Source organism: Mustela erminea, chromosome 4 (assembly GCF_009829155.1).
Source record: "Mustela erminea isolate mMusErm1 chromosome 4, mMusErm1.Pri, whole genome shotgun sequence".
Classification (NCBI taxonomy): Eukaryota; Metazoa; Chordata; class Mammalia; order Carnivora; family Mustelidae; genus Mustela; species Mustela erminea.
This window is the reverse complement of record NC_045617.1, coordinates 75,305,171-75,548,963: the sequence shown is the minus strand read 5'-3', so window position 1 is coordinate 75,548,963 and position 243,793 is coordinate 75,305,171. Positions and strand designations below refer to the sequence as shown.

The following is a 243,793-nucleotide window of genomic DNA, read 5'->3' as shown; positions in this document are numbered from 1 at the left end:
AACAAAAAACACGGACATGTTTTTTACATGTGCCATGAAAATCATGGATATACCTTTTTCAAACAAAAGTGTAAGACTCTATTAATGTGCATTAGTCAGAACTTTGACAGTAACTTGAGTATGGATGAAATAGAACCTACTGGTTAGTTGCTTATTTGATAACTTTTTATTTTATTTTATTTGTTTTAGAGAGAGAGTGTGAGAGTGGGAGCCAGAGAGCAAGGCAGGGAGGGGCAGAAGGAGAGAGGGAGAATCTTAAGCAGGCTCCATGCTCAGCGCAGGGCCCACTCGAGCCTCTGTCTCTCAACCCTGAGATCATGACCTGGGCTGAAATCTAGAGTCAGATGCTTAACTACTTGAGCCATCCAGGTGCCCCCCAATAAATCTTTTGATCTATGAATTTGTATAAGGCTTTTGGACAAGAAATGGGGGGGGGGCATTTGGGTTTGATACAGGACACATACCTGACCCTGACAGACTTGAACATCAATTTTAAGGTGGGGGGGGCTGATAAAAAATAATGGCAAACCACTCAAGAGCAAATGTAAACAAATGCCACCTCTCCTTTTACAGATGGAGACTGTGTAGATGTGAGGAGAAAGAGATGCGTAGGGCTAAAGACCTGAGAAGCATGAACTGATTTTTCTTCTCTGCCATGCTTTCTAGTCACACTGCCAGGCCAGGCTTGCAACGAAACTGTCAGTTTCTAGTCTTTCTCTGAAAATGTGACTGCTTCACCCTACAGGAAGGGCCTATGGGTTCCAAATTAGAAAATATACCCGCAGTTGACGCTTATTATTTACGCACTCCATATCTGTGAATTTTCCTCATTAAGTCATTCCGGACTTAGGCAGAGCCCCGGGGAAACTTGGGCTGGCAGGCACGCCTACCTTTCTAGCTGAGGTCAAACAAGGCGAAGCTCTCTCTTGTTTCAGTAAACAAGTGCCCTTTTCATACACTACAGATACACCATTTTTGTGCTCTTCAGGGGAGGGGGCTGATTTTGCTATTTAAAATGGCTCACGTGAAATGTTGGTCAGTTCAGTAAGCTCACCGGGTTTCACTCAGGTGTCAGTTCTTTTTTTTTTTTTTTTTTTAAAGATTTTATTTATTTATTTGACAGAGAGAGATCAAAAGTAGACAGAGAGGTAGGCAGAGAGAGAGAGAGAGAGGGAAGCAGGCTCCCTGCTGAGCAGAGAGCCCGATGGGGGACTCGATCCCAGGACCCTGAGATCATGACCTGAGCCAAAGGCAGCAGCTTAACCCACTGAGCCACCCAGGCGTCACATGAGTCAGCAATACCTAAATACGTTATCTTTAAACAGAAACCCACATAAAACAAGGTTTTATATTGATCATTTAACAAAAATATTGAGTACAGAGGGTCACAGGATCCAAACTCCGTATTTCCATCAGGAGCTAGGGTTCTGGTGCTAAATCCAAATGCACCCTCCTTCCTCCCTCCCTGGGGATCTGCCCTTGGCCCCCTGGGCTCGAGGACCCACTACAGCGGGGTCAGGCCTTGGCAGGGCCTGAGAAAGGCGCCCGCGGCCAGAGGTGGGCGCCCTCGGTGCCGCGCGCGGAGCGGCCGGCAGGTGGCGCCCGGCGGCGGGCTCCTTCCCCGCGTGGTCCCGGCCAGGTGGACTGGACGCCGCGGCGCTAACCACAGCGGCAGTGCAGGCGGCCCCCGGTCCCCCACCCCTTCCACGCAGCGCTCGCGACAAGTGCGCAGGGGAGGGCGAGCGCGTGCGGCGGGGCCAGCTGCGTTCCGAGCCCGGGCACCGCCGCCTGCTTCTCTGGAAGCGCCTGGGAGCCCCGCGGCGCGGAGTCCGAAGACGGCCACCATGGAGGCGCAGGCACAAGGTGAGTGGTCGCCCATCGCCCTGAGGGTCGCGTCCTGGCGCTCAGAGAGGCGTTTCCCGGCACCACGTAACTTTGCTCTCGGACGGAGCGGATGGGTGCCATCTCACACGTCCGCCACTCTCCGCTCCTGCCCGCGCCTGCGGGATAAATCACTGCTCCCCAAACTCGGGATTTGCTGTGAGGCTGGGGCCAGCAGAGATGCTAAGTGGAGAGGTCTCTCCGCTGGAAATGCGCCCACAGAGTGCTCGACTTCTTTTCCCAGCCAGTGCCCCCTCCTCCCCCTCCCCCGCTTTCCCAACCTCGCGAGTGCCCGAAGGACCTGTTGTGCAGGGTCTGGAATCCGCGAGGCGTTCCCCTTGCCCCTGGGGGAACAGGAAGGGAGCGCGACTCCTCTTGGCCTGAGCCGTGGGCTGGCGTCCCGTCCCAAGTTCGAGCTGGGCGGCGCGCGCTGGGGTGGGGGCTGCGCGGAGACCCGGGGCTCACGGCTGCGCCAGGGGCTTGCCCAGCCCGGACTTGCCTTCTGAGGCGGGAGAGCGTTACCCGCCCGGGGATCTCCAAGCGATGGACGCGTGTGCCCCCGTTTTCCAGGTCGGGGAGCAACCTCTGCCTCCCCGCTGGGCAGGGCGCGCAGGGTCCCGGGCCGCAGTCAGGCCGCCTCGATCCCCGCTCCTGGGGTCGCCCGCTGTAGGAGCCCCGGCGGCGGCGTCACCAACGGCAGCCTCGGGTCTTGGGGTCATACTGGGACCAGGGGTAGGGAATCCGTATGAAACTGTGCGAAAAGGGGAGTACATGGAGAGAGGAGCAGAGGTGGGCGGATGTCTAGCTGGAGTCTGGTGAGGAAGGACAATGACCGTGGAGTCTACACTGGGAACAACACCAAGGAGGGAGGGATGCGGAGTTCAGCCCTCTTTAGCCTTTAAAACAATCATCACTACCTTTCTTCCACACTGCAAGAAATACTGTGATGGCTTTTAAAATAGAAATTTAACAAAAAAAAAAAAAAAAAAGGGCAAAATAAAGGTAAGAAGAGGTTCCAGACCCTTTCCCGAATGAAAGGGATTTGGTGGGTGCTTGGGCCTGGCTGGAGTCGCCCAGCAGGTTTGCTGCCAGGATTACAGTTGCCTGAACAGTACGAACCATCCTGGTGTGTTCCATCCTGCCCATAAAGCTGCTGCTTCCAGTGTTTTTTATTCCCCATTATCTCATAGGAAAGGAGAATTCAACCAAGGGCAGGGGTTGTTGGTCAAATTCAAAGGCAGTGGTTGGTCTGGAGGCCTTCTCTCCTGACCTGAAGCAGGTGGGAACAACACGGGAGCTTTCCAGCCTGCCTTGCAGATAAGAATTATTTATTTGTAGAATGTTAAATACCGATCCCAGAGCAGTCGAAATGGAATGATTGGGGCCTGGGCATGGGTGTATTTGAAAGGTTCCCAAGTAATTGGTTATTCATTGAGATTGGAGAAAGACTCATCTGAATTGTTAAGACAGCTAAACTACAGGTCAGAGCCATGCGTGTCGTTGGTTTGCTTTACTTGAAAGATTTACTTGCCAAATATCCCAGTGCTTTCCTTTTGCCAAGTACTGTGCTAGGGGAAGCAAACACAGACTTGATTTTTGCTTCATGACATTTATAGTAGAGGAAGTAAAAGACATTAATTTGATAGTTACTAATAAATAAAGTGTAAAATCACAGCTGTGTTAATGTTATAAAAGAGGGCCACATAGTGCCCATGAGAGCCTGAAAGTCTGGCCTAGTAGGTGATAATCAAAATAGTGACGATTGTTTACCATGTCCCTGCTTCTGTTTGTGCCTTTTCCACTTGTTGACTCACTGCTTCAAACAGGCCCATAAGGTCGTGTTCTCATTCCCGTGCTCCGGAGAGGAGAGAAGCAGAGCATGTGAATTCCTCTAAAATCAAGTAGGCAGTGAGTTGCAGAGCCCGTGCGGTGACTGCCTGTTCCCACTCAAGGCCTGCCACTTTTAGGGAAAACTAAAACTGAAGTCCCCATTTATCTCCCCCCTACCCTCTTTGCCACTCTTTCTTCCCTCTCATGAGTGGGTGGACTCTGAAGGGGTGAGGAGCCCAAGATAAAGGGCAAGTGAAGTTATCCTCTGGAGATCAGGACTAGGGTGATGGCCAGCCAGGGAGGAGAGAAATGAACGTTTAAGAACTACTTAGGATGAAAAATTAGCTAATTTGGAATGGGCCTGTAAGGATGGGTGTGAAGATGACTCTAACTTTATACTTTTACAACCAGATGGATGATAATTTGCCTCTTAAATCCTCATTTTCCCAGTACTTGGAGTTCTTCACTTTCAGACTTTTTTGGGTCATTTAAGCAGCAGACCTATTAAGTTCTTTAAGAAAACATTTCATAAAATGTTTATAGTTTAGATGAATGGGAAAATCTTACCCCTTGACACATGTTTCTGGTCAAATGAATTGCCTGTTAGATTCTTAGAGACTCATCTGGTTTCCTAAGGGTAAGTTTCTATCATTGGCACAGTTTATTTTAGAATTACCTCGAGTGGGGTTGGCTTATCTTGTTGCCTCTTGATCTAGAAACAAGCAAAATTGAGTGAGATGAAGTAGGCAGTGCCGCTGGGATGTTCCCTTGTACTTCCTAGGAGATCTGCAGGTGCTTAAACATGGTTTGTATGAATAGCTCGGTAAATGCAGCAGCAAGATCTTTTAGAAATTTTTCCATAAGTGAAAAAAAAAATTTCCATAAGTGAAATTCTGCAAATATGTACCTTGACTTTATAAAATAATAGATTACTTTCAGCAGAATAAGATATTCTGGGAAGCCGACAGAACAGAAAACGTAGAGGTGGGATTATGCACAGAATGATCCGATGAGAAGGAGCTGGAGAACAGTGTGGAATGACAAGCCTACAGGAAGCCAGCATTCTCAGTTGCTTTCCTGGTACTAGAGAATTTTGCATTAATAAAAATGATACATTAGAGAGAGGCTTTGGTTAGGAATGTAGCATTTTTGTAAAACATATGACAATTCTTTGAAATAAAAATTCCTGATCTTTTTAAACTACCTTTTAAGATTTCATGACTTTAGGAAATAAATTTGTTTTTGTCTTTCCTAGTGTCTTTAATGTTAAAAGGAAAATTTTCTCACTTAACACTTGCATCTATTTAGGTTAATAATTGTATTAATTTTGGGTGCCTGGGTGACTCAGTCACTTTAGCCTCTGCCTCTTGATTTCGGCTCAGGTCATGATCTCAGGGTTCTGAGACTGAGCCAGAGGAGGGCCGTGCAGAGCCTGCTTAAGACTCTCTCCCTCTCCCCTTGCCCTTCCCCTGCTCTAAAAATAATTTTAGAAAATAATTTTATTAGTTTCCTATGACTGCTGTAGCAAATTACTACAAATTTAGTGGCTTAAAACAACAGAAATTTATCCTCACGGTTCAGAAGCCTGGAAGTCCAAAATCACTATCACTGGACCACAACTGAACTGTCAGGTGGGCTTTGTTCCTCTAGAGGCTCTAAGAATTGATTCCTTGCCTCTTCCAGCTTCTTTCTGGTGGCTCTGGCGTTCGTTGGCCACATCACCGCCTTGGAGGTCACATTGCATTCTCTGTCAGATCTCTCTCTGTCTTTTATAAGAATGCTTGCGATTTCATTTAGAGCTCATCTGAATAATCCAGGATAATCTCCATTTCCCAAGATCCTTAAATAATCACATCTGCAAAGACCCCTTTCCCATATAAAGAAACATTTACAGGTCCAAGGATGGGTACCTGATACATTGGGGGTCATTATTCAGCCTACTACAGTAATTATTTTTTATATTCAGACAGTCTACTCAGGAGGATTCTCAGAGATCTGTAAATGACATTAAGTTATAAATGTCAGATAAATCTTACCTGTTTCCAAATTCCATTAAAGTGAAAATATCATGTATAACGTCCATTACAGTTATACTTTGTTCACAGAACATTTATTTATACCATCATGTTCCAGGAAGAACTTACAGCAGTTTATACATGTATAAAAAAACACAGCAAGATAATCTAAATTAGAAACAGGTGAATGAAAATAAACAAGTATCAAAACAGAAAATGAGGCAAGGAATGAAGCCATAGAAAACTGAATACAGTTATATCCTTTTTCCTTAATATTGCATGGAAGACTAAGTCTTGCTTTGTAAACAAAGTACGTTATTTTGTTAGAAAACAATAAAATAATCCCTCTTCTCCATGCCAAATAGCAACAGGCTAAGTCTCTTATAGTGTAGGGATCATATTACTCGAGGAAAATACTTGTTTTGGATATTTCAGGGGCTATAATCATAAACCTCAAACTATGGGAGGTAGGTGTTACATATTTTAATTTATGATTTTTAAAAATTTTTTATTAAGAGTATTCTTACTGCCTTCAAAGCTACCTCCTGTAGTTTTATTTTCCCTCCAAAAGTGTTAATATAGGGAGTATTGCATCCATAATTAGTCAGTCATTTGCAGCAAACTTCTACTGTTATTTTAATTAAAGTTCTTATAAAATCTAATCATAAAAATGATAGATATTAGAGTATATTGGAACCTATTTTGAATTTTTGCCCTAATATACTTCTTGTTTTCTTAATACTTTGGGTAGGTAGAATCTGAGAAGTTGCTTCAAAAAACTTATAAGCAGGAGAGTCCATTTTTGTGGCCTGTGACAAGATTTGATTCTTGGTGAGATGCAGTAGATAATAGATAAGTGCCTTGGCAAATATCGATTTGCTAAATATTTCAACACGTATTTATTGATTATTGTAGTAATAGCAAATACCCAACAAGCACTTACTACTGAAAGGCAACAGATGTTATAGTTAGGATTCCAGAATCCATGCAAACTGCCTGAATTTTAATTCTGTCTTTCTTCTCACTCACTTGATCCCTCTGGGCCTTGGTGTTCCCATACTTAAAGTGAGAATAATAATAGTACCCATGTTGTAGGATTGTGTCAAGGATTTAATGAGTTAATACATGCGAAATGCTTTAAACCAGTTCCTAGCGCAGGATAAATACTAAATAAATGTTGGCTGTTGCTTTTAGTGGCCAAGAACTTTGCATGCATTATCTTATTGAATTCTTACAGTAATACTATGGGATAGATACCATTACCTTTTTTTTTTTTTTTTAACATTTTATTTATTTATTTATTTGAGAGAGAGAGAGAGTGTGCAAGAGGGTGAGGGAGAGAGAGACAGGGAGCACACTCACGTGTGTGCACACATGAGGCAAGAGTTGGGGGGGGACAGGGAAAAGGGGCAGAGGGAGAGCCAGAAGCAGACTCCCCACTGAGCCGGGAGCTTGATGTGGGGCTCGATCCCAGGACCCTGGGATCTTGATCTGAGCCAAAGGCAGATGCTTAACTGACTGAGCCACCCAGGCACCCAGATACCATTATTTTTAACTCATTTTGTAGACACGGAAATTAAGATCAGAAAAATTAAGTGTGGAAGGAAGAATTCACCACTTCACCCCTACACTAGCCCCGAGGTCATGTGCGGGATGGCATATGCCAGCAGAAGGTGAAGATGAATTTGACACGAGTCATCTTTCCAGGGAGGATCTCTGGGAAGAGCCATCCCCGTGCGTATGCGCACAAAACTGATGAGATCGCACATCTCCATCCCAGGGGGAGTTTTTGAATACTAGAATGCTGATTAGAACTAACTCACACTGAGGGGGACAATAACAATAATATTTTAATGGTGTTTTTTGTTTTAATGCCAGATACCATGTTATACACTACAAAATTGTGTTGTTTAATAAATAAAATGAAATCCTGAGGAAGGTAATGTTATTTCTGTTTTACAAATGAGGACACTGAATGACAGAGTAGTTACCCAACGTTCTCTAACTCATACAGCTTGGACGTGTTGGAGCCCAGATATGAAATCCGGAAGTGTGACTTCATACACTGGGATTTTAATTACTGTTCTGTACCATCTCCTTAAATTGGCATGCATAAGCAGTCAATGTGCAGAGTTACAAATCATAGATTTTGCTTTATATTCATACGGTCAAGGGGGTTTTTAAAAGGGCAGTACTTAGTTGCACTGTCTATCCTACATATGAGCAGGGTCTAGGTGTGAAAGAATATGGCCAGAACTCCTGAGGTCTGCAAGAATAAGCCCCATAATATGGCAAGCTGGGGCCGGGGACTCCGTGGGGTGGGGTGGTAGGGTGCTCCTGTATGAACAACCTACTGTTTTAGTTCTGCTTTCAAGATGAATTCTGTAAGTCACAAGCCATGTGATGCTTAGAACCAGTATAGAATTTTATTATTAACGGCAAAGACACTTCAGATATGGAATGCTTCAGAGATGTTAACTCCACTTGGTGTTCCTTCATATCCATAATCTCAGGACTGTAGAATAATTGAGAGCCATTAGGATCTGCACGTTTGTTTCCCGAAAGTAGGATGCTGGCTGAAAGGACTAGTTTCTCAAGGAACACCAAAAAGGGAAAGATCTTTACGGTGTCCCCAATATTATTATTACTTGTTAACGTGAATACGTTTCATTTATTTAGCTGGCTCCCAAGCCGTTTTGCATGATGCCTACTTTAACAAGGTACCTAGTGGGAAAAAATGAATAGGCAGTGGGTTTGTCCTTAAGGAACTGTAGCAATTTCTGTGTTAAATTTTTGTGGTCTAAAGTGGCCAAAAAAGAAGGTATCAGCCTCGGCTGTCCCCCCCAGCTTGCTCTCCATCTGTGCACATGTTCACTGCAACTGCAGGTCTTGAATTGTCCCCAACACCTGGAAGTTGTCTCTTCCGTTCACTGAGGTAGGATGCAGTGAGGAGCACCGAGAGGGCGATCCCAAACTGTGGATGTTCAAGCCCGTCATTTTATCTCCCATTGGAAGTTTAAGAAATGCAGTGCGGTTTATTTAAAATATATGTATTAAATTAGGAATCATCCTTAATGCACCAGGGAAGGCCGCAGAACATTTTTAAATGAATTTGAGTTGTCTACAAGAAAGCTTTGGGTCCTCAAGGAAAGATAAATTTTAAATAGTTTCTCACAGCATGAGTCGTTTATAAGTGTTGCATTTTGATGCAGAGGAGATGAAATTCCCAAAATACAACCACAAATCTTCAAGAATACCCTTTCGTCACCAACATATTGCTTCCTTCCCCAAAGACAACAATCTGGCACTTAGCTATTTGTGCTATGGCCAGATAATGTACCGCGCGCCGAAAATGTATGTGTGTGTTACGCCTCATCTCCAAATCTACCTGTGGTTATTTGTACCCTACGAATTACATTTTCCTGATGTGTATCTAAAATATAGAATCCTCCAAACCCTTGAAAATTGCAAAACGCATTTTTCTTATAATTAGCCTTTTCTTTTGTCAATCGCGAGCAAGCGCCTCGTGAAGGATCTTAGAAGCAGAGTGGATTCATTCAAAAGAAAAAGCTTGGGTGGTTGGAGAGGATCTCTTCAGATCTCTTGATTTCCGAGTCTTGAGCTGTCAGATATTTTTTTTCCTATGATTTCCACCCCCCACCACACCCATACTGAAAGTAGCAATCATGAGAGCTACAAAGAAAATTGTCTGTATTTTCCCACCATTTTGGCTTCCAAGATGGATTCCTTTGTACCTGAAGGCATCATGGAAAGATGGCTCCCTTACTTAAGAGTTAGGGCAGACCGGGAAGAAAGTGCAGTGTTTGGCCCCTGATAATTCCATTTTTGACACCCCAAGGCCCCTCCTGGAAGTTTCAACATATCTATGTTTCCTGCAAAGTTTCTTTCAAAAGATCCTCGGTTCCTCACAATTTCCCCAGGCCGAGAAACGCACTGTGGGCAAGGAAAATACCTCTTTGTCATGGGCCTTCTATGTACCAGGTAGGGTTCATTTATGTGGCGTTTGCTCCTCAGATCCCCAGAGCACGCTCTCCAGGACACGGGCGTTGAAAGAAGGAAGCATATTGTGAGGATTAGACCTTGCATTTTTTTCCACTGCAGCACTTTCGAGAATGTGTGGAAATAAGAACGCACATTCAGAAATTTTTTGAAATGTGATCTTGCTAGTTTGAAAGATCTGCATGCAGAACGTGCTAGGGGGAGTACCCAGCAGCCAGAAGGTGGGTGGTTACTTTCTGGCAGTGCCACACAGAGGCACTCGACATACTCTTTGGCACCTTGGAGAAGAGCCTGGCCCCTCTGGCCAGAAATTGTATTGGCACCCACCAGAGAGGAAGGCCTTGTATTTAACCAATAAACAATCTAATATGTTTGAAAAGCAAGTATTGTATAGGGAAAAAAAAGCAAGGTGGATTGGGTAACAGTAAGCAGATGGAAAACACATCTGAAAAGAGATTCAGGGATGATTTTGCGAAGTATTGGCAGCACAGTATTGCCTGCCTCCCCCCACCTCCAAGTAAATTCTTCTGGTTATTGATGCAGGGTCCTTGAGCACAATGGTCAAGAAAGAATTCTTGAGACGTTTTAGGTTCAAAAGGTGCTTTTATTCTAGCACAGGGACAGGACGTGGGCAGAAGCAGCTGCACTGTGACTGTGAGGAGTGACTCATATAATTTAAAGTTTTGCGGGGTGGGTAGAGATCACGTATGTCTCTAAAGGGATTTCTCCATGTTAAAGAAGTGTTCTAGGATCCTGGAGGTCTGTTACCTCAAGGTAAGGCTGCTTTTAGTCCCTAGTGAAACATCAACATTAAGGCAGCTATGGGTTCTGTGAGGAATGTCAGTCACACTCAGCTCGTCTCAAGTTGTAAGGAAATTTAATTTTCACTACATTTCTCTTGCCTTTGTTCTCCTCAACAGTTATGTTATGGGGTAGCTCCTTTCTTCATTAAAGAGTTCTGAGCAAATAGTTGATCTGTGGTATCTAACACTACCCTTTTATATCCTGCTGTTGATGTGAAATGTTGGGGTTTAGGAGCTAATGGTTCAGAAAGAATTCTTGGGACGTCTTTGTTGCAAAAAAGGTGTTTTTATTAAAGCACGGGGACATGACCCGTGGACAAAAAATGCTGCACTAGAGTTGTAAGGAGTGACTGGTTATATACTTTCAAGTTGGGAGAGATTAGGGATAGTGTAGATCTCTAAGGGATTTGGAAGCAAGGTTTCCAGGACCTTTAAAGGTCATTTATTACTCTCTGGTAAACTTGTGGTCGTGAGACCCTTTAGGTCGTGGACCATATGCTTGGAAGGTGATTGCTAACTTATATCTTGGTGAGGGTGGGGCAGGGGAGGTGGATAGAGGTAAAGGAAGTTTCCAAAGGGATTTTCAGACGTTAAAGAAGACTCCCGGTGGGGGGGGCGCCTGGGTGGCTCAGTGGGTTAAAGCCTCTGCCTTCTGCTCAGGTCGTGATCCCAGGGTCCTGGAATCGAGCCCCACATCAGGGGGTCTCTGCTCAGTAGGGAGCCTGCCTCCCTCTCTCTCTCTCTCTGTGCCTGCCTCTCTGCCTACTTGTGATCTCTGTCAAATAAATAAATAAAATCTTAAAAAAAAAAAAAAAAAGACTTCCGGGATCTTGGAGGTCAGACTAATGTCAAGCTCAGGTTGGCTTTTGCCTCTAGCAAGGCATTAACATTGAGGCACTTGAGTTCGGGTAGGAAGGTCACTTTGCCCTCTCAAGTACTTGTCAATGGGGTATACATTGTAAGAAAAGTTAATTATTTTTCTTTCTGCCTTTCTTCTCCACATCATTATCCCAAATCTTACAATCAGATACAGATATAACTTTTGAAGACCTTTGCTAAGGGAGGCTATTATAAAAACAAAATTCAGCTGAGTAAATTTGGAGATCTCATTGACGTGTTTTCAACAATACATGAATTGGGCAGGATCCCAGCTAGCAAGCAGAGAGGGGCTCTGAGGAGCTCTATAAAATGGAAGGCTTTTATAGACAGAAGGGGTTGGGAAAGAAAAAGGAAATTTCTAGCTAAGAGTGGATTGTTTCAGGCAAGGTCACCTTCCCCATCTGTGGGGGTCGGAAGAGGTCCATTGGTCAGATTACCCCACTAGCGCTAAGCTCTGACTCAAGCCTTACTCGTTAGAGGTTACCTTGCTAGACGAGGCTGAGACTGCAGTTAGCTTAGGTATTCCGTCTTGATTTGCTGATGTGGGGTTTAGCAACAGCGACAGCATAAAGGTCCCATAATAGCTTTGAATTTGGGTTCTAGTTGATTTGAAGAAAAAGGGAACGAGCTCTTCCTCTTTTTTAAAAAATTATTTACGATTTATCTTTTTTTTTTTAAAGATTTATTTATTTATTTGAGAGAGAGAAAGAGAATGAGAGCAGGCATACATGCCTGTGCCAGTGTGAGCAGGGGAGGAAGCGGGGCAGGGAGAGGGGGAGATGGAGGGGAAAATACTGGAGCCCGAGGCAGGACTCAATCCCAGGACCCTGAGATCGTGACCTGAGCTGAGACCAAGCGTTGTTTAACAGACTGAGCCACCAGGTGCCCCAATTAGCTTTCAGTCTTAAAATAAATATCCAGTGATCAGTTCTCAGGCCTCATCTTGGTTGACCTACCAGCACAAGCCCTGTCTCAACCTCTTTGCTTTCTGTCTGCACTCTCTCTTGTGAGTTGCTCAGGACTCATGGTTTTAAAATTCCATCCAAACACTAAGAGCTCCCGAATTTCAGATTCCCTTCAACTTCATGCTACCCACTTGATATGTCTGCATGAATGTCTAGTAAGTATCTCGACTTAACATGACTAACACTGAACTTCTGATGTCCTTCCTCCAAAATATCACTAGTTCTCCCAAAGTTACCCCTTTGTCAGTTAATGGCAACCCCGTTTCAAATGCAGAAGCCCAAAGCCTGAGAGGTTTTTGCCTTGGGCGGGTTTTCCCTATCATAACCCATCTTTAGTCTGTCATGCCAGAGCTGCTTCCAAAATACATCTCCAGTCAAACAACTTCCCACCCTTCTGTAGATAGGGCCTTGGCCCAGGCTACCATCATCTCACCTGGTTTCTGCAAGACTTTCCTAGCTGGGCTCCCTGTTTTGGCCCTTGCCTATCTTCAGTCCATTTCCAACATGGTTACCAAAGTGATCTTCTCAAAACATTTGGTCCCGTGCCACTCCTCCTTTCAAAACTCTGCAATAACTCATTTTTCTCACAATGAAGGGCAGAATCCTTACACCAGCCGAAAGGAAGAATGCTGTGTGATCTATATTCCACTTTCTCCCCTGTAACTTGCCTGACTCTGTGTCCCCATGCCCTCCTGCTTAATTCTCTTTACTTGGTCTTCAGTGCCTTTCAATTTACTGATCCTTCTGCCTCAAAAACTCTTCCTTGAATACCTTGCTGGCTTGTGTCCTCATCTTCTTGCCAGTCAATGTTACCCTGAGGCCTGGCAACTGGACCCCTGTGGTCAGGAGACCAACCTCCATTGATTTCTCAAGTTTCTGCACAACTGATCCTCTGAGCAAAGGCCTTAACAGCTAATTTTCTCTGCACAATCTTTTCAGGAATGTTTTGCATAGCAGGCGGCCTTGGAAAGTAGAAACTCTCCCTTATGGGCAGATTGATTTACTGTCCGGGATAATAAAGATCAGGTCTCCCTCTGGATCAGGTCTAGGGCCGATGGGCTAGCAGCCACCTTATGAAATCAGGGCCTCGAAATCTCAGTGTTAAGTTCTTAAAACACACCCCACTGTGTAAACAGGCAACACCTGACCCTCCTCACGTCACCTTTCTGGAATTAGGGCTCAGGGAACTGATGCAATGATGTACTATGGCCGTTGCTATTGCTGTGAATACTTGTCTCTTTTTTTCCCCTTGATCCAGGCGTCTGTGTCTTTCACCACGATCTTTGAAACTGACAGGCTAATTTGCTAGCTTGCAAGTAGGGTAAAATCTGACCCTTCACAATTCTTGACCCCTGTCCTGAGCCATTAATTTAGAGGGCCCTGCTTTAGCCTTTGTCTGAGCCCTGTTGAGAATGTCTATAGGCCCACCTAGAACCTATGCCTCCTTTTCTAGACCACCCTCTGGATACCTGGGACTCCAGAACTGTCTGCCCAAAAAGCCTTGTGTGTGTTACCAGGCTTGCACGTGCCTTCCTTGGGCGACCGTGCTACAAGGATGTACATTCCTAATCCTGAGGGACTGACAGCTGGCCACTTTGGGAGGCGGCACTGCGAGTGGCTTGGACAGGCTAGGGTACAGGTTCTTGAAGGGTGATCCCTTGACCAGCACCACCAGCCTTGCCTGGGAAGAAATGCCTTGTTAGAAATGCAAATTCCCACCCTAGACCTGCTAAATTAGACACTTCGGGGTAAGACATAAGACATCTGTGTTTTAGCATACCATCCAGATGATTCTGATACACACACCTTGTTTCCAGTTCTGTTGTTAACTCATGGGCCCCCCTACTTGCGCTTGTGGTGGACAAACCCTCAGATGACCCCAGGCATTTCGGACTTCTGGTGTTCACACCCTTATATAATCCCTCCCCCTAGATTTCTGGCAGGACCTGTGACTTGCTTCTAACCAATAGAATACGACAGACATGATGGAACAGTACTCCCTTGATGATGTTGTTTTAATAAGACTGTTCTAGCGCACTGGATGCAAGACTCTCCTTGTGGATTGATGAGGTACGTAGCCATGTATTAAGGTGCTGTTCCTGTCTCAATATGGGAAGTTTGTAGTCAGTTAGGTATTTTTATTTTCAAATGCAGGTCCTAAATTTTTACTCCAGAGGCTGGTATTTCCCATTTACTCGATTACTATATACTATTTCCTCCAGTTGGGGAGAGACTGTGGTCCTGTGAGTGGAAGCCAAGAGGAATAAACTAGATGAAAGGAAAAGAAAGGTTGTGTCCTATAAAGGGACTCTAGCCTGGGGGTGGGGAGCATGGATGTAGTCACAAAAATTTGGATTCATATCCCATTTCAATCCGGTCTTAGTCATCTTCGTTAACTAGTTCATCTACAAAGTGGTGAAAGTGGCAGCTGCCCTGTGGATTTTTTGACTACTGAGACAATGCATGCAAGGTGCTTGTGACCCTACTTGGGTCCTGTTACAACAAAGTGAGACTCATTTATTAATTCCTCCTGAAATATGCATCGCACACTCTGAGTGCTGAGCGAGGGGACAGGGAAGCAGGTGAATGAACCAAAGTCCTTCCTCTGTGAACCTACTGCCCTATTTTTGTTACAGCTGTTAGACGTCAAGCTACTACCTTTAATGCATTCCTTTATCGAAAAATTCTTTGGGTTTTGTACACCACCTACCTCAAAGTTAAAAATAGCTTGCTGGAGCTAAGGCAAGATGAGTAGGTTGAAGTTAGAAATATAAGTTGATAGAATTTTGGACATCTGGCCCATGTGCAAAGTTGTTTTCTGAAGCATAAGTTGTACCTACTAGAGCACCCTGAAAGTGGTTAAATGTTTTTTTTTAATTTTTTTTAATTTTTTATTTATTTTTTTAAGATTTTATTTATTTGACAGAGACAGAGATCACACGTAGGTAGAGAGGCGGGCAGAGAGAGGTGGGGAAGCAGGCTCCCTGCTAAGCAGAGAGCTTGATGTGGGGCTTGATCCCAGGACCACGAGATCATGACCTGAGTCAAAGGCAGAGGCTTAACCTACTGAGCCATCCAGGTGCCCCGGGGGTAAATATTTTAAATGGTTGCTCTTTTGGTCCTTCTTTATTTACTCGGATGAAAGCTTAACGATGTGCATAGCAGACCTACAAAGCAACATTTATTGTTTGGACACATTCTGAGGATGAACAGGTTAAATTTTTTGTTGATGTTCCCATGACTTCTCTCATAATAATTTAATAAACCTTTGGGGAACATGCCGCAGCGCTAATCTCTTCAGTTAGCAGATCTCGTTTCTGGTCTCTCGTAGCTTGGAGGCTAGCTGTTAGCGCACAGCCGTGCTGAAGGAATGCAAAACCATGGAGAGAGGTGTGTGTTCTGGATGGCAGGACTGAAAATTCTGCTGTCTGTTGCTTAGCAGCCTGTTGGAGATTTCTCTGTATTCTGAAAAGCTTCTAATGACAACTGTAGATTTCTGCTCCTGCCATTTTAAATATTAATTTTTTAAAAAGGCACAAATGTAAAGTTTTAATATATATATGTATATACATAGACACACACACACACATTACACTTACAAATGTGACCTGTTACTATCTCCTTTACTCTGCCTTATTTTTCTCTGTAGCCCTGTGGCATTTAATGTTATGCATAATTATTTTCTTTTTCTCCCAGTGAGCGTTAAAGTCCTTCTGGTCAGGGTCTTTGACTGTTGTCTTTATGGTCATATCACCAGTGTCTAGAAAATGGCTCTTTCGTGGATAGCACTGTGTCAGTACTTATGGGGACATGATGAATGAATGGTGTTGAGTAAATACCATCATGTATGACCCTGACAGGGTGTAACGGGGGGGTGAACATTTCAACTTTTTATAAAAAATTAACATTTTTTAAAAATTGTATTATAACTTCTCATAAAAGCTCCCCAAATTGAAGAAGAGCTGAGATGGTAGTAAGAGGTCTCAGTACTGCTCCACTGTCTTTCAGTGTCATTCCTGATGTTGACATCCTGGAGATGATCATTAAACTGAGGAGTCGGGCTATGTCACTGTAAACGCAGAAGCGGGAATAGAACTGAGTTGCTCCTCTCAAGGAGATGGGAGTGACGGGGATCTGGAGAGGGTCAGAGGGATCTAGAGGGACGTGGGGTGGAAAGGGCACACCGGAACTTAGTCGTGAAGGGACAAAAAAATAAAGAATGTGAGAGAAGGAGTTGCCTGAGGACTGAGGAGGGGAAACTTAGAATAAGAGGTTCTTCTAATGATGCTGGCCCAGGAAACATATAAATGCCATCCTAGCTTCCCCTGTGATAGCGTTAGAAAATTCTGCATTGCTCATTCACATTTAATGTGGGAGTAGAGTTTTGTTATGGGACAGCACAAAAAAAGAGGTCACTGGATACCTGATGTATATTTTACCAAAAAAAAACGGTATTCCATTTCTCCCAACCTCCCCTCGAATAAATACAGAGCAAATACTGAGACTCTCCGTATGAGATGTGCAGATGAACCGTATGCTTGCGTGCCCATGTTTTCCTGGCTGTGCTAGTGTAGGGATTCCAAGAAGGTGGAAGAGGAGGAGAGCTTCAGCCCAATCCCACGGGGAGTGGTTTGCCTGAGAAGCTGATTTTCAAAGCAGTTGAAAATCTTGGGTCAGCAACACCTGTTCAAGTTATTTTAACTGGACAATTGAGAGTCTCTTATAGAAATAGAAGCTACAGGGCACCTGGGTGGCTCAGTGGGTTAAAGCATCTGCCTTCGGCTCAGGTCATGATCTCAGGGTCCTAGGATCGAGCCCCACATCGGGCTCTCTGCTCGGTGGGGAGCCTGCTTCCTCCTCTCTCTCTGCCTGACTACTTGTGATCTCTATCAAATAAATAAATAAAATCTTAAAAAAAAAAAAAGAAATAGAAGCTACAATGATTTGGTGACATTTTCTTTTATAATGTACATGTGGCGTGTTTTGCTTAGCAGATTTATAAAGTAAATTTATTTATTTATAAAATTATAAATAAACTTAAAATCTATACATTTGTTTATGCATATATAATTTATAATTATAAAGATTTAGGAGAAGATACGTCTGTATTCTTGTGTTGCCTGAAAACATTTTGCAGGCTGCAAGTAGTTACTGAATGAAACTTGAAAAATGCTTATTTCCTTCCCTGAATCTGCCACTTCCCTCAAGACCTCGCTGATAGCCTGCTAAGGTTTGAAATATTGATGAATATGAGCCCATTCATCTCCAAATTTCACTGACCTTTCACTGGAGGGTATTTTTAGTTTTGTCGAGAATTTAGGGCAGAGAAAATCTGCAGAAATATCAGGTTATGTGGATATTCTTTCCGTTTCATAGAGCTGAAGATGGATTCTGTAAGATGAATATTTGAGTCATCATTCATCTTAGGCTAATTAAAGTAGCATAGCTCCCTTTTAAGTAAGGTGCCAACAAGTTCCTGAGTAAATTAAAAACATGTCAACATATCCTTCTTGTAAAATCTAATCTTTTTTTTTTTTTTTAAAGATTTTATTTATTTATTTGACAGACAGAGATCACAAGTAGGCAGAGAGGCAGGCAGAGAGAGAGAGAGAGAGGAGGAAGCAGGCTCACTGCTGAGCAGAGAGCCCGAGGCTAGGCTCGATCCCAGAACCCTGGGATCATGACTGAGCCGAAGGCAGAGGCTTTAACCCACTGAGCCACCCAGGCGCCCCATAAAATCTAATCTTAATACAAATGGATATAATAATTTTGATAACTAATTACTTGTTTAGATCCTATGTAAATACTGTGAATGTGATATTAAACTGTTTCTGACATCCTAGCACATACGGTTAATGTTGCTACTAATACATTAGTTTTTTGAGCCGTGAGACAGATTCCTCAACACATTGGTGGAGTGGTGATGTTCTCTTGACCTGACTTGCTGGCTGGCTCCCCATGGACATTTTCCACTGACTCTCCACTTTCCATTTTCCCATGCAAGAGTGTTTGCTCACGTGGTTTCACCCGCCTCAAATGCTGTTCCCCCTCATTTTGACTTGTCACATCCCTCTCCACTGATGAGCTCCTGGTTTTCCCTGTGCAGGCTATCCCCCCTTTTCTCAACCCCTGCTGCATTATGTCCTTTAGAACAGGGTCATCATTTAGGATTCCAGGGACTTTCATGCAATCTCATGTTGTAGATGAAAGCACTCCCAGAGATGAGGGGATTGACCTAGACTAGTTTCTCATAAGTGGGGACACCAGAACAAGGGCTTGAGTTTTCTGAAATTCTCTCTGTGCACATGCAGCCTTTCACCTTCTGCAGCTAGCTACGGTGCTTTGTCCCTCTGTCCTGTTGAAAAGACTTTTTTGAAAGTTTATTTTTAATTTAAAAATTAAAAACTTAATTTAAAATTGAAAATGTAATTTAAATTTAGAATTAAAAGTTTAAAATTTAAAATTTATTCATTAAAGTCAGATTCAGAAAACGTACTTCTGAGTACAGCTTGCCAATCTTACTCTATTGGTAAAATTAGCAAATGTTAATAAAGACTTTTATTTATTTTTTTAAAGATTTTACTTATTTATTTGACAGACAGAGATCACAAGTAGGCAGAGAGAAGGGGGGAAGCAGGCTCCCTGTAGAGCAGAGAGCCCGATGCGGGGCTTGATCCCAGGACCCTGGGATCATGACCTGAGCTGAAGGCAGAGGCTTTAACCCACTGAGCCACCCAGGCACCCCAATGAAGACTTTTAAAGGAACTTTGTAACTGGTGTACACATTTAGCTGATCCGCTCAACTTCATATTTAAAGACAGGTTTTCTAATTGACTAGCCTTCCTGAGTACTTAAACCTTCTAAATCTAAAAATCAAATACCTAAATATAGTAAATCTAGAATTCTCTTAAATTTCCAAAATCATTTATAAACTTAGCCAAATTTCCACTTAAGTTACATTAAATCAGTTATCTAATCAAACAATTAAAATTGTAATTATAAGCCAAATAGTCTCTCAGTAGACCAAATTCTTTCAAACATGATATAAAATACCAAATATTCAGATGCCATTTACATAAACAGAGTTCTTTGATTTTGGTTTTATTCATTGTTTTTAAATCCATTCATTGCTTCATTCAGTAATCACTTAAACTATCTGTGTACAAGGCATTGTTCTAGGCTCCAAGAAAACATGAACATCAAAAAAAAGAAAATTTCTGCTCTCAGGTAGTTCACGTTTCTGGGAAAAGGCAAAGAATAAACTACAGAAATTAATGAAAGATGTAGCATGCTGGATGTTGGTTTGTGCTAAGGAAAAGAATAGCTTGGGAAGGGGAGGCTGTGAAATGAGGGTTAAGTGGAACAGTGGTGGTAGTAATTCTCTGGGATTGATACTCTCTGCACAAAGACACTAGGGTTGACTGAGCCTCCTTTCCAGCAGACGGGTGGCTTTCTGAGTGCTCTTGAGAGTGTGTGTACGAAGGCCAGCGATTTGTGTTGAGATATTGCCAGGACTCCCACTGGTGACCGTGGTGAATAATTGTTGGAGTCGTAATTGCCGTGTCTGTAACTCCATGACTTCTCTTGGGAAACCTGCAGCCTCCACATCACTTGATTGAACTGTGCATTTTTTTGGCTCTTACAACTGTGGAGACCTTTGATATACCCCCGAATTCCTTCATATTCTTCAGGCCACTCCATCTTTACAGACATGTCTGACTGAATTCCAGGCATCCCTTGTGGTTGTGTCCCTGTAGGTTGGACACAACGTCCTCAGTCACTTTCCTGATGAACTTGAGCTCTCCAGGAGACAGTGAAATTCCAGAGGCAAAACACCGTGCGTCAGTCAGCTCTCTTTCTTTCTCCTTTATCACCGTGCACTGTGGACCTCCCCAAGCCCATCCTCATTGCTTGCTGTCCAAGGCAGGATGGCACAGCCCAAGGACACATGCTTGTCCCCCTCTGCCTCCCAATTGTAGGCAGCTGCTCAGAGACTGGAGTTTCTCAGTGTGAATCGAAATTATGGTCACCCTCCACCCCCACAGGCCTCAAAGCCCTTGGTCAACTAACCAACAATCTACGAATGCTAATTTTCCTTCATATTAGTGGTTGGACACTTCCTTGAAAACTCGTTCAAAGCATTTTACAAGCAGATCGTCCTTTTCCCATTTCTGTTTCTATTCCTGTCATTTCCCTTTGCATTTCTTTTTTCTTCCTGTTTCATTATTTACAATAATGAGAATTATACTACTCTTTTGTTTTTTACAGTGCTGGTGATTTCATTGTCCCTGGTATCTATTTAAGGCACAAGTGCTTTTTCACAGGATAAAGTTTCAAGGTAGCAGAATGATCTTCCACTCCCTTCTTTTCACTCTAGGGTACTGACTTACTTTTTTTTTTTTTTCTTCCTTCTGTTTCTTCCATTTACCCCCTCTGAATACTCATGATCTTTTCATGGACAGAAATGCTGAAAAGTGAGCTCTTATTGGAAGAGTCTTTTCTGCTCTCATGCATGATACCGTTATCTAAGCATTCTAAGAAATATTTAGTAATGGTTTTAACAGGGCTGTGTCGCTCTGGAGAGCAGCATCTTCTGGACGGTCTGGTTAAGAGGGAGCGGGTGGTGTTTGAAAGCCCTTTCAATGAGGAAAGCCGCCTACTCCATGGAGTGTGAGCACCCTTGAGTCCCGCCCTGGATCCAGCTCTGGTGCCACCCTGATACCACCTTTTTCCTCACCTTGAACCCATAGCTCCTGGAACTGCTTTTCCTCGGTCTGTGCTCTATCGTGTGGGTGACTGTATAGTCAGAGTCTTTGAGAATCAACAGATGGCTCGATTTAACCTCTGTCTTGTAAAATAACCACTGTACAACCCCTCTACTTTATTTTTATATAATTATTAGTTCCTCATATATAATATTGTAAGCCAGTTTGACTCCTTTAGGAGGGAAGGAAGGGGGAAAGAACGGCAGGCTTGTACTGTTACTCTTTCAAAGACAGATTTATTTGCAAGTGAGTATTTTTCCACCATTACCTGCTACCTGCTGTGGTTAACTGGACACAGTTAGTGCCAAGCATGGTTTATAACTTTTTTTAGTTGAGTAAAATCTTCCTTTAACTTTGAAAGTCCTGAAATTATGGACACATTAGAATTTTCAAGTTAAATATGGTACATAATTTTTCAGGAAACAAACAATATATGTATATGTATATATATTCATTCATTGTTTCTTGATCAGAGAACATAAAAGAGAGTGTTAATTACCACATTCTGGATAATTCCACTTACAATTGAAAACACTAAATGAGACTGTTTAGCATCTACATGAGACTCCTTCCTGGTCCTTCTAATGATATATCCAGGCATCAAGAATGTTTTGTTTTACTTGCTCAGAGTTCTTTTAAATAAAGAAACAGAATCCTACCAGCTTCTGCTCTGGGGGCCCACAGAATCACAGCCAAATGACTCGCTGTTAGCATAGCCCTTTATATTAGCTGAATGCTTTCTGGTACATCTAATTGTGAGTATTCATGGTACTTTCTGGTAGTGTGAAGGAGGCCGGTGTTGCTCTTGTGCAAATTAGAAGGCTAGAACCAGGAAAGGGGAAAATGATGGCTTAGAGTAATCTTAGAAGTTGGGTTCAAGTCTCCTGTTGGTTTTTCTCTTTAAGATCTAGAAAGGTGAGGGGCATCTGGCTAGCTCAGTCCGTGGAGTGTGAGGAAGCTCTTGATCTTAGGGTTATAAGTTCAAGCCCCACTTTGGTGTGGGCACCATAATAAAGATACTTAAAAGTATCTTTTAAAATTTTTTTAAAGATTTTATTTATTTGAGAGAGAAAGAGAGAGAGAACACGAGCAGGGTCGGGGACAGATGGAGAGAGAGACGCAGACTCCACACTAGTCAGGGAGTCTGGTGCGGGACTCAGTCCCAGGACTTGGAATCATGACTTGAGTCAAAGGCAGGCGCTTCACCAACTGACCCACCCAAGTGCCCCGAAAACATACATATTTAAAAAGAAGATCCAAAAAGGTGAAGAATCTGATGGCAGTGAACCAAGTAGTTAATATTATGTCATAATTTTTAAATTTATGCCCTGTAGTAATTAATTTGTAATAATTAATTAGCAAACCTGATAATGTGTGATCTAAATGATTAGCAGACTTAATGATAACAAGCAGATGTATAATGATACCAAGAGCAAAGTTCAGGAATACAAAGTGGTCAGAATCCAAATCCCTCTTCAGGAAAATTTAGGAATAATCAAGAGAACTAAATAACACATTCAACAGAGAACTAAGGGTTCAACAGGGTTGAACAGAAAACTAAGGCAGCTGGGGAGTTCGGTGATTGTGTCGAGGCCAACAAGCTATTTTACTTTATTATGTACGTGCTATCTAGTTTCTACAGAAAAAAGAGGGGGAAGAAACCAAACCGAGATTTAATCAGCATAATGGGATTTAAGTTTTAGACTATGAATCGCTATAGTATTTGGGTATTTTCTACTAGCACTGAGGGCAGACCTAGTTAAAAGCATGTATTATTTTATGATATATATTTACTGACAAACATTAGGTGAACATCTTCTGTGAGCTATGCAATATATAGATTTTGGGGATATGATGAACTAGAATAGACTCTCTCTTCTCCCAAGTTGACAAAGGCCAAGATTCTCTGGGAGACCTAGAGTGAGTCAGTATTAGATAGACTACTGATTCCTGGGTCTAAGGAGTCCCTGGGACATTAGGAAGATTCGGGGAGCACTTTGGAGTCATTTGGAAAGTTGACTTTGGACTGCACCTTTTCTGGTGACTCTTGGCTAGATCACCCTTTCGGGGCAATTCTTATGGACAAGGCTACCTTTAGGACACTGATGTAGGAAAGATGTTGGGTTTCAGAGCTAACTGCCAAGAAAGAATTGCTAGCTATTGTTAGGAAAAAGTTATTTATTACTGTCTAAGAAAAGCTTAGTCATGAGACTCCTCAGATGTATATTAGTGGGTCATATGCTTGGGGAATGGTTACCAACCTATATCTTGGTATGGGGTAGACATAAAGGAAGTTTCCAAAGGAATTTTTAAAAGATTTTATTTATTTATTTGACAGAGAGAGAAAGGTCACAAGTAGGCAGAGATTCAGGCAGAGAGAGAAGGGAAAGCAGGCTCCCCGCTGAGCAGAGAGCCCGATGCGGGACTCGATCCCAGGACCCTGAGATCATGACCTGAGCCGAAGGCAGCGGCTTAATCCACTGAGCCACCCAGGTGCCCCATCCAAAGGAATTTTTTTATGTTAAAGTAGACTTACAGGATTTTAGGGGGTTGGGATAATGTTAAGCTAAGGTTGCCTCTTGCAAAGTATTGCCACCGAGACAACTGAGTTCCTAGAGGAATGCCACTCTGCCTGTCTCAAGGACTTGTCAGTGGGCTGTAAGTAATAAGGAAATTTAATTTTAATTTTTGCCTTTGTTTCCCACATCGGACAGGTCTGGGTTTAGGGAGGTACTACAGTGCTCCTCTGCAGCTGGACATTCTAGAAACCAGTTAAGCATAATGACCAGCGTCACAAGGCAGGTAGGTGGGCAGCGATGCTGAGTCACTGCCAGGGACCTTTCTTTTTAGCCAATATTTGCGAATGTGTGTTCCTTGGCTGGGCGTTGTACAATCCAATTTAAACAGCAACTGTGACTTCTCTGAGGCAGATGTGCAAACATCAAAGCCTATACAGACGTGGGGGAAGTCTGTAAGCCCCGATCAAATGCACAGTACTGTGTCACTTTTGGCCACGTTGAAATCCAAGCTGCCTTTTTTGGAAGTCGTGAGCTGAAGTCGTGAGCGAAGTGTTGTAGGAGTGCAGTTTGAGAGGGTGAAGTGGAAAGAAGTGGCTCCCTCTGTAATAGAAGATTGTTGAGGGGGTGGTTTTTGAGAGTTGGTTGAAGGTAGAAGGGGAGGGAACCTGCCATCTGGATCTGTGATGACATTCCAGGTGTTGGTATGGCTGCTTCTTAAAGTGGCCTTTGCTTTTGGAGTACCTCAGAGCATGAAATTAATTTGGCTGAGGGCAGCTGAGGGAGCGGAGTTGGGAGGAGCACTGGCTTGGCTGTCAGATGTCATCATCCCTACAGTTTCCTCTCCTTGGAGCCAGGGACGGTGGCTAAGGACTCATTGTCCTACAGGATCCCATTTAATCTTCTCCAGAACCTAGCTCCACAGGTTCTGGAGAAGAAGAAGAAGAGGTGACCGTGTCTCCACCTCACACACAGGTGAGGAAACTGAGGCTGAGAGAATTTAAACATCTTGTGTACCAAGGACTTAAGAATCACTGTGTGGGTGCACCTGTGTTTATATGCCACGTATGAATACACGCATTTATGTGGTGGGGATTAAGCATGCAAGGAATGTTATTTTTGAGTACTTCATGCCAGTCACTGTGGTAAAAACTATGAGGACAGCCAGAAAGACCAGGTCCCCCCCTTTTTTTCCCAAGTCCCCTTTTTTGAGGGGTTTCCGAAAGAATCTAGCATTTATACAATAAATAGGAATGAAAAGAAAATAGGAATGAAAAATAGGAGTGAAAAGAATACTTGCAAAGTAGCATTAAAGGTACATGTAGAATGCTAGAGCATCCAGAAGGTTTGGGTCCCTGTGCAGGATAACCTCTTGGAGGGGTGAGCTTGGACCCAGGTTTTTGTAATACGAAATTATGGGACATAAACTTGTGAAAGGGAAAGAGTGCCTCGTGCCTTCTCTATTCAAGGGGGCCTTGAAGAGGGAAGCACATCTCGATGTTGTTGAGATATCTCTGTATGACTCCACTTGCAAGACCTTCAAGGAAGTCCTTTTAATAAAAACCACCAGGAAAATACCACTGAATTGTGTGAGAGGAAAACTGAAAAACATTTATAAAATCTGTGACAGTGACTGTAGAACAGTGAGACAGGGATCAAGTCTTAGTAGTCTTTTTTTCTGCAAAGCCCATTCCCTGGACACGTGGTTGACACTCAAATGTTGGTTCAGTGTAAACGAATAATGATAGTGATGTTTAACACATGTGCTAAATAACCATTCTTGACGTAGAAGAGACATTGAAAAGGAAACTTTGCCTAAAACCAAAAGTATTAAATTACTAAGATCTCAGCAAAAATTGGAAGTTGTGTGGGGAGAAAGATCCAGAAGTATCACTCAAGTTCCAATGGCAGAAGACAGAACCCACTCATTTATTTTAAACAGGAAGGAATTTGCTACAAAGCCATGGTAAATGGCCACAGAATCTTTGTATAGCTAAGGTAGTAGACTCTCAACTTTCAGGAACAACTCTTAAAGTTACTCCCCAGAACTGGGGCCAGTGTCACTGCTGCCATAGCCACCAGTAAGAAGCAGTTGGGATGAAGAAGCCTCAGACATCGGGTCGTGCCCTGTCACCAAGCTGCTGCTCCTGCTGTTGGCTCTAGAACCCTGCTACACCTACTCCTGTTGTACCAGTAAAGTGGATGGGTCGCTCCATGAAGTTAGTGGGGAGACTGGGATCTCAGTCACAGAAAGCCAATGACTCCAGACTGTGTTTGGCTGCAGGAACAGCAGAAGTGGCAGAAAAGCAGCCTCTACCTAGCTGTTCCCACAAATCCCCTGAGAGGGGCACCTAGGTGGCTCAGTCAGTTAAGCGTCTGCCTTTGGCTCGGGTCATGATCCCAGGGTCCAGGGATTGGCAGCCATCAGGCTTCTCCCTCTCTCTCTGCAGCTCCCCCTGCTTGTGCTCTCTCACATACATGCTTTCTCTCAGATAAAACAAACAAACAAAAAAAACCCCAAATCTCCTGAGAAAGTTTCTGACTGACCAAACCGAAGTTACATGGCTCTGAGATCATCAGCATCTGGGATTTTGCAGTCGAGGCAGTCATATCCACATACAGAAGGAAGTCAAAGCGCAAGGAGGAAACAATGTAAGAATAGTATGTCTGGAAGGAAGAAATAGTTGTCTTTTTGTTTGTGTAAGATAGCAAACACTTGCCTTTATCTGATTCCTAATATTAGGCATTTTGTTTTCAGATGATTTTAATACAGGTATCTGTGAAAGGAAAGCAACAACTTGCAGAATTGAGAAGAGTAGTAGGATTTTTAAATTAACAAGGAAAGAAAAAATGGAATGAACAGAAATGCTACCAAGCCAGCAAAATAATAAAATAATAATAATAATAATAATAATATGAAAAATGTAAATATAAAATTAGAAAAAATCAAATGCACCATTGTTACATTAAAAAAATTAAAAAATAGGGCGCCTTGGTGGCTCAGTGGGTTAAGCCTCTGCCTTTGGCTCAGGTCATGATCTCAGGGTCCTGGGATCAAGGCCTGCATCAGGCTCTCTGCTTAGTGGGGAGCCTGCTTCCCCCGCCACTGCCTGCCTCTCTGCCTACTTGTGACTTCTCTCTCTCTGTCAAATAAATAAAATCTTTTTTAAAAAAGATTTTAAAAATTTTAAAAATAAAAGGTCTAAATGTGCCTATGTAAAGAGAGGGACTGTTGGGTTAACAATAAAAGTGTGGGTGGGAGTTGCCACAAGAAATATACTTAAGCAGTATTTTTTAAAGGTTGACGGTAAAAAGGGATAAGTATGAGGCAAAATACACAAGGCAAAGAACAAACAAAATAAAAAGATAAAGAATAATAATTACATTGGAAAGAAAGCACCATAAAGTAAAAAGAGGCACAATTTGTAAAGCCACAAACCATTCCCACATGGCAGAGCAACTAGAATACAGAATCAAAGCTCTATGATTGCAGAGAGAACAATTTGCTTATTCTGTTTTATAGTGGTGTATTTTAATGAGTAGGTAGTAGATTAAAGGTAAAAACAGAAAGACCTCGAACAATCCAACTAAAATGACTTAACAGGATATAGTATAGGACTTTATGTTCTTTCCCTAACTCCTTTGGTGCCACAAAACCCTTAGAAAAATTAGTGAAGAAAAAAAAATCAGTGAAGTACTTGGCCCAAAGAATAGCTTAAAAAATTAAGAACTTTTATAGACCACATTTTTTTAAATTTATTTTTTATTTTTTTATAATCATACAATGTATTTTTATCCCCAGGGGTACAGGTCCGTGAATCACCAGGTTTACACACTTTACAGCACTCACCATAGCACATACCCTCCCCAATGTCCATAACCCCACCCCCCTCCCCCCAGCAACCCTCAGTTTGTTTTGTGAGATTAAGAGTCTCTTATGGTTTGTCTCCCTCCCAGTCCCATCTTGTTTCATTTATTCTTTTCCTACCCCCCAAACCCCTGATGTTGCATCTCCACTTCCTCATATCAGGGAGATCATATGATAGTTGTCTTTCTCCAATTGACTTATTTTGCTAAGCATGATAGCCTCTAGTTCCACCCACATCATCGCAAATGGCAAGATTTCATTTCTTTTGATGGCTGCATAGTATTCCATTGTATATATATACCATCTCTTCTTTATCCATTCATCGACATCTAGGTTCTTTCCATAGTTTGGCTATTGTAGACATTGCTGCTGTAAACATTCAGGTGCACGTGCCCCTTTGGATCATTACGTTTGTATCTTTAGGGTAAATACCCAGTAGTGCAATTGCTGGGTCATAGGGTAGCTCTATTTTCAACTTTTTGAGGAACCTCCATGCTGTTTTCCAGAGTGGTTGCACCAGCTTGCATTCCTACTAACAGTGTAAGAGGGTTCCCCTTTCTCCATATCCTCTCCAGCATCTGTCATTTCCTGACTTGTTAATTTTAGCCATTCTGACTGGTGTGAGGTGATATCTCCTTGTGGTTTTGATTTGTATTTCCCTGATGCCGAGAGATGTGGAGCATTTTTTCATGTGTCTGTTGGCCATCTGGATGTCTTCTTTGCAGAAATGTACAGACCACATTCTTTAATGATTATCCAACAAAAGTGGAAATAAATACTTAAATATAGTGCCAGTTTTTAACAAATTGGTAATTAAGAAACACACTTGGGTCAAAGATAAAATCAAAATGAAGTTCTAAACTACCTAGAAAAGAGTGAGAAGGAGAACCTTCTGAAATCTGTGAGACACGAAGTAACTAAAATCTATGAGACACAGTAACTGCAAATAATGAAAGTTTATAGTTAAGAAGCTGGGGGGGAAGAAAAACACAAAAAGAGAATTTTAAAACCTGAAAGCAGAAATTAATGAAATCGAAAACAACAATACCAAAAATAGTATAAAGGTTAAATAAACCCAAAAGTGAATTTTTGGAAAGACACTAACCTTTTGAGAACCTGTTTCCAGAAAAAGGAGAACAAAGAAATGAAAAAAGAAACAGAACTTAAATATTGAAGAACTTTTAGGAGCTGGCAAATGCCACGTATCAGTTTTTGGAAGCTAAATTTTGAACCTAAAACATGGATCTGCCAGCATTTTCTATCAAGGGACATAATAGTAAGCATTTTAGGTTTCTGTCACAGCTACTATGTCCCATCACTGTAGCACAAAAGGAGCCATAGATATTATGACAACAAATGGGTATGGCTGTGAACCAATAAAACTTTATTTACAAAAATAGTGGAGTGTGCCTCGGTAGCTCAGTAGGTTAAGCGTACAACTCTTGGTTTCCGCTCAGATCATGATCTCAGGAGTGGTCAGATGGAGCTCAGAGACTGGCTCCTTGCTCAGCATGGAGTGTGCTTGAAATTCTCTCCCTCTCTCTCTCTGCCTCTCCCTCTGCTCATGCTCATGTGTACACTTTCTCTCTCAAATAAATAAAATCTTAAAAAAAAAAAAAAAGGCAGTGGGCCAGATTTGGCCTGCAAGCCATAGTTTCCTGATCCCTGAACCAGAGGAAGTATAGCACTATATAAATTATCAAAATCAACCTAAGGAGAATTTAAAGCTTCAATAGATGAATTAATAACTGTATTTAATGTAAACTCATGTAAAGTCCCAACAAAGATATTTCAGAGTTAGATAAAATGCTCTTAGAGTACCTATGAAAGCTAAATGTGTGAGATTAGACAAAGCGTATGATAAAGACGACTGGATGGAAGTGGGAGTTGCATTATGGACTGTTACTGTATACCACAAAGTCACTCTTACCAAAGCAGCATGGTAATGGCACCATAGATTAGTACCACAAAGTGGAGTCCAGAGTGGATCTTAGAATATGCCAGAATTTAATGCATGCAGTTTCAGTGAGAAATATGCTTTATTTAATAACAAATGCTGGTACAGCACTTGTTATGACTATCTCAAAAAAGAAAACAAAATAAAAAAAAGCTTGGTGCTTATTTTGTGCTTTACAGAATTTATATATTTGAGAATTTTTACTAGAAAAATAATACACGCAAGTATTAAAAGAAAAATGAGGTGACTTTGTACAATGTAACAACTGGAGAGAAACTGTTTTAACCGAGAGAGGAAACACGGAAGGTCAAAAAGAAAAATAATTAAAAAACCGAAAAATAATAAACATTTTATCCCATATAAAATTTAAAAATATTTGATGGCAAAAGATATTATCAAACCCAATAGGCAAACAGTAGGTGAGGGAAGAATTTCATCATATAAATTAATACCAATAAAAAATGAAAAAAATCTAATAATTTGATATGCCAGTAGAAAAATAGGATAAAAAATAATTTGGATTCATTTTATTGAAAAGCAAATCCCATTTGGCCAACAGCTTAAATTAATTATGCTAGGGAAATGAAGATTTAAGTAACAGTATGATACTGTGTTATACACGTTGGACAGGCAAAAGTTAAAAGTTTAGTAAGTAACTCAAATTGTTGAGAAGGATGGAAAAAGTGAATACTTTGAAGTGTTGCTAGTAGAAACATGAATTGTTCCAGTCTTTTTAGAAAACAATCAGGCAACATCTACTAAAATTTAAATTCTCCTCTTGGAATTTTTGGCATTAAAGCTACCTTACAGAATGACTCATGGACGAGTATATCCCTTGCAGCACTGATGATAGTTGGCACCTCCCCATCCAGAAATACCGGAAATAAATGTCCATTAAATGTGCAGTGTTTGAATACATGCGGTATTTGCTTATGATAAAATATTCAGCCATCGCTTGAAAGAGTGAGTGATAGCTGTATTGTTCGGCACATAGATTCATTATGAATTATTAAGTAAGAAAAGCAAGATGCGGGGCACCTGGGTGGCTTAGTGAGTTAAGGGTCTGTCTTCAGCTCAGGTCATGATCCCAGGGTCCTGGGATTGAGCCCCGCCTTCCCCTCTCAGCTGGGAATCAGCTTCTCCCTCTCCCTTTGCCCCTCCACACTTGTGTTCTTTCTCTCTTGCTCACTCTCTTTCTCACATAATTGAATAAAATCTTAAAAAAAAAAAAAAAAGCAAGAGTCAGAAGTTTATATGAACACAGTGCCATTTTTGTGAAACCGTTGGCCACAAAGTGCACCTGTATGTGTAATTCTATAAACGTGCATGGACACACATACATACATATGCATGTTGCCAAAGAATAAACAAAATCTGGTGTTATCTGAAGTCCAGGAACTGTTAGGTGCACCTTTATTTTTATACCTCCTCATAGACCAAGTTTTTTATGGTATTGTGGAGCAAAGGGTTTTAGCTCTCTCCAAAGGGGGTTGGAGAGAGTTAAGATTTCATATTTAAAAATAATTAAGAGATCCTGTTTGGGAAGTTTCTGTTGAGAAGGTGGCCAAGTTTTTAGGCATCACCTATCAAATAAGCTATCTCCCAATTACCTAATTCTGTTGTACATTCTGCCAAAACCTTCCCAGCTGGTTGGGTTCTGAAACAAGTTAGGATAGCTGAGAAAACCAGTGATTTCAGTGGAAACTTTACAGTGCCTCTCCCTGGTAAGATATCTGCATCATCAACTTGTTATCCAAGTGGAAAGGCACATTTTTATCCTTCAGTGGATCTGTCTTCCCCGTGATAAGTGCTGATTTTTCCTTTCACAGCTGTGTTCTGAGTACAGCTAAAAGTGGACTCACTCATCCTATTTATTCTCCCCCTTACCTTGATGGAAAAGGGGAATTTTATCAGTAGAGTGGGAAAATATGGTTCTTGTATTAAACAGTAGAATTAAATATCCTTCTTGGTAATGTTTTCTAAAACTTTTCAAACCTTGTTACAGAATAACAAATACATTTTACATTACCTTCTGTTATGCTGGGGTGTGTGTGCATATATTGTATGTGTATGTGTGTGAGTGTGTGTGTGTGTGTATAAAATGATTAACTGAAACAAAATTTCATAAAATATTACTTGCCCTTATTATATGCATGCCTAATAATTTTCACTCTTTTCTAGTCTACTCTGTTTCTTTAAAAAAAAAAAAATGGCTGTCACAGCCCATTAAGTTGACTTAATGACTCACTAAATGGTGTAGTGACCTGCGGTTTGAAAAAAATACCTCATCAAGGGAATCTTATCAAAACTGCATGCATGGCCTTCCATGGTCAGGATATTTCCACTGGGCTGATAAGGCAGTTAACTCAGTGCAGTCCAGGTCCATCCCTGGCAAGCTTTGCTTCATTTTGTATATGCCAGTATGGCTAGTTTATGCAGAAGACATTCTGATAAATTTCATAAGGTAGATTTAAGTCTTAGGCAAAGCATCATGATACTCTCAAAGAATTAGCTTAAAATGGGGGCATAGACTTTTTCTTATTGGTGATAGATGCCTTAGGTAACTAATTTGGCCCCAACAGTTGGAACTGTCATGAGAAGGTTGGTCATCTAATTATAAATAGAAGTCATCTCAGTTGATTTTACCTCTGTCCTAATCATTTGTGGATGACCTTTGCCACTTAGACTTTAAAATTCTGTGCTCGAGTTAGAAGAATTTCATACCAAACTAAAGACCAAATAATTCTGTACTTTCAAGTAATTACCCTAGTTGGGCAAACTGCTAAGTTGATTCTTAGGACCAGTAGAGATCAGGTGTGTGCTCTATTCCAGAAACAGGATTTATGTGATCAAGAGCACAGAGGTGGCTTCTGTGCAGGCATTTTAAAGTAAAAATATTAAAGTAAAACCCGACTCATACTCTGACTGCAAAGAAACCTGGTGTGTGTTGTATCTACCTGGGTTGGGAGCAAAGAATTTCAAAAAGAAGGCAGAAAACAGACTCTGCCTATGGCATCCTTTAGGGCTTTCCTAATTTAAGAGGTGATAGAAAACATTATTAGATATTCGTTAAGAAGGAAAGGCTATTTTATCCTGCCATTAACTTGATTTTTCATTCTAAGTTATTTTTCCTCTAGTGGTTACCATTGATACCTTTGATTTTGTGGGTGCCGTCAAAAGATAGCTCATTACGAGAGGAAAGAGCCAAGATGAGGACTGGCAACCTCCCTCTTCTTGGTACTTTTCCATAACTCCTTTCACCAATGTCACTGTTATTTCCTTTTCACTCTGAAGTAGGTCCACATCTGATATTGCAGGAACTTGATTTTATTTCCTTTCTACATGAGTATTTAAGATAAATAGAGCCATTTTTTTGGTTTTATTTAGTAAGCCTCACAGAAAGAAGAATATAAAGTAAAAGCAATAGCCACAATAATTTACAGTTGACAAAACACATAACAGAAGGAGTATGCTGAGCTATAGATAGTCACACTGTAGATCCTTCTAAAACTCCCTATCCATTTTCCTTCCCTCACTAGAACTCTCTACCAGCTCAGAAGTAGTGGGGGTTAGGATAGGCAGGAAGGACAGAGAGAGCTGTCTGCTCTGAAGACATGAGTCACTTTCTTTCTATAGCCAGAGACAGCTAATGTCAAAGTAAGTGGAAGTGCCAGACTGGAAATAGTTTCTGTGAACTGTATTGGCCATAATTTGAACTCTTTCTACCAGCTGTGACTTTGTAAATGGCAAGAATTAATACGCTTCTCGTGGCTTGTAGGGCTGTCAGAAAGTAAGACCCCAAACTTGGGAGCAGTTCCAAGTGTGGCAGATGATTACCGCTGGTGCTCCATCTTCAGAATAAGTCCTAGGGCATTTTCTCTGAAAACAGTACTGAAGGAGCTGGCACGTGGGGGGTGCCTACCACAGACTAATGACAGGAAGTCAGTGAGACGGAGAGCCATCAACATTACATCAGCATTCTTTAGGGGTTTTATGACGTACTCAATATATTCTCTTTCGTTGTACCAAGGGAACCATATGGAACCATCCATTACGGCTCTCTCCATTCTACTTATTGATTAGGGATTTGTAATACATTCTGTGATGTTTTGTGGGATCTTGATATGATTTTAAATTCAGTTGTTTTCCAAACTGTAATTAATGTTTTCTTAAATATTGAATATTCCTCACTGACCTTGATGTTTTGTTTTGTTCTTGATGTGTACTGATGTATGTGTGTGGGGGTTTGGTTATTTTGTTCAAGTTGTATTTTCTCCATTTCTTTATTCACAGTCATATTCCTAGTGGGTGATTTTGCAGAAGAACAAATTGTCCTTTGACACTTGTGTCTCACTTGGTTTATGTGTTTCTGAGGGCACAAGGGGCAGCTTCTCCACCCCGCCTTTCTAAATGAAGAAGTGAGAAAACAGATGTCTGTTTCCGGGTTCCGTCAACATACGATGTAATTCTTTTCCTTTCATTTCAAAAGAAAATGGTGAAGGGATAATGATGTGTTCACTGCGGGGTGAGTGGTATTATTTCTTGTAACTGAAACAGTGTGGAGTAACCTCACTGCCTTCAGGTATCACTGGTGCGACGTTGGAGGTACCCGAGAACAGCAGTGTTTTCCATTTGGCTGGCTGTTGTCACATGTGGTTTGTCAAAATAGAAAAACAGGGCGCGGATACTCTAACTGTAAGACCAGATGTGCTCTGAGCGAGTCTGTCTCCTCATCATCTGAGGGAAGAGAAAGTTCCTAACAAGGGAAGAAGTGAACAACTGTGGGGCATCTCAGTCCTTCGTAGTCTGGAAATGTCAGGTACCTGATTTTTCTCCCTCCATCTGTTCATCAGACTACAGCAAAGCTCATCATGGTGAATATTACTTGCTACTCTAAGGCAGAATTAAGTAGAGTCATGAAAGATTTAAAAAGCAAATTGTGAACGAAGCCTACTGTGTAGCCCCCAGCTTTCCTGATGACTCCTGAAATACGCTGTTGGAGAAGAAAACTTTTCCTCTGGTCATGTTCCCTCAGGGCCTTTGTTGTAGGAAAATAGTGTGTATGTGGGGAGGAGGGGGTGAGGATGGCTTCGCCTCCAAGTGGAAATTTTTGTTTTCCTGAACTTGGCTAGCCCTCAGGACACCAGACATGGTGTTTTGCTCTAGGCATGGGACAGTCACCTGGTCAAGTTGACATCTGCCCTTTGTGCCAAGGGTTTCAGAACTCAGCTGATCCTAGCAGCATGAAGTTCTCTTGGGTTAATCCATAGCAATCAAAATTTTGAGGGGGCAAAAAAAAAAGAAAAGAAAATCCTGCTTTCCCTTACCTGGCCATAACCTCAGCAGGATCCCAACTTGTACATACTATTAACTCAAAATAAAACGTACTAAGGGAAGGAGAAACAGACATGCCAATGTGGTGTGGCTCCTTCAGGCTTTGTCCCTCTGATGGAACAAACCCTGCTGCCAGTAGGAGACCTGCCGCTCACACTTCATAGGAAACAAAGAAGGGGTTGGTTTTTGTGCAAAAGCACCTGACGTGAGTCTCCCTGCTGCCCATCTTCATTTCTAAGGAAACAGGCATCGATTTTAACCCCCTTCGTTAACTTGTCAGCTAGAGCTGAGTCCACTTTTTTGAGCTTTAAGAACCTAGAGAGAAAAGAATCGGTCGTGGTTGCAAGCAGCAGCCAAGCTCTTTGCCCTGGCTGGATCTGCTCTGACCCCATGGGGCTCGCCTCCCCCGTGCACGCGACACACGCATATGCTTACTGACACAGCCTGGCCCATGTGTGGCCACTCCAGGGAGAACTGCATCTGTCACATGTGTCCCTCCTGACTTCTTGAAAGAGTTCATGAGCATCCGTGTCGTCCGTGTCCAACATTTAATTACAAGGGCACTGACAGCAGTTCAGCTCTGCCTGGTGGGTTGTTTACAGTAATTGTTGCTAACATCTATTCATCATCCTTACGTGTTGGACGTGGTACCCAACGGTTTACATCCTTTCATCTCATTTAATCCTTCAGCCAAAAGTTAGAGATAGTTTCTGTGATTCTCTCTGTTTTACAGAGGAGGACAGTGAAGCTTCGGGAACCTAAATAAGATAACCAGGATGGCATTGTTAAGACTAGATTCAGGCTTAGCATACTCCAGAGACCATCTTCTTAAATCATCCTGGGGAGGGGGAGGATTGGGGGGAGGCCTGCCCCCTGGGGTGTACAGCAGAAGGACTTTGGGAAATTTTCTCCAGCTGCTTGTGTTAATATTCCCCTTTCCCATTCCCATGTTCCGCCCTCCCACCTCCCCTCCTTTTCCTTATTCTGACGGTGCTGGAGGAGGTGGGGGGGGGGGTGCTGCCTGTCTTCACCATTGAAGGTCATGGCCACACTGAGTCACTGTCCTAGAGGGGTGTGGTATTGCCCTCAGGAGTACCGTGATGGGAAAGTAACCGAGAGCCGTCCCGCTGAAGGAAAAGTCTCTGGGATCCAGTGGACTGAAGGGGGGCTGACAAATCCCAGACCATTTCTTCTGTGATTTCCTGCGTGGAGCGTTCTCTCTGCGATGGCGTGACTTCAGGTGGCCCGAGTAGCTGCAGAGTATAAAGAACAGAAGACAGCGCCCATGTATATGAAAGACCTCGATGTATAAAAGCATGAAACATGTATGTAAAATGCATATGTGTGGAAACATACATATACAAAACATATACATGAAAAATATATAAATACATATCAAAAATATATTTAGACTCTAGGTATGTATTTCCTCCTCTCTGAGTTCCAGCATCAGTGTTAGTGAGGGTGCAAATCTATTTCACATTCATTATGCAGCCGCAATTCCTGGAGCCCTGCAGAGTGAGCTGTGGAGCGGGCGGGATGAAGCCCTGCCTGGGCCTTCCAGGAGAGCACGACCCGAGGGCTTTTGTTTTTCTTGAGGATAACACTGACAATTCAACTGGCAGATGAGTTCTCTTAGATCATTATGATTCAGACAGACAGAGAGTTCTGTGGGAAAAAAAAGCTCATACAAGACTTCGTGCTTTTTGGCCCGTGAGAGCTGACTGGAACCACCTTTGGAGTTATTTACTCAGTTATAGGATTAATATTAAGTGTGACTGTTTCATGTACCTTAGTAACTTCTAGCTTACAGTCAATTAGAAACGGCAGTTGAAGGCAGGGAACAATTTGGAAGAAGTACTAACTCTACATTCTTGGCATTTGGGGGCTTTTTGTTAAAGGGTACAGAGCCTTACAACCTGGTCCCTGAAGTCATCCATTAAGTACATCCCAGCACCAGGAAAGGATGGGTTTTCCTTAAGTGCATCTCTCATCATGTCGTTCTCCTGCTCAGAACCCTTCTACGTTCCTCCATTCCTTGCAGTCAACTTTGCATGGAAGTCAAGGCTCTCCTTGATGTGGACCAGATGTCCTTTGGGGCATATTTCTTACCAGTTGGTCAAGCAGCTCTTCATTCTTTTACCATACCCGAGCTTTCTCGGTTTCAGCGCTTGCCACGGTCCTTCCCTACAGGAACTCCCCTCTCATCTCTCACCAAAAATCCTCTTCTCGGGGCGCCTGGGTGGCTCAGTGGGTTAAGCCGCTGCCTTCCGCTCAGGTCATGATCCCAGGGTCCTGGGATCGAGCCCCGCATCGGGCTCTCTGCTCAGCAGGGAGCCTGCTTCCTCCTCTCTCTGCCTGCCTCTCTGCCTACTTGTGATCTCCGTCTGTCAAATAAATAAATAAAATCTTTTAAAAAAACAAAAACAAAAAACCTTTTCTTCTGTAAGACTAAACTCAAATAACATTATCTCCATGAAGACCTTCAGGATTAGGTATGGGAATAAAACACTTCTTATCTGTGCTAATGGTGTCCTGTTTAGACCTTGGCTAAAGTGTTTAATACATTCTTTCTTGACTTATAGTTAGCCGGGTACATTGAGGATATCTACTGTGTTCTTTGAGAGTAAGAAGCTTGTCATGCATTTTCTTTTTTCTTTTTTTTGCTTTACCCTTCAATGAAAGAAAGATTTCATAGTAAATGAGTAATTTTTACATAGTGTAACATTAAGTAAACTTTAGCTCTATGGAAAAGGCACTTACAGGGCATTCCCTGATAATAGCAGATTAATCAGCATTGTCACCTTGAGTTGCTCTAATCAATACTTTCATTTTTTTGTACTTTGGTGCAACAAGGAGGTTTAAGATTAGGGCTTTGAACTGGCTATTACCTCTCCCTGGAAACCGCTTTTCTTTTGAAGTTTTACATGGCAGCTGTTTCTTGGAGTCAGCACAACTGACCCATTTGAAGAGAGCTGTTGTTGGTCTTGCGTTGCGACAGAAAGCCTGTGCCCCGTCACTGCCCCCCTGGTATACTATAGGCTCTACCATAACTAGGAAGTTGCTGATTTGCCATCATGTGTCTCAAGCTTCATGAGAGCAGAGGACCTGTCAGCTCTGATAATCATTGTATTTCCAGGACGTGGAATGGTGCCAGACTCACGTTGGTGCCATTTAGGTCATATTATTTTATTTAAAAATCTGTGATCTTCAACGTTGGCTTCCCATCTGTGTCACCTGTGGGACTTAAAAAAAAAAAAAAAAAAAAAGCACAGATGTTCAAGGTTGACCTCAAAGATTCCAACTCATTTGGCCTGGAGTGATGCCCTTTAAACTTGGCTCTAAATGTGTGAATCATCAAAGGTTCTGGAAAACAAGGAAAGATAAACTTTCCATAGCTTCCAAAGCTGTGGTTGTTTTTAAGACTTTCTGCATTTTATTTTAAATCCTCATCTCAGATCCTTAATCCTTGTGACTGTCATGGAGAGATAATAAGGAGATCAAACATGAACTCACATGAGCCACAGGAACATCTGGGGCACTTCCCAAGTTTTAATTATGGTTTCAGGGATGTAAGAGCTTAATGATAGTTTCGATGCTGAAACAAGTTTGGGGATGTTGCCCTACAAATAAAGGAAGTGTAAATAATTATACTCTGGACTTCAGTCTCCTTGCAAGACCCGCAATTACCAGATTATTTGAAAGAAATGTACTACATGTTACATGGCTATTTTTCTGTTAGCTCATATAAAGTACATGTCATTGAATACCTTGAAACAATGCTGATTTTATCTATAATATCTACTTTGGTGTTCACCAGAGTCTGTTAAAACTGTACCACAGACTTCCCTGAATATACAGTTTTTCTTTTTTCCCCTCACATTTATGTTTTTGATATCGGACTTTCTTCTCAGACTCTTCCTTTCCCTCCTCACCAGAGTATCTAAACAAATTCATGCCGTTCCGTCCCTCTGATTTTAGACACCAGACACAGAGGTGAAAGTGAATAAGAATCTCACGTAGAGCCACACACAGTTTGGTGGCAGAGTCCAGCACTGGAATTCCGCTTCCTTCGTATCAAAGTTGTCCCCATATTCCTAACTCACTAGGCAGGGAAATAAAAACAACAACCTTAAAACTATTTCTCAGAGATAATTTGGCTGGTTCGGTACTTTTTTTGTTTTTTTTTTTGTTTTTAAAGATTTTTATTTATTTATTTGACAGAGATCACAAGTAAGCAGAGAGTCAGGCAGAGAGGAAGGGAAGCAGGCTCCCCGCTGAGCAGAGAGCCCGATGTGGGGCTCAATCCCAGGACCCTGAGATCATGACCTGAGCCGAAGGCAGAGAGAGGCTTAACCCACTGAGCCACCCAGACGCCCCCGGTGCAGTCCTTTTAATCAGAACATCCCTATGGTGATCTTCCACTGGTAATCTCCAGAAAAGATTTTCTCAACCTTTTCTAGACCCCAAGGAGCAGCTACATTTAATTTATAACCTGAAAATATTTCCTAAAAAAAAAAATCATAATCATGCTTTCTGAAATTTTATTTCATCTTTCTTATTGCTTGCTGAGAAAGAAAAAAAATGTACTTTTCCTTTTTAACATGCCTCCTGATGTGAACAATCTCTAGAGATGTCCCTTTTCCAGAATAAAATCTATGTTTATGTGTTATCACTCTGACCTTCCAAATCCTTGAATCATTTTACTTTTTCATCTTGGTAGGTCTTTTTCTTCATAATCTGTAATTGAATACTTTAAAACACCTCACATTTACCACTGGCTCCAGTTCAGTAGAGAGCAGTGTGAATCAAGTCCACAAGTTCAGAAATGCAAGAAAGGGAACTTCCCTTATTTTTCTGCATCTCATTGTTATGTCTCCTTTGAGTTCTTTTTCTTCCAAGGAGAATTTTAGAGAAATGTGTGTCCCCCACATCAGGAGACACTCCCATCTGTCTCTCCCTGCCTGACCTGAAAGTAAAGGGTTTTTTGAGTGTCAGGTGCCAAAGTCTTAGAAGGCAGAATAGTGGGAAGGATTTTTTTTTTTTTTTTAAGAAAAGTCTATTTCCTTCCCAAAGTAGGATATAATATAAATTCTAATCAGGTATGCATACTTGGTATTTCTAAAATAACATGTAATTTAATAACTTGTTAAAGTTAGGCCACACTTCAGAAACAAGCAGCGCTACCTTTCAGTGATTCCTCTGAACTAAGCTGTGCCCCCAGAAGGTTATAACCACCTGCCGTCTGGCCTTTCCTTTATTCTAGCGCTAAGGATTCAGATGGATGGCAGGAACTGAGTCAGCAAAAGCGGATATAATTGAAGTAGCAGAATCCAAAGGGACGTGACGCCCACTAAACATCAGAGGGGAAGAGCTTTGCCGTCCAGTCATGAGAGTCTAAAAAAGGTGTTTGGGTGTCCATGGCTGGAAACCGAGTCATTGGTGTCTCCGGAAACAAGGAGCTAAACGGGAAAGGTGAGGAGCGTCTGAGCAGAGTGAGGCTCATAGGCTCACTGCCGGCGAGGCTGGCCAGAGCTTCTGCAGCTCGAGGTCAGTGTGCGGTTGGCCAAGAGATCAGTTAGCCCAGCGGCCTCTGAGTGAGCTCCTGGCTCCAGTTCAATTACTAAGGGGTGGTATCTGGGAAGGTCAACACTGTCGATGCCCTACCAGGAACTAGGATTATACGCAGGGCTTCAAGCCCAGATGCTGGCTCTCTGCCCCATCTGAGTGTGATCTTGAACTCTGTTTTGCTTCCTGAAAGAAGGAGTCCAAGGTCTGTCTGCCTTCAGGGACGGAAGATCAGCAGTAAGTTTCCACTGGATCCCAATTACAGCAGGGGGAATGTTCTCAGCCTCTTGGAGGCTCTTCCGGTGCTTTTAACTATCTAAGGCAATTTGAGGCTTCTGTGTCTGCTTAGACAGTAGGTATGTTGTACCGTGTTTGAAAACAGTGGCAGTGGGTTAAGTGAGTTTTCACTAGAGATGGAAATACTGCAAAGTTCCCTCCTTTACATTCCATCCCCACTCCCTTGTAGCAGCTTCCCCGGTGCTCTCCCTGCACACACCTGCTTGCATGCATGGGAGAAGGGAAATGGGTTTACAAACAGATGACAGACTTCCCAAGTTGGGAGGTCCAGGGACACACAAAGATCATAGGTTGCCTGGGGTGCCCGGGTGGCTCAGTGGGTTAAGCCTCTGCCCTCGGCTCAGGTTATGATCTCAGCGTCCTGGGATTGAGCCCCACATCAGGCTCTCTGCTCAGTGGGGAGCCTGCTTCCCTTCTTCTCTCTCTGCCTGCCTCTCTGCCTACTTGTGATCTCTCTGTCAAATAAATAAATAAAATCTTAAAAAAAAAAAAAAAGATGATAGGTTGCCTGAATATAGAAAAAGCAGGGGACCCCAGCTCACCACTTTGTCTCTGAATATCAGTGTTCTTCAGTGTATAAGTATAAATCAGGGTTAGTGATACCTGACCATATGAATTAATGTACATGACACCCCTGGCTGGCGCCTGACATGTGATGAACACAAGTGTCCACACCCTACCAGCAGCTGTAATTGTGGATGTTGTCTTTGTGCCCAAACAGAGCTTCCTCAACAGTTCTCATCTGAATATGGGTTTGCCCTGCCGGGAACATTGAACAAGGCCTGGAGATGGTTTTATTGTTGTTTTGTTATTGTTTTGTTTTTTAAGACTTTATTTATTTGAGAGAAAGCACCCACAAGCCAGGTGGAAGGGCAGAGGAAGAGGAGAGGGACAAGCAGACTTCCTGCTGAGTGCAGAGCCTGCCAGTTTGATGCGGGGCTGGATCCCAGGTCCCTGGGATCATGACCTGAGCTCAAGTCAGACACCCAACAGACTGAGCTACCCAGTCGCCCCTGGAGACAGTTAATTATGGCTGGGGGGGAAGGGTCCTACTGGGATTTGTCTGGCAGAGGCCCTTCACATACTGCTAAACATCCCACAGCACACAGGACAGTCTCCCACAGCAAACAACCCTCTGGCCCAAAATGTCCAATAGTGTCAGTGTTGAGAGACCTGTCCCGCTGAAAGTCAGAGCAAAAGGGACGAGGAGGTTGACTTTATCCTTAGGGAAAAGAACATGTTAACCTACTAATAATTACTGACCTCTTCTGGCATTTAGAAACAAAGAGCCTGTGGAATCTAGACCTGCTGTGAAACTGAATCTCATTCTGATGAAAGAACACTTCTTAATTGTAACCAGAAAGTAAAGTTTTTGTTTGTGTTTTGTGTTCTTATTTAAATAAGCAGTTCTAACCACTCAACTCATTTGTTGAACTATGGATCGAAAGATCTAAGGCCGGATTTTGTTCATTTTAATCTTTACCAATAATACAGCCTAAAAACTATTTTGCTAGATTTGTATGATTGACTAAATAATTATGTCTGCATGACACCTACAACCAAAGTGTTAAATTCTGTGTGTAGAGACTTAATGTCAACTGAAATGCAACTCTAAAGGAAGAAGAAACCAAGTTTAGCTTGCCTTAAGTATACAAGTAAAATGTGCTAGAATCGAGTTCTTATGTCACAAGATATTAGAAATCAGATATTGATGTACATTTTAAAATATTTAATTTATAAGAATGCTCTGGAGTCAAGGGCCAGTTTTAAAGGTCGACTTTCGTTGTATGTTTATGTTGTTCTGTTGTTAGGCGAAGCCTCCCTGGTGGGGAGATTTCCACCTAACTGCCTTGTCGGGCTACCTGGAACACGGGAGAGCCTGCGGTCATTGCCAAGTGTAACAGCTGCTAGTCTGTGTTAACCTCTGAGATCCCACCTTTCTAAAGGAACATGCATTTCAAAGCCACTGGTTATTATTACAACCCATTTTAGTTTTAGACTTTTGGTTTGTTAGTTTTGTTTCCTAACTGGGAAGGATTTTAAAAGAGGACCCAGGCCCCTTCCCGCTTCTATGTTTAGCATGCCATAAATTCCATTAATAAATTCTTGAGGGTTTGCTCTTCTGTTTTTTAAAAAATAGTACTAGTTTTAGTCATCTGTTAAAAACATGTCGAAAATGGATTGCATGTGTATAAAACTATACTAGATTTGAAGACATATTTTCTTTGAAAAAACTTGCACTCAAAATATCAAATATTTTCAGAGAAGAGAGACAGAAGGTATACACAGTTTCTCAGCGTGAGATGGGTCATTCAACGTGACCTCATTTTTAAAGTTCCTTGGTAATCCTTTTATTTCGAGTGAATAAAGGCTGTGTGTCTGTGAGGGTAGGTAGTCAAGAAGCTTCTGGTGACTTCTGATTGCAGTGGGGATGGGAGCACTGAGAGACACAGAGGGCGGGAACTTTAGGGCTGTGTGTCTCTGCCTACCTGGTCACCAAGCACACGGTCCCTTGAGCCACCTTCTAAAATCTTTGGTTAGATCTGGTTTGCTTGGTTTGTATCACCCACTAGGTATCTGAAATAAAATCGTCATCAGTGATTTAGAAGATTGTACATTTGCCTCCCATTTGTACCAAAACAGTTTAAAATGAAATGAATTAATGCTTTGTCCATATTTTGTACCTATGTTGTCCTTTGGTGATAATATTGAGAGTTAAAAAGACTCATCTAATTCTTTCTACTCTTGTTTATATAAAAATCTATCTTGGGACACCTGGGTGGCTCAGTTGGTTAAGCGGCTGCCTTCGGCTCAGGTCATGAGCCCAGTGTCCTGAGATCGAGTCCCACATCGGGCTCCTTGCTCGGCAGGGAGCCTGCTTCTCCCTCTGCCTCTGCCTACCACTTTGTCTGTCCATGCTCGCACGCTCTCTCTCTCTAACAAATAAATAAATAAAATCTTTTTAAAAAAAATCTATCTTTTTGAACTGATTTTGTAAAAATGGCCTTTACTTTCCATTTTAATTGCAATTTATAGTTTCTCTTCCAGAACTGTGATACTCTTGGTCAAAAGGAACTCACTGATCCTTCTTTTTTTTTTTTTTTATCTGTACTTGGCTGGAGGGTCCAATAATCCTCTGTGATTCATAGAACGTAAAATTGTACTTAATTTTTATTCAGTGTTACATTTACTTATTCATCAGATAGGTTTGAGCACCTGTTATATGCTACAGCAGTGCTAAGTGCTAGAGATTCCCACAAGATAAAATAGTGTCTCTACACTTGAAGAGGTAGTTCATAGGTGAGTCCTCATCAGCACTAAACTCAATATGGTACATGCTCGAACCAGTGAGAGCAGGTTAAGAGAACGTGAGGAAGCAGTTACTTGAGAGAAGGGCTTCACAATGTAGAAACTATTTGATCTGGGCTTTCAGCATGAAGCCGGGTTGGATACATGAAGATGACAGGAAAAGCCATGACTTGCCAGAGAGTAGTGTGAGTAGAGGAATGGGAGCAGAAAGCCCTCAGTACTTTGAGAGCGATGGTGAACTGGTGTGGCTGGTGAGGAGACTGACGGGAAAGGTTGCAGAACCCTGAGCTCAGGGGCTCTAGCTGATGATACCCTGCTTTGCTGGGAGGGTTATATTCCATAGGTGCCAAGTGATAAGCCGGCAAAGGCTCTACTGTGATGTAGATAGCCCAGGTATTGTCAGTGGGATAGGTGTAACACCCCCCCCCCCCAATCTGGACCGATCTCCCTTTTTTTCTTATCATGTTTACTTTAGAAATTTTGAAGTATACGAGGGAGTTGTTAGGAGTAAATGAAAAAAATTAGCTATAGGTTGATTCACTTACCAGTTACGTTCATTTAAAATTTTTTTGTGGCTTTTTCTCCTTGTAGTCTTTTTCTAGGCATAGAAAAATATGCATTTTATATAGTATTTGATACAAAACTTGAAACTAAATATTCACATCTTTTTTTAAGTTAATATCATATTTTGAGCTTGTAATATTATCATTGTTTTTCTGGAAAATGACTTCTTATGATACATAGTGTTCCCTGTATGGACTTAGAAAGTATATAAATAATCCTTGTTTTGGGGAAATACAACATATTTCACCTTGTCATTATTTATCTTCAGTATTTGTCTTCAGCGTGGTTTGCTGAATATCCCAGTTAATATGGGTAAAGCAGAATAATTCAACAGTGATATGGTAAATTTGTTTACTAATTCAGCTGGAAAAAAGGTAATGAATAAATGTTGGTTGACTTGAATGGAAAGGAGGCATTTGCTTGGATGGTAGTGAGGGTAATTTGAGCTAGATGTTAGGAAGGACTCCCTAACTATAACAATTGTGAGACAGTATTTGTGATCACGGGACTCTTGAACCTATAGTCTCATTCTGCAGATATTTTTAAAATAAACAACGAGTATTTAAGTACTATCTTTTTTTTTTTTTTTTTTTTTTTTTTTACCATGATTGAATAGATAGTATCTTATGGCTGTCCTTGAGATTTTCAACTTTTGTAATCCTTTCCATTTTTGCTTATGTTTAAAATTTAACAAAATAGAAATTTTGAAGAAGTTTAGCAGTTACATGCAATCTTAGTCTATTCAGGGTACTATATCAAAAATACCATAGAGCCGGTGGCTTAAACAATTTATTTCTCAAAGTTCTGGAGGCTGGGAAGTCTTGAGATCAAGGCAGCGGCAGGTTCCATGTCTCATGAGAGCCGGCCTCTTGGTTCGAAGATGGCCTTCTTTTCTCTGTGCTCCTGCTTAGCAGAAGGGGCTGGGGAGCTCTGTGGGGTTTTTTTGTTTTGTTTTGTTTTGTTTTTTAAATAAAGGCATTAATCTCATTCATGAGGTTCTACCCTCATGATTTAACCACCTCCCAAAGGCCCCAACTCCAAATACCACCTTGGAGATCATGAGTTCAGCAAATGAATTTTGCAGAAACACATTGTGTCCATTGGGCATGCTCACTGTAATTAGTCTAGTAATCCAGAGGTCTGTAACACAGTTACCGCCTTTTCCCTAGCCAGTCTCACTCTTCTGCAGTAACCAGCATTAAGGATTCCGTATGTATCTTTTCTCACAGTTCTCGTGCCTATACAAACATATGGACGTTGGTATTTATATGAGAGCACAGTACTGCCTACTGGTTATTCACCCCAGGGGAGCGGAATACTGTGTACTAGTATCCCGGAAAGACTCCAAACGTTTACTTCTTTTCATTGTGCCTGGGTATTGGAGTTGCAAGGAAAACAACACAGCCAAGCAGTGGATGGAACAACGCTTTACTTACAGAGAAGAGACTGAGCTGGATCAATGTCAAGAACGTGCCTCGCTCCCTCAGCCAGCAGCGCCCCCACCCCCCACCCCGCTGCACCCACCGCCACTGACTCAGGGTGTCAGCCATGTGCAACCCTCTTGTTTATTTCCACCACGACCAGCAACCCCTCCCTTGAGTCTGAAATACTGAAAGCCAGGGTGTGCCTCATGGCCAATGATGTGCAAATTTAGGCAGAGCAAAAGGACACTTCCTGAGCCTCAGATTAGGAAAGATAATCGCCCACAAAGTGGTAAACCCTAGACAGGCTAAGTGGGGGTCGGAACACTGCATGCACGAGACTGCCTTTCCCAGCAATTTTTATTGCTCTCCCTGAATGTAGCATGTGTAAACAAAACAGAAACCACTTGGCTTTACACATTTAGCAACATGCAGTGACCATTCCTTCTGGTCACTGCATGTCAATCCAGTTCATTATTTTTAATGACTGAGAAATAGTATGTGATGTGGGTCTTCTGTCCCTGTTTCAGCTCTTCCCCTTCTGATAGGTGTCCACATTTTTATAGTTTTCTACCACTACCAAGAAGGCTGCGGTTAAGTTTTTAAAACCAATCTAATTAGGTCTGCTTTTTTCCCCCCTGTGAGACTGTTTCTCAAGAATGGGAAGGCAAGGTCAAAGGCTCTTCCAATCAGCAGCACATTCCAGAAGCCGAAGATGAATTAGAGGACCTATTTCTCTGCAACCTTGCCAACACAGGCGGTTCTCCAACTTTTGCATTTTTGCCAGTCTCTCAGATGAAAAATGGCACACCTTTGCGATTTCATTTTGCATTCTCCTTATTTCTGATAAGGTTGTCTTTTCATATTTTATTTAGCCATTGCATTTTCTTGTATGTGACTTGCTTTAAATTTTTCTAATTCTTGCACATTTTATTTTTGCTGAACATTTCGTGATTCAGAAATGCATATTTCTATCTCCTTTAGCATTTATTTTTCTACCCAGATTTCAGGAGAAAAAGAGATTTTCCTCCAGGGCATTGTCAGTAGCACCTGTTTGAAATGTTAAACATTTGATAAGCAAACCCGGAGAAATGTGGAGGTTACTGAACTGATTGCTTAAAGGGGAAACTGCATGCACAGAACTCGGGCCAGTGCTTTTTATTTATTTATTTATTTATTTGGCCAGTGCTTTTTAAATGGCCAGGCTTCTGACAAGAATGTACAATGGGAAAGGACAGTCTCTTCAATAAATGCTGGGAAGGCTGGACAGCCACATGCAAAAGAATGAAACTGCTTTCTTATAGCATACACACACACACACACACACACACACACATATAAGCACAAAATGGATGAAAGACCTAAATGTGAGACCCGAAACCATAAATTTCCCTAAAGAAGACATAAGCAATAATCTTTTGGACATCAGCCTTACCAACATTTTTCTAGACATGTCTCCTCAGGCAAGGGAAATGAAAGCAAAAATAAACTACTGGGACTACACCAAAAAAAAAAAAAAAAAACATTTGCACAACAAAGGAAACCATCAACAAAACAAAAAGGCAACATGATGAATGGAAGAAGATACTTGCAAATGATATAGCTGATAAGGGATTAATATTCAAATCTATAAAGCACTTATACAACTCAGTAACAAAAATAAGCCCTCCAAAAATCTGATTAAAAAATGAGCAGAGGACCTGAAGAGGTATTTTTCCAGACATACAGATGGCAAACAGACACATGAAAAAAATGCTCAACATCACTAATCATCAGGAAAATGTAAATCAAAACCACACTGACATATGACCTCACACCTGTCCAAATAGCTAATATCAAAAAGACAAGAAATAACAAGTATTGGCAAGAATGTGGAGAAAAGGGACCCCTTGTGCTCTATTGATGGGAATGTAAGTTGGTGCAGCCACTGTGAAAACAGTATGGAGTTTCCTCAAAAAATTAAAAATAGAAATACCATATGATCTAGTAATTCCACTGCTGGGTATTTACCCAAAGAAAATGAAAACACTAATTTGAAAAGATATTCATTGCAATATTATTTACAATAGCCAAGATATGGAAACCACTCAAGTATCTACCAATAGTTGAATGGGTAAAGAGGATGTGAGGTGTCTATATGTGTGTGTGTGTGTGTGTGTGTGTGTGTGTGTGTGTGTGTGTATTCATAAAAAAGAACAAGATTTTGCCATTTGCAACGACATGGATGGACCTAGAAAGTATTATGCTGAGTGAAATAAATCAGATAGAGAAAGACAAATATCATATGATTTCACTTAAGTGGAATCTAAAAAACAAATGAACAAATGGAAGCAGAATCATAAATACAGAGAACACACTGGTGGTTGCCAGAAGGGAGGGAAGGGGGTAGGTGAAATAGGTGAAAGGGATTAAGAGGTACAGACTTCCTTCCAGGGATGGGTCTAGCAAGAGGTTTCTGTGGCTGAGGTCAAAGAGGTTGCTGCCTGCATTCTCCTCTAGGATTTTGATAGTTTCCTGCCTCATCTTTAGCCCTTCCATTCATTTTGAATTTATTTTTGTGTGTGGTGTAAGAGAATAGTCCAGTTTCATTCTTCTGCATGTTGCTGTCCAGTTTTCCCAACATTTGTTGAAGAGACTGTCATTTTTCCACTGGATATTCTTTCCTGCTTTGTTGAAGATGAATAGACCAGAGTTGTGGGTTCATTTCTGGGTTTTCTATTCTACACTTAGAATGGTAAGCATAACTTAATGTATATAATTGTTGAATTACTAGGTTGTACACCTGAAACTAATATAACACTACATGTCAACTATACTTGATTAAAAATAATAAATAAAACCCAGATGAATAAAAATAAATGAACAGAGTGCTGAGAATGGCCGAGGTATCAACTGACAGGGGTCCAAGCTACACCCCCACCTCAGCCTCTTAACCCTCACAGTAGTCTTCATGTTGTGTAAGGACTAGAGAACTCTAAAAAGCTAAGATCCATCTTAAGAGGACTTTCTTACCATCCCTTTCTTTAAATATGCTTTGGGAATGAAAGTTACATTTTGCTGTGCTTCATGTTCACAGCAGATGTCTTCCATTGCAAAGTAATGGTTTTACTATTCTTCCCAAACTCATCCTAAAAGATAACCTAGCACTTAACGAAGACCAGTGGGCAATCAAGGAATGACAGAGGATGAGACTGTAGTTTGTCCAGCAAAGCTGTCTGCATGTACAGCTTGTGTCTGTCTCGCCCCGCTCAGGGACTGGAGGAGTTGAGAAACTGGTCCCAGACTGCTGACTGTATCTTGAGTATCTTAGGACAACTCACCAAGTAAATGATTATTTCTGATGGTGTAAGGGGCGGGGGGTGGGGGGGTGGGGAGAAGACATTTCTTTTTTTTTTTTTGTACAGGAGTGCTACTTTCTGTTGATGAGTTTGCATTCAGAATAATTTATTACCCTAGAGTTTTCTTATAATAATAATAGGGAGACTTTATCCCTTGCTCAAGGCAAAAATCTAAGGCTGGGTATAAAATTCAGAGGTTTATCTTCTGTCCAGATTGGCTTCCCTTTTCCACATTCCCTGAGGGATAGATTTGAATATGTGTACATGGGGTGACAGAGAGTGAAGTGAGGGGGTGGATACAGAGAAAAAGATGATTTAAAGGTTAAGATGGTCTGCCAATTTTTGGTCTGTCTATACACATTGCTGCAGTTTTATTTTTCCTCATGTTACGTAGGTGTTTATGCAAAGAAGGAAGTTCCTAGAGTCTATCCATCATAAACTTAGGTGTGTTTTGTTTTTTCACAACTGTTTGTTTAGTTTTTTATTCACAGATTTGTGGCTGCTGTGACTTTATTTTTGGATTGTTTAGGTTGGAGTTCCAGATTTATCCAATGTGCCTCTATTTTCTGTGGGTCAAACTGTGCCTTTAAAGATTAGCAAATAAAGGTTTGAAATGGGAAGAATATCTCAGGTTCCTTAATCTTATACTTGAAATGTAGATGATCAGAAGATCAGAAGAGCTGAGATTTGTGATAAGTAGTTTACATCTTTTAATTGAAAATTGGCTTAGTGTTTTTCTCCATGGTTTTGAGTGTGGTTACTGAAATGCTCATAACTAGGAGAAGCCATTGGTGTGGATAAGGCCATGTGACCTCATGTGAAGAATAAAAGGTCAGGTCTGAGCAGCCTGCTCTTTGATTGTGCTTCAGGTTGGCTCTACTTGGAGTGAAATTCAGAAGCAGCCCCTGGAGGAACACATCTACCCCATCTTCTGTAAGAAATTTAAGCTTCTTTATTTCTGGCTTTTATTTCAGAAATCCTGATATCTTCTATACTTGTTTACTTAATCTACTTATAAAATAGTTTTTTACATTTTTTTCTACAGTATTCACGTTAATTTTCTTTTACTGATATATTCTAAACAGTGTAAGTTAACATGGAGATTGGAAAGTATAACACAATTATATCTTGGTGACATGAGGAGACACCTTTCTAGCACCAACGGTCCCAGATATATATCAGTTTTCAACTTGCCAGTATGTTGGGCAAGTTTCTGCTCTCGATGTCTATTACCAAACGCAAGACACATTCTGGCATCGCCCATCATGTATTGAAGAGCCTAATTCATCTTAATCTTTCTCACTTAACTTATTGTAGCTTTTACAAGGAAGTAGACTTAGATGTAGACTTTCCAAGGCCTTAGAATTTGTTCTATCTGGGAATGTAAAGGTCTAAACTCTAGTAGAACATTGATAAAGCAAAGGCTAGCTTTTGGCTTAATGTATTCCTTGAAGGGACTAGATGCAGTAACAAAATGGAACGATAGTACCAGTACAGCTGATGTGTGCTGATTGTTAATTCTCTGTCATGTGTCATTTGCTACTCCTTTCAATGGCCATTACATTGATTGTAAGTTTTGGTCATTTTAACTTCAGCACTACGAAAAGAGAGATGCTCCCCTGGCTGGGTATTAGATTTAATTTGTAGACATTTGAGTAGTACATATGGAAGGTCATGATGGCTTATTATTCCACAGATGTTTATTGAGCATCTAGAATTAACAGTGCATACAGTACTTCATAATCCAGAGAAAAGAAAGATAGTGAATCATACAACTAAAATATAGTGTAAGTGCTACAATACTTGAAGTTGTCTAAGTCTTTATTCTTCCCAATGTCCACTAAATAATCCTTTGCTGTTCATTTTGTTTCTAAAGTAGGTTTTGTTCTTAGTAAGTAAAGAGCACTGAATTTGCCATAAGACATTTGGTCTACTTGGCAAGTCAGTCTCCCAGGAGATCTGTTAGTAGAAACTCATCTAAGAGGCTGACCACCACTATGTGAATTGGTGAAATAAAATTTCTGGACCTAACACCCCACAGATGACAGTTTAGAATATGACATCTCTCAGCTATACAACCAAACTGGGAATGCCAGCCTAAATGACCAGCTGATCTTACACAATAATTGAAGCTGTGTGTGTCCTAATGCAATGACATTTTCTGTAGTTAGCCCAGTAAAATGATGCCATGAAACAAGCCACTCCCAGGGCCCTGGACAGTGCCACCGTGGCCATAGGACAAGGAAATTCTGTCCATTGCCCCAAATTACCACAGTTCTCAGTGCCTTCAGGAACACCTAAAGGCATGAGTGGTGCATAAGACCCGTAAAGTCTTGGATAGATGGGTCCAGTTCAGGCTCTCTGACATGAGTAGAAGTCCTTGTCAGACCTTAGGCAATAATTCAAGTTTATATGAAAGCCTAATTTGTTTGAGTTTCTTGAAGATAGCTTGCCTTCTGGGGCCATGTTCTTAAGCTTTATGCCATCTTTAGTATTTTGGTGACCTCATCAATACACAATGAACCTGAAAATCTTTTATCAATGGTATCTTTCCCCTTGTAGTCAGAAGACATTCACCTTGCATATATGGATGAATGAAAAATGGATGAAAATGTCTTTGTAGATCTCTATCTGTAATGTCACATCACTTCCATCTTTAGCCGAAGTTAGGTTTTGGCCAGTCACAGGTTTTTGTTTAGGGGATTAGAGTCAATTTTAATCAGCATCTGACTATCTGAATTGTTACCTAAGTAACATATTTGAAAAAAAAAAAAAGTGAAAGGATGAAGTATAAGAATTTAATTTAAGCTACTACAACCTCAGAAGCATCTTCAAACAAAATACTTAGTAAAAAAGCATAAAATCTTTCTTTATGTTTAGTATAGTCTCAAACTGAGCATTGCAAATAAGACTTCTTTTTTTAGCTACATTATTAAATGAAACCAAAGCTTTAGAAAACAATGCTATTAATAGTGGTGACTCATATGTTCTTCATATTTTAAGAAGGACAGTAAACTTTAGAGGACAGAGTCTGAAAGATTTTCTTCACAAAATTGTTTAACTATAATTATGGTAGTATATAGTATCATGTGTCTTCAAGCAACTCATAATGCAAGTTGTAATATAGATTATACTCTGTACAATATTTAGTAGTAATTTATATATAGGAATGTATATAATGACATATATAGAATGCAAAAAGGTCAACATTTTAGGTCAGTTTAAGGTACACAACATGTTACTTATTCTCCTAGTGTCGTTGGCAACTTCGTAGGATTCTTAGAAGGGAAACTGAAGATGAAGGGGAGAGAGGCTTTTGAGGGTGAAAGAATGGCACAAAAGCATAGGACTGAATAGAACATAACCGAGGGACATGGCGTGTGGCAGCCTGGCTGGTTACAAGACCTTCCTGGGAAAATCATAGCCAGGCTAGCTAGCTAGCATCCTTACTTTCAGCCAGCCGCAGGTTTTGGATGCTCGCATAAGAATTTTCAAATTTAGGCTGGAAGCAGTTCCATCCATTGAATATTTTTTGAACTGAATTTTGACAAGATGAAAGTAATGTGTTCAAAATATTAATTTGAGTGTTGTGTAGATTGAGTTGTGTTGAAAGAGTGCAAGCAAGGTGATAAAATTTAGCTAAGACTGTAGTACTCTTAAGTGTATAGTGATAAAAGCCTCATGTCATGACAATGAGAGTTTTTTAAAAGGATAGACAAATAGGACACATAATGAAAAGATATGGAAAGAGCATCAAGAGGACTTGATAGTTTGACTTTCTATTCCAAGGGATTGATTCAAGAAGCATTAGTTGAGCAATGCCTGTATGAGAGATTTGGGGAGACGAAAGCCCACCCTGGATTCTTCCCAGTGCTTGGTAGTAGGAAGACTGCATATTTTAAAGTTACAGACCTTGGCCTTTAGTAAACCTCAGTCTTGCTGAGCAGGTTTTATGGCGGTTTTTCTGGGATGGGATAGAGAGACATTTTAGTTCCTGTCTGACTTGTGTATGAGGTGTTATGGTCAAGTTGAGAAAGTGTGAACTCTGTAACCTGATAGATTCACCTTCAGATTATAAGTCCCTTACTCATCAACCATGTGAGATTGGGTTAACTATTTGACTTTCTGAATAATATTTCTTAATTTGAAAAATGATAAAATACCACCTGTAGAAGATGACTCCCTATATATCTTGCATTCTGCCTGTCTTGCAAACAGAGATGCTGATTGCCTTTTTTTCTGGACAGTCTTTTCAAGAATATTTGTACCAGATAGTCTTGGAAAATAGAAATCGTGTCTCCGCAGAGCAGAAGACAGGTTTGGGTACTGTCCCACGGAATAAAGATAGTGTCTCCCTCCATGGCAAATATTGGGCAGGTTTGCTAACTGCCCATTATAAGATTTGAATTCCCTGAGAAATTCCCAATGTCGTTTAGCTGTGATTCAAACCCACTGTGTGAGCATTTTCCATCCAGGCACCTCCATGTCACCCCCATGGGACTTAGTGGCAAGTGGCACAAACCAGAAGGTGATGTTCATGTGTTCATGCTGCCTACTGTGCTGTAAGTTTCTGATCAGGAGCCTTGGGTCTTCTGCCAGCGTCTAGGAGACTAGCAACCTAAGTCTTTAGGTTATGAGTTGGATAAAATCTGAGACCTTCTATCCCACTGCTATCTGCCTAATGTGTTTCTGGGGAGGATGTGACAAGATAAACTGTGTCACACCTGCCATATACCATGTGGTTAGAAAGAAAGCATTTATTCTCCTTCTTCCCTTAAGAGAGTAATTGACCAGCTGCTGAGAGAAGTTTCTCACTGTGACAGCAGCATTTAGTCCCTTTTAAATACGGTTTCCAGGTCAGGGCACACACTTTGTGTAGTCTCGGGACATATTTTGACGTGATTCTGTGAGGGGGACCCCAAAAATTTTTGAGAACAGAAGATGAGTCTGCTGCCTGGTTGCAGTTGACAGTCCGATGTTCTTCACCAACTTCTCTCAAGGCCAAGAGGTGATACAGGGAACAGCAGGAACAGCCTGATAGCAATTCTATGTATAGTTTATTAGGACTGAGCTGGGACAAGCAGAGGTCAATATGGTACATCTAAGATGGTCATCTCTGAGGAAGGAAAAAGGGTGGGGCTCGGGGAAGAGGAGAGAAACTACTGTCTCTCAGAGAATCTGAAGGAGAAGATGGGATAAATTGGCCCTGTGAGAAGAATTGATTGTTCCCAACAGGGACTGGCAGAGGAGAGAGTATCACCCTTGCAGTCATTTGAGTTTCTCTAGTGATTTCTGCATACGTGAGTGTGACATTCAGGTGATTGATCCTAAGTCGCTTTTTGAGAGACATCCTCTCATGGGCATCTCTAGGCATAGCTCGTACACTCTGCTCTTAGCTGTGGTCCGCCCTTAGGAATGCAGGGCTGGAAAGGTGAACAAAACTGGCTTTATGTCATTCACTAGCTTACATTCTGATACAGGAGATAAGACATGGAGTGGAATCAACTCAACACAAGGGGGACAATAGTGAGTGCCTGAGAGTGGTACAGTGTGATGATGAGACCAGTGCTGACAGCATTGCCAAGGGAGAGAGTGGGGCCAGAGCCCTTGTGGTCTTCAGAGTCCACTCTAACCCCTCACTCCAGGCCCCTCAGTCTGACCAAAGATGGCAACATGTAGTGCAGGAAGCTTTTACATCCAGAGGGCATGAAGGAGCAGGCAGGCCCTTGGCTGTGGCCCGAAGCCAGTAGGAACCTCCACAGAGCTGCTGTAGGACACTGCTGAGAACTTCCTCCAGGCTCTCAGAATATGTCCCTCATCTCTGACCCAGCTTTTCTTATTTTCCAGACACAAACTTAAACTGTGATATGGACTTTACCTGTGTCAGATTAATTGGAAAACAGCCCAACTTGTTTTAGACACTTTCCTTTAGGCTTATCTCTGGCAAGCCCACCACCACCCATGGCTACAGAACAGCATGGAACTGTGGTCCTGACTTGGCCTGTGCTATCAGGAGGCACCAGCTGTGAAGACCCAGGCATGGTGAGCCTGGCCCCAAACACTGGAGCAGAAAACACTCACCTCTCATTTCTCAGGGCAGGAAAAAAGAACACACTTCTAAAGGCAAGCCGGAAGTTGTAGGGTAGACTACTCAGGACACTCTGGGAATCCAGTCTTAGACCCTCAACTCTAGGAGACACCTGGTTATCCTCTACAGTACACTCACTGTAGTCCCAGAAGTGTCTCTAGCTCTTTGGTTTAGCCCAGATTCCTTTGCTTTTCTCTGGGCCTGCATGAAGATGTTTTCAGATAAGCTGTGGAAAAGCCAAACCTTATGGACCAGATCTGCCTTCAAAATCCAAATAAAGACCCTAGTCCAACAATTGATAGTTACAGTTGCATCTGTTTCAGAGAATCCTACTGCCTGGAACAGTGCGGCTGGGTTTGTAAGTTCTGGGTTGGGTGTGGCTGAGTGACTGTTGCCCACCCACCCCCTAGCGTGAAGGGGGCAGAGCTCTGGATTAGCAGAGTCTAGCTTCCTAGACCATTGATCTAGGGAAGATCTTAGAGACTCTACAGATGACGGAGTGACGTCAGGTTTAGAGGAAGCTAGGGGCAAAAATGATTTATCCAACTTTTAATTAAAATTTTTGAGGTCATTGACTGCAAATCATTGACATTATGGAGCTAAAACTTGGTAGAGTTCATAATGATCTCTTTTCCCTGAATTTGATTATATTATTGTCTCTGTTCAATTCAAGAGTTTGTGTGTATGAAAAAGAGAAAGATGTTCAGACTAGGTCAAATGAAAATGAGGTTTATTTTCTTGATGAGGAGGAAGCTCAAGGAAATTCAGAAGTCAAACAACTGGCCTCATGATAAGCAGGTTTGTAAGTTCCATGAAAGTAAAGACCTGCACAGCACTCCATAGGTGTTCAATAAAGCTTTGTTGAATGGACGGCGAATGACAAACACAGGCAGCTCTGAGGAAGACTTAGGCCCACATTCTACCAGTTCTGCTAGTACCTGATTTAACCTTGATCCACCAACCCATCCATTGTCTCATGGTTTAAAATCTCAAGAGAGGAATTGAGAGGCTGCCTCTGAGTCAGGCATTCATCCTAGCCGGTGAAGCAATGGCCAGAAAGGGTAGTGCTATGTGAACGTAGAGCTCCTTCTAGGGAGTGGACTAAAGGATAAGCAGAGCATGGCGACAGGGTTCAATTTTCTCTAGAACATTCACTTTGTGTTTGCGCACTAGCTATACTGGTATTACTTAAGGTACTTATGTGAGTGACTAGTCTCTGCGGTGAAAATTTTCTCACATCTTGAGGACAGAGTAGTAGCTTCTTTTCTCTCTCTCTCTCATGGCACTGAATTTTCTAAATCTGATCAAGGAAGAATTCAGTCAAGTCTGACCGGACTGAGGGCTAACCAGTGTTAACCGATTATTATTTACCAGCCATTGTGCTAGTATTTTGCAAAACTGTAACTCCTGACAACCAGCTCTTGTGGGCAGACATTATTATCCCTGTCTTACATCTGAAAAGACCAGGTTTCAGGCAATCATGGTTAGAATTGAAAGGGGTGGGGCTGGATTCTTCCTAAGATTAGTTTTCCCCAAAGGGGTCTCTTCCCAATAGACTATATTCTTGCAATCACCTGATGAATCATTAATCAAACTATTGGGATGAATTTGCCAGGACAAAGTCTAGGCCCTTCCACAAGCCATTCAATAGTCAGCTAGAGGAAAAGAGGCTGAAGGAGCATAGCATGTATTTGCGTATGCTCCTGTGGATCAGATAGGGGTTTGGGCAAACCAGTTCCAGACACATCATAGGATCAGTTGGGGACCTTTGATATGGTCGGGTTTCAGTTGGGATTTTAAAAACACGAGAAAGTTTTCTGGGGCACCTGCCTGGCTCAGTTGGTGGACCTTGATCCTGGGGTTGTGGGTTCGAGCCCCCACATTGAATATAGGGATTACTTAAAAATAAAATTTTTTTTAAAAGTCTGGGAAAAAAATCAAGTTGCAAAATAGTGTGATCTCATTTTTTAAAAATACATATTTATTTAAATAATCTCTACACACAACATGGGACTTAAACTCAGGGCCCAAAGATGAAGAACAGTATGCTCTTCCAACTAAGAGCCAGCTAGGCACCCCGATCTCATTTTTAATTGTACAGATATATCTAATTATATGTATATATGAGATATATTCAATTTTATATGTATATATTCATATGTCAGATTCTTAAAATCTAAGATGTCAAAGATTTTAAGATACCTATTGTTTTATATCACTACAGGAAAAAATGCTTCTAATTAACGATAAGACACCATTGATTGTAAGAGGCATCCCAGTTTCAAAGATGTTAACATGTGGGGGAAATGTGCTGTAGATACAGGAAGAAATCTGCAAAGATGTACATGAAAATTTTAGGGGTGCCTGGGTGGTTCAGTGGGTTAAGCCTCTGCCTTCAGCTCAAGTCATGATCTCAGGGTCCTGGGATGGAGTCCCACATTGGGCTCTCTGCTCAGCAGTGAACCTGCTTCCCCCTCTCTCTCTGCCTGCCTCTCTGCCTACTTGTGATCTCTATCTGTCAAATAAATAAATAAAATCTTAAAAAAAAAAAAAAAGATGTACATGAAGATTTTATAATGGTGATCTCTGGGAGACAAAAGTATTGTCTTTAATCATGGCTTGTCTTTGTATGCAAATTTCCTACATGCCATGCCTTCCCTGCTCCATCCTTCACCCCCACTCAAGGGCCAGGAAGGTGATCTCACCCTTGGCAGAACCAGTTATAAAATCTATTGGCATGTCATGCACCAGGGTTCAAGCCTTGGTTTTATGATGTGGGGGTGTAAAGCTCCCATTATTCTTCTTAGCATTTGAAGCCACTGCCAAAACTGCAGGGCAACAGGAAAAAACACATTTAAAGCCTTATATACGAGATATGTGATTCAATAATAGGCTAGACCCACGTTGCTAGTAAATGAACGGAAGGCGTTCAAAGATGGAGGTGCTTAAGAAATCATATTTAGGTTTTGGTGGTGAGTTTAATAAGTGTGCAGAAAGGATTCCAATAAATAAACTTGTTTTATTTATATCTTTAATTTCCACCCCTCCTTGAATTAATATGTTAGTTTTTTGTGCTCTTGAAGATAACCATAAATCCAACAGTGAGAGTAGCTCAATAGTTTTTCCCAGAGAGAATAAATGGAGATATTTTGAAGTTTTATGTGAAAAGAATGCCTGGAGTTATTTTCGCCAAACATCATGATGAAAATATAAGTAAGTAATAAACACTACAGTCTTAGATTTATTATTTAAACCGGAGTGAATTTTCATTTATTTTATTGCATTCTTTCTTTTTATTAAGTCCTGAAATAATTTTATATTCTTTTTGAAAATACGCACTTTTCTTCCTTTGTTTGGTTCCACAGCCATATTTACTCCTTCATTCCTTAGTATGGGTGCATACACACATACGTGCAAAATTATCTTACCATTTAAAAGAAATTCGGCAACTTTTATATATTTGCCAACTACACAGGATAGGGTCGTTCGTTCGAAATTATGGTTTGTAATTATTTTAACTCCTAGCCGTCTGTACTATTTTAATCACGTGCTTGCAGCCATGACCTACTCCACTGGAGAGCTCTGCAGGATGCTTTGAAAATATATCGATACTGGGGCGTCTGGGTGGCACAGTTCGAACCCCCATAGGCTCTGTTCTCTCGGCGTCTGCTTGGGCCTCTCTCTCCTTCTCCCTCTGCTCCTCCACCTGCTCTCTCTCTTTCTCCCTCTCTCTTTCTTTCCCAAATGAATAAATAAATCTTAGAAAGAAAGTATATTGATGCCAGTGGGCGATCTCTCCTCAAGGTTGAAGAAGGCATTTTAATTCAAAGCTCTTTTCTTGATTTGTACTTGCCAACATTTGTCTACTTTACTTCACATAGTTGTAGGACAGGGAAGGACATAGGCACTGGGGTCAGACTAGTCTGCCTTAGAAGCTAAGATTTTCAAATGAGTCAAACCTTGAACCCAGGATCATAAGCGGGGGTCTGCCTCAAGAAGGCTGGGACCAGCCCACAGTCCCTTTCTGCTGGGTCTGCTTCAGTGGGTTGTGTCATTCAGCCCTACAAGTGGGACCTGAATGAGTCATTGTGGCCAGTTGTAGGAGTGGCGAAAGCAGGCATGAGGTAGCATTTGACAGGTACCTTGGGACCTGCCTGCTTCCAAATTCTGGGCCTGGCCAATGGAAAAGCACAATTCCTGCTTGACAGTCAGACCTGTGGATATTTGTTTACCCTTATTAAAATATTTGTATATTTTATTGTGTATAAATGAAAGAAAAATGTCTGTCTTTAGGTTAGATCCTATCACAGGATCACAGAATGTATTCACACTATGTTCTTTTTTTCTTTGGTGAGTGAGCTTGAGCAGGACAGGGGGTGGGGGGGCAGAGGGAGAGACAGAATTTCAACCAAGCTTCATGCTCAGCACAGAGCCTGACATGGGGCTGCATCTCATGATCCTGAGGTCATGAGCTGCACCAAAATCAAAATCGAGAGTTGGACCCTTAACCAGCTGAGCCACCCAGGTGCCCCCACACTCTGTATCTTGGTGTACATATGTGTAGCTCCTTTTTTTTTTTTTTTTTTAACCTGATCTGGGTAGGAGCCCTTCAGTTTTGGGTGGTAGAAAAGAAAAATAGGTTTAGATCTTTCCAATGGAATAATTTTTAAAAACCCCTTTAAATAATATTTGTTTCCTCAGTTAAATTGCCCTCTAGCTCAGATTTCTCCTTTTTCAGCCCCCTCTTTCCCTTGTCCTGACTAAGGAGGTAGCCAGTATGTGGAAACAGGAAGGATCCATGTAGGGTTTTGTATTCTCTGCTGTCCCATCAACTGGGACCCTGATGTCCTCTGATGCTGACATTTTCTGTGGATATTATTCAGGAGCTTGTCTTCCTCCGTGGGGTTTGGGCCCAGTAGCTCTCACAAGCTGATTCAGCCTCACTTTGCTTCTCGTTGGTGGCAGATTCTCTCCACCTCCTCCCTCCAGACCTTTAGCCAAGGCCAGGAACTTCAGCCCCAGCTGCAGGGGAACCAACCCCTTATCAAGATGACAGCTTCCTGGAGCGGGGTGTTCTAGACCCCATGCATGGTTAACTGACTGCAGAAGTGTGAATCGGGAAAGTAAGCACCAGGGGCTGGTGCCCAGCCTCCCAGCCTCTGTTCTTTTACAGGGATGTAGCTACGTGCGGGATGGCCTGAAAGAGATTTTTTCCAGAGCCCAAAAAGGAGATTGGGACAGGCTTCCTGTACCAGTCAGAGACCAGAAAGAGGCCCATGAATGGCATGCTCAAAAGGGGTGCCTCATTCAAGGGAGTTCAGTGAAGGGACTGTTGGAAAGAGAGGAAGAGTTAAGGGAAGCCAGGAGGGGGCGTTGAAGTACCTCAGAAGGACAGTAGCAGGAAGGCCCTACAAGCCATAGGCTGGAGGAGGGGCTCAGGTTCTAGGAGCTTGACAAGGGCGAGCTGTAGAAGAGGACGATCTAATAGGACTGTGGGCTTTGGTAGTGAAAAAGCTGAAAGGGGCAGAGCAGCCTGGCAGGGAGGGTGGCAGTGCCTACCCCTGTCTTCTGCTCTCCAGTGTCCCTCTGGGGCTCCCCACTGGTCACTATAGGGTAAGGGAATCATATTGATGTCATCCGTAGGTCAGTCTCCCAGGGTGCAGAACAGAGTGGAGAAGAGGAAAGAATGGGTTTGCAGGGGGCCAACAGAATCTCCATCGTTCTGGGCCAAAGCCCAGCAAGAAAGATTGAACATACACATCTCACAGCATCTCTCTCCTCCCCTCCCTCTTCCCACCATCCCCCAGGGATAGAACAAGAGACACATGCATCCTTAGTAAATCCTAAGACTTTTGTCTTTCTGGCAAATCTAGTTTCAAATGCCAACAGTTTAAATGTGAGTCTTTTTTGTGTGTTTCTCTTGCTCTTCTGCCTCACTTCAGATAGGTGGATGCCTTGATTAGGATTTCATTGCTAGGAAAATACTATATTCTTGGAGAGGCAAAAGAGAATATAAAGATTTTACTCTGATTATTTATTTGACAGAGACACAGAGAGGGAACACAAGCAGGGGGAGTGGGAGAGGGAGAAGCAGGCATCCTGATGCAGGGTTCTATCCCAGGACCCTGGGATCATGACCTGGGCCAAGGCAGATGCTTAACAACTGAGCAGCCCAGGTGCCCCAGCAAAAGAAAATATAGCACATTAATATTTTTTAAAGATTTGTTTATTTCTTTTAGAGAGACAGAGAACAGGTGGGGGGGGGGCATAGGGAGAGGGAGAGAGAGTCCCAAGCAGACTCCATGCTGAGCACGGAACTCAACGCAGGGCTCGATCTCCGGACCCAAGATCACGACCTGAGTGGAAACCAAGAGTAGGCCACTTAACTGACTGCACCACCCATGGGTCCCAACATGTTAATATTTTTTAAAATGAGTACTCCAAATTTCATCAATATGCTGGTCTGGTCTCACTTAATGAGGTCTATGTTCTTTTCCTTGGAAACAACTTATTTCCTGGACACGAGGCCTTGCATTTCCCTAAATTCAATAGAGCTTCACATCTCAACCCATTATCAACTAAAATGGGTTTTGCATTACTGCTTTCTCTAGAATATAGGAAGATACTAAAGTATCTGTTGTCTTGAAAGGTCTAAGAAGCTAGAACTGCCGTCTGTTCCCGGTACATGTCCTCTCACACTGCCAAGAGAGGGGAAGATGGAGAATTTGCGCATTAGCTAAGTTTAAGCAGTACTTGTTCGATTCCTGGGTCCGGCTGAGTGAGGGAGCCAGGGTAATTTAGAGGTACCTACCATGGCTCTTCTTGCTCCCTAACCAGTAGGGCAGGGGGCAGCCGACCTTCTGCGCCCATCTCTTAAATCGTGTTTGAAATTGAAGCATTTTTCCCCCCTTAAGATAGATTTATTTATGGGGCACCTGGGTGGCTCAGTGGTTTAAGCCTCTGCCTTCAGCTCAGGTCATGATCTCAGGGTCCTGGGATCGAGCCCCACATTGGGCTCTCTGCTCAGCGGGGAGCCTGCTTCCCCCTCTCTCTCTGCCTGCCTCTCTGCCTACTTGTGCTCTCTCTCTGTCTATCAAATAAATAAATAAAAATCTTTAAAAAAAAAAAAAAGATTTATTTATTTATTTATTTATTTATTTATTTATTTGAGACAGAGAGAGAGAGAGAACATGTGAGTGGGGGGAGGGGCAGAAGGAGAGAACCTCAAAAGACTCCCATGCTGAGTGTGGAGCCAGAGGTCGGGCTCAATCTCACCACCCGGAGATCACAACCTGAGCTGAGACAAGAGTCAGTCACTTAACCAACTATGCCACCCAGGTGCCTCCTCCTCCCTCCCCTGCTATTTCTCAATGTACATAGTTGTTCTAGGACTTTGACTGAAAATACAACAGCTGCATGTAAGCATAAATATTGACTAGCAGAAATAAATGACAGTATTTCCTCCCTTTCAGTAACCTGCTTAACATTATTGTACTGAGTCTACAGATAGTCTCAGGTTGCAGGTGTCTGCATGGAGCTGACACAGTCTTTCTGAGGGATCATTAGTAGTGTTCAAAATGTTCATGTCCTTTGATTCTGGAATCCAGTGTATAAGAAGTCATCCAGATTTTGCCTAATGATTTTACTAGATGTTCACTGTAGCTTCCCAGTAAACAGGGTAAGTTGTCTATCATACATGAGGTAATACACCGTGTAACCATGAAAAATATGTAATATGGCGGTGTTTTTAGACATAAAGGATATTCATGATATTCTGTGGAATAAATTAAGTTCACAACAGTAAGTGCATACAAATATAACAAGAAAATGTATATATATGCATAGAAGAAATGATCAGAAAGAATGGACCAAACTGAGAGTTATTAATGGGTAGTGTGATCAACAGTCATTTTAATCAATAAGGGATACTTTTATTTTTCTATCTTCTACAATGAACAGGTATTACTCGTGAAAAAGAAAATTACTTAGCTTTGAAACTGGCATCTGGAGTAGGTAGGTGGGACAAGAATCTGATGAACTTGGATCGGCAAGAGGCCACTTTCACTGATGCCTGTCTCTGTATCATCAGTGACACAACTGTTGACTCACACAAAAGGATGTGGGTACAAGGGACTCAGGAGTGGGGCCAGCTTGAGAAGACCTTTGCAGATTGGTTCATATTTTTATTTTCTTTACCTAGAATGTCCTGATACTGAAGGATAATTATTTACCTTTCCTTTTGACTTTAGATAAAGTCAGTTTTTAATTTCTTTCTCAAATAATAATATCTAGACGAAAGAATATGGACAAAATAAGCTTAAAGTGTAGAAAACACTCCTACATGGAAATCCGGTGTCCCAGAAATGGAGCATTCCCATTAGCCCTGTAGAGATGCTTTGTAAGTTCCCTGTTCCCATCTATACCCACTCTGCCTCAGAGAAAACACTGGACCTGAATTATTTTTATCACTGTCTTGCTTTTCTTTATAATTTTATTTCTAAACAATGTTTTATTTAGTTTTGCATATTTTTGGTCTTTGTATGGGTGAAGTTATACTTTATTATTCTTCTGCAACTTGTGCATTTCACTCAGTATCTTTTTCTAGTTTCCTCCATGTGGAGTGTGGCCGCAGCTCACTCACTTTACTGTTGTCAATCGTGCGGGCATAAATGCATCGTGGTACACTTGTGTATTGTCCTGTTGATGGACTTTGGCATGATCCACAGTTTTTGAACCATGAAAGTTCTTATTGATGGCCTTGGGCATTCATGTATGAGTGTCTCAGGTATATCCATCGGTGTAGAAATGAACTTACTTGATCATGTTAGATTATTTTCCAAGTTATTTGTCTCTCTTTATATTCTTGCCGGGAGAGTATGAGAGTTTTCTGTCCTCCATGTAGTCATCAACATTTGGTAATGTCTGACTTTGAACTTTTTACTAATCCAATGGTTGTGAAGTGATTTAATTTGTATTTCCCTGAACATTAGTGACATTCAGCATGTTTTCTTGGGTAACCATTTGTGATTTCTATAGCAAATCTGTTCTGGGTCTTTTGGGCTGTGTTTCTGATGGGTTATTTCCTTTTTCCTTTTTTTTTTTTTTTTTTTTTTTTTTTTTTTGCCTAGTTTGTAAGAATTCTGTTTATTCGGGGACCTCATCTTTTGCTAGTTATACATATGGGAGATATCTTTTAACTTTCCATTTACTGTGTGTGATGAAGAGACATTTATCCTTTTATTCACCTTTTTTCATGATTTGCCTTTTCTGCATCTTGTTTAAGAAGTCCCTTCCTGCCTAGAGTTTCATAAACCCTACTCTCTTCTAAAATGCTTATAATTTAATCTCTGAGAATTATGTGAAGGTGTCCAATTTTATTTTTTCTACACGGATAACAAGTTGTTCTGGGACAGCTTACTAAAAGGTCTTCCTTTCCCCACAGATGTATATAAACGCTAGCTCCGTCATAGCTCGTGTCCTAAAGGAAGCTTCCATTTATGTGGTGGCCTGTTGCTAGGTCCTTCAGAGAATGCATGCATTTGGGTTTTCTGGATGCCAGGGGAACATCTGCAGGGAATGTCTATTTTTTTTTTATTTTTATTTTTTATTTAATTAATTTATTTATTTTACAAGAAGGCATTTTTCTCACATAACAAGTTAGAAGTGGTACTGTTCGGGGTCATTGTGTGGCCCAGTGATGTCCTCAGGAAGCCAGGTGCTTCCCTGTGCCAGCATCAGCTTGTGATGTCCCCTCATAGCTGCTGCTGGTCCAAGTTCCGTATCCACACGATTTCCACGTGCCAAGTGAAAGTTAAAAAAAGTTACAGTGCTGTCTTCTCTCCAGCTTCTTTTGGACCACCCATGTAGTGTGCATTCAGCTCACACACAGTCCCGCCAGGGTGAGGAGCCTCAGGCAGGCGTGTTTTGTTGCCCACTCAGTGCTGAGGGTCAAGGCTGCTTGCCTCCCAGATCCTTGTGGGCAGCGATGGCATTGGTTTCCAGTTCACCCTCCTCTCAGGGTGCAGCCCTGTGGGGATGCAGATCCTCTCTCCTTGGGTGGCCCTAGGCTTTGTCCTCTGCCTTCTGCACCCCAGGAGACCGTGAACACTGAAGCCAGAATTCATCTTGGTGGCCAATGTGGAACTAATGAAAACTTCTTCTGTTTACACCTCTGGCTTCCCACTTTGACTTAGACCTTTGGCTTCTTAGTGTTCTTTACTATCTTAGCAGCTCATCACACATTTAGAGAGATTTTTTTTTTCTTGAAGTTTTGGTTGTTTTTTATTTCATTTATATATTTTTTAAAGATCCCATTCAATTATTTGAGAGCGAGAGAGAGTGCTCACGAGCAAAGGCAGGGGTGAAGGGCAGAGGCAGAGGGAGAAGCAGGCATCCCACTGAGCAAGAAGTCCCAACATGGGGCTTGATCCCAGGACCCCAAGATCATGACCCAAGCCGAAGGCAGATGCCTAACCGACTGATGCCCCAGGAATTTTTAATTGTTTTTTTTTTTTTTTTCTTTAGCAGGAGGGTCTGTCAGGATATCTAATTCTCCAGACTGTGGAAACAGAAGTTGGCCAAATTCTTTTTTTTTTTTAATTGCATTATGTTTTATCTATCTTGCCTAAAGGTTTGTTGGAGACTGAACCATTGCAAGGACGAGATGAAGACACGGTAGCAAGTGCTGACTTCTCTAGCATGCTGTCTGAGGAGGAAAGAGAAGAGTTAAAGGCAGAATTAGTTCAGGTATGTTTAGCCATTTATTGTCCTTCTGTCTACCTCAGGATCTTAGGAGTTCTTGTTAGTTTTGTATAAGTCCCATGTTTTAGTTATGTTGTCTTTCATGCATTTATTTATTTATTGAGAGAGCACCAGCAAGGGTGGAGGACGGGGCATTGAGGGAAGCAGGGAATCGTAAGCAGGTTCCACACCCGACACGGAGTTTGACGTGGGGCTGGATCTCATGACCCTGAGATCATGACTTGAGATGAAATCAGGAGTTGGATGCTTAACCGACTGGGCTACCCAGGCACCCCTATTGTCTTTCATTTAATAAAATTTAATAAATGATATTGTAACAGAATTCATTTTTTTCTAGGGTGTTTTTTGTAAATGCTAGTGGTCCATTATCCACTGGTTATAGTAGAAAAAGGCATAGTTAATGTTGCTGAAGCAACAGTAACAAGTAACTGTAAATATGCTCCTCTTACTCTTTTTAATTTCACAATATTACGGGAACAGTAATCACTTACAGACCTGATGAATTCCTCCAAGACCTTGGTATAGGTACAGGTGCAGGCTCCTTTGTAAGAGCAATTCCTGCTTTAGGTCAGCAGCTTAGCTCAAGCAATACTTCGAAGTGATTTCTTTCTGTAATGAGAGGTCACGGAAGCAACTGGATTGAGTTAAGTCGTGTACTTGTTTGCAGAGGAGTAAAGTTCTGAGGGCAAAGAGGAAAGCTATGGTGAATTTCGGTTGCCTTAAAACTGGTGTAGTCGCTGCGGGCCTCTAGACTTGGAGGCAGGGATGACGCCTGGCTGGTCCGGAATACAACTTCTGTTAAAGCCAGCCCTTTCAGACTTGGCTACCAAGCGGTTACATTGTAAGAGGAAAGCGCTGGAGAAAGGGAGCTTTTCAAGTAGAAGAAGCAGTTAGGGCCAGAGGAATGAGACCCATATTCCTCCCCATTCTACGTCCCTGGGTCCCAGGGCAGGAAGCTCCTGGTCCAGCCAGAAGAAAGGCTCTGGGCTCAGTCGCAGGCAGAGGACACGGCTTGGAGCGGCACCTCGCCCTCACCCTGCTCTGTCTGCTCCAGGCCTCAAGCCCGAATACTGCGGCATTTGTCTCAGACAGCTTATAATAATATTAAAGACTTTTTAGGTGCTTTCACAAAACACACCCCAAAATAACTTCATTATAAAATGGACAGAGCAGCTTGTTCTTCTGGCACAACAGAAATTATTTCAGCAAGCACAGCCTCAAATCAAATAGCCTGGCTCTTGAGCGGAGTCTGTCTGCGGCCACTGATCTACAACCACCCAGCCGACTTCCGGTTGGCCACACACGCCAGCAGGCCCGGACCGAAGTCAGCCGGGGAAGAAAATGTCCTAGCTCCGTGTTTCCTTACAGCCCAGAACTCTGGTTCATGACCAACTTGTTCATGTCAGTTGTGGTGTCCAAAAGTTATATTCTTCAGACTGTGTCAGCTGATTCTGAGCTGAAATTTAATTCCTGCACTGTTATGGTCCAAGTTTAAGTTCAGACAAAACCTCTGTAGCTGACCACCTTTAGAGAGTGCCTTGAGTTTTGGGGGTTCTAGGACTGCCGGAGTATACACGCACGCATAAAACAGTGTGTTTTTTGAGTGTGTTCTTTATTTTCTAAATGTTCAAGAAAAAGTGAGACTTGGTTCTAAGTGGATGCCCCTATAATACAAAAACCAGTGGTGTTTCCAGAAATTTCTCTCTCACTTGCCACATTACTAAGCTTCCAACACATCTCATTACTAAGACTCGTGAGCCTGCCTTCTACAAATAACGCCAGACCCCATTACCCTGTTCAAGTGACCAGGATTCATGTTCTCATCCTCTGGATGTGCTGGAGTGCTTCCTGTCTCTTATTTCTGGAGTCTCCAAGAATGAAGAAGTACCACACATTGCCAGAGAGGCATCGTGACTCCCAGAGGCACACGGGTTCTGCTGCGTGCCCCGGGCCCCGTGAAAAGCAAGGAAATGGATCTTTGCTGTTTTTTCTCTTCACATTTCCATTTCTTCATCCGCCTCAGGCCACCTCTGCTTAATGCTCATCCTTTTCTTAAATCTGCTTTGCCTGCCCTTCCGTGAATGCCTGCGGCTGTGTGTGCACACCTGCCGACACTTGCTCCCACACACATGCATGCACACTCATGCTCACACACCCACCCCAAACCAGGTTCTTTCCGATCACATAGGCATTCAGATCAGCTCAGATGCTGGGGTCTTATTGCAACAAGGACACACAGAGAGCAATCTCAGCAATCCCCCAAGTGGCCCTTCCAAGACCAGAGACAGCTTTTAGAGCTTCCTCAGCTCTCCACAGACGTTCTTCCTGGGCCCCTGTCACAAGCCACCCGTCTCTGTGCCTGAGGGAAGGTCCTATCAGATCCGTTGGCCACCTGGATAACAGGATGCCTCGCAGGCCAGCCTAATAGGTTGCCTTTGAGTCAGACGGTCATTGGGGGCCATGACACAAAGGAAGAGCTTTGTGGATGAGGACTTCTCATCTCTGTCTCCCTTGCTTACAAGGGGTCTTGGAATGTGCCAGGGATCCAGGTTCCTCTTCAGTGTGCTCCTCTCCCTGGGGGATTAGGTTCTCCCACAGTTTTGTGACTCTGCCAGATGCCCCCCACCAGCTGCTGTTGTTCATATGGCCCTGAAGATGCCCTTACACTTCGGACAAACTTATAACTCCACTCATCCACACAGCCAACATGTTGTGTGCTGCCGAGTGCAGGCAATGGAAGATCTGTCCTTGTGTCAGGAGACCTAACATAAGCCAATAGTGTCCAAAAGGCTACATCTCCGATGAAGTTTGCACTTGAAAAGAGGAACCTGATATGAACAGTTTAGTCTTTCGTTTATTACTATGATCATGCAGTATGTGTGTTTTTAAGTTTCTTCATTGTGAGGCCAACACAACACTGGTGCAGTGGTCTTTGTATAGAAGGTATGCAATTAAGACTTGTCATGATCTTGAATTATTTTATAGCTTAAAGAAATATTTACTTTTTTAAGGTTTTTTTTTTTTTTTGGAACCTCCACACCTAACCTAACATGGGGCTCGAACCCATGACCCCAAGAGTCACGTGTTCTGCCATCTGAGCCAGCCAGGTGCCCCAAGATATTTGCATTTTTTTTTTTTAAGATTGCATTTATTTGACAGAGAGAGACACAGGGAGAGAGGGAACACGAGCAGGGGGAGTGGGAGAGGGGGAAGCAGGCTACCCGCTGAGCAGGGAGCCCGATGTGGGGCTCCATCCCAGGATCCCGGGATCATGACCTGAGCCGAAGGCAGACGCTTTATAATATTTGCATTTTTAAATACCAGTGTTTGAATATGTTTTCTTACAAACCTTACCAGTATACAAAGACATATTATTTTATTTCAGCTATTTGTTCCCTTTAGGTCCTGACATCTTTTTTGAGATCTTTACATACATGTTCTTTGGGGTTTTTCTTTTCTTTCTCTCCTTTTTTTTTTTTTTTTTTTAAGATTTTATTTGTTTGAGAGAAAGAGAAAGAGAGGGAAAAAACACAAGTGGGGGGAGGGGCAGAGGGAGAAGCAGACTCCCCGCTGAGCAGAGGGCCGCCATGCGGGGCTCGATTTCAGGACCCTGAGATCATGACCTGAGCTGAAGGCAGAGGCTTAACCCACTGAGCCGCCCAGGAGTCCCTCTCTTTCCCCGTCTTTGAATAAACTTGCTCACTCTTTCTGTGCTGCTTCCATCCTATTCCACTCTTACATCCCTAAGCTGCATGTTACGCTTTGTATTCCATAATGTGCCTGGGCTTTTGAGAAGGATGAAACGTTGTCATTAGTACTATAAATTTATGATTGTATAACCATCAAATACTGCCAGTGTCCTCTAGATAAAATGACTCAAGAAAAATAGGCATTAATAGGAGTAGGAAAAACAACAGGCAGCATGATCCAGTAGGCAAAGCCAATTTTCAGGCTCCCTTCATCTCCCTTTGGGCTCTTCTTCCTTCCTTTTGTGTGTGGTTCCCCAGGAAGAACACAGTACCCTCAAGCCACGTGTCTTACAGACTTACAAAGAAGTGCCTTAGGCTCTGGGTCTTTCTTAGTTACTTCCTTCAAGGCCTTCTTTATTCTTTCTGGACTCAGTAGTGAACAACTGAAGTGTTCATAATCAGTAATATCTTATTGTAATACCTTTCTGTATTAGAGTCCTTCAGAGACACAGAACCAGTAATATATATGTATGTATATATAAAAAGAAATTTTACAAGGAATTGGCTGATGTGATTATAGAGGCTGACAATCACAGGATCTACAGTCAGTAAGCTAGAGATCCAGGGTAGCTGATGGTACAGCTCTCGTCTGAAGGCCAGCAGGCTTGAGGCCTAAGAAAAGCGGATGTTACAGTTTAAGTCTGAACGAAGAAGAAAAACAATGTCCCAACTCAGAAGCAGCCAGGCAAGAAGAGTCCTTATTAACTGAAGGAAGGTCAGCCCTTTTGTTCTATTTTGACCTTCAACTGATTTGATGAGGCCCACCCACCTTGGGAAGGCAATCTGCTCTACTCAGTCTACCAATTCAGTTGTTAACCCTATGCAATAAATAAATAAATAAATAAATAAATAAATACCTCCCGGGTACATGCAGCATGATATTTGACCAAATGGCTGGGCATCCCATCGCCCAGCCAAGGTGATGTATAAAAATAACCACTGCACTCTCTCAAGTAGTATCTGGATTTTGATCTTACTTCCTAGGAGTCTTAGCCAAAGGCATGATTAGCCAAGAGAGGAGTCTGGTCTTGAAGTAGTATATGCAAGAGACCAAATTCTCTTACTCCTAAGCATCATAATGATGCTTTAATAGTTTATGAAAGATTTCTTCACCTGGATATAAGTTAGATATTTTATGTAATCTGGCAGATAAAATAGGAAAGTAAATTTTCTATCTTCTAACACAAATTCCATTTTGAAGGTAATTAATTAGCTACTCCAGGTTAATTTATGTTTTTTTATATTTTTAATTGAGATATAAAATTAGCTATTTTAAAGTGAACAGTTCAGGAGCATTTAGTATACTTACAATGTTGTGTAACTACCACCTCTAGTTCCAAACTATTTTTAGTACCCCGAAAAGAAACCCCATATTCGTTATGCAGTTGCTTTCCCTTTCCCCTTCTGCATTCTGCCTCTATGGATTTACTATCCTGTATATTTCATAGAAGAGATGACCTTTTGTGTCTGGCTTCTTTCACTGGGCCGGATGTTTTTGAGGTTCATCCACGTTGTAGCATATCTCAATACTCCATTCTTTTTTTATGGCTGAATAATACTCCATTTTGGTGACTAGTGCAGTTGTGTATCTGTTCATCCGTTGATGGCCATGTCAGCTGTTTTCCCATCTGGCTATTGTGAATGGTGCTATTATGAACATGTGTATGCATGTATTTGTTCATATTCTTTGGGGAATATACCTGGGAGTGGAATTGTTGGTCATATGGTAATTTTATGTTTAACTTTTTAAGAAACTACCAGACTCTTTTCCACAGGGGCCATTTTCCATTCCTACCATTTCCTACCCAGCCATGTACAAGGCTTCCAATTTTGCTACATCCTCACCCATATGCACCTGTTAAGTCATATTTAAGTAATCAAGTTTCAGTATCTAATCTTAATCATAAATATGGGTCATCCAAGAGATCTTCTAGGGAGTCAGAAAACCAAAGAACCAGACTATTAGTTTATAATAAAGAAATGATTAAAGTTAAAGCAGAAAGGATATATTAAACACTTCCGTTAATGACTTACCTGCACTCCACCTCATCCCAGAAGGAATTTGCTGTGGCTCAGAGAGGTACTCACGGTATCAGGTTTTCATACCACCAGCCTCAGAGTATCTGGGAGCATGGGTTAAATAATGTATGTAGCCTGGCCCTACCGAGTTGAAGATATCAGAGTCTTAGGACATTAAAATCTGCATCTTAAATATGCCCAGTGAGTAACTCTTATGCGAACTGAAATTGAAAACCACTGGTGTAACCAGACCAAAAAAATCTCATTAGTCAAATGAGGGGTGGACTCTCGTCATGAGCATCATTTAAAATATTTGTGATTAAAGGCTCTGCCATGAGGCAGAACTCTCTGTTCTGTGGAAAGAGACGGGGTTCTCATTTTCATTCTTGCAAGCTAATATAATTGAAGATTACGTGTTTTTTTTCAATTTCTGAATTTGCTCATAGATTTTTTGGCATATATTTAGATCACTGATAAATATACCGAAAGCTTCAAGAAATGTGAGGCTCAATGTTTCATTGAAATGATGAGAATTTCATTAAAGAATCGGAGAACAGACCAAACTGAGTAACCAAGTTCATGTTTCTATCATTAAAAGTCTGTTCCTTACAAATACTTTTTTTTTTTTTTAATTTGACAGACAGAGATCACAAGCAGGCAGAGAGACAGGTAGAGAGAGGAGGAAGCAGAGAGCCCCATGTGGGGCTCGATCCCAGATCCCAGGACGCTGGGATCATGACCTGAGCAGAAGGCAGAGGCTTTAACCCACCGAGCCACCCAGGCGCCACCTTACAAATACTTTTTAATGTGTGCTTCCATGTCTAGAATATTAGGTGTGGGACTTCATTGTTCTTTCTTTAGGTTGGTGTTTGGTAAATTGATCACTTCAGTGTTTCTCTTCACTTCTGGGGGATTAAGGATTTCATTAGAAAACTACGAATCCCTTGCCTCCCTCAAATAACTAATGAATCTCTTATTGCCCCCCAATATTGAATACATTTCTAGGGTCCCATAGATAGGAGGTTGAGAATATCAAGATGTTTGAGCCTCCTTCCTCTTCTCTACATCTGTAAGTCCTTACTGCCAGTTAAAAATTGTCCCCTTATTTTTATTACAGAGTGAAAACTGCAGTCTTACCCAATGGATAAAAAACCCCAAGATTCCCAATAATTTCAGTCACTCAGAACATATTATTGATGCAAAAGAAAGCAGAAAATGTCTTTTTTACAGAATAAAAGGCTGCTACAGAAAGACAGCTAGAGATACAACCTTGAGAAATAGTAGACCACAGATTAAACGCAAGAGACACATCGACAAATATGAAAAAGTGGAATGTGACGGGATAGCGAAAGAATAGAGGGTTTAATTTTAAAATAACCATGTGTTCTCATTTAATGGGGAGACCAAAAGCATGACCCCCTTTGGTGGTCCTGAAGTGGACTCCTTTTGCAGCAGTGAGTATATGTCTGCATACTGAAGACCTGCTCCTCAAGACTGTGCTACTGACTAGAACATGTTTGTGGAGTGGGTAATCAAGTTAGAAAGATTCCCGTGAACACTGGAAAACTGTCCCAAAAACATAAGAAATGACTAATGTGAGATTACTAGGATATTTGCTGATATTAAAAACTCCAAGAGATTGGGTTTTTTTTTTTCCCCACCATAGTATTTAAGATGCTTCCAACTTAGAATTTTGCCTATTTTACAGAAGTGATTATTTATGTCCATGAAGCTTTACACTATTTCGATCTGTCCACCATTAGGGTAAAATCTTCCTTGCACTAGTAAAAAGTCTAATCTGTGCCAAGGTGCCTGTCTTTCTCAAGAGGCTTTTTAAGCAGCTGTATCTCCAGTAACCTGAGGAGCACATCTGCCTGATGACTGATGGTGTTAGTGTAAATGTGGTTTGTGGTCAGAAGTAGAGCTAGATATTCTGACTGTAAATGAGACACAGCGGCCACATTTGTAAAAATAAGAAATCTGGTGAAAATGTCAGGCTTTTTATGACCCCTGTGCATATGGAATGCTAAGGGAGTACTGATAGTTCTCTTCTGGCTTCACAAAGGAAGTCAGGATCATTTTGTAAATTTAAGCAATATTACCAGGGCAATACATTATAAAACATGACAACAGAATAAAATACGACAATCAGAATAAAAGACTTCATGGAGTTTCAAATTGATTTTCACAGGTTATAGCACCACTCTCGAAAATCTGAGCATTTTACAAGAGCTGCTTTGTTAGAAATTACATTTGCAGGGGCAGCTTTTGTGTGTGTCACTTGCTTATTTTATAACTGTAAGTTTGTACATTTTGACCTTCTTCACCCATTTCATCCACGCCCCCCCCCGTACACCTCCCGCTGGCAATCACCAGTCTCTTCTCTGTATCTATGAGCTTGTTTTCGTTTGCTTTGTTTTTTAGATTCCACATATAAATGACATCTTATGGTATTTGTTTTTCTCTGTCTAATAACATTTCACTTAGCATAATACCCTCAAGTTCCATCCATGTCATAAATGGCAACATTTCCATCTTTTTTATGGCTGAATAATATTTCTCTCTCTCTTTGTGTGTGTGTGTGTGTGTGTGTGTGTGTGTGTGTGTGACATTTTCTTTCTCCATTCTTCCATCAGTGGACGCTTAGCTTGTTTCCATATCTTGGCTATTGTAAATAATGCTGCAGTGAACACGGGGGTGTATGCACCTTTTTGAGTTAATGTTTTCGTTTTCTTTGAATAAATACCCAGAAGGAAAATTGCTGGGTGGTATATTAGTTCTATTTTTAATCTTTTGAGGGATCTCCATACTGTTTTACATAGTGAACAAGAGCAGTTTTATGAGATTTGCTTTTCTTCTTATTCAGTGGAAAGAGGAAATATATCCTCGCTATACCCTTGTACATGAGTGGTCATAGCAGCTTTATTTGCATTGGCCAAACCCAAATGCCCTTCACCAGGTGAATAGGTAACAAACTGTGCATACAAGGAATACTGCTCTTCAATAAAACGGGTAGAACCTGTGATAATGCAGCAACATGGATAAGTCCCCAAAACCTCAAGTAATGAGACCGAGTGAACAAAGGCACACAAAATGAGTATGTGCTGTGGAGTGAAAGACAGACCAGCGAGCGGCTACCCGGGAGGCGGGGTGGGGGAAGGAAGAGGGAGGAATGACAACGAAGACCTGGAAGATTTTTGGAGGTGATGGGCATGTTCCCTTTCTTGGTAGCAGTGATGCCTTCACCAGAGTAACACACATGTCAAAACTTACAGGCTATACACTTTAAATACGGGTGGTTTATTATACATCAATTATTTGTCAGTACATTGTTAAAAAGAAAAAGACCCACGAATCACATTCTTGCGTACATCCTCCCCCCCCTTGTTCTCCCCTCCTGAGGCACTAGCTTGGCAAAACCAGTGTCTGCCCAGTCAGTGTCCGCATCAATGCAGTGATGTGTGATGGGCAAAAAATACGCACACAGGGGTGGGGGGCTGGGTGAGCCCGGTGGTGGGTATTACGGGGGGCACGTGTTGCATGGAGCACCGGGTGTGGTGCATAAACAATGAATCTTGGAACACTGAAAAAATAAAATTAAATTGAATTAAGATGTTAAAAAAATAAATAAAAATAAGATAAACAAACAAAAAAATAATAATAAAAATAAACACACAGTACTGACCAGTGACACATGAAGTTGCTCTTAGGAGCAAATTAAATGTTAAAAAAAAAAAAAGAAGAAAAGAAAACATTTTGGGAGGTGGGCACCTGGGTGGCTCAGTTGATTAAGCGTCCAACTCTTGATCTCAGCTCAGCTCTTGATCTCAGGGCTGTGAGTTCAAGCCCTGCGTTTTTGGGGGGAAAAAAATTGGAAGATGAGAAGCCAAAAAGTTAAGTAGCGGCTATTTTCTAGTGGATTAGAGGTAATCATTGTTGTTTATATTTTGCTGTCTGAATTTTTTATAAGGAGCAATGATTTCTTTTATAATCATTAAAACTAAAGAAATCTGCTTCTATTTCAAAATATCAGACCGTCATCGCTGTGGGATGTGTTGGCTAGAAGTAAACATGGGCCTGGAATACAGTGGTGCGCCGGGCGGCTTTGGAGCACCGAGCGCTTTGCAGGTGTGTGTTTCAACTGCCCTCACATCTTTCCACACCGCTTTCCCTCCTACCTATAGCTCGAAGACGAAATCACAACATTACGGCAAGTTTTATCTGCTAAAGAAAGGCATCTGGTTGAGATAAAGCAAAAACTCGGCATGAACCTGATGAATGAATTGAAGCAGAATTTCAGCAGAAGCTGGCACGATATGCAGACCTCGACTGCGTAAGTCTAGCCACGGAATTTCTAGAAAATCACTTACTGCTGTCTCTCACTTCTGTTTTCGGTTTTGTGTTTTTTCTATGAGACTGATTTGGAACTTGTGGCTAGGAAAAATATTTTCTCTAGAAATAAAATAAATATGAATAATCATTAAATACACTGTCTGGTACAGACTCTGAAAGTAACTTCATGAAACTAAACTGTCCACCAGACGACTTTTATGGGTTTGTATTTTTTCTCTGGATTAGATACTTCTAAACATTCCTGAAGTAGATATTTCTCTCTTTATGTTTTCTCATACAGTTCTAAACAGACAGGTGCTTTTCCCTCAAATACTCAGCATTCACTACAGATTTTCAGTTTCCATACCAAATGGTTGGCAGGTTTAGTACAGACTTGTTGCCCACTGATTTCAAAAGAAATGCTTATACTTTGGGGGTGTGCTTTTCATCCCTTCTACTCTAGGGAGTATTTAGAGCTGCAGTAAAGCCATGTGAGATCATAGAAGTGTGTGTGTGTGTGTGTGTGTGTGTGTGTGCACGCGCTCGTGTGCTCTCTGTCCCTGGATCCTGACACAGAGTCCCTAAATCTCTTGGAATTTCCAGAGTAGTAGTAGTATTCTTTGTTCTAATGAGGTAATTCTCAGTGACTCTGGGATGGGGGGGCCGGTCACAGGAAAGACCAAGCGATGATTAATAGCTTGGACTTGGAATGCCGTGCCCTTTCCTCCAGAGAGAGAAGAGGGGGCTGGAAATGGAGTTAATGACGGGTCGTACCTAACATCCCCAAAACATGGTGTCCAGAGAGCTTCTGGGTTGATGGACACAGGACAATGCTGGGGGAGGGGCACACCAAGAGAGAGCATGGAAGCCCCATAGCCCTCCCTATACACCTTGTGATGTCTGTACCCTTTGTCATATCCTTTTATAATAAACCAGTCACCTAGTAAGGAAACCATTTTCCGGAGTTTTGAAACCACTCTGGCAAATTAATCAAACTTGAGGAGGAGGTCATAGGCACCTCCGATTTATGGCCCATAGGCCAGAAGCACACGGGCGATAACCTGCACTTGCCATTGGTATCTGAAGTGGGGTGAGGGCGGCGGGGTTGTAGGATTGACCCTGTGGGAGCTGACACTGTCACCCAGTATGCAGTGCCTTAAATTTTAGGACACCCAGCTGGTGTCCCAGATTTGCTTGGTGAGGGAAAAACTATGTGTCTGGTGTCCAATGTGTTGTGAGTTTGGGGGTCGGCCCAACAGCAAAGGAGACACACAGGAAAAGTGAGTTTTTCCTGCTCACACCACCAGAAATGGTTTAGACTCCCCCATTATCTTTTTGTCTGATATTAGGCAAGATACAAAATAACTTTGGATATTCTACAATCATACTTTCATTGGATTACTCTTTAAATTACATGTGTTACTCAACTACGGTGGTGCTTTTCTAATGATTTAAAATATTTTGCTTGCCAGGTGTTCTTGTATCAAAGTGAAGAAGGTGCCCACCTCATGATGTAATTTTTCTTTTTGTGAGTTGGGGGGTAAGGGCCGATGGAGAAAGTTCCTATCCCTGGCCCTAACATTAGCCCCCAGTTTTTGTCTTTGTATTATGCATTTTCTTCCCTGGCATTATCCACTGGATGGTAAAGATTGCATTCCTAATATTTTAGTGGAAATCAATTTTTCTCTTTGCAGGTACTTTTCTCCCAACTTAGATAGGCCTGGCAGTAGGAGCAAGTACCAGTGGACAGCAAGCACTTCAGTTTTGCCGGTGGCCAGCTCTGCCTGCTGGCTGCAGAAAACTAAGCCCTAAGACCCAGTGAAGGGGCCCTTTGTATGAAGAGTTCCATCTAAACAAACTTGGCATCTCCCCACTCTGCTTCCCCTAGGTTCCATGTTCAGAAGAATGTTCTCTTCCCCTGCCACAGCCTCTTAGTCTTATCTGCTCCTATGCTGGTGTCCCCCAAGGGCTCATCCCAGCAGTATCAGAGCACAGCCCAGAGTAGGGCAGGATGGAGCCAGGGAGCCCATGGAGTTATCTCCGGGGGCAAATCAACCTTCCCCGACCCAATGGTGACAGTTATGGAAGACCTTAAGAGAAGGCATGGTGGTGTTTATCAATGTAAATTATATATGGCAACACTACTAAGTGAGCTTCTCTGTCAGTAGTTTGGGCTTCCGTCTTTGCACTTTGGTGGCTTAAACCACTTAATGGCCCTGACAGAGTGAGGAGGAACAAGCTCCAGCATCCTGGTCCTGGGCGCCTCCTGTCACGCTGATCTGAGCCTCCTTTGAGGGTGTAAGACCCAGGCAGGATCTTGCTGCTTGGCCTCCCTAAGCACACTGCAGGAGTGGGCTAACCCAACAGAGGGCAGGACGACTCCGGCGCTCCCGTTGCTGAAGGGAGGGACGGAGCAGCCCATGTCTGGGCAGAGGCTATGTCAGGTTTGCCCTGGTCTGAGGGGGCTGGGTGGGGAGATTCACAATCATGGGAGACACGGAATTAGAGGGAGCAAGTTTCAGGAGGGTGGGTAGCCTCCTCCCACACGGGAAAATATATAGTCTCCAGTTTCCTCATGCTTGAAAAACAAGTTGGTTTTGTAGTCAGGCAGTCAAGTTAGTAGCAAGCCTTTTGTTAAATGAATAGATTCTATTCCCTAAGGTTACAGAGCTGAAAGACTAGTCAGGACAACAGAGTTTGGTTTTTGTTTTTGTGTATTTTATAAGATATTCCAAATAACTAGTTAAACAGTAAATATGAGGAATGACGTGAAGGAAAATAGTGTTGTGTGTGAAGCAGGAGACTGAACCTTGCCTAGGGCCTCAGGGAAGGTTTTTCAAGGCAGGAGACGGATGCTTTGGCAGAGCTCTGATGGATGAGTGGGAACTTCATCAGGCCGGGAGGGGCAGGGGGAGCCTCCTGGGGGAGGCACAGCCTGCTGATGGCCAGAAGGAAAGAAGGCTCCCTCTCCCCGCCACCCCCCGGGAAAGCAGTCCAGTTCATTAACGTTTCGGAGACAGCAGGGAAAAGTGGCCAGGGGTTACACAGGGCCTTGTGGTTCCTGTTAATAGAGTTACTCTTACTCCACAGGCACTAGAAAGCCATTAAAAGGGTCATGACATTTCATTTGCCCACCATGTCTTAAGTGTTGTTATTACCCAGGAGCTAATCTAAGCCCTCAGGATATGGGATTCAACAAGATGAACAAAGTTCTTAGCTTCGTAGAGTGTTGAAAAGAGCACGAAACCCGTGACAAAGCCACGATGGGAGAAGCTGTCAGAAGTCCTGTGATAAGAAAGCAGAGGCTGACGGGCTAGAGGAGAGGGCAGAAGCCGCTGTGACAGAGTCCCAGGCAGGGGAGTCCTGTCCTAGTGCTGTCCTGGGAGGTTACTCTGAGCTGACATCTGAATGACCAGAAGGATCCCGTCTTATGATGATGTAAGAGAGACCTTTGGGGTTGAGGCAAAAGTTGCTGCAAAGACCCCGAGGCCGGAAGCCATTTTGAAATGGAGAGATGGGGGTAGAGGTCAGGTTCTCGGGGGCCTCCCAGACCAAGGGGAGAACTGGGACTCTTATTCCAAGGGCTCTGGAGGCCACTGTAAGATTTGAAGCAGGAAGTAATCTGTTCCGATTCACCTTAAAAAAAAAAAAAAATCACTCTGGTTTCTTTGTGTTCTACAGAATGGAGAGAGGCAGGAGTGGAGACTGGAAAATCATTTCTGAGACGACTGTCGTAGTCCACTTTGGTGAGGATAGTGAGGGACAGAGAAGGGACGGGATTTAGAGGCCAGGCCAGGGGGGGTTCCCAAAGGTTTGGGGGTGGGAGAGGAGGGAAATGCAAGGATCAAATGTGACTGACTGTCTGGTCTTTGACGGCGGCAGCCCGTTGAGCACTGGGACGGTTTACAGCAGCGGGCATTCCTTGCATCAGGCTAAGCCCGTGGGCTGTGGACTCCATTTGCGTGGATTGAACTCTAGGTCCCCAGCATCGGTGAGATGAGATCATATTAGTACCTATGTCATAGGTAGTGAGGATTCAGTGAGCCAATCGTAAAGCAGGCAGAATGGTGTCATACTTCGTAGGCCTGTTTGCTGTTCTAGAAAACAAGTCTAGCAGGGAGACTCAAGAATTGGTTTTGGTGACACACAAGTTTCTCTGTCGAGAGGTCCACTCAGGGGAAGAGGCAGGGATGGAAATAAACAGGGGGAGTCGTCTGCATATTGATCTCATCGAAAGCTACAGGACTACGCGAAAGTTCCTCAGAGATTGTTTAATCAGTGTGGATGATCATGGACTCCTCACTCTTTTAGGAATGATGTGAGCCTCGCTTTGTAAGGAAGAATCAATCCTTTTCTTAAGAGGGAGGCATAAGTATATCAGTAACATAATTTCAGGAGAGCTCCTTTCTCCCACCGTCTCTTCTTGGCTGCCGAGGGAGGGGGAAAGGTCCTAATGATATGGGTGGGGGGGGCTTGGTTACAGAATCTGTTTTCACCCTTGAATTAATTAAATCCCTGCTGTTAGTGCCATGATATCCATTCTAGGACAAGATCTATACCGCATAGGATGAAAATGTTGATGGGAGGGAATGAGGAGCTGGGTAGGGTTAGGTTGGGTAGAATTAAATTTCAAAGCACTAAAAAAAATTCTAGCTGTCAGAGGATTGAAGGTGATTCCCAGAGGCAATACTTTGCATACTGATTAAGCAATCATGACCTATTTAGTTTGATTTATACTGAAAAGAAAATCTATGATATGTTAATGAAGAAGGATCTTGGCATATTTTAGCCTGTGGTAGGATTCAAGTAGGAATAGGATGGAATGAGTAGAAACAATTACACAGCATACTGAAATTATCTCCTTTATGGAAAGATAACGGTACAGTAGCAGGTCAAAAGATCATCTGTATTCGGGGTCTGTTGTTGCTGTTGTTTCTGTCATAGTTCTATCTTGCTTTGATTTGAGAGACTTTAAGAACACACACCAGAATTCCTATCACCTCCCTTTTTTATTATAGTCTTAAGGGTTTTTGTTATTGTTTGTTCTCTGCTGCTTTTTTGTGTTGTCTTTTTAGGCTTTAAAGAGGCAGCGGGGAGGTGGGAGACTTTGAAGTATTAGAGGTAGGGAGGCTACAGGAGAAGAAACTGAACCTCTTCTGTAGGTAGAAGGAGTAGGAATTCAGAAATCTGACATTCTTGTGGGCTATTCAAACTGATAGGCTTCATTTTAATAAGTCTGCAGCCTCTGCTAACCCTTTCTCCACTAGTAAGCCCCTATGAGCTCTACTGCAGACCAGACAGTAGGTCTGCCAAGGGGAGAAGGTTTTGGGACAATTCCCTCCCTTTGGAACAATTAATAACTTCATCCTTATAAAGAGCAGGAAAATGCAGCCTTAAAAAAAAAATGTGCAGTCCTTGAAAATTGAAGTTTAGTTTATGATTTATTTACTCTTTGATTTTGTGCTTCTAAGACTTCCAAACCATTATAGTCGGTAATGATTGTTACCTCTTCTTTTATGAGAAGCCTGTCGTAATACCGTTGAGTTGGGAAGTGCCAGTGAAGATTAAAGACCTCATTTCAAAAGACACACACAGTCAATCTCTCAGACAGCTGTTTATTCTGCTTACCTTTTGCCTTTCATCTTACCACACAAAGCAGGAGATAGACTCTTCTTTTCCAGGTTCAAGTGGTAAATCTTTTTTGGTTACATGTTTAGGGAACCTCCTGAAGAAAATAAGCCTAAACACTTCTGCATCTCTGGTGAGATGCTGCCTGGGCAACTGTTAAAATGATAATCTTCTTAAAATCCCATAACAGAAGATGTATCTATGCTATAAAATATCTTCTTGTAAAAGGACTCTGGATTTTTAATTCTTCTATTGGAGTGTTAAAAAAAAATGCTTTAAGTCAAAACATTTTAGAAGACATGCTTTCTCCTTTTGATTATGAATACTACTTTCAAATCCATAAGGCATGACAAGGGGAACTGCATGAAAAATCAGTAAAATAATAGAATGTCTTTTATTTGGTTTGCAGAGAGTTGTACCTCTCCCTGCTGAAGATCCCCTTGTCAGTGTGCTGGCCAGCCTGTTCTGGCCAGCAAATGTTATCCATTCCTTAAAGAAGATGTGGTGTAGGGGTGCGTGGTGGCTCAGTCAGTTAAGCGCCCAGCTCTTGGTCTTGGATCAGCCCCTGAACTCAGAGGCATCATCAGATCGAGCCCCACACTGGGCACTGTGCTCAGCAGGGAGTCTGCTTGAGAATCTTTCTCCTTTTCCCTCTGCCTTCACCGCTGCTTGTGTTCTCTCTCTCTCAAAATAAATAAATAAATCTTAAAAAAAGAAAAGAAAAAGATGTGGCATATATATATGCCATGGAATATCATTCAGCCATGACAAAGAAGGAAATCCTGCCTTTGGACAACAAGGACAAATCTCAAGGGCATTAGGCTAAGTGAAATAAGTCAGAGAATGACAGATACTGTTTGGCATCACTCATATGTGGAATCTAAAAAAAATTTAAAAAGAAGTCAAATTCTTAGAGGCAGAGAGTAGAAGGGTGACTGCTAGGGGCAGTGGAGTGGGGGACATAGGGAAATTTTGGCAAATGCAAACTTCCCTTTATAAGATGAATAAAAGTCTGAGGCTCTGACCTGTAACGGTGACTCTGGTTGGTACCTGCATTGTGTAATCGAAATTTGCAAAGGGAGTAGGTCTTAAATGTTCTCACCAAAATAGATATAAAAACATGCGAGGTGATGGATGTGTATTAACTAGGTGGGAGGAGTTCTCGCAATGTGCGTGTCTATCAAATCATCACGATGTACATTTTAAATATCTTACAATTTTGCCATTCATACCTCAGTAAAGCTGAAAAAAAAAAAAAAAAAAGGACTATCCGTTCCAGCCAGATGATCTCTGAAAAGTAAAGCCTGTGTTCCCATTGACTTTCAGTGAAAAGTACAAGGTTTACTTATACCCTTAATTTAAAAAAATCTCCCAGTCAGAAGTCTTCAGTGAGTTAACGCATAGAGATACGTGGTAAGTGTGAGCTACTGTTTGCTAGCACGGTTACACTTCTACCTAAAAAAGGTTCAGGCCTGGACCCGATGCCAGCCTTGTTGGGACACGGGTTCCCACATAGCTGCTGTTGGCTGGAATCGCTCCGAAGCCCACGAAGACAAATTGCCCTTCCCTCCCCGGCAGGCTTCCGTGGCCTTCCTCCAGAGCCAGGAGCCGCACGCTGCCAAGTCCTGACTGTCATCTGGAGCTGAAGTCTGGCATTCCGCCTGGACTCTCTTTCCTTCCCCGGGCCTCCTGTGGCCCTCGCTCCGGCTTATCCAGGCCTCGGGGGACACGGGGCGGATGAACGAGATGCAGCCCTTGCCCTCAGGAAGTACACGCAGGTCATGGAGGCAGACTCAAAAACCGTAATTGGAACAAAGTAAAAAATGTGTTAGGAAAGAGCGTCACAGTGTGCAAAGTGCATCACAGGCACACAGAGGATAGGCACGTAACACGGATCGCTGGGAGCATCTGCTCCCCTCTTTCTGCCTCCCCATGCACAACGGACAGCAAGCTGAGCGTCCCGTAACATTCTGACGTTTGTTTCAGGAGAATGTATTCGTTCCCTTTGCATCACGTATGTGACTCAGCAATGGTGTAACTCTATATTTAGCTTAAAATAAGAGACATCATCTAAAATGCTAAATACCATTTCCATTTAAATTACAAGGTCGTCAGGTGAACCAGAAGGTTGGTGTTTAAGTTGTTTTTCATTATTTGAATATTACTGAATGTAATTTGATGTGATAAGGTTGAGAGCTGGTTTTAAGCATTAGGAGTCCGGACTGTGCGCCAAATTCCATGGCACAATTAAGGGAGTAAGATATAAATGGAATGACATCCTTCAGGGTTTTCAGTGGCCTGCCAGGAGGGTCTTTTTTCAAGATGTGAGCGCCTCGCCTCCGGTAGGGATGTGTATGACTTCATTCAGTTTTAGGATCGAGCCCAATTAGAATGCAGTGTAAGCGTACAGGGTCTGTGTGGTACACAGCTCCAGGGGGACCCTTGGCTTACGCTGTGCTGTGAGTAGTGCTTCTTAGAGCTTTTGAGTGCTCTGAGCCCACTGGCCTATTTCTCACGGGATCCCTGGTTACTTTGTTCAGGAAGCCACTTCTTCCCATACCACCCCGTCTCATTGCCTCCCACCTCCTCAGTCTCTGTCCCTCTATTATCGGTCTCTATATAATGTATGTAGGATGTCTAGTAATTGTTTTTAAGAAATGCGGTCATTAGGGAGGAGAGGTGTAAAAATGTGGGGAAAGAGGTACATCTTAGAAGTCTTCAGATGCACTATTACTACTTTTCTCCACAAATACTTGAGCTATAGACAGCTGACCTAACCTACCTTCCAAAGTCTGTCATCTCCAAGGTGAGAAGACATCCGGCCGGAAAGCAGGCACACTAGTCCTAGCCCTGTCTCTGTCTCTAAAAGGTCACACAGTTCTTCCGGGCCTCAGTCCCGTCATCTGTAGTCTGAAGAAATTGCATTCTAGTGCTTTTCAGATTTAACATTATGTAATCCTCAGAAATAAAGACTTTAACAGTTCTGGAATGCCTGGGTGCCTCCTTTGGTTTAAGCGTCTGCCTTTGGCTGAGGTCATGATCCCAGGGTCCTGGGATCAAGTTCCGCATCAGGCTCCTCGCTCAGCAGGGAGCTTGCTCCTCCCTCTGCCTACCACACCCCCTGTTTGTAAGCTTTCTCTCTCTGACAAATAAATAAAATCTTAAAAAAAAAAAAAAAATTGAACAGTCCTAAAAGTCTCTCTTCAACACGCCTTTGAGCTCTCCATATGGTTGGTTTTAAACTTTGAAATTTCACCTGAGTATGGAGTTGCACTTTTCATGGTAAGGACTTAATGTCACTAATACTTCACTAAAGTAGTTGGAAGCCTGTGTATACCCACCACACTTTGTTCTAGACGAGTGTGTTTCAGACATAATGTAGCTAGCTAACCCGAACCCTAACTTACTGCTGACTAGATGTGCTTCCCTCTGGCTATTTTGAAATTAAGCCGTCAAATTCAGAATGTGATATACACACACGTGTCCAAAAGTCACCTCGTCTCAAAATGCAAAGCGTTCTCCAGTATATAAACTACAGGGAACAGTTTACAAGGAACAGGTACAAGCAAAAGTTAAATATTTGCTCTAATTGCAAGAAATTCCTGTAGAAATGCAAGAGCAATGGAAGCAGGAATTCCCTAGCTAGTCTCCGGTCCCAGCTTCACACAGAGGTCATAGATGCTGCAGGGTCTTTCTTTACTTTGCCCTTGAGCCCCCTTTTAGGCTGTACAGAGTCAGTGCTAGGTGGGGGCTCGGTGCTCCTTCTTCCCTTGCTTCCCTTTCCCCAACCCCCAGAACCCAGCTGTATGCTCTATGCTGCTGACATCCACTTGGCCAAGGCCCCAGGGGTCTCTGGCCCTGATGGACAGCAAAAGGTGACTTTCACAATCTGACTAAGGGTGCCCGCTTTGCTCTTTTTAATTTTCAAAGTGGGACATTTACAAGACAACAAAACCCTCCCCTCCTTTTTTTTCCTGCCAAATATGATAGGATCATGTGACAGAGCAGCCAGATCAAAAGCTTTAAGGCAGGATGGGGCCTAGTAGGTCCATGGACCCGTGAGGAGGTCTGGGACCTGGAGCAGGGGCCGAGAGGACAAGCTTGTGTACAGTCATCGTGAGGCCGTTGTATGGACTTTGGCTTTTACTCCAAGTCCTCAAGGAGTCAGTCTAGTGGGAACATTGGCCAATGAACAGACCATTGCTGAATTATCTTCCTAAAACTCTTTGAAAAAAGGTCACTATGTTTTCTTAAGATCATGTGCCCTTCTAGCCTATTCCCAGGCATAAATGGTAGAAAAATAAGCGAAATACTAGTTATATTTTGCCCCTTTCTGGTTAATTTGACCCCTGAACAATAAAAGCTGATTCTTCTCCTTGAAATACACACTATCTCGTTTCTGTGTTACCTTCATTGGCTGTTTTCTGGAGAATGTCTCTTCAAAGAGTTTGAACGCACACTTCAAGAACAACTGTAGTCTGAGAGCATGTCTGTTTGCAGTTACACGACTGATCGGCATGTTACACTTGCCTATGGATATTTTCCCTGAATTCAGATTGAGCAGTCTGACTTTCCCACCGATGGGCAGCCATCCATCCCTCATCCCCAGACAATGAATAGAACCACTAACTTCTGTGGATCATTGTCTTCATAAAGCTGTTTAGAAAAGGAATTTTCAAAGTAAGGAGGGAGAAGGATGGGGAATGTTCTGTGGGCGAGCATCACGTATAAGCTGTGTTTCTACGGTTCTGTTTACTTCCAGCTACAAGAAAACACACGAAACGCTGAGTCACGCAGGGCAGAAGGCAACTGCAGCTTTCAGCAACGTGGGGACGGCCATCAGCAAGAAGTTTGGAGATATGAGGTAGTGTGGGGCAGAACCATGGGGATGCTGCTAAGCCCTGGGCCTTCTGAGGGAAGGGGAGCTTTCTCTATGGGCTCCTCTTCCTAACACGTTCTTTTTAAATTGGATTAACATGTTTTGTGGCTGATAATGATTGGTGACTGAGATCGATTTTTATAATGGGGAGTTTTCTGCTTGTTGGTCTGCTTAGTGAGCCTGGTCCCGAACATGCCCTTTCTACGAGGACATTACCTAGTAAAAATAGAAGATCCAGGGCTCCTTTAATTACTGGTAATAAGGGGGGATTTCAAACGAAGGCAGCACATACTGATTTTTCTTCATTAAAATTTAAACAGTAAGTTAAAATATGCATTCAGTGGACTAGGCTCTGACAAACCATTCCAGGTTACATTTTCGTATTCATCCATCTAGGATTTTTTTCTATGCTGAATACATACCTATTTATTCTTTTATTCCAAAAAGGGGCCATGGTATATAGTCCTTGCACATTTGGGTTATTTTCAATATTATATTTTATATCCCATTAGGGTGAACATCAGGATTTTGAACTGAGAACCAAGTGTCCTCCCTATAGGCGCCAGAGGAACTAGTGCAGTTTTGACCATTTTTATTTTCTATAGTATTTTTAGTAAGTTATCTCATAGAGAGTTGTTACTTTCATTTTTTAAAAAAACTTTTGATGTATACATTTCAAATATCTTTTTTTTAAAAACTGCATATAAATTTTCATTGGATTCTGAAACCATTTCTTAATTACCCTACAAACTTGATACCTAGAGGCAAATATTTATATCGTTCTGTTTAAGTTATTTTTGGTTTCGTACGCTACTGGATTGTGCCCCTCTACTACCTTAACAAGTTGGCATTTGTACAGCTAGAGTTAAGTAACTCCATACGCATGAGTCTGAATACATTGTTTTATCTTCATAGTTGTTGATAATGTGATAAGAAAAGCAACTGAAATTTTTCAGAGGCTGCATGTAATGAATAGGTAAACCTTCTGGATTATTAATTAACCCTCATTTTATTACAAATAAAATTTGCTGTCATGTCAATGGCATTAAAACATTTATCTAAACTAATTAAATAATTTCTCAGAACAGAAAATCCCCTCTTACCTGCTGTCTCCAAGAAAATATATTTTGCCATATTTATAAAATTTGTCCTCCACGTACTTAGTTGAAACCTTCACTGGAACTCTAGAACCACAGCATGGTACTAGAGTGTTATTTCTCCAAATTCAGGAGGCTTTACAAACACCTCTGAAGCCTGTTTACAATACATATTCCAGACTCCACCTCTTGGAGATCATGCCTCAGTGGGTCCTGGATCAAGGAATCTGCATTTGTAACAAGCTCTTAAGTGATTTGGTGTCAGGCGGTCAGGTTATGAGGAGGACCCATGTAACTTAGCTCACCTGTACCTAGGTGTTCTCAGTTACGAAACCAGGTAAGAGTAACATGATCATCAGGTTATTATGAAAGTTGTAGAAGAGAGCTTGCCATTGATTAAGCACTCAATAAATGCTAGTTTTTATCCTAAGTGACCATCTCATTCACAAGGTGACTCCCACGTGTGGAAATGAGGGAGTGTACATCAGCACGAGGGCACTGTGGTATTTCACAAAGATTTTGTTCATTTTGCTAAGAGGACGAAAATGAAGACCGTTCATTAACTCAATATGTTAACACATTCCTGTTCATACACGCACTGGTTGTAACATCAAAATTGTGTTAACTTCTTTTTCTTCTGTTTCAATGTGGCTTTATTTAGGGTAATGAATGATCTGTTTTCCAGAAGTTTCAAACTTTCCATTAATTGTTTCTCTATATAGAGGATACAGTACTTTCATTATAAACTGTGGCTAAAAATACTGGAGACTCAATGAGGGTCCTGTAATATGTTGTAGAGTTTGCAAAATTCAGACCTGTATTTTTCTCAAACTAAAACATCTAACATATATAACTGAGGATCAGTCACTATGAAAGCAACGAGTATTACAAAAAATTTTTAGTTTCCAATTACGCTAGAACAAGTAACATATGGGAAACTCATATTTGAAAATTACTTGAATTTTGATTAGTAAAGATTCTTAATTGAGAAAAAGTAAGTTTTTAATTTTTCATTTAAATTGATTTGCCAATTTATAAAACAATAGAGAAAGTTAAGAGTTGTATCACATTTTACTTTGAACCCCTTTTTTAATAAAATATCATATTATCCTGTATTCCTGTTATTTATACTATAAAATTCCTTTGTGCATTCTGGGAAAAAATTTCTGAACTTGTTAAAAAAGATTGCCAGCAAAGTTCAGATACCAGTCATTTTTTTTTTAATTATTACAAGTTAAAACTTACAGATTTTAAAAACTTAGAACTTGGGCCTTTTAATATGTTAATAAAAAGCACTCTGTGAGGATTTAAATTGATGTGTTTTATAAAAACAAGTCATATTTTTCAAGCTAAGATTCTCATTTTATCCCAATTGCCGTTGACTGTGTCCCCATCACCCCGTCAGGGAACTGCCCCCTCTCTTTCTCTACCTGTAAAATAACATTGTTCACAGCTACCTAACTAAAACGCTTCCTGCAAAGTTAAAACGGGGACACATTTATGAAAGTACTCTGAAGTGATGAAAGCTCTTGGAATCGTTTTTGTAATAATGCCAGCATCTTTTTGGAACTTCTCAGTCAATCATTTGTTCAAACCCCGTGTGAACAAGGAGATGAGGCTCTTTGGAGGAAGCATGGAACTTCTGTTAGAGTCCAACCCTCTCTCTGTAGTCATGAGAACAATAGTTAGAAGTGCAGCTTATAACAGGTTGGTACAGTGATTGTTAAGACACATTAAAAATATACTCCTAGAGAGTAATGAATGGAGTCAATGTCATCTTTGCTCCTGGGTTCTTGAGAGGGGGGACAAGGGTACTGCAGTGCTGATATGCTAACTCTGGTCCTGCTCTCTCCTATGCTGCCCGGGCCGCAGGTCTCACTCGATCGGGTAAGCAATGCCTCTAGGGCCCTACCGGCCCCTTGCGGCTCCCTTCCTTCCCAGAACCTACTGCTTTCTTCCCACCGTGGGTGTTTCTCAGCCAAAACACTGGGTCTCTTTTCCTGAGTGTGTTCGTGCCCAGGGAGTCACAGAGCGTAGGGCATCTAATGTGTTTGAATTTATTTAAGCATATCGTTATCTCACTTCTGAATCATTTATACCAGCTTCCACTTGCTGAGCAGTCTCTTAGGAATACCTTCCTACATTCTCAGTTCTTCCCGCATTGGCAGAGGTCCTCAGAACTGAAAGGAGAAAAAAGGAAAAGCAGAAGTTGAGAGATATATGTTTTTATGAGACTTGTAAAGGTAAAATCGAGAAACAGGAAATGATTTTCTCTAGATTGTTGTGTTTTTCTGAACGTCTTGTAACGGTTATGGGGATGGTTCACCTTCAACTTTCTGAACCTTCTGAAGTTGAAGAGGGAAAAGGTTACCAGAGCACCACACACGTTCGGAAGTGTGCAATTTCCGATTAAACCCTTCTTTAGCTGAAATCTTACTATATACTTTGGGGAGAGGTGGAGGATTTTTTCTTAAGAATACTGCCTGTATTTAAAGGGATGAATAGATTGATAATGCGGATGGATTTCTTTTAGTAATTTCCTTTTTAAATATAATTTCTGGGGAAATATTTGCCTATATTTTCAAAGCGGAGTGGTGTCTAAGTAAGACCATAAGTACTCCCTGAATTTCTTTGTCCTTTTCTTTCTGAGTTCTAGTAAAGTACTGCCAATACTGGTGACCTCAGTGGATGTTGTTGGGGAAGGGTGAGGCGTGTGATTCCTTCCTGTTAGCTTCTTGGGAGGAGAGACGCAGGGATGGTGTTGGAAGGTGTGATGGGGGAGCGCTGTCGCAGGACATGGACCCTTACGTAGGGCTTCCTCCCTTAGCCCAGCCTGGTTTCTGAGTGGAACTCACAAAGGAGTCACAGTTGATCCATCAGAGGGAAGATGAGCCAGCCATAGGATCAGTAGAGTGAGGAGGCTGGAACTCTTACAATTCTCAGAAATGTACAGATGTCCTAGAATGGATGCGGAGGTCCCTGCTGCCGGTGGAACTGTGTGGATTACATTAGCCTGCTATGTGTTTCCTTGAATGTCTTAAGTGAACTACCTATATTCCTCTGGAGAGTTTCTCTACAACAGAATGATTAGCTTTCTGCCTTTGTGCCTTCCTAGGTACAGCTCTTCCTCTCTCCCTGAAAGAAGAAAGAAGGGAAGGGAGTGGGAGTTGAACCTGGGGAGGATGTCCACGGGCTGCTGGGCACACCTGGAAAAAACAGACATTCTCCTCAGATTTCCTGGCCTACCGGGAACCCACAGGAAGTAAAATAACACCCAACTTGGACAGTGTACTCTTCCTTTATAATCTTGAAAGCTGGATGGGTTGACCCATCCTACCCAGCGAAAACAAATGTCATCTTGGTGGGGCGGGCAAGGAATACTTCCGACAGTTGAAATTGCTGTTTTAGAACTGGGAATAGGGAGTTTCTCATGTACTTATGTTGTGCTATCTTCTTTTTTCTTTCTTTTTTTTTTCTTTTAATCTGCTTTTGCCCTGAAGCTACTCCATTCGCCATTCCATAAGTATGCCTGCTATGAGGTAATGTGTGTATAAATTACTTTATATAATATCAATGCAGAATGTGTATGTATGAAGTATTACTTTTTATTGATAGTTACTTTGCGGAGCTCCCCCCACCGCAATAGGAAAGGAAACGCATTGACCTTACTGACCCAAAGACCTTACTGTCTTTCCCGACAGCCTTCAGGAGAAAAGCTAGACAGTTCTGTGGAAGTAGGGTGTAATGGGCTTCAGCTTCTTAAGTCCAGTGTCTCCTGATTTGTGTGACCTGAGACATGTTACTTACCTAGCTCAATCTCCATTCTTTTACCTGTTGTGTGACACAAAGTAACCTGTGTGACGCACATTCTTAGCTTAGGGCCTGGAGCCACCACACCTCCAAAGGCAGAAATATGTGCCTTATTTCAGCAGAATTAAATGCAAGCCTGGGAGAAGGGTTACACTGAAGGGAACAGCAGACCGAGAGGACTACAGCTGTAGAAAGGATACCACCACGATTTTTTAAGGTAGATGTTAAGGTGAGGTGTCTGTTAGGCAATGAAAATGTTATTAAAATCACTAGCTGGATGAAAACTTCTGAGAAAGACATTTCCCACTTCCGGTTTGTGTAGCTTAGTGAGGCAATCAGATAAAAGCACACAAATAGTAACAAGGTATGGAAGAATGAATGTCAGATTGCAGGGGGGGCGGGGTGGGGGTGGTGGTCAGGAGATGCAGATTGTAGACCAGCTCTGCCAAGGATGAGCTTTGCAGCCTTGGGAAAGACATCTTACTGGTATCAGTATCTTCATATTTAAAATAAGAAGCTAAAACCAGATTTACCGCTCTTCCCATTGCTCTTGCCCTGGACTTCCGTTGTGGGGGATGTGGAGTGGGGGAGGGGGGCCCATGAGCCTTCCAAGACCCTTCCCTTCTTCAGTCCAAACTGTGCCTCTTCTACCTGCTTTATAGTATGTATTGTGGTGTGATGTGTTAGAGAGGGGGTTCGGTTGCTCTAAATGGTTTGAGACCATTACAGCCAAATTCTTTCCAAGGTCATTTGTAGCTGTAGTGATCTGATTAAATCTGAGTGAACAGTTTCTCCCTGTTCTCTAGTACACCGTCTAGTGTAACTGAATTAGAGGAATGTCTGTTTTATTATCCTGAGGATGTTTCTTCCACACTGAGGTTATATGGTTACTTTGGAAATTTTAGCCACCGTATTTGATTTCCCTAATTTGGTGCTAAATAGGGAGCACAGATTCAAGATTACTTAGTCCATCTTTGAATGACTTGCACCCCCTAGCATAAAAACACTCAGATTGAATAGTGCAACCTGCAGCTCTGAGCTTCTTTATATGTCATCTTTTTTTTTATTAACTACTTTTTTAAAGATTCTATTTATTTATTTATTTTGTCAGAGAGAGAGAGAACACAAGCAGAGGGAGAAGCAGGATCCCCACTGAGCAAGTAGCCTAATGTGGGATTCAATCCCAGGACATGGGATCACAGCCTGAACCAAAGGCAGACGTTTAACCAACTGTTAGCTTTTAAGTCTGGGTGTCCAAAGAAGTTCTTGCAAAAAATTAACACAGCTTTGCTTTGTGAATCCATTTAGTGGCTTATGGGTCAAATGTAGTCCTCATAATCTTGCCTGAAACTAACTTAAAAAAAATTTTTTTTTTCTTACTCATCTAACATATACCCATGAACCCTTCAGCTGAACTGTCTGGTCAGGGCTTGTGTCACTAATCAATGACAGGCAGGCACATGAGCAGGCTTGCCCATATAAAACCTGCAGTGGAAGTAAGGGGCCAATAAATACATAAACTTGAGTCATTGAGGTAAAAATTCACTAATATTTCATCATGAAACAGCAATATGAGGGAGGATTACTCATAGAAATTTGACTCCTGCTTGAGTTGTTTACAAGGTGTGGGGTCATCCATGGGCTCTCTGAACTCACCACGGTGAATCCCTACAGCAGAGATGCAGATACCTTTCTGACCATCTGGAGTGTCAGAGTCTCTGGAGGTAGTCTCTAACAAAGCCACATTCAGTCCAAAACATATTATGGACATTAGTTTCCTCTTGATAGTATTAGAGCCTGCTTCATTCCACACCATACAAAGACCCATCTATTAGAACAGTTCTCCCTTAACCAAATTCCTCTAAGCCATTCGTCCTATTTCATTTCACCTGCACTCAAGAGTGAATAACAGGTGGCTTATCAAATAAGTAACATTCAGTTGAATTATTTGACCTGAAATTGATGGCAATCATTGTTGCTGAAAGCTGACATGGATACAAGATTTAAGATACATTTTTAGTTCCTTCTTGGCTCCTGTTTCATTAGCTGGATCTGGGGATATTCTTTTTAATGGTGATGATGTCATGAAATCATGTCATGTGGCCAAATCCAGTCCAGGAAAGCAAAACGTACTAAAATGAAGCACCTCATTCTTAAGGTAACAAGATGATGTATGTAGAGTGTTTAACATAATGAATGAGTCACCAATAAATTGTTGATAGACTGCAAAGATTTTGTAGGTAAGAGAACAAAGGTGTATCCTCTTCAGGAGGAAGAATAACATGCTCATAACACCATTTTGACCAAGCGTTAGACAAGTAATAGGTATATTTCAACTTAAAATATTGAAAGCATTGACTCCCAGAAACACTACTTCATGGAAATTGACCAAATGATTACTTTTTAAGGCATGGAAGAGAAAAATTCATGAACCTTTTTTGTTCCCCCTTGAGTTATTTCTGAAATAAATAACTTCAAAATTCCAAGTGGGAAAATTCTAACATGACATTCTTCAGACAGACTTTCCATTGCTCACCAAAAACAAACAAACAAAAAACAAAACAAAAAATGAGTTGGGAAAAGGAGTGCTACAATAGAAACAGTTAATTAGCAAGTGACAAATTAAGCTATCACTCCTTTGACTCATTGGGAATGATTTCCAGTGCACCTTGGAATTATTACGGTGGTGTCATTAACAAATGCTGTCCTGTTTATTATAGGAATCTTTTACTTAGAAAATTTCCATGTCAGGTTATGGTTTGTGGCTCTGACCTAGCAGAAAGGAAAACATACTTTTTAAAAGCATGCTTGTCGTAGGTGGAGAACCGACAGCTGGCTCTGGTGCAGAGATGATGTTTACAGTTGAGAGCAGAAAGCCAGGCAGCTCGGTTGCTAAGACAGCTGGGTCTTTGGAGCTGACCTCTCTTTTTTTGTTATTTTAGGAATTCTCCTACTTTCAAATCATTTGAGGAGAGGGTTGAGACAACTGTCACAAGCCTTAAGGTACAGATGAAGTGGATTTTGTGTCATGGGGTCCCGTGAATCAGGACAGCTTAGTCACTGTGGTGGTTAATTCTGAAGGTGGGACCGCCAGCAATTGGGGCAGCCGGGAAGGCAGTCTGCCCAGAGTCTGTCTTTTTCTTCACATCTGAATCTGTCCGTCAGTCAAACTGGTATTGGAGAACGTTGATGGATCCTCACAGAGTGGTTCCCGTAAACCATTCGGGGGTGATGACTTGTGAACATGAACTGGAATGTGTGTTCACATCTTTGCAGGCTTGAACTCTCTCGGGCTGTCCTCTCCAAAACTGGTATGTGAGAGAGGATTGTGGTTAGGATTGAGGGTATGTGAAGTCTGAATTTAGAGGATAAGTGGAGGGTCGCCCACAGCTCATAGGCCCTCTGGTTTGCACATGGACTAGCAAAAACGAACTTGGCCCCTGCATTGCGCTGCTTCCCTCCTCCCGTCAGCTACCCCGACCCGTTTACTCCATTCCCAGACTGAGCGCAGCACAGCATGGTGATCAAGGAGGGAAAATCAAACTGAGTCACAACGAGCATTCTTTTGCAATAACACATTCAATCCCAGGTTTTCAACTGAAAATATGCCTGTGTCATGGGAGGTGTTAAAAAAAAAGAACTTCATATTGGATTTGTCGTTTGAGTGTAGTTGAGTTCATCCACAAAGGAAGAAAGTACAAATAAAATCAGCCTAGTCCCAAAATGCACAGAACTTCCAATGCAGGAAAAGTCTTTGAAATGACTAAGATTATTTTTTTAAAGATAGCAGTTAAATGGTGACTTACAGAGTCTTGATATTCTTAGCGCTATTTTGTAGACAGTCCGTTTCCGTATTTCCTTATCTGGTAAAATGAAGAACGCAGATGATCTTGAAGCAGAGCAAAAGCGGGTGTGTGCACGTGCTGATCACCCCGCTGCTGCTGAAGGCTCGCCCCCGTGCGCGTTCATGAGCCCGCGAGGATGTCGGGCATCCCACGCTAGGGCTCCCGCGTGCTCTGATTGTGACTTGGAGAGTCTTTCCTCTTAGGGGCGGTTCGTTCATACGGTCTCCTACTTCTGCTTTATCGGGCCTGGGATTTGATGTTTAAGGTGCAAGAATGAGATGATGACTTAGCATTTCCCAGGCCTTGCTTTCATTTACCAACATCATTGCTTATAGAGTATTTGAGGACCCCTAGGAGCCATTGAATTGCCCCCACGTAGAGGGAAAACTTTTCATAAGGAGGGATGCGCAGCGCCTTGAACATTTCTCTTGCTAGAGTATCCAGTTTCAAAAGAAAGGGTTCAGAAAATCCTGGGAGTTAATTTCTCAGCATTTAGTTCTCAGCCTTAGAGAGTGGAGGGAAGATAGATTTTGCTGCTTATTAGACAGTTCTTATTAGACAGACATAGGAGAAGTTGTACTTTTTAGGTTTTCTTTAGAAGAAGGAGATACGAAGAAGCAAAAGAAGAATAAAGAACAACCTATTTCGCTTTGCTTTTAGGAAGCGCTGGTAAGCTCACAGCTCACGTGTCGCTTTAGCGTTTGATCCAGCACTCTGCGCTTCTCCCTTTTCTCTCTTCACTGGGACGGAAGGTGTAGAGCCCGCCTCCGCCTTCAGACATGAACAAAACGAACTCAGCCGACCAGATCCTAGCCTGTGTCAAGACTTCCTGAACATGGATTCAGTGTCTGCATGATTATCCCCGCGGTTTAACAAGACTCACATCCCACCCACCTCCTATGTCACAGCTGATGCCTACTTCCTCTTCTTCTGCCCACCCAGGCAATGGAGAATAAATAGCTAATAATTGTGCTTTGTATAAAACTTCCCACTCACTCAGTCATTGCAAATTCCTCATTCTTTTTCTTTCTCCAGGCTAAATAATAGATGTTTAACCCTTCTTTATATAGTTTATTTGCCGCATAGTTTTTTGTTCTAAATTTTCTTCAAAATTTCTATAACGTTCTTCAAATTTTGGGCCCCAGGCTGTTTCCGGCTGACTCACATGTCAGTAAGGATGAATCAGTAAGGAAATGCCTCACAGGTCTTGTGCTGCGGTTCTATCACACGTTTTAAGCCCAGTTTTTAAAAACATCGCTCAAAAGGAATCATATTCATATTTGTATTCTATTAGAAATAATGTTCTGCTGGGAAGGGAGTCCATTCTTGCCATCTCCTCACACAGTCTGTCACACACCTTATGGGATTTATACCCAACTGATAGTTCTTCCTTTAGATAACTTGGTTTTCCAGTTCTGTAGACAACTTGGTTTTCCAGGAAAAATTTTCCATTTCATCACCATTATATAAAATTTAGTCCTGTTTGCCTTGGTCCCCGTAATACATCACTGTCTCACCTGAGGACTCTCAGCTGGTTTCACCTCTGCGCTCAATGAGCACACTTTCTGTTGCCTCTAAAATAAACAAGCATAGCAAGAACCAGCTCCTATGAAACCATAATTTGTTGTGCTTCACCATGTTCCAGTGAATCAGGAACAACTACATCCCTTCCAGCCGTTCTGGTCAGTCAGCCTTCCAGCCATTCTCTGAACCATGTCAAGCAGACCGTAGTTCTAGTGCACCTATTTTTGAAGAATTCTTTGCAGGGCCTGACTTAAAATCTTAAGAAAAAGATAAGATATATTTATTACTTCTTTGTGTCTTCTCAACGAGCCATATTATTATGAGAGATTAGGCAGCCCAACTCAATAATTCAAATAGAATTCTATGCAACCAACAATCATAGTTTTGGGGATAAAGTGACAAATGCCTGAATGAAGAGCCATAATGAAGGGAAGGGCCCAGAAAAGGTTTATTGTTCACATCTTTCCTGAAGCAACTCCTGACCTCAGTAATTGCTGTGGACAGTCATTCAACTCACGTCATTAGGAAACCCCTTTATTCCACTCAACCCTCTCGGTTAGAAAACCCCTTCATTGTGCTCCCTTTTTTTGCCAAATTGCTTTATTTTAAAACGATTTCCTCTTTTATTTTTCTATTTTGATTTGAGAAAAATCAAGAACTAGGAGAAGAGAAAACAACAAAGCCCGAAAGAAAACATCAGTGATTGGTATTCACTTGATTCAAAGCTGTGTGTGACTTCTGCTGCAAAACAGAGTGCAAGTACAACAAAGAGGAGAATGGGATCTCTTAATAGAGTAGATTACATTGAATTGATCTTGTTTCTCTCCAGAAAGAAATAAACATAGTGAAAAGTCACATAGTTGAAAGCAACCCCTGCTTCCCAGTGCTGGGATTACACAGAGTAGAGGAGGAATCAGTCAGTGCTCAGTGCCCGAGGTCTGCAAATCAAGGCCTGTGGGCCAAATCCAACTAGCTGGCTATTCTTGAATGGCCTGTAAGCTAAGAATGGTTTTTATATATTTTTTTTAAAGATTTTATTTATGTGGCAGAGAAGGAGTGATCACAAGTAGGCAGAGCAGCAGGCAGAGAGAGAGGAGGAAGCAGGCTCCCCGATGTGGGGCTCGATCCCAGGACCATGAGACCATGACTTGGGACGAAGGCAGAGGTTTAACCAACTGAGCCATCCAGGCACCCCGGTTTTTATATTTTTTAATGGTTGAAAAAAAATCAAAGGAAGAATGCTATTTTGTGACATGTTAAAATTAAACTACGTGAAATTCAGTGTCCATACATACAGTCTTCTGGAAACACAGCCATGCTCATTCACTTAAGGGTTATTTTTGGTTGCTTTGCACAATGGTTGATTTGAGTATTCGTGACAGAGACTATGTGAATCCTAAGCTTAAAATATGTATTATCTGTCACTTTCCAGAATAAGTTTCCTGACCCCAAGCAGAGTAGAAAATTCGAGTTAGGAATTGAATTTAAAGAGGCAGAGAGGGGTTTTAGTGACAATTGGAGAAAAGCATATGCTTGTTTTGGAATGATTTAACTGCTTTTAAAACCTGGTTAGGTTTTTTAAAGGGCAGAACAGGCAGTAAGTGGTTATATCCCCTAGCATGAATGGTTCTGTGAGTGATCACTTTGGTGGCACCAAGGAGTAGAGAGCACTTTGGGAATAGCAGCATTTTCTATTTTGTACCTTTCTTTTCTTCAACATGTTTTTCCATATTGGTAATGGCTAAAGGAAAACCAATGTGACGTTAATAAGACTTGCATTAAACATTAGATATTCTGTTGAAGGACTTTTTGAATAAGGAATTTTCCAAAACATTTTAACAATGTTTCTTAATATATTTCTTATAAATTGATTTCTTCCTGATTTTATTCTTATTACCAATAAAAAGCTGACATAAAGGGAGCCCCCTCAAGCATCATAACTTTGCATTTCAAGTCAGGATAATCTTTTAGGGGCAGCTGCCTAAAAAGATGTGAAGTAGCTAGCGCTTAAGATTTGAGTCCTGTCTACCTCTCAGAAAGCATATTCAGTGGAGCTGCTCAGTCTTTTCAAAAGCCATTTGTCAGGGATCCAGATAGCCTTTCTAAGTCCCAGTAGGAAGCCTAAATTGGAGTCACTTAAAGATGTTTATACCCTTTTTTTAAAAAGATTTTATCCATTTGACAGAGACAGAGCGAGAGAGGGAACACAAGCAAGGGGAGTGGGGGAGAGAGAGAAGCAGGCTTCCTCCCAGCGGTAAGCCAGATGTGGGGCTTGATCACAGGAACCTGGGATCATGACATCAGCCAAAGGCAGACCCTTAACGACTGAGGCCACCCAGGTGCCCTATACACTCTTTTTTTTTTTTTTTAAGATTTTATTTATTTATTTGACAGAGATCACAAGTGGGATAGAGAGAGAGGCAGGCAGAGAGAGGGGAGGAAGCAGGCTCTGCTGTGCAGAGAGCCCGATAGGGGGCTCGATCCCAGGATTCTGCGATCACTACCTGAGCTAAGGCAGAGGCTTTAACCCGTGGAGCCACCCAGGCGCCCCCGACCCATACTTTTTAAGTTGAGAGAATTTATCTAAAATCCGGTTCTGTTTTGATTACATCTGTTCTCAGGGTCATGTGTAGACGAATGCACAGATCCGGATATGCTTCTGAAGGAACTGAGATTTTTAGATGTTAGGAGGAATGAAGAGAGCACCGCTAAAATTGTACAGCATTGAAGTTTTGGGTCTCATCCCAGATCCCAGTATGAATGGCATGCTAACACTCTGCTAAAGGAAACCAACTTCTCTACACCCCTTTACGTTCCCTTTCAAGAAAAAAATTATCCCTGAACTTAAGAGTGCTCCGTTTCACACAAACATTGCAGACCTGATGAACTAACTATGTTTGCACCTCTGCCCTTTCAGACGAAAGTAGGCGGGGCGAACCACGGCGGAGGCAGCTTCGAGGAGGTGCTCAGCTCCACAGCGCACGCCAGCGCGCAGAGCTCGGGGGGCGGGCCCCGGCGGGCCGAGGAGGAGGAGCTGCAGTGCTAGGCCCGCCCCCTGCGGCCGCCGCGGAGCCCCGGCCCCGCCCAGCGTGCAGGCGGCTGGGCCGACCAAAATCCCGCCCGGAAAAGCCCGCGCCTTGATGTTCTTTAAATGGCCCCTCCACGGAGTTTAATAAAATGATTTCCATTTTGTATTTGTGTTAATGATAGACCACGTGACCATCACAGTCCGTATCCGTAGATTGTCATAATTTAAAATGTCCCCACTCGAGCAGGTGGGGACAACAATTGGTTATTACCCTTGTCTTTGTGTAATGATTCGGCGTATATTTTCCAATCTTGTAGCTATTAATGATCGGTTTTGGTTTTCGCTTGGATTCTTTTATGTTGTGCATGTCTTTGAAGGCTTAGAGTGAACCCTTCCAGTTCGGTCAGGTGGGTGGGATGGAGTTTTTTCTGACCTTCTAAAGCAACCCGGTGGGCTCACTGCAGATTTCATCAAACTGCTTGTGATCGCCCTCACTGGTATCAATTATGTATGTTTGTTTAAGCAATTAAAATGATCTGTTTTAATGAAGACTTTGAATTTTTTTTTTTTAAGATTTTATTTATTTATTTGACAGACAGAGATCACAAGCAGGCAGAGAGGTAGGCAGACAGAGAGAGGAGAAAGCAGGCTCCCCGCTGAGCAGAGAGCCCGAGGCAGGGCTAGATCCCAGGACCCTGAGATCTTGACCTGAGCCAAAGGCAGAGGCTCAACCCACTGAGCCACCCAGGCGCCCCTAGACTTTGAATTCTTAATTTCTTTATATCTTAAGGACTGGTAATGACTTTAGGATGGTAGCTATGAATCTGCAGATGCTATTTTATTTTATAATTTTAAGATTTTATTTGAGAGAGAGAGCACGAGCAGGGGGAGGGGCAGAAGGAGAGGGAGAAGCAGATTCCTCGCTGAACAGGGAGCCAGAATCCAAGCTGGGGTCCTGCCCCTCTGTAATGCTATTTTAAATCAACGTCTACTGCTAACTTGGTGAACATTAAAATGTGTTAAGTAATTACAACCTCAGCGACCCTGCCGATTCTAAAATTCTGTCTACCTAGAGTAGTAAACTTGGGTTAGGGAGATCTGAAAGGGGATGGTCAGAAAATAGGAGAAACCCAGTTCTGCTTCCCCTTCCATTTTTCAAATTGCTAACATGAAGGAGAAAAGCCTCATATTAATACAATCAGATTTCTGCAGGAATTTTTACCTTCCACAACATTCGCTTCTCTTTTCTTCTAAATGGCGCCATACATTTGTTACTAGGTAGCAGACACACATCCTATAGATGCAATTTTTAAGTGAACACAAAATTGACCCATTAACTTAAAATAGCAGTTTGATATATGTATATTATATAACACATATAATATAATATGCTAGCTTTTATTCATGGTTTAATAAAGCCAGTCTGAAAAATTCTGTTCAGATTAATGGGGCAGGACAATCCGCACATCTAACAGAAAATCAAGCTAGTTCAAAGCCACATAATCTCTGAGGCTTGTAATCTTAACAGAGACAGGTATGGGGCTATAATCTTGAACCAGAGTGGACAACAAAGTCTTGCCAGTGGGATCACTGGCATTCTCCCTAATTTAACCTTCCAGCATGTTGCTTGAAGCCAAACCCTGTCCAGCAGGTTTGTAATTTGCTCACCCACTGCTGCATGTGGCTATCAAGCTCTGTGCTTAGTTTGGCTTTGCCTAGTGTATTTAAAATGGTCACCTTGTAGAAACTCGCTTCTTGGCCGCATTCTTTTTGACTGCACTATATTAGAAAAAAGCAGTTACGTTGCTCTACACAAGTATCTTCATTCACCAACCGATTTCTGCTAGAGAAGTCTCACCTGAAAACATAGTATTAACAATGGACAGAGAATCAAGATAATTCGTGTTCGTGTCTCAAAGCTTCAAATACGTTTTAGCCTCTCATTTTAAACCAGTCTTCAAAACTTTGAATTGCATCAGTTTTATAAAAACTGTATTTGTGTCAGCTCTATTAATTGAAAGGGGTTTTATTATTATTATTATTCACTCTAATCTGGGAGATAAGGGATCATGACTTGAGTACTCTTTCTTCATACAGTGTGTGAAGCAGTCCCATCACTCCAGTCGTCAGTAGGTAGGTGGTCTTAGCATAGACATTTCAGTTCCTCATTGTCTAATCCCAAGAGCTGCTTGTTTCTCCCTTACTTTGCCTGTGCGAGCTCCTCCTGACTTGACTTTCCCCAGGTTCCCCTATTGTGTCCCACTGGGTTCAGTTCACATGCAGTAGTTTAAAGTGTTCCCACAAGTGCTAAAGGTATTTGCACACCATGGGCTTAACCATTTACAAAAAATCACAAGGACTTCAGGTCAACAACATGTATACAAAATTTTATCACAACCTCCCAAAATTATATCACAACCCCAATAACCTAGAATTCCAATGTGAATTGTGATTACAAAATAAACGGGCTTAAAAAAAAAAAAGTAAGCATTTCTGTAATGTAACCATTTGCCACTTTTTAAATAGTGTTGCTTGATGGTAAATACTCATAAATTTATGCTTCAACTTTATCTGACAACTCCCATCTCATGAGGACTATGACTCTGGTAGGTCATGGCAGCAAAGCAATCTGCCTCTTACTCTGAATTACACATCTTCTTACAAAGCTGCTCTTGAGCCACAGAGAACAAAACAAACTGCATGCTTTATCACAGAACGTCTTGACAAACCATGCCATTCACGGTGGCCAACATGAAGAGGAAACACGGGAAGTCTAAGCTGCTGCTCAGTCGGTGTTCACTGTTCCAGAGTTACCCGTCGCCCCGGAAGGCGGCTGCACGTCACTGCAGAATGGTGCATAAGGTGGTTGTGAACTTGAACTGCAACACCCCCTCTTGCTTTTTATCAAATTCAAGTGGGGGCAGGTGCGGGGAAGAGGACGTTAGGTGAAGAAGTGATTTTCACACGAAATGTAAAAAAATGACTTCAAACCTGGTAGTTGGATACAATCTCAAACCGTGATATTTGGTAACATCTTATGGTTATTCGATAATCTCTAAGAATGGTAAAATTCTTTATTCTACACGTCTGACTTTTTAGTTCATACCATGAAGTATATGTATCAAGGCAGTAAAAATAAGATAATCCTAAATCCCCTGCGGGAATCATCCCAGTCTCACTTACAATACGAAGACTGGCAAACCCCATAAGTAAAACTGTGGGGTATAGAGGCTGCTTTTCCGCACAACCTCATCAGTCATTCATCACAGAGTGCATTATCACCACCAGACTTGAGAGGAGCAGGTTGGACATTTTGTTAGAATTGACATTTTTCAAATAGAAGGGCACTGAGACTTATGTAACAGCTGGTGAAATGCCAGTCTACAAGGGAGAAACAAGGGACTGTTTTAACAAAGAACACCCCGTCCCACCGCAGTCATCTTCCCCCCTGAGCTGTGCCCCCTCCACCCTCCCCTGCGGCCCTGCCTTTCCACTCTCTCCTTTTGAGTAGGGTAGTCTCTCTTCCTCGCTGCAAGGGGGTAACACATTCTTTTTTGTTGAGTTCAATCCAATAATAATTTGTTGTACCATATCCTAATTTAAGGATTTGTCATTCAGATCAATTCCAGGCAAGTAGCATGTATCTCCCAAGAGGAAAAAAAAATTTTTTAAGTGATAATTTATCGATTTGGCTAGTGAATTCAATAGCTATCTTTTTCTATTGCTCTTCATTGTGTTATTAAATGGTATTGATAGCACCATTACATTTTCTCTTCTTAAACCTATCGCCCCAGTAAGGAAGATTTAGAACTAAGTATAAACTTGGTAGGTCGATGGAAAATGGAGATAATGATGACCAGTGACCAGCCGTATTAAGTCTGACCCAGTAGAGGCTTCCTACTCTGAATTTATGAAAATTACAGCAGGCAAAACATCCCAAGTAAAGCTTCAGAGCCCCAGAGAATCTTCTGGTTATAAATATTTGAATTTTTATCTGTGATTATTTTATGGATATATGTTCATGCCAGGAGAAAAAAAAAAAAAACTCCAAAGTTCTGATATGATGCAACGGTATGTTGAAACTAAGCAGCATGGCTCTTTTCAATGCAGAGTAGCTCTATGTACATGTGTGTTGCTTCTGAAAAGATCATGCACTTTGCTTCTGGCAGATTGGGTATCCATGGATACTGCAAAGAGTTTCCAAAGAAACGCCGCCTAGAATATTCTCGCCACACCAGACTCACAGGCCTTCACATGGAAACTGACATTTGAATTAAAGGGACAGACATCATCGCTTCACACCGAGATACTGGGCGGATTCGCATGGGTTGTCTTCATTTAAAGGCCAGCAGGGTAGGTTACTCAACCAAAGAAAGGAAATGAGGGAAGGAAACCAGGCCAGTGTTCCCTACATGAGGGGCAGCGACCCCAGTAATAATACTCTTCTGATTACAGATTTCTTACCTGGTGATCAATGTTCCTATAAATCAAGGTCTATTTATAAATCAAACAACAGGAAAAAAATTACAGAGGAAGACAAGTGGCATCTGACATTGTGTGCCTGAATTTACTCCCAAATGACCCAATGGATTAGGGGGAGAAGCAGAACCTGTTAACAGGTTTACAAGTCTATGATCAAGGGCTTAGAGCGGGTCACAGTGAAATGAACAATGTGGCTCCACAGAGCGATCGTCTGAACAAAGCAGCATTTCGTAAATGCGTTGTGATACGTTCTCTTCCTTGGAGGCTTATCACTAAGTCAGCCGAAGAATCTGTCCTCAAAAGTCATCATGACTTAATTTTTCCATCATTTCATGAATTGGGCCTTCAGGGCTGGAGGTGTTTAGAATAAAATTATTTAAAATCTCCAATAAATATTCCAAAGCTTAAGGTTTTAAATATTTATTTAGTGCATACAAAGCTTCCCCCCACGGCCTCCAGCCTTTTCAGGACATTTTCAGGACCACACTCTTTCCCAGCTTCTTTTATTATCCGGGCTGCATCACATGTTTCTTACTGGAGTCCGGGCAACGGAAAATAGACTCACATCTGGGAGATCCACACGGCAACAGCGGCTAAACACAATGCCACGAAAATGAAAACTACGATGTCTGTCACAGGAGTGCAGCAGGAGAGAGGACATGTCAGGAGGTCGGCGTGCCAGGGGCAGCAGCTATCTTGGCGTTTCTTTCTGCCTCAAGTTCAGAAACAAGTTGGACTATCTCAGGGTGACTGAATTTTCCTGTAAGGCAAGAAGACAGGGAAAAATAAAATGACAAGAGAATCCATCAGTGTCTCCGGCTTGATCCCAGGCTTGTCAGGGGCTCGGCTCTGTGCTTCACTCTATGCAGGGGCTCTGCAGAACACAACTCCAGGTTCTGAAGATCACGCTCCGTACCCGCATGCCTCCAAGCATTAGGGATGAGAATCGAACAAAGAACTGTCCCATTAGGCAGAGCTAAGAGAAACCTCACCAGGCTGCCTCTGAATGCATCTACCAGGAACTACAAAGAAACTCAGGTAGGACAGCACCTAGAGAACTGAGAGCAATCCCTGTCCCTTCTGAAACTGCAGTGGAGGGGAACAAAGCACCCACATCAGAAAGACTAGTAGGAAGACAGAAGGTCTAGGCTGTCCCAGGATGCAAACGTGCCTCTCTGCAAACACTTCTACACTAAAACCCACTGATCTATGCAGTCTTCCCTGGCCCTCAGCCTTCCCAGATTTCTGTCCTGGGCAGCAACCAGCCTGCAAGCTATCTTCCCATGTAGCTGGCACACGGGAATATTACACCCACCATCCACTCCCTGTTTTTCTGTTTTTTGGAGGTTTTGTTTTATTTTGTTTTTTTTTTGCCAGTGCCTTTTGTTGTTTACTGTTCATTCTACATTTAACTCTGTTCCATTTATTCCCTATTCTCAACCTCTTCTTTGAACCTTCCCTTCATCTTCTTGCCCTAATGTCTGGCTTGTCCTGAGGCTATGGCTTTCCCTGCAGCCTTGTTACACAGTGGCTGTTTCCTCTCTCACACGGCTCTTGTTACTGGGCCTGGGGCTGCCCTCTATGCTCCTAGTTGCCTCCTGGCCATCCTCGGCACCAACGCGTGTAAAGGTCATGCCATCAGACTATTACCACCATTCCACCAAAATAGCTCTTATTGAGGACATGCCAATTAGCTCCATGTGGCTAAATCTGAAGGCTCCTCTTTCCCCTCCTGAAACACTTTCTTCCCTTTGCTTTCGGGACCCCTGATTTTCTCATCTGAAACCTGTCTTTCCCCCACCTTCTCCATCTAGTGGCAACTCCGTTCTTCTGTCATTGCTCAGACCAAAATTCTTGGACTTCTCTCATAAACACCACCACACAAATCTTGTCAACCTTTATATTCAGAATATAACCAGAATCTGACCAGTCCTTCCTTCTTCTACCACTACCACCTGGCTCAAACCACTAGGAGACTGCAATGGCCCCAGTCAGTCTCACCACTTCCAGCCCAAGTGACCATTTCAAAACACAGGTCAGATCACACTTGTCCTGTAGTCCACCTTCTCCAAGGGGTCCCCATCTCGCTCAGAGTCCATGCCAACCTCCTATACTGGCTGGAGGGCTCCTGCCCACTTCTCTAGCCTCACCTGCAACCCTCTCCTCTCATCCACCCCCACAAGCCACACTGGCCTCCATGCTGTTCCTCAACACACCGAGTTTCAAAAAGAAAAGAGAAAAAGCCGTAAGTGCTGACTAAATTAGAGAATTAAAAATATCTTATCAAACAAAAGCTTTTATGCTCCCTTCAAAATCCTCATAATGGGGCACCTGGCTAGCTCAGTCGGTACAGCATGTTGACTCTTGATCTCAGGATCATGGGTTCGAGCCCCACGCTCACACGGTGCAGTTTTCTAAAAAGAGAAATCCTCGTAAGGGTCACAGTGTACATCTTCATCTCTCCTTAACTAAACTTGTTTTTTTTCTTCAAGCATTATTGGGATAAGTAGGAAACCATTCTTACATCAGTTTTCATTACTTATAATTATTAATTTTTTTTAAAAGATTTTATTTATTTGACAGAGAGAGATCACAAGCAGGCAGAGAGGCAGGCAGAGAGAGAGGAGGAAGCAGGCTCCCCGCTGAGCAGAGAGCCCGATGCGCAGCTCGATCCCAGGACTCTGAGATCACGACCCGAGCCGAAGGCAGCGGCTTAACCCACTGTGCCACCCAGGCACCACCTAATTATTAATTTTTTAATAGAGTAGTGCACCAGAGTGGAAAGTAAAGCGAATTTTAACCTCAGTTCAGCTGAGGACCCATCAAACTCTCAGTTCAAGTTTCTTCCTCAATAAAATGTGCACTTTAAACCAGATGACCCTCCTACATCCCATTTTTTGATTCTTCTAGGAGTTTCATGTTTCATTTTCTATTTTTCACTGTGAATATATCAAAATAAAAAATGATAGCATTAAAATGCAAAGCACTACACAGACATGACTTGTATTTTAGTTACATTATTGGCAAAATATGCTACCTTGGAACCTAATCATTGCTTACAATGGGTCGGCAAACCTCTGTAAAGAGTAAGACAGTAAATACTTTAGGCTTTGTAAACTATGTGGTCTCTGTTGCTAGCTACTCAAGTCTACTCAATTCTGCTGCTGTGGCTATAAAAGCCACAATACATAGACATAGCCACAATACATAAAGACAATACATAGAGAATGAGTGTGGTTGTTTCAATAAAACTTTATTTATATGAACAAGCAGCAGTCCAAACTTGGCCCATGAGCCCATGGTCTGCAGATCCCTAGTCTAGACTGCTACTCTAGTTAACTCAAGTCAGACATTTTTGAGCACCACCTGTATCAAAAACAGATGGGACAAACCTGGTATTGGCCCTCAAAGAGTTGACTATGGTGTAGGATGAGCAACTGGAGGTCTGGGAAGAGACCCAACAAGAAACATCACTAAAGAGAACACAAGTCAGATTGTCACAACACTGTGGAAAGCTCTAGACCAAATGGAGACTGAGCAAAAAGAAGGGAACGCCTCATTCTGATGGGGAGGATCACAAAAGGAGACCAGGGAGAGGAGTGGCCTCAGATGGGAGAGCTTTTGAGCACAGAAGTTTTAAAAATGAAGATATGATAATAACTATGTCTGCAGAGGAGGAAAACCCTGTGATCTCCGGGAAGAGCTGGGAGCCCAGCTGGCGGAGTTAGCAGGTGATGACAAGAGTCCATACAGAAATAACAAGGGCCTCGTCTGAGGCAGAGGAAGTGGGGCTGGAAAAGATGGAAAGAAAATCAAATCAACCTCGTGATGAAGCACGTCATATCCTGGAGCCCCGCCTGAGAGCCGGGAGTGACATGAAGTCCTGAGAAGTCCCAGAGGGGCACTCTAGCAGCGCTCTGAGGGCAAATGGGGGTCAAGCTGAGCCTGAGGGACTCCGGAGTTGAGGTGGGGGAGACGAGGAAGGACGGAGCTATGCTCCAGGGAGCCACACAGTCAGCAGTCCTACAGGTACAGAGCTTCGCCAGGAATTGTATCACAATGAAGACAGCAAAGGCTTATTGCCCGGTGTTATTCTAAGCACCTCGCACTAGATCCTCAAATAACCCTATAAAGTAGATTCTATAATAATCCTTATTTTAAAAAAATTTTTTTAAAAAAATCTCCATATCCAGCGTGGTCCTCAAACTCACAACCCTGAGATCAAGAGTTGTGTGCTCTACCAACTCAGCCAGGCCAGTGCCCCTATAATTATCCTTATTTTAAAAATATGAGAACTAAGGCCCAGAGCTAGGTTAAGTAATTTGCTGGAGGTTACATGCGTTACAAGAGGCAGAACTAGAACCAGCTGAACTCCAGGTCTGCGCCAAGAAGCACTATAATGACCACGGTGACTTCAACTGTTTGGGGTTTTCTACTTTTAACATCTCTTTTTCTACCTCCATCTTCTATGACTTTACTTCTATCAAGCACGTCCAGATTATAAGGCACTTTCATAGATATTCTCTCTTGAATCTCAAAACCCACCTGTGACTCCAATAAGTAAGCTCTATGCTTTCTACTTTTCAGGGAGGATACAGAGAGGCCAGGACACCGCCCAGGGGTGCAGAGGCAGGTGGGAATGCGAACCTGGCTTATGGCTCAGGGCCCAGGGTGCCAGTGCTCTCACACACCAGGCTGCGCCTCCCTGGGAAGCCCACCATGTCCCAGTCAGATGCTCCATAGGAAAGTGTCATTAGAAGGTAACGACAGCAGATCCCACTAACGCGCCGTCAGTCACTACACTAGGAGTGAGGCCAGCTACAACAGTGTTTACTGAACACAACCCAGGGTACCTGCTGTGGAATCATAGAAATCCTGCAGCCTCCCGGGTCTGTCCTCCAGGTCTTCATACTCGGATGCCTGCAGAATCATCTCACATTGGTCCAGCTGCTTCACAAACCTGGCTTCTGCACTTGACTGGCTCTCATACTCCTAAGGAAAGGGGCCACGAACACAGCATGGTCAGAGCTGCGGGACGGGGTACTCCAGGCGAGTTCTGATTCTAGTACTGAAATCAGACTCGTAGCTAGAAGCACATTCTGTATTGGCCACCGCACCCACAAGCCCGTCGCAGAGACGCTGCCTCTGTGACGTCCCCGCTCACTCTCAGCACCCCGTGCAAGAGGGATATGCTTGCCATTCTGTACAGTCTGCCAGATGCCCCCAGAGCCCCAGCTGTTCGTTTCGACACTCCAAGCATTCTTCCTCTCAGCTAGTACCTTGTCTTCGAGATCGTCATTTCATCCACCAGAGTGGTGGTCTTTTTAACTTCCAGCTACTATTTCATCACATGCTTCTCAAATTACTTCCCTCCCCATTTAAAAACTGTCAGACTTCCTTGTGAATTTCTAGTGAATTTCTAGCTTTCTCATTGAATTCTGGCGACCCCTTTACAATGGAAACCTCTGTCCTTGCTTTCCAAACAGGTCCCCCTGGGGTATGACTCTGGAGGACACAGGCAAGACCGGCAGGTTCTTTGTGCAACGGCGTGTGTGTGCCCATGTCCTGGTCACATGGTGGTGCTAAAGGCAGTGGACCGGGAGCAGCTTTTTTGCCTTTCCTCTGCCCTCCGGTCCCTCCCTCCTCAGTGCAAACCTGACACAAGAAGCTCCAGGAGGGCTGCTTCGTAGAGCAGGACACCTGTCACACAACCACAAGTCCCAGTTAATACTATATAGAATCGTTTTTCTATTAAGACCAGAGTGTTCCCAACTGGTTTCCCTGCAAAGTTCTCATTTGTAATTCCACCCCAGATGCGTCCGGATAATGAGCCTGTCATGCTTTCTTGGCAGGGTGATGTGATGTGAATCACTTAAGATTTCTCGATTTTTATTAGATGTCTTATTCTTACAAACGCAGCTATTTGGATTTTGATAAAGCTGAAAAGTATACAGGGAAATCGTTTTAATATGAAACCAAATACATTTTGTTTAACTTCAAAGGCCCTTAAAAATACTTGTCTTTATTTAAATACTTATTCACATTTAAAATCATGTATTTATATTTAATAATTCCAGTTCCTTATTCAACAAAAAAGAAGTGGAATGTCCTCAAGGCACAGCAGTTCAGGATTTTTCTCTTATTGGAAGTAAGAAAAAAAGATTTCAAGACCATTAAGCAATGACCACACACTGTATAACAAATTCTGGTGAAATTACATATTTCTTTTAAAAATATAAATTGTTGGGTTTTTCCTCAAGAAGCAATGGTACAGGCACTTTCCAATTTCATTTTCCAACAATGAGGCAGGGCAAGGAAAACAGTGAGGCCAAGAAAGCTCTAGAAGTAAGAAGACACCATGGCATCTTTGAGAGCTTAATCCAAGCAGTTTCTCATGACAGGAGGCAGAATTAATTGTAGGAGGAAGAGGCTGAAGGCAGGTGAAGGGTCAGCTCCCGAAAGGCCCTGTGGTTTGTGATAAGGGGTTTCAGCTTATCACGCAGCGACTGGACGTCACTGGAAGGTTTCAGGCCAGAAGGGTCATGATCAGATCTGTGCTTAGAAAGATCATCTTACCTTCCATGGGGAAAATCTGCTAGATTGGAGGCAGAAAAATCGGGCTCTGAGACTTGGTAGCACCAGCAGAGCAGCTAGGAGAATCTGGTCTGGTCTAATCTCATGGCAGTGAAGACGGGACAAGTGGGCAGATTTGAGAAACACTAAGGACAAAGAAGTGAACCAAAATATGAACGTGGATGGAAGGAAAGGCTGAAAAGGACTTCCTTGTTTCTGGCATGGGTAACTCAAGAGGGAGCAAAGGGGAGAAAAAGAGACCCAAAAAACTGACAGAGCAAAGAAAGAGCAAAACCAAAACCTAATGAATATTTATAACAAAACTACAGAACACAATGTTACCACGAACCATAAATTATATGGGAAGTGGGGACAAATCACCTCTAGCCATAAGTCCTGCTTTCCATCAGCAGGAGCAACAGGGCATGGGACGGACCGGAGAATAGGAGACCCTCAGCACCAGCAGCCGCTGACGCAAGCCCAGCCCTGGTGAATTTGCCAGCCTGACCAGCAGGCGGCTCTCTCCAGAACAGGGCCCCACAGAAAGAGAAACTGCTGGGGGTGGAATCAAAACTGAGTGGGGTCAGGATAACAAGAAGAAAAGAAAAAGTCCAGATAAAAGTGGGGAAAGAGAACAAAGCCAGGGAATCTCTGAACGCAGGCCACCATATATTTTAACAGTACGTTAAAAAAAAAAAAAAAAAAAGAATGAAAGAAGAAAAAGAAAAAACAACAAAGCAGACAAGGAAGTTCTGTGAAGTTCAAAAAGTTATCTGGGGGCAAGTGGGTGGCTCAGTTGGTTAAAGGTCCAGCTCTTGGTTTCAGCTGAGGTCATGATCTCAGGGTCATGGGATCAAGCCCTGCATCAGACTCTGCACTCAATGGGGAGTCTGCTCGAGATTCTCTCTCTCCCTCTCCCTCTGCCCCTTTTTCCCCTCTCAACCTAGTAAATAATTTTTTTTTTTTAAGTTATCTGAACCAAGTTTCCTTCCACAAGTCTGGGAAAACTAGTTGTGTATCAAAATGAGCAACAAAGATCAGAAAGCACAGAGATCAGGTCCCATACAAGCCTACCAGAAACTAAAGAGAGCAAGGAGCAAAATGACATCTCTACAGACAATTCACATCAGAAAGACATCCTTAGTTTTTGCTAAAAGGATCAAATCTATAAGAAACTATTTCAAAAATAACTAAAAGATGCTAAGAAAATGTTAAGACATGAAAGAACCACATAGAAAACATTAGAGATAAAAGAAAAGTCATTTTGTAGTGAAGGCTAAGCAAACAGAAACACAGGGATACTTAAACATACCTTAAAAGAAATAGAAATTGAAAAGGTTAGGTTTAGAAGCCAAAAAGATATGAAGGAGATGTAAAGGATCTGAGGGAAGGTGACAAATATCAAAGACGGGCAAAGAAGAACCAACATACAGATATGTCAGCATTTTGGAGGAAAAAAGGAAACCAAAGTAAAAGAAAATCTATTCAAAAATTTTTCTTGAAATTAATTCTTTTTTAAATCTGAAAGTATATATTGAACACATACACTAAGTAGCTAAGGATATTTACCCAGAAGGACCAACAGCAAGACACAATCTAATAAAATTACCATATATATGAAAAAAAATCCTTCAGACACCCATGCAGAAAAAGCATTGGACATATATAAAAAAATAAAATTATTAGATTTTGCTTTATGAGCAAAGAGAATGGGAGTAATGTTTTTAAGACATTCAAGCAAAGAAACTGGGAGCCAAGGATTTTCATTTATCAAGTGAAAATGACCTTCCAGTATAAAGAACACAGAGGCAAGTTTAGAGCATATTGTTCCTATGAGCCCTTTTTGAAGAACCTACAAGAGGACAAGTTTCAGACAGCCAAAATGACCAGGACAAACTGATGTAAGGACGGGTAGTGAGCATCAACAGATACTTGCAGAACTAAGATTCAATGAGGTGTAAGAAACAATACGTTATGGTTAATGTAATGTAATGGTAATGTAACAATCTAGACAGAATACGATCTCGGTAGAGTACAATGACAAAAAAACCACAGGAATAATAGAGATAGCAGAGGCAAAACAGTTTTTTAAACTGTTTTCAGTAAATGGAATTGATGATTGTGCTATATACAATTGTTATTCTGAGAGGGGTACATGTGTAGAGAAGGATAAAGCCCATATAATCAGGATTCCTTGTGTGGAAGAAAGGATAATGTAGAGGAGGTGAAGACATACCATACAAGAGATTAAGTAAAAACCATGCAATACTGTATTTGAATTTCTGGAAATATCATCATGAACCCACAAGGCAGATACACACATATACCCTAACTCTGTCCATTAAAAAGCATAAAAACCATAGACAACCCAGGAGCAGCAAGCACCCGACTGCACATATTGTGGTCTGGAAATTACACTGCCTACTGAAACAAAAAAAACAGGAGGTCTGGCTGTTGCAGATGAATGAGGCTGGACTACACCGCCTGCTATAAAGGAAGTGACCAAAGTCAATACCCCACTTTTCCTAGATGAACTGCAACAGAAGAGAGGAGGAGGAGGAAGGAAGGAGGAGGAAGCCTCTGCGGGTACAACTACTTCAGCTACTAAATGAAAACAAGACAAAAATAGTATATTACAATTCTCAATGGGATGAAGGGATGTAAGCACCAAGAAAACCCAGACATTATGTGCCTCACAATCAAAGACTCCAACACCATCTACAGTTTTGCCAAAAAGATCCAATGTGAGTCTGATCCAGCTCTGGATTCAGAGGCCAATGTGCAGAAAATAAAGCAGAGGAACAGAACTGCATCATGAGTGTGCAAAACCTAGACTATGGAAAACTCTTTAAGCCAAATGTTCTGGATTCTTCCATAGATAATTTGTAAGAAAGAGAAAGAGATGGGCTGGGGGTCAGAAGGGAGGGGGAACTGTAGATTAAAGGAGATTTAAAAGATACATTAAGCTTTTAAAAAAATGGACAGGACTGGGGCGCCTGGGTGGCTCAGTAGGTTGAAGCCTCTGCCTTCAGCTCAGGTCATGATCCTGGGGTCCTGGGATCAAGCCCCGCATCTGGCTCACTGCTCAGTGGGGAGCCTGCTTCCTCCTCTCTCTCTGCCTGCCTCTCTGCCTACTTGTGCTCTCTCTCTCTGTAAAATAAATAAAATCTTAAAAAATAAAAAATAAAAATAAAAAAACTTTAAAAATGGACAGGATTAAACTAGAATGTAGGAGGATGACCACTTGGGTCACAAAACCATAAGGAAATTCAGGTGATCCCTGTGAAAATCAGGGCGGTGGTTACTTTTGGAGGAAGGGAGTGGTTGGCCTTGGTCAGGGCACAAGAAAGGGCTTCTTGTGGGAGTGGCACAGTTCCAGATCTTTTTTTTTTTTTTTTAAGATTTTATTGATTTAGGGGGCACCTAGGTGGCTCAATGGGTTAAAGCCTCTGCCTTTGGCTCAGGTCATGATCCCAGGGTCCTGGGATCGAGCCCCGAGTCAGGCTCTCTGCTCAGCAGGGAGCCTCTTCCTCCTCTCTCTCCGCCTGCTTCTCTGCCTACTTGTGATCTCTGTCTGTCAAATGAATAAATAAAATCTTTTAAAAATTTTTTTAAGATTTTATTGATTTATTTCACAGAGAGAGAGCGAGCACAAGCTGGGGAGCTGCAGGCAGAGGCAGAAGCCAGTTTCCCACAAAGCCTGATGCAGGACGCGATCCCAGGACCCCAAGATCATGACCCCAGTGGAAGGCAGATATTTAACCGAGTGAGCCACCCAGGTGCCCCCCGACAATTCCAAATCCTGATGTAGGCGGTAGTTACAAGGATGTTATCCTTCCAGTAACTCATTATGCTATACACAGGTGTTTGTGTCCTTTTCTGTATTTTACTTTTCAATAAAATGGTTTTAAAAATAATAAAAATGGCTGAAGAAAATGAGGATGCCAGGAACCAGCTGAGCAAGATATTTAGGTGGAGCTGCTGGATTTGTGCGTCTGGAGCTGAGGAGGAAGATGTTCAGGAGAACACAGAGAATTATCAGGATGTGACCCCGGAAGCCTGGGAGGAGTGTGCAGAGAGCAGGAGGCCAAGGACACAGCCCTGGGAAGGGAACATCGGCCCTGACCAACTTGGCCAAGAAAGAGGGACACCTGCACAAACTCAGAAAGAGCTCGGAAGGTACAAAGAAAATCTGGAGGCAGCAACGTCAGAGACCTGAGGGATGAGACAGCTGCAACGAGCCAACACCTGTGGCCCAGGCGTCAGGGGCACCTGGGCGACTGGCAAGACTCCCCCAGATGGAGCTACACAAGGCAGTCCGTGACCTCAGCCAGAGCTGCGCATGGTGGGCCCGAGTCACAGGGCAGCCTGCAGGCCATGGAGACAAGGCCCTATTTGGTGGTGAAGGGAAGGAGGGAAATGTGGTGTCCAGGGAAGTTTATTTCAAAATAGGGTACAGAAACATTACTTACGAGGCTTACAAAAAGCTGAAAACGTTCCATCTGGAAGCTTTTCTCTTCTCACTGAAGGAGGCAAGATTATTTGTTATCAGCTTGGGGAAAGAGTGACAAAGTAGGTGGAGGAAGAGAGGGGTGGGCAGCTGATGTGGGGCCAGAGATGGAGAGGCTGCATGGTGGCTTCTGGCACCTGAGAAGGCTCAGCAGAGCCTGCTGTGTGGGAAGCAAGTGATGCCAGTCCCTAAGGCAGGGACAGGAAGGTCCCTGCATCAGCATTCTGCAGCCTCTGGCTGGGACTCGGGAGCCAAATGATCCAAATGACTCGGACTGGAGTTCTGAGAAGCAACAGAAGAACAAGGAGTTCAAGCAGAAAAGAGATACAGTCTGGGTCCTGAAAGGGAAGATAAGGGAAGGAAGGGGCAGGGAGGCCAGAAGTCTCCTCCCTCTCCCCTGGAGACAGGCCGGTGGGCGGAAGCGTTAGGAGAAGTTTCTCTCTTGCGTCTTCCACTCGGTGGAAGTGACTCTCCCTCAGGGACCTAGGATCCTCATGGCGCTCTGCATCAAACTCCCCAATAAAATACTGCACCTGAACCATGAAGTCCTTGGTATGGAGACTTTTTTAAAGGGTACCTGTAGACCCACTGTATCTCCAACTGACTGAACTTGGGGCAACAGGGCGAGAAAATTTGGGACAGGTGGGTACACCAAGCATCCTGCCTGAGGAGCGGCTCCTGCTCTGTCTGGGGACTCACAAGGATACTTCTTTAAAGGGAAAGGCAGGTGGTGGGGGAACAACTTTCTGTGATACTCAGAGAAAAATGACAGTGTTTTCTCTTGACTTGCTGAAATTTGATTTCACTCTTCTATGACCAAGAAAATTTATAATCAAGGACGTTTAACTGCATTAAACAGACATGACCCTCTGTGCTGACAGTTATTTATGGTGGCGAAGAGCTATGATTAAGATTTCAGAAGTCAATCAACTGGCATTTTCTATGTAAGTTGTACTATTCTAAGTTCCCCGGATACAGAATGACCATACTTTCTTAAACCAAAATCAGAACATACAGACTGGAGATGGAGGAAAGATAGAGCTTACCATGCATCAGGCAACATTCCAAGTCCTTTCATATATTAATTAATTTGATTGCCATACAGTCTGTAAGATAGGTATACTATTGCTATTGCCGTTTTATAAATGAGGACATTGAGTAAGTTGTCCAAGACCATACTGGTAGTAAACAAGAGTATCTGAACCCTGGAAACTGGATATTGAAGTCCAAGCACTAACGATGGATACAAATTATAAAAATGCTGAAGTTAATAGGAGAGTCTGTATACTGGGATGCATAGCGTTTTCCAAAATTTCATGTCTACCTGGATTCTATGGATGTGATCTTATAAGATCTTCGCAGATGTAATCAAATTAAGATAAAGTCATACTGGATTAGGATGGGTACTAATCCAATGACTGGTGTCCTTATAAGTAGAGAGACATTTGGGTGTGGATATAGACACAGGGCGACCACCACCTGACTATGGAGGCCCAGACTGGAGCGATGTGTCTGTAAAGAAAGGAATGCCAAAGCCAGAAGAGGGATCTCTCAGGGGGTGCCCGGGTGGCTCAGTGAGTTAAGCGTCCAACTCTTGATTTCAGCTCAGGTCATGATCTCATGGGTCATTAAATCAAGTCCCAAACTGGGCTCCTCACTGAGTGTGGACCCTATTTAAGATTTTCTCTCCCCTGCCCCTCCGCATCCCACTCACACACACTCTCTCTTTTAAAGTAAATAAATAGGTAGATAGATAAGTAGACAGGTAGACAGAAAGAAAGAAAGAAAGAAAGAAAGAAAGAAAGAAAGAAAGAAAGAAAGAAAGAAAGGAAGGAAGGAAGGAAAATGGAAGAGGCATCTATGAGAAGCCCAGCAAAGGATTTTGGACTTCTAGTCTCCAGGACCGTGAGACAATAAATTTCTCTTGTTTAAAGCCATCCAGATTTCTGGTAATTGAAATTTACCAGCAGTGCTAGAACACTAAGAGAGTCTCTTACTACAAATAAGGTAGTGATACGGTGTCAATATGCTAAACCTGTAAGTGCTTGTTCAGTTAACCACCACACTGCATTGTGAGAGAAGGAAAATGTTGAACAAGGAGGCAGGCTTTGTCACCTGCTACCAAAGAGACCCTAGGACACAGGTGTTCTTCTAGTTTCAAATTTACAAAATTCTAACAGACACAGTAAAGAACCAAAGAGACAGAATACAGAGGTAATTAAAAAATAGCTAAGAATATGAAAGTAGCCATTACATAGTACCAAAGGTATGAGAGAGAGAGGAAAAAGACAGAGAGAGAATGAGAATGAATTAGTTTTCAAGGGCTGCTATAAAAAGAACCACATCCTGAGGCTTAAGCAACAGAAATTTATTGTCTCATAACTCTGGAGGTAAAAGCTGAAATCAAGATGTTGGCAGGATTGGTTCTTTCCAAGGGCGGAGTGGAAGATCTGTTTCGGGTCCTTCCCCTTGGCTTACAGAAGGCCTCCCTCATATTCACATGGTGCTCCCCCAATATATGTCTCTGTGTCCAAGTTCCCCTTTTTATAAGGACACCATCATATTGGATTAGGACCCACCCTAATAATCCCATTTCAACTTGATTACCTCTGTAACAATTCAATCCCCCCCCCCACAATTTTTTTAATCCTATCTCAAAAAAAAAAAAAAATCTCCACAGTTATAATTTCCTCTTTGGAGAATACTTGAAATAATATAGTTATATTTTAAGGTGAACAATAAAAATTTGAAATATAATTATTTAAAAAAAAAATTCCTTCACAGTATCAAGAAAAAGCCCTGTCAATTCATTCAACAAATATTTATTGCCTACATCATGTATTATATTTTATTAGGTATTGAGAATAAACTATTGAATGGAAAAGAAAAAAAAATCCTATCTTCAAATAAGAAATAAGGTCTTATTCAGAGGTACATGTGAATTTTAGGGGGACACAACTCAATCCATATCAGAAGAAGAGGGGAGAGGATTATCTTCTTCTGAGGTACTGCCTAGAGCTAGGCTTTTTTGTCAGAAGAGTCTGTGGGCTGTGAGAAACATGTATTATGGAGAGTGATAGTCCAGTTCTTGAAATACAGGCTTTAATAGGCACAGAATGGGGAGAAATGGTCCAAGAAATGGGACAATTCTAATGTTTAACACTCTCTCTACAAAATAATATTAGATGTTACGGATGTCCATTTTCCTGCTCCATTTTCATGATTTCTAAATAAACTTAAATACACATGTGCCCGCCAGCGTCGGCACCCACATACGTATGCACATTCTTCCGTGGAGAGTAAACACTGGGACTTATTTGTAGATTCAGTCTGTACCTCTGGGCCCTAGTGACCTTACCTTCTTGACCTTACTTCGTTCATAGGGATGTATGAATTGCTTAAGGAAAGTTTAAGAGCCATGAATACTATTCTCGGTGAATAAATCTCTATAATTCTATCTGAAAAATGTGTTGCTGCTTATTTATATGGTCTTCATTTCCCCCGCTCTGGCTCTTCATAGAAAAACAAACTCCCAAACCTCCTAGAGTATGCAAACGTGACGTTCATGCCAGAAAGCAAAAAGCTCGCAATTTTTCTCCTCCACACCAATCAACATCCCACAGTCTTACCAATGAAGTTATTTAATTCCTTGCTATTTTCTTTTAAGCTCTTGGCTGGCCCAGCAACAATTCTCGAGAAATTGAGAATTGTCGGGCACCTGGGTGGCTCAGTGGGTTAAGCCTCTGCCTTCAGCTCAGGTCGTGATCTCAGAGTCCTGGGATCGACTTCCGCATCCAGCTCTCTGCCCAGCGGGGAACCTGTTTCCCCTCTCTCTCTCTGCCTGCCTCTCTGCCTACTTGTGATTTCTCTCTCTGTCAAACAAATAAACAAAATCTTTAAAAAAAAAAAAAAAAGAAAGAAAGAAATTGAGAATCGTAACATTCCAAGTGGCCAACTGTGTACCTGGCCTGAGATCTTCCTTAACAAGCTTAATTAACTCAACCAATGACTTTTACAAGATCATAAAACTATCACTTGTTTGGGGGGCTATCAAGTCACTTAATGCTCTGAATTTTATATATATTTTTTCAAATCCAAAGTCTTTTTGTCATGTTTTCATTTGGAAGCTACTTAATTAAAGGAGATTTTGCAGTAAATTGAAAGTAAGTTAATTTTTGCAATTAAAGTAAATTTTGCAGTAAGTTTTTTTGAGCCAGTTGCTGATTGCTAACTGAGAAAATAATTTAACAGATACTGCCACTGTGTTCACAATAATTAGGGGACACAAGGGTACCAATTCTTATAAAACGTTTTCAAATTCTGGGAGTCTTTCCTTCTTAGAGACATGGGATTAGTTTCATAAACTCACTGCCATTTTTTTTCCTCCTGTGTATGAAATGCAGCCCAACTCCACTCCATTATCCTCAATCCTCATAGTGTTCCAGAAGTTCACTTGCGAGTACATACTTTGGCACAAGGGACTCTTATCCCTGAAGCAACCCCGTTATAACTAGTAACAGACGCCACCTGAGCCAGCCTCCGGCTAAAGGACATGCATATTTTGCTAGATTTAATTTTCACAATTATTTGGCAAGGCAGGCATTAATGGCCCACAGTCTTTTACCTAAAAACCGTTTCAGTTTTCAGCATATTTTTAATTTAGAAAATAATATGGGACATACAGGTACATGTTATAGAAAAACCCTAGTGAGGTCCAGGGCAGGCTCGGTTGCCAAACAGATTGAGTATTTCTACATTAAAGCATATTGATTTCACACTAAGGGAGGTGGGTCAGGGCAGGTGGACTCTAAACAACCTCATAGTGATTCAGGTAAGATTTTACTGTGTGAGATCAAGTTACATCAGGTTTTGTTTTGCTTTTGTTTTTAAATGGCTCCCTGAACTCTGTAGATTTCCTAACTGCGGCTAAGGGCATGTGGAGCTGTATTCCCACGTTCTAGGAGAAACAGGCCGGCCAGAGCCAAGCCCCTCACCTCAAGAGAAGTGGGGTTCAAATCCAGGTCTCTCTGGAGCCCAGCCCTGCCCTCTGCATCAGAGCCTGCTGCCTCACAAGAAAAGGATGCTTAAGTCACCCCCTAATCCAGCTAAACCACAGAAATGACAGCATGCCACAGAACCAGACCACTGAGTAAAATGGCATTTTTTAGGAGACACATCTATTCAGCGTTCAACACTGATACTTTCTCAACCTGTCCCCCAGGCTTCCCAAATCAAGGGAAGAGCTGACCCGGCATGGCACGCTGGGCAATGGGAAGGGAACTCTGCCAGCTTTGAGGCTCCGGGGAGAGAAGGCGGGGCGGAGGGCGGAGGATGTGAAAAGAAAAGGTGGAAAGTCAGCCTCTGAAGGCAGGAGCAGGGAGCAGGGCTTTGAAGGACCCAGGAGAAGTGACAGTGTGAGGCAGCAATGTTGGAGGATAAGGAGGGGCACCAGGGGCTCCAGCAAGGAAGGGCCAGTGTGGACTGGAAGGAAGTGAGAAACTGCGGTAGACGAGGGTCTGTTTGCTGTTGTTTTCCCTTCACAAATGAAAACCAGCACTAGGAGTGAGGAGCAATGGGAACACAATGGCTTTCTTGGCTCTTTCCACTCTTCCTCCCTTTCCCTCCAGCCAAACGGCCTCCCCCCTTGCCAGCAAGCTCTGGGTGGGGAGTGAGCACCCACAGGGCCCCCCCCATCCCCCAGGGGCATCCTGGCAGCACTTCACGTGGACCCGACTCAGCCCTGGACCACCCTTCCAGGTCTCACAGATGGGCAACAGGCTCAGAGAGGGGAATGTGTCCAAGGTCAGAGCCAGTGGTGAGGGTCCACGTTGTTTCCAAGGACCAGAAATGGGTAGGGATGACGTAGCGAAGGTGGCAAAGGCAACGCAACAGGAAATCAGGGGACTGTGAGTCAAGATCTATGCCAGGCATTATGGTGTCAAGGGAAATGGGGAAACTGGACGGAAGAAAAATTTCTATGAGCCAGGAGCAATTCCTGCAGCAGCCAGGAGGTGAGAAACAGACACAAACCAGAAAGCAGTAAGTTAGAGACAGCTGTGATGACAATCTAAGTCAACTAAAACACTGAGGAGCCATATAAATTCAATCACAATACATTAAAATGCAACCTATCATATATACTTACTTCCCAAAGTTCATAAAGTTCCTTCCTGAGATCCTCTGGGAGGAGCTGGGTCAGCTGCTTCATGGCTTCCTGAAATAACAGTTATTTTAATCATGATCACATTTACCTAGTGAACAACTCAACTACAAAAGCCAAATCATGGGCTCAAACTCTTGCAAATGGCTCCCCAAAGGTCAGAATCTTGGACAATATTTATGGCTTACAAGGAGGGCAGTTGTGCACATTAAAGAAACGTGTGTATTTATTCACGTGGGCTTCGCTGAGCATATGTTTTGTGGTCTGCACCACACCAGACACCAAAAAAAGGACAAGGAGGGAGGAGGGTGTGAGATGATTACAGAAATATCAGAAGTGAGGCCAGGGATTTTACATCTTATGGACGAATGGCAAGATGCCCGTGTAAATTTCCAAACAGAAACATACTAAAGTTCAAAACAAACCTGAGAACAAGAACAGGAAAGTAACACTGAATTACAAAGCTCAAAACTGTTTGTATATTACTGTATTCATTTTCTATTCTTAATGTTTTTATTGCATAACATAAAGCACTATACAAATGGGCAGTTACTGTCATTAACATAAAGGAAATAACACGAGAGTATTTGCGGGCTCATAGACACACGGGTCGAAAGGGGATATGATATTAAAAGACAATTAGTGGGACGCCAGGGAGACTCAGTTGGTTAAGTGTCTGCCTTGGACTCAGGTCAAGATCCCAGGATCCTGGGATCGAGTTCCACATCAGGCGCCCTGCTCACTGGGCAGCCTGCTTCTCTCTCTCCCTCTGCCTCCAACTCCCTCCGCTTGTGCTCTCTCTTTCTGACAAATAAATTTAAAAATGAAAAAAAAAAAAAAAAAAGGTAAGTAGCTACATCATCCAGGAACCATTCAAGAGCATCCCTGATCACTTCTTATTCTCCCTCTGTAAACATGTCCAGGCGTGGGAATCTAGCACCGCAGGAGGTTGCCCAAATGGGCTTTAGGCAGCTCTGACAGAAAATACTTTCTTATATCAAGCTGAAAACTGTCCATGAAGGTCTACCACTAAGCCTACCTCCAACCCTCCAGCATCCCTCCCTCACACACAAACACAAGGTCAAGTGACCCAGCTGGACCAGAATCTGGATTCTGATTCTGATTCTGATTCCCAGAATCTGGAAGCCACAGGGACTGGTCCACGGGAGGACCACATAACTCAAACCAGCCACTTGAGGGACATCTGCATGATTTGTCCAGCAGAGGCTAGAGAGAAAATACAGAATACAGAATACCACTACTCCCAGAGCAAACTGTATTTGCAGTGTCATGGAGCAGCCTTAAGTAACTTCACCATCTCAAACGATCTGTAGCACCATGCCTCCCTCAGTGGTATCAAATTTACGGTAGGCTGTGTCTGCATTCTCCCTTGTTTCTTTTTCATAAATTCTAGTAAAATGGTTGAGAAAATCTTTGCATTCTCAAAAATTAAGGGCATCTTTATAAACAGATTGCCTTTCTCTACATTATTCCAAAAACATAAGTCTGTCTATTGCTTTTGTTTGAAAAGAATGAACTAAATAATATGTATTTATAGGTATGTAAAAACCCAAGCTTTTAGAGTATTTTACTCCAGCACCAAACAATGACTGATGTGCGCTCTGACCATAGTGGGAAAGAATGGAACCACGCCTCTGTTATGACAGATACTCTATTTCTACAAAGGCAGCCTAAGACTGAAATCAGCTTTTTGGAGATCACATCCAGTTACTGACTTACTGATAAACTTCCTGTTGAATAAAACCATCATGTGCTTTGAAAAACCAAAACAGATTAACAAACATGTTGTTGTTCTCTTCTTGAAAACTGAACAATGATTTTCTGGATCTCTACTCACTGATATCATTTGTTATCATACAATCCGACTGCGTTTGGAGACCTCGGACATAGTCGATGCTCCTTATTTGTTAACACATGGCACAGAACTGTGCCCACCTTTTTAAATGAACCGTCCGAAAACGACTTCGCTAAACCCTGGGGTACCTGGCTGCGTACGTCAGACTTGCCCTCCCCATGTGAGCCCTACTACCCCCACTTCTATATGGAGTTTTACCTGGTCCACACACTGATTTAGGGTGATAATTTTCCTAGCTTCCTCCCATTAGCAAAGCGTGCCAGGGATTTGCCAGAAGTCCTGACCTGCCTAAGCTTTCAGCAAACATCCTGGGTCAGTTCTGCGTCAGGCACCCAGAAAGCATCCCGCATCCTTCAGACATCACTTGTGGGGCTGAGCAGGATAGGAGTTCGCTGCAAAAGATTCAACTGGGGTTTGGGCCTGACTTGCCTATGACTGGCTGTGGAACCCTGGGCAAGGTACTTCACCTCTTTGTCCTTCCGGTTTCGCATCTGTAAAATGGGGCTAATCATGGCATGCATCTACCGAGGGGGGGCTGTCGTGAGGATGAAACAGGTAACACAAAGCTCATGGTGTCTGGCACATGATGACCACTCTCTAAAATGTTCACTCTATTTTGCCACATTCACTCCCATAATAAAGCTTGGTTCTCTATTTTGCCACATTCACTCCCATAATAAAGCTTGGTTCTCCTCCTTTTAACCTCTTGGTTCTTCAGCAACTTTCAGCAACTTGAACCCTGGCAGATACATACCTACCATGATTCTGCCTTCTGACTTCATGTTTTTGTCTTCAAAAGGCAGTATGACCTGCTATCGCTGTATTCCCACCCTGAGTTCCACCCCACGGGTGCCAGATGGTCCCTATGAAGCGTCATTCGCGTTATAATACAAAGTTTGTTTTATCTTGTTTGGGGAGGGGGTCAGACAATATTGCTTTTGGCCCTAAACTTTCTCTTCCGTGCCCTCATTTTCCCTTTCATCTTAATACTGTATACTCTCCTCCAAAACAATCAGCCTTCCAAGTTCGCCAAGTGTTTTCCTTCCCTCCTACTTCAGTTTAAGCCTTCCTGATGCAGTTGGCTAGCCCGTGGGCAAATCATGCTGCCCGATTCTCATTATGTGCATTCCACCCTGAGCCAAGAAACCCTCATTTAATTATCTTAATGCATGGTTCAGACATCCAAATCTTGTTCATAAACACCATCTGCATAAAGAATTATTCACCTTCCAGATCTTTCTCTCTGTTCCCAAATCCTAAGAAGCGGCAGAAAGAGGCAATGGACTCTCGGCCGTCTTCCAAGCCTTCTGTTTCTTGTCTAGAACCTGTGGTTCTTCAAGATGCTTCCCCTGTCCCTCCAGATTACGGCCTCTGGGAAACGTAGGAGTGGGCAGCGGCCAGGAGGTATAATGAGGCTGGAAAGAGTCCCATCATTGCCAGGATAGGAAGCCCAAGAGGGCAGAAGCACTCTCTCTCTGCTCATGCCCCAGGAGGCCCCTCCACGAGGTGTCACTGGCCAGGCCTCCCCACTGTCAAAACAGTGGCTGGTCTTCTCCCATCTCCAGCGAGTGGAGAGCCTGCCCAGGGATGCTGTTTTTCTCCTAAGGATTCTGACCTGCTCCGCTGGGGAGGAAACCTCAACTTCATGATCTACCTTCACGGGACGGTTTGTCTCTCCTCCTTGCTCTGTGTCCCTGCACGGTCTCTGAGGACCCTCCGGTACTTGGATATACCATTTCTCCTCCACGATGTCTGGACTGACCCTTGACTAAAACTAGCCTGCATCCTGAAATGAGCTGTATAATTAGGGGGTCTTTTTCCCCATTCCTTTCGTCTTCAGCATGCCATCGCTCACATCCCTGGTTCAGAGCGAACTCCTTTCTGCCGCTCGGTATCTTGAACTCATTGGTTTCTCTTCGTAGTAATTCTGCCAGTCAGTCCAGGTACTCTATTCACGTCAGTCTAGACTCCTACAGAGAAACAGTGCCTCGGCCTTCTCCCTCTGTATAGGCTATCATGATACTGAGCCTAGATTCTTGATCTGTATTTTGGCAGGAAGAACGCATTCCTTACACGAGTTCTCCTGTTCCCATAATGTCAGAATTCCTAAACTAGCATTCCTTGTGGACCTTCTTGCCTCTCAGGGGATAAAAATAGTGCAGGTTACTTAACTCCAGACTCCCCCAGCTCTGAGAACAGGTAGTCAAGCCCCCCTGCCCTGCTGAAGCATTTCAATGAAGGTTCTATCCACTGAGCAGTACAGGACCAATCTCCTGTAATAAAAGTAGCTCACAATAACCCTGAATTGAGAACCAGCCATTCAACATCAAAAAACAAAACAGCAACAACAACAAAAAAGCTTCCTGGATCTTCTGACCTCTGCCTCAAATATGTCTTCCTCTTTGGCCCTGGGCTCTGGATTTAGAGTCCAAATTGATACTGATTTAATATTTTTCTGATGTTCCTTTCTTACTATTACAAATATTATTCATTACTTCTAACCAATAAATCAAAGACTAATTGAAAATTCACAAGTAATTATAATAATGATTAGACTTGTGATTTACAGCATTTTCCTCCAAAGAGCTTAACCAGGATGGAGAATTCCCTCCAGTTCTAGCTACTTCCCTTGTGCTAATGAAAGCCATACTATCTATGTCCACTATCTATGTCCACCTACTCATGAGAATAGAAACCTAACAGTTTCCTGTCCCTGTGTTAGACAAGGCCGAGAGCAGGCCTACTTTCCTGATCTCGTGTTAAACAAGGTTGAAAACAACCAACACCAGTGCGCTACTTCTAGAAATCCTTGCTTCTAGAAGATAAGACCATTCACGGCCCAGATAGAGTAAGCACTAACTGCTTATTCCTCCAGACTCTCCTCACTGAGACTCTGCCTCACCAGTTCTACCAATCCAACGCTATTTTGTCTTAACACTCTGTGCAATCTAACTAGTGGCCCGTCTCCTAAGATCCATCTGACCATCCTCCAGCCCAGACCCTCAAACCCTACAAATACCAGCTCCTGATTCCCACCCCCACCCCAAGACACTGCTCAGACTCTGTGCTCTCTCTTACTGCCACGGGTCCAACGAACTTAGCTTTGCTTCAGCAACAGTGGTCTCTGGCGGTCTCCGGTGGAGTCAAGAGTTAACACTGACCTCTTCTCGCCTATGTTTTTCTTCTTTGGGGACGTTATCTGCTGGCGCTATGTCCCCAACGATGCATTCGGCCATATCATGAACGAGGGCTAGGCGCACACATCTGACCAGACGAGAAATGATGAATGGGGACACAGTTAGATTCACTACAAGTTCCTTCTCTAGACTATCGTGAAGATGCATTTTTTCCCCTCCACCCTTACAGGGTATGTTAATGAAGTATGTTCTAAAGTAATTCTCTTCTACTAACCAACAACAATTCTGATTTGAAAGTGCTAGTTAATATGCAACACGATAAAACATGAATGCAGGGGAAACTGTTTCGCATGAATTTTTTTGTTATTGTTTTAATGGCTATCATTTTAAAAGGTGGACAACTTCAGATGACAAAGCCAGGAGGGGATGATCTGGTTATGGCATTTACTTCCTGATACAAAACTCAGAACTAATCATTTCCCCAATATACTAGTCAGATGAGGCTCTTTAGAGAGACATGGGCAGAGCAGGGCAGAGCAGGACAGATCTGGGTCCGAATCCAACAACCATTTACTAGCCGTGTGACTTCTGCCAAGTGACTTAATTTCTTTAAATGTTCAGTTCTGTCATCCTTCATTTTATCATCTGTAAAAAAGGGGCAGTAATACATCATAAGGTTGGTATAAGAACTAAATGGGATCCTGTGTGTTCCTGGCACATGTTGATCATTAGGCCAATGGCTATGATGATCAGTAATAAAGATTAGGCCTAACAACCTCCCCATGGTGTACCAACTGCAGCCTATCTCCGTCACCAGTTTAAATCTCCAACTACTCTTGGGTTTGTTAGCTCTATTCTACAGCATGTTCGTCTTGTGCTTTTTGCCCCAAATCCCACCTCTCTACCACCTATAGAGTAACAGGGCTCCTCGGCTCTCTAATGGAACTTTGCTACAATCAAACTGATTTACTTATCATTTCCAAAACAGACCCTTAATTTTGGGGCTTCCGTTGTTATGCCCTCCTCTCTGCACGCTGTGCCTTCTACTTCCCTACCCGGTCAGCTCTTCAGAGATCACCTCTGATCCATTCCGCCCCCTCTATTAAGATCACCCAAGCACATGTCACCTCTTCTATTAGAATATCTTGTTAGTTTTTTTTTTTCTTAAAATTTTTATGTATTTATCTATTTTTTAAAGTAATCCCTAAGCCTGGTGTGGGGCTCAAACTCATGACCCCAAGATCCAAAGTCATGTGCTCTACTGACTGAGCCAGCCAGGCACCCCCAAGCTTACTAATTTTTGAACCTAACTAATTTGAACATAACTAATTTTGAACGTAACTAATTTGGGGCTTTTTATAGAAGCCAGTTGGGACGTGTGTCATTCCCAGGAGATTAACTTCTGTCTTACTTTGTTAGGAAACTGTGTCCTGTGCTCAAAAAGCATTTTAGACACCTGCTGACTGAAGGAGAGAATATGCCTTTCTCAGCTACCTCTTGCACATACTCCTCCAAAAAGTCACCCCACCAATGGGTGCTAGTATTCATGAAAGGGCTACAGCATACTATTACACTGACAGAATTTTAGACACAGCACACTCACTGTCAAGGCCCTGGAAATCATATTATCACACTTCTCTCTTCTTGAGATCACGGCAGACTCTATCACTTGCCAAGAAAAAACCCAGAACACACTTTACAACTGAAGCAACCAACACACGTAATTACCCTTCCTACAGCCTGAACCTATATGGTTTGTCTCAAGTAATTTCTCTTGACAGATCAACTAAAAACTTTCAAGAATTAGATAAAGGCGTCAGTCACAAGAAGTGGCACATACCCACAGACCAGAGATTCTAACAAACATCAGAGTTCACGTTGGCTTACCTGTCTTTGTTAAGATGCTCATCTTTGGTCACCAGAGCCATAACTGCCATCCTGTACATGTGATCTGACACGCTCTCTGGCTTCTCAACATTTCTGTATACCCAGCCAGTCCGTGGGACTCTCTGATGAGAAGGAAGAAGAGAGAGAAGCTTATAAAAATGAGGATTTAATCTGCTATGCTCTTTAAGAGAAGCCCAAAGAAGAGGGTATAGAAGCAGGGTCATAGTTTCTCGGAAAGCGTGGAAGAATGCTTAACTAACCAAATGATCAACATCTGGAATCAAACCAGTGGGGTCGGGGAATAAGAAGGAGGAGAGGGAGAAATAATTCACAAGTATACAGTGCAAGGGTCCAAAAGGTCGAGTTACTCTGCATTACTAAGGCATAAATTATGGAACATACATGGGTCCTTTAGACATAAAAATAAAACTATAATATATTGTGTTTTCTTAGCTATAAGAGTTGAGACTCTCGCCTTCAAACAACCCCATTCAACACATGTAGAAAACACTGGTGAAAGCTCTGAACTTGAAAAAGTGAGTAACAGACTTCCCCGTCTGGAAGTAGAAAGGAGAAAGGCCTTTCTAATTGCTCCTGCTACCCCAGTCATGATTCTGCCTTCTGTTCAGATCAGGATGCGATCTTGTGAGACTGCATTTTCTCCCCAGGAGTCAACACTTCTGAAGAATTGTATATACAGTAGCAAGAGCGGCAGGATACAGATAATCTGCTTTTAACTTGTAGAAATTCTGCAAAATCTCCAGTTATGGGTAGAGGAGGATAAAATGGAAAGGGAGACCACACAGAATACAACTCCAATGTGCACTACATAAAATATTCTGTTAAAAAAAAAAAAAAAAAGTCAATGGAACAGAATAGAGAGCCCAGAAATGGACCCTTAACTCTATGGTCAACTATTCTTCAAAAAGCAGGAAAAGAATGTCCAATGGAAAAAAGCCAGTCTCTTCAACAAATGGTGTTGGGAAAATTGGACAGCCACGTGCAGAAAAATGAAAGTGGACCATTTCCTTACACCCACACAAAAACAGACTCAAAATGGATAAAAGACGTCAATGTGAGACAAGAATCCACCAAAATCCTTGAGGAGAACACAGGAAGCAACCTCTCTGAACTCAGCCGCAGCAACTTCTTCCCAGAAACATCGCCAAAAGCCAGGGAAGCAAGGGCAAAAATGAACTACTGGGACTTCATCAAGATAGAAAGCTTTTGTACAGCAAAGGAAACAGTCAACAAAACCAAAAGACAACTGACAGAATGAAAGAAGATATTTGCAAATGACATATCAGATAAAGAGCTATAGTATCCAAAATCTGTGAAGAACTTACCAAACTCAACACCCAAAGAACAAATATCGAAACACCCAAAGAACAAATAATCCAATCAAGAAATGGGCAGCGAACATGAACAGACATTTCTGCAAAGAAGACATCCAAACAGACACATGAAATAGTGCTCCACATCACTCAGCATCAGGGAGATACAAACCAAAATCACAATAAAATACCACCTCACACCAGTCAGAATGGCTAAAAATAAGTCAGGAAATGATAGATGTTGGCAACCACGCAAAGAAAGGGGAACCCTCCTACACTGTTGGTGGGAATTCAAGCTGGTGCAGCCACTCTGGAAAACAGTATGGAGGTTCCACAGAAAGTTGAAAATAGAGCTACCCTACGACTCAGCAATTGCACTACTGGGTATATAACCTAAAGATACAAATGCAGTGACATGAAGGTATACATACACCCCAATATTTACAGCACCAATGTCCACAACAGCGAATGTCCTAGATGTCCATCAACAGCGAATCGATAAAGCAAATGTAATAAAGATCTCTAATGGAGTATTATGCAGCCGTCAAAAACCACAAAATCTTCCCATTTGCAATGACGTGGATGGAACTGGAAGATATTATGCTAGGTGAAATAAGTCAGAGAAAGACAATTATCGTATGATCTATCTGATACGAGGAATTTGAGAAATAACACAGAGAGAGGATCCAGGATCGTAGGGGATGGGGGGGGGGGGAATGAAACAAAATGAAATCAGAGAGGGAGACAAACCATAAGAGACTCTTCATCTCAGGAAACAAACTAAGGGTTGCTGTTGGGTAAGAGGGTAGTAGGGATGGGTGGCTGGGTGATGGACATTGAGGAGGGTTATGTGCTACGGTGAGTGCTGTGAATTGCGTAAAACTGATGAATCACAGACCTGTACCCCTGAAACAAATAATACATTATATATCTTTTTTAAAAAGTTTTGTTACTTCTAGAGGATTTAAAGCACCCACTTAACATCTGCCGGACTGATGGATTCTGCTCTTCCCACCAGCGGCTGCTCGGAGACCCAGCAGAGGGGTCGTGAGCCCCACGTGTGTTCTGGGCTGAAGCCGGCGGGCAGGGAGGGTCCCACACATCACCGCGCCAGCTGCTCTCCAGAACCCTCACGGAGGGCGGCGCAGGCCTCCCGGATTTGCACCAGGCTCATCTCCCCACACAGGATTCTCCCGGCTCAGACTTCACTGGGCCTGCGGTGAGCCCAGCCGCCCCGCTTCCTCCGCCCACTGTGCAGGCGCGTCCCGGCGCCCAGGGGAGCTTCGGGGCCCACCCCTGCGAGGCAGGGAGGGCGCGAGGAGGGCGAAGGCCCCAGGCCCCGCCAGCTGCAGCTCGGGACGCGGGGGCCACACCGGCCTCTCCCCGCGCGCCGCTCGCCGGGCCCCAAACGGCCCCGCCCGGCGCCTGCTCACCTTGAGCTGCCCCACCAGCCGCAGGAACCGGAGCAGGTTCCGGGCCCCCCCGCCCGAAAGGGCCGCGGCGGAGGCAGACGCCATGCGGCCGCGGGCCCCGCAGGTCGGAGCAGGCCGCGTGGCCGCCGCCCGGAGCTCCTCCCCCTCCTCCGCCTCCGTCCTACCCCTGCGCCAGCTCCTCCGCCTCCTCCCTCCCACGCTTCCCCTCTCCTCCTCCTCCCTCCCCATCCCTCTCTTTCCCTCCCGATCCCTTCCCGATTCATTTCCTCACCGGGTTTTCCCAGACCCTTATGGAAAAGAGGTGTTTCCCACCTTCCTGGCCTCGGGGCTGCCCCCAGGGACTGCATCAACCCGGCGCCGACCTAGTGCTCGGCGCGTTCGAGTCGCTCCTTACCTGTTTGCTTGTCGCCACTGGACAGAAAGCCCTCGAACTTTTACAGGGATTGCAGTTGGGTAGGGGGGAGAGGCGGAGGGTGGTGCTCCTCTGGAGGAGGGGGAAGGGCCGTGCAAGAGTGCCCGGAAATCTTGCCTTTTAGGCGCTCGGCATCTGACTGCGGGGGGAATAAAGAACGCTACTTGAAGGTGGGCAGGCTATGAACCTTTTAACAGAGGCACAAGGGAAGTAAATTAGGACAGACAAAAGCACTGGGAGAATTGGGGACTAGCCATAAAGGGCTCCGGAGTGAAAGCAATCCCATCGTGAAATCGTGCCTCCCTAACATCTCAAGCACTGAAGATTTCCCTTACTCCAGATCTGGTCAGGGTCTGTCTCAACCATCCGTCTTAATTAAATCCACAACCAACGGTACCCGTTGTTAAAGGCATTTAGTGGGCATACATACAGAACTCAAGGAGAGATGGTAATATTGAGAATAGACTCTATGGGGCAGGGAGGAAGTAGGGAGATCATTTTGAAGACTATTGAAATAATTCCCTGGGGAGATGACTTGGGTTTGGTCCAGAGTGGTAGAAGTGCAGGTCGTTAATTTTGTGTACAACTTGAAGGTAGAACTAGTAAATTTGTGACAAGTGCGCATGGAGCATGAGACAAAGAGAAGGATGGCTCCACAAAATTTGGCCTTACTGGAAGGATGGAGTTGCTGTGTAGGGAGCTGTAAGGAGAGTAAGTTGTGGGGAATCAGATCTTTGGTAACTGAGGCCACCCAACAGTCGGAGAAGCAGTCAGTGAGGTAGGAAGAGGACTAAGAGATAGTTGGGTTCTAGGAGCCAAATGAAAATACCTCGAGAAGGATGACATGTGACTCTTGTGTGTTAGTTATGATGTTCAAATCAGCTTGTTGATGACAAAAATGAAATTGTTTTTAAGAGTTAAGTTGTTTTGATGAAGAATGAAGTAAGTGTGAATGAGTGAAATCATGAAGTAAGGATATTGTCATCTCCTCTATTGTTTATAAGAACTCGGGAGCTTAGCTGCTGAGGGGCTGCCCTAGGAGCTTGTAAGTAAAAACATACGAAGAAGCAGCTAAGGCAAGTAGACATTTTAGACTATAAATACCGAGAGTTTGAAGGACTATGGGACAGTGTTTGGTCTGAGCAAGGTGATTCTCTTTGCTGATCTCAATAGCTTTTAAAAGACCTTGGTGGCAATTAGCTCCTGCTGCTTTGAACACAGATCTGACCCTCAGTGGCAAAAGCCATTCAGTAGCAAACCCGAAGCAGTGGCAGGCCAAGGAGATCTTCTTGCCCATCAACAGGGCCACCATCATTCCCTAGCAACATGCTCTAGTAACAGGGGATATCAGCGTTTGGTTGGCTAACGCAGCTCTCCTGAGTATCAACTGGTATAAAGGTACCCTTCCGCTAAATTTGCACTTTATTGCCTTCATCTTCCCTGTTCTGGAACAATAGTGTGATTAATCTATCATTGGTTTGGAGTATGTTATTTCTTTATTGGGTTATTAAGAGACGTTATCCTGTATGTATTTTTGAAATTCCTGCAGTGATCCTGTGATAAATAAATAGCACAGACAGACTCAACTCTGAGGATTAATTTGCCTCCCCACAAAAACAGTGATCAACCAAGTCAACGTTACTTGGATCGGATTGAGATTTGATTACCGGATTTAGCGAGTTCAGTGTCATTCGTGGTGGTGACGGGGCAGTTTCAGTGTAAAAGGGTGAGCAGAGTCCTAACTGGGGATCATTTCAGAGAAAACAGGAGTGGGTATTACAACTCATTTCAAATGCAGTGGGTCTACTAGAGAAGAGGCTTTTTGTTGCTGTTTTTATTTTTAAGAAAGAAGATATTATGGTATGTTTATTTACCAATAGCAGTAATCTAGTAGCGAGTGAAAAATTATGTAAGAGAGAAAAGAGACAAACGCTGGAATGATGGCCTTGAGGAGATAAGAGAGGATGCAATTCAGTGTACAAGTTGAAAGATTAAGCCTAGAACTGTGGAGAATTCACCCAGAGTACAGGAGGAAAGAAAGTCTGTAGGTACTAATTAATGGCAGATGTGATCATGGGGGATTGTAGGGTTCTCTTCTGATTGCTTCTATTTTCTCACTGAAATAGGAAGCAAAGTCTAGACTAGATTATGTTGTAGTAACAAGCAGCCTCTGTATTGTAGCCCTTTATCATAGTGAAGCCTTGTTTCTAGATAATGTCTAGTGCGATGAGCCCCGGGAGGCTGCTTTAACTCATCCAGGAAGCTAGGGGGCGCTCTGTGCTCCTCTGTGGTTCAGACGGGGGTGGGGAGGGGGGGTGCGGTGGGGGTGGATTGAGTGCCATTTACCTCTTAAAGTATGTCCTTGGAAGTGACAGACCCTTCTCCATGTCATTGGCCAGAAGAAGAAACACCACCATATCTAACTTTAAAGTGGGGCTCTGGAATGTGATCTTACCATGCTTCTTGAAGGAAAGGAAGCCAGGGTATCTGTGTATGGAGGAGGAGGCACTGGCTGGTTATGGAGAGTGGAGGCATAAAGTAAACTGTTTTGGAGAGTGGGACAACAGGACTAAGTATGACTAAACACCAAAAGAATGCCAAAGACAGTGGGGCATGTATTAGAAAGGGTTAGGAAGATGGACTCGAAGCTATTTTTATAGTGCTAGATGGTGCTAAGAGGAGGAGGGATCGGAGACCAAGTAGTCAGATTCCCTAGAGGAAAACAAAAACCAACAAAAGGTCCAGTGGAAAAAGAAAGATGACGATGTTTGATGTGCAGAAGGATATAATGAGGAACATTCTAGAGATGGGACTGCAAGCCAGATGGTAGATGTGAGGTCCAACCTGTAGTGTTTCTTTCTGAGTGGACTTTTCCTCTTCTTTTGCCAACAGTGCCTTGATTTCCTCATTTATGCAGGCTTTAGTTAGTCTTCGTGGGTAGCTCCACTTGTATTTGTCACTTGCTCTACAAACCACATGTAAGTTCTCTTTCCTTTGTGTAGTGAGCTGTAAAGAATTTCTCCAGTTGCCTAAGTAATAAGGAGTTAGAAGACATTAAGTTGATGAGAAATTATGAATTGCATAGATGTAGTTTCTGAGAGGCCCTATTGTAAAGAAGATAATGGATTTTTGAAGGGGTTTTATTATCCAAAAATAAATTGTTAGGACAATTCAAAAAAGTACTGTCAACTTGTTGCTTTTCTAAATTCCAAAGATGGATCAGGACTTGTAACAGGGCTTGTTCCTTGCTTGTCATCAAAAATACCAAGAAGAAAGTGACTAATGGCCTCCCAAGGATATCTGCCTGCTAATCTCCAGAGCCTGTGAATATGTTATATAATGCGGCAAAGGGGAATGCAACATGTGGAATTTAGTTTGCTAATCAGCTGGATTTAAATAGGGAGATCTGGGGGGCATGGGTGGCTCAGTGGGTTAAAGCCTCTGCCTTCAGCTCAGGTCATGATCACAGGGTCCTGGAATCGAGTCCCGCATCGGGCTCTCTGCTCAGCAGGGAGCCTGCTTCCTCTCTCTCTGCCTGCCTCTCTGCCTACTTGTGATCTCTGTATGTCAAATAAATAAATTAAATCTTTTAAAAACAAAATAAAATAGGGAGATCTTATTGGATTATCTAGATAGGACAAATGTAATCACAAGGGTCCCTGAATGTGGAAGAGGAAGACGGAAGTATGAGAGTTGTGTCATATGAGGAAAGATTCAGCTGGCCATTGCTGGCGTTGGAGATTGAAGGAGGTCATGAGCCAAGGAGCAAGGACAGTCTCTACAAGGTAGAAAAGGCAGGAAAATTGGGTTTTCCTCTCAGACCTCCAGAAGGGAATGCAGCCTGGCCAACACCTTTATCTTAGCCCCATGAGACCTGCTTTGGACTTCGGACCTCCAGAGCTGTTAGATAATACATTTGTGCTGGATCAAGAGTGTTCTAAGTGTGGCAATGTGTTATGCAGCAATAGGAAACTAGTAGAGTGACTAATCATATTGGATGACCTTGACCCCTTTTTACCAATTACCCTTTTGCACTTTTTTCCCCCCTGAAGAAGGGAAATTGGCAAGGCTGTTTTTACTCTACCAAACCAATGACTTACTTCAAGGATCTGTGTTGGCCAGTCGGTAGCATTGGGGGAAATAGGAACCAATTTGTCACTACAGAAGGGTTGCCCATTTTAAGCATTGGGCAGGGAAAACTCTTTGGCACCATTGACTCAAGCCCATTAGAAGAAAAGATTAAATTAGCAGCTTTCGCCAGAAGGACTCTTCCCTTGGGCTCACTATGCACTTCAGGTGAACCTGTGACTATCCTGAAGTTGTCTGCAGATTGGGTTACTTCTGAGGATTTTTCTGTCGATCAGATCCTTAAAGAAATCTGCGACCAGAATGAGAAAGTTGCTCGGGTGAGCAGCTGCGGTGCGGTACGTGATGCTCTCTGGTCTTGGTGTTGCAGTAAAAAAACTTGGCAGTGGGTCTCTCCTTTGCTAGTGACATTGATTGTCACAGAGCACACCTCGTCTTAACCTTCCCAACCTCCCTCATGATAGTACTAATCCTGCATTTCAGATGAGGAAACCACAAGAAACAGAAGACGAAAAACTGGCCTCATTGTTTTTTGTAGCCAGCAAACCATGGTAGCCAGCATTTGTAGCCAGCAAACCATGGTTCCAGAATTGTACCCACCTCCAGAGCTTTCTTCTGGGACATCCTGCTGTTCCCCGGACAGCTGGCTGTTGGTATCTGCTTCCTATCATTGCGAATAGTAAATGAGATTCTGTACCTGGAATAGAGTTTGTAAACTGTTATTTAGGTAAAGAATTGGGGAAGAGTATAGGTAACAATAGATCAGTGGAGAAAATTTGCCCTGAAAACAATTGTAAGTATGCTTTAGGAACAGACTGAAAAGAGTAGACACACCAAAATCCAAGTTCTTTTTTTTTTTCCCCCTTAAGCTATTCAAGGAAGAAATCCTGCTTCTGCCTGCTATATCTTTACAGATTAAAAAAAGTTCATAGTCGATCTCTATCAGTGGTTCTTAATCTTGGGGTGATTTTTGTCCCAAGGGAACACTTGGCAATGTTTGGAGACATTTTTGGTTGTCATAAAGTGGGGGGTCACAGGTAGTGGGCAGAGGCCAGGACTGCTGCTAAAATTCCTACAAGCACAAGACAGCCTCCCGCATCAAAGAATTATCTGGCATGAAGTGTCACTAGTGCCGAAGCAAAGAAGCCACAGTCTCTATGGACAAAAAGAAAATGCTGGCAATTACATCCCTTATATTGTTGATAAAGTATCGTGACAGAAAACCTGTGTTATGTTTATATTAAAATGAATTAGGACATAAAGTAAATAACAAAGTTTCACATGTAACCCCTCTTGTTTTCAGTGCTGTAGCAAAACTCCAGAGCTGGGCCCTGACAGAGTCTCTAGACAGATAAGGGGAGTTAGAGGAAGGTTTTGATCATTTGTATAACCCAGCGAAAACAGAGCAACTCAGCTCACAGACTATTAATGTGGAAGAGTAAGTCTGGGAGGGAAGGAACGTTACAAAGGGAATGTTTTTTCAAGACGGAGATTGGGGTTTTTTTCTATTTTGCCCCTTATCTTACCTGTGCCATCTGGATTACAGAGTGGGGGATTTCTACAGGGAGAAAGACAACATTCCTGTTTTATTTTGTTCAACATTATTTGAGTAAATAATTCCTTACGTTGGTTTTCTAGTAAGCCCTCAGATCTTCTCCACAGATGTCCATCTCTGGTGACTAAATGTTTTCATAATTGGACAGGAATCTTCAGCTGCCCTATTACCCCGTCCTAATCCTATGGAACAGTCTCCAACTTAAAAATTCTTTGACTTGGGGCATCTGGGTGGCTCAGTTGGTTAAACCTCTGCCTTCGGCTCAGGACATGATCCCAGAGTCCTGGGATCTAGCCCCACATTGGGCTCCCTGCTCAGTGGAGAATCTGCTTTTCCTTCTCCCTCTGCCTGCAGCTCTGCCTACTTGTGCTATCTCTGTCAAATAAATAAATAAAATATTTTTTAAAAAATTCTTTAACTTAAGAAGTACATATCTGGGGCACCTGCGTGGCTCAGTGGGTTGAGCCTCTGTCTTCGGCTCAGGTCATGATCTCAGGGTCCTGGGATCAAGCCCTGCATCAGGCTCTCTGCTCAGCGGGGAGCCTGCTTTCTCCTCTTTCTCTCTGCCTGCCTCTCTGCCTACTTGTGATCTCTGTCTGTCAAATACATAAATAAAAAAATCTTAAAAAAAAAAAAAGAAGTACATATCTGAGCTCATGGCATATTTCTCAGTTAGTTTTATCATGATGGTGATACAGGACAGGAAGATTCTTTGGGGTAGACACTGTCTGATCCATTTCTTCTCCTCAGAACCTAAAACCTAGCATGATGTCCCCCTAGACATGGTGATGAGGAAAAGTGGTGGGAGGAGGTGGAGAAGGGAGACCCATTCGGGGTTAGCATCCTCTTGCCCAAAGGTGTTAATAGAGTGACAAAACCAGGAGCTTAAAATATCAACTCGATGAACAAAACCAATCTCTCTGGAAGATGGATCTCAACTTCTAGCAAAAGGGATGCCGTTGGTCCAAGGGCTCCAGTTTTTGCCTAAAGCAAGAGGATTCAGGATTGGAAAACACCTATGCCCCTCTTCTCCCGCGCCCAGGGGAAGCAGGGGAGGCCGGGAGCTGGAGGGCGAGCGGTCAGACTGCCAGGAGGTCCTTCCTGTCTCTGACACCATGGTCTGTTGACCACCAGAACCCTCCAGGGCAGCACATCTGTTCTGCTCTTTCTGCAGCTTCATCCTCTCTCTTAAGAGGAGTGTGTAACTCGCCTTTCAAACGGGAGCAGCAGTGGGCCCATGTGTGCCTTCAGCTGTTTGCAATTCTTTCCCAGGCCCACTCTCCCCCAATAAATGACACAGTGTAGAAGGTGTTTTACAGCTCCACGTGTTAATAGAACCTAACACAGCAATCACAGCAAAAACACAAGATCACCCAATAGGAGCCAGATAAATAGGAAGTCATTTATAAAAGAGGGAGCTGGACTGCCTTTTTCTTTATCACCTTCGCCCCGCAAGGACGACAAGAACCCTGGTTCGGATGCATCTTCTCTCTCTTTATTTCCGCAAGTCTACACACTTATATACATTTACATGACCAATCAGCGAGCAGGGTACATGAGGGAGCGAATCAGGCTGTGCACCTAAACGAACAACTTCGCTAGCAACCAATGCTGTTTACTTCCTCTTTGGGCGTTCTGCTTAGTCTCACGAGGCAATCCTAACCTGGCAACTAGCCAGGCGCCATCTTTTAATGGCGGAGGCCGCCCTGGCCAGGGGCCTGCCTCCGACATCTCCCCCTTTTTTCTTTTACGGCAGGGATTGTGCCTGTCTTAGGTTGTCAGTGGCGGGGAATATCCTTACCCGTCATTGGACGGCAGATATCAATGATCTGCGTCCTGTCTTAGGTTGGTATATTTCCCCCACCAATCTTACCCGTCGTTGACTACCGATCCAGCATACTTAGCCACACTTGGGGGGATGTTCCAGCCTCCATGGCTAACAAGGCCTGCACCATGGCTTGCTGTTGCCTATGTTGCTATCGCCTCCAAATTTGCAGTTTCCTTACTAGCAGAATCAAGCCCACTACGAGGATTATCATCAGACCAATTACGCTAGCCCATTGTTTCGTAAAGGTTAACACATCTTGCAATGTTTTGATTATCTCTGGGAGGGTTGCAAGCTCAACTCTGGTGTTATTTATCCTTTTTATGCCTAGTAGCAGGTGCTGAGTATAGTTTTAGAATTCTGCGGACTAATTCCCCCGCAAGTTTTGGGAGAGCTGTCGGGAGACATTCTGTAAGTCACTCATATTAGTATAGGCTATGGGAGTTACACAAATTGCCGGGAAGGGTGCTATACATCCCAGTCCCAATAGGGTCCCCCATATGTCCACTTGTTCTTGAACCAAATCCACTCTCTGGTTGACTATCAGGATTTCTGCTTGCACATGTGCATTGATCTGAGTCTATGTTTGAAGGGCAGCCACCGTTCCTTCTGCAAGGGTGTTCACAGCTTCCGCAGTGGGTATAGTTGCAGCAAGCGAGACTGCTGCTGCCGTGGCAGCTGCTGTAGATATAGCCAATGCTGTCACAATGGCGGCAGTGATACTAAAATCTCTCTTCTTTCTGGATAGCACCACCGGTAACTTGTCCTCTGGAATGGAAACTGGGATAGGAACATGGGTAGGGATACGCATAATCACAGCCAGCTTGAAGGCCGTGACATTCCAGCACTGGGAAAGATAGCAATTCTTAGTGCAATTCAACGTATCATTCAGCTCGCTAGCATTTGTTACGAGGAAAAGGAATGGTGGCCAGACGCATATGGGAGTGGGCTGATAAGTAATATTGTTGGGACAAGACACATTAACTGTTGTCTCAAAGATACTAGAGTCATTTTGTTTATAAGAACAGTTGAGGAATTTGCTGCCATTTAACATGGACACTGCTGAGATATCAGTACATGCTCCTAGCAAGTTACAGACCTGCCATGAATCAAAGGGAGAGGAGGGAATATGAGAGAAGAGTTAGTCACTGGTAAAGGATATAGCCATGCTTTAACCACTGCTCATAGCTCTCTGGCTTGAGTCTGCTGCAGGAGGTGTAGCATCCCCAGAGTTATCATCAGCATCTTCAGCATCATGACTGGTGTTTGGAGGCAAGGCTGCATGCACCAGCCACTCTGGGATCCAAATTGGAGCCTCCTTTTCCTGTGGAAAAACACATACAGACCCCCTACTCCATACTAACACTGGATCTGGTCCATTCCACTTTCCTGTGAGGATGTCCATCCAAAGTACTAAAGGCTTAGGGGAAGCAGCAGGATCACTTGCATGTCTTTCTGCAACTGATTTACCCGTTTTGTCCAACGTTAAAAAATTCAAAATAAAGAGAATGGTGTTGAGCTTATCTTTAGGGGACCTGAAGGTGTCCCCTATTCCCCCTTTTTGTTTATAAAGCGCATTTTTTATTGTAAGATGCGCACGCTCCATAACACCCTGTCCTTGTGGGTTATAGGGTATTCCATGTATCAAGTGAATGTCAAGTTGTTGTAGGAAGGCTTTAAAGGGTTATGAGGTGTAGGCTGGACCATTATCTGTCTTTAATTGGCGTGGCTTTCCCCATGCCGCGAAAGCCTGTGGGTAATGGGCAATAACATCTCTGGATTTTTCCCCCCGTATGCACTGAGGCGAAAATTATTCCAGAGCAGGTATCTACAGACATGAACATATCTTAACTTTCCAAATTCTGAAACATGTGTGACATACATATGCCATATATGATTAGGTAACAAACCCTTAGGATTAACCCTCAAGGACGGTGCAGGTAGTAAGATCACGCAATTTCTGCAGGAGACTACTATGTCCCGTGCCTGTGCTTTTGTTATGTTAAATTTGAGGCGAAGAGTTAAAGCATTGTTTCTTTAAATCCTCCCCTAAGTGGTCCCATTGAGGTATGTTTAGTAAGCCTTCATCTAGGAACCATGGAGCCGCCTTTTCCACTGTATTCAAAAAGGCCCGAGCAGTTTTTGCTTTTACGTGGACGTTAAAGACTCGCGGCTAAATTCCGGCTCTAAGGCCGCCCGCTTCTTATTGCGGACTTGTACAAGATTCCCACCACTTTGATCGTGGTCCCTTCCCCGCTTACCTGCGATTTCGATAAGAAAATCCCGGCTCTATGGCTGCCCCGCTTCTTGTTGCGGTCTTGTACAAGTTTCCCACCACCTTTGTCGTGGTTTTACCCCGCTTACCTGCGGACTTCTCCCTTGCAAGGTTTTTCTATTTTTACTCCCGCTTTACCGCGGAATTCCCACTTTTGAATGTGGCTAATGTCCCTGCTTACCTGCGGACCTTTTCTCCCCGCTTTCCTGTGGATTACCTTGCAAGATTCCTTTATTTAGTTCCCGGGTTTCGGCACCATTTATCCCCCTCGCCCCGCAAGGACGACAAGACGCCCTGGTTCAGATGCATCTTCTCTCTCCTTATTTCCACAAGTCTACACACTTATATACGCTTACATGACCAATCAGTGAGCAGGGTACAGGAGGGAGCGAATCAGGCTGTGCACCTAAACGAACAACTTCGCTAGCAACCAATGCTGTTTACTTCCTCTTTGGGCGTTCCGCTTAGTCCCACGAGGCAATCCTAACCTGGCAACTAGCCAGGCGCCATCTTTTAATGGTGGAGGCCGCCCTGGCCAGGGGCCTGCCTCCGACACTTCTTCTAAAATTCTAAGCTATGAAGCACCATTTCCTCAAGGCTGAAGGATATGCTGCTTTGTACACAGGCTCTTCTATGAGCGGAATTAGCTTGTCTTCCTAGATTCTACTATAAACAAGTGAATGAATGAAAATGGGATCATTGAATCTGCTTTTCTCTTCTGTCCTAGGGATTCAGGATGGAATGTCTGCAGAGCACTGTAGGACTCCTCAATATCATTATATTTAGAAGATAATAATCGTGGATACATAGTTGCAGACTGCCCTATCAGGTATTTTTTCTTCAGACTTTCATCAACGATGAACATTTTCTTCTTCTTTTGAGGTGGGGAAAACAATTCTGAATGGAGATCAAGGTCTCAGTTTAACTGGCAAGTGTCAAAAGTTGACATCCTTTGTTACTTGGTGATTAATGTTAGTTAATTGCCTACAGTTTGCTGTTGAGCTAATTTATGAGCACAGAGAGGATCTATTAATGTAGAAGTCACAAGCAAAACAGTCAAGTGCTGTTGCATAGATCTGTGGAGACTGTCCACTGCCATATTCAGGGTGGGTGAGAGAGAAAGGTGCGGGAATAGGCAACGCGTCCCCACCTTCTCAGTAAAGACAAACAGGAATAAAGTCTTGGAGGCTCCTTTGGCAATAATTTCCCCACTATTTACATCGTCACCACCTGTGGTATTAGAAAATGACCACTAGGTGACACCATTTCACCAGCGTTCTTTTTCATCAGCAGGAGGAAGCTGGTGGGTAGGGCCTTTCTGGATCTTGGAATACTTTTACTGTTCTGTGTTTGCTAATTTTGACTTAGAGAAAGCTTTCTGCTCCCTCCACACTTCCCTGGATTTGCCTATCTTTCTTGTTTCTCGTGTTTTTCTTTGATTCTTGGGAATCTGAGTCAATACCTAGGGACAGGTACATTGATGGCCCCATGGTGCTGATAATCGTAACAGAAAACTTAAAAGTCGAGAAACAGATAGTGACCTTTTATTGAAGGCTTATTATGTGATAAGGGCTTCCCAGGTATTATTTACGAGACTCTCAGCAACTCTGTAGGCTTGTCTTCATTTTATGAACAAAGAAGTAAGGTTCAGAGAACTGAAGCCTCTTTCCCCAGGATACCCAACAAGGAGGTAAAGAGGCACAGCATGAATCCAAGTTTAAGTAATGTCAGGGCATTACTGATCTCTGGACCATTCACAGAACTTGAATATTGGGTACATGAGGAAAAAAAACAGGAGTCCAGTCTTTGTGAAATTCATAATATAAAAGAGGATATATAGTAAAAATAAAGGGGTGATAAAAGTAAAAATAAACGAAATTGAGCAAATTATTTGTAACACACATACACATATATACACTATATATATGTGTGTGTGTGTATGCCATATATATATGGCATTTATAAGACCATAAATTTATAAAAGATAGTGAGATTACCAGGAACACTTATCAGGTATCAAAGTCAAGAAGACAGCCTGAAGTTGATTCTTCTCTTGGAGTAGAATATTCCTGTAGGGGACAGTTTGAAGACAGGAGTGATAAGGGCAGGGTGGAGACCAGTTATTCTTGGATTTGACTCTCAAACTCATGAATCTTTATTGTTAATGTTTTTTGTTTCGTTTTGTTTTTTTTCAGGACAGTCGAATTTGCTCTATGTCCTCAGAGGTGGTGTCTCAGCGAGAGCTCTCTACACAGGTGAAGGAGACCTAAGTTAAATGTTTTGAGGGTTAAGAAATCCAAATATTCCAGGTTATTTATCCTATAGAACCATGAGAGCAGCAAGAGCCAGGAATCTCATAATACTAGACTAAGTGAATGTTTCTCGGCGGGAGGCTGGGCATCCCACCTGGGACCTTGCATATATCACTGAGTTTCATCTTAACACAGCCCCATAAGATGTGCATTAAATTAGTATTTCCCCAGGATGTCAAGCTTAGGCAGGTTGTGTAATTCACCAGAAAGCCCCCAGCTAGCAAGTGGTGAAGCTGGGATTCCATCCAAATTGGCAGATCAAAGAACCCAGCTTTTAACCTTTAAATACACTGCTTCCATTTAACGTGCTACATGGCAGTGAGCAAATGCTCTGGCCATGGTAATCCTAACTTAAATTTGATTTATAAGTTTCAAAGAACTTGCAAGTGTGTTATTGGATTTGAGGCTAGCAACAATCCAGTGAGAAAGACGGCTTAGATTTTCTTACCATGCCTTTCCCTCCCACTCCCCTTCCTCCTCCTGCTGACACACATGCCTCCAACCCAGTTTAGTAAACCCGGATTAAGTCACAGAGCTACTCAGTGGCAGACCCGGACTCAAACCCAAAGTTCTCATCCTTAGCCCATCGCCTTTCTCCTGCAATAGCAATACCCCTTTATAGTAAATAATGCATTTTTAGGTAAAAGTTCTGCCATTGGCATGCAGAATACATTATGTCCAAGAACTTTTGCTTAAAGTCAAGCATGCTATTTAAGAAAAACTGTATGAACATCAAATAATACATAAAGGTATATATTTTAAACCACTTAAAACTCCCTACAAAGGACAAAGAATCTAAAATGCATTTTCAAATATTTTACATGAATGATTTGAGAGACATATGCAGTGATTCATGTAACTATTTAGAGTCAACATCTGTGTTTTTTGTGTGTCATATAGAGACTTGTGCTTTATTAACACCAACAGAACACAATAGAGGCATAAAGATAAGAACTCTGGTCACATACAGCCTAAAAGATCACAGTGAGTGTTTATAAAGTCCCAATCTTCCCGGTACCCTCTAAGCTGCAAAGTTCTGGGACCTCAGGTCAGGGGAGAGTGGCCCAAAGGAAAGGGCCTGAGGGTAGTCGACATTGGGTGTGGAGTGAACAGGGGAAGGATATGACATAGTCACTGTACCACTCTGGACTCTGGCTCCTCACTAGTAACAGGAGCACCAGAAGACCTCTAAGATCACTATAATACCAAGCAAGATTTCTTCATCTGAGTAACATTTGGAGATTTGTTTTACTCAGCAGAAAAGCCAGAATTTTTAAGAATGGTCCAGACTGAGAAGTAGATTACAAAACTTTTCCATTACTCTTTATTATTTTTCATCTATTTTTTTAATGGAGAATTTTTTTCTTTATTGAGAAACTTAAGACTTGAATATATCAAATAAAACCAATTTCTGGGGGCAGGGGGGAATCAAAATCCACAATAGAAAAAAGAAGTTAACATTGTCTGCACTACAGCAGAACCCAGAGAATGTATTCTTTTAATCGAAAGATTCCAGGCACTTCATAAAAATACGGAATGCTTCACAAGTTTGGGTATCATCCTTGCAGGGGGACGATGCTAGTCTTCTCTGTATCATTCTGGTTTGGGTATATGTGCTGCTGAGGTGAGCACCCAGGACCCTTCTTTAAACGTGAATTCATAGATGCTGAGAAACCACATGGACATAGAAAACCCAGGTTTTATTTTCAGAGCACCTACCTGCCCTGTGCTTCCGCTAAAGCAGGCAGGATGGATGCTCAGGGTCAGGTTCTTTGCCACTGGTGGCAGAAAAAGTGATCGAACGCTGCTAAAAAGGAAATGCTCAGGGACACACAGAGTCCCCGCACTTGATGGTTCCTCGGTCGCGGGCTCACCGAGCGGCCACACCGGCTACTGGTGAGAGGTGGCGCTCTTCACCAGCAGATCACCCAGGTAAGCCGTGGGCCGGGCAGGAGGCCTGACACTTCATTACATCCCTCTAATGGGCTGCAGATGTGCCGTATAAACAAACGTGGAATGCATGGATATCCTACAAGTGATTGTCAAGGCATCACATTCCCTTGGATGGCAAACTTCCTTCGGCATTAAAAGAAGAAAAAGGGAAGAAGAAGGAAGAGGAGAAGAAGAGGAGAAGAAGGAGAAAAAAAAAAAAAAAAAGAAGAAGAGGAGGAAGAAGGGCAAGAGTAGGGGAAGAGAGAGAAATCTACAAAAACTTCCAGTGTTTGCAGAAATGTTTGTATTCCCTTGGGGGCCAGCCTTAAGCTAACTGGAAAAATTGGGGTTCTGGATTAGTGTGACAAAGAGGCGAGGCTGGCTTAGCTTTTGATTCCGCAGGTAGAAGCGATTGGGTTTTTTAGGATCGGATAGCCACAGCGTTGGGCTTCTAGGTATTAGCAATCGTGGAGTGCTTTAGAGAAGAAGACCAAAGTCTTGGAGACTTTCAAAGGTCAAAGTGATATTCTTAGTTTAAAAAAAAAATGTAGTACTGTAAATAGTACTGTAAGTAGAAATTAAAACCTTAGAATTTAATAAACTGTGGCTCAAATTTAACACAGAACTCCCGGAAAACAAGGCACATGGCTCTGGTTTCCTGGTTTGAACTGATGGTATGACAGGGTGCATCCTTTTATAACTTTCAGGTAATGAACTAAGGGTTGGAATTTTTCTTTGGCCTTGCAGCCAAGCTGGCTCCTACTCTGTTAGTTCCCAGGCCTGGTGAACTATTTAGCCTGTGCACAAGTATCTTCAGGTCATGCTTGAATTCCTCCAAAGATGGAGAACTCACTGTCTCTCATGATGGTCCACCTTGGACAGTGCTTCTTATTAGGTCATTCTATTTATACTAAAATGAAATTTGCTTAGCAGAAGTTATTTTTTTAATTGATAAAACAAAACAATACTTTAGAGAACATTTGGAGCATTTGCCACTTGTTAGGCCTTAGGAATAAAATGATGAGAAGAGGGGCACCTGGGTGGCTCAGTGGGTTAAGCCTCTGCCTTTGACTTAGGTCATGATCTCAGGGTCCTGGGATCGAGCCCTGCATCGGGCTCTCTGCTCAGCAGAAAGCCTGCTTCCCTCTCTCTCTGCCTACTTGTAATCTCTCTCTCTGTCAAAAAATTAATAAAATCTTTTAAAAAAAGGTGAGAAGAATACATATAGTTTAGCTGATCTTGTGGGATATCTAGTCCAGTTTGATCGATCTCAATTTTCTCTATCCTAATATTCCCAAGAAATAGGTCATAGTCCTTTGGACAGCAGTGGCACTGTACAGAATCAACACCTGCTGAATTTGGTGTGTAGATGCTTTCCTAGCAAGTGAGTCTCCCTCCAGGCTGGTAATCCTCAACATCTCAGCAGAGAAAGGGACCATAACCCGAAGAGGTCCCTAAGTGACTCTACTTACCACCACACCCCCATTTAAGAATCACTGCTCTGATGGTTCTATATTCCTATAGAGGTCCAGTCCTACATCAACACGATGTCAGATCAAATATCTAAAGAAAACTGTCATATATCTTTCTTCCCACCATTATCATTTCTTCTGGCTAAATGCATCACAGAATTCAAACTATGATTCCTGTATTCTTGAAGAAAAGACTGGCTCAAAGAAAGCCATCGAGAGCAGCTGTAAAGGCATCCACATCTGTGCAAACTGGAACTGAATCCATCAGGCCAAACCTACAGCTGAGGAGGAATAGAGGTGATGAGCAGGGAGAGACCTGAGCTTTGTGGAGCTCCTTATAGATGTGGTCTTTCCAAGAGAACATAGTCTGCAGTGACCAGCCAAAAGTGTGGGGGACATGGAGAAGAGGAGAGGTAAGTGTACCTAACTCCCCTACCTTCTTGTCTTCCTTCATCCTAAGATTGTTCCTTGATGGGGGTTAGAAACCAGGTGGAAGAAAGCATACTCTGTACCGTGGCAAAGTTCAGATTTAGAGACAGAGAGATAGAGAGAAGCAGGGAAAGACAGAGAGAGAGGAGGGAAGAGGAAGAAGAGGAAGGAAATACAAGCTAAGATAAAAATCGTTCCAGCTTATGTAGCTGGAATGCTTATAATGTAAAGAGACAGCTGCATTAAGGGTTAGACCCCACTGCCTGATTAACATCATTTGATCTTCTGCTATTGAAAAGACCCTGTGTATTTTCAAAGGCAGTGGGCGTCTTAAATAAAACCAGGAGTCTGGGTTAGCAGGAAGCTGTTAAAAAATAGCTTACTTTTCCTTTAGTAATCTCTTTGTCCTACTGGCTTCACAATCTTCAATTTTCTTCTTCGTTTTATTAGGGTGTTGCCCCTAAATCTGAACATTGGGGTCCTGGGAAGTTTGATATGACAAAAATAAACATGAAAAAACCATGATGACCTAAATTGGTCAGATCAGATTTTTTCCCATGAATATCATCCTGGGGAGCTTCTTTTTTGGTTTTGCTTTGAGTTTATTTTTTTTATCCTTTACTCTCCATGGCCAGCAATCACCACTCAGTCTCAGTGAGAGAGATAAGTGCACCATTCATCACACAATGCCATTTTCATGTTTTACCTTCTATTTTGTTCATCTGCTTTTCTTTTTGTGAGTTTCAAGTGAGGTTGGTACTCTTACTGATGTAGAGATCGATCGTCAGAAAGTCAGAATTTTCCACTAGCCAACTTGCAGCACAGTATCGGTGGGAGGAATCAGAGCATCTCCACACCCATGCTGTCATCCCAGGGTGGCCAGGCAAAGAGGTGGGAGGGCCTCTGGTCATTTGAGAGGACCAAGCAGTCGTCATAACTAGTTCAGACTATGTGGCCCATTCAGCTCTTGGCATTGCTGCCAAGCCAGCCAACAAAGGAGCATTGTAATCCTGACAGTTTCCCAGCATTGACTGGACAGGCGCAGACCACCAACCAGCTCCCTTCGCTTCTACTGTTCCCAAGTGAGACCATGAATGGAAAAAAGTCAGTGGCAAAAATCCCACATCCTGCTGAAGTTGGTGTGTAGATGCTTTTCTAGCAAGTGAGACTCCCTCCAGGCTGGTAATCTTCATACCTGTTTCCTTTTTCTGTTTTGTTTGTTTGTTTTTAAATATAGTTCGCTTGAATGGTAATGCATAGTCCTCACTGATGCCTACCAAAAAAAATTAGGTTTTGAGTTTTGAAAAATAAAGTATATGGAGTGCAGTAATATGGAGAATGGGAAGTGTGATAAAAATAAAATATCATAAATGTAAAAAAGGTAAACTGAGATAAGCTTCTAAGTTAAGAAGCTAGTGGTAGGAGCCACTATGATTCTTAAGAAATTAAATTCAGGAGTATCAGAATATGGTTTTCAGGTAGAAATGGAATCATTTTAACTCATTTTAACATTCTGAATATGCATCCCAAAGCTGCCCTTTCTGTACACCAAGCCAAGGACATCTCCAACTCTGATTTTAAAAATTGCAGTAAGTAAAGTAAAATATTTAAGAACAGTGTAAATTCAGAGATACTACTTATCGTGTACTTGTTACTGAAAGTCAGGAAGTTTTTTAACAATCAGATGAAATGATTTTTTAATACATTTCAACAGTAAATGTAGCATAATTTTATTTATTTAAATTGTCTTTTTTAAATAAGTGCAGATTACAGTGATGGGATGCCATGTTTACTTACCAGTTATCAAATATTCAAATGACAGTGCTTCATGCTGGTAGCATAGGTGAAATGAAAATATAGTGTTTAAACTGGATCCACAGTTTTAGAAAGCAATTTAGGAAAAACTTAGTACTACTCTGTCCCTTTGATTCAGTTATCCTACTTCTTAAAATAGATTTATGTGTTAACAAATATATATATATTTATGTGTTTATGTATTAAATAGACATATGATAATATTATACTAAAGGCAAAGTAAGAAAATAAATATAGTATTATTCATCAGAGCAAAAACAAAGAACAGGTAAAAACAAAGTCCCCAAACAAAATGAGAACAATAGAGTTGCTTCATAAGTAAATTATTAGCTCTAAGTAAAGGTACAGGAGAAGATACTATATCGCTATTAAAATTGATGTTTCCAAAGATTCTTAATAATATGGGAGAATGCGTGTATGAATATTAGGTGAAAAGAGAAGCTGTAATTGAGTAATTGGTCACGATCTAAGCATACAAAAGCACAATAACACACTAATGGTCATTTGTCTTGTTTGGCAAGATTATGGTTGGTGTTTCCCTGTACATTTCCATATTTTCAAAATTATTACCAAAGAACATATGCCATATTTCATAATCATTAAAAAATTGTATTTAAAAAAAAACCTTTCTTCTACTGCAAAAAGACTACTAAAACTTCTAAATGTCCATCTCCCTTATGCTTAAGGGTTATTTACTTAAACACAATACGAATGAGAATCTATACCTTGACATGTTACCAGGAAGTCCTGCTGAGACAAATTCTGATGCTGATTAGATTGACTTTCCCTTCCTTTATTTTCTTCTTGAGCCACCCCTGAAAATGTACAATAGGTAAAGCAGCATAACTTGGGGTTATTCTTCTCCTATGACCCCAGTATTGCCTCTGGGCTTGTCTGAGTTGGCGTATTGTGGAGAGAATGCTGAGTCCTGCACTGTGATAGAACAATCCAGAATATCCAGGACGCCAGAACCTGTGCCCCGGGGGAATAACTCCCTTAGCAACAGCCAAGCCACGCTATGTCCTTCCTGGAAAGTCTCACCAAATGTCACAGGTTTGAAAACTCGTGATGGTCACAGTGCTTTTTTATTTTATAGCCCAGGATTTTTTCAGTTTTGTTTCATAGCTAATATACAAGTCTTTTTCTACTAAACTCCAAGAAGACAGGTATCAGGTGTCTCGTGCAATCATTCATTCAGCTAGGAATTTTCAAACACAAGAACACTTATGTTCTCTGAAGCCATGGAGCCCGGTGGTTAAGAGCATCAGCTTTGGAGCTGGACCCAGTTCCATAGCACTAACCTTAGGCCAAGGCAGGAGGCGGAACAGTATGTGGGGATCTGAACCAGGATGCCTGTACCTGTTCTGGCTGCTGACACTAGCAATGAGGACTAAACAGGATCAAAGGGCACATTTCTGTGGAGCCTGTGATCCTTGTATCCATCCTGCCTTTTATGCCTTCATCCAGGTTCCAGGGACCTTAGAATTTTCTACCCAACAGCCCAAGCCCAATTCCAGTCTGCTCAGGCTTCTTGCCAGGTCTGTTTCTCCGAAAGTGCATTATACCAGTGGAGGGGGGGGATCACTTATAGGCTCAGAGGGGGTCAAAGGACACACTTTTGGGCAGTGTGTGCAAGAAGTGTGGCCTTCAGACTAGCACAGAGTCCTTGCGAAAATGAAAAATGCTTAACACAGTGCCTACTATGCAGTGAATGCTTAGTGAATGTTATTTCTGATGTATTCTCTTAGTATCTTATTAGGTAATATTTTCTGTTTTGAAAGAGAGAAAGAGAGAGAGAAAAAACAACCATGAGAATACAAGCTTCTAAAGGAGAATACTATTTTAATTTTTGGTATACAAAATGGAATTTTTTTTTTCTTTTTATCAGTAACTTGGCTGTTATCCTGGCCCAATTCCAAAACTCTGTATTCAAGCTAATTACATTCCTCCCCCACTGGATAAATTATTCTTCACTTCCCCCATAAAAACCATCATGTTATACTTGTGAAACAAAATAGCTTCTGTGTTCTACCACACAGGCAAAAAATGGTTGTATTTCAATACATACTGTATTTCTCTGTGTCACTAAGCTGAGGGCTGCATTGGGATTTATTACAGTGAGACGTGAGTTTCATTTGATGATGAATCTGAATAAAGATAGATTCCCTATTAAATGGAGCGCTGTCACAAGATGCCTTCTCCCAGTGACTTAATATGCGGAGAGGTTTTTTTTTTGGAAAGATTCTATTTATTTATTTGACAGGCAGAGAGAGATCATAAGTAGTCAGAAAGGCAGGCAGGGAGAGAGGGGGAAGCAGGCTCACTGCTGAGCAGGGAGCCCGATGGACCCTGAGATCATCACCTGAGCCGAAGGCAGATGCTTAGCCATCTGAGCCACCCAGGTGCCCCACCATGCGGAGAGTTTTTAAGGCATTATTTGGGTTGAGACTAAGCAGATGTGAGCTGTGGAGTCCACCTCTAAGTCCCTGTATTCATAAGCAAGTCATTTACTTGTCACTTTGACTTTTTTAATGCCAGAGGCATGAGCATTCCTGAAAGGGCTAACCCAGGGTTCTGACTTTCATTCTGAATTAATTAAGAGATGTGATTTTTAAGACAAAGCTGTTAAAACTAGACACAAAAACACTGAGGTTCATTAGGAAGTCACTATCCTCTTTCCTTTGATCTGAGTTTAACATCACTTAGTTCTAAAATCCTTTTTTGGTGTCTGATTCAGGAAGGTGAGTTTCATCTCTTGAGATCACAGAGTGTCGACCAGGTGGGGGTGGCTAAATCCAAGTGGCACATTTTCATGAGGACCAGCAGTTTAGGACTCAAGGCGCGGCTGAGAGCACAACAAGCTTCCCTTCGAGAACTGTCCCAAGAAACATCATCCCTAAATCTAAACTATTCTAAATATAGGTATCCCCTCCACCCCGCCATGAATCAAAAGTCTGCAGTATGCCACTTTGCTTTCACAAAAAAACTACTTTAGTACCTATTTTCAATAACTGAAGGAAATCTGAAGAGGGTTTTCACATTTAAGAAAAAAAAAAAAGAAAAGCAAAAGTAGCATTCAGTGTTTGTTTTGCAGTGCGTTGTTATAGAAGCTGCACAGCCCCAGTGGCGAGAGGGGCCCTGCCCCTCCCCACCAGCTCCTTCCCCGGGAACTACATCAGCACCTGAGCATAGAGCAGCCGGAGCTCTGACTTGTGTCTGTGAGCATCTGGGTTTTATCTTGATTTACTTTGTGCATCCATTCGCAAGATGCACCCAAAGGTATCAGGAAAGTCTAAGGTTATACTGATGGGTCTGAGAACACTTTAAAAATTTTCCATATTACTTAGTGGCAATGGCTTTTTCAATTTATGCCATTTCAACTTGCAAAAGTTTTTATAGGGACGCTCTACTCACAGATAGTGGGGGGGTAACCTGTGCTTGGTTTTTAGACTTCAAGCAAGAGACAATTCTCACTAAGAGAGTTGTCTTTCCCTGCATTGTACCTGTTGGGAAGGGACCTTGTTGTTGTGAATCAGGAGTTCATACCCCAAGACTTTGTGTGGCCCCAGTGTGCGAGGCACTGTGATGTGGCCAGGCCCGGCTCCGTGTGCGGGGAGAAGGAAGGTCATCAGTCTCTCCTGCCCTTGAGGACTTGCTGAGTTACTGTCCTGGTTTCAGGCTGAGGGAACCCAGGTCCAGGGATGTTTCTCTTCTGGCTTTACTCTCTTCCCATTCAGTCTGAAATGTTTTTCTCAATCTAAGTCTCCACTGCTAAAGCAGTGCTTGAAGCCGTGAACCACTTGCTCAGGCCCAGATAACACTTGGGTAAGAGAAGCATCTGAATGATTCAATGAAAAATAGCTGTTTTATCTGACTGATTCTGAAAAATGATCTCAATTCTTTGTCTTTTGGCTTGTATATACTGAGGTAGATACAACCAAGCAACTCTTTCTGGTGTTTGAGAGTTTTTGAAGTTATTGCCTTAGTCTCCTTGGAAAGATTAGCGGTGGAAATAATTTACATTAGATTATCATCCTGGGTATTACTATTATTTTGCATACTAGGTAGAGCCTTTTCTCCAAACTGGACTCAAATAGGTGACTCTGGAATAGAATTCTTTACTCTGGTCCCAGACTAATGGGTGTTCTGTGTAATGACGTTCTGCAAGGTTCTAGAATGCTGTACCTTATTTATAAAGGCATGTCTCTCCACAGATGATGAACTATGGAAACGGAAAGAGAGTTTCTGTGTTCAATTTGTCGGGGAGATTGACGGGCTTGGCCCATGGGAGGTGTTCAGTCAACTTCAAGCTTTAGCTAATAAAGAAGGAATTAGGGGTGCTGAGTAAACCGTGTAGCAATTCAGTGAAATACCAGTGAGTTAGGATCGAGTTAAAAGAACACCTGTTAATTTTGTAGTGTCCCCCCTCCCCAGGGAAAGCTTGTGGCAAGAGAATGCTAGATGCTAGAAAAATGAAGTCAGAGCCAATGCGAACACCCTTTATAAGCATGGATGAAGTTAGACCCCTGTCTGGGAAGCTTGGATTGACCATTTGCTAACCATGTACTTTGGAATAAATTTCTTAACTTCTTAAACTCCTTGGTGCCTAAATATCCTAATCAGCAAAATGATGATAATTTAGTCTTCTTAGTGCTATTGTGAAGATTTATTACTGCAACGTGTATAAAATGCTTAGCATAATACCTGGAACAAAATTAGTACTCAAGAAATAGAAACTCATTTTTATTCTTTTAAAAGATTTTATATATTCGTTTGAGAGAGAGAGAGAGAGAGAGAGCGCGCATACGCACATGAGGAGCAAGGTAGATGGACAAGCAGACTCTCTGCTGAGCAGGGAAGCCCAATGTGGGGCTTGATCCCAGAATCCTGAGATCATGACCTGATGCCCCAAAACTTATTTTTATTAAGAAACCCGTATCATATCTGTTACACCTCACAGAAAGGAATATGTATGTACATTCCCTTAAAAAAAAAAAAAAAGTCTCTCTCTAAATAAAAAGAAACCATAAACCTGAAGGAGAACTTACATATTGAGTTTTTAGCCTTCATTAAAGCCTTCAGGACAGAGCAGGGAGAATGTAAAATTTCATATAAATTTCATGAGTTTTGCTATTCTGTGATACTTCAGAAAGAGAGGGAGAATAATTGTCTATTCTGAGCAAGCATCTCTTTCTGGTTCCCCTAGTTCTCTCAGTACCACCGTTGTCACTGGTTTGGCTCAAAACTCTCATGTTTAATGGTTCCATCCCCTTATCTCATAACCTGTCAGTTGTGATCTCACGGCCGAACTTTCTTTCCACTCCCATATCCACCACTACAGCTGGGGTTCAGATCACTTCTACTTGCCGGTCACAGGAGTACTTGCTGCCTGTGGAAGCCTCTGGAAGCCCTTCTCTCCCCATTCCTGTGAGGTGTGAGGAGCAGTTGGAGGGGTGGAATTGTAGTGTGAGAGCGTGTGGTAAACACATCTCAAGAAATGCTCTTTGCCCTCCTGCTCTCACCGCTGTGCTGCCCCTCTCAGATGACTCTTGCCCTCACCATCAGGACGGTGGGCTGTTGAGAGCTAAAAATTATGGGACTTCTCAGCATTTTCTGATCTAAGCTCTTGTCCTGTCCCTAGTCAGAGCTACAGAGTTCTCCACAGAATCTGTCCACCAGGCTTCAAGTGGGAGACATCATTTAAGAGTCAAGACTCCAGAATATTAAAGGACATGCTTTTGTTGGGCTTGGTCCCCTGCACATAATTTCCCTTGGGAATGCCTCAGCACTGTGGTCAAAAATAGTACTTGAGGCTTCTGGTTCCTGGCTCAAAGTCATCCCCTTTAAATCCATCCAGTCCCCAAATAGATCTTCTATCTTCATTTGGTTCTTTCTTCAACTTTCCAGTCTCATTTATTATTTCTTAAATGTGACCTTCAGCTTCTTATTTGCTTGCTCAAAAATGTTTAATACCTGCCACTGATTAAAGGTAAAGACCAGACATCAGATAACACAATTTGCATGGCATTCAAGGTATTTCTGGATCTGGATCTACCCCAAGGTAGCCTTCTGACTCATCTCAAAAAGTTGTCTGCTCTTCCCCCTCTTGTCCTTATGAATAGCTAGTGTGACTCCCAACTATCTTAAACCATTACCGCCACCGCTGCCAAAGCAGACTCACAGAGAGTAGAGCCCTGTAAATGAAGGGTATGGACCCTGAAGCCAGGCTTCCTGGGTTCAAATACCAGCTCTGCCACCAACTAACTCATTGTGCAACCTTTAAACAAGTTACTGAATTTATACCTTAGGTTCCTCATCTGCCAAATGGGGAATAATGATGCCTACCTTTGAGGGTAGTTCATAGGATCACATTAATAAGTGAATCTAAATCGTGCCTGTTGTATATAAGAGCTCCACAGTTGATGCTGCTAGACTTGACCTAAAAGCTCAAACCTTCATTGCATGGTAATTCTCCCTCACTTTTTCTATGTTCTTTACGAGACACTTATTAGATCCCACCTTACGGTACTAGTCAATTTAGTTGCTTTTAATAAATATTGAACATACAATAGAATATTTCTAGCGTGTTGGAGAGGTATAAAGATGAACAACAACACAAAGTTCTGTGTCTCCGTGACCAAGCTTTAGAGACAATATTACTCACTTTCAGGGAGGCCCTTGACGTTCCTCCTGAATCTCATCCATTTTCAACACCATCCCCATTTGGATATTTTTTTCTTTAAATAATAGTAATTATCAATACTGATGATTAAATATAAAGATTCAAGTTTGTTTTTCTTAGGAAGCCCATCGTCAATTATAAATTTCAGCATTTGTCCTATCCCATTACTTGAGCTTCCCCCCGCCCTTTGGGGCTTCTATCTGCCTGTCTTCCATATCTATTATATTTTCACAAGTCTATTTTATCCCATCACTTATTTTTGAATTTTAAAATACTTTTTAAAATCTAATTCTCTTAAAAATACATTTTATAATGGTTTTATTGACATATAGTTCTTATACCATACAATTCACCTGTTTAAAGTGTAAATGCAATGGTTTTAAAATACATCTATGGAGTTGTGCCATCATCATCACAATCAATTTTGGAATATTTCATCACCCAAAAAGAAACCCCATGCACATTAGCATTCACCCCCCAATTTCCTCAAGCCCCGCCCAACCCACCCAGCTCCTAGGCAACCACTAGTCTACTCTCTTGTTTCTATAGATTTGCTTAGTATGGACATAACATGTAAACAGAATCATAAAATATATGGTGTTTTGACATTGGCTTCTTTCACTTAGCATAATATTTTCAAGGTTCTTCTGTGTTGTAAAGTGTATCAATTATTCATTTGTTCTTATTGCTGAACAATATTCCATTCTATGGACATACCGCCTCTTATTGATCCATTCATTCATCGGTTGATGAACATTTGTGTTGACTCCATTTTGTGTAGTAGTTTTTGTATAGACATGTAGTATTGTTATTCTGGCATATAAACCTAGGAATAGAATTGCTGGGTCATATGGTCAATTTCTAAAACCTTTGGAGAGATGGTCCAACCGTATTCCAAAGTAACTGCACCACTTACATTCCCACCTGTAGTGCATGAGGATTCCAATTTCCCTACATCTACATTTACACTTTTATTATCTTTGTGATTATAACAGTCCTTGTAGGTTATAAAGTTGTATTGTCATTGTGCTTTTGATTTTCATTTCCCTGGTTGCTCATGATTTTGAGCATCTTTTCCTGTTTTTTTTGTTGTTGTTGTTATTTGTATGTCTTCTTTAGAAAAATGCATATTCAGATCCTTTGCTCATTTTTTATTGTTTGTCTTTTTGTGTTGAGTTGGAAAAATTCTTTATATATTCTTCATACAAGTCCCTTATCAGATATACGATTTGCAAATTATCTTTTATTCTGTGGGTTGTCTTTTCACTTTCTCAGTCATGTCCTTTGAAGCACAAAAGGTTTTAATTTTAAGGAAGTTGAAGTTATCTGTTTTTCTTTTGATGTTTGTGTTTTTGACATCATATCTAAGAAACCGTTGCCTAATCCAGGGTCTTCGAGATTTATGCCTATGTTTTCTTCTAAGAATTTTATAATATTGGCTCTTACATATAGATCTCTGATCAATTTTGAGTTAATTTTTTATATTAGGTGATGAAGGTGTCCAACTTTATTCTTTTATAGTATAGATATATAGCTGTCCCAATATCACTTGTTGAAAAACCTGTTCTTTCCACCATTGAACTGTCTTGGTACCTATTGAAAATCAATTGACTGTGAATGGCAGGGTTTATTTCTTTTAAAAATTTTTTTAAAATTTAAATTCAATTAATTAACATATAATGTATTATTAGTTTCAAAGCAGAGGTCAGTGATTCATCAGTCTTATATAATACCCAATGCTCATTACGTTACCAATTACCCCATCCCCCCAACCCCTACCCTTCAGCAGCCCTCAGTTTGTTTCCTATGTTTAAGAAACTCTTATGGTTTGTCTCCCTCTCCGATTTCGTCTTGTTTTATTTTTTTCCTCTCTTCCTCTATGATCCTCTGTTTTGTTTCTTAAATTCCACATGTGAGTGAGATCATATGATAATTTTCTTTCTCTGATTGACTTATTCAGCTTGGTAGGGTTTATTTCTCAACTCTTCATTCTGTTCTATTGCTCTGTAGTATGATTCTCTATATATTCTTATGCCATTTTCATGCTGCTATAATTATTGTAGCATTCTAGAAAGTTATTTATTTATTTATTTATTTTAAAGATTTTATTTATTTATTTTGACAGATAGAGATCACAAGTAGGCAGAGAGGCAGGCAGAGAGAGAGAGAGAGAGAGAGAGGAGGAAGCAGGCTCCCCGCTGAGCAGAGAGCCCCATGCGGGGCTTGATCCCAGGATCCTGGGATCTCGACCTGAGCCGAAGGCAGAGGCTTTAACCCACTGAACCACCCAGGCGCCCCAGCATTCTAGAAAGTTTTGAATCAGAAAGTATGCGTCTTCCATATATGTTCTTTTTCAAGGTTTTTTATTTTGTTTTTATTTTGTTGTTGTTGGTTTTTTGTTTTTGTTTTTGTTTTTCTTCTTTCCATTCTGGGCTCCTTGAATTTCCAATAGAGTTTAGAATCAGCTTGTCAATTTCTGCAAAGAAGCCAGGTTTTGATTTTGATTTCTGTATTCCTTGATTTTTTTCATCAATGTTTTGTAGCTTTCAGAGTATAGAATTTGGACTTCTTTTGTTAAATTTATTCTTAGGTCTTTAATTCTTTTAATGATATTGTAATTCGAATTGTTTTCTTAATTCCATTTTAAGATAATCTCTTGCAAATGTGTAGAAATACTATTGATTTTTGTGTATTGATTTATATCATGCAACTTTGGTGAACTTGTTTTTTCAGTTTTAATGGTTTTAAAATGGATCTCTTTGGGTTTTTCTGTATATAAGTTCATTCCATCTGCAAATAGAGGTAGTGTTACTACCTTTCCTATCCAGATGCCATTTAGTTCATTTTCTTACCTACTTGCCATGGCTGGACCCTGAAAAACAATCTTGAATAGAGGTGGTGAGAGCAGAAATCCTTCTCTTGTTTCTCATTTTAGAGGAAAACCACTCAGTATTTCACCATTAAGTATGATCTTAGCTGTGAGTTTTCAGATGCCCTTCATTAGGTTGAGGAAGTTTTCTTCTATTTCTAGTTTGCTGAATTATCTGATTTGTCAAAGATATTATCTGTTCTGTTTACTTGCACCTGCATTCCTGCTTGCTTAGTCTTAAATTATAGCATTTTTATTTTGTCTTGTTCTTTTACAACTTCTGTCACCTTTCTTTTCAAACTTTCCTTTTCTCTAGTCATTTCATTTTTTAGTTTTTCTTAATTCTAATTTGTTATTCTTTTATCTTCTATCATTTTGTTCATTTCATTTCTATCACTTCTAAATATGAGAGCCACTGAGCCGCTCTCTCAGCCTGCTGTGGGGCCTTCAGCGAGACCTTCTTGGGGTTCTTTCATTCTCAGGGTGGGTCAGATGTCTTGCTGACTTTCCTTTGCTTCTTCTTGCAACAAGGATGCTCCCACGTGGGTCTTGCAGCTGTGGAAGCTCTGGCTCCTCCTAGTCTGTGGTCCCTGGGGGCTCTCTTATTACCTAGCTTGCTGCACACGTTACACATCAGTTTCCCATAGTTGTTCTTCTGGTTCTTTATGAGGGTATTCAAGAATATTTAAGTACCAGGCCTCCCCAACTGCCATCTTCCCAGAATCACTGTGAGCCACTTACAGTCCTTTCTGATGTGAGGCAGGTTATAAAAGAAGCAAATGAATAAATAACATGTAAAGTTCTTTGTATACTTTATTAGCTTCTATGTTACATGTAAGTAATTCATAAATACAGATATACTCTAGTCAAAAAAGAAGTATAGGGTGCCTGGGTGGCTCAGTTGGTTGAGCAACTGCCTTTGGCTCAGGTCATGATCAGGTCATGAGCCCACATCAGGCTCCCAGCTCCCCGGGGAGTCTGCTTCTCCCTCTGACCTTCTCCCTCTCATGCTTTCACACTGCCTCTCTCAAATGGATAAATAAAATCTTCAAAAAAAAAAAAAAAAAAAAGACAAGAAAAAAGAAATGTAGTTCCCCTTTTACAATTCCTGAGAGGATGCTGGCTTATTAGTTAGCTCTTCAAAAACAGAAGTTTTTGCTCCTCACTGTTTCTAGGAAGGACAGCAATGTCAATATTTCCAGAATATGAGACTTTGATATGATCTCAAACCACAGAGGCAGCTTTCATTTCTTGGCTCTTCCTTCACTGATCGGCTTTCCTCACCCATGTGTCCTTGAGTCTATCCTCATTGGAAGTGAAGGATGGTGGTTTGGGGTGAGGCTGTGAATAGATTCAGGGTCTACTTGTCAGTCTTTTCTAGGAGACTTAACAATCTTAATATCACAAATACAGATATATCTGTGAATTTTGCTATTAGCGTCAATCATTCCTTCAATGGGTGTATCCCAACTGAGTAGTGTACTTTGGCAATATGGAGTGTCAAGCAAGAATTAACTTCCTAGAGCTTATTGTGCATACTTTGAGAAATAACCATCCCCCACTGCTAGAACAGTCATTTTGCATTCACTCTGAGTCCAAGACTGGGTGATATTTTTCCACCTTCTTTCACATAAAAAGTCATTCTCAATAAGTTTATTTGTATAATTTTTTTTCTACCTCTAAATTAGCAGGCAATTTTTCTCTATAATTTTAATCAGTGTCCATCTGAACACATTCCCGATTTACCATGATCACTTGGAATTCAGAACATATCCTCAAAGGCAGTAAACAACAGTTTTGGCCCTAAGGTATTGATACCCAGGCTTATATCCAAATAGTCAATCATCCTACTGATGAAGTTACTGAACAGTGCTGAATCGAAGTGTTCAGTTTTCTAAACCTAACATGTACATTTGCAATTTAATACTACATGGTTTTATGAAACCCTTTAATGGAATAGGTGCAACATAATTGTAAAGTTGCTTTTGGAATCTGTGTAGATAGTGCCACGATAAGCTTGTAGTTATATTGGTCAATACTGCGGAAGAAAAAGAGAGACCAAGGATGAAAGGAAGGAAGAATGGAAGGAAGGAAGGAGAGAAGGAACTGGTTTTCACTGGTATGTAGAAGAGTGCTACGTGGTGATAACCTGGAGTCTTTGCAAAGAAAGTGCCCTTAAGGAAAAAATTAAGAACTTATTTTTTATTCCTTTGTAGGCAAACACTAAATGAAGGTAGCAGTATTTCATTTAAGCCAACCATTTAAGAACGCTTACGTTATACAAACAAATGCAAAATCAGCAAATACTCCTCTGCTGTGGGGGAAAACTATGAAAACAAGATTTTTTTTTTTTTAAAGAAAACCTCAAGGTTTAAAACTGTGCTTTTATAGACTATCATGGTTTTAGATTAAAAGTAAGCATTGATGGAAATATTTTATGAAGTTTACTATTTCGTTTTAAGTGGATTATGCAGATGTTCTTAAAGCTAACACATCTTCAATTTAAAAAACTTTCCTGGGATTCTTTTGTTTTATAGATTCCCTGGTATTCTTTTGTTTTATAGTGCATCTTTGAAGCTGAATTAGGCTGTAATTGCTGTGTCACACAGAACTCTGTTCCCTGTCAACAAACATTAAATCAAAAGATAAGATTTTTATTTTCAATGACTTTTGTTTATTAGGATTATAAAAATACAGTCAAACCTCATTGGGTAATGGCTTTTTCTTATATGGATTTGGATACCCTGGTGAGCAAAGAAGAGGGTTTTTTGGATAAATTTATTTCATAAATTAGAAAGTTTGTTTCTTTCTGTTCCCAATGAGCATTATCTTAAAGTTCCACTATAAATATATGTGAGTCTGTCTTTGGGTTTTTCAAAATGAAGAGCTTAAGTATACACCCTGTCAATTTTCAGTTATTATAGAATTTATTGCCCAATTCTCTTTCCACTTGACTTAATAATTATTGAGCTTTTGCTACTATTTAGCAAACCTAATATTCAGCTGTATGTGTTTCCTTGTCACATGGGGTGATTCTACAAGTATCTTAGAGAATCTTAAGTAGGATATGTGGCCAATATCTGGGTTTCCATGCAAGCTACTTACATCTCCATCACGGCCTCTCTCACACCATGTAAATGTGGTTACTGGTTTGTCTCTTGCCACCTTGGGGCTAGTGACCGGTGTGCCCATTTCTAAGTCTCTTATGCCTAGGACTATTTCTGGCAGAGTGGAGGCACTTGATAAATATTTGCCAAGTGAAATAAAGTTTAAACTTTATGGAGCACTCTAGAACTTTTCATTCATGACCATGATTCTCATTATTTTACACATTATGAAGAGTATTCCCTCTTTCTTGAACTCTAAAACGTCATGAACAGTGAAGACACTAAATTATAATAAAAATATACAGATAAAAGAAAATGTCTCGTGACTCTTGGTGGACACATTACGTGAATGTCTTCATACAAGGTACTCTTTGTAACCTGGCATGCAGCGTTTCTCATCAGCGTGCATCTTCTGTACTGACAAGTCACTGTGATGACATCAGGAAGGTGATAGGGCTAGAAGGATGACTTAGCAGGAAAACACAGACATTGCTATGGTAGGTATCTATCGCATGACTCCAGAAAAAGTCACAAATGGTGAAATTGTTGCTTGTTTTTAGGCAGAGTTTACAATGGGTTAATGAGATGTTGGTCTTGGATTATTGTATTCCCAACTGTTATAAAATGGGATGATGAAATTCACATCTACTTTCCTAGATTTTTTTGTTGTTAGGATATATCTAATAGTATAACTATGGTATTTGTTTATGTCTGTAACATTTTCATTTTGAAACTTGGCTTTAAATACTTGAAGAATGAGAAATAATTCAAATATGACAACTTTAACAAACATAGCTGCCTATGACTGTGATGGATTTGTTGTGCAGTATGACCATGTTCCGACCAAATATCCAAACAGATCTGGCTACTTTTATCTAGCCACTAGCTAGGGAAACAGACTGGGCTTTTAATTTTTCTTGCGTTTTCAATGACACTTACCAATTCTATGAATATTTTCCTCCTCCCAGAAATAATGAAAAATGTGATACATACATTTTGACCCAGATTTTCTATCTTAGGGAATTTATTTTACCAATATAAGGATGCCTCTCTATAATGGCTTGTGGTTAAGGAAGTCTCTTGGAATATTGCTTGTAGTCATAGCAAACTGCAAACATCATGACTGTCCATCCTTAGGGCAGTGTTTGTACAAAATATGGTACATCCACACTATAGATCTATACATTTATAAACAAAATTAAAATAACAATAGGGCCAAATTATATATATCCTTCTTTTTCTTTTTAAATAATATATAACTTGGGCATCCCTTCAGTTACTGCATACAGCTGTTTGTTATTCGACAGTACGGATGTGCTATATTTTATTAGCTCATGAAGATGAGATTAAAGGAGAGAAGAGAATGGGGATTACTATTTTTTATTTTATATCTTTTTGATTTGTTATAATGAGCATGTATCACTTTCGTTGTTAAGAATATAAAGTTCAGGGGCACCTGGGTGGCTCAGTGGGTTAAGCCTCTGCCTTCGGCTCAGGTCATGATCCCAGGGTCCTGGGATCGAGTCCCACATCAGGCTCTCTGCTCCGCGGGGAGCCTGCTTCCTCCTTTCTCTCTCTGCCTGCCTCTCTACCTACTTGTGATCTCTGTCTGTCAAATAAATAAATAAAATCTTTAAAAAAAAATATAAAGTTCAAAATGTAAATAGTAAATGTTCATTCAAGGAGGCTGGTTTAAAGACAGATTTTTAGAACTAATTCTCTGAATATAATGAGTATTCAAGGTGATTAAATAGTTTGATGATAATTTTAGGATGTGACTTTTTCTTTTGGAGTCAGACCCCTCAAAAATCCCTAAGACTGATGTCATGGAGCTTATTACCTGTGTCTTCTCCTATGAGTTTTATGGTTTCAGGTTTTACATTCAAGTCATTACTCCATTTTGAGTTAATTTTTGTGTGTGGTTCAAGGTGGTGGTCTAGTTTTATTCTTTTTCCAGTGGTCCTCCGTTTTCCCAACACCATTTATTGAAGAGATAGTCCTCCTACCCCCATTGTATATTCTTGGCTTCTTTGTCATAAATTAATTGACCATACATGAGTGTGTTTATTCCTGGGTTCTCTATTCTCTTCCATTGGCTTATATATTTGTTTTTAAGTCAATACCATACTGTTTTGATTACTATAGCTTTGTAATACAGTTTGAAATCAGGAAGAAGAAAAACCAGTTATTTTCTTTCTTTCTTTTTTTAAAAATTTTATTTACTTTTTGACAGACAGAGATCATAAGTAGGCAGAGAGGCAGGCGGGGGGAGAGAGAGAGAGAGAGAGAGAGAGAGAGGGAGAGGGAAGCTGAGCAGAGAGCCCAATGCAGGGCTCGATCCCAGGACCCTGAGATCATGACCCAAGCTGAAGGCAGAGGCTTAACCCACTGAGCCACCCAGGTGCCCCAGTTATTTTCTTTCTTAATATTGCTTTGGCTTTTAGGGTCTTGTGTGGTTCCATACAAAATTTAGGATTATTTGTTCTATTTCTGTGAAAAATGCCATTGGGATTTGCATTAGGGATTGCATTGAATCTGCAGATTGCTTTGGATAATATGGACATTCTAACCATAGTAAGTCTTCCGGTCATGAGAAAGGAGCGTCCTTCCACTTATTTGTGTCCTTGGTTTCTTTCATCAACATCTTATGGTTTTCAGTGTACAGGTCTTTCACCTTCTTGGTTAAATTTATTCCTAGGTGTTTTGTTCTTTTTTATGTAGTTATAAGTGGGATTGTTTTCTTAATTTCTGTCTGATGGTTTGTTATTAATATATAGAAATGCAACAGGTTTTTATATGTTACTTTTGTACTCTATAACTTGACTGAATTTGTTTATTAGTTCAAATAACTTTTTGATGGAGTCTAGGATTTTCTATATATAAAATCATGTTGTCTGCAAACAGTGACCCTTTTACTTCTGCCTTTCCAATTTGGATGTTTTATTTCTTTTTCTTACCTAATAGCACTAGTTAGTATTTTCAATACCGTGTTGAATAAAAGTGGTGAGAGTATCCTTCTTACTATGGAAAACAGTATGGAGGTTTTTCAAAAAATTAAAAGTAGAACTCCAATATGATCTTGTAATTCTACTTCATGGTGTTTAAATGAAAACAAGAACACTAATTTGAAAAGGAATAAGCACCCCTGTGTTCATTGCATCATAATTACAATAACAAAATATGAAAATGTTCTAAATGTTCATTGACAGATGAATGGTTAAAGAAGATGTGTTATATATAATGGGATTCTACACAGCCATAAAAAGGAATGAAATCTTGCCATTTGCAGCAACATGAATAGACTTTGAAGGTATTATGCTAAGTGAAATAAGTTAGACTGAGAAAGGTGATATGATCTCACTTACATGCGGAATCTAAAAAACAAACAAACAAAACAAAAGAACACTCATGGGTAGCATAACAGGGTAGTGGTCACCGGGAGGGAGGAGGTTGGTTGGTGGGTGAAACAGATAAAAAGGTACAAGCTTCCAGTTGTGAAATGAATGGGGGATGTGAAGTGTAGCATGGTGGCTATAGTCAGTGGTAGCGTAGTGCCTATTCAAAGTTTGCAAAAGAGTGGATCTTGAAAAGTTTCATCACAAGAAGAAAAACATCTCTTGTAAATTTTTAAGATGATGGTTGGTGACTAGATTTGTTGTGGTGATCATTTCATAGTGTATACAAGAGCTGAATCATTACATTGTACACCTGAAGTGAATGTAATGTATATTAATTATATCTCAATAAAAAAGTTAAAATGTAACTACAACGTTATGAATATACTTCTTGTTTAGTTTTCACAAACTAAATTCAAAAGAGTTTCTAAAAAAAAAAAAAATTCCATAAGACTTTTAGGTAAATACAGAAGTGTTCAAACAAAAATATGCTTCCAGGACTAAGGAAAATAATAATTTAGATATTTAAGTTCTGGCATTTTTTTAAAAAAGTCAGTCCCAAAACTTTACGGTCACATTTTTATGTATTTGTATGTATGGTGGTATTTTTATGTATTTGTATGTATGGTGGTATGTAGAGAGTGGTCTTTCTATATGTGAATTGAGCAGCAGAAAAAGGAGAATGCATCCAAGTGTGGCACATTGACCAATACACCCACCATGGAACAGCTAAAATTCATTCTAACGTACATTCTTCTCTTCGATTCTTTTTTCATTGTATTAGTTATATTCATTATATTAATACATCTTTTTCCACTGTCATTTATTACTTTGGGTAGACAGTCTTGTGATTTTTCACTATTCAGATGTCATTTAAAAAATCATATTGGCATACTTTCCCTTATCATGCTGCCCTTGTGAGACAAGCATTTTAAGTGTTACAAGGAGGTGCTGTTACTATTACAAAGGTTATTATAGGAAGGATAAAAGTACTTCATTGGGAACAGTAGCCCCATACAGGAGAAAAAAAAGTAACACAGTTCCAGAAGCATTGTAACAAGAGTGGAGGGTACATAAATGATCTCAGGTTACCAGATTAGTGCAGATAATAGAAGGAAGCTTGTGAACCCAAGTTCCCTCTATGGACATAAACTGGGAAATACAGAGGAATCTGCAGCGTGGTGTACTAGGTGCAGAACAGGGTGCAAACGTATCCTGTGACCTGGTTATCTGCACAGCCCTGGGATTGGGTCCAGCTACTTTGGTCCTCTAGAGAAGCAAGACGGCTTCCTCATGTAAAGCTAATTTGGTGGAGTTCATGCGGAGTACAGAGTTGGGTCACCCAGCAGGCAGCCCTGGTGACCTCGATGCAGGGCACACAAGGGCTTGGGTGCCTGCCATTCTCCTAATCAGAAATCCTTGATATTGCTTGTATAGTGCTGTTTCTTCCTGAGATGCCATTTTGTCACTCATCCCCAGAACAACTCTTAGGCTAACAATACTAATAATAGTAAAATATACTGTGTTCTGATAATTTAGGGGGTTCTGTTGCTGATCCCGATATGAGCATATAAGCAGTGGCCCTTGTTCAAACAGTAGTCCTCTGTCCCTCCCGGCAGATGGTACTGTGGTTGGAAATCTTTACAGCATTCCAGTGGAACCATTATGCCTTTGATGCGTCACTCCGCCAAGGCCCAGGAGCTATGGAACATATTACCTTACCAGGAAAGGCCTGCCTTATACTGCTCTGGCACTTGCCAAAATGGTCTTCACATTGAGAGTCCCAGAGTGTGTCTTACAGAGTAATAAATTACATTACCAACAGTCGTTATGACCTCAGTGAGAGACACACGCAGCCAAGAGCAGCTACATGTTACTGTCAGTTAATTAGTGTTGGTATTCATTAAAAGTGGGAGTGAGAGCCCGGAAACAATCCATTACTCATTGTGAATGGAGTCATGGGACAGCATAAAAGCTATCCAAGGAACCAGTGAAAGCAAGAACCAGGAAGCAGGATAGAGATCAACGAACTGGTTACTTGGTTATAGTTCTTTACTGCGTTCATGCATACTCACACACACACACACACACACACACACACACACACACACAGAGCCCTCACTTGTGCATTTGTACACGCGTTTTCCCTAGCTCACCTAGTTCGTGCTATGGTTTGAACGCTGTGCTCCCGAAAAGACATAGTGAAGTCTTAGCTCCTGATACCTATGAATGTGAACTTATTTGGAAATAGGCTCTGTGTGAATGTAGTAAGTTAAGATGAGTGGATTAGGGAAGAGAAGGAGACTCAGGGATGAAAACGTCCTGTGGAGACCCTGAGACACGCAGACACAAAGGGAAGACGGTCAGGTGCTGATAAAGGCAGAGATTACAGTTATCCTGCCACAAGCCCTTGGGGCTATGAGAAGTAAACAAGAACCCTTTGGAGGGGGTGGGGTGGTGGTAGGAGGGAGTGTGGCCTTGCCAACATCTCGAGTTCAGGCTTCTGGCCTCTGTAAGTGTGAGACAATAAATTTCGGTGGTTTTAAGCCACCAGTTTGTGCTGTTTTGTTATGACAACCGCAGGAAACTAACATCAATCACTTGTATAAAATGGACACCCTCAAATACTTACAGCATTTCGTGTATGTGTTCTCGGACACACTTCCACACTCCTGTTGATGTCTCACTTAAAACACTTTAAACTTAAATGCAGTAAGTTTATGCAGTCCTAATCCAATCAACTCTTGTCAGCTTGTCCAGTTTTGAATCAAAGGGAAGGTGAGTCCGAACTGCAAGTTGGACGACATTGAACTTCGTGAGCTGCTTTGGAAGTGAGGAAAACGTACCCTTTTTACTATGATTCCTCAATTCGGAAGAACGTTGTGAAAGAATTATATCAAAAATATTTGTTTAGAATATGTTTGTTTCATTACTCACCTAGTTTTGGGACTCCAAAAAACTTGCCCATAAAGAAAGTAGCTATCTGGGGAGTCCCTAATGTGGCAAAGTTTAACCAATTTGAAATTCCAACAGAATGAAAATGTGAATAGTCATAGGAAAATTAAAATACAGATTTTCCTGTCATTGGCTGTTTCTTTACTGTGTTTTAAATAAAAAATTTTCCGACTTTAAGACAACCCATAGTTTGCCTTCATACACATTAACTAATGGCAATGACGGTAGGAGCTTATATGTATGTGTTATTAGACTCTGTGGCAAGTACAAGTAATGCAAAGTGGTCCTTATCATCTGAGTGTTGGTTGGCTGTAGCCAGCGCTCCCCAGTGTATTCTCCTGACCATCACACTTCTTCTTTGAGCTTCCTGCTCCTGAGTCCAACTGTCTACCTCCACACCTCCACTTAGCTCTCTTAAAGGAATTCAGACTCACACACAGGAAACTAAGCTTTTGGTATTTGTTGTCACTCTAATTTTCTTTTGTGTTCCTTTGGTGCCCCGGCCCATCCAAGTATGTATGCAAGTCAAAAACCTACACTGCAGGCCCTTCCCACCCACCATCACTCAGGCTTTCTCTAATTAAACACCACTCTTTATTCTACCTCTTAAATATCTTTGGAGTCTGTCATGGTCTTAACCATGTCCTCCCCTTCCTGGTTAGTCCAGGTTCCAGGAACTTCCCTCTAGCTCATGGCAGGAGCCTCCTGTTGGTAGGAAGGATAGTAAACAGGTGACCCACACCCAGCCTTTTCACAAGATCCAGAAGGATCTTCTCAGAAAGCAAATTGTAAGATGCCACCTGCCTGCTCAAGCATAATGTGGTTTCACAGAGCCCTCGAATGAAGGCTGGAATCCCTAACTTGGTCCAGAAGTCTTCAGGTCTCAGTTTACACTCCTCTTCTCATTCCTTGTACCGTGAACATGCTCCCTTCTTCTGGTGTAACAACTGTGCTCTGCCCCTCCCATGTTGGGTTTCTCCACCTACTGTTTCTTTTGTTTGGAATGTTTTTCTCTCCTCTTCTCTCCCTCAAATTCTTCTAGTTAACTACCACTCATCAATCAGGATTCTGCTCAAACAACACTTCTTCAGGAAAAGCTTTCCTGATGTCCCAGCACAGATCAGGACCCCTGGCAATATATTACTGATTCTCTCATTCATCAATAGCTACCAGTATCACTGCATGCCAAGTACTCTTCTAGGCACTTAGACTCAGCCTCATCACTGGGCATGAAGATAAGGTCTCTGCTCACATAAGCTTATGCTTTAGTTGGAGGAAAATATAATAGACAAGTAAATGAACAAGAAACCACCAGATAATGATAAACTCAGTGATAGAAATATAACAGATAAACATAAAGCAGAGTGAGGCATTAGGCTTCTATGAGAAGGTGACAGCTAAGCTTAGACCTGAATGTCAGTAAGAAGGCACGGGTATGAAATTCCACAGGAAGAACATTCCCAGCAGAGGGTCTAGTCAGTGAAAAAAAAGGCTCTGGAGAAGAGAAAGATGACTAGGATGTGGGAATGAAGAGGACAAATTTATCTGGGACAGGATTATGAAGGTCAAATCATGGTGTTTGGATTGAATTTCTAATGTAATGAGAAGGTAGTCAGGGGCTTTAAACAAGGAAATGATTTCCTTCCCTTTACATTTCTAGAAGAGCACTGTGTAGCTGCTATGTGTAGAAGGATTTCAGGTGTACAAATATCTACATGGAGCCATCGGATGGGGGCCCACAGCAAAAGTGAAGATGCAAGATGGCGGTGGCTCAGACCGGGAGAGTAGCTCCAGGGCAGGAGAATGATAAATGGAGGATGGTCTCCGCAAGTAGAAGGCGGAGGAATTGCTGGTGGATTCGAAACGGGCCATAAAGGGAAAGGAAAACTCAGGGACGTTTTCCTGATGGGGCAGCTAGGTGAATGGCAGCTAACAAACATTGCGTTAGGAGATGCCAACAAGGAGCAGGTTTGGAGATGGAGAAAACAAGAGTTCTGTTTTAGGCCTATCAAATTTGAAATGTATATTAGATGGCCAAATGATCTGTCAGGTCTGCTGTGGTTTCTAAGAGTCTGGAGTTTAGGTGACAGGTGATACCTAAAGTCACAAATTGGGAAACGGTTCACAATAGCTATCATTAAAGCCACAGGTCTAGATAAAACATGAAAGACTCACAGTGAGCTTTGGGACATAATATTATTTGGGGGTGGAGCCAAGGATGAAGGACTGGTAAAGGTTGCTAAAAGGAGCTGCCAGCGAAAGAGGACAACCAAAAGGTACGGGGTCAAGACAGTCCAGAGTGAAACGATCCCATTGATTTAATTCCCCTTTGGGCACTCTTTTCTTGTTACAAGTTCAGCAAAGAGATCTAACCAACCCCTTCTTCATGTATTTGGCAAAAATATGAATCTTACTTTGACTATCAAACTTAAGTTTACTTCTGCTACCAATAGGAAATTATGGGAATAAAGAGGATAAATTTATCTGGGACAGGATTATGAAGGTCAAATCATGGTGTTTGGATTGAATTTCTAATGTAATGAGAAGGTAGTCATGGGCTTGAAACAAGGAAATGATTTCCTTCCCTTTACATTTGTAGAAGAGCACTGTGTAGGGCACCTGGGTGGCTCAGTGGGTTAAAGCCTCTGCCTGCGGCTCAGGTCATGATCCCGGGGTCCTGGGATCAAGCCCTGCATCAGGCTCTCTGCTCAGCAGGGAGCCTGCTTCCTCCTCTCTCTCTGCCTGCCTCTCTGCCTCCTTGTGATCTCTGTCTGTCAATTAAATAAATAAAATCTTTAAAAAAAAAGATTAAAAAAAAAGAGCACTGTGTAGCTGCTGTGTACAAAAGGATTTCAGGTGTATAAACATCTCCATGGAGCCATTGGGTGGGCACCCACTGCAAGAGTGACGATGGAAGATGGCGGGTGGAAGATGCCTCTGTCACTCTGCTGAGTGACAGAGCCCATTCTCATTAGTTAATGGACGTAGTAGTAGGTTTTTCTCTGGCTCCCAATCCAAGTTTCTGTTGGTTCCTTCCTCCTTCCTTTTAGATTTCAAACACTGATTAGGTAAAAGATTAATGTCAAACATCTAAAAATAGCAAATGCATGCCCGCAGATCATGGATCCTGAGACTCTGTGGATGCATCCAATGTTGAAAGTAGGAAGCAGCAAACCCACTACGCTGTTGGTAGTTTTACAGCTGTTCATTGAATAGGTATGTAGCTAGATAGAGTTTAAAAGGCTCAGAAATCTTCAAAAGAAAATGAATTTGGGGAAAGCAGGGAACAAAGGGAGGTACTTAAAAAGTAAAATGAATAATTGGCGTTATCAGGCATTTTGGACCTTGGGGTGTGTGTTTGCATAAGCGTGTGTGTGTGCCTAAGGGTCAAGCTCCAGCATGCTCATTTGGGGTAGCAGGAGCTTGCATCAAAACATTCATCAAAACACAGGCTGCATTCCATTTCCACAGCCCAATATCAAGATTGCCCAGAATTACATCTTTATGCCATTAGACATCTAATGCAAAGCCATCTAGGCTTTCAGCTTTCCCCCGGGACCCTTTGGGAGGAATTTCTGCTGAGAGCCCGCAACTCAGACCTGATGCTTGTCAGGAATGAACCCTGGTACAAGCTTCAGGGAGGGCTTCCGTTGTCAAAACAATAATAGCTGTAATTTTCTCTCCCTCTATTTACAGGAAACAAACCCTTCCTTCCTGTCCTCTGCCTGTAGCAGAAAATAGACAAGCCAAGCAGATGTCCAGGGATGGTGGAGGACTACTTTGGGCTACAGCTTCCTTGGACAGAAAACAAGTGCTCAAGAGAGCCTTGGGGGTGGGGGAAGGATGGGGGTGCATACTGTGTCCCGATTCTCGCCTTCTTTTACTCCCTCCAGACCCCTTTGTCTCTCTCCAGCTCTTTCCTACCACTGTGAGACATGTGACCTAAATATGGCCAGGGAGGTCTCCAGCAGTCACAGTATTTTTAAACTCCTGTGCCTCCTGTTTGTGGACTCATGCGATGTCGATGAACCAGAGCCAGAGAGTTTCTCATGGGAATCCAGGATGCTTCGCCATCCCCTGACTTGGGTTGTGCATGCTTTTGGCCTTGGTTAATGTAGCTCTTGGGGTTTCATTTCACATCTTCAAGATTCGGGAAGCCACAGACCCTGTGAGTGCAGCAGGAATGTGCTAGGGAGGCTATCTTCAGGGTGTCCTCCAAGGATGGCTACCTTGGGGCTGTGAAAACTTGCTGGCTGTGTAACTGGAGCCCAGCTTTGCGGGGGGGCAGGGGGGGGCAGGGGCAATAACCCAGCCCTCTTAATGCAGATGTGAGCACGAGAGAGAGAGACTAGTTCTCACCCCATTCTAATAGCCCTTCACGTCCAAATCCTCATCGTCGTCGTTGTTGTCTGGCTGTCCTTGCACATTATCTAACTTTAGCTGTGACTGTTTATGCGGAGCCTCAGCCCTTCCCTTCAGCATCACTCCTCCCGGTGACTGTTTATTTTTCTTTCTGCTGCTCCCGTTCAGATTCTTCTCTCCACTTCTCTCCACTTTTTTTTTTTTTTCAAGTTGTCCTGGAATAGAAAATATTTTGTTACATTTAAGAAATAACTTTCTTTTCAAGCAATTTCTCCATCAGCATTAAAGTTTATCTGAGGATAAAATGATAGGAAATCACTCACAAACTTACTGAGTGAGAAAAATGACCTTTGAAGCCATGATAGAATAAGGAATTTGTCACTCTGGGCGTGGTTTCTCGCCAGAAAACTAAAATGCAGTTAGTTCTCTAAGCTACACATGGTGGAACTCTAGATGTCACTATCCACAATACAGATTTCATGTGAGGATGTCCTGACACGTGTCAGTCAAGTGTCTTGAAGGAAGAGTCCTTTTTTCTGTTTTGTGCACAAGGACTGTATAGACTAGCAGCATCTACTTTTTTTTTTCATAGTGCACTTTACCTACTATAATCGCTGCTTTTTACTGAGTTCTGATTTTGTATCAGATGCTAATATAATCAGTAGTGTGCTTAGAACCCAGCTCTGAAAAAAAGAAACCCAGATTGCAGTGTTTGCCAGCTTCCATGGTGTAAATATTTCCCCCATGGCCAAGTTCAAGTTACCAAAGTCCTTGAAAGTAAATGTGAAATGAGGAGGAGATGACTCTAGTTGGCTTTCCTGAGCCAGTAGGAGTCAGCTCCCACGTATGGCTGCTGGTGCTAGCGTTAATGGCCTTAAATATTGATAAGTGTTAGTTACTCTGTAAAGTAATACTGTTCTTATTTACTATCATACAGATAAAGAAACAGAGACATTGGGAAATTATGTCACTTTGTCAAAGGTGACAGAACCAGGAAGCCGTGGAGTCAAGCTTTGAGCCCAAGCAGATGAACACGCACACCCCCACACATAAGCCCTACCCTGTGCTGCAGCTGGTAGTATAGGTGCTCAGCAAATTATTTCCAGATGAGGAAATGTTGATGTGAAGAAGTATCTACTCCTCAGGATGTCTGGGTAGCTTAGTTGGTTAAGTGGCTGCCTTCGGTTCAGATCATGATCCCAGGGTCCTGGGATCTGGTCCTGCATCAGGCTTGTGCGTGCACTCTCCCTCTCTCTGAAAAATAAATAAATAAAACTTTTCTTTTAAAAAGAGAAGTATCTACTCCTTTAAGTATTGTGTCACCCAGGGTTCCACCAGAGAAAGAACCAGTAATATATTATATATTACATATCACATGTTATATATATACATATGTTAAGAGACTTATTGCAAGGAACTGGCTTCTGTGATTGTGGGGGCTGGCTGGGTGAGTCAGAACTGTGTGGGAAGGGCTGGCCAGAAATTCTGGAACAGGAGCTGACACTGCAGTCTACAGGTAGAATTTCTCCTTTCGGGAAGCATCAATTCTCTTTTTTGGGCCCTTCAACTGATTGGATGGACTTTCTCAGATGACCTAGGAGGATCCTCATCACATAAAGCAAACTGATTGTAGATTTCAATCACACCTACAAAAGTACCCTCACAGAAACATCTATATTAGTGATTGAATAACAGGACGCTAGCTTAGCTAAATCTTCACATGAACTTTTATGAATTGAATTTTGTTCCCTAAAAAGTAATGTTGAGGTATTAAACTCTGCCCGTGACTTTATTTGGAAACAGGGCTTTTGCAGGTATCATCAAGTTAAGATGGGGTCATATTGGAATAGGGTGTGCCCTTGACTGGAAATGACCAGTGTCCTGTTAAGAAGAGAATAAAAATTTGGACACAGAAATATGGCGAGAAGGCCACATGACAATGGAAGCAAACACTGGAGTGATGTACCTACAAGACAAGGAACACCAAGAATTTGTGGAAAATACCAGAAAGTAGGAAAAGGCAAGGAAGTTGTCCTTCTGTAGCATCTTCAGAGAGAGTAGAGACTTGCCAGCACCTTGATGACAGACTTCTGACTCCCAGAAATGTGAAACAGTAAATATCTGTTGTTTGAAATCACTTGTTTGGGTACCTTTTTTATTACAGCCCAAGGAAACTAACCCTAGGGATCTTAAAAATAACACTAAATGATAATACATTCAAATATTGTCTCCTTCACCAACATCTGAAACTTCTCTTTTATATAAAGAAGTGTGAGCTTAGCACGATGTGACATTCTCAGAAGTAGTATCTTTGTGGATCGTGTCAAGTTTGATGTGTTACCTATAAACTAATTTGAATAGCATTTTTAAAACAATATTATATCAGTTTTTGTTGTACAACATAAAGATTCAGCTTTTATATACATTATGAAGTGATCACCATGATAAATCTATTGAATAGCTTTTATTTAATTAAATACATGATGGGATTTATACACATTTCTATCAAAACAATCTCTTGAGGAACTATTTCAATTAAGCCAATGGGACTGACATTGTAAAAGCATCTTGAGTCGTGCATTGGAATAAATATCTATGGATGAATGAGAATTAAGTTCATTCATTGCTTTCAGGGGCTCTTATGCATTCTCCAGACTGCTGTTAGTGCTAACAATTCCTTTTAAGGCTAAATATGATTTGGGGGAATAGTCCCAATCAGTGTCGGATGCGATGGGGAATTAAAATGGATTCAATTCATTTTTGCCGGTAGCCTATAAACTGTTTTTGAGAGCCTTTCCCAAACAGAAGAAACAAGAACATTTTCAGCATAGTAACATTAGAATAAGCGTATAGCAACCTCTCACAAGATGATAGCATTGAAGGCTAGTAGTCCTTAGCATAGCAAGTTTGGGGTTTTTTGTTTGTTTGTTTTTGGTTCATCCTGTAATTGGATAATCACATCTGTAAGGTCACGGTAGCAGGTCAAATGGATTATCAGGCTATGTGATACGATCCTGGTGAAGACATTTTGCCTCGAGAGTTCTATATGGTTGTACAAGGCTGAATGAGCTGATTCCAAAACCCAAGGCTTGTTCACCCACAGAGAGTAATTGTAACATTGGAATTCTTTCCACATGGATTGCCGTGGAGTTTCCATTCTGCATATTTGATGCCTTCCACTCTATATAATCAAGTTTATTGAGTACTTGCTATCTATCAACAGATACTATTCTTTCCACTCGCTTTTGCTGCATATGAGGAAATAAATAGATGAGGCGAAGTAACCTTTCCTAATCACATATCCAGGAAGTGGCAGATGTAGGATCTGGTCGTAGGAAGTCTGACTACACAGCCCGTCCTTTCAACCTTCTTGGTATGGGAATAGCATGGACATCCTATCCTACCAAACTTAAGACACTTCATGTGTTTATTCAAAAATAGTTTCCAGCCATTAGCATCAAACCAATAACAGTTACGGGGACTTTAAGCAGTGAGTCTGTGGGTTGATTGTCTAAATGCAAAGTGAAAAATAAAAGAGATTTTATCCAATTAACCTAAGAAAAAGTGTGAATTAAAAACTAATTAAAACTAAAAACTTCACACACCCTTTAAAGTTCCATCCTAACTGAGTCTTGCTCTGTGCTGTCCACAACTAAGCTCACACATTGGGTCAAGGCCAAAGCAGCAACAAATGGCTAAGCCAGGTTGTCGGGGGGTGCTGCCTCCTACGGAGTTTTATGGATGGGATGATTTCAGGAGCTCTGGAGATTCTAGTGGAGGGCCCCAGAGGCTTACAGAGCATGGAGGGAGACCCGGGCCCCCTTTCTCCAGCTGAGACTCCTCGGTCTCCTGACTCATTCATTGTGAGATGGGCTGACGTAACCCACATGACTGATGACCATTTCTATTTGTATGTTTCTTTAATTTAGGAGACCGGGTGATCCAATATTTTATTTCAGAAATGAAGGGAGAAAAGAAAGCCATGACAAGCTCTATAGGTGGCCATTTTTAGGACATTAGACATTCAGCTGACTTTCTCCATAGCTGATCCCTTACTATCTTGTTTGCTTCAGAAACATGCCCCAGCCCAGGGATGATACCAGAAACACTTGGACATATTTCAAATTGAATTATCTTCATTCCTTTTTATTTGAATACAGCATGAGAAAATTGAGCTCCAAAATGTTCCTCCTGGGTATGCCTTGACAAAGAGCATTCTTGTTTCCCTGCAGCCAAGAGGACTGTGAGAAAGGGCAAGAAGCGCCGGCTCTATTTTCAGGAGGAGCGCCTCGCTGCAAGAGTGGGTTTTCTCATGGCTGTCAGTTGACAAGGGAATTCCATGGGTCAAGCCTATAGCTAAATCAATTCCATGCCTATATGGGAAAAGCTCTGCTTATCAAACTTTCCAGTGTAAATAGCATGAGTCTGGACTCTCTCACATACATTCAGGTATTCCAATTATTTCAAAATATATCTTAAAATTATGGCCACCAAATAATTTGAACCCTGCTAAGGATAAAACCAACTGCACACTCTGCTAAGACACTAAAAAATGAGTTACACCCAGACCACATTTCTACCTGTGATGGTTCAAGCCTTTTAGACTTGTGATGCTTTTTTCAAACATTCCTTTTAGCTGTTGTACTGAGAACAAATACACTCCCTGGACCCTAGTTGCATGCTCTAATGGTGTGGAAATGTTCTGTTCTGTGACTGAATTTTCACTTGGTCTTAGAATTATCAACTTGGAAATTTAATTTAAATTTAAAATTTAAATTTTAAGAGACAATTTAAAATTTATTTGAAAGAAGGTAACTGCTTGGACTGAAGTAACTGGCTTATTCAATCCAATCCCTCTTTTGAACAATCTAGTAGTAGGTTTAACCAAGTCACTTACCCTCTCAACTACAGGCTACAGAATAAAACTTGCATGTCTTAGGCTGCTAAGTTCCCAGTTTTTCCTTTTTTCTATTGCTCCAGACAAACCCATTAAGCGATGGGCATCAAACATGTTAGGGATCATCTGGCCTCTGTGCTTTAAGCAAAGGTAGACTGCTGTACCTCATATCCCTTGTGGAATAAGTGAACCAGAAAAACAAAGGCTCAGGTGTGCCCACAGGTGTAAAGTGTTTTTATTTTAGAATGTATATTAAGTTAGGATTAAGTGCAGCTCCTAATAATAGAGCCTCCGAGAGTGGGCTAGTTTAAGAATCTGTTGCCTTGCATTTTAAAAGTCCAAAGGTATTTGGTGCAAGGTGATGTAGATCCTATAAAGATATCAGGGACCCAGGCTCCTTCTCTGCTGCTGCTCTGCTACCTGTTCTCCACGTCAAGAGAGGACTGATGGAGCTGTAGCCATTCAGCTCACATTAGAGGAAACAATAAGGAAAGAAGGGCTGTCCCTCCCCTCTAAAGAGCCTTGGGGAGGCACTGAATGGTACTACCGCCTCCATCTCATCACCCTGGACATTGTCATATGGCCGCACCTGGAGGGTTAAGAATTGCAGTTTCTCAGCTGAACACATTCAAGTTTCTGTTGTAAGTCAAAAGGGAAGATGGATATTAGAGGTGATGAGCAAGTAAATTCCTGCCACCATGAGTATTAAAACAGAAGTTATGGACAAACATTTTGGCATTCATTCAAGATTCAATAAAACTAATATCCATTGATTAAGACTCTTACCCATGTGCCGAGGATTCAAAGATGAAAATGATACAGTTCCTGTTCTCGAGGAAAGTCTATGGTCTCATGAAGATATTCATGTTCATTTCCACAGATGATCACAAGATAGAGGCACGCAGAGATTTCTATGAGGAGGACTAGGATAAACTTCCTACTCAAGGGTGAGGGAAAGGAAGAAGTCCTTTTTTTATTTTTATTTTTTATTTTTTTTAGATTTTATTTACTTATCTGAGAGAGAGAAGGAGAGAGAGCACAAATAGAAAAGAGCAGCAGAGGGAGAGGGAGAAGCAGACTCCCTGATGAGCAAAAAACACAGGGTGAGTCTTGAATCCAGGATTCTGGGATCATGACTTGAGCCAAAGGCACGCACTTAACTGACTGAGCCACCCGGAAGCCCCGAGGAAGTCTTTAGGAAAGCCATGAAGGAAAACTTCTGGAAAGGGAGAGGTAATTTTCAGGGACAATACATTGCACAGAGGTCAAAAAAGACAAAGACAGAAAAGATGTTAATCAGGCTTATTAGCAGAGGAGGTCTTTAGTGAGCTTGAGAAACACTGTTTCAGAGGAGTGAAGGGAAGGACATCTAGTAGGGTGGGGTGTGAATGGTTGATCATGAAATAGAGAAAATGTAGAAAACTCTTCAAGAAACTTAGCTAAAAAGAGAGGGAACGTGGTAGTTAAAGAGGTCTAGGGCAGGGAGAGGTCTTTTAAGGATAGGAAAAATATGAGAGTATTTCAGTACTACCAAAAAAGTGCAAATGGGTGTGGGGAGGGGGGGAGAAGGGAACTTATTTTCTGAAGTGGTAGAAATAAAACTAAAATCTAATGCCAAGGCACGGCCATAAAACTGAGGAACATGTCTGGAGATGATTTCATATTTTCTGTGAAGTAGAATTTACAGTTCTGAGATACCGGATGAGAGTCAGAGAGAAGAGTGATGCATTTTAAAACAGCTATTACTGGCAATGAGCAGCGAGAATGGATGAAGGAAAAGAAAGAAGGCTGGGAAGCACAGAAGGCCTACTGTGGAAATCCTTGCTCCCACCCTGTGCCCAGCCCCCCAGAGTCCAGCCACAAGAGGCAAGGACTCTCATTAGTTTCTTTTGTATGTTTTCAGGGTATCTACACCAATAGAGGCAAACCTATATTTCCCTTCCTCTTTTTTTCCCTTTGTAGTTGGTCTTTTTATGTTTTTCTCGAAATTTCCTTCTTTTTTTTTTTTTTAAATTTAGATGAATTCAATTAGCAAACATATGGTACATCATTAGTCTCCTTCCTCCTTTTTTTAATGCAACGGTACATGCTATACACAATATTTACCCTGTCTTGGATGACTTAAATATACATAGGAGTCCTATTACTCCCCCAATCTCTGAAGTACACTCATTAACTTCTCTTCACCCCCTTCCAACCAAGATGACCACATTTGAGACATGTTGTCGTACTTAAGATCTTTAGCTGATAAATGCCAAAAGAGGAAAAATGGATTCTAGAATCCAATACTGATCTCATATTAAATTTACAACTGTTGGGGAGCCTGGGTGGCTCAATTGGTTAAGCATCTGCCTTTAGCTCAGTTCATGATCCTGGAGACCCGGGATCCTGCCCCTTGTCCGGCTCCCTACTCAGCAGGGAGTCTGCTTCTCTCTTTCCCTCTGCGCCTTCCTCTTCTCCTTCTCTCCCTCTCTCGCTCACTCTTTCTCTCTCTCAAATAAATAAATAAAATCTTTTTTTCAAAAAAAATCAGCAACTATTCTCCCAACTGGAAATTAAGTCCAAGAGAGAAATGCACTTGGAAATTATGAGTGATATGAACGCTCAACTATTCTAGAAGCACCAGTCAATGTCTAAGTGCTGTGTCCTATTTCTATTTTGAAATGTGTCAAAGACCAATTGATAGGTAGTACAACTGGAAGTTTCCAGTTATGTATGTCTTTCAAAAGCCACTAAGCTCTGCTCTTTAGGAAGATTTCTTTCTTTCTTTCTTTCTTTCTTTCTTTCTTTCTTTCTTTCTTTCTTTCTTTCTTTCTTTCTTTTAAGATTTTATTTATTTGACAGAGAGAGAGATCACGAGTAGGTGGAGAGGCAGGCAGAGAGAGAGAGAGGAGGAAGCAGGCTCCCCGCTGAGCAGAGAGCCCGATGTGGGGCTCGATCCCAGGACCCTGGGATCATGACCTGAGCCGAAGGCAGAGGCTTTAATCCACTGAGCCACCCAGGCGCCCCTGAAGATCGTTTTCTTATGCTTCTTTCGGAATGTCTCTCCAATTTAGTCTGAGGCAGAATGGCCCTGCTTGCTCATTTTAGGTTACTCTCCTCTTCCAATTTATATCTCAACCTTAGTTAATTACCTACGTAAATGGGCAAATGACCTTCCTCAATCAACTATAAGATCTACCTCCTGAGTCTTTACACTTGGAACTGCTCCTAACACTGTCTCACTTAAATAACTTCTTCATCTTTCAAAATTCAGATCTAAAACTCAGATCAATTCATTAGTTTATTCCACCAGTATGTATCAAGTACCTATCATAACCCAGAAGATAAAATGGAACACAAAATGGGCAAGGGATCTGCCCTGAGGTACTTACAGTTGACTCTGGAAAATAGACAATAAAAAAGTGAATATATTCATCAGGGATGGTTTTGTTTGATTTGGTAGTGGGGTGAGAATGAAGAGAAGGAATTAAGAGTTCCACTTGTGGGGGCATCTGGCTGGCTCAGTTGGTATAGTATTCGACTCAGTCTTAGGGCCATGAATTTGAGCCCCATGTTGGGTGGAGAGATTACTTAAAATAAAAAGAGTTCTGTTTTGTTATGTTGCCCCATGGATAACAACTAGGTGGTGTCAGGTAAGACCCACTGAGATTAGAGGAGGGCAGAGGACCATGGTGGAAACATGGTGGAGTTGTTAATAAGCAGACAACTTTACAAGTCATAAAGATGAGAGAGATCACCCAAAGAGGGAAAGAAAACACTGAGGGTAGTGATCTGAAGAACTCTTAAATGTAGGGTTCAGGTTCAAGAGAAACATCAGGAGGAGAGACTGAGAAAGAAGAGCCAATGGGGCAGAAGGAAAACCAGTGTAGTCTAATGGCCCCAAATCCTACAGAGAAGTGTTTCAAGAAGAGGGCAGTGGTCTCCTGTGACAAATGCTATTGAAAATTTGTGTTAGGTGAGACCAAAATAACATCCAATGGTTTGGTGCCACGGAGGTCACCAGTGACTTTTCCCAGAGTGGAAGATGTATAGAAGAAAGTAGAAAAGTAAATAGATTAGGAAAGGAATCTTCATGGATGGAACACTCTAGAAATTCTGCTCTGCAGAATATGAGAGAAAGGGGCAGTCACTGAAAGAGTTTGTAGAGCAAATAAGAGCATATGTTCTAAAGACTGGAGTTACCTGAGTACATCTTTACATGGTGGGACTTACCCCCCATTCCTTCTTCCAGGAAGGCTGATGTGACCCTCAGTGTCCGGGTGAGGCCCATATCCCATGTCTTCCCAATGAAACTCAAGAAAATCTCCCCCCAGGATGAGCCCCACGACCCTGAGGTTATTTTAAGTGTGTCAGCATTACCAGGCTTCTGACTGTCACTCCCCAGAGTCCTTCCCTGAGGGGGACAACAAGGTGACTTTCCACTTACTACCGAGCTTGCCACATTCACAGAATGCTGGGTGCATATTTTTAGAGAAATCTCTGTATTTGGTTCAAAAGATAACAAGGCAGCCAGCCATTTCCTTAGAAATAGACTGACACCCTCTCCACTCACCGACTCCCCCAACACACTCAGTCTGATATTTCACGTGCTGTAAAAATGAAGAACTTCCCCTTGGAAACTGACCTTCAAAATAGAAGACACAGGTTTGACTGAAAGGTGAACTTGGCACATGCACCAAGCATCATGTTCTCCTGGAGGTTTCCTTTCTTCCTTCCTTCCTTCTTAATTATATATATATATATATATATATATATATATATATATATATATATATATATATATATATATGAGAATGAGCACGAGTGGCGGAGGAAAGGGGCAGAGGCAGAGGGAGAAGCAGACACCCCATTGGGCAGGGAGCCCAAATCGGGGCTCAATCCCAGGACCCTGGGATCATAACCTGAGCTGAAGGCAGATGTTTAACCTACTAAGCCACCCACTGCCCCCCTCCTGAAGGTGATCAACGTCCACAGGATGTGGTTCCATAGAGCAGCTCTTCCCTATGTAGACCTGAACAAATGTGTGTGTGTTTTTAACTCAAAGAACACCAGAGTCTTCAGATGTTTCTCTTTTACTGTTTTGTTTGCTCCAAGAAGGAGTCTGTATCCTGACCCTTCATACGCTTGGTGCGTTCTTTTTTCTCCTTCTCCCAACAAAACAGGAGCAGTGTCTTGGCAGGGCTCTGGGAGATTCCCTCTGCCAGGAAGAGAAGCACCCACGCAACCCTTAGTCTGTTTCTCAGACAGCACGCTGTGGAGTCTGGCCTTCTCCCAGCTGTGTACTGTTGATGTCAGAGCATGCTGGAGGCCTGAGAGTGAGTTCAGAAGGAAGCGCTGCCTGTCAGGTCGGAGGAAATGGAGTCAGACAAATAAACTGCTCCCAGGCCCCTTGGTCGGTCCGCTGCGTCCAGTCAGTCACCACTCCAACAACTTATTCTTCTGTCCCCTCTTGCTATCGACTGGCCACAATAACGCCAGAAGCAGGTGAGAGAAGTGGCCCCAGGAGGGAGAGGGTGGGGGGCTGTGTACTGACAAGGAGAGTGTGGGAGAGCTACTCAAACTTCTCCATCGTCATGGCTTGAATTAAACGACTTCCTTCTCGGGGGCTAAAGACAGGTCATGAGGGATAAAATTATCAACCCAGGAAAGAGACAATGTTTATAGCTTCTGCTACTTTTACAAAAATAGATGAAAGGAGAGATTGTTTTTTCCACTGTTTGTAGCCTATGAACTTCCTTAGCACTGTGCCTAACTTGCTCCTTCTTCGAGAGTTAGGAGAATCTCGTGGGGCATTATGTGTTGACGTGGTTGGGTGTGTTGACCATGAGGCTTACAAGGCAAAGCCTTCTAGCGTGGAGAACAGCTTCCCTGGGGCAACTCCCCCCCCCTCCCTTTCTTCCATTCTCCCTTTTTCCTATCCCACCTTTCACTTCCTTCCTTCCTTCCTTCCTTCCCACCTTTTCTTTTTTGTTATTTCAGCTATATGATTAATAATTTACATGCCATAAATTCACTTGCCTTAAGGAGAACTTAACATAATGAAACCATCACCACTTCTAGAACATTTGCAACACTCCCGAGACAGCTCCTCCTGTCCATTAGCAACCACTCCTCATTCAACTCCGGGCAACCCCTAGCCTACTTTCTGTCTGGCTGGCTTTACCTTTCTGAACATTTCGTATAAATGGATCCAAACATACATTTTTATGGGTGTGTGTGTGACTCCTTTCACTTAACACAATGTTTCAAGTTTTATCCATGTTGTAGGGTGTGTGAATGCTGTTTTTTTGTATTGCCAGATAGTATTCCATTGTACAGACATACCACATTTTGTTTTTCCATTCATCACTTAATTGACATTTGAACTGATTCCACTTTTTGACAAGTCCAAATGGTGCTGCCATGAACATGTGTGTACAAACATTTATGTAGACGCATGTTTTCATTCTCCGTGAGTCAGTATCTAGGAGTGGAACGACTGGGTCATACGATAAATTTGTGTTTAACATTTGGGAAACTATCAAACTATTTTCCAAAGTGTCCGCAAAATTTTTGTGTCCATCAGCAATGGATGAGAAGTACAGTTTCTCCATGTGCTCACCGACACTTTTGTATATTACAGCCATCCTGCTGCGTGGGACGTGGAGCCACGTTTTTCTGGTTGTCAAGGTATTATCCAGTTCTGCCAGCCTGCTGGGGCCCATTCTGGGAGAGACCAAACAAAATGAGGAGAAAGTGAGGACGAACACTGACGTCGTGGCTGTCACTTTCAAAGAGAAGTGTTGCAACAGGAACTATTCCTTTTACCCATCAATAGTAATGAACAAGTCATTATATACCTGACTTCTAGAGATGCAGAATAATCAGCTTATCATGTCTACCTTCTTGCTTTTATGCAATAGGCATTCCTTATCCCCCACTCAAGCAGTCCGTATTGTACATGCATGTTCTTTAGGACTTCTGGCTCTAGAGCTCAGGTAGAGACTGTGACCACCATCTGGCTGGTTCCTGCACAACACCGGTAAGTGAAATATGTGTCAGGTTTTTGCTGTACTGGTTTTCAGGGCACATGGTAACCACACTGAGATGTTCTCATTGGAGGAGCCACTTCAGACCTCCTTCTGCTCTCCTCCCAAACAGGTGGGAGATGAGGCTCTGAAAAAGGCATCAAAAGCAAACTGGTTTTCTTTAAAAAGCTAGATTAAAAAAAAAAAAGATACTAGTCAAATTTAATGATTTCTATTTCCATTTTCCACTAACATAATTCCTGCAATGAACATTATGTACATCTTGGGTTATTAATGAAAACTGCAGGGTGTTTTTGATACTTTTTGTGACCCTTGGAAAAATTCTTAATCGTCTGTTCTCTTTTTAGAAGTTTGTTTTGTTTTGTTTTGTTTTGGATCCTCATAGTAGCTTTATTTATGAGTCAAAAATTAGGAAAACTCCAAATGTCCTTTAATTAGAAAATGGTTGTATGCAGATCATGGAATACTACTCAGCAGTAAAAAGGAACAAACTATTGAAATATACAACTTGAATGGATTTTAAGGGACTCATGCTGAGTGAAAAAAAAAAAAATCCAGTATTGTATACTATGACTATGCAGTTGCCAGCAGTTAAGGGGGAAGGCAGGGAAGGACTACCTGGGGTTATGAAATGATAGCACAAAAGATTTTTTTTAATAAGCATTATTAGCAAAGCACGATTAATTTTCAGCCAGCTCCATCTGCTTTGTTTCTGCATTTAAGTTTGCATGACATTCTTTAAAATTTTGTCCATGGCTCCAAGTAAATTATTTAAAAACTCACTGGTTAAAAATGAATATTTCTCAACATTGGTTCATATGTTTTTGAATGTTTGTCCTGAAGTGATTTGGCCACTTTGAAATCAACTTTCCCCAAGCTAATTAGCTTTAGAAAATTATAGATTTACGGCTACTGATGTTTACTTTACTTGTTTAGACATATTCTCAACTATTTTTTGAATGCATGTATTTTTCATTCATGAAAAGAAAAATAAAGGCTTCAGTAGGAACAAAGACCTGGCCATTTTTATTGTGGTTATTGGTGGATATTACCCAAAAAAAAGCATACATATTGTAATTGTTTTCCTAATGTTGGAAAGAAAGAAAAACCTGGAAAAATACTACCTTAATGTGCAATTAAATGAATTATGGCACATTCATTCAAAAGAATGTCATTCCATCATTTTTTATGAGCAAAATTGTTATGTATAATCATAGAAAGTTGTCTCCAGTATTTTATCTTAAAATTTTTAAAGATTATTTTTTAAAATAATCTCTACACCCAATGTGAGACTTGAACCTACAACCCAGAGATCAAGAGTCTCATGCTTTACCAGATAGCCCTGTCTCCAGTATCTTAAAAGTACAAACGCAGGTTGCTGAGCAGTATGTATAGTGTGATTCTATTTGCATGCAAATGGTGTACACATATATGTATTTGCTTATGCAGAAGAATTGTTTGGAAATAAACCCACCTGTTAACAGCTACAACGCTTAGGCATAGAATGAAGTATTTCACAGAATAGTCTCCTGTTCGATTTTACAAAAATGGGAATGTTATTTTGTAATAACATTCAATGAAATTCCATATTTCAAAAGAATAGGGAAACCTGCTTAGATTTCAGCATAGCTGTTTAGTTCATGTATCTCTTCATATACTTTGGTGAATGACCATCAGTGCAAGGGGACTGTGCTGGCTTAAGTGTAATAATGTCTTTTCCAAGGTTTATTATTGCTTATTGCTCAATAACATTAAATAATGCTTTCTAATGCTTTCCTTTGCCTTTGCTACCTCATTTCTCTCATCTCTTCCTACATCCTAGGCCATGCCCTCTTCTCCCGCAATGCAAGCCCACCTGAGGTGTCTTCTGACCCTATTGCTCCATTTCTTTAGGTCAAAACTAGTCCCTCCCATCTTTCACTGCTCACCCACCCCACGGAATATTCACACAGCAGGTAGCACTGGGACCATGGTCTTCACTACAGCCCACTGGGCTGCCTTGGTTCTTTCTCCTTCACTCATCACTTTGACCATTCAGCCTTCATGGTCTGACACGCTGATAGCCTAAACTCAGAAACAGTAAAATTTGGGGCCAGTGGGTTTGCAACATCTTCTAATGACAAATATTTTGAAAAAAGAAACCTAGCTTATTGTCTTATATCAAACTTTTGGTAAGCAAATTAAGTCAAAAGAGCATTTCTAGTAGAACTTTATACTCAGGAAATGATGCTTGACTAATTCATATAGAAGCATATATGTTTTAGGGACGTCTGGGTGACTAAGTTTGTTAAACACATGCCTTGGGCTCAGGTCATGATTCCGGAGTCCTGGGATCAAGTCCCACATCAGGCTCCTTGCTCAGTGGGGAGCCTGCTTCTGCCTCTGCCTGCTGCTCCCCTGGCTTGTGCTGAATCTCTCTCTGCTCCTGACAAATAAATAAAGTCTTAAAAAATCTTTAAAAAGAAGCATATGTGTTTTTACTTTGCTTGTATCAAGCAGAATCTAAGAACTGAAGAGAGTTTTATATGTCCCTAAATTGCTCTACTCTTTGGGATTTAAGATTTAAGTAGGTGTTTTTATTTATTGACCATATTTGAAACTCTTGTTACTTAGGTTTGGGTAGTTCATTTGGCCTCTACGCAGCACCACTACGTCCAGTATTCCAACAAAGCTGGTTTTCTCAGTCCTTCCATGGCTACGGACTACACAAATTGGTGCCCTTGATCCGAAGTAGTGTAGTGGGATGCATGCCAAGGGCAACACTGGAAGGAGCTTGGGGAACAGATGTAGCTGTTCCTTTGACACTTTAAAATGTCCTTTATTTTACTTTTAAGTAGGTCATTCATAAATGAATAGTGTCAGAATACCACTGGACACTTCAGGGGCACTTTAATGGGTATCTTCAAGGCTGCATCAATTAATCAAGCAATTACTTTGCCTGTCTTTCCCTGGGTGTGTCAGAGGAGATATAAGAGACAAGATACATGGACAGTTTGCTAGCAACATGTAATAATTACCCAAGACTGATACAAACAAGTAGTAGGTGTCTTAAGGAGGGAAACCTAATTCTCTCTCTGAGAAGTTAGGAAAGTATTCATGGTAAAAGGGATACTTGCCCTGGACCCTGAAGGATGGACAGAGTTTCAACAGAGAGGTAAAAGCTGTTTGGATAGGGTACAGAGGCAGAAAAAGCACGAGGCATTTTCAGGCAAATTTGATGGGTTATTTTGACAGAAACAAGGAGTTTGAATAGAGAAGAGGCACATAATGTTGGTAAATAACAGTCTTGCAAATTTGAATGTCCGTCCCACCAAGGAGCTGCACATTTTGCTATAAAGGATAGAAAGTGGTCACTTAAGTCTTGGAGATGATCAGCACATGACAATACGGCAGCGTCGTGTCCCCTGGACTGCGAGGCAGAAGACCTGGAGGGTGAGAGACAGCACACCATGACCATGGTCCAGGAGGGAAAGAGAAATCTGGCCTGAACTAAAGCCATGCTCTGTAAAAGACCGTGGTTAAAGCTGGTGCAGAGAAAGAGGGAATTTCATAGCTTATACGTGTGCAGAGGACTGTAGAGGGCAAGGTCAGGAGGGCCACAGACCTGCACATCAGGATGATTAGGGTAATACTTTTAATACAGTAAAGAACTCAAGCAGAGAAAACAATACCAGGAGAAAAAAAAAAAAAAACGCCAAGTTCAATTTTTGACACGTAAGTGACTGGAAGAGGACACGTCAGCGGGCATTTATTTGGAAATGCATTTGCCCAATACAAAGGAAGCAACTTTTTTTTTTAATTAATTACATTTCATTCACGCCAGTTCCTTCCTCCCCACCCCCCACCCGGAGAAAATGAGCACGAGTCCCACACGGGAAAGCTCCGGCCTGGATGAGACTCGCTGATTCCACCTTGGTGGGGCCAGTAGTGTGTCTGCAGTGTGACGAAAAGGTAACGGGAAACTTCCAAAGACCGTCCAGTCGTCTTTGACTTTCCCCGCCAGGTAGGAGGAGGAGGGCGGGTCCCGCAAGCCGGAGGAGCATCGCGGGAGCCCTGCCTTCACCCTGGGCCGCGGGCCCACAATCCTGCTGCTTTCCGGTCCCACGGGATGACTGCAAGACTTCCCCCGCGGGGCAATAAATATAAAGCCTTCCTGCACCGACAGCCAGCTTCATTCAAGCCACCAACAGACACTGCTCTAGCAGGTGGTGTTCAAAGTGCAGGGAGCGCCAGCCACCAAGCCGGGACCTCCCGGCTGTGCAGGGTGGCCGGCTGGGATGCGCGGCCCCGGGCTGCAGGAAAGGGGGCGGCGGGGGCTGGAGGAGGGGGCGTCCAGCTGCCGGCCTCCCAGGAGAGAACAATGCATCTGTCACCCAGTGAGTAATAGAGCAGCCAGAGCTGAAAGGGAGGCGCATGTCTGCCGCGTCTTCCCACCAGGCTGGCTGGTGCACCTCCCACTGCTCTTGGGCGGAGAGCCAGCAGCCGGAGCCCTGGAAGGTTCTTGACAAGGACACACCCAGTCAAGAACTAACGTTAAGAGGAACAGCCAGGACTGACTTTCTGCCTTGAGGAATCCCAGGGGATGGGATGCCCAGGCAGAATGTAGCCCCTGCCCTGAGCCCTCCAGGCCTGGGGTCGCGGCACAGAGCAGCTCTTTCAGGAGAGCATGGAGGGCAAGAGGACAGATAAGCCCTCTGGCCACTGTGGGGAAGCTTGCCTTGGGTGATGCTGCCTGATGGATTATCGTTTTGGAATCCTGCTGGGGACTATTCCTGGCTCTGTCCCTAACCTGGTCTCTAACCTTGGGCAGTCCCTTTTGATGGCCCTGTAGCTCAGTTTCCCCTTTTCATCAATACTCAGATGCCCTCCAGGACTTAAACCAGAGAGAGGCAGCAAAATAGCCATGACTCCCACAGTGTGGGAGAAAGCCAGTGCTCAGCTGATCAACTTGAAAGAACAAAATCCTGCCTATTACTTTTAAATGCAGAAATAAGCATACCTACAATACACTCATTCATATACATTCTAATATGCTTATTTCAGAGACTATATATATTTACCAATAAACTAAAGACAGTCCTCTAAGGAGCTGGTTAAAATGAATAAACAAGACACTTTAATCAGGAGCGATTCATTTAGTGAATCTTAGTGTTATTTATACTTTGAAATATGGACCCACGAAGCATATTTCCACTTTTATTTTGTTTAACAATCCCTAGATGCACTTCAGTTCTCTTGAACCCAGGTCAGACTCATGAATCCTGTTACTGGGGTGGTGAGTAGGTTACACAGAAGCAGCAAACCTTCATCGAGGCCTCAAAATTAAGTTACAGGCAGCACTGGAATGGTCTCCAGGGGTCTGGATTTTCCAATTCAGTGTTCTACTTAGGGCATTACATGACTTGTTCCACAACTAAATTAGAGTTTTCCAGAAGGCAAGACTATGCCTTACATCTTTATTTCTTGTCAACACTGAGAACTGTGCCTTGTATATAACAGGTGCTGAATAAATATAGGTTGATTTCATAAAATCCCAGAAAGAAATGAAATGAGCGAAGAGAAATAAGGATTCACTTAGTGTTGCAAAGAGGGAAAGAAATTCCATTACTCTGTAAAATACAAGCGAGGCCAGAAAAAGAGACAGGCAACATCTATAGTTGCGTAAGAATGTAGGAACTTCGATTGTATCAGAACCTGGTGTCATTCTAAGAGACATTTCTGTGGTTGGCTAAAGGTTGTGAGCGAACACAGATGAGGTAAGCTTAAGAGGAGGGTAATAGATGATGATTTTGGAAAAAATTTCCGGAAAATAAAAAGAATTTCTGGCTTGATTTTGCAGTACTATTATAAGTAGGTCACAGATAAAAATATCCTGTGTCCAGGGTATTCAGAAATAAAATGATTGCCAGAAGGGACTAAAGAGATGCTGTAAAATCATAAATTCGATGAGTGAGACTTGACAGTTCTAGTCAGAAAAAGGTAACTGTGAGGGAGAAGTGTATTAGGAGAGGCCAGAAAGAACGCTTTGCTAAAGAGAGTTTGGGAGTGGAAAAAGCAAGCTTATCAAATTTCCACGGACACTAAGAAGCAAATATCTTAATATGAGATGAATAGTCACTAAAAAATACATCCCAGTATGGTAAGGAATGGCAGAATGAATACAGAGAACTGGAGAATCACGAAACAGATTAAAAACCAAATATGTTAACGTTCTCCAGCAATGACCACTAGAGATTCAAGGGGGAAAACCCAAAGTGAAAATCGTGAAGAGGGAGAGGGGGTAGAAACCAAATGACAGGAATTCAAAGAAGCATCGAGCAACTGTTGGGTTCCACTTAGGTGTTTCTTCTGGAGGCTCTCCTGAGCAGGACTCTCCTTGTACAACCTCTCACTCAGAAGAAAGGCAGAACTTAGAGATGTGTGACTACCCCCCATTCGTCTTTTCTTTGACTAGAGAAGAGAAAGAATTAGATGGGAACCCTGGGCAGGGTTGAAGAAGGGAGTTCTCTCCTATTATAAGCCTGGATTTGGGTGCTGTTGCTGTAAGCCCCCATTCAGGTACCTGCCCACTCTGGGGAAAGGTGAGGTGTTAGCCTTTCAGTGAGTCTGGGTTTCTTCATTCAGGCGGCCGACTTTTAAGGCAGCAGTATCTGTGGCGTTGGCTGTTGAGGGGGTTCTGTGCAAAACTACAGACTACGCAGGGCCGGTCTTTGTGTCCCTTCCACATCCTTTTCTGAATGTGTGTTCCACCTCCTGTTCCTTCTCTTGTCTCCCAGACACTCAGCATCTCATGCTGCTCTCAGAAACTAACGGCTTTGGCTCACCTCACAAAGCCTCACAAAACTTGAAAGTGAACTTAAAAAGCCAACCTCTTGCACTGGCCCCAGAGTGGAGAGAGCTCTGGCTTTGTTTGTAGCAGACCACGGCTGAGTTCTAGCTGTCACTTCCTTCATGAGACTGAACAAGTCACATCGGGTTTGAGCATCTCGTGTTATCTAAAACATTAGGGGGACAATAATAACTATCTCCACTCTACCACAAAGTTGTGAAAACCTGTGAGACAATAGGTCAAAAGATTATATCAAATAATACATTAGCAGGGGTAAATGATTTTTTGTGTCTCTTAGTATTTGGGCAAAAAAGTCTCATTTATATAGTGTAGCTTTCCTTTATTGCCATATATCATCTGTGTCAAAACAAGGAGGCATTTTTAAACATGTATGATATTAAGTCACGAGTGATAAAAGACATGTGGTCTACATACATTCATGCTTTAAAAAAACCTCATGGAAGAAATATTCTGCCTGCCAGCCACATGGCAAGTCTTGTTCAGATGGAATTTTTAATTTTCTTTCTTTTTCTATTTAAATTATTTCATATTTATCTATATGCATATCATTATTAATCTTTAGTTCAAGTAACTAGGTATGTAACATTTTAAGTTTTATTGCCTTCTGGAATGGTAAGCTAAATAAATTTTAATCATACTTCCAAGGAAGTTTTTTTTTTTTTTTTAATTTATTTGACAGAGATCACAAGTAGGCGGAGAGGCAGGCAGAGAGAGGAAAAAAAAGCAAACTCCCCGCTGAGCAGAGAGCCCAATGCGGAGCTCGATCCCAGGACCCTGGGCTGAAAGCAGAGGCTTTAACCCACTGAGCCACCCAGGTGCCCCACGCTAAATAAATTTTAAAGATTCCTAGTGATTTTTCACCTCAGGGAAGCAAAATGTGGATTGTGAGTTCACAGCTTTCCTTTACAGTGTGAGTTCCCATTATTGTTGTTGCTTCCATTTGAACAAGGAGAGGGAAAGGGCATGGCGCCAAGAGGCATTTCGATTCTCCCCCTCAAAATGATGAGGGAGAGTTGATTTTTTTCAAAGCAAAAGAGGTGGGAAAGGGGCAAGATAGCAAAATAATGCTGGCAGGTGGCAAATAGATGGCAATTGCATTCTAAAAGTGGAAAATAATTCAGGCAGCTACTTTGAAGGAAACTTATGCAAATATGTTTGAATTTGAAAAAGAGAACAATGCAAATACATGTTGGGAAATCCTGAGAAGATAGAAATATAGAGAGGAATGATGTATAGTTGAAAATAACCGGACAAGAGCTAAGAAAGGAAAAAAAAAAAAAAAGTGGGTGTCGATTTGGTCTATCGTTTGAAGGGAAGGAATGCCTAATGATTCTAAGTAGGAGAATAAAGGACAGAACCCCGGAGAAGAACAGGACACTGGGAAGCACTGGGAGGAGCGAAGTATAAGAAAAACCCAAATGGGTACATGGAATGCACAAGAAATAGGTTATGTGGAAATATACTGGAAAGCTGCTGGTTCTAGAGAGCCAAAGAATGGTGATTTATCCACACAAGGGAAGGGTTTAGGAAGAAATCTGACACTATAAACATTCTTAGGACAAGTTAAATAATGGAATCATAGCAATGTTGTTAAGAGAAAAGAGAAGACAGCTGATAAGTAAGGGAAGTCATATAAATGAGAGAATGGGAAATGATAGAAAAAAATATAGAAAGACAACCACACATCATGGGTTGTTATTTGGTTTGGTTTGGTGGCGTGTTTGCAGGTTTAACATGTCATATATTTAAAAAGAAGAAGAAGAAAAGTAAGTAGTTAATTACAATGGAGAGGAGAGAATAAGGCAGTGGTATAACCAAGTATAATTTAAAGATTTAAAATAATTTAAAAGTGGATTTAAATAATATCCAAGAAGTTTTTACATGACCTAAGAGAAGATTCTGCTTATAACTTCATACACTTCTGTGAAAAAAGGAGAGAACCATTTTGTGTGATGTGTAGGCATTTCCCAAGTTTAAACCTATAAGGAGATTCAGATAATTCTTTAAGTTTTAAGAATGGGTAGGATAAGAAGAGCACCAGAACAATTTGTGAGTGATGGTTTTAATAGTTAATATTTACCACATATTAAGTGCATCTTTGTTCCAAGAAGTTTCAAAATATTCAAATATTTCATATCATATAAAATTATTTTACGTTCTATGTTTCTATTTAAATAATTGTGTTTCTGTTAGGATTTGTTTTTAAGCTATCAGATATTGACTTTTTAGATCATTGGGAAGATGTCACAGGAAATTCAGAAAGTAGTTATTTTTTAAATCTCTGTTAAACAATCAAGGGAAATAATAATAAATTTTTAAAATGTTTTGTGCCTGGTTTTCATTTGTACCCAAAATCCCAGACCAAATTGTCCGTTGATGCATTCATGTTAAATTATTTACTTCACAGGTCAATGATTAAATTTATTTGAATCTTGGGGCACCTGGGTAGCTCAGTAGGTTAAGCCTCTGCCTTCCGCTCTGGTCATGATCTCAGGGTCCTGGGGATCGAGTTCCATATTGGGCTCTCTGCTCAGCAGGGAGCTTGCTTCCCCCTCTCTCTCTGCCTACTTGTGATTTCTCTCTCTCTGTCAAATGAATAAATAACTTAAAAAAATAACTTTAAAAAAACTAAAAAAAAGTTTAAAAAAACTGAGTCCTGTTTTCTTGGAGGAACATGGATTTCTTAAAAATCTGAGAGGTATTAAGCTTACAGGGGTCTCTTTCCTGGTGCTCTGAAGACGTGACCAATGTCTCTGTGACAGGATCACACCACAGCTCGTAGCCACTCTGTGCCATAATCTGTAAACGATAATGACTTTACAGGGCCAACCCACATATGTACTTGCCGAAAGGTCTCTGTCAGACACAGCAGGTGCCTGTGACATCTGAAAGGGAACCCGCAGAACTGACACATTAGGCAGCTCAGGAAGCCAGTTTGCAGACCCAGTGGCAGGGCCCTCTGTGTGTGAACCTGATGGGCAGGTAGTCTTGAGCAAATGGCACTGGATAAAAGAGAACACCATTTACCCGGGAAACCGCTAAGTGGCTTTACAAAGAGGAATGCCAAGAGCAGACTATAGCCCTACCAGGACAGCAATTCTTGGGTAAAAGCAAGCCATTTCAAAAATACCAGGGGAAAAACTTGGAGACCGTTGGAAAACAGTTCAATTTGGAATAAATGAAGAGTAAATTTGGCAAGTCAGCGTGGGGCGTGGCATGTTAACTTGTCTTCTTAGACTGGGGTTCCTCAAGCTTCACGCACGGGTGAGACCCTCACTGAACAAATGGGGACGGACTCTCTTAGCTGGCATCAAGGGCACTCATCCTTACAAAAAGAGGTTTCACAACCTAAGACGTACTTGGACAAAAATATTAAAGAAATCCTATATAGACCTGGCCCGGGCCATTCATATGGATAAACAATATTTTCTCACTTGGCCCCTTTTTGAATTTTAAAGTTGGATATAGAGACCTTTAGGAAGAAACTTCAGAAAAACTAAATAACATAATCAAGAGACAGCACTTGAATCCAAGTGCTGAGATTTTCAGGAAACTTGAGATTGCATAGATGTATTTTCTTAGTTATATAAAAAAGAGAGGTAATAAACATTAGATGTTAGATTAAAATGTAATCAATACAATAAATTGATCTTTGTCTTGTATATATGTTCCATATATATATACCTATGTATTCAACTCTGAATCTAAAGAGTTGTTTTTTTTTTAAATTTTTTTTTTAATTTTTTTTAAAGATTTTATTTATTTATTTGAGAGACAGAGATCACAAGTAGGCAGAGAGGCAGGCAGGGAGAGAGGGAGAAGCAGGCTCCCCGCCAAGCAGAGAGCCCGATGCGGGGCTCGATCCCAAGACCCTGAGATCATGACCTGAGCCGAAGGCAGAGGCTTAACCCACTGAGCCACCCAGGTGCCCCGTTTTTTTGTGTTTTTTTTGTGTTTTTTTTTTTTAATACAAAGTACAAGCTATTAAAAAAATGGTTCCATTAATTGGGAGATTTATTTTATGTTAATCAAGCACAGAACTGAGAGGCGGGAAAGGTTGTGGGGTTTTTTTATTGTTTTCTATTGTAACTATTTGGTCATTTTTTAGTGCTGGATTAATTCCAGTCTTTTATTCATCAGATTTGTTTTTGAATGACTTGGGGCCTATGTAAAAAATCACCATAACATCTAAAATTTGATGATCTGCCACTATGAAGATGAATATTTAAATAGAAGCTGTATGAAATGACAAGTGAGCAGGAAAAAGAAACAGGTATGTAACAAAAGTATCAATGTTGATAGAAACTTGACCTTTATGGTTCAACCTTGTGACTCTTCCCATAACCATAAGCAAGTAGATGCACGTATGGCCGCAAAAGAGCTTAGACTCAAGAGAGATGAAGTCAGTCCCCATTCTATGTGGTCTACATCTCAATCTTCTGTCTTTCTTCCCCTTTGCCAGTGAGTCCAACTGCTTTCAGTCCAGCTGGATTCCACCCCAAACATAAGCCATTACTCAAATTGAGGGTTCTCTCGCTAATATCAGTAGCCAATATTTACTGGGCAAACACATTCTGAGCCGTGCAAACCATGTGTATGAATTTGCTCATTAAATCCTCACACTTCTCTCTTTACTGCGTTTCTGGGATTCAAATATCCACTCTCACCATGTCTACCAACAGTCTAACATTTCTGAAGTTAGGATGCGTCTTACAAACCATGACAAGTCATTGAACTGTGTTATCTTAGTTGTGTATAAATTAATGGTGCATCTCACAATTGATGATGTCTTAGAATTGAAGACGCTTAGCACTTTTCTCATTTTACAGAGCTTCCCATTAAGGTTGCTGAGCTTGTAAAACTCGTGCAGAGTCCCGTGATCAGAGGGAGCCAAGCAAACTGGCCCAGGGCAAACCCTGGAGGCTGTTCTGTGCTTGCCTTCCAAACCCTTGGTTTCTATCTGTCTCCATAGCCCCTTTGCGAGGGTTTTCACAGAATCATAGCTCTCCCTCAGGAATAAGGAATAACAAAGTTCATTTAGTCTGTATTTGAACTGACCTCTGAGTTGTATGAAAATCATCAATCCTAAAGATCCAGGATTAAAAAAGACCAATTAAAACTATTTTGTTAGAAGGAGGAGGAGGAGAAGGAGGGGAAGGAGGAAAAGAAGAAGAAGAAGAGGGGCACCTGGCAGCCTCACTCGGTTGAGCATGCAACTCTTCATCTTGGGGTCGTGAGTTCGAGCCCCACGTTGGGAGTATAGATTGCTTAAAGAAATAATAAAAGAAAGAAAGAAAAGGCTGGGGTGCGGGGAAACCCAGAGTCGAACAATCACTCCTGACTTTATTTTATTCTAATTCAAACACTCAGTTTGAAGAACTCAAATTTTAGACTAGCTAAGTTTCGCTAATCAGGAGAAATACATTCGTTTATTTAATCCAGCTCCAAATGCTAATTTGTGTTTGAGATTGTACTGAATAACCAAAAGCAGCAATTGTCTTTTGTTTTGTTTTGTTTTATGTTTCTTCCCCCTTTTAACTATAAATTAAGTTGATCAGAAAGACTTACTGTGGTTTTGACTTAAATTTAAAATTAAAAGCACTGAAAATATGGTCACTGTATTGTGGAAAGAGTGTGACTTCTGGCATCATCTCTGATAGCTCTCTTTATGTTTTTATTATTGTTAAATCACTTCATTAAGTGTCCCAAATATTTTGTAAACATATTTACATAGAAACTTAAAGCAAAGGCCTCATCATGTTTATATACTTTTTCTTTTTTTTTTTGGTGCATGTTAAAACCTTTTACAGGGCAAATATTTGTGTTCTATAATGAACCTGCTACAAGTGCATGAATAAACTTTGCTACGGTTTCAGCAGTATGTTTACTTCGAAGAAATGTTTGCCTGCCTTGGTAAAAGGAATTAAGAGGGGAAATACTGCAGACACTTCTTTACTCTGGCATTTTTATTAGAAAGCATTAGATCCCTTAATGATAATAAGCGTTTGAGGCTAACAGTGACTCAGACAATGATATTTTTTAATCTCCTGCCATGCGTCTGGAGATGAGCTGGGCCTTGATGTCCACGAGTCACATCAGAGATCCTGCTCTCCCTGGGCTCACAGTGCAGGAAACCTGTAAATAGAAAAAATTATCACAGTGCTGCATGACATCATGGACATTAAAAAAAAAAAAGTACCCTGGGAGAAGTTGATTGCATTTACACTCAATTGCACATAGATGTAGATATTGTGCCTTATTTTCAGACTGCTTACCCTTCAATAGCTTCACGTTATTACCTCTCATGAGAATCTGTAAGCCACCAATTTGCCGTCTACTTCCTTGAAGCATTGCTCTTTCTTTAGTTTATTAATATCTTTGCTGATTGATTGCCCTTCTTACTTACTACCCAGCCAGGGCTACAAAGGGAGGACATTTAAAGAAACACAACATGGTCGCATCCCAATAAAAAATGATAGTGTCATCAATATGATGAATGAGAAAGAGCCATTGCTACATTCATGCTTTACAATGCATGAAACTAAATGTCACTGGCCATTCCCACTGCCTCCCTAGGGAACAGGGTAGGATGGCAGCTTTCTCATAGTTATGCTAGAACACACAAGATACTCATTTGGTTGAAAAAATTCAAAAGGTATAAAATACTGCAAAATATTAAAAGGTACAAAGTACATACCCCAGCTCCCAGCTGTTTTCCTGGGATAGGGTTGCAGAGATATTTTAAGCAGATGCAAGTAAATATTCTTTCTCCTTTTGTTTTCTCCTTCCTCCCCCCTTTTTTCTTCCCTTCAGTTCTTTCCTACACCGTCCATTTTCCTTCTCTTCCCCCTCCTTCCCTTCCCTCTTATCTTATGTTGAACACATTTAACAAAATAAAACTATACTCCTGGTTCTTTTCCTTGAATTTTCTCCAATTAACAATATATTTTGGAGATCTTTCCACAACAATATATGATTGACTTTGCCATTTCTTTTTACAGCTGTATGCTATCTCCTTGAATAGGTATATGAGAACATATTGAATAGTCCTCACAAGTAACCTGGAACATACGTCATTTCACTAACGCCCAAGTGTATTTGTGGGGCAAATTCTTAAAGGTGGAAAGGCTGAGCTGAATGACATGTGCAGTTGGAGCTACAGTAGAGACTGTCAGACAACCAAAGGTCTCATACTTGGTTTGATCATTAAGGAATGCCTTGGGACTCTTGTTAAAATACCCAACAATGACAATATTGGAATGATATCTATAGTAACAGAAGTATCTGGTTTTCAGTTTATTTGTCATTTTCAAGTTATTCGTCGTTTGGTCTCTTTGCTTTGCAGACATGATCAAAGGTTATCTGCTGAGTATGAAGCAGAATGAAATCCAGGGAATATGGGGTTTAAAGACATAGAATTTGTAAATAGAAATGCCTATTGTACTCCACCTATGTCTTCTTTCATCTTCTCGATCATTTTGGCCACTGACGTTTAAAGCAAATCTGTCTTCAATATAGTTTCTAAATTCTGTAGGACTTGGATAATCTTTTTGCATGCTTTTATAAGCTGGAATTAGAGACAGCAACACAATTCAGCCTCTTGCTGTGGAAACCACAAACTTCTAAAGGGCATCCTGCCTGGACATCACTTCATAGAGAACAAGCTCTATCCCTTGGGCGCCTTGAAGACTACCCCCGTGACTTGTTGCATCATGTGACCTTTGGCAGTAAACTTAAATTTAAACCAGAGACAAAACAGGGTTTTTTGCCTTTTACCAACTGAAATCCCTCTAGTTTCTGTGACAACACTCTTCCCATTATTACCACCACTCCCCAAACAGGTTTATCATCTAAACATTCCTGGTTTGAAACCCATATGAGAGGGGTCAACTTGCCGCACAAGACCCTTCAACATGGGACAAATAGACCAAAGAGTAATAGTTTTTACCTTAAGGAAGTAGATGGAAAGAAAGAATACTCTTTGTCTTCAAAAATTCTACCTAATACATGAAGGATCATGGCAATCTGCCTGTTTACCTTGTGGTGACCTTCAGGCAGAGAATCCCTGGATGAACGTAGTTTTGTGGTATTACGTGGTGCGGTGAAATGTGTTGCGTGATGCAAATGTTGCCTGGGGATGTCCATGAGTGGCCTTAAGGGAGTGGGGTGGGGGGACAAGTGAGTTTATGAAGTAAATGTATCGTTGTTCGTACCTCTAACGGTGCACCCAATGGCAGAGCAGTGAAATGAGCAATTTTCAGCTCCCTCCTTCCTTTCTTGCCCAGGAAGACAGCTAATCTGGAAGCAATAAGAGAGCAAAGTAGTTAGAAAAGTTGAGTTGTTTTAAATAAAAGGATGATGCTGCATGTTTTAAATAAAAGCATGACCTTGCATGACGGCGCGATGAGGATGCTTACCCAGTATTTTGTTAGCCCCATCTTGCAGCAGCTTTGGCCTGGGACTCGTGAGAGTGAGGGTCAGCCTGGCCCTCAAGTCTCCTGTGGGATACAGGAGCCACAGATCCATGGAGCGGCCAAAGACGGGCAGGACCCGTAATAGAGGCTGAAGCCTATCTTCTGTGGTGAATCTCTGACCTGCGCAGAGAAAAAGGTAAGGTGGATAATGAGTATGATCACAGGAAATGACATTGTAAATGACAGAGAAGCAAAAGGTCACTCCAAAAAATTGAAGAAAGGAAGAGGAATCTAAAGCCCTTTCATAGGGGAAGGAAGAGGAGGAGGTGGCTGTGATTTGACCAGGTGGGGAGATGAAGGACAGGTGGCCCCTTGTGAACAGTGAAGAGCATAAAGGGGTTTGTTACGATGAGCCTGAGACAGGAGGTTATTTTTTCTAAATTTTATAAAGCCAAGAAGTGAGTGAAATGCTTTGGCATGACGTCTGTAAAGACAAAGGGAATATGTGGACGTATACTGGGCCTCACCGTAACCGGGACCTCAGTGTCTGACGGGCAAGGGTCTGTTTTCTGTACTGAACACACCCCAGCCTCCCTGGAAGCCTCTGCCGTCCACAGAGCCTTGTAGCTGACCCAGTCAAATGACGGCGACAACGGCAAACAGTTGAGATTGCTGGCCCAGGGAGGAGGGAAACACAATGGCTACCCTGGAGGAGGAATGTCTTGCCCCGCTCACCCCCTCACACACAGATTGGCTCACCTCTCTCCCTTCTTCTTGGTCTAGGCAGAGAGGTGACTGAATTACCTCTTGTTCTTTTTCTCATAGGGGGTTCATGGGCCCAAACTGTTCAAGTTAACTTCTCTTGTAACAGAGGCTCTGAGACATGAAAAAATCACATATGGTTTCATTTCCAGTGACATCTGGAAAGCAAGGGGTCAAATATCATCTCATAGAGATGTCCTGGTGAACAGAGGGAATGAGCTGACTCTGGTCTCTTTGAGAGATTAGTAGGGAGTGAAATAGGCTGGACTTGCTGAGGATGGAATTCTAGTGAGGAATTAGAATAATGTTTCTTTTCCTTGACTCTCTTTCTCAAATTACCTCTAAAAGGAGGTGTAAGGACACAGAAAAAAATAGGAAAGGAGGGTAGAAGGAGCTACCAGAGTGAGCACAAGAATTTCAATAAAATTACAACCTTCCAAAGAGAACTGAACATTTTTTTCGACCTGATTTAACTACTTGCCTCATGTCTCAACACCGAGTGGATTCTAAATTAATAGTATGCATTTAAAGAATTTAGAAATAATGTCTATACTTTTATAGCATGTTTTCTCTCAAAGCATAATAATTTCCATCTAATTTTATATGATCTAATAACATCAGCCTTGTCACAGTCACACAAATGAACATCAAACTGGGAATAAGTAAAGCATGTTCTTGTTAAAATAGAAGCAATTTATATCCAGTCCCCACCCTACCCAAAATTGGCACTGAGAACTGTGATAGCGAGACAGAAAGAAGCTGAAGGCATACGCTCCCCCTCCCAGACAAAGAATGAGTTCCTTCGAGTCGAATCCCCCCAGCAAGGGATCCCACAGTTTTCATTAATATAATACAAAAACATATGCGTAAGAAAAGAAAAAGAACATAAAGAAATGAGCAAAAGAGCTACAGAATTCAAAGAAAACACATTCCCTAGTTCATACCCACATCTAACTGCCTAAGAAATTTCAATGAAAATCAGATGTGATTTTCAGCATGTATTCTGCTTAAATAAAATATGAGTGAAATACAAGGGCTTCTCTATGTGGTGGTAACAGAATTTTCTTTTATTGGGTTATAATTGTATAGAGTTATGTGAAGATTAAAATTAGATAACATTTGTAAACTGCTAAAGAACTATGCAAGTTTCTATCCCCAAGTTATGAAAATTAATTCTTACTGTTCAGTAGAGGAGGCTATGATTACAGAAGAAGGAAAAAACAATCAATTTTTCACCTAAATGGGTATCAACCTTAAGATATAAATTGGAAGTTGTTTTTAAGAGGAAAGAAATTCCTATCAGCCCTTTTCTTTTCTTGGAATTAGTTATTGTTGGTGTTTTTCTAAAAGTAAATTCCAGAGAAAAATAACCCGGTACACATTCCATGTGCGGATGTTGGTGGAATGCAAGTGGACAGAAATACAGGGAAAAGAAAGGCCCTGGCAACCAGGTTCCAAATTTCTTAGAAAGTCCTGAGGTCCAGAAAAAAGAGTGTAATGAAGAAGGGGAGGAGGAAAGAAAGGAAAGAGATGACAAACAAAGGAGAGAAGTCCAACGAGCAAGTGAATCTTGGCTTCTTTTCTTTTCTAAAAATTTTTATTTATTTATTTGACAGACAGAGATCACAAGCAGGCAGAGAGGCCGACAGAGAGAGAGAGGGGGAAGCAGGCTTCCTTAAGCAGGCCCCCTTGGAGCAGAGAGCCCAATGTGGGGCTCGATCCCAGGACCCTGAGATCATGACTAAAGCTGAAGGCAGAGGCTTAAGCCACCAAGCCACCCAGGCGTCCCTGAATCTTGGCTTCTTACTGTTAACTTGCTGTTCTCCCATTGCACACAACGCAAGCCCAGCATTGCTCTTTGGGAGTCAGCTCAATGTTTAATCTTTGACTCCCTTTCATCTTTCTGAATTTGATCTAGTTCATCTTTACAAGGTGCTTAGGGACTGAGAACCTCAAAGGCTCACTCTAAAAAGATTAAGATAAATAACAGGTTGGGGAAAGGTTTTTTTTTTCTTTTTTTAACTTCAGACTTTAGAGAATATTTTCACATTTATTCCTATTTAAAGCAAAATATAATTCTTTTCCAGGAGTTGAAATCCAGGATCATAATACTAGAAGGAAAGAGTATCTATTTTGCATTCAACTGCATGTGACTGCCAGACACACGGGTGGCAATGAAACCCCAACCCTGTTCTTCCTTTAATCGGCGTTCACTGAGCATCTACTACATGTCGTGCATTCACTCCCCAAGGCCTGGGGATACAACAGGAAACAAAACAGATGAACATCCCTGCTCTCTCAAGAAGTCAAGAACTGACTTCTTGGGGGTAGGAAGCCTGGTAGCAAATTGGAGATCCCCAAGAGATTATTTACTTTAAATACTGTTATATATACTTACATACAACAAGTCAAAGAATAAGATGTAAGATATTTTTAAGTTCTGGAATCATGAAATAAATGTTTTAAAACTGTTGTGCATTTGAGAAAGTTGGCCTATCTACAAAATATAAATTTTACTAGTTTTAAAACAAATGTAAAATTATTTTGAGGAAAAAAAACATGTTACATACAACATGTAAAAGAATCTGGTTTTTCTTTTCAGAAAATTTCAATTTTCATAGTGATTGAGGTCTCAAGTGAAACATGAATAAGGAAGAAAAAATATTTTTTCAATCTATCTCATAAGCAAGTAGGAAATTGGGACAGGAAAGTTCTTAAAAATATTCTCCCCAACTTTTCTAGTTTTATTTTTGTTATGGTCCTATAAAGCCTAGCCCAGTGTCTTGTCTTTCATAGTTTTTCAATGGCTATATGTTGCATTGTTATTTTATAAGCATAGCACAAAGTCTTAAGAAAGCACCTCAAATTCACTTTGAAAAAAACCATTTTATTGGTTTGAAGATGAAAAGTGACCATATCACATGATTTACAATGAACTCTAATCTTTGAATCCTCAAGAGCCCAAACTTCCCTTTAGGAAATGGGCAGTGTTGTGTTTGTAGCTTATTGTTCAAAATTTATTGAAATGATGAATTGTTTTATTTTATAATCCATTAAAGAAGATAGTTATTATAAAATTGCTCCATTTTTCTATAATTCCAGAAATTCTACATTATTAAATTACTTAAAATATGAATTGGTCTTTTTTTTTTTTTTTGATAGCTTGTCCTGATTTAATTGGCAGCACTTTTTTCTTTCTTTATGGGACATAAAAGTAGAGAGATGTCTTACACTTAATGGCACCTTGGATTTGATGAAGTACCCCCTACAGCATAAGGTGAATTTCAGTAACAGAATGACCCAACAGTTCAGAAGCCCAAGCAAGGCAGAGATTGTTCTCCTCTCACCTAACAATCCAGAAATGAGTGTTCCCGGTTATCGGGGGTCTGTTGCTCCATGTGATCTTTCAGCTGCGACCCAGGGCTCTCCCATCTTGTGGCTCTGCAACCTTCTTCGCACAGTCGAAGATGGGTTGTTGGCATGTCTGAAGTCTAGCTCATGAGAAGAAGGAAAGAGAAGTGGAGAGCCAGCAATTTCCTTTTGAGCAAGTGAGACAGAGGGGACAAGTCTTCCATCCCACTGGTGAGAACACTGTCACGTGGCCACGGCTGCCCTACTGGTTGCTTATAGTCACATGCATGTAGTCTGGTCAATGACGTAGGCATCACCACATAGCATGAGGCTGCTCTTGACCTAATGAGAGAACAGAAGGAGGATCATTTGCTTCTGGAGACTGTTGAGTTTCGGCTTTGCAGAAAGCAAAAATGGGGGTGAGGGGAGGAGCTATTGTACACATTTTTCCAAAGAATTGCCAAGAAATTCAATGTGATCAATGTCTATGCTGGTATTAGCTACTTGTTGTTGGGAGACAAAGTAACCCAAACTTGCAGCTTACAACAACAAACATTTACTGTCTCCCAGTTCCAGGGTGGGTCAGGAATCCAGAAGTAGCTTGGCTGAATGTCTCTGGCTCAGGATCTTTTGCAAGGTTGCCATCAAGTTGTCAGCTGGGGTTGCAGGCAATTCTATTTCTAAGATTCTGCTTCTGGCTATTGGCAAGTCTCATGTCCTTGCTGGCTATTGGTTGAATTTGCCAAGTCCTTGCCACATGGAATTTTCAATAGGGCAGCTCACAACGTGGCAGCCAGGCTTTCCTCAGAGCAAGTGGGTAGACAGTAAAAGAGAGCAAGAGAATGAGTAAGATGGAAGTCACAGTCTTTCTGACAGAATCTCAGAAAGGACATCACATCCCTTTTGCTCTTTTCTATGTCAGAAGTAAGTTACTCTGTCCAGCCCACAGTCAAGCAGAGGCTATTATATAAGGGTATAAATGTTAGGAGGGGAGGATCATTTAGAGCACGCTTGGAGGCTACCTATCACAGTACTCTGTAACATTAGATGTTCTTACAACAGAATAGACAATAGCTGGTGATGCAAGGAAGAGACATTCACCTGACTAGAAGTCAAAACTGATGCTATCTCAAAAGTTCCTTTGCCCCTATGATGACATTCTCTGCAATGAAATGGGTTCTTTTCATTTTCTTGGTAATTTCTGTCAGACATGTGATGGTAGTTCAACCATTACTTCCTCTGTCACATGTGGAGTAGTCACACTAAACTCTCTCTGCGCAGTGTAATATCGTTGTTCAGAGACAGAGACAGAGATAGGTTTTTGTTTTGTTTTTGTTTTTAAGATTTTATGTATTTATTTGACAGAGAGAAATCACAGGTAGATGGAGAGGCAGGCAGAGAGAGAGAGGGAAGCAGGCTCCCTGCTGAGCAGAGAGCCCGATGCGGGACTCGATCCCAGGACCCTGAGATCATGACCTGAGTGGAAGGCAACGGCTTAACCCACTGAGCCACCCAGGCGCCCCCAGAGATAGGTTTTGACTCCCATCCCTTCACTTATTGCTTCTTGATGTTTTCTCATCCAGAGAATGGAGATAATATTTCTTCTTACCTCACAGCATTGTTATAAGGACTAAACGAGTTCAGGGCTTAGAACAAATGAAGGTACATATTATAAAATCAATACATGTGAGCTAACTAAAGAAATTTGATCTTTCCTTTAACTATTGAGGACTTTTTTGGGAAAAGGCAGTTAATCTTTCTTCATAAGATTTCCTCCATGTCTGCCTTGACATTTTCTCTTCCCTGACTTCCTAAAATGAGTCTACATCTAATGGTATGACTCAGAAACCAAAGCTTAGTGGCAACATAATGTATGTGAGTATAGAGCCAGCCAAGGAGATGGGGGCTTCAATTTATGACAATATGAATCTTGTCATATTCTAAGGCTCTATCAAGTCTTTCATCCAGTTTTAATGTATTTATGTTTTGGAACTCAGTTTTCGGATAGTAATCTTTTCAATCTCAAAAAAAAAAAAAAAAAGCCTAGAATTTAAATTAGAAAAATTCCTTTGATGTCTTTTTTTGTTGATTCTTTGTAGTCTTTGACAATTTTATAAAAAAATCATTTTTCTTCTAGAAAAATTAGTGAAAAAAGTAAAAAAAGAGATAAAGAAAAAGTTAAAAGATATTCTGAAAATGCCAATATTAATGATCTCTTCTTAGTTGACTTTTAATACTTTCATATTTTTTATTTAAAAAATTGTGCTTATTCTAGAAAAAGCAAAGTAGGTTAAAAAAGTAAATAAGGGGGCGCCTGGGTGGCTCAGTGGGTTAAGCCGTTGCCTTCGGCTCAGGTCATGATCTCAAGGTCCTGGGATCGAGTCCCGCATCGGGCTCTCTGCTCAGCAGGGAGTCTGCTTCCTCCTCTCTCTCTCTGCCTGCCTCTCTGCCTACTTGTGATCTCTCTCTGTCAAATAAATAAATAAAATCTTTTAAAAAAAATTAAATAAGGGGTGCCCGCATGGCTCAGTTAAGCGTCAGTTAAGTGTCTGACTCAATTTCAGCTTGGATCATGAGATCATGCCCCACATCCAGCTCTAAACACACTATGGAGTCTACTCAAGATTCTTTCTCTCTCCCTCCTTCTGCCCCTCCCACTACAGCTCCCTCTCTCTCCAAAAAAAAAAAAAGGAAAAAAAAAGTAAAAAAATAAGAAAAATAAAGAAGGAAAAGGAAACAAAATACACTGATAATCTCTTATCCATACAGAAGTGTGACTAGTTCTGGGCATTTTTCTATGTGTACAAAATATAATAATATGCATACAGTTTTGTAATCTGTGCTTTTTTTTTTACTCAAAGACACGCTGTGAGCAAGTTGATTTACTCCAAGCAGAAGTAAACCAGCAGATGAGAAAAACCTGTGTGTAACATAGAAGTGAAAAGGGGGAATTAATTCAGAGAGAACAGGGAGGCATGGAGAATAATTAGACTGGGAACAGACTGCAGAGCAAAGAGAGGGAACTCCTTTGGTTACCTGGGAAATGCTAGCTTGGCTCTTCTTCCCCCTGGAACACACAGATGCCTGGAACAATTTGTTCATTACCCCAGGTCCAAGAGATCCAGCCAGCATGGAGACCAGCGGCAGACTTTCTTCAAGCTTACATTTTATGCATCTGGGGACTACCCTATGTGTAGAAATTTTGAACTCCTCTTATATATACTCTCAGAATTCATCTTCATAAAGACCCCATCAATGTTTCATTTGGGGACTGGACTGAAAGAGCCAATACCTATTAAAATACATCTTTTTCTTCTAAAAATATCATTGCTGAAGTTGAAATCCATATACTCAGCTACTATGACATTTTTATAACCTGCATGAAGATACTAGTCTATTAAACTTGAGCTTAATAGTGTATTTTCAATGAGAAGTAATTAATCCAACATTCACATTTGGCAATTTAATTTAATGTAGGTTGACCAAGGAGGAAAAAATAGAAAAAAAAAAATCTCCACAAATCACTAATTTCAAAAACTGAAAAGATATTATTATTCTATAGACGTAAACATTAAGAAAATAGTATAAACAATTCTGTGCTAATAAATTCAACAACCAGAGAAGCTAAATGGGATGGATTCTAATTAAAAATTGTAAATGTACAGAAAGGAGGACATTTATTTGTTTTAGACCAGAAGAAACTGAAAGGGAGAGGAAGACTAAAAGGCCAGGAACCACCGAAGGATCTCATTCTAAATGACTTCCCAAGAAATTAAACAGTGGATCATTGGCCTGGAATGAAGTAGGTGGTAGGTGGAGGGCTGGGTATAGAAGGAAAATGGGAATTATTTTTCTAACAGCTAAGACTAGATTTCTTCTTTAATGGAGAGGTAACTGATAACTGAGAGAAGAAAAAAAAAAAAACAAAAAAACAAGCAGGGGTGCCTGGGTGGCTCAGTCAGTGGAGTGTTTGACTCTTGATCTCTAGGTTGTAGGTTTGAGCCCTGCCTTGGGTGCAGAGATTATTTTTTTAAAAACCTTAAAAAATAACAAAAGGCAAAACAGGCACCTTTACATAATCCTTATAGGATTGATGATGCAGAAAATCTCATAAAAACTGGATCAGGAAAACCTTCCTCCCAGTCAGTTATTACCAGTGATATGTAGCAAAATCTTGCAGGACTTCTGGCATTTAAGCAACACAGTATAATATTGCTGTCTGCATTTTTTTTTCTTTTCTGCTGAAACATTGTCATTAGGGGTTTGGATTTTATAATTCTATTCTGTTTCTGAAATGATTTCTGAAGCTTTTTCCAAACAAGGCAGTCGGTTAAAGAAGTCAGTGTCTGGGTGCTAAAAGGAAAGCTAAAACGTTGTATTTTCCTACAGATCTAGCTAGCAGGGAAATTTCCATCACCTGGTTGCAGTATCCTAAATGCCTTTGGTAAGTGTGTTTTAATTAACTGAATCTAATTCTGGGACCTACATTACCCATTTCATTAAAGCCCCTCCCTTACTTGACAGGTGAGAAATTCACACAGCTTCTCTCAGTTTACAGATGTTAAGCGATTGGCATGAGGTCACATAATTAGTTAGTGACAGACCCGTAATTTAAAAGTCACATTATGGGGACACCTGGGTGGCTCAGTCGGGTAAGTGTCTACCTTCGTTTCAGGTTATGATCCCAGGGTTCTGGGATTGAGTCCCGCTCAGCTGGGAGCCTGCTTCTTCCTCTGCCTGCCACTCCTCCTGCTTGTGCTCTCTCTCTCTCTCTCTTTCTCTCTCTGACAAATAAATAAAATCTTTAAAAAACAAACATAAATAGGGGCATCTGGGTGGCTCAGTGGGTTAAGCCACTGCCTTCGGCTCAGGTCATGATCTTAGGGTCCTGGGATCTAGCCCTCATCAGGGCTGTCTGCTCAGCGGAGAGCCTGTTTCCCTTTCTCTCTCCCTGCCTACCTCTCAGGGAGCCTGTTCCGCCCCCACCCCCTCCTGTCTACCTACTTGTGATCTCTGTCTGTCAAATAAATAAATAAATAAAATCTTTACAAACAAACAAGCCTGCGTGTGCTCTTTTTCTCTGTCAAATAAATAAAATCTTTTAATAAATAAATAAATATTAAATTTTTAAAAAACAAAACCTGACTGATAGGTTTGTAGGAAAACAAACGGGCACGACCATTCAAATAGCCCACACTGTTGCACATCAGCTTCTGCCTCTGGGAAATCCAACACTGATTTAAAAAATGTAGGTTTTTCTCCTTGGTGGCCCTGCAACCTTATACTTCCTTTTTCTCAGGCAGCTCTGCCTTAAAAAATTACACATCTGGAGTACTCACGGGCTCAATGCACCAGATCTAAATCTTTTCCCACTCATAAATGGGCTCCCATAAGACCAGTGTTTTTCCAACCGAGGATCGTGACCCATCCGTGCACCATGAAATCAATTCAGTGGGTCATAACGGACGTGTTTTTTTAATTATATAAAATACAGTGCGTTCTCTCCGTTACCATTCGACCTCCACTTATATTTGAGGCTTGAAGGGGATTTTCTCTGATTTATATGGGGTAGCCTTGAGAAGAGGTTATTCCTTTTCATTCTGATTTTGTTTGAGTTAACATTCGCTCTAGATTTAGTTTACTAGAATCACCATAAATCCTGACCAAGAAAAGTCCCTTGCAGAGGATCCTTAAAAGAAGAGACCTTGCTTCCCTATGAACTGTTTATATAATAATTAAGTCAGGGTGCTGTAGTCGTCTTTCCAACTTGCTCCTTGCCAGGGGGTCTAGAAGCTATAGACTTCTCAGGTTAATTGCACCCAATTGAATTCCTGCCTCTTCTGTGCAAGGAAGAGTGTTCAGTGTCTCCTCAGAGCCTTAAGGGCGCGTTGAAGCTTTAGCTGCCAGAAAACGTGGGTCTGAGAGGATGAGAATCAGCTGGAGTTCAAGAGTTAGTCCCACTCCCTCCCCAAATGGAAAACCACACTGAAGTATTTGTCCTCTGTGCTTTGTTCCTAAAGCAAACACTATTTAGCTAAGTATGGTGTAAAGGGTTGCCATGTGCCACAACTGATAAATAAACTGGTAACCACAATGATGAGGGAGAAGTGGGGGTATTTTGTGGTCTTGGGGGGAATTGAAAGCTCCCTTTCATTGGAGACAGGCTACAAAAGACAAAAATCATCAAAACAAGGAATTAAATTGTTTTCTTAGAATAGAAGCTTTGTTGGCGACAGTTGGGGAGCGCATTTTTATTTTTAGATGATTGCTCATTAGCAGGTAGGAAAATGTGTCACATTATTTTTCTGATAAAAAGAGTAAGGGTGGACGGACACCTCAAATTTCATTTTCTCTTTTTTTTAATTTAAAAATTTGTATTTAAAATGATATGTTGGAGCCTAATAAATATGGAAAAGATAGTCAGATGACTGGATGTCCCTGATCAAAGCAAATTTAAAAGGGACAAAATTTAAAAACAAATTACTAGATAAACGATGCTGTGGGTTCAAATAAATGTTAAAGTTTAGCTGTGTATAATAGTAGCAGTTAATCCAGAAGAACCCCTTTTTCTATTCTGACCTTGCAAGTCTTTTCTATTTATGTAAGATTTTGGTTTTATGGGGAGTTGTTGAAATTTGCTTTATTTGTACCTGCAGACATACAGATTAGTGTTAAAGAATTACACCAAATAATTTTCACAGTATCTATGAATCAGGGGCATACTTAAATTTACATTTAGTTGTCTAAAACACAACAATGTGATCTTGGCAATATTTCTATATTTTATCCATGTGTACCAGATGTGTTCAAAAAGAAAAATAAACTAGAAAGAAAAAGTTTTTGAAGTTCCATTTATATTAAAAACTTTCTGAATCATCTATAATTGAAAAATGATTGTAAGCTACTTAGGATTGTGGTAGTGTAGAGTAGCATGATAATCTAAAGTGACCAGAAGTCATCTATAATGATATCTATAATATCCATAATTTGAAGCAATCATAAATTTTTTTCTAAATATAAGATGCTTGAAGTTTAAAAAGGAAACTAACTTTGCTAACTTTGGCCATACATACCCGCAATAATTTTGTAGACTTATGTAATTACTCCTTTCAGTTCCTTTTGAGAGCTTTAAGCAGCTCATATTTTTATCTATTTGTAAAAATGTTTATATAGCATTTGGGTGTATACTCTTGCAGTCTTTTGGAAATATAATATTTACATATTTGCATAAGGAATATATATATTTATGATCATACCTGATTTATAGTTTCTTGAAAATATGTCATAATTATTTGCCCATATCAGTGAAAATTGTCAAAAACGTACTTTTAAGGGCTGTATTTCATGTCGCGGATCTGCCCTAGTTCATTAAATCATTCTGCTATGTCACAGAGCAGTTAGTTGTTTCCAACCTCATTTTAAATCATGTGTGATGAGTGCATTTGTTTAGGAATTCTTGGCTTTTTCTCTTATTGACTTTTTAGAAAGAATTCCAGAGAATGAAAATACTGGGACAAAGGTATTTTCTCTATTGATTTAAGATACTTTATTTATCGTATACTAGATTCTTAGGTATTATGATCAGCACCAAGGCCTATACATTGTGTTGCACTGATTTATCCATTGCTTTTACCACTACATTAAATTTTTATATAAAGTTTTTACACCTAATAGGGAAGTTCCTCCTTAGCTACTCTCCCCCCGCCTTTTCCTGCTCCCATAAAATTCATGGCTAAGCTCATCTCTTCAGCATTCTAAAAAATTTAGAATAATTTTTAATGTTCTCAAACTGTACAATTTTTTAAGGAGGTGGGATTTTTATTGGAATTTCGAAAAACATGTAAATTAATTTGGGGAGGATTAATATTTCTATGATACATCTCTTCAAACAGCCAAACTTTCTTTTGCATTTCAAAAAATATTTGTTGGTTTTTTTTTTAACATAGGTCTCACATACTTCTTAATGATGTATGAGTAGATTGTTTTTATTTGATTGTTAGATTTTTGTTACGCTTCAAATATTATTATAATTATTTTATAACCACTTATAGTTGGAATATAGCTTTGTTAATTATTAGATGAATGAACTTGGATTTCTCTAAAAGATCATATTATCTACAAATTATGGTTTAATAATTCAATGACAAATATTTATTAAGCATCTACTATTGGCTGCCGAACCTTCTAAGCACTGGGCACACAATACTAGGGGGGATGTATAGGTTATGGGGGTTATGTTTCTAGCAGGAAAAGACAATAATCCAAGTTTTACCAGAATAACACATAAATTAAGATAGAGAGTGCTCACTGTAAGTGAACAAAGAAGAGACATATAAAATAACAAGGGAAGGTACTGAAATTTTAGGTAGAGCAAAAGGCCTGATCAAAAAAGTGTCTACTGAGTAAAGAAGTTGGAGTCAATCAGGAAGATAGTAGTCAATAAGATCTTAAAAGCATATAATGAGAGACTAGGTAATTGGGGTCTTTATGAGTCATAGTAACACTCCAGAGTAAGTTGGAAAGATACTGGAAGACTTAGAGAAAAAAAAAAAAAAAGTAATCTGAAATGCTTTAAATAGTTATGGTTTTGGCTGCTGTGGTGAGAACAGATTTAAGAGGATGGAAGCAAGGAGATCAGTTGAACAGCAGAAGTTGTAGTTCTCCTGTCCATAGAGTCTTCGTTCACTTCAAAAGGCATCTGTAGACAGCTGTCATATATACTGACTACTTCCTGTTTGTCTGCCTGAGAGCAGTGAAGAAGTACCAGGGAGCTATACTTAGAATTGACCCATCAAGAATGGGGAAGGGAGTTGGGGCATAAAGCCTCTTGTTTCTCTCAGTGGGACAGGTCTGAAATGTGTTCCGAAAAATCTTTCAGAGGGCCCCCAGCAGAACCCAGCTCCCATGTCCCAGAGCAGAATCTCACACTTTAATGAAGTTCCATCTACTTTCCCTGTTCCATTCTCCATCTACTCGCCAGGCCTTCCAGGAGCACTGTCTTAGAGGTGGCTTCTGGAAGAATCTAAATTAAGATAGGTATTACGGTAATATTATAGTAAGCCAGGCAAGACAGGCTAACAACTTGGACCACAGTGCATCCTTAAAGTGGAGATAATTGATTTAATGCTGATTATCCTTTAAAGAAGAGGTGGAAGGATTTGCTGATGCATTTAACGTGAAATATAAGAGAGGAATCAAGGAATCAAGATGACTGAGCAATTAGAAGGATAAGGTATCCATTAACTAAAATGGGATAGTGTAACCCATCTGAAAGAAACCTAGAATACAGTGTGAGGTATGAGTCGCTTTTAAAATATGAATATCCAGTTGATCCAGCACTATTTACTGGAAAGACCTTCCCATAGACATGGTAGTACAGTATGACTTTTGTCAAAAATCAAGTGACCGTAAACGTGTGGGTATTTGTCTATACTTGTCATTCTGTTTCATTAGCCTATTGTCTATTCTTACACAAATACCCCACCTTCTTATTTCCTGTACTTTAAAAGAAGTCATTATATTCATCAGTGTAATTCCTCCAGGACTGTTCTTCTTGAAGATTGCTTTTTATAACTTTATAATGTCTTCAAAGTTCATAATAAGTCCTAATATCCCACATTTAATTCCCTTAACTCTGTTCTTCTTGATGATTACTCTTATAACTTTATAATAATTTTAGTAATTAATGGTGTAATTCCCCTTTTTCTGTATCTCTTGAGGTAACTCTTAGACCAATTTCTTAAAAATTTAGAAATAAGTTATCACTTTACACATACACACACACAAACAGAACTGATGTTACTAGAATTATGTTGAATCTTTAAGTCAATTTGGGGAGAATTGACATTTTTACAGTATTGAACTTTCTAACCAACAGACTTGTTTTAAGAACTTGGGGCTTGAACTCATGACCCTGAGATCAAGACCTGAACAGAAATCAAGAGTCAGATGCTTAACCAACTGAGCCACACGGGTGCCCTGCAAGAGATCCTTCTTGACCGGGTGGCCAGAGCAAAGTGCTGTGGGTGTGATAGGTTCACATGCCCTAAGAGGCAAGTGAACTATTGTGTCAACTGCTGGACAAACATGCTGTGACAGGGATGGGAGCTACAGGTGTGGATAAGTGTGGAGGGATCGGGCATGAGAGTTGATGCGAAGAAAGTGGGATGGAAAGGAGTGATCACTGTGAACTCAGAAACAAACGGGAAAAGAATGGGAAACTGTGATGAATTCAAGAACCAGAGAACAGATGAGGGAACACTGAGACTTAAATTGATTTGTCTAATGAAAAACAGAACCAGTCGGATACAGAGCCCAAGAAAAATACAGGGGCCAAGGTTGTCAGAAGAACCAGAGATTGGGATCTTCCTCCTGAATTGTGTCTAATGCTGGGTCCATAGGGTAGGAGCGCTTCGCAGCATATGCCTGACCTGAAATTCTCAACAGTGTTCTCATGGTTTACGAGTCTATTGGAGTGAATCAGGGCTTTATTCATTCTATTGATCAGTTGTGAATGTAAGTATGGATGCTTCCCTGCTTCTAACAGTTCACCTAAATGCTGCTCAGTTTCAAGGACTCTGAAGTTCTTTCCATGAAACAAACAATTATTTTTCTCTTTAAGATGGTCCTTTCTTTGGGGTGCCTGCGTGACTCAGGTGGTTAAGAGTCTGCCTTTGACTCAGGTCCTGGGATCGAGTCACACACTGCGTTCCCTACTTTTCTCCCTCTGCCCCTCCCACTGTTCATATGTGCTCTCTTGTTCTCTCGCTCTCTCTCTGACAAATAAATAAAATCTTAAAAAAAAAAAAAAAAGATGGTCCTTTCTCCAATCATAAGCCTTCCAGTTGAACACATGTTATGAACTTCCATTTTCACCATATTATTCTCTGCAATACGAGGAAAGAATATCTAGTGGGAAGTGAGAAAAAGAAAGCTCTGCCCTATATTCCATGTATAGCATGTACTATTTTTATAAACAATGAAAGCAGATTTCCGACCCTAACTACAAATGCTTCAATAAGTAAACTTGTTTTCCCTTTCATTTTTCAAAGTCTTCATGGTAGAGGCTGTGGTGTGTCAGACACCAGAGGTATTCCTGAGCCAGACACCAGTTTGGCTCACACAGGCTTCAGCTGTCAACTTGTCTGCAAGGAGATCTTGGCAGTCGAATCCGTGCTCCCATTTCAGGCTGGGTGTCACACCAGCCGCCTACCCTTATTGGACAGCAAGCTTGGAGGAAGCATCTGTCCTAAACCCAGTCATGTGAGGGGTAGAATGAGTGGCAGGGTTTGACACTCATTTTTGCTTTCTCCCCCTCAGCTCAAGACCTGTAGAATCCAGACAGTAAACCCCGTGGCAGCAGTGCACGTGACGAAGAAGTCAACGTACTCAGGAATTCTAGGTGCATGTGATGTTTCACATTCTTCAACTTAATAAAATACTTACAAAATCATTGTAAAACTTTGTTTTTAAAAACGTATACAAGTAATCAGGCATCCGTAGTTCTAAAGCTGCTGGAATTTCAGGAAAACAAGTCACTCTTTTATCACTCTTCCCCCTAAATAGTTGATAGGTTAGGAAAAAACTTTCATTGTAGTTTCACTGTATCAATTACACCAATGGGAGGGTCTCATGGAAAACAAACGTAATCTAGTGTTGATAATAAAATTAATAGGTCACAAGTTTGCCAGAAAAATCTTCATATATTTTTGGAACCATATAATATAAACTAAGAGAAGTTTTGGATGATTTGGTCAATTATTTCATCAATTCAAATATAGTTCAGGTTATGGCATATTTCCAAAACAAAAAATTCTTGTTCTTGTTCTTCTTCTTTTTTTTAAAGATTTTATGTATTTATTTAAGAGAGAGAGAGCATGAGCTGGGGGGAGGGGCAAACAGAGAGGGACAAACAGGCTCTTGGATGAGTAGGGAGCCCAATAAAGTAGGGCTTGATCCCAAGACCCCAGGATCACGACTGAAGGCAGACCCTTAACCAACTAAGACAGCAAGGTGCCCCAGAAGATCCTTGTTCAATAGAACATTGAAATAATGCAATTTCCATGGGAAGTGTTTATATATCCTGCCCCCATCCACAGTGTGCTAAAGACATTCCACTACAGCAGAACCAGCCATGACAGAGCCTGAACAGACGGTTTCCCATGAAATTTGTCCCCATAGTCTCTTCAAAGTCCTACCAACTCTTGGTCACCTCTTTACCACCTTACCAGAAGTTAGAATTCTCATCATTAGAATACCTTGTTTGTACTAAAACATTGTCCCCAAACTCTTAAAGATCACAGAAATCATGAAATCATGATTTCAGAAGTTATTGTCAAGAATGGTGAAGTGTCTTAGATTTTACCATATTTGCAGGCTCACAAGTTAGCCAGTCACAGTTTCTTGGATGCTGGCAGAAGACAGGAGACTCTTGGGTCAGAGACAAAAGACAGTTTATTAACCACAGACACAGCAGTGGACAAAGTATTAGTATTTGCTCTGGTTCCCTGAGCTCCAGTTCTCACAAGACAATGCAAGGAGGGCCAAGTGATACCTGTACATACAATGGATATGTTAGAGGAGATGAACACCAAGCTTAGAGAATCATAATATTTTATAATGGGCAATAACTTTGTCTTCCCTTTGCTATGAAAGGACATAGAATCTTTATTTTTTTAGACAGTAAATAAATTTAACTTGCTCTAGAAGGAGACACTATATCTAACTTCCAAGGCTGTTTTCTGTATACACAAAAGTGAAAAGATAGTTTTGAACAAAAGAATATTTTTATTAATAATTTATTAATTTATATTAGCTATGTTTTGTTGTTTCTATAGCTTGATGCTTTAATATCTTCAAGACAGATGTCAAATATGTTAGGTAACCAGTTAGGGATTTGAGTTAATCTCCTGGATTGCCCATACGCTGAGCCCTACATGAGTTTGCGAAGGTGTCACTTTTAAATATGGGTTACCAATCCCAGAGCATCCCGCCTTGCTTTGCCTCCTCCTTCCTGTGGAAATCACAATAGAAGTGTTTGCCTGCAGTTCTACTCTCTTTCTTTCTCTGCTTCATGATGGACCCTGGTGTTTTACCCTGGGGCCCTGCGGGTCATGCTGCATGACTCCAAGACAGCTCTCTCTTTGATCTATGTATGGTCTCACTATACCTAAATTAAGACTGAGTTATGATTAAAATATGGTCAGTAACCACAGCTCACAAAACATGCAAACACATTAGAAATGCATGGAGAGTCATCTTCCAACAGATACTATCTTAAAGGCCATCGATTTAAATACGCATTTATGCCCAAATCTTTTCTAAGGCAACTCCCTATTCCCATAAAACAACTCAGTATATCTTTTAAACACTTTTCTTCAAACACTCTTATGTTATCTGTGATTTTTATTTACTTGGCCTTCTCATGCCTTGGCTCTAATGAGAACATATATATTTGAAGGCGATTGCAATGTACATTGCACAGGCCTCTTCTCTGCTACTTTCTCACTCCTAGAAAATATTTTTGCATCATCTGATTATCTCTAGTTTACTCAGCCATCCTGGTGACATCATGTTAAATGCAGTCTGCTTTGTCTATTTTTTAAAATATACTGTTGCAAAAATATTTTAGATGCAGTATAAATAAACAGCCCTGAGTAGGTAGAATAGAGTAGAAGAAGCTTGTAATTCCTTTTTTTTGCATACTATATGGATGTATTAACTTACTTAAAATGTACATCATAACTCTGATGATCAAGAATCAAAGATGAACAAAAGTCATTAATCCTGTCACTCCATAACTGGTTCGACCTTTCTATTTTTGCTTTACAATATAGGATTTGCATTTATCTCTATAAAATTCAACCTTAGATTTGTGTTTTCTTTTGAGCCTCTGAAAAAATCTCTCAGATTCTGAAAACAAAATCAGTTATCATTCTAGCCTCAAACCATCAAAAATTTAACAAGCACATTTTATATAATTTAATCCCAGTCCTTGATTAAAGTGGGGAGTAGGACAGAACTGAGCATGGGGTCCCGCGCACTCCGTTGGAACCTCCCATCAGGTGTACATTGATGAATGCTCCTTAAGCATAGTTGTAAGACATAAGAACCGATTTAACTAAACCTTCTTCCAGACCCTACTTGTTTAAAAAAAATTCTATATGGAGATCTTTAGAGTCCTGCTTTTATATATTTTGTCCTTCTGTCAGTTTTGTTAACTAAAGAAAAGACGTTAGTATGTTATGACTTACTCTTATGGAATCCATAATGACAAACAATGGTCACTTCTTCATTTTCTCTATCATCTAGAACTTTTTTACATATATATTTTAACACAATATAATATGTTCTCTGTAATTATTATATACATTTAATTATATGTATATGAGTATATATACATATATTGTATATGTACATATGTAAATTGTGTATATAAACATATAATTATATATTATATTATTGAATTGTATTATTATATAATTAGTATTAATATATATTATATAATAACACTCAGAACAAATTAGATTAAGCTGTTATTTTGGGAAGTGAGTTTTTACCTTCATTATCAACAAAAATTTAGTAAATACATGTTATATGTTGCTCTGTTCTACAATTTGTCCTGAAGATGACATAGAGAAAAAAAAATCTCATTGAGAAAGGAAATTCCAGGAAGTGTTCAAAGAAGGGAGAAGATCCGACAAATTAGTGTCAGAGGAAGGAAGGGCACTGGTAAGGGGAACATGCCAAATTGGAGAGAAAAAAAATGAAGTGAGGAAGAATACATTGCACTTAAGACTTTTAATTCCAAATCTAATTTACCCTTTTAGAATAACACTGTTGTTATTATTTTTCTGGTCAGATTACCCTCTCTGCAATTGCTCTCCTGACTATCATTTGTGTTCCCAATCTTCATCCTTATTTCATTGTTTCCAATGTGTATATCTTGTCTGGTGCATAATCCTGGTAGACAGCAACCAAAACGAATTCTTCAGTATTTTGAACCCCTAACAGTCCAGGACATAACAGCCTTATTATGTGCTCAGTGATAATTTTGGAATTGGAAACTTCAGTTTTGGGGAATTACAAGTGAGAGGCTGGAAGGAATTTTCGATACAGAGAACTAGAAAGATTGAATGACTTGCCTAGAATCATGTAAGTTTCTATGCATTCATTCACAAAAAACGTCCCTCTAGCCCTGTTGCTAGGATTGTCTTTCTTGGATATCCAGGATTGGTCTAAAATCTCTGTATGGGCTGCTAACAAGGCATCAAAGCTTATTATGATTGTTTGGCTTGTTGGAACTGGTTTACATATTAAGAAAGGTACACTTTGATCCCAGAGTCTGAATAATACCTTCTAAGACCATGTGTTGGCTCTTACATAGACACAGACATAAACAAATTCATCCCAGGGAGTCAATGGAAGTTTTCCTTAGATACTAATGTATATTTAGGGGCTGATGGCATATATTTAGAAGGATATCTTTCCTAATCCTTTTTATTAGCAGTTGGGATAGTGCCAAAATTCACAAACTGAAAGTCAGCCTTTCACTAAAATGACCTGAAGAGCAAACAAATTTTTTTCTGTATCTCCAGGAAGGACTAGCTGTGATATATTTATAAGCAGTGTTAACCAGAAGGCACAGCTTCTTTGATGATGGCACTGGTCTCAGCTCTCTAATATGACTCATGGAAACAGGCAGCAGTTGTGGGCATGGCTTCCCCAGCTGGGCTTAAAAAATCCCAAAGATCTTATATGTCAACCAGACCACAGTAGTTCTTTGCCTTTCCACTTAATGATCATCAAGATCCAATGCATTCCAAATGCACACCTCAACTGGATTTATTATTATTATTTCTTTTTTAAAAATATTTTATTTATTTATTTGACAGACAGAGATCACAAGTAGGTGGAGAGGCAGGCAGAGAGAGAGGAGAAGCAGGCTCCCTGCTGAGCAGAGAGCACAATGTGGGGCTCTATCCCAGGACACTGGGATCATGACCTGAGCCGAAGGCAGAGGCTTTAACCCACTGAGCCACCCAGGCACCCCTCAACTGGATTTATTTTTTAAATAATTGTTTATAAATTATTGGGGTCTTTTATTAATTTGTATGTTTTTAGAAATTTTTGGAGTGAGGGTGGGGGGAAGAACACTATAACATCTATCCTTTGCCCATACACCATTAAAAATTCTGGAAGTAGTAGTGCCTGGGTGGCTCATTTGGTTGGGCAACTGTCTGCGGCTCAGGTCATGATCCTGGAGTCCCAGAATCGAGTCCCACATCAGGCTCCCTGCTCGGCGGGGCGTCTGGTTCTCCTTCTGACCACTCCCTCTCATTCTCCCTCTGAAATAAATAAATAAAATCTTTAAAAAAAAAAAAATCTGGAAGTATATGGCTGAGAACCCTATAATACCTTCTTTCCTTATGCTGACTACCCCAATTTTTAATTTGAAGAAGGTATTCTGGGTGATTCGGAGGTACCATAACACAAAGACTATATTTTGTAGGAATTTTGTTTTGTAGTAGTATAAAACATTCAAACATCTCGGTCTAGCTCTGTAAATTTTCTCTCACAAAAATCCCTGGAGAGTCTTTCTTCTGGAGCTTTTCCTCTTTGTAAATTTAATATTTGTCATCCATCTAGTAGCTATGCAAACAAGTAATATTTAAAAATATGTTTTGAGTTTTTGGAGAAAATGATGCTGGACAAGTGTGTCATTTTGGAATTGCCTTTTTTTTCTCTCTCTTTCAGAAAGAAGCCTGGCAGTTCTTCATACTTGAAAAACAAATGGGGCAAGGGGAGTGGCTGAAATAGAAAAAACAGATTATTTCCTTATTTTATGGACAGAAGTTCCTCTTACCTGGGGCCACAGAGGCCCTAGAACACCCAGGTTTAAGGCAATTTGGAAACGAGGGAAGGTGTCTCCTTAAACTAGTGTTGCTGGCTGTCTTATATTATCCCTAGGCCAGCCTCCCTGTGCAGATGTCCCAAAGGCTGCTTCTGGCTGAGACATGTGGAAGTCCAGCTGCTGCATTGACCAAACCATTTTCTAGGACAGCCCAGATGGAAAGGAAAAAATGAAACTCGATTTTATTTTTATTCCCATAGAACTTCTGTTTTCCCCCTCAAGTTTGAAGAGCCAACTAGATCTTATTTAAAATATAAGAAAACACCTAGTACCATGGGATGAGCTTTCATATTCCAAGATTGAGCCTGGAACCCATATTTGAAACCATGTTATAAAACTCAGAAACTTGAGTCCATAATGACAAGGAGAGTGTGTAGGGGAGCTGGTAGGCATCTCAAAAACAATCCAACAGTAAGTGTTCATGTGTTTGGTTTAATGGATTAAAATAGAAAAACATCAGAAAAATATATCAGCTGAACTTAGTTAATTTTTTTTAATTTTGGAAAATTCCTTTTCATCTACTCTTAAGAGTTTTCTCAATTTTTATTTATGTCATTTACTAATCTTTGAAGTGTTGCATTGGAAGCAAAACCATTTAGCTTTTGATGATTATTTCCATAATTTGGAGTTTGATCACTTGGGTCATTTGTCCCTTGTTGACATGAAAGGCTGTACTCCGGTGGCCTGTCAGAGGACAAAGCATAAACCTTCCTCCATTCATCATCCTGAAGTCAGACAAGTCTTTTGCACTATTTGCAAGGCCAGTTACAACAGCAAGAGGCATTCTCCAGTGGTTAATGAGTCCTTTCAATCTCCTACAGCAAGCCTGTCCTTACCCTGTCAACAAGCCCTCAGCAAATTTTAATTCAATTATTGAACTCAAGAACATAATTACTAATTATGGTTATCTATTAAATATTACTCATAATTAGCTATCGCATGACTTTCTGTTGTTGTTTATAATCTTCTTTCATTTGCAAATCAATTTTGAACCTCTCGAAGTCCCTCTGAAATATATTATCTTGATTCACATGTGTTAGTCAGCTCAGGCTGCCATAACAAAATATCACAGACTGGGTGGCTTGAGCAACAGAAATTTCTTTGGTCACAGTTTTGAGACTATACGTTCAAGATCAAGGTGCCAAAATGTTGGTTCTCAATGAGAACTCTTCCGGCTTGCAGACGGCTTCCTCCTCACTGTGCTCTCACTTGGCCTTTGCTCAGTATGCATGTGGAAATGAGAGTGCTGTAGGGTCTCTTTGTCTTCTTATACCAGTCCTATCAGATTAGGGGTCCAACCTCATGACCTTAATTCACCTCCATGGCCTCCTCAAGGACCCTATCTCCAAATAGAGTCACCCTGGGGATTAGGGTTTCAACATATGGATGGGGAGGAGGCATAATTCAGTTCATTACATCAGAGTTTGAAAATAAGACAACAGACTGAAGACTAGCCCTAGAAATGTCAGGGCCAGTATTGTTTCCATATTTTTGACTCCCTATTCTTTGTTTTGCTGCAATTCCTTTATGATGGGAAACAATAATTTTATGGGTTTTTGTAAAGTGCCCATGGCTTTCCAGATACTACAAATATTTAACTGTAAACATCTAAAAACCATAAAAGAACTAGATTTTGAAAAATAATTATGAAATGGAAAAGATTTCCTAAAGAACCATAAAACCAAGAATCCAAATGGGAAAAATAAAAGGGTACAGGGGATTGTGTAAAACATTCAAGGCTTGTAAGACATAAAATGAAAAAGAAATATGAATGTGAAGCACAGGAAAGCCTGGAAAATATCTAAGATGCATATGACAGGTGGGGGACTCAGTTTCTTAATACACACAGATCTTTTATAAATCAACAGCAAAAAGACAACACTCCAAAAAATGAGCAAAGGACATGAATAGGCAGTTCATAGGAAAAAATATAAATGAATAAGAAACATATAAAAATAATCTTAACTTCTCTTGTAATGAAAAAGATGCAAGTTAAAATGACAACAAAACATTATTTTCTGCCTACCAACTGGCAGAAATGAAAATTGCATGGGAAAGGGATGCAGGAAAAATTATCCTTTTTGTTACACAATTGGGGAAAAAATAAATTAGTGCAATCTTATAGAAGGTAACTTGGCAGTATTTGTCAAAATAAAATAAGCACATACCCTTTAATCCAGCATTTCCACATCTGAGAATAATTGAAACTTCATAAACCATCACATACACACAAGGAAAGTTGTACATAAAAAAGTATTTGATGTAATATTGTTTGTATATTAGTTGCTAGGGCTGCCATAACAAAATGCCACACACAGGGTGGCTTAAGCAACAGAAATTTACTTTCTCGTAGTTCTGTAGCTAGAAGTCTAAGATCAAGGTGATGGCAGGTTTGGTTTCTTCTGTGGTCTCTCTCCTTGGCTTACAGACAGTTTCTTTCTTGCTGTGTCTTTCCTCTCTGCCCATCGCTGATGTCTCTCTGTGTGTCCTAATCTTTTCTTCTAAGGGCACCAGTCAGATTGAATTACCTCCCAATATAATGGCCTCATTCTAACTTAATTACCTCTTTAAGGTCCTATCTCCAAATATAGTCACATTCTGAGGTACTGGGAGTTAGGACTTCAGCACATGAATTTGGGAAGGGTATAATTCAATCCCTTATAGTTTTTAAGAGGGGGAAAACAAGCAAAAAAAAAAAAAATATATATATATATATATAAATATAAAAAATATATATATATATCCATCCATAGAGAACTGGTTATTATAAAATATTCATATAATGGAATGGTACGCCACTATTAAAAAAGCATGAGTTAGGGGTGCCTGGGTGGCTCAGATCGTTAAGTGTCTGCCTTCAGCTCAGGTCATGATCCCAGGGTCCTAGGATCAAGTTCTGCATCGAGCTCCTTTCTTATCAGGGAGCCTGCTTCTGCCTCTCCCTCTGCTGCTCTCTCTGCTTTTGCTCTCTTGCTCTTTCTGTCAGATAAATAAATAAAATATTTAATAATTTAAAAAAAGCATGAGTTAGAACTATATGTAATACTAGGAAAAGATACTTAAAATGAACTGTTGAGTAAAAAGCAAATTCAGAACAGTATGTATAAGAATATCTACATTGTGAGGGGAAAAAAGGTATGTGCTTTTGTGTGTGTATATATATATATACATATATGTGTGTGCATATGTATTTGCTACATATATTCACATATATATGAAATTTCTGGAATGATATATAAGAAGGTACAGTGTGAAACTGAGGTTTCAGAAGATGTCTTTCTAGATTGAGACTTTTAAATGAACATGTGTTATTTTAAATTCTCAAAAACTACATGTCAGTTGGATGCAATTATTCTCATCCCTATACGCAAGCTCTTTGTCATGCAACCTTATAGCTCTTCTCACCAGACAGTGAGGGCTGTCTTTTTTCAGCCCTTGAATTTGGGCTCCCATGTCATTGGACCCAACCAATAAAATATGGTGGAAGTAAAGCCTTCCTGCTTTGAGCCTGCCCACTTTCACCCTCTTGCCAGCTTGCCATAGACACATGAATGAGCCCACTCAAGACTGGAAGCACCCAGCTGATTGCAGCCCAAATTAAAAACCTATGGAATCGTGAGCTAAAAATGGTTGTTATTTGGGGTTCTTTGCGATGCAGTAATAGAATACTGATGTCCTGAATAATAACATAGAGCTATAAACAAAAGCACGAAGACGTTGATACATTTATTTACAAACAGATGAATAAATGGGATGAAAATTGGTAGTTCTGTCCTCAAAACACACACTTCTGACATGTAAATAAAATATCACCACCCTGTTAGCCGGACTCTTCTTCCTTAGCTATAGTGAGGACCACACATATCCGTAACATTTTCATTGTTGTGACAAAAGATTCTCTGAGATTACAAAATATAGCTTAGTATATAGTTTAGTCTGTAACATTTATGCAAAACCACAAATTATAATCTAAGGGAGAAGGAGAGAAAATATTTTCGATAGGAAGGGTGACCTCAGAATACAGAAGAACCAACAGGACTATCTAAACCCACCCTGAACCATATATATGAATAGATGGATACCTAAGATCATACATAACTATGTACAACACAATTAAAGTTTATGGAGAGATGTACATGAGAACCTGCATGAGGGGATTAGGCCAGCAGTGTGATTAGAGTGTCCATAATGACCGTATTTCTGGCTAAAGTGAAGTTCTGATTAGACCTCATGACATGCCCTCATTTCTGGACATCTCTCCTACCTCCTCACACCTTTGCAATCACATTCACCACACTTTCTGAGTCCCAGATTTCTCAATTGCAACAATGAAAGTATTTCCATGTAGCAAACACATACAGAAGTCTCCCATAGGCGAAAAGATCCTGGGGGTGAAATTATCATCTTTTTGGGCCAGTGTTTATATTTCATTGAGCTGTCTGCCTGATTGTCCTGTTTTTACTTCCAAAAACTGAAGATTGGGCTTGAGTTTGTATTCTTGGCTGCCAAATAAATCTTTCTGCCTTGTGTCCTTTTTATGAACCATCACATTTTTCCATGATGGTGGGCGTTCTGGGCAAATAATGGCATTCTGGAGAGATTATTGTCAATTGCTCTAGTATTTTGGTTTTGTTCTACAGAAAAAGAAAAAGGGCATGAGAAGTGTGATAACTAGATCTAGGCTAGATCTTAAGGTTTTATACTGAAAGGCTTGGTGGAGGTTCTTTTTGAAAGTGGTGTCTTTCTTTTTCTTTTTCTTTTCTTTTCTTTTTTTTTTAAGATTTTATTTATTTATTTGACAGACAGAGATCACAAGTAGGCAGAGAGGCAGGCAGAGAGAGAGGGGGAAGCAGGCTCCCCACTGAGCAGTGAGCCCGATGCGGGGCTCGATCCCAGAACCCTGGGATCACGTCCTGAGCCAAAAGCAGAGGCTTTAACCCACTGAGCCATTCAGGCACCCCAGAAAGTGATGTCTTTCTAAAGAAATTTGTGTGGGATCTGTCAGATGATTTCATTTAGCACTACTTCCAGTCAGGAGGCTGAGGTGGCCATTAATGGCTTCTCAGAGCTCTGAGTTAAGCAGCTGGGAAACCACTGTACCAACTCAGACAGCATCTTATGGCAAAGCACGAGACTTCTGTAGGGAATTAATCCATGAGAGTAGGAGCACCATGTGTTCTAGCACAGACTTAAGAGAATGCTCATCAGCCTAGAATATCTCCCAGGACACATTTTTTTTTTTTTTATTCTTTGCTCAAATCTCCCTTTATATTGAATTGTCTTCTTTAAATTTCTGTTTTGTTTTTCAGATGTCCAGTTCTGAGTTGTTCGCCACTAAGGACTCCCCATAGCCTCTACAGCTATTCCCATCCAAGTCTCCTTCCACTCATTTCCTGCTTCTCCTTCTAGTTTATTTATGAAAGAAATGTTTCTTCAGAACAACTTGTGGTCAAAATTGCATTACTGATACATCAGACAATTCCAAATCTTTGGATTAAGAAATTCATCCGTAGACTATATGTCTATGGCTAACTGTATTGAATCAGCACTAATGAGGCATTTAACTTACTTTGTTAATTGAATCAGAAATGAAAAATAAAGAAGCAAAAACACTCTTTACCTGTAAAACACTATGAAAACCACAAATCAACCTGTGACTCTCTTGATAAACAAGGCATAGAAGGTTTCTTAAAAGCACCTTTTGACATTAGATTTTTTAACAGAAGGATGAATTCTAAAAGGTCCTTTAGTTCTTTTTCTTTCCATCTGTACCTGCTCTTGATATTGCTAAATAGTAGATAAGTCTTACCTGTAGTCATTTATTTATTCTTTTTTGTTGTTGTTGACAATTTCTTTTAGAAAAAAAAAAAATTAGAGCATCTATTAAGTGGCATGTATGTTACCAGGACTGGGCTAACAAGATGAAAAGGAAGAAATCATGACTTTTACCCATAAGGAGACACCTTAGTTAGGAAAGACTGACTTGGGCGTCTGAATGCTCTGAGATGGGAAAACAAGAGGAGGTATAGGTTTGAAGGAGTAGGATTTTTAAGATTTATTCCCTTACTCAAGACAGACTGAGTGAGAGAGAGAGAAAGAGGAAGCAGGGAAGGAATATAGGGAGAGGGAGAGAATCCTTAAGCAGACTCCCCACTGAGCACAAAGCCCAACATGGGGCTCTCTTCTAGGACCCTAAGATTACAACCCAAGCTGAAATCAATGAGTGGGATGCTTACCCCACTAAGCTACCCAGGCACCCCATGTGTATGCCCACTTCTTTTGTGTTTCATAATCTTCTGTGGAAATAGAAAGTCACTCTCATTTGCCTAATTTATTATCTCTGATACTCTTGGAAACCATTATTTATTCAGAGTTGTGGAGTTTTATTCTATAGGCCAAATAATCCCAATTGCTTTAGTCTGGCTTCCAGTTTCATTTTTTATCATTTTAAGCATTTCTGGATCCTATTCTTATTTGCCTCTAAATTCCTCAGGTCCTTACATTTTACATTCTTGTGCTAGAATTATTGCTTTGGTTAAGAACTGTCCAGTATTAATACATGCATTATTCCAATTCCACATCCCAGCCTGGTGAATACACTTTCGACAATAGTCACCATGCTGAACGGCACGCTAATTTCATCAGTCCTCCTCTTGTTCTTCTTTCAGTTTATCGTCACATCTCTGTTAAAGAAGTGAAAAGAGCAGGTGACAATGTCTTCTAGTATCTAATAGATGAATTTTTTTAAAGATTTTGTTTATTTATTTGACAGAGAGAGAGAGAGATCACAAGTAGGCAGAGAGAGGGGGGAAGCAGGTTCCCTGTTGAGCAGAGAGCCTGATGAGGGACTCTATCCCAGGACCCTGAGATCATGACCTGAGCCAAAGGCAGAGGCTTAACCCACTGAGCCACACAGGAGCCCTTAATAGATTAATTTTTGAACTGAACTTCCACTGCCGTGAAATTGCTTCTGATCTGCCAATTTGGGTTTTTAATTTTTCACCTTATACCATTAAAAAGTTTCAAAGTATTTAAATTATTCAGTGCATAATGACAAAGATTATTACTACTATGCAAATGGGCATAAGCCTATACATTCAAAAGCTCTAAGAGAAGTTTTTAAAAACATGCTATGATTAATTGAAAATTTCAATTGAATGTTAAGATATAACTTGAAACTTTGGAAATTGTCTTCCAGTCCATATTTGCTACCATTTTAGAAATGTGAGCCATGTTTGTTAATGAGCACCCAAGAACTGATTAGCAATTATAGCACACAAGGTGGGCTTTATAGTGATATCAAAAGAGAACTGGACCGGGAGTCAGGAAGCCTGCCTTGGAGATGCAGCAACCCTGCTCTTGTGACCTTGGAGAACTTACTTTCTCTGAAATTCAATCTATTCTGTTCAACAGAGTCCAAAAGTTGGACCAAAAAGTTGTAGCCCAAAATTTGTAGCAAGAAATTAAGACATAACAAAAATGAAAACAGCTGACAGAGTGTTTGCTCATTCAGTGATGCTTATACTTTTTTTTGTTTTTAAGATTTTATTTATTTCACAGACAGAGATCACAAGTAGGCAGAGAGGCAGGCAGAGAAAGAGGGGGAAGCAGGAGAGCCTGATGCAGGGCTCGATCCCAGGACCCTGAGACCATGACCTGAGCCAAAAGCAGAGGCTTAACCCACTGAGCCACCCAGGTACCCAATGCTTATACTTTTCTTTTGCACTTCCTCAAGGCATTGGGTCAAAGGAGAAGGCTCAGAAGATGTAATTCCCTCCCTCAAGCAATTTATAATCCAGTTGGAAAGACTGTATGTGAACTTCAAGTGATATTTTAGAAAGAGGATTATCAGGAACAAGAATAATTGGGCAAGAGTTCATGTAGAATATAGTGTTGGGTTCCAATAATGGGTCCATGGTCAAAGGAGCGAGACTGATAGAAAGTGAAGGTCAAGCAAAGCTTTATTTTGTGCCAAGCATCAAGAATCAAACCGACCGTCAAACAGACCGGTCGGGGCCACCCCTTACAGAGAGGGCGACCCCTCCCTGCCTCACAGACTAACTTTTTTATTTTTTTATTTGACAGACAGAGATCACAAGCAGGCAGAGAGGCAGGCAAAGAGAGAGGAGGAAGCAGGCTCCCCGCTGAGCAGAAAGCCCGATGCAGGGCTCAATCCCAGGACTCTGGGATCATGACCTGAGCCTAAGGCAGAGGCTTTAACCCACTTAGCCACCAGGCACCCCACAGACTGACTTTTATAGAGCAAAGGCCATGTGGTTGAGTCTGGCTACACACAGGTGGCCAATAAGATTGCAACACACAAGAGAAAGCTGCACAGTCATGCTAGGTCCCACACAGGTGGCCAATTGAATTACAATTTACACTATAGTAGACATTTGAACTAGCCTATCACCTTGGCCAGAACTGGTGCCCATAAGGCGCCCAAAAGGCGGGGCCCACACTCCTGGGTAGCTAGGGAGACAGTCTGTGTGTTTTACTGATTGGATGTTTCCACCTCACCCAACTCATCCCTGTCATCTCTACCTGACCTGACCCACCCTTGTATTTTGGGCTTTGTTACCTGGGACTGGTTTCCTGGACTTGCTTTTAAGTAAGTTCCCCTGAGGGGCAGGGTCAATTTAAGTTTTACTGCATAAACAACAAAATGGCTGTTCAACCGGATTGGGGCTGCTCTAGTTGAATAGGCCCTTACAATAGAATGTGAGGCTGACCTTAAGGATGGAAGGGTTTGCATTGTGGGACTATGAGGAGGGAGCATCCTAGCCAAGCAGGGTAAGTTAAAGGAAAGCAGAGGTGTCAAGTTTAACAGCACATCTTTCCAGCAGGAGAGCAGAAAGCATGATCCTTTCCCTAGGATCTTTAGCAAACAAATAAAATACAATAAAAATAATCTTTTTATTTCCTTGCACACATCCTGGCTCACCGAGGCATAATTTCAGGAGGGATAAAATCACTTCTTTAAAGCTATTCTTTCCTTCCATTATTCAGCAGAAGTGGATTACATTTCCTCCTTAAGCATCATGTGGGGAAGCCTAACAGTGTGTCCTGAGCTCATGGTTGTAGACAGAGGTTTTATGTAGGATCTTTGAAACACGGGGATCCAGAGATATTTGAAACAGGGGAATCATCTAGTTCAAACTTGCTGTTTTACAGCTTAAAAAAAAAGGGTACCTAGACATAAGTCAGGTGAAAACCTAAGCCTAAGGTGAAAACCTAAGTTCTGTTGGCTTCTGAATTTCCTGTTGAGGAAAATCTAACTCTAATCTCTTAATGGATTGGTGTGTATTCATTCATTCATTCATTCATTCATTCCATCTTTCCTGAGTGCCTGCTCTGTGCCAGAGTACGAGAATGATAAAGTCTGAAACTAAGGACAATCCAAATGAGAACAAACAAAGTCCATTGAGTTTGCTATAGCATTTAACACTTAACACAGGGGACTCTAAGGCCATGCAGGGGAGTGGGAAACTATCAGGGTGGAAAAAACCTCTAACCAGGTGCGCTCTGGTTAGAGACTGCTGGTATGGGGAAGCTAGAGACACACTAAGAGCGGGGCATTCCATGTGATAGATTTGGGGAGCATATTTTACTTTCTCTGGTTGGTTCTGAGTTGGAAGTGGGGACGCAGTTAGAGAAACTGGCTGTTGTTGTCCTAGCCCTGACCATTCTACTGACCATTTGGACCAAGAGGTTATACTTTGTCTTCCTGAACTAGTTGCCACAGAGATGGAAGGTCAGGGAGCTACTGTCATAGGTGGTGTGGCCAAGGTCCACGCTTATATTCAGGCCACTTGGGACATAACCAGGGAAGCTGAGCCTCCTCTCATGGAGTTTACAGTCTAGCAGACAAGAAAGATGATGAATACGGTTTAATCAGGCCTTAGAAAATGCTAGAAAGAAAACATTCCTGGGTGGGTCTGATATATCTGGAGTGCGGGAGTCTCCCTGAGCAACTGACTTCAAGCTGGGCGCCAGATGTTAAGTAGAAGTTATTCAGAAGAGTCAAAATGTTATTGCCAATACTACTTGTGAGGTTTATCAAACATATCTGTCCATAGTAGACTACATTCCCACAAAAGGAGTATTAGTTCCCTTCTCCACCTCTGATCAGAATCAAAGGGCTCCTTTTGGTTTCTCACACCATAGCAACAAAATGAGGAGGGCTTTCATTGTGAGGGCCTATTGTGTCTTAAAACAAAACACAACAGAACCAGAAAGAACAGCGTTTAACATGAAAATAGAATCCTGACCCTCCTTGGACTAAATGTTGTTAATCAAGTTTAAATTTAGCTCCCACACAGTCTCAAAAGAAAAGGAGACAGCCAGGCCCAGGGAGGAAAAACTTCCGAGCGCCTCAGAGGCAAGGAAAACAAGCGTCAAGTCTACAAGGGCGGCCTGTAAAAACAAATGTGGCTGACGAGAAGGCGCCTCCAGAAAGCTCATTAGCAATCAGACGCAGACGCCCGGGGCCGCCTCCTGCTGGCCGGGGCCTGCGCCCCCACGGAGCCTGGGACTCTGCGGCCCACCTGCACCACTCCTGATGCGTGCCTCCTACTCCGGTGACACCCTGGAGGGGAGAGGACAGGGGAGGGGAGGGTCGGGAAGCCAGGCAGGTGAAGGAGAGTCAAGCTATTGTGTTTCTCATCCACCCATAAGCAATGCTGAGGGAGGGCAAGAGGCTGCTGCAGAGGGCCCTGGGTCAGCAGGATTTCAAGTGAGGCCTAGAGCATTGCCCTTGCACTTTTGTTCCAGCCTGGTCAATCCCAGAGCCGTTCCCATTCTTTAGGACCCTAAGGACCTCTTACTATCAACCTCCTTTGTGGCCGTTGACACAGTGGAGATGAATTTATTTTTTAAATCGATTATTTTTTTCTTCTTAAAGAAGGCTACCTTGAATTTCATAAAGACTTTGAATAAATTTGTTTTTTTTTCTTTGCTCAGCAGCAGCTACATGCATGGGAAAGCAGTGCCTACCTGTAGTTGACAACCGCTCCCCACATCCCTCCCTGTCCTTGTGGGCTCCCAGAAGGAAAGAGCTGTGCTCCAGGACAGCAAAGAGTGAATAAGGGGAAGCCGGCATTTCTTGAGGGCAAACTACTTACCATTCTTGGGTAAGAAAGCTTACTGTTTATCAGTCCTCTTCTATGGAATAGAGAAGAGCTAAAATGGAGAAATTAAGTTACCTGCGTCAGGTCCTACTATTGGCAAGTGAGAGAGCAAGGACTTTTCCAAACGACAGCCCTCTCCACCTCTCTCTGCTCCTACTTGTTAAATTAATTAAACAAGCTGCCCTTTAGACTGAAGTAGGTCTATGTTTTAGCAGCCTATGTGAGCAAAGCAAAACCTAAGCCCGTAAATAGCTTAAGGTTAAGAAATGAAAACATAAGGACAACCACTCACTAATGACCACCAAGGCTTTTTCAAAGAAGATGAATATTTAAGCTATCCCTGGGCAAAGCATTTTCTTGCTTTACTTTATCCTCATCTCTATAAAGTCTCTCCCCTAGCTCCTGTCCGGGGAGTGCTTCTAAATACTTCCGGTTTGGAACTACCTCATTCAAAATGATTTTTGCTTAAGTAAATTCTAAAACTTTTTAATGTGTCTCAGTTTATCTTAAATGCACTGGAGTCAGTCCAACCACAAATGTTGGACTGGGGGATATTAGGGCCTGGTTGACCACATCTCGTACATTTGTGAAGGGGTCTTTCACCTTGCAATTGGTGGTTGGTCCTTTATGTTCTAGATGCTATTAGTGGGATGCAGTAGTGATGAATGATTGAAAGGGGATGGGGCTTGTTGCAGACAGAGGTTCTGGACAGCTATGTGAGCAGAAGATTGTAGGAACTTTGACTAAAAATGCACATTAAGTACTAAAACTATAAAGGGTTTGAAGTGGAATTCAAAATCCCAAAAATATCTTTTACAGACAAAAGAAGGAGGAATTAATATTTAGGCCATTATTCCTATATCGGTTTTTTAAATTTATTTTTTATTGATATCTGAGGACTGTAGAATCTTTTCACCGAGGGCGTTAGTTTGCAAATATGTTCAACATTCTCCAAATATTTCAGGAATCCCCCTTGAAAAATAATGGCCTATCTGAAAGGCCCATCTCAGTCCCGGGACCCATCACTGCTTTCAACAAAGGGGCTTCATTTTGGTCCATGTTAAATTGCCTTAATGGATTTTGTTCAAAGAAAGGTGCCTCTGCCTTAGAAAAAAAAAAAAAGAAGAAGAAGAAGAAGAAAGAAAAGAAAGTTTAAAACCTCTGTTCTAAATAAATGTAATGCCTGGCTGGTGATGGGCCCTCAAAAAAATATTTGTTGGCTAAGGGTAGACAACTTGAACCACAAATGATTCTTCTAGACCCATTGCATTTAATTCTTATTTAAAATATCAACATGAGATAATATTAGAAACAGTCATGTGTTTTCATAGAAGATAAAACCATGTCATTATTAATGTGGAGGAGGGTAGGAGATTAGGGAAACCGTGCTCCTGTTGCCTGACCCCTGTGTGGGGTAAATTAGATCTCTTGTGGGCCAGTAGGAACACAGGAGCTGTCATCCGACCCAAAATACTTACCCAACTCACATTTTCATCTTTGGAGTTTATATTAGACCCTTAGATGTTTTTTGGGTTTTGTTTTGTTTTGTTTTCTATGGAAAACTAGTGATCCTTGTAGTCCCTTCCACTGTGATAGGACAGGGACCTTGTCAGGCCTGTGGGAAGCCATGTTTACCATGCGCACAGTCTCCAGGAGTGTCCCTTACCACACACAGCTGCAGAAGTAGCTTTTTCAGACTCCTCCGTTGACCCTGACACACAGAGCTCGTGAGATGCCCTGTGGGGGAATATGGTGCTGATACTAATAAATGATGAGGTGGGAGCATTTTTCTTATCCAGGAAAGAAAATGGCAACTGCTGCCATTTATTGAACACTTATGAAGAACCACGCACTCTAAATTTACCCCTATGAAGTAGTTACCCCAACCACTTCACAATGGGAGTCTGCGTTTTGCTTAAAATGTTTGAACGGCTCTCCATCCTAATTAGACAAATATCTAAGCACTTTACCCTGGTTCCAAGGCCCTGAGTGATCTCGTTCATCCTTCTCTCTGACCTGATTTTTCTCTTTCCACCCTTCCTTTTGCCAGCCTTCTCTTGTCTTTCTGTCCTTAGCTGTCCAAACTTATTTTGGGATTTGCTGTCCAGCTGCCCTTGCCCCACATCTTTGCATGGCTGATTTCTCCACATCACTTGGGTCTCTACTCACCCGCACCGAGGAGGCCTCATTGGTCTGTCCAATAAAGCAGACTGCCCCTCCCTGCCCCCTGGGTCATTCTCCATCTCGAGATCCTGTTTTATCTTTCTTTTAAGCTTTGCTCAGGAATCTCTGAAGTTTACTTCTTTGTTTCTTTGTTTATGTTTGTTTGATGTCTCCACTTGTAGCAAACTATATCATGGTTTGTTCAAAATTTTATGCCTGAGACCTTCATTTGTATTTGTTGAGTGAATGAATGGACAGTTGAATGCTGAGCAGCTTTTGCTAGATCACATAGCTAATGCGGGTTGAGCCAGGCCAGAAACCCAGGTTTGTCTGTCTCTATTCTTAGGATACTAAATTCAGAGAAAGGGGGTGCCAGGAGTGTTGGAATTCAGGACAGGATAATGCCAAGTGGCCCAGCATTGCCTCTTCCAGAATTCAGCTGGGGCTAGAGCTGCCTGGTCTAAAGGAGTATTTCTCAAAGAGACAGATCCAGCTCGCTAGAATCAGAATCCCCTGAGAAGCTATTAAAAGTGTGGTGTTTTAGGTCGCATCCTAGACCCGACTCAGACTCTGGAAGTGCTAACACAGGGGGCGAGTGGTGGTGGCATTTTTAACAAGGCTTTCAGAAGTTTCTCATGCACTGTACATTTTGAGAATGACAGACTTAAAAGAAATTTGCTCCTGACTGTGCTGCTGTATTTCTTTAGACAGCTGCCCTTTGGGTAGATACACATCACTCATACGTATTGGTTATTTGACCTGGGCAAGACCTATTTCTCAGGACAATTCACTCTGTTGGAGCAGTAATGACTCTCTGCTGTGTTAGCCATCTGAGACTTTCATCTGTGACGGAGTCTTCTCCTTTAGAATCTCTGCTCCTCACCTCTTACAATTAGAGATAAATGTGTTTACCTCTCTTCATCAGAGCAGCATGGAACTGGGTCCTTTATGACTATGAATATGGTTAAGGAAAGAGTAATTTCAGGGGCGCCTGGGTGGCTCAGTGGGTTAAGCCTCTGCCTTCGGCTCGGGTCGTGATATCAGGGTCCTGGGATCGAGCCCCACATCATGCTCTCTGCTCGGCAGGGAGCCTGCTTCCCCCTCTCTCTCTGCCTGCCTCTGCCTACTTGTGATCTCTCCATCTCAAATAAATAAATAAAATCTTTAAAAAAAAAAAAAAAGGAAAGAGTAATTTCAATTCAAAGACTTTAACGGCATAGGTGAACTCTTGGAAAAATTGTTTGAGATGCCCTTACTACCCTTGAGAGCAAGTAAAAACCAACCAGCCAAATAAGAGATGTGGTCTTTTATTTTGTTTTGTTTTTTAAAGTAGGCTCTGCACCCAATGTGAGACTTGAACTCAAGACTCTGAGATCAAGACTTGGATGCTCTACTGACTGAGCCTCCTAGGCGCCCCAATTTTTACTTCTTAGTAGACTAAATAAGAAGTCTACAACTCCATAAATAAAGACTGTGTTTTAACTACCTAAAAAGAGTACCTTAAAGTCTGCTTTGATAATTCGATCTTGAGATCCTTTTGTCCTAAACTTTCTGAGTTTTGGATGGGTTACCTGCTCCAGTTTATTACTTTAACATTTAACTTACAAACACAAATGAAGCAAAGCCCTTTTGTCCATGGAGAATCACAGCTACCAGTGATCTGAATAACCCTTTTCTATGTAGCTTGGTGCATATTACCGAGCTGGAAAATCTTGTATCTGAATTCCTTCAGTTGACCTTAATAACTTTTACTTTTAATGGACTTGGAACATTGATTTTTGCCTAATTTGAAATCATAGGGAGAAAATGAAGTTTCACCTGAAACTTGGCCTAGATTTCTTTATGGTTTATAAATCATGAACACACAGCCAGATTGGATTAGCGTTTAGATCAAAAACCAGACAGGAAAATTTTCGCTTATTTCATGTTTCAGATAAATGTTTATAGTTCTGACTAACACTCTGTATTACAGATATCAGAAATGCACTCCTGGACATTTGGGAGAATAAAAACATTTTAGAACAGAAAATCAAAGAGAAATCTCAGATATCTCATCTGAATATAGTGGATGTGTTTTAGGGATTTTGTCAGCAACTTTTTAAAGGGGTTTTCAAACATGCAGTTCTCTAAAGTGTGCTCTGCTATCAACTATATAGTTCTAATATCTCTCTTGACTTGTCACTTTTTGGAAGAGATGATCTATGTCTGCCACATCCCAGCCCCAATCCCTTCCTGTGATCCTCTCCTGATGAGGCAGGACTAGACGTTTAAAGATTATATTTAGTTATTTGGGAGAGAGAGCATTTGAGAAAATGGGGGTTGGCAGAAGGAGAAATAGATTCCCCGCTGAGCAGGAAGCCCAAGGGGGTGGGGTTCGATCCCATGTCCCTGACCATGAGACCATGACCTGAGTTGAAATCGAGAGTTGGACATCTAATCAACTGAGCCACTCAGGTACCCCAGGGCCAGCCTTTTTAAATGATGCACCCATTAAGCTATTTGTATTTTTTAAAGATATTATTTATTTGACAGACAGAGAGAGAGAGAGAACAAGCAAGGGGAGGAACAGAGGGAGAGGGAGAAGCAGACTCTCCACCAAGCAGGAACCCCGATGTAGGACTCAATCCCAGGACCCGAAGATCATGACCTGAGCTGAAAGCAGATGCTTACCTGACTGAGCCACCCAGGTGCCCCCCATTAGGCTATTTGGAGTTGCAAATACAGAAAACCCAAACCAAGTTGATTTAAAAAAAATAAAATAGCTCCATTTCTTTGACCTTTTCTCAGTTCTGCCCTTGTGTTAGCTTAGTTCTCACACCAACTTTCCTCAGGACAACCAAATGTCCTGCGGTGGCACCTGGGATTATGTGGTCCCTTATTTATGTCCAGAGTCAAGGCTACATAAGAATAGAAATTGTTTTTTTCCTTCTTCTTTTTCACCTAATATCATGCCATGGAAATCATTCCTAATTTTATATCTAAAGCTGCCTCATTCTTTTTTTAATGACTGCATGATATTCCGATGTGATTTATGTGAGGAGTTCCTTAATGACACTTAGACACTCTAATTTTTTGATATTGTGATACTGCTACAATGATATTCACAAATATATGTTGTTTAGCACAAAGGCAAATATATCTCCAGGATAAACTCCTTGAAGTACAATTGCTAAATGAAAGAGTACATGCATTTTACAGTTTCTTAATATTTAACTATGGAAAATTTCAAACACATACTAAATTGGATGACTGTAACATGTAGAGAGTTACATCCTTTGAACCCACCCTCTACCATCAATAATTATCAGCACATGTTCAACCTTGTTCCATATATACTCTTTCACTTTTAAAAAGATAACCAAATCCAGAATTCTTTTACATCCTCAGAAGTATTCACACTTCCCTGATTTTCTTATAATATTTTATATAGCTGCTTAGTTCAAATCAGGGATCAAACAAGGTCCACACACTCATTTGGTTGATATGTCTTATAAGTTCCTCTTAGTCTGTAAGTTTCCCCACCCTCCTTTCCTAGTTCTTTAAAGTTTTTATTAAAGAAACCAGGTTGTAGAATTGTGCCCCTGTCGGATCATTAGATATATTCCTTTGTCTCCAGCATATTAGCAAAATGTTAGTTAGATCTAGAGACTTGATTTTCACTTTTTTGTTTTTGTTTTTGTTTTTGGCAAAGACATTCTATAGGTGGTGCTCTGTACTTCCTATTAAATCATATCAGAAAGTACATACTTTTGTTTACCTCTTTTTTTGTGTCATCACTATAATCAACCAGCTGATCAATAACTGATATTATTAGCTTAATCCATCTATTATAAATTATTCATCAACTAAGTCCATTATTTCATTAATGGTTGCAAAATGGTAGCACTCTAGTCCTACCATTCTTTCTGCATTTATTAGTTAAAAATCTATAAAGAATGTTTATTTATTTTGTTACTCTGAGGTACAACTTGTTTATGGAAAGCAATATAACTGTTTGGTTCTTTGCCATTCTTTCCCAGCTATTAGAATAATGGATTGGCTCTCTAACATTGTTAATATTGTTCTGAATATTGTGCTCCCTACATACTATTTTCCTGTTAAAGAAACTAGGGCATGAAAAAATATCTGATTCCAGGTTTAAGGCAGGAGGTAGCAGATAAATCTGGAACGTGTCACATCAAAAAGCATGAAGGCTTTCTAAGACTACTGGAATTGTACCAAAGGGACTCGAGCCAATTTGAAGGAAATCCTACTGGCCAAATGCAAACATTTGAACATTTTAAAAAAATATACTAATTACAATTAATAGATATATAAAAATGTATTAAAATCAATGAGTTTACAAAGATACACGTAAAAAAACTCATGTGTTACCTTTGGAGGATGCATTTTTTAAACTTTCCATAAGTACATTGCAGGCTTCCTAAATAGGACAATTATCAATATCATCATCATAAAAATCTCCACAAAAGACAAGTAAATAAGTGGGATTTAAGCAAAAGCAATATGAAGATTAGCAGAATTAGCTTTCTCAGCAGTCTAGGTGAAGATCTTTGACATGGGTTTGTTTTATATTTGTATGTGTCATAATTATATCTCTTTTATAATTTATCATTTAACCAGAAGAGGGGACTTTATTCTTAAATGGCAGCTCCAAAAGTTACTAAAAGAGGAGAACATTTTTAGAACCTTTTATTCTCCAATTCATTGGTTGAGAAAACTCATCTGGCTTTTTTCTACAGCTTTTGGGTCATTTGTGAATTAAAAAGCAGCTGGATAAAAACACTGAGATGGAGAAGTCCTTAGGCCTAGACCCTGGTGGACTTCTACAAGTTCTACAACTTGGTCAAGTCACTCAACATCTTAGCTTCAAATCCTTTATCAGTATGATGAAGGAATTGGGGTAAATGTTTTCTAATATCCTTTCCAAATTTTAGAATGCGTTGGTTCCGTGATTTGTACCTATACAGGGTGAGAGTATCAAGACAAAACTTTTCCAGTTGTCTAGAAAGAAAAAAAATTTAATCCAATATCCACCTTTCAGTGATGTCTGCCTTCTCCATGCTCTGCCAGGTAAGACTGGGTTTCAGAAGATTTTCTTTCGCTTCTCTACCCCCATTCCTTTACACAGCTGCTTCCTGCCCCCCTCAAGAAGTCACTAACTCCCTTTGTGTTCAAGTTTCTCCATCTGTGAAATGCAAGGCTGAGTGCCCATCAGCCTCCCAGGGGTATTCTGTGTCTGATTCCATTACAGAGCATTCACTATGCCGAGCATTATCTACAAGCGAAGTTTGGCATTTCCTTCCTTTCCTTTCTTGATCATAATTTGATCCTAACTTCCTTGGGAGCCTCTTGTCTTTACAATTTGTCAGTAGTTCTAATCCTGTTTTAACATAATTTAGAGCTATGGTGATGCTAATGATGTCATTGATAATGAGCTGGGGATTGCCAAGAGCCTTTTAAAAACTGTGTTCTAATAGTGAAGAAAAGAGTCCAAAAGCAAAAACAAAACAAAACAAAACAAAACAAAAAAAAACCCACAGCAGGAACATAGGAAAAAGGGCTCATCTACATAAAATAATTTACACAAGACAGGGTCGGCAGATAAGATACAAAATACAGGACACTCAGTTAAATTTGAATTTCGGACAAACACAGAATAAATTTTTCGTGTACGTATGTCTCATGAAGGGAACACGACCCCTTCCACCCTAAAAGGGTTTTTTGCTGTTTATCTGAAATTCAAATTTAACTGGGTGGACTCCTGTATTTATATTTGTTAAATCTGGCAACTCTAACAAGCTTTCTGTTCGGCCACTTCTGTCGGAGCTAAACTGAGGTTCCAGGGTGCAGCTGGCCTTTTATAGATCTTCCAATGTTAAACAGAGAGATACTCCACAGTTGATGAGGGAGAGAGGCTGAAACTTTGCTATAGTTATACTGTTAAAAAATGTGTGGGAAAACAGTAAATACCATCATGCTGAACTTTTGGTGTCCATGGATATTTCGCCCTAGGATTAAGAGAAAAAAAAAAACGAAACAACAAAACAAAATGAAAAAAATCAGTTGGTGTTTTGAAAGAAGTTGCAATTCTTGTACCTTAGTAGAAACGGTGCAAAAATCTTCTAAAGGTTGTAAAAATTGTAGTCTTGAAGGATTCTGGAGACAATGAAAGGAGGCAGTAATTTCAGAAAGACTGTTTTTAAAGCACATAGTGCCAGGATAAGCCTGTACAGTAGTGGACATGGACTCTGTGATCACTCTGTTGAGGACCGTGTAATAGTCACACAGCAAAGGGCCCGGCGGGTCTCCGCTTGCCCACATGCTCGCTGATGCTGCGCAGGCCACCTCAGAGCACCATCTGTGACATCTGTACCCTCAGGGTTGAACTATGAGAAACGGTCCATTCATTAATAACTGTGACAATTAGAGAATTGGCTCCTTACTTGCTTTGCAAACACATGAAGGATTTTTCTTTAATGTTCTTCGGCAGGTAAAATGACAAAATAAAGATACAAAAAAGTTGAGAAGCATGACTGTCATCCAGTTCAGTCTTACTCAAAGTCTGTTCTGTTGTCTAGTGTTGGTCTGTGAACTCTTTGTCACCATTCGGCACCAGGAGAATTACAGAAATGTAGAATAAGCGTTTAGAAACCTTTATAGTATCCCACAGAGTCATATCAAGTCTGTGGAATTTAGTAATGAAGAATCAGGGCTTGCATTTTGTATGTCTTTTTTGTTATTGCTGGCTTCACTTTTCTAGTAATTTGTTTTTATTGTAGTTCCCAAAGTATTTGTCACTAAAGGACTATCACATTGCAAAAAAATGAAAGACACACTACTATTTGTGCCCTTTAACAAACAAGAACTTCTACAATAACTTAAATTAAAATCATTATATTTATCAATTCAGGTTTTCAAGAAATAGTCAATAAAACCAGTGACTTTACTAGACATTGCAGATAAAGTGATGAATAAGACAGATACAGTTCTGGGGTTCCTGTCTCCCAGAGTACATTCCGGGACAGGACAGATAATAAAATCACAACAAACAGGTATAAAAATACAGTACGATATGGGAATACACCATAAAGGACTCTAAACTGGTCAAAGATTCTGAGAAATGTTCCCGGAGGAAATTGTACAAATTCTGTTAGGTATGACTAGTTCGAAGTTCAGAGAAGAGGTTCGAGCCAGAGTATTCGATCATCTGGAGATGTTACTTTAGGGCTCAGGAATGGATGAAATTGCCAAGGTGGAAGATATTGAGTAAAAAAAAAAAAAAAAGGGAGAACTGAACTGTAGAGATCCAACAGCTGAAGAAGAAGAATTCGCAAAGGAGATGGGAATGAAGTAGTGGAAGAGGTGAAGAAGTGAGGAGGTTGTGCGGTGTCTGTAGCAAACAAGATTTGGAGAAGCAAGGCCTGATATGGAACATTAAATTCTGCCACGAGAAGAAACAAAAACAGCAAGTATGCGTATGGTTCACCAATGTGAAAGCCATTGCTTCTGGCTGGAGAGGCCGCTGGAAGCTGGTGGTAGAGGTAAGCAAGTGTTTCAGAAGCCAAGGTGCAGGGAAAGTAAGAAAAAGAATACAATGATGATAAGCAACTTTTTCTAGAAGTTTTACTGTGGAATAGAGGACAATGTAAGACTGTATTGGAGGAAAATATGGGATAAAGGGAATTTTATCTTACTTTAAAGATGAGATAGCAAACATAAAGGCTGACTGTAGGGATGTTATAGGAAACAAAATCTAGGAGATATAAGGAAGACAGTAAGGAGTTAGTCAATGACAGTTACCAAAAAGGCTGGACAAGAGGATTCCTGTGTTACTTACTGCCCATCCTGTTTGTAATTTCAAACACCTGCTCTCTGCTAGTTTCACCACACTTTTGTGTGGTTCATCACTCTCTCCTTCGTGCCTGGGTTAGTGCTGGAACATTCATATGCTCAGGAAATAATTGAGGAGAATAAGGCACCAGTAGAAGGTGTCTATCTTTGACACTTAGAGAGGCACCTCCTCCTCCCTGATTTGAAGGCATGAATGAGGACTGTGAGGGGGAAGCGAGAAAAGTGAAGGATTTTCCAACTGATATCTTTTATTTTCTCTGAAATCAAAGAGTTAAAAAAAAATAGGGAGTTGATAGGGTAGAAGGCTTGAAGAAAATGATGCCTTGACACTGCTATTGTGAAGCAAGACTTACAGATAGAGAACCAATGATGACTAGCAAATGGCAATATGTGATGAAAACACAGCTAAGTTGTGTTAGACATTCATATATGAAACACATTTTTTTCAGTCAGAACTGTCAAGGAAATCATGAAGGAGAAAAAACTTCTGGTTGACCTTGAATATCATATGTAGGAGAAGAGATAGGGCTGTGGGATTGGAGAAGCAGCATGGGCAGAAGCTCAGTTATAGTATTTGGCCTTTTGGAATCTACAGGAACAGCAGCTATATTGAGCTGAAGTTCTCTTTAGGTATTGAAATGAAGAAACTGGGGGCAAGAAACAGAGGTGGGGAAAGGCAGTGGAGGTTCATGAATATCCTTGGCCATTTGATAAAATGCCTATGTTGCCTTAATTAAAGTCTCTCAACTTCATGCTAAATTCTTCTTGTTTTTTGAGAGCCACTGACTTAGACGATGGTGATTTGATCTCTTGGCTGTTCAATAAGCCCAACAATGTCTTTCTCGATATCTCATTGCTCTTTATTTTGGGTTTTCCCCTCAAATTTCACAACTTCTTTTACATTCACCTATTTCACTCTCATACCGCTGGTATACCAGATGCCCCTTAATGTATTGGACCTTCAATTCCTCTGACCTTTTTTTTTTTCTTTTCTTAATTGGTCCTCTACTAATCAATTTCTGACTAGGCTATACTTTATTGTAATCACTTCAACTAATTTCACCAGTACTTCTAAACTATTTACTACTATCTACCTACATATTTTAAATCTTATCTCAATCTGGCTCTTTGCCTTTTCTGCAACTGCTGAGAACTGATGAAGAAAATTGCTCCATTAAGAGTATTCACACTCGCATTCACATCCAAATGCTGCTTGGAAATCTTCCCATCTTGATTCTCTCTAATTTACCATGCTATTTCTATTCCTCATTACTTTCACCTTAATTTTTTTTTTAAGATTTATTTATTTATTTGACAGACAGAGATCACAAGTAGGCAGAGAGGCAGACAGAGAGAGAGGAGGAAGCAGGCTCCCTGCTGAGCCGAAAGCCTGATGTGGGGCTCGATCCCAGGACCCTGGGATCATGACCTGAGCTGAAAGCAGAGGCCTTAACCCACTGAGCCA

The 243,793-nt window shown here is 41.4% G+C and overlaps 2 protein-coding genes and 1 non-coding gene across 13 annotated transcripts; 1 reads left to right on the top strand and 2 right to left on the bottom strand.

Moving 5' to 3' along the window:
* Positions 1-1,606: 1,606 nt before the first annotated feature.
* Positions 1,607-100,162, top strand: TPD52L1 (TPD52 like 1). Of its 11 annotated transcripts, none has more exons than XM_032339636.1 (9): positions 1,607-1,863; positions 66,049-66,164; positions 76,132-76,280; positions 86,670-86,771; positions 89,756-89,770; positions 91,384-91,422; positions 94,636-94,696; positions 96,199-96,207; positions 99,980-100,162. In XM_032339636.1, exons 1-9 carry the CDS (start codon positions 1,845-1,847, stop codon positions 100,106-100,108), a joined length of 639 nt encoding a protein of 212 aa, XP_032195527.1. In that variant the 5' UTR covers positions 1,607-1,844; the 3' UTR covers positions 100,109-100,162. The 11 variants fall into 11 exon arrangements, with proteins under 11 accessions (XP_032195527.1, XP_032195530.1, XP_032195528.1 ...); XM_032339643.1 differs by lacking the exon at positions 1,607-1,863 and adding an exon at positions 14,396-14,463; XM_032339644.1 differs by lacking the exon at positions 1,607-1,863 and adding an exon at positions 50,204-50,263.
* Positions 100,163-104,976: 4,814 nt separating this feature from the next.
* Positions 104,977-131,640, bottom strand: HDDC2 (HD domain containing 2). Its single transcript, XM_032339635.1, has 6 exons — positions 131,483-131,640; positions 128,716-128,837; positions 126,853-126,955; positions 121,801-121,869; positions 109,426-109,564; positions 104,977-105,332 (listed from the first exon to the last, which is right to left on the bottom strand). The coding sequence occupies exons 1-6, from the start codon at positions 131,564-131,566 to the stop codon at positions 105,235-105,237; spliced, it is 615 nt and encodes a 204-aa protein (XP_032195526.1). The 5' UTR covers positions 131,567-131,640; the 3' UTR covers positions 104,977-105,234.
* Positions 131,641-145,472: 13,832 nt separating this feature from the next.
* LOC116589566 lies at positions 145,473-145,579 on the bottom strand. Its single transcript, XR_004285339.1, has one exon. It is a non-coding gene; the product is annotated as a U6 spliceosomal RNA (small nuclear RNA).
* Positions 145,580-243,793: the final 98,214 nt, after the last annotated feature.

Coding starts and splice junctions, on each gene's coding strand:
- TPD52L1 (XM_032339636.1), top strand. Junction 66,165..76,131: donor TAAAGGCAGAATTAGTTCAG/GTATGTTTAGCC, acceptor TCCTACCTATAG/CTCGAAGACGAAATCACAAC. Junction 76,281..86,669: donor GATATGCAGACCTCGACTGC/GTAAGTCTAGCC, acceptor GTTTACTTCCAG/CTACAAGAAAACACACGAAA.
- HDDC2 (XM_032339635.1), bottom strand. CDS start 131,566: ATGGCGTCTGCCTCCGCCGCGGCCCTTTCGGGCGGGGGGGCCCGGAAC. Junction 128,838..131,482: donor GGCTGGTGGGGCAGCTCAAG/GTGAGCAGGCGC, acceptor CCTTCTCATCAG/AGAGTCCCACGGACTGGCTG. Junction 121,870..126,852: donor AAAAACATAGGCGAGAAGAG/GTCAGTGTTAAC, acceptor CTGTTATTTCAG/GAAGCCATGAAGCAGCTGAC.